Source organism: Nomascus leucogenys, chromosome 18 (assembly GCF_006542625.1).
Source record: "Nomascus leucogenys isolate Asia chromosome 18, Asia_NLE_v1, whole genome shotgun sequence".
In the NCBI taxonomy this organism is placed as follows: Eukaryota; Metazoa; Chordata; class Mammalia; order Primates; family Hylobatidae; genus Nomascus; species Nomascus leucogenys.
In genome coordinates, this window is record NC_044398.1 from 18,969,838 (window position 1) to 19,233,380 (window position 263,543).

At 44.1% G+C, this 263,543-nt stretch overlaps 4 protein-coding genes and 2 pseudogenes across 7 annotated transcripts; 4 read left to right on the forward strand and 2 right to left on the reverse strand.

Moving 5' to 3' along the window:
* The first annotated feature begins 33,372 nt into the window (after positions 1–33,372).
* Positions 33,373–51,523, forward strand: SRGN (serglycin). Its single transcript, XM_003258191.4, has 3 exons — positions 33,373–33,571; positions 43,028–43,175; positions 50,597–51,523. The coding sequence occupies exons 1-3, from the start codon at positions 33,493–33,495 to the stop codon at positions 50,838–50,840; spliced, it is 471 nt and encodes a 156-aa protein (XP_003258239.1). The 5' UTR covers positions 33,373–33,492; the 3' UTR covers positions 50,841–51,523.
* Positions 51,524–73,063: 21,540 nt separating this feature from the next.
* VPS26A (VPS26, retromer complex component A) lies at positions 73,064–126,025 on the forward strand. Of its 2 annotated transcripts, XM_030797735.1 has the most exons (9): positions 73,067–73,191; positions 82,082–82,231; positions 108,619–108,694; positions 110,129–110,285; positions 111,164–111,328; positions 115,716–115,822; positions 119,031–119,099; positions 121,478–121,620; positions 124,321–126,025. In XM_030797735.1, exons 1-9 carry the CDS (start codon positions 73,189–73,191, stop codon positions 124,432–124,434), a joined length of 984 nt encoding a protein of 327 aa, XP_030653595.1. In that variant the 5' UTR covers positions 73,067–73,188; the 3' UTR covers positions 124,435–126,025. The 2 variants fall into 2 exon arrangements, with proteins under 2 accessions (XP_030653596.1, XP_030653595.1); XM_030797736.1 differs by lacking the exon at positions 108,619–108,694 and having other exon boundaries at positions 73,064–73,191.
* Positions 114,821–115,248, reverse strand: LOC115831262 (annotated as a pseudogene).
* Positions 126,026–133,137: 7,112 nt separating the features above from the next.
* SUPV3L1 (Suv3 like RNA helicase) lies at positions 133,138–162,222 on the forward strand. Of its 2 annotated transcripts, none has more exons than XM_003258187.3 (15): positions 133,138–133,497; positions 138,954–139,031; positions 139,387–139,494; positions 140,588–140,702; positions 142,243–142,411; positions 144,646–144,757; positions 148,210–148,287; positions 150,026–150,117; positions 151,426–151,606; positions 152,156–152,249; positions 153,319–153,538; positions 155,537–155,617; positions 155,964–156,140; positions 160,924–161,072; positions 161,731–162,222. In XM_003258187.3, the coding sequence occupies exons 1-15, from the start codon at positions 133,227–133,229 to the stop codon at positions 162,143–162,145; spliced, it is 2,340 nt and encodes a 779-aa protein (XP_003258235.2). In that variant the 5' UTR covers positions 133,138–133,226; the 3' UTR covers positions 162,146–162,222. The 2 variants fall into 2 exon arrangements, with proteins under 2 accessions (XP_003258235.2, XP_030653597.1); XM_030797737.1 differs by having other exon boundaries at positions 144,646–144,670.
* An 11,546-nt stretch (positions 162,223–173,768) lies between these two features.
* Positions 173,769–220,753, forward strand: HKDC1 (hexokinase domain containing 1). 2 transcript variants are annotated; one of them, XM_030797985.1, is made up of 18 exons: positions 173,769–173,964; positions 180,678–180,840; positions 186,648–186,796; positions 186,898–187,017; positions 192,602–192,697; positions 194,212–194,311; positions 196,733–196,916; positions 199,978–200,133; positions 201,289–201,522; positions 202,349–202,653; positions 204,207–204,352; positions 204,450–204,569; positions 210,248–210,343; positions 210,539–210,638; positions 211,979–212,162; positions 214,341–214,496; positions 218,780–219,013; positions 219,815–220,753. In XM_030797985.1, exons 1-18 carry the CDS (start codon positions 173,902–173,904, stop codon positions 219,960–219,962), a joined length of 2,754 nt encoding a protein of 917 aa, XP_030653845.1. In that variant the 5' UTR covers positions 173,769–173,901; the 3' UTR covers positions 219,963–220,753. The 2 variants fall into 2 exon arrangements, with proteins under 2 accessions (XP_030653845.1, XP_030653846.1); XM_030797986.1 differs by lacking the exon at positions 192,602–192,697 and having other exon boundaries at positions 173,902–173,964.
* Positions 220,754–227,948: 7,195 nt separating this feature from the next.
* On the reverse strand, positions 227,949–250,447 carry LOC115831271 (annotated as a pseudogene).
* Between the last annotated feature and the right edge of the window lie 13,096 nt (positions 250,448–263,543).

Genomic DNA, 263,543 nt, shown 5'->3' on the forward strand with positions numbered 1-263,543 from the left:
AGGCTTGGTTCATCTGGGCATGCTCAGGTTATGTGACCCGAGGGTCCAAGGCAACTGGGAAACAACTCACATCTTTGTTACATAAAAGCTGAACCAGATTGGTCTGATGCAGTTACAGTGGCTCCGCAGAGAGCATTCAAAGGAATTGATGAACTTGAATGGGAATAAATGACACCTTAATTTTCATGAACCTCCAACTGAAATTGAGTGTTTTCTTCCTTTATGAATGTAAATATCAAACCACAGCAGTGTCAACAGTATCTGTGACTTTGTCACCCTAGAAATCAGATCTTCTCATATCATTTTATGGTTGTTATGGGTATCTTGAAATATCATTTAAGCTCATCTGCACTTAAAAAGTAAGATGATTATTAGATTCCTTCTAGATTTTGTTATTTAATGCATTAATAAAGATGCACATATATCACCATATCACAAATTTTACAATATTTTGGCTACTGGCATTCAACATAATTGTTTCAATAGAAATCCTATGTGTCTTAGATTTTTTTTTTTTTTTTTTTGAGACGGAGTCTTGCTCCGTCGCCCAGGCTGTAGTGCAGTGGCACGATTTTGGCTCACTGCAACCTCCGCCTCCTGGGTTCAAGCCATTCTCCTGCCTCAGCTTCCCAAGTAGCTGGGACTACAGGCGCCTGCCACCATGCATGGCTAATTTTTTGTATTTTTAGTAGAGATGGGGTTTCACCATGTTAGCCAGGATGGTCTCAATCTCCTGACCTCGTTATCCCCCTGCCTCAGCCTCCCAAAGTGCTGGGATTACAGGCATGAGCCACTGTGCCCGGCTGTGTTAGATGTATTTTTTTTTTTTTTTTTTTTGAGACAGAGTCTCGCTGTCGCCCAGGCTGGAGTGCAGTGGCGCGATCTCTGCTCACTGCAGCCTCCGCCCCCCGGGGTTCACGCCATTCTCCTGCCTCAGCCTCCCGAGTAGCTGGGACTACAGGCGCCCGCCACCTCGCCTGGCTAATTTTTTATATTTTTAGTAGAGACGGGGTTTCACTGTGTTAGCCAGGATGGTCTCGATCTCCTGACCTCGTGATCCGCCCGCCTCGGCCTCCCAAAGTGCTGGGATTACAGGCGTGAGCCACCGCGCCCGGCCAGATGTATTTTAAGACAGCATTCTGAGAAGGGGGTCTGTAGGCTTGCCAGATGGCCAAAAGGGCCCCTGATCAAAGCAAAGATCTTCGGAAGGTAAAGAACATTCAGAGGAGGCTCCTTGTTTTCCCCAGAGAAGGCAGAGTGGCGTGTTAGTGGACACAGTAACTCCCTCTCTCTCCCTGTGTGGCCTGCAGGCAACGGTCACACCGCTCACGGTCGGGGCTGTCTCACTTCCCTTTGGGGTGAGAGCACCCCCTCACTTACTCGTTTCTCATTTTTTGGCAGAAGTGCCCCTTGGCCTCCCATGGCAGCCCTGGAGGAGGGCAATAGGGCTTTTCTCCAGCCTTGTTAACCCAATGGGGAGGGGGCAACCCAAACAGCGAGGGAATGAGAAGAGCTTGGACTGGAGGAGAGCAGTTGTTCCCTGAGCCTCGACAGGTAGATGCTGACCGCCAGCTCCTTGCTGCCCCTCACAATTCCTTCCTTCCCTGATTGTTAGTATTCCCGCCAGAAGAGGGACCTGGGAGACCCACTGATGCCTGCTGGCGCTCCTTTAGAGCCCTTCTGCAGCTCAGCAGACGCTTGGCCCCTGTGATCCAAGCCTGACCCAGGCACAGTGCCCCACCCTTAGGGAGCTCACAGTCTGGCCAGGGGATCTGAGCGAAGAACTCAGAGCAGGAAGAGGTTTGCAGCTGGGGCCTGGTACAGGTGTGTAGAGCAAACCAGAAACAAATGGGTTAACTTCAGACGATGCTTCTACTCTCTCACACCCACCCTGGGTTGTCTGGTGCATGGCTGAGCTGAGTCTTAAAGGCTAGACAGAGTCTTAGCTGCCCAGCTCACAGCAGTGCCCTTTGGATCCACCTGCCCCTGTGGGTGGGCACACATGCTGTGTGGGGCATGCACAACAGTGACCAGTTGGTGAGAGGTGGTGGTGTCACCACAGGGGAACTTGACCTCCTGGCCCAGCAGCCTAAAACAGAGGTTGATTAAAACAAAAAGAATCATAGTTGTGGGTGGCTGGAGACCTGGGCGTCTCAGGAGATGTCTGAGCTGCGAGTGACAGGTGCCTGAAGTAAACAACAGACCCAGGAAGTGGCTGCCGTGCTGCTCAGAGCTACGGAACAGGGCCTTTAGACTGGATCTTTTTTCCCTTGGAGTCTGGGAACTCTTTCAGCCCTCTGGTGAAAGCTGCAGAGCCATCTCCTCAGGAAAATGCACATGTATCATCCAAATTCTGTACCCCATTGTAGAGGTTCTCTTTCCCATGTTTGGAGGAGGAAGAGGCAAAGTTAGAGAGGTGGATTAATTTCTCACGATTGATGGCTCCGCAGCAGGGGGGCAGCAGAGCCAGGACCTCAGGTCCCTGGCAGGTTTAGTGTGCCACGCTTTCCCTTCCCCTTATTGTCTCGCTGGAGAGGAGGAAGTGGGGTGGGGCCGGGGGGAGCCCACATGCACTTCCAGTTCCACACCATGCCGGGGGAAACTAACTGGTGGATAAATAAACACGGGACAGCGCAGGTACAAAAGGCGGCAGAGGCCTTGGGTCCACTCCAGTTCTCATCCTCTCCCTGACTTCTTGATTCCAGTGTAAAAGATCAGCAGCTCTTCTCCCTGAGGCCTAACCTGTGACTTCCTCCTCCTGAGGAAGGTAGAAAGACTTGTCTTCTGGCCTCTTCTCTAAGACCTCCCTTTTCAAGCAATGGAAGCATTCAGAACTTTAACAAGAACCAACCACAGTGACCCCACAGTGTCTGTCCTCACTGAAATCTGAAAGCAAAGTGGTCAGAGTCATTTGTGCCCAGGCTTCCTGGAAGTGGTGTCTTCTCAGCATGAGTTGAGCAGCCCAGGACAGACTCTTCTCCCTGACTCCTCTTGGCTTTAGAGGAGAGACTGCTGGTGACAAAAGGAACCTACTGGAAATAAGTGGAGGATCACCCACGATCTCCCAGCTGTCTCCACCTACAGATAAGGAGGAAAGGGTGGGGAACGTGCTTCTAGTGAGCTGAATCCCAGCCCAGATTCAGGGCTGATCCCCATCCCCAAAGGGCTCAGAAGTGATTCAGGCTGCAGGCATCCCAGGTTGAGGTTCAAGAGAGATATGCCCAGGAGCCCTGGATTTTCTGAGTTGGTATTCATTTCATATAAGTGGTTACCCTTTTGTTGTTGGGTCTTGGTTACTGATTTGGAAAAATTTGTCATTATTAAGGGTCTAGGGCACAGTCCTGGGGTGCCTGGTATGGGCAGGAGTTAATGGTTTCCTTGAGAGTATATGGCTTTGAGAGTTCTGTCCCCAGCCTTCCCTCTTGGGGCTACACTGGTTTCTGTTAATATCACTTCACTGTGGACTTCACTATCATCCTTCTCTGTTTTCTGTTTCCCTTCTTGCCCAACTTTAGCAACCACCAAAGGGATGCCAACTCCTCGTACCTGCCTCCAACCAGTTTTTATTTCATGGTCAAATTTTACTAATTTGGAGCAAACACACGGACCGAGTAGTGAAGAGTTTGTTCTTTTAAGTTTTCTTAAGTCATTAAGAAATACTCCCCAGCGAGGCATGGTGGCTCATATCTGTAATCCTAGCACTTTGGGAGGCTGAGGTAGGAGGATAGCTTGAGCGCAGGAGTTTGAGACCAGCCTGGGCAACATGTCAAAAACCCATCTCCAAAAAAAAAAAAAAAATTAGCTGGGCATGGTGGTGCATACCTGTAGTCTCAGCTATTTGGGAGGGTGAGGTGGGAGGATCACCTGAGTCCTGGGGCTGTGATTGTGCCCCTGCACTCCAGCCTGGGGAACAGAATGAGACCCTGTCTCAAAAAAAAATAAAATAAAATAAAATAAAATAAAGAAACCCCACCTTGGCCGGGTGCAGTGGCTCACGCCTGTAATTCCAGCACTTTGGGAGGCTGAGGCAGGTGGATCATGAGTTCAAGAGTTTGAGACCAGCCTGGCCAACATGGTGAAACGCCTACTCTACTAAAAAAAAAAAAAATACAGCAATACAGCCAGGCATGGTGGCTCATGCCTGTAAACCCAGCACTTTGGGAGGCCAAGGTAGGTGAATCACCTGAGGTCAAGAGTTCAAGACCAGCCTGGCCAACATGGCGAAACCCCATCTCTACTAAAACATGCAAAAATTAGCTGGGCACGGTGGCAGGCACCTGTAATCCCAGCTACTCAGGAGGCTGAGGCAGGAGAATCACTCGAAGCTGGGAGGCAGAGGTTACAGTGAGCTGAGATCATACCACTGCACTCCAGCCTGGGTGACAGAGCGAGACATCTCAAAAAAAAAAAAAAAAAAGCCCCATTTTGATCTTTGCACAATTCATTTGCCCTATCTGAGGAGTATGCTAACTAAAGGTAAATTTCAGCTGCATCCCTGCCAAGAGGAGCAAGAATTTCCTGAGTCTTGGGTTATGTCCGGGGACTCCGTTTGCACATAATTCTCCTGGTTTATAAGTGCTTCTGAAATAAAAAATAAAGATGAAGTGGGAGCTGCCACCACCTATTTTCATTTTATTATTACTATTATTATTATTATGTTTGAGACAGGGTCTCACTCTGTCACCCATGTTGGAGTACAGTGGCATGACCATAGCTCACTGCAGCCTGGAACTCCTAGGCTCAAGTGATCCTCCCACCTTGGCCTTCCAAAGTGTTGGCATTACAGGTGTGAGCCACTGCGCCCAGCCCCATGTCCTCTTTTTTTTTTTTTTTTTTTTTTTTTTTTTTTTTTTTTTTTTTGTGAGACAGAGTCTCTTGTTGCCCAGGCTGGAGTGCAGTGGCGCGATCTCAGCTCATTGCAACCTCTGCCTCCTGGTTTCAAGCAATTCTCCCACCTCGGCCTCCCAAGTAGCTGAGACTACAGGCACCCGTCACTACGCCCGGCTAATTTTTTTGTATTTTAGTAGAGATGGGGTTTCACCATGTTGGTCAAACTGGTCTTGAACTCCTGACCTCAGGTGATCCGCCCACCTCAGCCTCTCAAAGTGCTGGGATTACAGGCGTGAGCCACCGCGCCCAGCCCCATGGCCTTTTTTTAATACCCAAGAAAACTCAGGGATAATAACCCACCATGCCTCTTGAAATTGCCACAGAAAGAAAATGGAAAGCCACTTTTAAAAATAAAAAGGCTCGGACCGGGTTCGGTGGCTCACGCCTGTAATCCCAGCATTTTGGGAGTCCGAGGCGGGCAGATCACGAGGTCAGGAAATTGAGACCATCTTGGCTAACACGGTGAAACCCCGTCTCTAGTAAAAATACAAAAAATTAGCCAGGCGTGGTGGCACGCACCTGTAGTCCCAGCTGCTCGGGAGGCTGAGGCAGGAGAATCGCTTGAACCTAAGATGTGGAGGTTGCGGTGAGCCGAGGTCGCGCCATTGCACTCCAGCCTGGGCAACAAAGAGCGAGACTCTATCTCAAAATAAATAAATAAATAAAAATAAAAGGCTCAAGCCTGTAATTGCAACATTTTGGGAGGCTGAGGTGGGCAAACTGCTTGAGCCAGGAGTTGGAGAACAGTCTGGGCAACTTCGTGAGACCCTGTCTCTAGAAAAAATTAAATTAAAATATTAGCCAGGTGTATTGGTGGCATGTGTCTGCAGTCCCAGCTTCTTGAGAGGCTGAGGTGGGAGGATCACTTGAGCTCAGGAGGTCCAGGCTGCAATGAAGTGCGATTGCACCACTGCACTCCAGCCTGGGCAACACAGCAAGATCCTGCCTCAAAAAAAAAAAAAAAAAAAAGAAAGGACAAAAGAAAAAGAAAAGGCTGTGTGGGCTGGCATGCACTTGAAATCCCAGCTAATTGGGAGGATGAGGCAGGAATATAGTTTGAGCCCAGGAGTAAAAACCAGCCTGGGCAACGTCGTGAGACCTTGTCTCAAATAAAATAAAACAAAATAATAAAAAAAAGACATATTTTAAATCTTCAATAATCTTTAAAAATATGACTTTTAAGATTCTTGGTTAATGCAATAGAAAATTCAGTGATCCCCACCTTTTCTTTCTTTCTTTTTTTTTTTTTTTTTGGAGAATGGGGGTCTCACTATATTGCCTAGGCAGGTTTTGAACTCCTGGGCTCAAGCTATCCTCCAGCCCTCTTTTTAATACAAATAAGCAACTCATGCTTAATAAAGTTTACTTGAAGACAAGGCATCTTTCTTTTTTTTTTTTTGAGGTGGAGTCTCGCTCTGTCGCCCAGCTGGAGTGCAGTGGCATGATCTCAGCTCACTGCAACCTCTGCCTCCCAGGTTCAAGCAATTCTCCTACCTCAGCCTCCTTAGTAGCTGGGATTACAGGTGCCCGCCACAACACCTGGCTAATTTTTGTATCTTTAATAGAGATGGGGTTTCACCATGTTGACCAGGCTGGTTTCAAACTCCTGACCTCCGGCGATCCGCTCACCTCGGCCTCCCAAAGTGCTGGGATTACAGGCATGAACCACTGCGCCCAGCCTACAAGGCATCTTTCAAAAGCAAACATGTTATTCCTCACACACCTTCTAAGATTAAACATGGGATGGACACTACTGATGTGTGGTCAGCTTTGTATGGCTCACTGAGTGGGAGGAATTTTTTTAATATCTTCTGTCATAACTCTCAAAGAATGTGTTAAAGCCGACCCAGGACATTTCTTAGGAATACAGGTCAACTTGACCGTTACAGTATTTCTCGGACTTGCGGCTGATGACAAGGCACAGCAACTTGGGAATTACACAATCTCCGCTCTTATGCATTTCTTAATCATTCACTGGATACAGTTGCATGAATACTTTCTGTTCCTGTTAGAGTTTAGTAAAAATAGCAAAATAGAAGTGTCTATGGGGTTAGGAGAGGAAAAACACTCTAGCAGCAAATTCTGTTCCATGCGACCCAGCGTACACAATAGTGATCAGAGAACGTCTCTGGAGAGCTCGTTTTCCTTTTGACCTTGTGTACTTCCTGTACTTCGCTGCCTCTGTGAGCGTGCTGCTCAGGCAGGGCTCTGGGTCCTCAGCAGCACCGACGCAGCAGAAGCACTAGGTATCTGGTGCCCACCACACACCAGCAACTTCTGCAGGTCACTGCTGATCCCCACCAGGTCTGAGGGGCAGCTGCTCCTCCTGCATTTCACAGATGATTGAAGGAGGCTCCCCAAGGAAGCTGTCCTGGTCAGGTGGTTACAGGTGGCAGAGCAGGTGTGATAGCCCCAGGGCTGTCTGGCTCCAGAGCCTGTCCTTTCTCAACCCTACTACCCTACTTTACGACTTTACCTCCACTTGTTTTTCTTGCCAAAAACTCTTAGCACTACAGGAGAAAGAAGGCCTAGCTTCAGGGCACTCACAGTCTAGGGAAGGAGAAAAGATGAATATTTTAAAAGCATTTTCTTCTCTGTGCGATGAGGAGCCTGGCATTCAGGGATTCTAATTGAACCATCAAACCAGATTAGCTCAATGCAGGATGTTGGAACAGAGCACCGTGGGAATTCTGCTTACTGTCAGAGTTTGTATATGGGTAGCGGAGCATGGGGAGGAGGTGGGAAACAGTGAAAGTTGGAGGGACCAGGATTCATACCCCAGAGTGATGGGTAAGGTGTAGACAGTATAACAGCAACCTCGATAGCTCGTATTGATTTTGGACTTGCCAGAGCCAGGTTTGAAGTGCTTTCTAGGTTTTGATGCTTTGAATCCACCCTGTAAACCTTAAAGTAGGTACTGTTACTCTGTCCATTTCCACGTGAATAATGAAGACATAGGGAGGTTAAGGAAATTGCCCAGGCCCCCCAGCTAGTAAGTGGCGAGTACTCGAACCTGGGCGGGCTGACTCCAAGCCCAAGTTCTTGATCACTGTACAAAGCAGAGGATAAGTTGGCAAATACTCTAATAGATTTCGCCATTATGCTTGTCAAATTTGTAATTATTTGCTTACTGTCTGTTTTCTCCTCTAAACTATGTCTCCAAGAGGGCAGAAACTATGTCTGTCTGGCTCTCAGAGGTAATTTCAGCACCTGGACTAGTGATTGGCACATAGAAGGGTCTCAAAAGTTTCGAAGAATGGATGAAATGCATTGAGGGAAACAGAGGATTCCTTTCCATGAGCAGGCCCCACCCTCTGAGTCTGCCATTCGAGAGCTGATGAATATGAGCAAACTCACTTCTCTCCCTCCCTCGCCATCAGCAAAATGGGGTTGATAACAGAAGTGAAGCTCCAGAAAATGGTCTGGAAGTTCCCAAAAAGTTAAAAAATAGTTACCATAGGACTCAGCAATTCCACTCCTGGGTGTTTACCCAAGAGAATTGAGAATACAGTTATGTCCACACAAAAACTTGTGCAAGGACATTCATAGTAGCATTATCCATGATAGCCAAAAAGTGGAAACAACTCAAATGCCCATCCACAGGTGAGTGCATAAACAAAACCAAGGAGATCCATACAAGTACATATTTGGTCATAAAAAGAGTGAAGTGCCGAGACATGCAACAGCATGAGTAAATCTCAAAAACATTATGCTAAGTAAAGAAGCTGGTCACAAAAGGCCACAAAGTGTATGGTTCCATTTACATGAAATGCTCAGAACAGACATGTCCATGGAGGCAAAAAGTAGATTAGTGGTTGACAGGAGCTGGGTGGAGGGAGGAATGGGGAATGAATGGGTACAGGGTATCTTTTTGGAGTGATGAGAATGTTCTGGAATTAGATAGTGATGATGGTTATGAATATACTAAAAACCACTTAGTTGGAGACAGAACTGGGTTCAATCCTGGCTGCCCCCTGGCTTGGTGTATGAGCTGGGGCAAGTTGCTCCATTTTGGGATCCTCAGTTTCCTCATCTGTAGGAAGAGACCCTGATCCATTTTGATCCTCATCACCCTATTCACTCCTTCTCCTATGTCCTTGGTGACAAGCTTGGGAGGAAAGAATGTCCTCTGTTGCACTGGATTGCCCTGAGGGCAGTGGATGCCCCTGACTGCTCTGGATTAGACGGGGCAATTTCCTTTATGTTGCAGCCTCCTACCTTGCAGACTTAATTCAAGGGGTATGAGGCTTATCCTAGAGTATTGTCTATTTTGTCCCCAAAATTCCTCAGGTGATTCCAGCATGCACCCAAGTTTGTGAACCACTAACTTCAGCTAACATGCACCAGAATCACAGGAAGGCATTTGTTAAAACACCAATTGTTGGTTCCACCTCCAGAGTTTCTGGCTCTGCACACCTGGGCAGGGTGGAGCCTGGACATCTGCATTTCTAACAAGTTCCCAGGTGATACTCATGATGCTGTTCTGGCCCACAGTGAGCCCAGACTACAGCCATGGAGATCAGCCTCAGCTAGACAATAGACTCACCTGGACAGTAGACTCACCTGGGAGCTCTTGCAAACACACAGGCTGCACCAATTAAATCAGAATCTCTGAGGCAAGTCCAGGCCTAAGGACTTCCCTCTCAACATTGCATTATGAAAATGTTCAGCCCGGCACGCTGGCTCACGCCTGTAATCCCAGCACTTTGGGAGGGTGAGGCAGGCGGTTCATCTGAGGTCGGGAGTTCGAGACCAGCCTGGCCAACAAGTTGAAACCCCATCTGTACTAAAAATACAAAAATTAGCCAAGTGTGGTGGAACGTGCCTGTAATCCCAGCTACTCGAGAGGCTGAGGCAGGAGAATCGCTTGAAGCTGGGAGGTAGAGGTAGACATTGCGCCACTGCACTCCATCCTAGGTGACAGAGTGAGATCCTGTCTCAGAAATAAATAAATAAATAAACAAAAATAAAATAAAATGTTCAAACACACAGCAAAATGGAAAGACTCCTACAGTGAGCAGCTGTGTATCTACCACCTAGATTCTATCTTGGACATGTGAGTATGCTTTGTCACACATCAATCCCAACACCCATTCCTCTAACATCAGGATTTCTTAAAGCCTCAATTCCCCAATATTCAGCCAAGTTTGAGAACCAAGAGCTAGAGTTTCTGGGCTCCTGCTCTGTAAAGCTCTTTCTGGCTATGATCTGGGGTTCTCTGTGATGCCCTCCCCATCCCTAAGGGTTTGTTGAGCAAGAATACATGCATTTATTGAGCACCTCCTGAGTACCATTGAGGCTCCCCTTTCCTTGAGCTGACTCTAGCGGTAGATTTCCTCTTCCGAAATGTTTTAAAGCCGGGAAAATTCAGACTAAGGAGCCCCATGTACTCAGTATGAGGCCCTCTACTGGTGGGGAGGGTCTCGCTGTGCCACCATCACCAAGACCTGATGATCCGGAGGTGACTTGTCCTGGACCTCCTATCTAACAAAAGACTGGGAAGAAATGAAGCTTCTGGAGAGGGATCCCTATTCGCTGATTCCAGGGTACCCTCCAAGCAGTCATCGTGGGTTCTGTATCCTGCCCTCAGAGCTCAAGGCTTTATAGGGTCAAGCAAACTGCTCTTCAGAGTACAGTGTGATTCTATGTGATAAACGCTCTGCCAAATCAACCAAGGTTTGCAAAGAACTGGACGTACACTTTGGAGGGGAAAATAATACAGGGCTCTGCTGTGTGGAAGCTTCCAGAAGAGCGAACCTGACCAAGAACCAACCCTCCCTCCCCACACCATGGGTGTACAGCTGGCCCTCTGGGGCCTTGGAGTATAGAGGAAGAGGGAGAACCCACAGACATGCATAAGCTTGCTCTAGGCTGCCCGGGTTTCGAGTTAGGCACCTTTGGTTTTTCTTCCACTTCAGCTTCTGGCAGCTGGGGTTGGGGTAAGGCACCAGAGAGCTGCATTTATGTAGGAGACAGTCTTGGTGGGGTGGAGTAAATGAATTTGTGTTCTTGTTTTTATTTCTAGGGAAACAGTGGAAAAGTTGCTAAATGTGGAAACCCAAGCTGTGGGTCTCTTTCCGGGGTTTCTTACTCATCCTCTGTTTGGAGTGGCAAGTGGAGAGGAGAAAGTTTCAGAGGGAAGCCAACCCACGCAGTAATTCCCCCACGGACACAGGCTGAACTTGCAATCCCAGCGGGCAGGAGGCGGGTTTGGGATTTCCTGGCTGGTCAGTATGGTTAGAGGGTTCATTCTGAAATAAAGGGGGTTTTCCCTCCATCACCAATGAGATCAGAAGAGCTACCGTTTGGAAATACAACCCTGTGTGGAGGTAGTTTCAGCTCTGCTGGTGACTAAGGCTTGGGAGTGGGGACTTCCTCAAACACTTTTCTTCAGTCATTTTGAAAATGTCTAACTCTTCTGGCTCCCTCAGACTGGAGTCTGTTTTGCTGGGGTTTTTAGTGTGACTCATTTTGTATGTCTTCCAAGGTGTCTTCGCATCTTAAGAAAAATGGTTTGCTGGTTTCTTACATCTTTAAGGCCCAAAGACCTTAAGCTCTGTGAGGACCATGGCTGCCTGGTGACCCGCTGGGCCTCCAGTGACCTCAGCACAGGACCTGGACAGACTGTGTTCTCCACAGACATGGCTCATTCCACAAACACTGCAGTTTTCCACAACACCAGCCAACCAAGCAAACAAAAAACCCAAATCATGCCAGTCCAATCATGGGGAATGGTTTTGTCATTTTAGCACATGAACCAGAATGACAGGAGCCAGGATAGAAAAGCATGTAGCTTTTCCAAAAAAGCTAATAAGGAAGATTAGGCAGGAAGATATAAAAATATAAATGGTAGAAAAATATAATCTGGTAAGCATGTTGTGATTGCTACTACTCTATAACATGATATAGTTAAAAACTGGGCCAGGCATGGTGGCTCATGCCTGTAATCTCAGTGCTTTGGGAGGCTGAGACAGGAGGATTGCTTGAGCTCAGGAGTTGGAGGTTACAGTGAGCTATGTTTGAGCCACTGCACTCCAGTCTGGGTGACAGAGTGAGACGCTATCTCTAAAAACCCAAAACAAACAATCAAAACTGGCCGGGCTCAGTGGCTCATGCCTGTAATCCCAGCACTTTGGGAGGCCGAGGCAGACAGATCACCTGAGGTCAGGAGTATGAGACCAGCCTGGCCAACATGGTGAAACTCTGTCTCTACTAAAAAAGTATAAAAATTAGCCGGGCATGGTGGCACGCACCTGTAATCCCAGCTACTCAGGAGGCTGAGGCAGGAGAATCACTTGAACCCAGGAGGCAGAGTTTGCAGTAAGCTGAGACCGTGCGCCATTGCACTCCAGCCTGAGTGACAAGATAGATCAAAACTGTCTCAAAAAAAAAAAAAAAAAGAAAGGAAAGAAAAAGAAAAAAAAAACTGGAAGGCAAAGGCAAATGGAAATGATTGTGTTAGTGAGATTACGGGCAGTGACTCTTAAAGGCTTTTCTTAAATTCTAACTGTTACACCATTATTGCAATATAAAAACCAAACCTTTGTGGCTATGCTTCATGATGGACACAGCCAGAGCTTGCGTGGCAGAAGTCCTGTGGTGTCCTGGCTACATGAAACTACTTGAGGAGTGGGTCCACTTTTTTCATGCATCTCCCCGTGGCCTCACACCTAGTAGGGCCACACCTAGTGCATAATAGGTGCTCAGTAAATACTCATTGAATTAGTGGTTCAGTGTGCAGATTATGCCAAAGGGTTACATCTTTTTGGAGGTACCCGGGGCATTCTTTTTGGTGAGGGGGCACAGCAAACGATTATTACTGTACTTGAGAAATGCTTAGGGGACACGGTTTCTCTCATTGCTCAGGCTGGAGTGTGGTGGTGTGAACATGACTCACTGCAGCCTCAACCTCCTGGGCTCAAGCGATCCTTCCACCTCATCATCCCAAGAAGCTGGGACTACAGGTGTACACCCAGCTAATTTTTAAAGATTTTTGTAGTGACGGGGGTCTCTCCATGTTGCCCAGGCTGACCTTGAACTCCTGGGCTTAAGCAATCTTCCCAGCTTGGTCTCCTAAAGTACTGGGATTATAGGCGTGAGGCACCTTGCCAGGCCTCCAGAGGCATTTTGATTGGAAGAGAAGACTTGGGAAAAGAAATCATATCTGACCTGAAGACCACCATCCAAAGGAAAATAAGTTTTGTCAACTCTCATCTTGATTGCATATAAGTTGGTTCTCTTCAATTAAAGTGATTTAGTAAATGTATTACCAAATTACTTATCTGTTTATTTAAACTCCTAAGCTTTTCTGCATGTAAATAAAATCACAAAAGAGGAGGAAATACCCCTTGTTATATGTGGGACCTCGTTCTGAGTCCAGAGTCCAAGGAAGGTGATGAAGCCTTGCTCTCAGGGAGGAGCGGCTGCCTAACTCATGTCTCCTTGTGGCTCAGGACCCAGAATCGGTCACCACAGGTCGGCCTCCCTCTTGCTTCCAATGCAGGCATCTGTGGAGCTGAGCAGCAAGGTGTTTGCTGCCAGCTCTCCTTTCCTGGGGTCCTGGTGCCTGGGTCCACAACTAGGCCAGCCTCACCAGCGCCTTTGTCAGGACATGGGTGGACTTGGCTTGGCGGGGAGGAGCAAGTGGGATGTTTTTGGCATGGTTTGATATTTGCTAACTGGTAAAGGTCTTGCTCCAAATATTCCCTCACCAACCACTTCTGTGTCTGAAATCCCTGTCACTCTTTGAGAGCAGGGTTTTGAAAATCCCTGCTCAGGTACAGATCTAGAAAGGGGGCCTTTCTGAGCCATTTCTTTAAGGGAAAAAGAGCTGCAAGGTGACTCCACTCTGGGGAAAATGAACCACCAAGTCAGGTTGGAAGAAATTGTGTCTGGGAGCTATTCATGATGTGCCCCTAGCCAGGGAGGCTCAGACCAAATTCTGTCTTTCCTAGTGAGTCTGCCTGGACTACTGATATTAATTCACATACACCATTAGTTGGTTGCTCAACTTGCAAGACCCTGAGAGAAGGGAATGCAATACAGACAACGGTTGGCTTCTTACCCATCGTTTCCCAAGCAGTGCACCAAGCCCTCTACATACAATATTCTCTTTCTTTTTCCTTCCTTTTTTTTTTTTTTTTGAGACAGCGTCTCATTGTTGCCCAGGTTGGAGTGCAGTGGCATAATCTTGGCTCACTGCAACCTCCGCTACCCAGGTTCAAGAGATTCTCCAGTCTCAGCCTCCCACGTAGCTGAGACTACAGGCGTGTGCCACCATGCCCGGCTAATTTTTGTATTTTTAGTAGAGATGGGATTTCGCCACGTCGACCAGGCTGGCCTCGAACTCTTGACCTCAGGTGATCCGCCCACCTTGGCTTTTCAAAGTGCTGGGATGAGCCACCACGCACGACCCACGTGATATTCTCTTTCAATTTTCCCAACAACCATGTGAGGTAGAAATATCCCTACTTTATAGGAACAAAAATGGAGGCTCAGAGATGAGCGACTTGCCCAGTGTCATGCAGCTAAACATAGTTATGCTGATTAACAGCTAGTACCATTGAGTGCTGCGGGCCAAGGCACTACAAAGGATTCCTGTTTCAACTCACTCGATCCTCATTACATGCTTGTGGAATCCCCGTTTTAGTAGATGTGGAAACTGAAGTACAGGGAGGTTAAACAGGCTCTCTGAGGCATTCAGCTGGCAGATGTCAGATGTCAGCCTACTCTTCCCTGCCCTGCTGCATGCAGTGTTGGAGCCATCTGCGTATGAGCCACAAAAATGTGCCGAGAGCCTGCTGTGTGCCAGGCGCGTACAGTTACCCTGGAGATCCGACAGCCCTGGCCTTCTGGAGGTTACATGCTGGCGTCCTCGCACCAGGACCGGTCGGAGATGGCCCAGGGTAGCAAAAGGGTTGGGACATCCAGGGGACATTGGGCCCAGGCAGTGAGTGGCCTTGATTCCTGTCTCCCCTGCCTGGGAAGGGCAGTCAGGGGTGACCCTGACCTCTTCCTGTGTGGCTAACCTCAGGCAATGATTATCCTCTCTAGGGGACTGAGGCAAGCGGCCAGGTGTCTTGAGGGCCCACTTATCTCTGGACTTGGACCTCTATGGGGTCTTGTCTCACACACCCACTGTGGGGCTTTCCCTATCTCTGCTTTACACGCACATTGCAGAATAAGAGATGCCGTTGAAGGACTCTATCCGAGAAGCCCCTCCCAATGAGAGTTGAGGCCAGGATTAAGAGGCCTTAAATGGACATTTCAGCGAGGAAGAAATTGTGCGTGCTTAGATGTCTCTGTCTTTGGAGGCTTTGGAGGGTCAAGACACCATCAAATTTGTGTTTCACAAACTTGAACTTGAACAAATTTGTGTTTCACAACAGGGTTGGTGGGGTCTGGACTCTTTCTGCTATGGGGTCAGCCCTTCTGGAGTCCACCCCAGCTTGAGCACTGGAAGCCTGCCCTGGATAGGACAAGACCCCTGCGTTTCTCTTCCTGGCACTCACCCTCCACTGATCAAATTATATCCTCGGCTTCCTCAGCAGTACAATCTTCAGAGGACTGTGGAGAGGATTAAACTGTTATTACTGTACATGAGAAGTGCTTACATCAGTGCCTGCTCATAATTTACATGTGATTATTATCATTATAATCCCACTTGGCCTGGTCAACATAAAGAAACAGGAGGCCTGTTCTGCCTCCCTACCCCACTTTATTTTAAAAATAGAGACAGGGTCTCCCTCCCTATGTTACCCAGGCCGGTCTTGAACTCCTGGCCTCAAGCGATCCTCTGGTCTCGGCCTCCCAAAGTTCTGGGATAACAGGCGTGAGCCACTGTGCCCAGCCTGCTCCTTTCCTTTATCTACCAGGCTTGAGCCCTTCTCCCTGGTGGGACCCAGAAGGCCAGCCTGGCAGAGCTGTGTGAAGACCAGGTAAGCTCTCACACCCACCCTGCCTGGCATGTAGTAAGCCCTTCCTCACCTCTTTAAAGAACACCAAGGCAAATGGGTTTATGATTTCTCAGGAAGGTTTTGGTTCTGTTGTTTTTCCTTCCCGACTTCCCAGTAGTCTGCTGTACCTGCAAACTCCCTATCCTTCAGTTCCAGATCTAGTGTGTCTCCTGCAGCTTCTGTCTAAACTAAGGATTGCCCTTTTGGTCTCTATTTGAGCCCTTCCCTGCTGGGAAATGACGTATGCCTTCCAGAACTTCTAACTTTACCACACCCTGATGGTGAGCTGGGCACTGACTGTGTGGCTGGCATTGTTCCTAATTACCACGTTCCAGGTCTTCACACAGATGGGCTTATTTGATCCTCACTGTGTTCCTATGAGGATGGTGTAATTATGATCTCTATTTCTTTAAAAAATAGAGATGGGGTCTAGCTATGTTGCCCAGGCTGGTCTCCAACTCCTGAGCTCAAACAATTCTCCCCACCTCAGCCTCCCAAAGTGTTGAGATTACAGGCATGAGCCATCATGCCTGGCCTATCATCCCCATTTAAAAGACAGAAAATCTGAGGCACAAGGAGGTTAAACAACTTGCCTGAGATCCCAGTTAGAAAGCAGTAAGTTTGAACCCAAGCAGTATGACTCTAAGCCCCAGCTCCCAACCACACCATTTTATTGCCATCGTAACTCTAATGTTTAGAATCTATTGGATACTCAAAGGTCTTGGCGTATCCTAAATTTAAATAAATAAATAAACAAATAAATAAATAAATAAGAATCCATAGGAATTGGGAAAAGGAGCATGGTCTTTGTTCTATGAATGTTGTTTGTTCTTTTTGTTTTTTTTTTTTTCAGTCGAAAGATATTTTACTGCAAAATTGGAGATTTCAAATTCCCCCTGGTTATATTCTGCTGGTGTTTAACCTCCTTCTAAATAAGGCATTCTTTCTGAATCTCACTGAATTCTCCTGTACTAAAAAATGGAACTATTTTTTCTTGCTCCATCACCTGTGGAGATGGAAAAGTGCTGATCACGTTCTCTCGCATGCTTGAAAATACTTTCCCGGTATCTCACATCTCTCTGAGCCCATTCTTCTCCAAAGCCAGAGGACCGGGCTCCTTTCCACTAGGCGGGTTTCCTGTTCGCAGCCCTGACAAAAGTGTCCAGAGTTTTCCAGCCTCTCTCCTTCCACTGGGTATGCACTGGGCCATGAGGGTGGCGTTGAGGGTGCACACAGGGTCCAAAGCAAGCCATGTGGCTTGGAGTCCTCCATCTCTGCTCAGAATTTTATTTTAGCTTACTTTGTTATTTTTTATATTCCAGAACATTTAAAAAAGAAATGAAGGTGTAAAGAAGTGGGGTGGGAGGGGCAGGTGGAAAACGTTAGCCTTATTCTCTCCTTCCCTGACATTTTCATACAGGTTGGAGTTGACTTTGAACCTGAGGGCCTAAGTGCCCGGCACTGCGAGGGTATGGCAGGGACTCCATTCTTGATCCTGGCCTTGAGGTTCTCACAATCTGAGCTTGTGAGTATCAAGAACAGCTCTGGGCTAGGCACAGTGGCTCACACCTGTAATTCCAGCACTTTGGGAGGCTGAGGTGGGCGGATCACCTGAGGTCAGGAGTTCGAGACTAGCCTGACCAACATGGCGAAACCCCATCTCTATTTAAAAATACAAAATCTAGCCGGGTGTGGTGGCAGGCACCTGTAGTCCCAGCTACTCGGGAGGCTGAGGCAGAAGAATCACTTGAACCTGGGAGGTGGAGATTGCAGTGAGCCGAGATCGCGCCACTGCAGTTCGGCCTAGGCAGCAAAGCGAGACTCCATCTCAGCAAAAAAAAAAAAAAAAAAGAGGAAAGGAAACCAGGCATGGCTGCTCACCTCTGTAATCCCAACACTTTGGGAGGCTGAGGCAAGAGGATCAATTGAGGCTAGGAGTTCGAGACCAGCCTGGGCAACACAGTGAGACCCCATCTCTGCAAAAGATTTAAAAAAAAATTAGCTGGGTGTGGTGGCACATGCCTCTAGTCACAGCTACTTGGGGGGCTGAGGTGAGAGAATCACTTGAGTCTGGGAGGTCAAGGCTGCAGTGAGCTGAGATTGCGCCACTACACTCCAGACTGGATGATAGAGTAAGACCCTGTCTCTAAAATAAATAAATAAATAAATAAGGAAAGGAAGGGGGCTATGGCATGCTGCAGGGTGTGGGGGAGGTTGCAGGATTAGGTGGGACTCCAGGGTTGGCCTCCTTAAGAAGGTGAGATTCAGCTTCTCGAAGCTGAGGGGTTTAACCATGTGAGTATGTGGGAGTGGAGCGTTTCAGTCGGAGGGAATAGCTAGAGCCTAAAAGAAACAAAATCCAACACAAACATCAGGAAGGGGCCACCTAAGAGATAAGGAGTCTGAGAAAGGGCCAAGGGAAGGGAAGAAGGAGGGTTTCATGCCTATGCTAATTGCATTGTGGCTACTCTGAGGGTGGAGTCATTTACCCAACCCCGGGGACCACCCTCTGCCCAAACCCTTAGGCTAACGGAAATCAGACCAATGTGGTGGTGGAAATAGCTCTGATCCAGGCTCTTTCATAACTAGGACACGGCCTTGAGTAAGCCACATGCTCCTTGGGCCTCAGTGGCCTCGTCTGTAAAAGGAAACAGCTGAAAACTGGGTGCTTGCAGGCCCCTGAGTGTGCTTTGTAATAATAGCAATGTTACAAATAAGATGGCAATTGTAGCATCTTGCCAAGGTGAATAAGTTAATTATTCTTATGATTGAGACTTTTAAAAATAAAAAGCAAAACCATCTGATTTCTGTGGTTTCTGAGGAAAAGAAAAGCAGGAAAGAAAGATGAAGTGAGGCCGGGCGGGGTGCTGACACCTGTAATCCCAGCACTTTGGGAGGCGGAGGAGGGCGGATCACTTGAGCTCAGGAGTTCAAGACCAGCCTGGGCAACATAGTGGGACCCTGTCTCTAAAATAAATAAATAAATAAATAAGCTGGATGTGATGATGCGCACCTGTAGTCCCAGTTACTTGGGAGGCTGAGATGGAGGATCACTTGGGCCTGGGAGGTTGAGGCTGCAGTGAGCTGTGATCATTCCACTGCATTCCAGCCTAGGCAACAGAGTGAGATCCTATCTCTGAAAAAAAGAAAAAGACACAAGTTTTCCTTTCGCCACCATTTAACCATCTTCACTTTGTGGGAACTGTGCTGGGGTGGTGGGTGGGGGGTTGGGGGACCCTCTCAGCTGCTTGTGCTGGGGTGGTGGGTGGGGGGTGGGGAGACCCTCTCAGCTGCTTGTGCTGGGGTGGTGGGTGGGGGGTGGGGGGACCCTCTCAGCTGCTTGTGCTGGGGTGGTGGGACCCTCTCAGCTGCTTGTGCTGGGGTGGTGGGTGGGGGGTGGGGGGACCCTCTCAGCTGCTTGTGCTGGGGTGGTGGGTGGGGGGTGGGGGGACCCTCTCAGCTGCTGTGCTGCGGTGGTGGGTGGGGGGTGGGGGGACCCTCTCAGCTGCTCCCTGGCAGTAGTTCCTTAGCTGAGGTTCAGAACATTCGCAAGCAACCAACCGTCTGTCTGTTGGGAAGGTTTGGAAAGTATTATGCAAATGGTGAAAAAAACGGTCTTTGACAACTTAGGAAAGAATAAAACCTGTCAGAGTGTCCTAGCCTTTAGGCTGTTGGGGCCAGAAATACAAAGTCATGTTCTCATAATCTACTAAGTTGCCAAAAGGAGGGATTTGAGAGCATCATGTTGGCAGACACGGGGTTCTGCCCAAACTCTGAGATTTAGGGCCCTGTGATTCCAGGAAGGGCTTTCCCTGCTCACGACAGACAGGAGTGTTTGATTTTTAAATGCCAGGGCAGAGGTGGGATGGGCTTGCTGGGGAAACTGGACTGATAAAGAAAATCCTCCCAGAAAGCTACATCCAACAAAAGAGAGCTCACAGGAGTGTCAGAACACGTAAGAGTCAGGATCTGAAGTCAGATTGCCAGAAGTCAAATCTCTGTATTCAAACCTTTCTGTGCCTCAATTTTCTCATTTTTTTTATAGGTATAAAAATGATGCCTATTTCACAGGGCAGTTATGATGATCATGTGAATTAATACACACAAAGTCCTCAGCGTGGTACCTGGAACATCCTAATGAAACCCACCAGTGGTGCTTTATCTTTGGGTTACATGGGTTCTTCCAAATGATGTCTGAGTGTTTTTCATTGAGAACTGTCTATTTATGGAATACTTTTTGGTGCAGATACACTTTCAGATCATGAATCTCTCTTCTTTCTAACCAAGGTTTTCTTTAATTTTGGCTGGGTGTGGTGGCTTACACCTGTAATCCCAGCACTTTGGGAGGCTGAGGCAGGAGGATCGCTTGAGCACAGGAGTTCAAGACCAGCCTGGGCAACATGGCGAGACCTTGTCTTTGCGAAAAAAAGAAAAATTAGCTGGGTGTAGTGATGTGTGCCGGTAGGCCCAACTATTCAGGAGGCTGAGGTAGGAGGATTGCTTGAGGCCAGGACTGAGGCTGGAGACTGAGGCTGGAGGATCACTTGAGCCCAGGAGTTCAAGGCTGCCTGAGCTATGATTGGTGTCACTGCATTCCAGTCTGGGTGACAAAGAAAGATCCTATCTCAAAAAAAAAAAAAATTTCCTTAATTTTAAAAAAGTTACAATTTTCTAAGCCAGCACTGTCCAACAGAATATAATGCAAACCACAAACATAATTTCAAATTTTTAGTAACTGTATTTTAAAAAGTAAAAGAAGACATGTGAAATTAATTTTAATAATATGTCTTAATCCAGTATGTCCAAAATATTATTTTTTAATGTATAATCAATATAAAAATTATTAATGATACTTTACATTCTTTTTTCCTTACTATGTCAAATCCAATGTGTATTTCACAAATATAGCACATCTCAGTTTGGACCAGCTGCATGTCAAGTTTTTAACAGCCACATGGGGCTACCATGTAGGACAGTGCAGTTCTAAGGAACAAGAGGATGGCTCTTGGCAGTGAGCTTGAGTGGACTAATCAGGCTGAGCACAGACTCCCCCTAATCACACTATGATGATGGGCCTCTGAGATGGGGGCTGTCTTCTAGTCACACAGAACAAGGAGGATCCCTGGCCAGGTGCCATGGCTCACACCTATAATCCCAGCATTTTGGGAGGCCGAGGCAGGGGAATCACTTGCGGTCAGGATTTCAAGACCAGCCTGGGCAACATGGAGAAACCCTGTCTCTACCAAAAATACAAAAAATCAGCTGGGCGTTGTGGCACTCGCCTGTGGTCTCAGTTACTCAGGACAGATGGGAGGATTGCTTGAGCCCAGGGGGTAGAGGCTGCAGCGAGCTGAGATCATGCCACTGCACTATAACCTGGGTGACAGAGTGAGACTCCATCCCCCCCCCAAAAAAAAAAGAAAGAAAAGAAAAGAACAAGGAGGATCCCAATGCAAGCCCCATATTCCAAGAGTGTGGTTTTGAACTGAGGTATATTGAGCAAGCTCTTGCTTGCCCCCAACGGTCTTTTCCTGACCTCTCTACTAACCGCACCCCTTACCTCATCCTGGCTTGAGGATTAAATACTAAGATGATCATCAGTCCTTCAATGATTATCATCCTCTATTAAGATGCAAATGTTGGACAAGATTTCAGTTAAGAGGAATAAGTTCAAAAGATCTATTGTACAACATGATGGCTATAGTTAATTTTTTCTTTTTCAGACAGTGGCTAGAGTGCAATGGCACGATCACAGCTTACTGCAGTCTCAAACTCCTGGGCTCAATCAATCCTCTAGCCTCAGCCTCCTCAGTAGCTGAGACTACAGACATGCACCACCATGCTCAGCCTTGACTATACTTAATAACACTGTATTGTATTCTTTTTCGTTGTTGTTGTTGAGATGGAGTCTCGCTCTATCTCCCAGACTGGAGTGCAGTGACTCAATCTCAGCTCACTGCAACCTCTGTCTCCGGGGTTCAAGTGATTCTCCCGCCTCAGCCTCCTGAGTAGCTGGGATTACAGGTGTGCACCACCACACCCGGCTAATTTTTATATTTTTAGTAGAGACAGGGTTTCACCATGTTGGCCAGGCTGGTCTTGAACTCCTGACCCCAGGTGATCCACCCGCCTTGGCCTCCCAAAGTGCTGGGATTACAGGCGTGAGCCAATGCACCCAGACCAATGTATTGTATTCTTGAGAATCACTGAGAGTAGATTTTAAGTGTTCGCACCACAGAAAACACTATGTGAAGTAATGCATGCTAATCAGTTCAATTTAGGGATTCCACAATGTATACTTATTCTAGAACATTATGTTGTACACAATAAATATATACAATTTTTATTTGTCGATTAACATAACAAATAAAAAATATGCGAATATTGGGAAGAATATCTTCATTGAGTATCAGCTGAGACTAACGTAGTTGAGGTAGAGATTAGGACAGGAAGCAGAACATGTTTTTGGGTTCTGTCTGGGAACTCTGAGAAGTGGCCTTGCTTAAAAACCAGCATTGGTAGGATGGCCCTCAATGGAGTCTTTAGGGTCCCGGCCTTTAAAGAGTCCTTTCGGTACACAACACTTTATCCTAATGGGAACCTTATTAACCATGGCAGCAGCTATGTGAGCAAGAGCAGACTTCAAAATGCTGGGCGCCTTGGGTCCATATATATGTATATATAGATATATAGATATATATATAGATATATATATATATATATATATATATTTTTTTTTTTTTTTTGAGACAGAGTCTCACTCTGATACCCAGGCTGGAGTGCAGTGGCACAATCTCGGCTCACTGTAACCTCTGCCTTCCCAGTTAAAGCAATTCTCCTGTCTCAGCCTCCTGAATACTGGGATTACAGGCATCTGCCACCACACCCGTCTAATTTTTGTATTTTCAGTAGAGACAGGGTTTCACCAGGTTGGTCAGGCTGGTCTTGAACTCCTGACCTCTAGCAATCCACCTGCCTTGGCCTCCCAAAGTGCTGGGATTACAGGCATGAGCCACCGTGCCTGGTGATGAATGAGTCTGTATCTGAAAACTACAATAGGAGTCCTGTGAAGGAGAAAATTTGCAAATTTGTCCTGCCCATCCATTCCTACCCATCCAGCAGGAGAGATTACCCCCTTCTCCCTAGGGAAGTGCCCTTTGACCCTATTCAAGGAGACAGCTGGTGTTTGAGGTAGGATGTACCTTGGGGAAGGCTGGCTTGACTTTGAGGATAGAATCTCTTCTCTTCACCTCTCCTTCCCTCCATTCAGTCATGTTCCAGTGAATCTGCACATCTTTCCTCCAGAGTTTTCTTGAAGGAGGTCTCATATCCCTATTTCCAAGTTCTTGGGAAAAGTGAAAGGGACCTCACTTTCACCTCCGTAAGCTAAGACTATTATCACCACCATGGATGCTCTAAAATCTGAAAAGAAACAGTATTCTTTTTGTTTGTTTGTTTTTGAGACAGTCTCTGTCACCTAGGCTGGAGTGCAGTGGCACAATCACAGCTCACTGCAGCCTTGACCTCTCGGGCTCAAGTGATCCTCCCACCTCAGCCTCCCAAGTAGCTGGGATTATAAGCACGCACCATCACACATGGCTAATTTATTTCTATTTTCATTATGTATTTATCTATTTATTTATTTTTATTTTTACTTTTTTTGAGATGAAGTCTCGCTCTATAGCCCAGGCTAGAGTGCAGTGGCATGATCTTGGCTCACTGCAACCTCCGCCTCCCGGGTTCAAGTGATTCTCCTGCCTCAGCCTCCTGAATAGCTGGGATTACAGGCTTGCACCACCATGCCTGGCTATTTTTTTTTTTTTTTTTTTTTGTATTTTCAGTAGAGACAGGGTTTCACCATGTTGGTCAGGCTGATCTTGAACCCGCCTTGGCCTCCCAAAGTGCTGGGATTATACGCGTGAGCCGTCACACCCGGCCTAAAGTAAAACTTTTGTAAACAACCAAAATATTTTTATTGAGCCTTTTTTCTCGATTATTAATACGATACATATTTTTTTTTCTACAAAATTTAGAGTAGTCTGAAAAAGATGAAGAAGAAACATTTGTGATCCTACTGTCCAGAAAACACCACTGTTAATTTTTTGGTCAATGGGTAGTTGAACTGATTACGTTCTAGAGCAGCAGCCGGGCGCGGTGGCTCACGCCTGTAATCCCAGCACTTTGGGAGGCCGAGGGGGGCAGATCACGAGGTCAGGAGATCAAGACCAACCTGGCTAACACGGTGAAACCCCATCTCTACTAAAAATACAAAAAGTTAGCCAGGTGTGGTGGCGGGCGCCTACAGTCCCAGCTACTCGTGAGGCCGAGGCAGGAGAATGGCGCGAACCCGGGAGGCGGAGCTTGCAGTGAGCCGAGATAGCATCTCTGCACTCTGTCTGGGTGACAGAGCGAGACTCCATGTCCAAAAAAAAAAAAAAAAATACATCCCTAGTATAATCTTGGTGTGAAGCCAAGACAAGAACATGCAAAAAAAAAAAAAAGGAAATATTCAATACATATTTATTCATCTATTCATTCATTCAGTGCCTTGAGGGGAGGTACAGAAGCATGTGAAGCTAATCGGGAAGTTTAGTCCAGTTGAGGATATAATCAACTAAAGGTCATCAAGGTGTAGAGCATTTCACTGAAGTTGGAAGAGTGGAAGAGAAGCAACCTATTTCAGTAGTAGATACTATTTTTTTGGATGGAGGGTGGCTGTATCCTTTCATTCTTTAGTGAGAATTAAAAGTTAAAATTTAGCTGGGTGCGGTGGCTTACACCTGTAATCCCAGCACTTTGGGAGGCCAAGGCAGGCGGATCACTTGAGGTCAGGTGTTTGAGACCAGCCTGGACAATACAGTAAAACCCTGTCTCTACAAAAAATACAAAAATTAGCTGGATATGGTGGCGAGTGCCTGTAATCCCAGCTACTTGGTAGGCTGAGATAGGAGAATTGCTTGAGCCCAGGAGGTTGAGGCTGCAGTGAGCCGTGATCCAGCCACTGCACTCCAACATGGGTGACAGAGCCAGACCCTGTCTCAAAAAAAAAAAAAAAAAAAAAAAGTTAAAATTCATCATGGGAAAAAATTTTTACCATCTCAATGAAGCTGCTAAATCTCATTTCACTAAGTGATGCTGTTTATATTTTAAATTTTTAACCAAAGCAAAAAAAAAGAGCCTAGAGTCTGGCAAAAAATAAGAACCAACTAAAGTGTAGTAACTTAACTGGTAAATGTGGTCAGCATCGGGAACTGAAATGAAGAGGCCGTTGAAGATCCTGTTGATGTTCTGTGATTACAGATTAAGGGGCAAGAACTTCCTTCTTCTTTAGTGACTCATAACCTTAAGTATAATTGCAGGTATGGAGTATAATGGTGTGTGTCTGGAGGAGAAGGAAGTAGGGGTGATGTTGGAAACATTGTCACTGAATTTGGGAACTTTGATAGGTTGCTTATCTTTGGAGGGAGCTCAGCATCTCATGGTGGTAGAATGGATGGATGGGTTATAGGATTGGCAGGAATGAACAACCAGGTGAGTTCTGGGGACATTGGTGGGGCTATGTAGTGCTGCAGGATAGGGTATAAAATAAGAGCAATGAAGGAAGCTGAGGGGGATCCAGTGTGCCAGGGAGTGGTGTGTGCTACTTTGAGTTGCACACTCAAAGTCATCATGATGGAAGACATGATAGTCATGATCTCTGAGTGGTAAGTGACAAAGGATTTGTCCTTTCTTTTTTAAATTTTTTTTTGAGATGGAGTCTTGCTCTGTTGCCCAGGTTGGAGTGCAATGGCACAATCTCAGCTCACTGCAACCTCTGCCTCCTGGGTTTAAGCGATTCTCCTGCCTCAGCCTCCTGAGTAGCTGGAATTACAGGCGCATGCCACCACACTCAGCTAATTTTTGTATTTTTAGTAGAGACAAGGTTTCACCATGTTGGCCAGGCTGGTCATGAACTCCTGATCTTGTGATCTGCCCACCTCTGCCTTCCAAAGTGTCAGGATCACAGGCGTGAGCTACTGATCCCGGACTTGTCTTTTCTTTTAAGTCCCTCCTTGCAATTCTTCACCTGCTGACTTTTCCATAGTAAGTATTAATTAGTTAATTATTTTTGAGACAGCGTCTCACTATGATGTCCAGGCTGGAGTGCAGTGTCACAGTTGTGGCTCACTGCAGACTTGAACTCCTTGCCTAAAGTGGTCCTCCTGCCTTGGCATCAGCCACTGTGCCTGGCCTATTAATTGTTTTTTTGTTGTTGTTTTTGAGAGTCTCATTCTGTCACCCAGGCTGTAGTGCAGTGGCATAATCTCGGTTCACTGCAACCTCCGCCTCATGGGTTCAAGCGATTCTCCTGCCTCAGACTCCTGAGTAGCTGGGACTGCAGGTGCGCACCACCACGCCCAGCTATTTTTTTGTATTTTTAGTAGAGACAGGGTTTCACCATGTTGGTCAGCCTGGTTTTGAACTCCTGACCTCGTGATCTGCCCACCTCAGCCTCCCAAAGTGCTGGGATTACAGGTGTGAACCACCACGCCCAGCCCTAATTTTTTTTTTTTTGAGACGGAGTCTCGCTCTGTCGCCCAGGCTGGAGTGCAGTGGTGTGATCTCGGCTCACTGCAAGCTCCGCCTCCCGGGTTCACGCCATTCTCCTGCCTCAGCCTCCCGAGTAGCTGGAACTACAAGCGCCCGCCACCATGCCTGGCTAGTTTTTTGTATTTTTAGTAGAGACGGGGTTTCACCGTGGTCTCGATCTCCTGACCCCGTGATCCGTCTGCCTCGGCCTCCCAAAGTGCTGGGATTACAGGCGTGAGCCACCACGTCCGGCCTCCAGCCCTAATTTTTTAATTAGAAAAGATAGCTAACTAAAGATAGACAAAAATAATTTTAGAATAGCATCGATAGATAGTGTGTGTTGGGAGAAAGGTAAGACTCAAGAAGTCAAATAAAGACCTCTTTTCTTGATTCATATTCAAAGGGTCCTGCTCTCTCTAACCCACATATCCACTCCTGTGCCCCTTCTGAAATTTCCCAAGAGATGTGTTTCCACTATTTGTAATATCCTATAATTTTTTGTAAGTCCTATAGTTTTGGAATTGAAATTCTGTGTCCTATTAGACTCAGGGTAGCATTTTGAGAAGTTCTTCAATGCCTTTCTTTTTTTAAAATAGTATTTTTTGGCTGGACAAAGTGGCTTACACCTATAATCCCAGCACTTTGAGAGGCCAAGACCCAAGTTCAAGACCAGTCTGGGCAACATAGTGAGACCCCGTCTCTACAAAACATTTAAAAATTAGCTGGGTGTGGTGGTGCATGCCTGTAGTCTCAGCTACTCAGGAGGCTGAGGAGGGAGGATTACTTGAGCCCAGGAGGTCAAGGCTGCAGTGAGCCACAATTGCATCGCTGCATTCCAGCCTGACAACAAAGTTGAGACGGAGTCTTGCTCTGTTGCCCAGGCTGGGGCTGGAGTGCAGTGGCGGGATCTCAGCTCACTGCAAGCTCTGCCTCCCGGGTTCACGTCATTCTCCTGCCTCAGCCTCCCAAGTAGCTGGGACTACAGGCGCCTGCCACCACGTCCAGCTAATTTTTTCTTTTTTGTATTTTTAGTAGAGACGGGGTTTCACCATGTTAACCAGGATGGTCTCGATCTCCTGACCTCGTGATCTGCCCGCCTCAGCCTCCCAAAGTGTTGGGATTACAGGCGTGAGCCACCGTGCCCAGCCTAAAAAAAAAACAACTTTTTTTAAAGAACAGTTTTAGGATGGGCACAGTGGCTCATGCCTGTAATCCCAGCACTTTGGGAGGCTGAGGCAGGGAGATCACTTGAGGCCAGGAGTTCAAGACTAGCCTGGCCAACGTGGCGAAACCCTGTCTCTACTAAAAATAGAAAAATTAGCTGGGCATGGTGGCACATGACTATAATCCCAGCTACTCAGGAGGCTGAGGCAGGAAGATCACTTGAACCTGGAAGGTGGAGGTTGCAGTGAGCCACTGCACTCCAGCCTGGGTGACAGAGTGAGACTCTGTCTCCAAAACAAAACAAACAGACAAAAAAACAAAACCAACCCAATAACCCCAAGTTCCTCAACTTTTAGGTACCTAGGGAGGTTTCTGGACTAGGACTCTGGAGGCAAAATTTTAAGAAGGGGAGCAATCCTGCTCTTGGGAAAATATATATATATATTTTTTTTTTTAGACAGAGTCTCCCTCTGTCACCCAGGCTGGAGTACAGTGGCACAATCTCGGCTTACTGCAACCTCCACCTGGCGGGTTCAAGGGGTTCTCAGCCTCCTGAGTAGCTGGGATTACAGGTGCATGCCACCACACCTAATTTTTTATATTTTTGGTAGAGAAGGGGTTTCACCATGTTGGCCAGGCTGGTCTCAAACTCCTGACCTCAAGTCATCTGTCTGCTTCAGCTTCCCAAAGTGCTGGGATTACAGGCATGAGCCACTGCACGCGGCCATGGGAAACTAATATTAATAGATGTGTAGCTATGGTGATGGGAAGGGAGGAGGTGGAGAAGGAGCTACATGGCCCTGCCAGGGATGACCTTGAGACTATGCCCTCTTCCAGGGCATCCCTACATTGTTCCTCGGTAAGGAGACCAAGGACACAATAAGAGCTGCTCCTTTGGGACCAGAAGCATCAAGATAATTTCCTGACCGGGTGTGTGGCGTGTGCCTGTAGTCCCAGCTAACTGGGAGGCTGAGGCAGGAGAATTGCTTGAGCCTCGGCATTTGAGTCCAGCCTGAGCAACATGGCAAGACTTTGTTGTAAGAAAAACAAAAGGTGATTTTTTTGTCTTGGCCACAGTCTCCCTGTCCACTAAATGATTGAGGGTGGGAATGGAAGTAGAACCAAAATAATAGGAAACTCAAAGTTGTCTGAGATCCGTGAAAAAAATGTCACTTTTTAAAAAACATGCCTTTTTTTTTTTTCTGTAACATCTTTTTTAAAATCAGATGTTTTCTCATTTATATGGACTCTAAATAAAATGAAGATCTCTTTCTAAAAGGATAATTTTTTAGAAGTTTTATGGAAAAAAATTTTTTTTGAGACAGGTCTGGCTCTGTCACTCAGGCTGTAGTGCAGTGGCATGATCTAGCTCACTGCGACCTCCACCTCTTTGACTCAAGCTAGCCTCCCAACTCAGCCTCCCAAGTGGCTGGGACTACAGGCATGAGCCACCATGCCCAGCTGATTTTGGTATTTTTCATAGAGTCGGGGTCTTGCCATGTTGCCCAGGCTGATTTCAAACTCCTGAGCTCAAGTGATCCTCAAACCTTGGCCTCCCAAAGTGCTGGGATTATGAGTGTGGGCCACTGTGCTGGCTTATTATGAAAATTCTCAAAAATATATTAAAGTAGGGAGGATAGTATAATGAACCTTCATTTACTCATTGCTTAACTTCAGCAGTTATCAAACCACCACTATACCCTTCCCATCCCCCCTCAAACCAGATTATTTAGAAGCAAATCCTAATCATTTTATCATGCCAAACAGAAATGCTTAGTATGTACCTCTACAAGAAAATAACAAACAGGCCTTCTGATTATTTACAAATCTTAATCTTGTTTCCCTTCTTCATTCCTCATCTATCCTGGGGCATGGATTAGGAAGCGTGAGTTCTAACCCTGGTTTGCCCCTTGCTAACCGTGTGAGCAGGGGCAAATCATTTAACCTTTCCGGACTTGCATTTTTCTCACCTGAGTGAGGGAACTAGATGATTTCTAAGGTCCCTTCTAGTTCTAGAAATCAAAAATTCATGCAGGAGCCATCCTTCAAGCCTCTAGAGATATACAGATTTGGTGCAGTATCTATTTACCGGTTTTTGTTTGCTTGTTTGCTTTGTTTTTTTGGTGCAGCGCCCAGTTCAGAGTCAAAACCCTCTGAATGAAGAGCCAAGCAAAAGTCCTAGAGGCTGCTGGTGGCGGAATCTTTAACCTGGAACTTTAAAAAAGAGACAAGCCTTGGAGCTGCCCCTCTGTGCAGTTTCATGCTGCCCTCAGTATCTCTTCTTGTAACTGCAATTTATCATTTTTTTTCTTTTTTTGAGATGAAGTCTTGCTCTGTCGCCCAAGCTGGAGTGCAATGGCACGATCTCTGCTCACTGCAACCTCTGCCTCCCAGGTTCAAGCGATTCTCCCGCCTCAGCCTCCTGAGTAGCTGGTATTAGAGGTGCCTGCCACCATGTCCAGATAATTTTTTTGTATTTTTAGTAGAGACAGGGTTTCACCATGTTATCCTCAAACTCCTGACCTTAGGTGAGTGATCCGCCCACCTTGGCCTCCCAGAGGGCTGGTGTGAGCCACCCCATCCTGCCAGCGACCGGTTACTTTATTAAACAACAGGAACTGATTTCTGTCATGTTCCAGGTGACTGTTAAGGAATAAGAATACTCATTTTATGGGCAAATCAACTGAATGTGAAGTAAAGTATGTGTATTTCAGGTTGCCTGGTGAAAGAAGGATTAAGTCTGGTATACGGTTTGTCTTTTAAAATTGTGGAAAACGTGCATATCGTAGATTGACTTTTAGGGACAGATGTGGGTCCTATTGGGTTAATGGCGGAAACTTTGGGGAAGATTGTGCCCAGCCCTGAGGACTGTTGCCAATGCCTCCCTCGCCACGTGTGCCATGTGCTCTTGAGGACATCCTCTCATTGGCTTCCCACACCATCATTACAACTGGAACAAGGGACGCGGAAAGAGTGAGCGGCCCAGCGTGGCTCAGCTGGTAAGTGAAGGACATGGGATTGGACCCAGGACTTCTGGCTGCTGCAGCATGTATCCTGCTCCCCTACAGCTTGAAGAGGCCTAGGAAAATGAGACTGGAGGACTTCTTAGAAAAAGAAACTTGAGGCGGGCGGATCACGAGGTCAGGAGATCGAGACCACGGTGAAACCCCGTCTCCACTAAAAATACAAAAAATTAGCCGGGCGTGGTGGCGGGCGCCTGTAGTCCCAGCTACTCGGAGAGGCTGAGGCAGGAGAATGGCGTGAACCCGGGAGGCAGAGCTTGCAGTGAGCCGAGATTGCGCCACTGCACTCCAGCCTGGGCGACAGAGCGAGACTCCGTCTCAAAAAAAAGAAAAAAGAAAAAAGAAAAAGAAACTTGATTATCAGCATAGTGGCAGAAGAGCAAATGCTTATGAATACTGCACCTGTGCTTTAAAAGTCACCATAAGCTGGGCGTTGTGGCTCACGTCTGTAATCCCAGCACTTTGGGAGACTGAGACAGGTGGATCACTTGAGGTCAGGAGTTCGAGGGCAGCTTGGCCAACATGACAAAAACCCCATCTATACTGAGAAAAAAAAAAAAAGAAAGAAAGAAAGAAAAAAATTAGTCAAACGCGCTTGCTTGAACCCAGGAGGTGGAGGTCCAGCCTGGGCGACAGAGAGCGAGAGAGAAAAAAAAAAAAAAACCATGACCCAGAGAAAGAAAGAAAAAAAAAATGAAGTTCCCAAATGGAAAAAGCCCCTAAAATTACCATTTTAAAGCACAAGCCCTAATCAGCTCTGGGGATTTGCAGGAAACTCATCGAAGCCATTGATAGGAACTATTGTTCTGGTGCCAGGGTTTTCAATTGGGAGTTAGATTAAAAAGGACCAAAGATGACATCTGATATTTCAAACTGAAACCAACGTTCCTCAGTGGAAAGCTTTCCAGGCCAGTGCATTTTGGGATTGGTTACTGCACTTGGAGATGCCCCTGAGTTGGAGGACACACTTCTGGCTGATTTGAGGGGCTTCTGAGGAGGGCCAACACGTACACTCTTTGTGTTCTTGCACCACGGCTATTAGACTGTGAGGCTCTGTCCTTAGCAGGAAATGGTAAAGGAATCAGCAGGAAGCCTAAAACAAGGGAAGGGAAACTCCTCCCTCCTATCAAAGGCCAGGCAAGGGCGAGGATGAGAATGGAAAGTGGGGCACATGCATTAAGCCGTCTGGGGGAGCGGTAGGAATAGACATGTTGAAATGGAGAGTGGTTGAATCTTGAAAGGAAGTAAGGAAAATGTATATGCCACAAGGGCAAGGATGTATGATAGGCTTGTAATTATTGTATAACTTTATTTTATTTTATTATTTTCATTTTTTTGAAATGGAGTCTCTCTCTGTCACCCAGGCTGGCGTGCAATGGTACGATCTCAGCTTACCGCAACCTCTGCCTCCCGGGTTCAAGCGATTCGCCTACCCCAGCCTCCCGAGTAGCTGGGACTACAGGCATCTGCCACCACACCCAGCTAATTTTTTGTATTTTTAGTAGAAACAGGGTTTCACTGTGTTAGCCAGGATTGTCTCGATCTCCTGACCTTGTGATCCGCCCACCTCAGCCTCCCAAAGTGCTGGGATTACAGGCGTGGACCACAGCACCTGGCCTTTATTGTATAACTTTAATATGGAGCCTTAGTCCTCCAGAAATCTGCACCATGCCCAGGGAAAATGCTGTTCCTTTATTTACATGAGGCAGAGGCTTGTGTTGTTTGCTGAGGTCCAGCAGCTCACTGTGAGGACAACCTCTCCCTCGTTCCTGATTTCTGGCTTATTCAAGGCCGGATGACCCAAAACTCAAGTTGAAAATTTTGACTAGGAGAACAGATAAAAATAGAAATGGAATCCAATCTTAAGAAATGCACAATGTGAAGGAGAGAGGAATGCAAAATAATTTTTCTGTTTTACCACAGTCTTTGCAACTGAAAATCCTATGTTCTTGAGATAGAGAGAGAGCTGATGATCTAATGCAAGAAACTGAGTTTAAGAAGAAACTGTTTGCCAGGCGTGGTGGCTCACGCCTGTAATCCCAGCACTTTGGGAGGCTGAGGCGGGCGGGTGGCCTGAGGTCAGGAGTTCGAGACCAGCCTGGCCAACATGGTGAAACGCCGTCTCTACTAAAAATACAAAATTAGTCCAGCGCAGTGGCGTGCGCCTGTAATCCCAGCTACTCAGGAGGCTGAGGCAGGAGAATTGCTTGAACCCAGGAGGTGGAGGTTGCAGTGAGCTGATATCACGCCACTGCACTCCAGCCTAGGTGACAGAGCGAGACTCCATCTCAAAAAAAAAAAAAAAAAAAAGAGAAGAAGAAGAAACTGTTCATCTGAAATCCGACAACTCATTCTTGAAGAGCTCAGCTTTGAAGTTTCACTTCACGAGCTTGGCTCAGTGAGGTATGTTACTCCCCGGTGAAAAAGAAAATGAAGAGAATGTTTTATGTTGAAAGTGCTCGGTGATGAAAAGGCAGCACCTAGCTCCCCCTTATCTCATCAAAAATGCAGCAGATTCTTAATATTCGCAATCTTGTGTTTAGATTGTTACCTGAAGAAAGGAAAAACAAACTGTCCCGAATGCTGATTCTACTGTTTCGGTGGGAAAAAAAATTTCTAGCAGGCAAGTGGCAAACAACAAAACATTTGAAAAAGCAGGCCTGGGGGGAGTCCAGTACAGTTTCATAATGGGTATGAATAGTTATTTTACTGTGTTCCCCCCACCCCCTTTCTTTCTGGGTTTTGATGTAGATGTCTTTCTATTTGTTCAGGAAATTGTGACGTGTGTTCTGGGCAGGGTTTGAGGTTTTGGAACATTTTCTAAAAGCACCCTGCTACATTTCCTAATCAAGAAGTTGGTGTGCAGCCGGGGGAGCTGGACTGAGTTGGTCATGATGCAGAAGCTACTCAAATGCAGTTGGCTCGTCCTGGCTCTTGCCCTAATCTTGGTTCTGGAATCCTCAGTTCAAGGTAAGACTCAGGAGTCTTGTTCCCCAGCCATCTTCTCTGTAAGCCCTATGGTCCATACACGTCATTATATTCATTTTAAGGCGTAGAATGTATAATATTGTGGGAAAGGAGGCAAAGAAGAAGGATTTGGGGTCGCTGAACCCTTTAATATGAGTTCAGTTAAGTTAGGTATCAAGAAAAATTAAACTCTGTGGCGTGTGCAGTCTTGTAAACTCTTACAGTGATTGAAATGTACTATTTTGGGATGAAAATGTGAGGTATATAAATTTTAAAAGCTCAAAAAAGGAATCTAGAAAATGACTCCTGTGTCTGTTGCATGGAGGAGATGGTACCTTTGAGTGTTGGGGGGTTTCTGCCTACCCCTAAGTGTCTACATCAGCCCCAAGTTTTAGTGCGCTGTGATGGTGTCATTGTTATTTTAACATGGGGAGATGTTATATTCCAACTGGGGTGAATCTGACTGTGTGTATTTTTTTTTCATTTTTTTTTTTAAAGATAAACTTGGTTCTTACTGAAAACTCAATTATGGTTAGACATAGTTAATGTAAAGCCTCTCAGATTTTAAAGAGAAGGCCAAATAATTTGGTATTTGTGCTCTTGCTCAGAGAAGCATCATATTCGGAAATACCTTCCTAAGTTTATCTACCATTTAGTGTTGCTTAGTCAGACTGAAACAACTTAAAACCTTTAATGACTGAGACAATGAAAATGATAAGCTTGTAAGAAAAATACAATTTGTTCTTCTTTGGCAAATAAGGAATCATGTCTAAATAAGACAGAGGTCATGGCTTGATAGAGGGATGGCTGAACTTATAGTAGAAAAATACTAGGTTCTGCCAAATGGTAAGGGAAATGTTGAGTCACAATGACACACACGTCCTAGGTTTGTTTCGTCAAAGTGACTTTTGGTTGTCATGATCTTACTTCCGGTGGAGATGAAATCTTACAGATGATCGCAGAGACATTCATTTTATGTTGGAAATTTATAAAATCATTTTCTTCTAGTTATGCTAATATTGAAAAAAGAGCAAGCAATGTTTCTGGAACTTTATTAATCTATGTATTTTTAAAATATAAAACATTGTCAATTGTAGGGAACAGGCTTCACTGGGATCTTTTAGGGAATATCTTCAGCTTGGTGAAATAATTCCCGAATAACCATGTGGTCTGACAAGATCGAGAGTAATGAGGCCCATACTTTAGTACAGTCTTGAGTGGCCAGATGGTGCTGGGCATACCCCAACCAGAGATACATAAGTCTTTATGTTTTCAAAATTTCCCAGCAACATGAATTTCCCACTAAGATTCATTAAGGAAAACTAGAATGAAAACAAAAACGTTCCTTGTATAATATTCATTAGAAAGAAATGAAGAAGGCCAGGTGTGGTGGCTCACGCCTGTAATCCCAGCACTTTGGGAGGCTGAGGTAGGCAGATCATGAGGTCAGGAGTTTGAGACCAGCCTGGCCAACATAGTGAAACCCCGTCTCTACCAAAAATACAAAAAAATTAGCCGGGCATGGTGGCACGCACCTGTCATCCCAGCTATTCAGGAGGCTGAGGCAGGAGAATTGCTTGAACCTGGGAGGCGGAGGTTGCAGTAAGCTGAGATTGCACCACTGTACTCCAGCCCAGGTGACAGTGCAAGACTCTGTCAGAAGGAAAGAGAGAGAGAGAGAAAGAGAGAGACAGAGAGAGAAAGAAAGGAAAGAAAGGAAGAGAAAGAAAGAAAATAATTCATCATGAAATTGTATAGAATACTAGCATTTATGCCATGACCTCATAGGTTTAGCTCTTTGTTAGAAAAGGAAACCATAGAAAGAGACAAGGGAGAAACTGACAAACTAGGGTGTTTCCGAAAAAAGGCTCTTGGTATCGGGCTCAAGGGCTTGTGCCCACATCTGAGCGTGCCGGGAAATAGATGTCCCCCACTGGCTGCACATGTGAGTGACTGTGGCACAAGGCTGTGATGTGAAGAGTCGTGACACCATTTCCTCACACCTCCGTGCAATGCCAGATATGATTCGACAACATTCTTCCTGTCTTATAAAAAGTGTTTATCTAGCCCCTTGGTTTGGCTGATGAAATCAACTAGGCTTTTGGCTCGCTTTTACTGAGCATATTCAAAACCATTTCGGTTACTATAGTGGTTTGCTCGGGTTGCCATAACAAAGTACCATGGACTGAATGGCTTAAATAACAGAAATGTATTTCCTCACAGTTCTGGAGATGGGAGTCCAAGATCAAGGTGCTGGCAGGGTCGATCGCATTCTGAGGCCTCGCTCCTTGGCTTATAGGTGGCGCCTTCTCCCTTGTCTGTCTGCACATGGCCTTTCCTCCATGCATCGGTGTCTTAATACCATCTTCTTAGAAGGTCACCAGGCATTGGATCAGGGCCACCCTAATGGCCTCATCTTAACTATCTATATCTGCAATGACCCTATTTCTGAACAATTTCACATTGTGAGATTCCATGGGTTAGAACTTCAACATATGAATTTGGTGGTGGTATATTTTTATTATAAGTCAAACCCAAGTAAAGATGTGGGGTAAGATTGTGTCTACTAAGCACAAAGAAATGGAAATTTGGGGATGTGTGGGTAACTCTGGAGAGCACAGATGACTAATCTATTTAATGTAGAACTCCAGGGGATTTGATGAGGCCTGTGAATCTTACACTCTTATTGCCTCTCTTTTCCAATGATGCCCATAAAGAAAAAAAATGGAATATCCACGAACAGGTGCAGCCAAGGCGGCCAGGCCCGCCATGTGTCCACTGTATACTGTCTCCTAGCTCACAGGAATGATATTGATCCACTTATTGTGCTGCTCTTTGTAAAGTGATTTCACATCCATTCTCTGGTAATCATCATCATATTCCCTGTGAAGAGGAATTAGCACCAATTATAGAGGAGAAAACTGGATCTGACATTTCTCATCTCATTTGCTCTATACATCAACCTCTTGCAAAAAATGTGTGAGTCTTGACCAAGAGCCATTACAACTAATTAACGGCCGAACTGGTCATCTGATTTCAAGGCCAGAATTAACCTTCTACTGCAGCTCATGGATCAGAGGTTTTCTTTATTTAAACAAACAAACAAAAAAATCCTTTGACTGTAGCCCTTGCTATAACGTTTCCCACTGAGCTGAGGGAGAAATTGAAAGTAAACTTAGGAGCTTTTTATAGCTTGTCAAACCATGCAAGAGTGGGGGAAGCTTATCCATCTTGTGGAATTGATAGACCAGGAGGAAGTAACTCCGGCTTAGATAATGCTACCATTTTGAATAAATCAAATGGTCTTCTTTTCCCCTTCACGGTAGTTGCTGCTGAAGTTTCTCTAACATGCCTGCAGTAAGTTTCCATTAAGAATAGGAAATTAGGCTCGGTACAGTGGCTCACGTCTGCCGTCTTATCACTTTGGGAGACCGAGGAGGGTGGATCACTTGAGGTCAGGAGTTCAAGACCAGCCTGGCCAACATGGTGAAACCCCCATCTCTACTAAAAATACAAAAATTAGCCAGGCATGGTGGCATGCACCTGTAATCCCAGCTACTCGAGAGGCTGAGGCAGGAGAATCACTTGAACCTGGAGGGTGGAAGTTGCAGTGAGCCAAGATCATGGCCGGGCGCGGTGGCTCACGCTTGTAATCCCAGCACTTTGGGAGGCCGAGGCGGGCGGATCACGAGGTCAGGAGATCGAGACCACGGTGAAACCCCGTCTCCACTAAAAATACAAAAAATTAGCCGGGCTTGGTGGCGGGCGCCTGTAGTCCCAGCTACTCGGAGAGGCTGAGGCAGGAGAATGGCGTGAACCCGGGAGGCGGAGCTTGCAGTGAGCCGAGATTGCGCCACTGAACTCCAGCCTGGGCGACAGAGCAAGACTCCATCTCAAAAAAAAAAAAAAAAAAAAAAAAGATCATTGCCACTGCACTCCAGCCTGGGCAATAGACTGAGACTCCGTCTCAAAAAAAAAGAAAAGAAAAAGAAAAGAAAAGGAAAAAAAAGAAATTAGTATATTGTGACTATGTTGAGGGAAAAGTTAGTACCATACTATAAAAAGGTATGGACTACTGGAGAAAGTTGTTTGCTTTGGTAACATTTACTCATAGAAAGTATTTTGGTAAAGCAGGACTCAGGGTGGTGGGGGAGGTGGGCAGTGAGGCATAGGATTCAAATAAAAACCATTCTTTCCCTTGGAATCCACTACACAATTAACCAACAAATCCCATAAGTGGGCCTTTTAGGAAGATAACATTTCTGTCCATGAGCATACCCACTATAATCACAAGATATTTATCTCAAGCAAGATAGAGTCAAGATACTCTCACAACCTCAGGGGCTGGAACTATAAATTTTAACATCCTGCCAACACCCTTGAATAGCTATGTCAAGAATTTAGTGTCTGTAACTTGTTCTTTATTTTAAAGTACATTTAACATCACTGGCCCCAAATTAGATAGGCTTTTGGAGAGGGAGCCCTTCTACTTTTGATTTCTTTATAAAATTTTAAAATAGTTTTGTTGAGATAGTGTTCACATACCATACAATTCACCCATTAAAAGTGTTCAATTCAATGATTAGGCTAGGTGTAGTGGCTCATGCCTGTAATCCCAGCACTTTGGGAGGCCAAGGTGGGTGGATCACCTGAGGTCAAGAGTTTGAGACTAGCCTGGCCAACATGGCGAGAACTTGTCTCTACTAAAAATACAGAAATTAACTGGGCATGGTGGTGTGCACCTGTAATTCCAGCTACTTGGGAGGCTGAGGCAGGAGAATCACTTGAACCTGGGAGGCAGAGGTTGCAGTGAGCTGAGATCGCACCACTGTACTCCAGCCTGGATGACGGAGCTAGACTCTGTCTCCAAAAAAAAAAAAAAAAAAGTGTTTAATGTTTTTTAGTATATTCACAGAGTCATGCAACCATCACTATAATTGCTTCTAGAACATTTTCATGATCCCCAAAAAGAAAGCCTTCGTTATGAATTTTAATTAGCTAAGATTCTGAACTCTGGGGGAATTTTGTATTCTAGAAATATTTTTTACTAATATGCTACAGTTGTATTTGTCATGCTGGTGAAAAGATGTGGTCTTTCACCTGGATGCTTTCTCATTAAGCATTGTTTTTCTGTTTAGCTTCCTATGTAAGCAAACATTTTTTCAGCTTGATACTCAGTGCATCAGCGGCTTGCAGAAGAGACTGTCTAGGCTTGCTCTGTCCAATAGGGTAGCCACAAGTGACTTGTGGCTACTGAACACTTGAAACGTGGCAAGGCCAAATTGGGATATGCTGTGAATGCAAAATATACAAGATTTGGAAGCCTTAGTATGAAGAAAAGAATGCAAAATATCCCATTAATAACTTTGATATTGATGATATGTTAAAGGACAATATTTGAATATATTAGGTTAAATAAAATGTATTAAAATTAATTTCACCTGTTTCTTTTTACTTTTAAAAATATGGCCGCTAGAACATTTAAAACTATGCGGTTTGCTTTGTGTTTCTATTGGACAGAGCTGGTGTAGACAGTATAAGGTGTGAAGACACCGCCCTCTGCTGGAGAAGATGCTGGATTTTTATTTCACCTACAGGAAGAGACGTCTAATTAGCAATTAGATGCCAAACTAATGCTGCCTCAGGAAAGAATCAAAAGAGAAAGAGTGAAACCAGGCCAGGCGCGATGGCTCACGCCTATAATCCCAGCACTTTGGGAGGCCAAGGCGAGCGGATCATGAGGTCAGGAGATCGAGACCATCCTGGCTAACCCCGTCTCTACTAAAAATACAAAAAATTAGCCGGGCATGATGGCGCGCGCCTATAATTCCAGCTACTCGGGAGGCTGAGGCAAGAGAATAGCTTAAACCCAGGTGGCGGAGGGTGCAGTGAGCTGAGATATGCCACAGCACTCCAGCCTGGGCAACAGAGCCAGACTCTATCTCAAAATAAGGAAAAATAAAAAAAGAAAGAAAGTCCATAAATTGAGACTCCTAGAGATACTAAATGGTAGAATGGGAATTTGAATTTAAATTTATAAGACGTCAGAGATCATAGGTCATTGTCATCTTCCTCCTTTTCATGAGCGGAACTAGCAATGAAGAGCTCTATGTGCTAGGTACTACTCTGAGAAGCTAACATTTGTATCTCATTATTAGCTCTATTACTGCCCCATCCTACAGATGAGAAAATTGAGGCACAGGGAGTTTAAGTTGGCCAAGATCACACAGCCAGTAGGGGGCAGACATTGAAAGGTCATTTTGCCTGCCTTATCCCCAGCCTCCAGGCGGTGGCAGAGCTAACTCATTTTGGACAAACAGCTCTCCCAGACCAGACATTGTAAGCTATACTCAGGAATCATAGGAAAGATTATGATAGAATATATATATAGTTACAAAGAAAAGAAAGAAAATCCTATGGGAGAATATTTACTGTTTTCTATATTAAAGTGTTTAATGTTTATGTTTTTAGAGGAATATTGTTTATTATCGCAATTTAGAAGACAAATGAGAAAAAAATCACCAGATTCTACCACCAGTTATTTTTGTGTATTTCCTTCCATTTTTCCCTCATGTCTGTTTATATAATTGAAACTATTATTCACACAAAGAGGTATTCTGATTTTCTTAGTTATTTTTATTTATTTTTAATTTTGTAAATTAACTTTTTTCTTCTGAGACAGTCTCGCTCTGTCACCCAGGCTGAAGTGCAGCCGTGCAGTCTTGGCTCACTGTGACCTCCCAGGCTCAAGAAATCCTCCTGCCTCAGCCTCCTAAGTAGCTGGGACTACAGATGTGTGCTACCACATCCAGCTAATTTTTAAAATCTTTTTTTTTTTGGTAGAAATGGGAGTCTCTCTATGTTGCCCAGCCTGTATTGAACCCTTGGGCTCAAGTGATCCTCCCACCTCAGTCTCCGAAAGTGCTGGGATTTCAGGCGTGAGCTACCACACCCAGCCTAATTTTTATTTTTATTTTATTAAAAAAAAAGTTTTTGCCCTACCCGCCTCTCACCCTCTCACTCATTTTTAAGTATAGGTTTTTCTACAATGCCACATCGTCTTTTCCATAAAAAGCACTTTTGGCCGGGCGTGGTGGCTCACGCCTGTAATCCCAGCACTTTGGGAGACCGAGGCGGGTGGATCACCTGAGGTCAGGAGTTCGAGACCAGCCTGGCCAACATGGTGAAACTCCGTCCCTACTAAAAATACAACAATTAGCCAGATGTGATCGTGGGCACCTGTCATCCCAGCTACTCAGGAGGCTGAGGCAGGAGAATCGCTTGAACCTGGGAGGCAGAGGTTGCAGTGAGCCCAGATTGTGCCACTGCACCCCAGCCAGGGCAAAAGAGCGAGACTCCATCTCAAAAAAAAAAAAAAGTACTTTTCTTCATTTGGTTAGTATTCTCTTATGAGTTGATGCCTTGTAATTTATCTGAGTGTTTTCCATTATTTTGTGGTGAGCTTTAAAACTACCCTTCCGCCTTTCAAGAATCTTCGACATGCTCCTTCTTGCTAGGTAATTACTAGCTGCACTCATTAGAATAAAGTATATGCTTGGAGTGGGGAGGAGATGAACTTTTTGAAGGGCAGTGAAGTATTTCTCACCACTAGGCCTTTGTCTTTGCTAAACTGAGGAAGGAAGATTTTATTTCATTAGCTAATAAAGAACCTCCCATATAGGCCGGGCATGGTGGCTCAGGCCTGTAATCCTCACATTTTCAGAGACCGAGTTGGGGGGATTGCCTGAGCTCAGGAGTTTGAGACCAGCTTGGGCAACATGGCGAAACCCCATCTCTACTAAAAATATAAAAAATTAGCTGGGCTTGGTGGTGAGTACCTGTAATCCCAGTTACTCTGGAGGGTGAGGCAGAAAAATTGCTTGAACCCGGGAGGTGGAAGTTGCCATGAGCCGAGATCGTGACAGTGCATTCCAGCCTGGGCGACACAGCAAGACTGTCTCTCAAAATAAAATAAAATAAAATAAAATAAAATAAATAAACAAATAAATCCCCTATATAACCTCATAACATCAGATTTGGAACCTTTTCCATAGAAATGAAATTCAGAAGAAGCTGAGACTCAGATATTGCAAGCTGCCTGGTGCTCTGTGAATAGAGGAGACTTGTTCTTGTGAAATCTGAGTGGAAAGACACAGGACAAATTGTTATCTACTTTTCATTCCTAAGGACACTGTATGGCCCTAAAACACAAGAACTAGAATTCTGTGATACCACGGGTACTACACAGTGTGTTCCTTCCCCTTTCTGAACCTGATTTGACTCATCTCTATGAAAAGATGTGGGCTTTGGGGTCAGATGTGGGTTGGAATCCTAGCACCTGTGTGGCTGCAATTTTCTTTTGTGTAAAATTGAGATAATAGTACAAAAGTAACAACAGTTAATATTGTCAAGTGTTTACTGTGTGCCTGGCACTATGTTAAATTCTTTAAGTGTATTTTCTCGTTTAATTTTTGTGATAGGCTTATGACACTATTAGTATCTTCATATTACAGTGAGGGTTCAGAGAAGTTAAGATTTCATAACTCGGCCGGGCGCGGTGGCTCACGCTTGTAATCCCAGCACTTTGGGAGGCCGAGGCGGGCGGATCACAAGGTCAGGAGATCGAGACCATGGTGAAACCCCGTCTCTACTAAAAATACAAAAAAAAAAAATTAGCCGGGCGTGGTGGCGGGCGCCTATAGTCCCAGCTACTCGGAGAGGCTGAGGCAGGAGAACGGCGTGAACCTGGGAGGCGGAGCTTGCAGTGAGCCGAGATTGCGCCGCTGCACTCCAGCCTGGGTGACAGAGCGAGACTCCGTTTCAAAAAAAAAAAAAAAAAAAAAAAAAGATTTCATAACTAGTCAGCAGAGCTGGGACTTCACTCCTGGCAGCTGATTCCAAAGCCCATTCTAACTTTAAACTGCTACTTTTTGGAGTGTTGTAAGAAGGACAATTTGTATAAAATGTTGGCACATAGTGGGTGCTGCTGTTATATGAATGGGCATAAAATCTGTCTACATTTCGCCTTTTACCAAATTTAGAATCTATTTAGTTAAAACCTTCTTAGGGCAGGCTGAGTGCAGTTGCTCATGCCTCTAATCTCAGCACACTGGGAGGCCAAGGCAGGAGGATTGCTTGAGCCCAGGCGTTTGAGACCAGCCTGGGCACATAGTGAGACCCCCACCTCTCCAAAAAACAAACAAACAAACAAAAACAAAACAAAACTAGTTGGGTGTGGTGGTGCGCCTGTATTCCCAGCTACTCAAGAGGCTGGGGTGGGAGAATGGCTTGAGCCCAGGAGTTCAAGGTTGCAGTGAGCTATGATCACAGTAATGCACTCCAGCTTGGACAGCAGAGTGAGACCCTGTCTCGAAAAAATTAAAAATAAAAACCTCTTAGGACAGAGTGATTAGAAGCTGTGTAGTAGATACTTAGTAACAATGTGGGTTCCTTGGGCAGGCTATCCTATGCAGAGAGCCAGGTACCAATGGGTGCGCTGCAATCCAGACAGTAATTCTGCAAACTGCCTTGAAGAAAAAGGACCAATGTTCGAACTACTTCCAGGTGAATCCAACAAGATCTCCCGTCTGAGGACTGACCTTTTTCCGTAAGTGAACTTTTCCCTATTTATTTATTTATTTATTTGAGACAGAGTTTCACTTTTCTTGCCCAGGCTGGAGTGCAATGGCGCGATCTCAGCTCACTGCAACCTCCGCCTCCTAGGTTCAAGCGATTCTCCTGCTTCAGCCTCTCGAGCAGCTGGGATTTCAGGCGCCTGCCACCATGCCCAGCTAATTTTTTGTGTGTGTGTGTGAAGGAGTCTCGCTCTGTCGCTCAGGCTGGAGTGCAGTGGCACAATCTCGGCTCACTGCAAGCTCCACCTCCTGGGTTCACACCATTCTCCCGCCTCAGCCTCCCAAGTAGCTGGGACTACAGGCACCCGCCACCACGCCTGGCTAATTTTTTTGTATTTTTAGTAGAGATGGGGTTTCACCTTATTAGCCAGGATAGTCTCGATCTCCTGACCTAGTGATCTGCCTGCCTTGAACTCCCAAAATGCTGGGATTACAGGCGTGAGCCACGGTGCCTGGCCTAATTTTTTGTATTATTAGTAGAGACGGGGGTTTCATCATCTTGGCCAGGCTGGTCTCGAACTCCTGACCTCAGGTGATCCACCCACCTTGGCCTCCCAAAGTGTTGGGATTACAAGCATGAGCCACTGTGCCTGGCCTTTTCTCTAATTTTAAAGTGTCTGTAATTTCACAACCTCTTGGCACAGATGTGGGAGTGTTTTTCTTCAAGCTGTCCAGAGTGTTTTGCTTCGAGCTCTTGCTTTGGTAGTTTGGCTCTTACTCTGCAGTACATGGTAAAACTGTACCGTATATACTGGCATATGACATGTGCGAGTATACATGATTCATGTATGTTTTTGAAAGATTTTTTTGTGGATGGTAGAGAGGAGCATTGAGGACTTTTCATCAATAGGTATTGAAAATGATTGAACATTGTTTTATTTGTGTAAACAGAACACGCTATATATTAAAATCCAATAATTAACTGAATGGATAAGCAAAATGTGGCATAAGCATACAAAGGAATATTATTGGGTCATAAAAAGAATGAAGTACTGATACATGCTACAACATAGATAAACCTTGGAAACATTATGCAGAGTGAAGAAAGGCCAGACACAAAAAGCCACATATTGTATGATTCCATTTAGATGAAATGTCCAGAATAGGCAAATCCCTAGAGGCAGAAAGTAGATTAGTGGGTTCCAGGGGCTGGGGAAAGGGAGTAATAAGGAGTGACTGCTAATGGGTATGAGGTTTTTTTTTTCGGAGGAGGTGATTAAAATGTTCTTCTGCCAGGTGCAGTGGCTCATGCCTGTAATCCCAGGACTTTGGGAGGCCGAGGCGGGAGGATTGTTTGAGCCCAGGAGTTCGAGGCCAGCCTGGGCAACATAGTGAGACCCTATCTCTATTTCAAATACATTTTTTTATATTAAAAAAAGTTCTTCAATTAGATGGTAATTATTTTTTAAAATGGCCAGGTGCAGAGGCTCATGCCTGTAATCCCAGCACCTTGGGAGGCTGAGGTGGGAGGATCCCTTGAACCCAGGAGGTTTGGGACCAGCCTGGGCCATGCAGCAAGACCCTGTCTCTACAAAAAATACAAAAATTAGCCAGGCGTGGTGATGTGCACCTGTGGTCCCAGCTACTCGGGAGGCTGAGGTGGGAGAATCTCTTGAGCCTAGGTTGAGCCTGCAGTGAACCCTATTTATGCCATTGCACTCCAGCCTGGGCAACAGAATGAGATCCTGCCTCAAAAAAAAAAAAAAAAAAAAAAAAAAAAAATTAGGGAAAGGAAGAATAATTGGCCAAGACTTGTAAAACAAAAATCACATCTCTTCTTTTGATCAGATAAAACTTGCTTTAAACTTGCAAAAAAGACCTGATATAAATTCATAAGTAACAAAAAATTGAATTATATTAGAAACCATTAATTCAATGAATACTAAAACTATGTAGGATGTAGCAAAATATATATATTAAGAAAAAGATTATCATAAAAGTTTTAATCTCCAGGCTCAAGCCCAGAAAATCACTCTCCTCAAAGCCAGGTTAATCATCATGCTTCAAACCAGGTACATTTCACATCACTTTGGGATCCTGGCGACTTTCTCTTTTTTTTTTTTTTTTTGACAGGGTCTCCTCTGTCACCCAGGATGGAGTGCAGTGGTGTGATCATAGCTCACAGCAGCCTTGAACTCCTCAAGTGATCTTCCTGCCTCAGCCTCCCGAGTAGCTGGGATCACAGGCACACAGCACCATGCCCATCTAATTAAAAAAATTTTTTTTTTGTAGAGACAGGGGTCTCTGTACGTTTCCCAGGCTGGTCATGTACTCCTAAGCTCAAGCAGTCCTCCCACCTCAGCCTCCCAAAGTGCTGGAATTACAGGCATGAGCCACCATTCCCAGTGCTGGTGACTTTCTCCATCACTGGTATTCACGGCATTAGTGATGACATCATTACAGTCTTCAATATGCAACTTTGTAGTCCTACTCCTGCATTCTTACTTTAAGGCCTCAGCATTAATTTTGAATGTAATATTACAGCATCCTCCATTACTTTAAGTCATTGGTTTCAATAGTAATTCATTTAAATCTAAAATGTTAGGCTGCAGTGGCTCGTGCCTGTAATGCCCCCAGTTTGGGAGACTAAGGTGGGAGAATCACTTGAGGCCAAGAATTTGAGACCAGCCTGGGCAACATGGCAAGACCCTGTCTCTATTTAAAAATTGGTGGCCAGGCACCGTGGCTCAAGCCTGTAATCCCAACACTTTGGGAGGCCGAGGCAGATCGCTTGAGGTCAGGAGTTCAAAACCAGCCTGGCCAACATGGCGGAAATTCATTTCTACTAAAAATACAAAAATTAGGTGGGCATGGTGGCACGCCTGTAATCCCAGCTATTGAGAGGCCAAGGCAGGCAGATAGGGAGGCCAAGCCAGGCAGATTGCTTTGAGACCAGCCTGGGTAACATGGAGAAACCCTGTCTCTACAGAAAAATACAAAAATTAGCCAAGCATGGAGAAATTTCGTCTCTACAGAAACATACAAAAACTAGCCATGCATGCCTGTGGTCCAGCTACTCGGAAGGCTGAGGTGGGAGGATTGCTTGATCCTGAGAGGTCAAGGCTTAAGTGAGCCGTGGTGTGGCACTGCACTCCAGCCAGGGTGACAGAGTAAAACTCTGTCTCAAAATAAATAAACACATTTAAAATAAATAAATACAATTACAACTAAAATTTAAAAATAAAACAAAATGTTAAGAGAATAACTCAAATTCTCCAAAAGAACTCTGCACACCATTCCTTCTCTCCTTAAATCTCTATTTTCGGCCGGGCGCGGTGGCTCACGCTTGTAATCCCAGCACTTTGGGAGGCTGAGGTGGGCGGATCACGAGGTCAGGAGATCGAGACCACGGTGAAACCCGTCTCTACTAAAAATACAAAAAAATTAGCCGGGCGTGGTGGCGGGCGCCTGTAGTCCCAGCTACTCGGAGAGGCTGAGGCAGGAGAATGGCGTGAACCCGGGAGGCGGAGCTTGCAGTAAGCCGAGATCGCGCCACTGCACTCCAGCCTGGGAGACAGAGCAAGACTCTGTCTCAAAAAAAAAAAAAACAACTCTATTTTCCTTCCCCAAAGCTGGTAACTTTGCTTCTCACCCTGACCCTGTGCTTTCCTTCCCGTCATTGCGAAAGAATGGTCCTTGCTTCTGTGCCGATCCCAAACCCTTTTGCCCTCAGATCCTCCTGTCCTTCCCTGGCCCTGCTCTGTACTGGCTGTGGGATAGGGGTGGAACTGACCCCTGGGGTCTGCATTTCTCAGGCTCCCAGGGCTGTGGCTGACTTTGGCCAATGGGAGGTAAGGAAGGGAGACTGAGAGCTTGGGAGGAATGGAGAGAGGTATGTTTCTTCTCCTTACTCCCTGCCTTGGGTGGCACCTTGGGCAGGACTCTGTTTGGCCTATGGCCTCAGCTCCCACCAGATGCCTGTAGTCCCTGGGCTCAGGAAATAGACAACCTCCTTCCACTATCGCTGTAGCCCAAGGAGGGAAGTATTTTCTTTCTTTCTTTTTCTTTCTTTCTTTTTCTCTTTCTTTCTTTTTCTCTTTCTTTCCTTTTCTCTTTCTTTCTTTTTCTCTTTCTTTCTTTCTTTCTTTCTTTCTTCTTTCTTTCTTTCTTTCTCTCTCTGTCTCTCTCTCTCTCTTTCTTTCTTTTCTTTCTTTCTTTCCTTTCTTTTTTTTTTTTTTTCAGAGTCTCACTCTTGTTGCCCAGGCTGGAGTGCAGTGGTGCGATCTTAGCTCACTGCCACCTCTGCCTCCCGGGTTCAAGTGATTCTCCTGCCTCAGCCTCCAGGGCATGCCACTATGCCCAGCTAATTTTTGTATTTTTGGTAGAGACAGGGTTTTGCCGTGTTGACCAGGCTGGTCTTGAACTTCTGACCTCAAATGACCTGCCTGCCTCGGCCTCCCAAAGTGCTGGGATTACAGGCATGAGCCACTGCGCCTGGCCAAGGGAAATATTTTCTTGCTATTGCTAATCTCTGGGTTACCTCACTATCCCCCATGTGGCTTCACTTCTCCTCAATCACCTGTATGAGGAATTCCCTCTGTGTTAAATATCTGGAGAAGTTTCCTGATTGGACCCTGGCTGTTGCAGCTTCCAAGGCCACCTCTCTTTGTGGCCCATATCCTTTTCCCACGCATCTTCTCCAGGACTTCCATTCTGCAGTTATCTCTCTGAACCCAGTGTCTTCTTCCCATCAGTATAGGGGTGGACTTTAGTATCCCCTATGTTTAGGCAACATCTCTCCTTTGACTCTGCGTCCTCTCCAGCAGTTGCCCTTCTCTGCTCTTCTTCACAATAACACCTCCTGAAAGGGCCACCCATGCCTGCCCCCTCCTTTCCTCACCCCGCCCCCCCCCCGCCCCCCCGTGGCTGGACTTCTGTTCCTACATTCCACCTTTGTTGACAAAGTCACTGATTACTTCTCTATTTTCAGCTTACTTGACCCTTAATTGCCTTCAAAAACGGCTGACTGGGCCATGCATGTAATCCCAGCAGTTCAGGAGGCCAAGGCAGGAGGATCACTTGAGCCCAGGAGTTTAAGACCAGCCTGCCTGGGCAACATAGTGAGACCCTATCTACAAAAAATAGAAAAATTAGCCGGGTGTGGTGACTTAACGCCTGTGGTCCCGGCTAAAGGAAGCAGAGGTGGGAGGACGGCTTGAGTCCGGGAGGGTGAGGCTGCAGTGAGCCATGATCGCGCCACTGCACTCCAGCCTGCACAACAGAAGGAGGCCCTTTCTTTAAAACAAAATGGTTGACCACCCCTTCCTTGAAATGCTTTTTTCTCGGGGCTTCCATGCCCTGCCTTATCCTGTTTCTTCCTACTTCTCTGGTTGTACTTTTTCCTCTGCTCAATATTTAACATGTTGGTATGACCCTGGCTCTGGCCTGGGCCCCCTTCTCTATCTACATGTTTTCTCTCGACTACCTCCATCGGTTGCATGGGTTTAACTACCAAATCTGTGTTTCCAGCTCTGACACCCCAGGCTAAAGTAGCCACCTGGTCACTCCCTATTACATTAGTCAATTTCATTTCTCTGTACCACCTATGATTTTCCTGATTTATTTATTCACTTTTTATTGTCTGTCTTCCCCACTAAAATAAAAACTTCTTGAGAAGGGGCTTCATCGGTCTGCCTCTGTTCTAACCCAGGCCCTCAAAACAAAGACCAGATGTTCAACAAATATTTTTTTATTTTTTTATTTTTTATTTTTGAGACGGAGTCTTGCTCTGTCACCCAGGCTGGAGTGCAGTGCCGCGATCTCGGCTCACTGCAAGCTCCGCCTCCCGGGTTCACGCCATTCTCCTGCCTCAGCCTCCCGAGTAGCTGGGACTACAGGCGCCCGCCAACATGACCGGCTAATTTTTCGTATTTTTAGTAGAGACGGGGTTTCACCGTGGTAGCCAGGATGGCCTCGATCTCCTGACCTCGTGATCCTCCCGCCTCGGCCTCCCAAAGTGCTGGGATTACAGGCTTGAGCCACCGTGCCCGGCCAACAAATATTTATTGAATGCGTACATGAATTAAAACTCTAATTGGTTGTATGCTGGTGGTTTATTATTTTCATGGAGGAAATGACTTGTAGGCTGTGACACTCAGTTTTTGTCTCTGATGCTTTGTTGCCCTGTTCTGTCACTGAGGGCTGTCATCATTGCTCTGGCCATTTTGTGCTCTTTGAATTTCTAATCATCACACTCAACCCAGAAGGCAGCCTTACCTTTCAGCACTCTTCAGCTGAATGAATGCAAGTTGGAGGCTGGGTAATTCTTTGATAGGAAATTGAATGTTTATATGCTGGTATATATAAAGCTTAGCTTTTTACAAAGAATTTCTCAAAAGTGAGCTTTGTTGAAGCACTGTAAATTATTAGAACTTTTATGGAAATTTCAATTTAGGAAAAAATGTCATCTGTCTGGGCTGACTTAGTTATTAGTTGTTTGTCCTTTCTTTTTTTTGGTGGAGGGTATGGAGTTTTGCTCTTGTAACCCAGGCTGGAGTGCAGTGGCGCGATCTCGGCTCACTGCAACCTCTGCCTCCCGGGTTCAAGCGATTCTCTCACCTCAGCCTTCCGAGTAGCTGGGATTACAGGCGTGCACCACCATGCCTGGCTAATTTTTGTATTTTTAGTAGAGAAGGGGTTGCACTATGTTGGTCAGGCTGGTTTTGAACTCCTGACCTCAAGTGATCACCCACCTTGGCCTTCCAAAGTGCTTGGATTACATACATGAGCCACCACACCCGGCCAAGAGGACTTCTTTTAAAAATGATTTCTTGGGCTGGGTGCGGTGGCCCACACCTGTAATCCCAGCACTTTGGGAAGCTGAGGTGGGTGGTTCACAAGGTCAGGAGTTTGAGAGCAGCCTGGCCAATATGGTGAAACTCCATCTCTACTAAAAATACAAAAATTAGCCAGGCGTGGTGGCGCACCCCTGTTGTCCCAGCTACTTGGGAGGCTGAGGCAGGAGAATCACTTGAACTCGGGAGGTGGAGATTGCAGGGAGCTGAGATGGCACCACTGCACTCCAGCCTGGGCGACAGAGCAAGACTGCCTCCAAAAATAAAAATTAAATAAAAATAAAAATGATTTCTTAAGTAAATTTCAAATATAGAATGTATATGCTAGTGATAACAAAATTAACACTGTTTATGCGAGTCTGCAATAGGTAAATGTGGAGTTGATAGGTGCAATAATTATAGGCAAACACATAGGAACATTTGACCTGTTTTTTTGTTGGTTTTAAAGCATTGAATAATTGGGAAGCTTTTAAGTCTCTTAATTTGAGCAACTAGATGGCTGTATTTATCTCCTTATCTTAAAAAAACTATTATAATTATCTTTCCCACGTATCAAACTCTACTGGTTTTTTTTTTCCCGTTTTTCTTTCATACTTCAGAAAGACAAGAATCCAGGACTTGAATCGTATCTTCCCACTTTCTGAGGACTATTCTGGATCAGGCTCCGGCTCCGGCTCTGGATCAGGATCTGGGAATGGCTTCCTAACTGAAATGGAACAGGATTACCAACTAGTAGATGAAAGTGATGCTTTCCATGACAACCTTAGGTCTCTTGACAGGAATCTGCCCTCAGACAGCCAGGACTTGGGTCAACATGGATTAGAAGAGGATTTTATGTTATAAAAGAGGATTTTCCCACCTTGACACCAGGCAATGTAGTTAGCATATTTTGTGTAGCATGGTTAAATGATTAATCTTGGGACAAAGAATTTTATAGAAATTTTTAAATATCTGAAAAAGAAGCTTAAGTTTTATCATCCTTTTTTTCTCATGAATTCTTAAAGGATTATGCTTTAATGCTGTTATCTATCTTATTGTTCTTGAAAATACCTGCATTTTTTGGTATCATGTTCAACCAACATCATTATGAAATTAATTAAGATTCCCATGGCCATGAAATGGCTTTAAAGAATGTATTTTTTAAAAAAAATAGCTTGAGAAGCAAATTGGCAGGTAATATTTCATACCTAAATTAAGAATCTGACTTGGATTGTGAATTATAGATATGCCCCTTTTCTTATAAAAACAAAACAAAAAAATAATAAAACACAGTGAATTTGTAGAGTGGGGGTATTTGACATATTTTACAGTGTGGAGTGTACTATATACTATTACCTTTGAATGTGTTTGCAGAGCTAGTGGACGTGTTTGTCTACAAGTATGATTGCTGTTACATAACACCCCAAATTAACTCCCAAATTAAAGCACAGTTGTGCTCTCAATACCTCATACTGCTTTACCTTTTTTTCCTGGATATCTATGTATTTTCAAATGTTACTATATATTAAAGCAGAAATATAACCAAAGGTTAAGCTGTCTCGGATCTGTTGTTCTAAACCCAGGAAATAGTTATTTTTGGCCAGACGCTTCTCTAGAAGTCTTATCAACGAAACAACTTTGAACATATTCTACAGTAAACACAAATTTTGTAACCAGAATCAAATCATACTAACTAGCAAATGAAGAAGGCAATGATGCCTTAGCAAGAGGGTTATATATCTCAAAGCACTTCCTCACCTGAAAGATAGTTCCATCTCTGTTCCCCTTAGTTCTGAAAAGCCCCCTTGCATCACCATCCTGGATTCTGTTCTGCACTGTCCAGATCCCAGCTTCAGCACTGAGTACTTACTCAAATTAATCTCCTGTGGACAGAGCCACCTTGCCCAAGGTCATGCTGCTTTGCAGGGCAGCCTGTATCCAGTGACTGGCTGATGTGGGCATATCAAGGCCTGAACTCAGAAGAGTCATACAGATTCAAAACTCCCCACAGGGTCAGCTCAGGTTTTGCTGGGACTACTTTGTAGCTCAATTTCTTCTTTACCCAGTTTTACTTCCTTCCTTCCGCTCATAGGTGTCTATCCTGAGAGTGCTGCCTTAGAAATTTTCTGCTAGTTTCCACCTCAGAATTTGCTTCTTGGAGAACACAACTTGTGACAGGTTGTGCCAGGAGGGATAGGAAATGAATCCTAAGATGGGATTTTGGAGCTAGATTGCCTGCTGCCTGGCTGGCAATGAGGACTCCATCCTTGGCCATAGATGAGCACAGGCACAAGATAGCAGTGCAATTGTTAAAACTTTCGCTGGTGATGAACCGAGACGGTATACCAGTGGAAGGGAGTGCACCAGGGTGTGATGTACTAGGCGTCTGAGAAATGTTGGCAAGTAGTAATAATAAAGACAATGGTATTGGTTGGCTATTACTGGACTTAATTAATGCTTTTGAAAAAGACAATGAAAGGCTAAGGATGATTAATTAAAGGCTAAATGTGAAAACCACTGGGCCTCCTTGGCAGCATATTAAGAAATTCTCTTCTGTGATAGAAGGACTCAAAAAGCTGAGGACCAAGCCCAGGACTTATGAGAATAGCAGATGGCTGGGCGTGGTGGCTCACGCCTGCAATCCCAATGCTTTGGGAGGCTGAGGCAGCTGGATCACCTGAGGTCAGGAGTTTGAGATCAGCCTGGCCAACATGGCGAAACTCTGTCTCTACTAAAAATACAAAAATTAGCCAGGTGTGGTGGCAGCCATCTATAATTCCAGCTACTCAGGAGAATTGCTTGAACCTGGGAAGTTCAAACCTGGGAGGTTGCAGTGAGCCAAGATCATGTCACTACAATCCAGCCTGGGTGACAGAGGGAGACTCCATCTCAAAAAAAAAGAAAAAAAAAAAAAGCAGAGTTCCAGGAATATTAAATTGTCAGCTTAGCCCAGTCTGTTATGCAAGCTCAGAGTCCTTACTGGGGAAAAATGGGACCCTGAGAGATGGAGACATCTGGGCTGATACATTCAAGTTTGAAATCCTCAGATTCCTTTGAACCTCTGAATCTACAGAAGAGTCCCATGCTTTAAGGACCAATGCTGGCCAGGTGTAGTGACTCATGCTTGTAATCCCAGCACTTTGGGAGGCTGAGGCAGGCAGATCACTTGAGGTCAGGAGTTCAAGACCAGCCTGGCCAACATAGTGAAACCCTGTCTCTACTAAAAATACAAAAATTAGCTGGTTGTGGTGGCGAGCACCTGTAATCCTACTCGGCAGGCTGAGGTATTAGAATCACTTGAACCTGGGAGGTGGAGTTTGCAATGAGCCGAGATTACACCACTGCACTCCAGCCTAGGTGACAGAGCGAGACTGTCTCAAAAAAAAAAAAAGACAGCAATCAAAAAACAAAAAGCTAATGCTTTCCTGCTGAAGACAATCAAGAGGCCTCTACCCTTAAAGACGACACTCACCCTCCTTCAAGATCTGTCCCCACCTCCCTTCCTAGACAGCAGATAAATATCAAAGTTAAGTCAGTATAACCCAACAGGGAAGTTTTGGGCTTGCTCAGGAGGAAAGGTAAAATACTCTGAAAGTTCTGTAGAATTTAGCTAACATGGACCTTAAAAGCTGAGAGGGTGTCTATAAGACTTAACTCTGGAAGTCCTTGATCCAGGGACGGAGATAGAACACAAAGTTGGATAAGGGAGTGTTTAGCAATGTGAGTGTACCCTCCTGGGATACAGGTTTTAATGCCCTGGCAAGAACCCTGGGAGAAGGTGTTGAGACTCTGCTAAAATGGCTCTTAGATACTTAGACAAAGCCCACACTTAAGTGAAGTGGAAATACTGGAATTGTCATGCCAGGCAGTGGAAAAAGGGGTCAACAGGATTAAGGAAATGCACGTGATAGAATGAACGGACTATGTAAGCCTTGCAAACCCACCAGATGACTGTCTTGCAGGAAGGCCAAAGCAATAAAGAATAGCCTGGTGAGAGCAATCAGCACCTCTGAGCCATCTGCAGTGGCTCTCCTCTGAAGGGCAGGGCTGATGTTGTTACATAACTGGTCTTATTGATAGCAGTGGGAATAATGGCAACCAAAATAATAGAGGCCAGGTGGTAGTGCTCAACCATCAGAAGCCAAGAGGTGCAGTTACGTTTTTTTTTTATTTTTGGAAACAGAGTCTCACTCTGTTGCCCAGGCTGGAGTGCAGTGGCGCAATCTCAGCTCACTGCAACCTCCACCTCCTGGGTTCAAGCAATTCTCCTGCCTCAGCCTCCTGAGTAGCTTGGACTACAGGCACACACTGCCACACCTGGCTAATTTTTTTTTTTTTTTTTTGTATTTTAGTAGAGACGGGGTTTCACTGTGTTGCCCAGGCTGGTGTCGAACTCCTGAGCTCAGGCAATTTGCCCGCCTTGGACTCCCAAAGTGCTAGGATTACAGGCATGAGCCACCGCGCTCAGCCAAGAAGCCAAGAGGTGCGGTTATCTTAATGAGCAACAAGGTCAGAGATGTATCCAGGGGAGCCTGATGGGCACTGAGACAGGAGACGGCATCTCTAGAGGCAATGTAGTTGCACAGCCAGCAAAAGTATTGCTCAATCTGTTGTATTAAGCAGGGTTTGCCAGAGAGACAGAATCACTAGGACATATATGTAGATATATGAGAGGAGGTTTATTAGGGCAATTGGCTCATGTGATGGTGGAGGCCACTGCAAGCTGGAGAACCAAGGAAGCTGGTAGCATAGCTCAGTCCAAGTCCAAAGGCCTTGGACCAGGGATCCAGGGATGTGGCAGATCTTCCCCACTTGGTCTACCAACTCACACTCTAATCTCTTGAGGAAATAACTTCACAGATACACCCAGAAATAATGCTTTACCTGCTATCTAGGTATCCCTTAATCCAGTGAAGTTGACACCTAAAATTAACCACCACATTATTCAACCAGAAAGATCAAGATGGTCAGGAGGCATAGGGCAATTGCATCAATAAAAAAGCACTCTGGTGGCTGGGCGTGGTGGCTCATGCCTGTAGTCCCAGCACTTTGGGAGGCCAATGTGGGTGGATCACAAGATCAGGAGTTCAAGACCAGCCTGACCAACATGGTGAAACCCCCATGTCTACTAAAAATACAAAAATTAGCTGGGTATGGTGGCACGTGCCTGTAATCCCAGCTACTCAGGAGGCTGAGGCAGGAGAATCACTTGAACCTGGGAGGTGGAGGTTGCAATGAGCCGAGATCATGCCATTGCACTGCACCGTGGGCAACAGAGTGAGACTCTGTCTCCAAAAAAAAAAAAAAACACGATAGCTTTAACCAGTTTTCTTACCTGAGTCAGTTTTCAGATCTGGAACCCACTGACTAAGAGGGAAACTAGTTCCTCTGGAAAAAGAACCCCGTGAGATTGCGGCAAGTATATGTAGTGATGATTCCTCTAACGCTTAGTCAAAGGGATCTATGGGCATTTTCTCAGGTACCATATATTGGGGAAAAGGGGGATATTTAAACATTTCAGGAACAGTCAGTCACAGGATCTGAGTTGATTTTGAAACAGAGATCCAAAACATCACCCAAGACATCACCATGGCCTCCTTTTTAGTGGGGGCACATGGTGGAATCGTCACCCAGGTCTGGCTCACAGTGGCCATTTTTCCAGTATCTGAATGTATCATTAGAATGGACTTACTTGGTAGTTAGTACAACCTCCACACTGGTTTCTCAACCTGTGTGATAGAAGCTATTGTGATGGAAAAGACCAGGTGGAAACTTCTGAAGCCACCCCTCCCACCATCTACCAATAAATCAAAAACCATATTTCATCCTAAGGGGAATGTCAGTGATTAGCAGCACCTTTGAAAACAAAGAACGTGGCCGGGCACAGTGGCTCAGGCCTGTAATCCCAGCACTTTGGGAGGCCGAGGAAGGTGGATTACGAGGTCAGGAGTTCAAGACCAGCTTGGCCAAGATGGTGAAACCCTGTCTCTACTAAAAATACAAAAATTAGCCGGGCGTGGTGGCAGGCTCCTATAATCTCAGCTACTCAGGACGCTGAGGCAGGAGAATCGCTTGAACCCAGTGGACGGAGGTTGCAGTGAGCCGAGATCAAGCCACTGCACTCGAGCCTGGGCGACAGAGTGAGACTCTGTCATGAAAAAACAAAAACAAAAACAAAACAAAAAACAAAGAACGCAGGAATACTGGTCCCCAATGCACCTCCATTTAATTCACCAGTCTGGGCCTCACAAAAAGCAAATGGAGAGTGCCAGTGGACTATTACAAATTCAACCGAGTACAGAGGGTCCCCAACTTACAATGATTTGACTTAATGATTCTTTGACTTTATGATAGTGTGAAAGTGACACACATTCAGTAGAAACTAAATTTCAGTTTTTGCATTTTGACATTGTCCCAGGTTAGTGATATGTGGTATGATGCTCTCTGGTGGTGCTGGGCAGCAGTGGGGAGCATGGTTTTTTGCTTTCAGTATTCAATACATTACATGAGACATTAAAACTCTTTATTATAAAATAGGCTTTCTATTAGAGTATTTTCCCCAAGTGTAGGCTAATGTAAGTGTTCTGAGCATACTTAAAGTAGGCTAGGCTGAATAAACTATGATGTTTGATACATTAGGTGTATTTAATGTGTTTTTGACTTAAGATATTTTTGGCCGGGTGTGGTGGCTCACGCCTGTAATCCCAGCACTTTGGGAGGCCGAGGCAGGTGGATCACCTGAGGTCAGGAGTTTGAGACCAGCCTGGCCAACATGAAACCTTGTCTCTACTAAAAACAGAAAAACTAGCTGCGTGTGGTGGTGCATACCTGTAATCCCAGCTACTCCGGAGGCTGAAATAGGAGAATCGCTTGAACCCGGGAGGCGGAGGTTGCAGTGAGCTGAGACTGCGCCACTGCACTCTAGCCTGGGAGACAGAGTGAGACTCAGTCTCAAAAATAAATAAATAAATATTTTCAATTTATGACGGGTTTATTGGGATGTAACCCCACTGTAAGTGGAGGTGCATCTGTAGTAGCTCTATGGAAGCAGCGTCCCCAGGTGGAACACTTTTGCTAGAGCAGAGTTACATAGCTTTAGATACCTAATAGTCATTTATTTGACAAATGCTTTCTTTTATATCCCTATCAAAAAAAGAGGATAAGGCTGGGCACAGTGGCTCATGCCTATAATCCCAGCACTTTAGGAGGCTGAGGTAGGAGAATCACTTGAGCCCAGGAGTTCGAGACCAGTCTGGGAAATACAGCGAGACCTCATCTCTCCATTTTTTAAAAGAGGATCAGAGGCCAGGCGCAGTGGCTCATGCCTGTAATCCCAGCACTGGGAGGCCAAGATGGATGGATGGCTTGAGCTCAAGAGTTCAAGACCAACCTGGGCAACATGGTGAAACTCTGTCTCTACAAAAAATACAAAAATTAGCCAGTTGTAGTGGCATGCGCCTGTAGTCCCAGCTACTCAGGCAGATGAGGTGGGAGGTTGGCTTGAGCCTGGGAGGTAGAGGTTGCAGTGACCTGAGATTGCACCACTGCCCTCCAGCCTGGGCAACAGAGCCAGACTCTGTCAAAAAAAAAAAAAAAAGAGGATCAGAAAGAGTTTACATTCTCTTGGAACAGACAGCAGTATATTTACAGTCTATTCCCAGGACTATTTTAACTTTCCCACTCTCTGTCATAGTACCGTCTAAAGAGACCTGAACTGGCTGGACATCTCACAGAAAATCACAGTGGCCACTGACTAGACCCCCATGTCATTGCCACTGATGCACCAACATTTCTTCCTGGGCTCACATCTATGGCTGTATGAGGGCTTCCTAATGACCAACTGCCAGGGTAGGAATAAACTCCAGCTTGGTTCACACATGGATTTGTCTAGTATATGGGAGCAAGCCAAAAGTGGATGTCAGCTACACTACAGTGCCACTCAGGAGTGGACTTGAAAAGCAGCTTTGAGGGGAAATCCTCCCAGTGGGCAGGAGGGTTGGGTGGTGCTCCTGGCCATCCACTCTGTGTAGAGAGAGAAGTAGCCTGAGGTTGGAAGATACTCATTTTCATGGACTGTGGTGATCGTTTTGCCCAGTTGATAAGGGGCCTAAAACAGAAAGATTGGAAGATTGGGCACTAAGCAGCTTAGGGTAAAGGCATGTGAATGGACCAATGAGAGAAGACAAAGTGTGAAGATGTACGTATCAAATGTGAATGCCCACCAGAAAACATTCATCACAGAAGAGGCACTAAACAACCGGGTAGAAAAAATGACTTGGACAGATGTCAGTCGGCCTCTGTCACGGGCCACCCTAAAACTAGCACGATGAGCTTAGGAAGGAGTGGCCACATTGGCAGCAGTGGAGGCCACACACGGGCTCCTGCCGACCAAGATTGATCCAGCTACTGATGTTGCCAAATGTCTAGTATACTAGCAACAGAGCTCATTGCTGAGCCACTGATATGGCACTATCCCTGAAGGAGACCTTGGTGGCTAGTTGACTACATTAGGTCCCTTCCATCCTGGAAGGGCCAGAGATTTGTTTGAACAGTGATAGACATGTATTTCAGGTATATGTTTGCCTTTCCTGCTCAGGGAATGTCTAACACTAAAATCTAAGGGCTTACAGAGTATGTTTGATTTATCAACAGGGTTTTGCATGTAACATCACATCACAGCATAACAGCAGGAGATGCAGCAGTGGGCACACGACCAAGGGCTCCACTGGTTTTATCATCCACCACATCACCTCAGTGTCCTCAACATGACAGAATGATGGAAGGGCCTGTTGAGGGCACAGCTGAGGCAACGCTTGGCTATGATGCACTGAGGTTGGCGTCACAACCTTCAGGATGCAGTTTACATGCTAGATCAGTAATCTTTATATGGTGCTGTGTCCTTAATAGGTAGAATACATGGGTCCAGGGACCAAGGAGTGGAAGTACAAAAGGACTCAACATCAGAACTACGTGGGGTGTTTAGCTGGACACAATGGCTAATGTCTGCAATCCCAGTTACTTGGGAGGCTGAGGTGGGAGGATTGCTTGAGGCCAGGAGTTCAAGAGCAGCCTGGGCAACATAAAAGACCCTGTCCCCTTATCTAACGAAACAAAACAAAACACTACCTGTGGAATTTATTCTTCCTATTACCGCAACCCTGAGTTTTGCATATTTAGATGTTATGGTTCCCTGTGGGAAATGTTTCCACCAGGGGACATGGTAAGAGTCATATTGAACTTTAAGCTATGGCATCTTAAACTCTTTGTGGCAAGCGATGAATGGTCAAGAAGTCACCATCTTGGCGGGGGCTATGAACCTGATTATCAAGAGGCAGGGCTGCTGCTACACAGTGGGGACAGGGAGGACTATGCTTGACACCCAAGTGATCCATTGAGTCTTCTCTTAGTATTTAGAGAAGTACTAATGGTTTAATGGTAAATGGGTAAATACAGCAGCCAGGCCTGAGAAGAACCTGCTAACTAGGGGCTCAGATCCTCATGGCTGAAGGTCTGGGTCAGTCCTCCAACTATGCCATCTAGACTAGCAGAGGTGTTAGCCAAGGGTGAGAGAAATCTAGAATTGATAGTAGAGGAGGCATTTAATGAGTATCCATTGTAGTCTTGATACCAGCTGCAGTGGCAGTGGCTGCAGTTCATTCCACTGACCTTTCTCCAGGAAAAGAGCCCTGCACTATCCTGAAGGAGCTGTTCCCAGAATTTATATGAAGCAAAAAGATCTAAGTGGCACAAGGGGTAAACTGTTACGAATGCTGTGCTGTGTTACCGAGATTCCCCCTTTGGGACTGGAAGATCTATTCCCTTGGCCACAGGAAAGGTTGGCTGAGGGCTGCAAGTTCTTAGATGCAGACAGCCAGTTCATCCAAGGTCATGCTCCCTTCTCATGGACAGCTCACAGTCAAAGACTCATCTGTGTGGGGGTATAGAGTCTCAGAGCTCATGCTCCACTTGTAACAACTCAGAAGAAACACCCCAACTTCAGAACTCTCTATGTGGTCAGCTGATGCCTTGTGATTATACTGCAGGTCAATTTATTCCTCTCTAACCCTGTTTCCTTCTTGTTCTGCACAGGTGTTGATTCTAAGGCAACTCCATCATTAACTTCCTCCATGCTATTCATCATCTCAGAGCTTGCTTCTCATAGAACACAACTCACAGGAATATGTTTATAGCATTTTACTTTGGGTGACAGTTGTAAATTATACCCTGATCTTTCTGTTAATAAATCTGAGATTATTTAATAGGAACTTAGTTAGTTTTATGCCCAATGGGGTATTACTGTCAAGAGGCCTATTTTTGGCTTCCATATGATATAGCAGAGAAAACAAGGCATGTTTTAGAAAATATACCTGTTGCTTTGTACCACTAGTTAAGTGCTAGATTTTACACCTTTAAAGGAGAGGCAGGTAGTCTAGGTTTTGTTTAAAACATGACATTTTTGTTAAAAAAGATCTTAAACTTGCCACAAAGGAACTGTAGAGTATTTCTCTTTTGTAGAAACAGTTTGAGTTTTAGCATTGCAAAGTCCTGGCTTAAATACCAGTTTTACTCTTCATTAGCTGTATAACTTTAGAACAACTAGCCTAATTTAGCTAAGTTTGTCTAGGGAGAGCAGAATAGTAAGGGGTTAATTGTGTAGACTCCAGAGCCAGATCATCTGGATTGAAAGTTCTGTCGGGCCCGGGCGCAGTGGCTCACGCCTGTAATCCCAGCACTTTGGGAGGCCGAGGTGGGCGGATCACAAGGTCAGGAGATTGAAACCATCCTGGCCAACATGGTGAAACCCCATCTCTACTAAAAATACAAAAATTAGCCGAGTGTGGTGGCATGTGCCTGTAATCCCAGTTACTTGGGAGGCTGAGGCAGGAGAACTGCTTGAACCAGGGAGTTGGAGGTTGCAGTGAGCTGAGATCATGCCACTGCACTCCAGCATGGTGACAGAGCGAGACTGTCACACACACAAAAAAGTTCTGTCACTTACCAACTAGATAAGCTTAGATGAGTTACCTAACCTCTCTATACCTCAGTTTCCTCCTTTTTAAGGTGAGGATAATGATAGTACCTACTTTGTAGGTTTGTTAAGAAGATTAAATAAATTAATACATGTAAAGTGCTAGAGACAATGCCATTGAGCAACTGATCAATAAACATGAGCTATTATCACTACCTGTACTATAGTTTAACAATACTTGCCCAAAGGGTTGTGGTGAAGATTAAATGAGGCAATGTATACGATATAGTTAGCTCAGTGTTTGGCAAATAGTAAGCCCCTAAAAAATTGTAATCATGAAAATGAGTGTTGATTGACAGAGCCCAAAAGGTAAAAGAGTAAGAATTTAAAAACCTACAGAACTTAAAAAAAGTAAGAGTAAGAATTTAAAACTACACAAAACTACACAAGCTATTTTGTAAGATTATTTTAAAGATTACATCTATGTGCTAGGTGATGGGAATACAGAGGGAAACAAGGACACATCAGATGGTATTTGTCCTTGAGCTTAGTCTAACAGGGTTTGAATGAGAGTGAATGTAACATGTTAGTCTTGCCTGGCACTAAGGAAGGTATTATGTGAGTGCAATAGTAATTGAGGTTTTTGCATTGTTGGAATTTGCCGTTTGATATTGGAATGCATTCTTAAATAAATGGGGTTATGTTATACATCATTTTAATGGGCCTTTCTCGTTTTGTGTTTTTGTGCTAGTGACTTATTACTTGCTGTTTATTTTATGTTTATTTTAGACTATGGAAATGATGTTAAGACAAAAGCAAATTCAAGCTATTTTCTTATTCGAGTTCAAAACAGGTCTTAAAGCAGCGGAGACAACTCGCAACATCAACACATTTGGCGCAGGAACTGCCAACAAACATACAGTGCAGTGGTGGCTAAAACATTTTGCAAAAAAGATGAGCGCCTTGAAGATGAGGAGCATAGTGGCTGGCCATGGGAATTTGACAGTGACCAATTGACAGCAATCATGGAAGCTGATCCTCTTACAACTACACAAGAAGTTGCCGAAGAACTCAACATCGACCGTTCTACAGGTCGTTCGGCATTTGAAGCAAATTGGAAAGGTAAAAAAGCCTGATAAGTGGGTGCCTTATGAGCTGAGCGAGAATCAAAAACATCGTCATTTTGAAGTGTTGTCTTCCCTTATTCTACACAACAGCAACGAACCATTTCTTGATCTGATTGTGATGTGCAACAAAAAGTGGATTTTATACGACAACCGGCAATTACCAGCTCAGTGGCTGGACCAAAAAGAAGCTCCAAATTACTTCCCAAAGCCAAACTTGCACCAAAAAAAGGTCATGGTCACTGCTGCCAGTCTGATCCACTGCAGCTTTCTGAATCCCGGCAAAACCATTGCATCTGAGAAGTATGCTCAGCAAATCGATGAGATGCACCAACAACTGCAACTCCTGCAGCCGGCATAGGTCCACAGAAAGGCCCAGTTCTGCTCCACGAGAATGCCTGACTGCAGGTTGTAGAACCCATGGTTCAAAAGTTGAATGAATTGGGCTACAAAGCTTTGCCTCATCTGCCATATTCACCTGACCTCTTGCCAACTGACTACCACTCCTTCAAGCATCTCGGCAACTTTTTGCAGGGAAAACGCTTCCACAACCAGTAGAATGCAGAAAATGCTTTCCAAGAGTTTGTCAAATCCAAAAGCATGGATTTTTACGCTACAGGAATACAAACTTATTTCTCATTGGCAAAAATGTATTGATTGTAATGGTTCCTATTTTGATTAATAAAGATGAGTTTGAGCCTAGTTATAATGATTTAAAATTCATGGTCCAGGCGGGGTGCGGTGGCTCACAACTGTAATCCCAGCACTTTGGGAGGCCAAGGGAGGAGGATCACTTGAGATCAGGAGTTTGAGACCCGTGTAGACAACATAGTGAAACCCCGTCTCTACCAAAAGTAGAAAAAATAAGCTGGGCTTGGTGGTGGGCACCTATAATCCCAGCCACTTGGGAGGCAGAGGCAAGAGAATCACTTGAACCCAGGAGGTGGAGGTTGCAGTGAGCCAAGATCATGCCACTGCACTCCAGCCTGGGTAACAGAGGGAGGCTCCATCTAAAAAATAAAATAAAATAAAATTCACAGTCCAAAACTGCAATTACTTTTGCACCAATCTAGATAGCTGGAAGTAAATGTTACTTTTGCACCAACCTAGATAGATGGAAGTAAATATTATTAGCCACATAGAAGAAACAGTATATAAACCGTATAGGTGTTTTGTTTTTTTTTCTTTTGAGACATGGTCTGGCTCTCTTACCCAGGCTGGAGTACAGTGGTGTGATCTAAGCTCACAGTAGCTTCCAACTTCTGGGCTCAAGCGATCCTCCCACCTCAGCCTCCCAAGTAGCTGGGACCACAGGTGCACGCCACCACGCCCAGCTGTTTTTTCTTTTGTATTTTTGGTAAAGACAGGGTCTTGTTGTGTTGCCCAGGCTAGAGCTGTTTTTTTTTTTTTGTGAGGGACAAAGTCTCGCTCTGTCACCCAGTCTGGAGTGCAGTGGTGCGATCATGGCTCACTGCAACTTCCACCTCCCAGGCTTAAGCAGCCTTGAGCTCCTGGCCTCAAGTGATCCTCCTGCCTCAGCCTCCAAGTAGCTAGGACTACAGGCATGTGCCACCATCCCTGGCTATATATATATTATATAATATATATTCATATATATATTAATTATACTATATATAATTATATTACATATAATTATATATATTATATAATTAATATATTATATATTATATATTATATAACATTTAATATATTATATATTTATATATACATCATATATATTATATATTATATTAAATATATATAAAAAATATAATATATAATATATCATATTTATAAATATAATATATACTTATTTATATAATATATATATTATATATTTTATTATATATTATATATAAATTTATATATAATACATAACAAAATATATGTTATATATTTTATTATATATAATATATAATATATTATATAATAATATATAATATATAAGATATTATATATTATATAATAATATATAATATCTTATATATATATTATATAATAATATATAATATATAAGATATTATATATTATATAATAATATATATAATAATATATATAATAATATATAATATATAAATAATTATATATTATATAATATATAATATATAAATATATTATATATTATATAATAATATATAATATATAATATATACATAATATATATAATATATTATAATATATTATATATATATATATATAATATATAATATATATTAATATATATATAATATATATATTATATATAATATATATAATATATATTACATAATATATATAATATATATTATATATATATTATATAATATATATTATATATAAAATATATAATATATAGTTTATATATAATATATATATAATATATAAAATATATGATATATAATTTATATAATATATTATATATAATATATTATATAAAGTATATATTATATATTTTATATATTATATATTATATATAAACTATATATTATATAATTTATAAAATATATAATAATATAATATTTATAATATATATAATATATTATATATATTATATATATTATATTATAATATATATAATATTATATATTATATTATAATATATTATATATAATATATTCTATATAATATAAAAATATATTATATATTATAATATATTATATATATTTTATATAAAAATATAATATATATAATATATTATATAAAATATATATATTATATAAAACATATATATATAAATATATGTAAAGATATATATTTATATGTAAATGTATAAATATATATAAAAATATATATATTAAATAAATATATATTACTATATAAATATATAATATATAAAATATATATTAATATAAAATATATAATATATAAAATATATATTAATATAAAAATATATAATATATAAAAATATATTAATATAAAAATATATATTATATATATTATAAATATATTATATATTATAATATATTATTTATATATTATAATATATAATATATTTTATATATTATAATATATAATATATTTATATATTATAAATATATAATATATTTATATATTATAAATATATAATATATAATATATTTATAAATATATAATATATTATATATTTTATAAATTATAATATATAATATATAATATAAATAAGTATATAAATAAATATATTATTTATATATAATATATAAATAATATAGATATTTATTATATATTATATTTATTATTAAATATATAAATTATATATGTGGCCACATGCCTGGCCTTGTGTAGGTTTTCAAATTCTTACTCTTTTACCTTTTGGGTTCTATTTTTTTCAATCAGCTATTTACCATAATTACAGAGTTTTTGGGGAGGTTGTGGGCAAAGGATTAAAAACTTCCAATTTGTAATTTTGAGCAATAGTTTAATTAGTAGCCAATTTTCCTATCTGATATTATGCAATCAACAAAAACCTGCTGAGGACCAAGCCACTAGGGATTAACAGTTAAGACTACTCACAATTTAGTGGATAAAACACAAATAACTGTAATACATTTTACATTACGGATGTTTTTTCAAATGTATAATAATGATAAAATGCTAAGATAGCAAAGGGATGGGAATGGCTGATTTTGCAGAAGCTTTTTGTCTCCATTCCCTCAGCATGTTGTCTGCTTTACCAGTTGGGTCACTGTTGAAAATATTAATACGATTGATCTTTCAGAACCCTATGTCTTTGTTGGAGGGAGGCTATTCTGTGGATTATAGGATGTTTACAGCCTTTCTGATCTCTACTCGTTACTTGCCCAGTAGCACTTTCCCCCCTAGAACTCAACAATCAAAACTGTCTCCAGGCCGGGCGCAGTGGCTCTCACCTGTAATCCCAGCACTCTGGGAGGCTGAGGTGGGCAGATCACTTGAGGTCAGGAGTTTGAGACCAGCCTGGCCAACATGGTGAAACCCCATCTCTACTAAAAATGCAAAAATTAGCCTGGCATGGTGCTGGGTACCTGTAGTCCCAGCTACTCGGGAGGCTGAGGCAGGAGAATCACTTGAACCCAGGAGGCAGAGGTTGCAGTGAGCCAAGATCGTGCCATTGCACTTCAGCCTGGGGAACAAGAGTTCGTCTCAAACACACACACACACACACACACACACACACACACACACACCCCTTAGTGGCAATGAATATTAGTAAATAATGAACATTTCAAAATTTTATAGTTTCTTTGGATCAGAAATTTGAGAGAGGATTACCTTGGTGGTTCTGTTAAGGAGATTTTAATGAAATTGCAGTCAATTTGTCAGCTGAGGCTGCAGTCATCTGAAGAGTTAATGAGAGCAGGAGGATCAGCTTCCGAGATGGCTCACTCACATGGCTGGCAAGTTAGTCCTGGCTATTTCCAGGTGATCTCAGTTCCTCACTATGTGGACCTCTCCATTGGACTTCTCTCAGAGTGAGTGACCCAAGAGAGAGCAAGTGAGAAGCAGCCGTGAAAGTCACACACATCACTTCCATCTTATTCTGTTGGTCACACAGACCAGTGTTGACAGCATTTGAGAAGGGACTTCAAAGGAGTGTAAATACTGGAAGGCAAGGATCATCGGGGAATATCTTGGAGGCTGGCTACTGTAACACAGTCATTTCAACAAAAAAAATCATAAGAGTTGGAACATAAAATTGGAGAAATTATTTAGAAAGGAGAACAAAGAGACAACTAGATGGAAAATAGAAAAGAAGAGATAAGAAAATGACATAATCAATTCAGGAAGTCCAATACATGACTAACAGAAGACCCAGGACGAAAGAGGAGAGGAAAAGATGGGAAGAAATTATCAGAGAAATTTAGCAAGGTTTCAAGATACCAAGTTATTGTAGAAAAGTCACACACAAACACATGCACAAGCAATGAACAATTAGAAAATTTTTTTTAAATAAAATTTTAAATTTGGTATAGAGACGGGGTCTTGCCATATTGCCCAGGCTGGTCTCCAACTCCTGGGCTCAGGCAATCCTCCTGCCTTGGCCTCCCAAAGTGCTGGGATTACAGGTGTGAGCCACCACACCTGGCCAGAAAATTAAAAAAAAAAATTAATGCCATTTACAATAGTGTGAAAAAATCAATGCTTAGAAAAAAATTTAACAAAAGATGTGAAAGGTACTGAAAACTACAAAACATTGCCGAAAGAAATTAAAGCTATTTTCTCTACTTATTTAGAAAAATAGATAAATACACCATATTCATTGATTGCAAGGCCCAATATCGTTAAGATGCCAATTTTCCCCAAATTAAGGTGTAGCTTCAACTCATTTCCAACCAGTAGATTTTTTTTTTTGAGAAGTGGATTAACAATTTATAAATGTATGTTGGAATACAAGAACTTAGAATAGCCAATGCATTCTTGAAAAATAACAAGTTGGAATAATTACAGTACCTTACTTCAAGGTTTACTATAAAGCAATTGTATTGAAGACAGTGTAGTATTGCATAAAGATAGACAAACAGATCAATGGAAAAGACTAGAAATTTCAGAAATAGGCCCACAATTATATAGTCAATAGATTTTTTACAAAAACACCAAAGATGCATCTATCTATATGGACATATATATATATAAATATATATATATATATATTTTTTGAGATGGAGTCTCACTCTGTTGCCCAAGCTGGAGTGCAATGGCCCGATCTTGGCTCACTGTAACCTCTGCGTCCGGGCTCAAATAATTCTTCTGCCTCAGCCTCCCGAGTAGCTGGGATTACAGGCATGCATGACCACACCCAACTAATTTTTGCATTTTTTTAGTAGAGACGGGGTTGCACCATACTGGCCAGGCTGGTCTTGAACTCCTCACCTCAGGTGATCCACCTGCCTCAGCCTCCCAAAGTGCTGGGATTACAGGCATGAGCCACCGCGCCCGGCCAACACCAAAGTTATTTAAGGGGGAAAGGTAAGTGTTTGCAACAAATGGTGCTGGAACCATGTAGACACAAATAAGCTCTCAAATCTTACCCCATACTATTTGCAAAATTTAGTTTGAGATGGATCTCATTTTACATTTTACACCTAAATGTAAAAGTCCAAATTCTCAAGTCATCAACAGACATTGTTGGGAAAGTAAATAAGCACACAGAGTAGGAGAAAATATTTGCAATTACTACATTTGATACAGGACTTATATTCAAAATATTTGATAAACTATAACTCAATAATGAGAAAATAAACATCTTAACTAAAAATTGGCAGTCTTGACAGGCACTTCCCAAAGGGAGGTATATGTGAATGATACATATGCACATGAAAAAGTGTTCAGAATCATTAATCATCAGGGAAAAGCAAATTAAAACCACAGTGAGAAAACCATACACTCATAAGAATGACTAATGTTAAAAACACTGACAACACCAAATGTTAGCAAGGATGTAGAAACATTAATATTTCACACACTCATGATGGGAGGATAAAATGGCACAACCAGTTTAAAAAGTGATGTGGCATTTTCTTGTAAAATTAAATATACACCTACCCAACCCAGCAATTCCACTTTGGTTAGGTTCACAAAAAAGGCATTTACATAGTAGCACTTTGTTCACAATAGAAAAAAACGGGAAAAAGGATGTCCACTGACAGGAAAAAGGATATTTTGTGGTCTCTTCACAAAATGGAATACTACTATAAGCAATGAAATGTAACAAACTGCTGATGCATACAACAACATAAATAAGTATCAAAACCATTTTGCTTAGGGAATGAAACAAGACACAAAAGAACACTTGTGGTATGATTCCATTATTATTTCATTATAGAACACACAAAGCTAATCAATATCAAAAAAAATCAGAACACTGGTTGTGTCTAGGAGATGGAGATGGTTTGATTGAGAGAGGATGTGAGAAAGTTTTCTGGGGTTGATGGCAGTCATCTATATCCTGATGAAGGTGTGAGTTAAACAAAGTACGCTTTTTTTTTTAAGAGTCAGGGCCTGGTTCTGTAGCCCAAACTGGAGTGCAGTGGCACCAGTGTGGCTCACTATAGCCTGGAACTCCTGGACTCAAGCAATTCTCCCACTTCCGCCTCCTGAGCGGCTGTGACTACAGGCATGCCCCACCACCTGGATAATTTTTAAATTTTTTATAGAGACTATGGTCTTGCTCCATCATCCAGGCTGGAGTGCAGTGACACGACCATTGGAGCCTCGAACGCCTGGCCTCATGCAATCCTCCTGTGTTGGCTTCCCAAAGTGCTGAGATTATAGACATGAGCCACTGCACCCTGTGACACCATGCATGATCAAAATGTATGCATTTGTCAAAACTGATCAAACTGCACACTTAAGACTAACATATGTCACTGTATGTACATTTTATGTCAATTTAAAAAGAAACGAGGAATAGTGAGATAAAACATTAAGTATTGGTACATTTAAGAAAAAACTGTATACTGTGAAAAAATGTTTGGCTTTTATAATTGTAATTAAAAAAAAGAATATTTACCATGATTACAGCTGCGCTTGCTAAAGTTTTTAAGCAAAATCTATTCTATCTGCTCTGGGAGGTTAAAAGAAAAAAGTGTTTCTGTACTTCACTGGCATGCTTTAAATTGTATTTTCTTTTTAAATTAAATTAATTTATTATTTATTTTTTGAGACAGGGTCTTGCTCTGTTGCTCAGGCTGGAGTGCAGTGGTGAAATCTCTGCTCACGGCAAACTCTGCCTCCCTGGCTCAAGCTATCCTCCCACCTCAGCCTTCTGAGAAGGTGGTCCAATAGGCACATGCCACCATGCCCAGCTAATTTTTGTGCTTTTGTAAGAGACAAGGTCTCACCATGTTGCCCAGGCTGGTCTCAAACTCCTGGGCTGAAGTGATGCACCTACCTCAGCCTCCCAAAGTGTTGGGATTACAGGTGTGAGCCATTGCGCCCAGCCTGATTGTATTTTCTTTCTTTATCCTTTTTGTGTATTTGTATTTTATTCTGTTCCCTTAACTTTGCCAGTGAACTCCGCAAACAGCTGCTTCCTGACACTCTCCCAGTTATTAATGTGAATTTTCAGTCTTTGTGAATTTGAATAAATGACTATTTTTCTCTTAACTGGTTTCTGATAGATAAAAGCTCAGATTATTTTATCAGCGAATACTTTCTGACCTAAACTCGGTACTTTTGTTGATGAAAGTCAATCCCTGTAAGTTAGTCACATTTTCCTCACACACCCCACCTTTTTGTTTTGTTTTGTTTTGTTTTGTTTGTTTGTTTGTTTTTGGCAGAGGGCAAATCTAGAGATGCCACAGTTCTCAGCTGGTGAAACACTGTACTGCTCACAATCTAGCTCTAACATTCTGGCTTGCTGAATAAATTGATAGGTAGGCAGACAGACAAATAACTAGCTCAACAATTCTGTTGCTCCTTGTATTTATTATGATGGCACAATTATTGATTGGGTTTTGATCAGTAGAATAAATAATTAGTACAAATTGGTCTCTAGTGTGACTTTCTTTGCCACCTGTTATTTATACCTGGCTTCACTAGTATTTCTTTCTTTCTTTTTTTTTTTTTTGAGACGGAGTCTCGCTCTGTCGCCCAGGCTGGAGTGCAGTGGCGCAATCTCGGCTCACTGCAAGCTCCGCCTCCCGGGTTCACGCCATTCTCCTGCCTCAGCCTCTCCGAGTAGCTGGGACTACAGGCGCCCGCCACCACGCCCGGCTAATTTTTTTTGTATTTTTAGTAGAGACGGGGTTTCACCGTGGTCTCGATCTCCTGACCTCGTGATCCGCCTGCCTCGGCCTCCCAAAGTGCTGGGATTACAAGCATGAGCCACCGCGCCCGGCCTTTACTAGTATTTCTTTGCCTGTGTGGCATTTTCATCTATCCTCTTTGCTATGTTGATATTTAAGTCCCAGAAAAGAGTGGGTAGGGGCCGGGCGCGGTGGCTCACGCTTGTAATCCCAGCACTTTGGGAGGCCGAGGCGGGCGGATCACGAGGTCAGGAGATCGAAACCACGGTGAAACCCCGTCTCTACTAAAAAAAAATACAAAAAATTAGCCGGGCGTGGTGGCGGGCGCCTGTAGTCCCATCTACTCGGCGAGGCTGAGGCAGGAGAATGGCGTGAACCCGGGAGGCGGAGCTTGCAGTGAGCGGAGATCGCGCCACTGCACTCCAGCCTGGGTGACAGAGCAAGACTCCGTCTCATAAAAAAAAAAAAAAAAAAGAGTGGGTAGGAACCAGAGTAGCTCTCAAGGTGACAGGCAAATCTTCCAAGTGGAAAAAAAAACATTTTTCACTTTTATTAATTAAAGATTTGCATTGTTTTTGCTGCTTTCTTTTCACAGTTCAAACAGACAACAATATCAGTGTTACTATAGTTATTTATTTATTTTTGAGACGGAGTCTCGCTCTGTCACCAGGCTGGAGTGCAGTGGTGCGATCTTGGCTCACTGCAACCTCTGCCTCCCAGGTTTAAGCGATCCTCCTGCCTCAGCCTACCGAGTAGCTGGGATTACAGACGTGCACCACCACCATGCCCGGCTGATTTTTGTATTTTTAGTAGAGACGGGGTTTCGCCATGTTGGCCAGGCTGGTCTCAAACTTCTGACCTCAAGTGATCCGTCCGCCTCGGCCTCTCAAAGTGCTGGAATTATAGACCGTAAGCCACCACGCCTGGCCCAAATATGTGCATTTAAAGCTACAAATTTTCCTTTTACACAGTGTCACTGCATTCCACAAATTTGATATGTTGTATTATCTTTTATTTCAAATTATTTTTATTTTTAATATTTTTTATTTTTGAGACAGAGTCTTGCTCTGTCGCCCAGGCTGGAGTGCAGTGGCTCCATCTCGGGCACTGCAACCTCCGCTTCTCGGGTTCAAGAGATACTCGTGCCTGACCTCAGGTGATCTACCTGCCTTGGCCTCCCAAAGTGTTGGGATTACAAGTGTGAGCCTCCGTGCCCGGCCTCAACTTATTTTTAAATTTCCATTGATCTCTTCTTTGACCTAGAGATTTGGAATTATGTTGCTTAATTTCCAATATTTCCGGAATTTTCTGGCTTTTTTGGGTTGATTTCTAATTTTAATTCTATTGCGGTTGGAGATGATACTCTGATTTCAATCCTCTTAAATTTGAGGCTCACACTGACGATTAAGTATAAAAAAAATTTTTTTTGAGACCTGTTTCATGGCCTTGCCTCACAAACTTTTGTTTTAAGGTGGGGTGATTATAGTGAGTTCAGGGATGGATTTTTCTTCTGCTTTGGTTATGCATAGAGTGCGCTGTGGCCCTTCAACACTACACTGTGAAATCTCACACGCTATTTTCCTCATCTGGAGGTCCTATAGGCTTACAAACTAGGGAGGAGCATCCAGTTCAGGCCAGCGTAGTCTTCAGCTGCACCGTGGGACTTTTGGGGGAACGCCTTTGCCCTCTCAGAACGGCTGGGCGGAAGGGTGGGTTTGTGAGCCCTCCAGGCTCAGGGTGGGTCGCTCAGGGGCCATCTGGGGACTTTGGGAAGCAATGAAAGTTGTATCCTAGGATTTTTTTCTACTGGTCTTCTCTTTAGAGGCGAGAAAGCCAAGTTAAGAAAACCCAGACTCAGACGGAGGTGGAGCGGGACTGCGTTCAGGCAAGGTGGCAGAACGCCTCGCCCTGGACGAAGAGAGCACATCTCTTGCGAGGCCTAAGGAAGCAGGGCTCCCATTCGCCTCGGCAACCCAGGGACCCAGCCAAAGAAAGCGCCTCCAAACGAACCCTTCCTCTCCTTCTTCCTTCCCAGCCGCTCAAACTTTCACGAAGAGGAACTGGGTGTGGCAAAGAGGCCGGACCCGGAACCGCTAGTCCGGTGACCGAAGAGGGCGAAGAGGAGCCCGCGAACCTGCCTCTGCCCAGGCCCCGCCCACTCGACGTAATTTGCTCGCCCCTCTCCACCCTCAGAAGGGTGGAGCCTGAGGCCCCGCCTCTAAGCCGCCTCTCCCCTGAGTGCCGGGCGGCCAGCAGGGAGGGGCAGGAGGCTGGAAGGGGACTGGTGCGGGGGGAGGGGGAGAGGAAGGGAGCGGTCACGTGTGGCGAGCCGCCCGAGGTCACGTGACGGGGCGCCGGAGCAGAGGGAGCCGGGGCTGGGAGTTCTCCTGAGTGAAGAGGAGTGGAATAGGGGGGACGCGGCGGCGGCGGCGCTGACAATGGTGAGTGCGCGGCGGTCCGCGCGCTCGCCTCCCGCCCTCGCCTTGGAGCGCTTGGCGGGCCGGCCAACCGCGGGCCGGGCGTCGCCGGAGGAGGGGACGCGGGAGCAGGGCGGGGAGCGGGGTTAGGCCTGGCGGGCCACCCCTGGGTCTGGGAAAAGCGGGCGGCGCCACCTCTTCCCGGTCTCGGCTAGGCCCGAGCACCTACGGGCGGCGGCGTGCTCTCCTGGCCAAGTCGGAGCCTCTGCCCGCGTTCTTCGACCGCTTGTCGGGGCTCTTGCTGGGGACTCGGACCCCGCCTCTGTGGGGGCTCGTCGCCGCCTTCCCTTCCTAGGTAGCCAGTCCCTGTTCTCCTCCCGGGCAGCCTCTCTTCCATCCAGGTGGGGTGACCCGGGAGCCCTCCAGCTCCGGACCCTGCGGTGGACTTGGGCACTCTGTGTCACGAACTTGATAAACTCTGATATTTTAAAACCTGACTGTGGTGACATTCTTCGATTTCATGACCCCAGTTCAGGCTTTCTGTTGACACTTGTAAAATGGGAGAGAAAAATAAAAGGACGTTGGAATGGGGGACATCTTTAACTCCAGAGACATCCGTTTGGTGCCCGCCGTTTTAAGCATTGGCTCTCATTTCCGTCCCCAAGCTATTTCTCCGAACTTAACGCTCTGGGTTGTTGAAACGGCCTGGGGAGGCAGAGGAGGGAGGGGAATCAGTGCTCTTACCACAGTCCGCGGAAGCAGTAGCCTGGGCATTGTGGTACTTAGCTGGGTGTCGGCAGTCTCCTCTAGGTTAGATCTCATTTTACCCATTTTCTGGTAGTAGTCGTCAATTCGCTTCATTTAGCGCCTACTGTATGCTCTCCCAATACTACCTGGTTTTCCCAAAGCTCACTGATTGGATAGACTGCTTGAGACTTTTGGCTTAAAAGGCCGAGCCAGGTATATTTTTTAAAAACTACTTTGAATAAATAACTTTTAATTTCAGTAATGGTGTTGCTTTCATAAAAAAAAATCCAGACATTCATGTTCATTCTTAGAGCTTTTTTTTCTTTAATTCAACAAATAATTGCTCAGGTGTGCCCAGGGGAGCCGAGTAAGATGGAAACAGCGCCTACCTGCTCTCGTAGCTTACAATGTAGGGAGAGGTAAACATATATTTGTTTAACGTGGAAATTAGAATTGTGACAGATACTAAGAAGGAAGTATTGGGGGACCTTGCCTAGTCAGGGAGTTAGGGCAGGCTTCTTTAATTGAGTATCATTTGAAAAGAAAACTTAAAAGGTCCTCCTATTTTTTGCTTACATTTTTATTACTTTTAATACGCTTTTTTGAATTATGTTCAAGAGCAGTTTATATTTTTAAGTTACTCAAACAGAAAATAAATTGTAGAACTTTAAAACATTGAAATGGGCACAGATGTAATACATGTATGAAAATATGCTGTTTCATTGCTTGTGTATGGGCTAAGTGAATGAATTTTGAGAGTCAGCCTTCTACCTCAGAAATGCAATGAGTTGCATTTCTTTACATCCACTGGACTTAAATGAAGTTCCTTCAGTAGGGACTAAAAAGTTGCCTTTTTATGTATCTACCATGTATTTTTGCTAATTGGTAATGCTCAATATTGGGTTTACAAATTATATGAAAAATCTTAAATTAACCTAAAGTCAGTGATAGGAGGTTTAGGTCAAGATTAGAAAACTGTAAAAACAATTGCTAGCATGTTTTTATAGTCATATATGTTGCAGTCCAGTTATTTAAAAGCTCCTTAAGAGTTTTAACTTGCAGATTAATAGTTAATCCTGAAAATCGCAATATTCCAGATGCGCCCTTGAAGATATCTTTACCAAAAGAAGTGAGTAGTATTTTTGCACTTAAAAGATCTCACCGGATGCGGTGGCTCACACCTGTAATCCCAACAATTTGGGAGGCCGAGGCCCGAGCACCTACGGGCGGCGGCGTGCTCTCCTGGCCAAGTCGGAGCCTCTGCCCGCGTTCTTCGACCGCTTGTCGGGGCTCTGGCTGAGGACTCGGACCCCGCCTCTGCGGGGGCTCGTCGCCCGCCGCCTTCCCTTCCTAGGTAGCCAATCCCTGTTCTCCCTGGCAGCCTCTCTTCCATCCAGGTGGGGTGACCCGGGAGCACCCCAGCTCCGGACCCTGCGGGGGACTTGGGCACTCAGTGTGTCACGAACTTGATAAACTCTGGATCACCTGAAGTCGGGAGTTTGAGACCAGCCTGGCCAACATGGCGAAACCGCGTCTTCACTAAAAATCTCCCTCCAGAAAAATTGGCCAAGTGTGGTGGCGCATTGCTGTAGTCCCACCTACTCGGGAGGCGGAAGTTGCCTGACCAACACGGTGAAACTCCGTCTCAACTAAAAAGAAAAAAATTAGGTGTGGTGGCGCACACCTGTAATCCCAGCTACTCAGGAGGCTGAGGCAGGAGAATCACTTGAACCCGGGAGGCAGAGGTTGCAGTGAGCCGAGATCGTGCCACTGTACTCCAGTCTGGCGACAGAGTGAGACTACGTCTCAAAAAAAAAAAAAAAAAAATCTCAAAACTGAATTGCTGTCTACATCATATCCTAACCCTCAACAAATTTTATTCTCTTTCCTTCTAGTCTTTACCAGCTTGACAGTTGTGTGTTTTACTTCCTCTTTGACATATCAGAAGTATTAGAATTTTATTTAGAATAATTAGAAAAAGAATTTGATTTCATTACCCTTTATTTCAAATGACAGAAGTTGCACATCTTGGAAAAAACTTTGAAAGCGAGACTTTGGGTTGAGATCTTTTTCAGTTCTTTCTAAAAGGCAAGCTTTTTCCCTCATTTTTTTCTTTTTGTTCTCTACCTGTAAAATGTAAGATATCCACAATTTTCTGGAGGTGTTTTTTAGTAAGACTAGTTCTTTTATTATTATTATTATTATTTTTGAGATGGAGTCTTGCTCTGTCGCTCAGGCTGGAGTGCAGTGGCGCGATCTTGGCTCATTGCAACTTCCGCCTCCAGAGTAGCTGGGACTTACAGGAATGCGCCACCACACCCGGCCATTTTTTTTTTTTTGTGTGTGTTTTTGGTGGAGACGGGGTTTCGCCATGTTGGCCAGGCTGGTCTCAAACTCCCGACCTCAAGTGATCTGTCCGCCTTGGCCTCCCAAAGTGTTGGGATTACAGGTGTGAGCCACTGTGCCCGGTCGACTAGTTCATTTTTGATATGCCCTAATGTAAAAAAATTGAATGTTGGCCGGGCGCGGTGGCTCACGCCTATAATCCCAGCACTTTGGGAGGCCGAGGCGGGCGGATCACGAGGTCAGGAGATCGAGACCATCCTGGCTAACACGGTGAAACCCCGTCTCTACTAAAAATACAAAAAAAAAAAAATTAGCCGGGCATGGTGGCGGCGCTTGTAGTCCCAGCTACTCGGACGGCTGAGGCAGGAGAATGGCGTGAACCCGGGAGGCGGAGCTTGCAGTGAGCCGAGATAGCGCCACTGCACCACTGCACTCCGGCCTGGGCGAAAGAGCGAGACTCCATCTCAAAAAAAAAAAAAAAAAAAAAAAAGAAAAACAAAACAAAACTGAATGTTAACCCAATGCTATATTGTCATGGAATAACTTGTTAAAGTGCAGTAATTTATTACTCAACCTATTACTTTTTTGCATATGCTATACTAGGCTTTTTAAAAATGCCTTTTGATTGCTTCCAATTTTAGTGTTTTGCTTGTATTTAAAAATATCTTTTTTTTTTTTTTTTTTTGAGACAAGCTCTTGCTCTGCCGCCCAGTCAGTGGCTTACTGCAGCCTTTACCTCCTGGGTTCAGCCTCCCAAGTAGCTGGGACTGCAGGCATACACCACTACGCTGGGCTAATTTTTAAAATTTTTGTAGATATGGGGGTCTACCTGTATTGACCAAGCTGGTCTTGAACTTCTGGGCTCAAGTGATCCTCCTGCTTCAGCTTCCCAAAGTGCTAGGATTACAGGTGGGAGCCACTGTGTCCTGCTACTTGTTTTTAAATTATGAAATATTTCTTGCATCCAGAAAATAATAGAGGATAGCACGTAGTTTTTCACATATTTTTAATGGTTAGGAATTTAAACATTTAAAGAATGGTGTCAAAACATTGTTTATCATTACGTTGTTAATTGTGAAATTTTATAAAATGAACTTGGTTTATACCATTTTAATTAGTGGCAATTTTAGTTCTATTAAAATTTTATTTAACTTTGGTGATTTGATTTTTTTTTTTTTGAGACGGAGTCTCACTCTATCGCCCAGGCTGGAATGCAGTGGCAAGATCTCGGCTCACTGCAACTTCTGCCTCCTGGGTTCAAGCGATTCTCCTGCCTCAGCCTTCCGTGTAGCTGGGACTACAAGTGCATGCCAAATTTGTTCTATTTTTGTAGAGATGGGTTTTCACCGTGTTAGTCAGGATGGTCTTGATCTCCTGACCTTGTGATCCTCCTGCTTTGGCCTCCCAAAGTGCTGGGATTACAGGCGTGAGCCACCGCGCCTGGCGATTTGATCTTTTAATGTCAGCTTTCAAATCCCAAGTGGAACTCTATGTGTGTTTAAGTATATGCATGTGGAAAAAAGTTATAATATTTCCTTTTCTCTGTAAAACAATTTTTATAGTTTTCAAATCTCAGTTTTCTTTTAAGTAGCTCTGGGAAGTGTCAGGAGGAATGAGAAAATTAATTTTAAGGCCAAGCAAGGTGGCTCACGCCTATAATCCCAGCACTTTGGGAGGCTGAGGCAGGTGGATCACTTGAGCCCAGAAGTTTGCACCCGGCCTGGGCAATGTGGCAGAAACCCTGTCTCTACAAAAAATATAAAAACGAGCCAGGTGTTGTGGCTCACGCCTGCAGTCCCAGCTACTTGGGAGGCTGAGGTGGGAAGCTTGCTTGAGCCCAGGAGGCGGAGGTTGCAGTCAGCTGAGACCATACCACTGTGCTCCAGTCTGGGTGACAGAGCGAGACTCTGTCTCAAAAAAAAAAAAAAAGGAAAATTAATTTTAATTTTTCTGTCTCTGTTTTATAACTCAAATGAGTTAATGTGGATGTCATAAGGAAGGAGAGCTCATTCTTATTGCTCTCTCTGCCAATTAGCATTATCCTTCAATATAACTGATTTTGTTTTCCATCTAAAATAGACTGCTACTTGAAGATGTTGTCTTCTACCCTTTCATGATTGCTCCTCCCACACAACCCCTGTACCCTGCTAGCTCAGCACATATTCGATTAGTAAATGTTAGCTGCATGATTTTGAGCTGCTATACATTCTCATTTCTGTAGCCCTTAGGAGAAAATGTACTACAGTATTTCAAAATTTACCATTTTGATCAAGTTTTGAGTTTAAAACTCAAAACTTGGAGTACGAAAGCCACCTAGGAATGGACAGTGCGTGTGACCTATCACTGATGCTTTTCATTTTGTTTTTTCTAAATTAGTTCAGAATAGTTTTCTGATTAAAATTAGTTTTCTGGTTAAAATTTGAGTTTGTTATTTGTAATTTTGCCAGAAAAGATTAAAACATGTCAAAAAGAAAAATTTTTTTTTTTGAAAACAGAGTCTCTCATTCTATCCCCAGGGCTGGAGTGCAGTGGCGCGATCTCGCTCACTGCAACCTCCGCCTCCTGGGTGCAAGCGATTCTCCTGCCTCAGGCGCCCACCACTACGCCCAGTTAATTTTTTGTATTTTTAGTAGAGACGGGGTTTCACCATGTTGGCCAGGCTGGTCTCAAACTCCTGACCTCGTGATTCGCCCACCTTGGCCTCCCAAAGTGCTGGGATTACAGGCGTGAGCTACCGCGCCTGGCCCAAAAAGAAAATTTGCTCCATATGTCAAAAGTACTAATCTGGTAATTCTTTTAGTTGATTGCTTAAAATTATAATCCCTTTTGTTAATATAGGATTTAGGAAAACATCATCTCATTTGAGTATAGCATCACTTTGTGCCCTACATAGCCACAAAGCAAGCTAACAGAAAGCAAACTAATGACTCTCCTAAGTGAGGACAGAACTGAGGTTTAATATAAATTTCATATAAATTGCTACTATACCAATGCTAATTTGCTCAGAAAGGCTAATATTAACTATTTCAGATTTCAGTTAATTTCTCTTGTGTATTTGTTTATTTTCTGTTAGTAGAATGGTATGTGTTTATTCAAAATTAACATTCAACAGGTATTTTAATGCCTTCTGCTAAATGCCATATGCTGCCTTAGATGAGCCTCATGGAGTTTACAGTTCAGTAGGAGAGTCAAGTACTAAATAAGCCTTGTGAAACCTAAATTTGGAGAATCCAGTTTTGACTAGGAAGTCAAGGAAGGTCTCATGGAGAGGGAGTCAAACTGAAACTCAAGGGTGAATTAGGTTAAGAATACTTTGCTTGGCTCTGAGACAAGAAGGACACTAGCAAATTGGAACTGTTGAAGAAAGAACTCTGAACGTTAGAGGCTGAGTAGCTGGAGAGATGACTAGTGTCAGATATATGTAGACCACATTAGAGAATACATTGCGTGTGTGTCTGTTTTTAAAATAACAATTGAAGTAAAATACCTATGGAAAAGTACACGAATAGGTGTATAGCTTGATGAATTTTCACCAAGTGAAATACCTCTGCATCAAATGCTCAGTTATAAAAAAAAACAGCCAGAACATTGCTAGCAGCCGGAAGCTCCCTTTGTGCTTTCTTTCAGTCACTGCCTGACTTGTAATACCATAATGTACCTTACATGTTTTTTGCTTACTATGTGAGTGGAGTTATACATACGTTTTGTGTATTCCTTTTGTGTCTGGCCTCTTTCACTCAACATTATGTGTATGAGATTGATTCTTGTGTGTAGTTGTAGCTCCTCTAATTCTGTTGCTGTTTGGTGTTCCCATTTGTATGAATGTATACTAAAATGTATATATCCATTTTCTTGTTGATTGATATTTGGATTGTTTCTATTTGGGGCTATATGAATAACACTTGTGAACTTTTTTTTGGAGACAAATTCTCACTCTGTTGCCTGGGCTAGGGTGCAGTGGTGCGATCTTGACTCACTGCAACCTCTGCCTCCTGGGTCCAGGTGATTCTCCTGCCTCAGCCTCCCGAGTAGCTGGGACTGCAGGCATGCGCCACCATGCCTGACTAATTTTTGTATTAAAGACGGGGTTTCACCATGCCGGCCAGGCTTGTCCTAACTCCTGACCTCAAGTGATCCGCCTGCCTCGGTCTCTCAAAGTGCTGGGATTACAAGTGTGAGCCACCGCACCCAGCCAGATACATGTTTTTTAAAGATCATTCAGAGCCAGATGCAGTGGCTCACGCCCACAATCCCAACACTTTGGGAGGCCGAGGCAGGAGTATTGCTTGAGCCCAGGAGTTCGAGACCAGCCTGGGCAACATAGTGAGACCCTGTCTCTAGAAAAATTTTTTTTTAAAAAAGATCATTCTGGGCTGGGCGCGGTGGCTCATGCTTGTAATCCCAATACTTTGGGAGGCCAAGGCGGGTGGATCACAAGGTCAGGAGATCGAGACCATCCTGGCTAACATAGTGAAACCCCGTCTCTACTACAAATACAAAAATTAGCCAGGTGTGGTTGCAGATGGCTATAGTTCTAGCTACTTGGGAGGCTGAGGCAGGAGAATGGTGTGAACCCGGGAGGCGGAGCTTGCAGTGAGCCAAGATTGCGGCACTGCACTCCAGCCTGGGCAACAGAGCAAGACTCCGTCTCAAAAAAAAAAAAATCATTCTGGTTGTTATGTAGGACAGAATATGAAGGGATGTAGGATGACATGATAGGAGACTGTTCTCTGTATAAACTTAAAAAGATTAGAAGACTAAATTTCATTGCGGTTAAAATAATCCATAACTATATCCAGTATCAAAATTGCTAATGGATTCTGTATTATTACCAACTAATGTGTTTTGGCATTGATAAGCAATTGATCTTTGTCCCTTATATTTGTCATATTCAGGATTTATGGAACAAGGCTTGTAGATTTTCTTTGGAAAAATTCACAGAAATTTTATTTTCCTTCATTATAGCCAGTTTTACTACAAGGGCTTTCACAATGTAACATATCCTGTTCAGACCAAATATAGCAGTGGATTTTATAGTAAGTAGTGCATTATAGTAGTACATTTGGATTTGTATGAGTACTTTGAATTGTGTAAATTCTGCTATAATAAAAGAACCTCATAAATAAAAGTAGAAATAAAGGTAATTTTTCAAGCCTAGATGTTAAGAATTAACTTCTTAGATTTCTGACATATGTTAATATTTGATTATTTATAGTGGTTTTGTATGGGATTGAAATTATAGCATGCTAAAATTTGTTTAGGGTTTTTTTTTGGTCTTTTTTGTGATTAAAAACAGATAACATGAAATCTACCCTCTTAACATTGTACTTAAGTTGCTCAGTTTTGATGTAGTTTTTTTTTTTTTTTTTTTTTTTTTTTTTGAGACGGAGTTTTGCTCTTGTTGCCCAGGCTGAAGTGCAATGGCGTGATCTTGGCTCACTGCAACTTCTGCCTCCTGGATTCAAGTGATTCCCTTGTCTCAGCCTCCCGAGTAGCTGGGATCACAGGCGCAGGCTACCACGCCCAGCTAATTTTTGTGTTTTTAGTAGAGATGGGGTTTCATCATATTGGTAAGGCTGGTCTTGAACTCCTGACCTTAGGTGATCTGCCCACCTCAGCCTCCCAAAGTGCTGGGTTTACAAGCATGAGACACCGCGCCCGGCCTTTGATGTAGCATTTGATATATAAGTTTTTATCATTTCCTTATGAACTCACAGATTTGCAGTCTATTTAACCATAGTTCACAGGTAATTAAATTCAAATTATAAAATGTAGTGACTGACTAAACATGATAATTATGACCATTTTCATTTTATTTCAGAGTTTTCTTGGAGGCTTTTTTGGTCCAATTTGTGAGATCGATATTGTTCTTAATGATGGGGAAACCAGGAAAATGGCAGAAATGAAAACTGAAGATGGCAAAGTAGAAAAACACTATCTCTTCTATGACGGAGAATCTGTTTCAGGAAAGGTAAATCTTATGTTTGACAAAACTATCTAATTGTAAGATATCAGAATTAGTTATCAAAGTGGTCTGCGCTGTTTCTTAAATTTGAATAATTTTATGAGGGAGAGAGTTTTTTTTTCCCTAAAGGTCAGCTAAAATATTTGATTGATTAGAAGATAATCTTTCCTGCAAAGGAAAGATTCTTACCCTGGAAGGCTTTCAAGGGAAGAGCCTCTAAATTTCATGCAAAATTTCCTGTTTAAGTCTCCGGTGTGGTTCATTAAAAAGAAATTATTTTTTTTTTCTGTTTGTGATTATGTGCTTCTGTCTGGCTTCAGACAGTTTCTTCAGATTGGAGCTGTAATTCGCCCAAAGTTTGTTTTTCCTTTAACATTAAGTTAGAGATTGAGAGTAATTCTCTGGTATAACTTTCTAAAGGTTTTTTTACATTCTTTGTAACTTACCTCTCTGTACTGCTAGTATTGTGTCTGTTGATCTTATTTCTAGGTACTCTGTAGAGGACTTGAGTACTTTTGGGATGTGTCTTTGCATGGTCAGATATATTTATGACGCCTTCTATAAGGTTTCACTTTTTTCCCATTTTCTTTATCCGGTAATGTATATGGTTTTTTGTTTTGGGTTTTTTTTTTTTTTTTGAAATAGGGTCTCACTCTGTTGCTCAAGCTGGAGTGCAGTGGTGTGATCATGGCTTACTGCATGCAGCCTTGTACTCCTGGACTCAGGTGATTCTCCCACCTCATCCTCTCTGGTAGCTGGGACTACAGGCACACACCACCACTTCAGCTAATTTTTATATTTTTTTGTAGAGATGGGGTTTGTCCATGTTGCCCAGACTGGTCTTGAACTTCTGGGCTCAAGCAACCCACCCACCTAGGCCTACAAAAGTGCTGGGATTACAGGTTTGAGCCACCACACCTGGCTGATTATTCTTATATTTTAGGGAGTATGATCAATACTTATTAGTGGTCAGTGATAGTGGAGAATGGTACTATCATAGACAAAAGCAAACCACAAAACATTTGAAATAATTTTTAAAATAGAAAATACTAGGATTTTTCTCCCCTGCTTATTCTGTTAATATATTCATGTGGTAGACAGTTTTGGAAATATATATAGTCTCTTCATATAGAAATAATTCACTGTTAAAATTTGGATGTGTTTCCTCTAATCTCTGCATTAATTGATATTTATGTATATGTAATATATTAAGCATACTTTTTCCTCTATTGTTTGATATGTAAGCAGTTCCTGTTTTTCAGATGGCTTTCTTCATATCTTTGGTAATATGGACATCTGTATACATAAATTTTTCTCTAAATTTCTGTAGGACAAGATTATTTCCTTAGAATAGATTCCTGAAAGTGAGCTGCTAGGCCAAAATTCATGAAATATCTGAAGGATCTTAATACACATTAATCTGGAAAATATATTTGCATTAAATTACATGTCCACCTGTGGGTCTTTTTCACCCAACGGAGCATTGAATATGATCACTTTGTAATCTTTGCTATTTTGGTAGGCAGAAACAATCTTACTATTTTAATTTGCATTTCTTTGGTTACTAGATAAATTGAACTTAGATTTACCAGCCATTTGAGGTTTTTTTTTTTTTTTTTTGTACTGCATTGTGTCTTCTGGTCCTTTGCCAGATTACCTATTGGGGTAAATCTGAAGTGAATTTTTTGGTTTTCAACTTTACTTCCCTTGTATTCTTCCTTTTAAAAGATGAATAAAGAAAAAGGCCAAGTGCGGTGCCTCACACCTTTAATCCCATCACTTTAGGAGGCTGAGGAGGGAGGATCACTTGAGCCCAGGAATTCGAGACCAGCTTGGGCAACATGGGGAGACCCTGTATCTATTTAAAAAAAAAAAAATGGAGAAAAAGAGAGGCCTGAAGAAGAGCAGACAATCATCAAAAGGATGGAGCATGCCAAATGAAAGAAGCGTAAAAGTAGTAGTGTTTGGCCTATTGAAATGACTTGTTAATGGGCTGGGGGCATAGGAATACCAATGTAGTTTTCTTTCTAGGGAGAGACTGAACCTAGTATCTCAGGTATTTCCTTTGTAGATATGACATGTAAATATCTCTCCTGCTAATTTGTAAGCTCCTTAAGTTCAGAGGATCAGAGTGTGCTTCTGTAGTCTCCATAAAATACATGATAGTGTTGATTATATAATAGGCTTTCACTGAATATTTATTTGGTTTATTTACTGTTTTTAAGTCTTGTAGAGAATATCCTTAGTCTAGTTTAAAGTAATCTTATGTCACCTGGACCGGTTGAAGTTCATGGCTGATGTTTGTGGGTTAAAGGAAAAGGGGGGTGTTTAAGGTAAAAGTAAAGCTACTCCAGTGTGTTTTTTAAAAAGAATAGTTGGTGTTCGAATTACATTTTGATCCTGGGTGTGGTGGCTCATGCCTGTAATCCCAGCTCTTTGGGAGGCTAAGGAGGGAGGATTATTTGAGCCCAAGAGTTCAAGACCAGATTGGGCAATGTAGCAAGATCCTGTCTCTAACACTAAGTAAATAATTTTTTTTTAAATTACATTTTGGAATTGCTAGAAATCATATGTAGACCTGATCAACTATGGATAGCATTTTTTAAAATGATAAGATCTCTTATAGGTAAGTATTTTCAGTTCAAAAGTTACTGTATCTTGAATCTGATTGTTTATTGGTTTGAGATTTTTTCATTTTTAATGTTTTTATTGAAAAAAACACATGTAGAAAACCATACACAACAAAAATAAATTATTATAAGGCATATTTTCTTATAATCACCATCCAAGTCAAGAAGTAGTACTTTGCCAGCTACCCCATGTGTCCTGTCTCCATCACACTCCCATCCCCTCAAAAGTAACCACTGTACTGACTTTTATAGTAGTACTTTCTTGTGTTTGTTTAGTCTTGCTCATTTAAGAAAAATTTGATATGGTTTTTAAATCTCTCTTAATCTCAGGTTCCCTCTTCATACCTTTCTTTAACTTGCAACATCTGTTGAAGAACACTTTGGTCATTTGAACTGTAGAGTTCTCTATGTGTATTCCTGGTATAGTTATTGCCTGTAAGTTGGCAGCTAGGTCCAGAGGCTTGAGTCAAACTCAAGTTTGATTCTTCTGGCAAGAATATAGGTGGTGGTGTGTTTTTTCATTGCAGGTGCAAAATGTCTGGTTTTCTTTCTCTTTCATTTTTCTTTTCTTTTTTTTTTTTGAGACAGAGTCTTGCTCTGTCCCCCAGGCCGGAGTGCAGTGGCGTGATCTTGGCTCCTGCAACCTCCACCTCCTGGGTTCAAGTGATTCTCCTGCCTCAGCCTCCTGAGTAGCTGGGATTACAGGCACGCGCCACGACATCCGGCTAATTTTCGTATTTTTATTTTTAATAGAGACGGGGTTTCACCATGTTAGGTCAGGCTGGTCTCGAACTCCTGACCTCGTGGTCTGCCCACCTCGGCCTCCCAAAGTGCTAGGATTACAGGTGTGAGCCACTGCGCCTGGCCTGTCTTTTTTCTTTTTTGCAACTGTTGATACTCAGTACCTAGATTGATTTAACTCATTGGGAGTTGCAGAATGGTGATACTTTAAATTCTGTCATTTTGTTTTTACTTATGAGATGGAATACATTTACAAAGAGACGTTATCTATCTCTTGTGACCTAGTGGTACAGCTCATATAGAAAAAGGAATGCTTTACCTTTTTCCTTTTTTGGCCCGTTTTATTTATTTATTTATTTATTTTGAGATGGAGTCTCGCTCTGTTGCCCAGGCTGGAGTGCAATGGCGTGATCTCGGCTTGCTGCAACCTCCACCTCCCGGATTCAAGTGATTCTCCTGCCTCAGCCTCCCGAGTAGCTGGGATTACAGGCACGTGCCACCATGCCCAGCTAATTTTTGTATTTTTAGTAGAGATGGCGTTTCACCATGTTGGTCAGGCTGGTCTCGAACTCCTGACCTCGTGATCTGCCCGCCTCAGCCTCCCAAAGTGCTGGGATTACAGGCGTGAGCCACTGTGCGCGGCCTTTGGCATGTTTTAAAAAATAATAACTTGGTTCCTTATCCTCCAAAGATGTAAACTACGAGTTTTATTTCTCAATAACATGTATAAATTCATGATTTAAACATACTTGATGTTTATAAATATTGCCCTATTGAAGCTCTAGTTGTACAATCCTGTGTAACAAATTATCACAAACTTAGCAGCCTAAAATAACAAATTTATGTCTTAGGATTTTTGTGATTTAGAAGTCCAGGTATAGGTTAGCTGGGTCCTATGCTCAGGGACTTACCAGGTTAAAATCAATCCAAGGTTGCAGTCTCGTCTGAAGTTCAGGATTCTCTTGCAGGCTCACTGGTTTTTGGCAGAAATTTCCTTGTAGTGCTATGACTGATACCCTTGTTTCTTGTGCAGTGGGCTTTCTGCTCCTGTAGGTTGCCCTCAGATCCTTGCTGAGTGGCCCCTTTCTCTCAATCTGCGTTGTCTTCAAGTTCAGGAGGAGACCATCACTCTGACATTCATCTTCTTTTAAAGAGCTTACCTGGTTTGATCAATTCCAGTCAGGATAATCTCCATTTTGATTAACTAAAAAAATCAACTGATTAGTAACCTGATCACAGGAGTGGTATCCTATCATATTCACTGGAGTCACCCACACTCAAGAGGATTATACACATGTGTACACCATGGGGTAGTAATATTGAGGGCTATCTTAGAATTCTGCCTACCACATTTGTATTGACTCTTATGAAGGACATGGGGCCCTAGGATTTTTCTTTTTTTAAGCTGTATTGAGATATATATATATATTCGCCATAAAAATTCACCCACTTTAAGTGTGCTTAAAATTTTTAGTAAATTTGGAGTTGTACAACTATCACCACTAATTCCAGAACATTTTCATTACTCCAGAAGTTTTTAAAAATGCTGTAGCCGGGCGCGGTGGCTCACGCCTGTAATCCCAGCACTTTGGGAGGCCGAGGTGGGTGGATCACAAGGTCAGGAGATCGAGACCACGGTGAAACCCCGTCTCTACTAAAAATACAAAAAATTAGCCGGGCTTGGTGGCGGGCGCCTGTAGTCCCAGCTACTCCGGAGGCTGAAGCAGGAGAATGGCGTGAACCCGGGAGGCGGAGCTTGCAGTGAGCCAAGATCGCGCCACTGCACTCCAGCCTGGGCCACAGAGTGAGACTCCGTCTCAAAAAAAAAAAAAAAAAATGCTGTACCATTAGCAGTCATTTTCCATTTCCCCTCTTCCAGTCTGACAACCACTGATCTCTGTTTCTATGAATTTGCCTATTCTGGACATTTCATATAAATGGAATTGTACAATGTGTGGTCTTTTCCTGTTTTGTGTATTTGAGATTCATCAATATTGTAGCATTTGTTATTAGTATATCATTGTTTTTTATTGATGAATAGTATTCCATTTTATGGCTATACCACATTCTTGTTTATGCATTCACCAGTTGGTGGGCATTTGGGATGTTTCTACTTTTTCGCTGTTGTGACTAATGCTGATGTGAACATTTGTGTAGCAGTTTTGTGTGGACCTATATTTTCCTTTCTCTTGAGCATGTACCTAGGGGTGGAATTGCTACCTTATGTTAAATAATGTTTAAGTTTTTAATAAACTGCCAAAGACCCTAGGAGTTTTTGGTGGCATTCTTGCTAACTGGTATGACAAGATGTTTAAGGGTCTTTTATGTTTCTGCTTCATACCTGCACTCAGCCATATCTTTCAAGGCCATAGTTGCATGCAAAGATTGCTCATTGCTACTGTGTTGGACATTATTTCTAGGCTGCTCAGTGGATAGATCAGGAGAGTTTTTAAATATAGATTTAATAAATACATTTATTTGTGTATATTGTTTAAGATAAAATACCTCAGGGGCCGGGCGCGGTGGCTCACGCTTGTAATCCCAGCACTTTGGGAGGCCGAGGCGGGTGGATCACGAGGTCAGGAGATCGAGACCACAGTGCAACCCCGTCTCTACTAAAAAATACAAAAAATTAGCCGGGCGTGGTGGCGGGCGCCTGTAGTCCCAGCTACTCGGAGAGGCTGAGGCAGGAGAATGGCGTGAACCCGGGAGGCGGAGCTTGCAGTGAGCCGAGATTATGCCACTGCACTCCAGCCTGGGCGACAGAGCGAGACTCCGTCTCAAAAAAAAAAAAAAAAAAAAAAATACCTCAGGAATCATATTGTCATTTCCAATTCAATTTGAAAATTAGCAGTTTTTACTTAACCTCTTATGTTACATGTGTATCTCCTTTCTTCTGCATCAAGAATACTGATTTTCAGAGTCAAAGGGGAAGATGTAATTAGCATATCCCATAATTTACTCACTATCTTTACCCCACATTATATACATAATAGTCTCAGAATAACAATACTAATATTACCACTACCAATATGATTATGAGGTTAGTTAAAAAAAAATTAGCATTTGCTCTGTTTTACTCACATTTCTTAAATGTACCATAGTAAGTACATTGTCAGAGTGTATAGTAATTATATACTTTATGTGCTTCCTTTTGCCCTCACTTAGTCTTGGTTTTATAAATAACTGTTCATATAGTGTGCACCACCAGTCCTTATATCTTTGTCTCTTTATTTGTTTCATTGTCTGAAGCTTATTCTCTAGTTACTAGAGTCTAATAGATTCCTCAGGAAATGCTCATGGGAACAATAAGGCCTAAGTTTTTGCATATTGGTAATGGCTTTTTGGTGTCCTTTATACTTAAAAGTTTTTCTGAATAATCTTGGCTTACATTTTCTTGAGTATTTTATTTATTTTGTATTTATTTATTGTTTTGGAGATGGAGTCTTGCTCTGTCACCCAGGCTGGAGTGCAGTGGCATGATCTTGGCTCACTGCAACCTCCACCTCCTAGGTTCAGGCGATTCTCCTGCTTCAGCCTCCCGAGTAGCTGGGACTACAGGTGCCCACCACCATGTCTGGCTAGCTTTTTTATTTTTAGTAGAGATGGGGTTTCACCGTATTGGCCAGGCTGGTCTCAAACTCCTGACCTTGTGATCCGCCTGCCTTGGCCTCCCAAAGTGCTGGGATTACAGGTATGATCCTCTGTGCCCGGCCTTCTTTAGTGTTTTAAGTCTATTATTACTGCATTGTCTTCTGGCATAGGATATTGTTAACAGTTTTTTCATTTGGGGAAAGTTTTCTTGAATTACAGCCATTATTTATTAGTATTTATTCCGTTCCTTTGCTTTGGTTTTCTTCTTGATATCAGTATTTTTGAGTCTTGTTTGAGTGTGGTTTTTTGCTCTTGTATTCCTTCTGCTTAGCCTTTATTTCTAAAATGATTTTTTCTTCTGTTTCTAATTCTTTTCTGATTTTTCTCACCCTAGCCTAAGATTTTCTTTCATGTATTATATCATTTTCTTAATATTGTATAGCCTGTTTTGAAATAAATTACAGTTTTGATCTATCTTGTCTGTAGAAATGCCATTCTGTTCCTTCTCTTTTTTTCTTAAAATAACTTTATATGGGATTTGACCTTGATATATTTATGTTGCTAATTTTTATGTGAAATTAGTTTTCCCCAATTTTTTTTTTTTTTTTTTGAGATAAGATCTTGCTCTGTTGCCCAGGCTGGAATGCAGTGGCATGACTATGGCTTACTGCAGCCTTGACCTCCAAGGCCCAAGCGATCTTCCCACCTCAGCTTTCCAAGTAGCTGGGACCATGGGCATGTGCCACTGTGCCTAGCTAATTAAAAAATATATATTTTTTGTAGAGACAGGGTCTCGCTGTGTTGCTCAGGCTGGTCTCAAACTCCTGAGCTCAAGTGATCCTCCCATCCTGGCCTCCCAAAGTGCTGAGATGTGAGCCACTGCACCCGACCTCCTGAACTTTTTTTTTTTCGTGATGGGGTCTCACTCTGTCACCCATGTTGGATGCAGTGGTGCGATTTCAGCTCACTGCAACCTCCGTCTCCCAGGCTAAAGCGATCTTCCCATCTCCGCCTCCTGAGCATCTAGGACCACAGGGGTACATTACCACGCCCAACTTTTTTTTTTTTTTTTTTTGGTATTTTGGGGTAGATACAGGGTTTCACCATGTTGCCCAGGCTGGTTTCGAGCTCCTGAGCTCAGGCGATCCACCTGTCTCAGCCTCCCAAAGTGCTGAGATTACAGGTGTGAACCACAGTGCCTGGCCCTTCATGAACTTTTGATGGTTTGGTTTAGGATAGTTTTTCTAACCACCTATCCTAGACAGGAGGCCTGACTGGTCAGTTTTGAGTGTTCTAATATTGGATTGTGCAAAACCCCTTCCAGCTTTAGGTCTTATTCTCAGATTGACACCGTGCTTTCCAGTGAATATATATGAGTGATTTGGGAGTTCTTAGGTCCATCAGACACTCCATTGCTTTCTTTGATTCCTCCTGCACAACACTAGTATCATGCAGGTTTTGTGGCTATTAACCTGGTTTGTCCCTACGTATTATGTTTTGGGATTGTGGGAATACTTTATCTTTTTCTGTGGTAAATTGGATCCTTAGATTTTTTTGGTTTTGCTGTCTAGTTGGTCCATCTGTTTTTATGTGAGGATCTGGGGAGATTCAAAGACTGTGTTGCCATCTTCCCAGAAATTGATCTGAGATTTTAAAAGGCCATGTGTAACCATTCTGGCAGTTTAGCAATATGTATCAAAATCTTCAAAAGCGGATATCATTTATAGTAGCCAGAATAGGCTGGATTATTACTATGTAAGAGACAACCCCAAAACTCAGCGACTTAAAAACAACAGTGGCAGTGGCTTCTTTCTTGCCCAGGCAACGTGTTCCTTGTGAGTTAGCTGAGGGCCTTATTCTGTGCCATGCTCAGTGATGGAGCAGCCAGGAACATCACACTCATCATGGCTGAGGGAGAGAAATCTCTGCAGAGTCTCTCACAAGCCATTAAAATGCCCCATCCTAGAAGTAACAGAGCATTTTTGATCAAATTTATTGTCTCTAGAAAGAGTCTCGTTTGTACATCACCCAACCACAAGAGGGTAGGGAATACAATCATACCATGCATTCAGAATGTATACAGCTGGAAATATTTGAGCAGTGCCTATATTGATTAATATTATTTTGATCCGCAGATTCTTCTGATCAGATTTTATCCTAAAATAATCAACTTTGTTCATTGCACTGTTTATAATATTCAAAAATTGAAAGCCACTTAAATGTCCAGACATTAAAAAACCTAATTATGGTAATAACCATTAAGTGTGCTTAGGGCCATTATTAATGTGATGATATAGACCCATATTCATTCACATGAAAAGAGGTTTGCTGTAATAACAATATTTACTGAGTACTCACCATGACCCATGACCCAGGTATTCCTTCTTAAGTTCTTTACAATGATTCCTTTTTTTTTTTTTTTTTTTTTTTTTGAGACGGAGTCTTGCTCTGTTGCCAGCCTGGAGTGCAGTGGCACAATCTTGGCTCACTGCAACCTCTGCCTCCTCGGTTCAAGTGATTCTCCTGCCTCAGCCTCCTGAGTAGCTGGGACTGCAGGCGCATGCCACCACGCCCGGCTAATTTTTTGTATTTTTAGTACAGACGGGGTTTCACCATGTTGGCCAGGATGGTCTCGATCTTTTGACCTCATGATCCGCCTGCCTCGGCCTCCCAAAGTGCTGGGATTATAGACGTGAGCCACCATACCAGGCCTTTTTTTTTTTTTTTTTTTTTTTTTGAGATAGGGTCTCACTGTGTTGCCCAGGCTGCGTGCAGTGTCATGATTACGGCTCACTGCAGCTTCATCTGCCTGGGGGCGCAAGTAATCCTCCTACCTCAGCCTCCGAAGTAGCTGGGACCACAGACATGTGAACCACCCTGCCTGGCTAATTTAAAATTTTTTTTTTTTTTTTTTTTTTTTTTTAGCGATAGGGTCTTGTTGTGTTGCCCAGTCTGGTCTCGAGCTCCTGGATTCAAGTGATTCCCCAACCTTGACCTCCCAAAGTGCTGGGATTATAGGTGTGAGCCACTGTGCCTGTCCGAGGATTATTTTAAAGATGATCTTGTGCTTAGTAAAATTAGGATAACTAAAGAAAATGAAAAAAGTGGTATACATTTTGTAATAACCTCAAAAAGACTATCTTGAGAATCAGCTTGAGGCTTTTAAAGGTAAGAAGGACATTTTAAACCTCATATTTAGAATAAGATGAATAAGAAAATAATATGCTCATTTGGCACACTTATTTTAATATAACAAATGCAAAAGAAAGCTTCCCCCCATTCAAAAAAAAAGATTTAAATTGGGAAGGGTAGGATCATTAAAAATTAAAACAGAATGAAAGCTTTGTTATGGTTAAGGAGATTAAAAATAAACTAACTAGTTTTCAAACATCCTGGTGACCATACCAGACAAATGCTATGCAATAATACTGAAAGAATTTTGCAGAACTGGTCATCAAATCTCTGCTAGGAGTCCTTTAGTAATTGTGGAAAATGGGAGAGGTTCTAGAATATAAGAAAAGCCCTTATTTATAAAATGGAGTAGAAAGTTTGTTTCGGGTAAACTTAATATTGGTTCCTGACATATCTTTAGATTATTAAAGAGATGATCAGTGAACATGCTGAAAAGAAAGCTTAAAGGAAAAAGAAGAGGAAACAATGGGTTGTTTATGACCAAGCATGTGTCACTAAGAAAAAATCTTGCCACACCAATCTAGGGTTTTTGAAATGTCCTAGTGTAATAAAAAGATCACTGGGCTAGCACTGGAAGATCTAGCCTTAACTTTACTGCTGTCTTGGTAGGTAACTCTGGACAGTCATTTAATTTCCTGGATCTCACCTATAAGTTTAGGAGGTTAAACTGCATCAATTTCCAAACTTGGCTTTGCACTGTAGGATGCTCTGCATGAAAATCTTTCATATATTAGATATTATGTTGGATCTTGGAGGTCTGACATCTCGCCCACAGCAAGAATAAATTCCTTTTTAATATTCCTGACGTGAGTTTCTGTATGCCTACTTTTCAGAGAGTGGGGATTCTGCTGTTCTGTTAACAGTATCCACTCTGCTTTTTAGAGATATGCAAAATAAATCTAATACTTTTCTAAATAAGAGTTCTCTTTAAACATTTTCCACATCACTGTCTTGTTTATCCTAAGTCTTCTCTAAGCTAAATATGCTATTTCCTTTAGTTATTGTTCAAGAATCGTGAGTTTTGAGTCTTTATCACCCAGATTGCTTTCTTTTATTTTTCAAATTAAATTTAATTTTTTTGAAACAGGGTCTTGCTATGTCACCCAGGCTGGAGTGTAGTGACGTGATCATGGCTCATTGTAGCCTTGACCCCTCGAGCTCAGGTGATCCTCTCACCTCAGCCTTCCAAGTAGCTCAGACAACAGGCACACACCACCATGCTCAGCTAATATTTTATTATTTTTGTAGAATTGGGGTCTGCCCATGTTTCCCAGGCTAATCTCAAACTTCTGGGCTCGAGTGATCCTCCTGCCTCTGCCTTCCAAAATGCTGGAATGACAGGCGTGAGTCACTGTGTCCAGCCTCAGATTCTTACATAACCATATAGAAAACTGGTTTGCATTATCTGTATCTAGCAGTTCCACTCCTAGATACATATTCAAGAGCTTACTTTTTTTTTTTGAAAATATATGCTTTTATTTTTCCGTGATTACAAACACAACTGAATATCAAATGCACAAAGTAAGAATTATGTGAGGAAAAAAAATCAGATACGTTCATATATATATCACCTTTTCAAGGCTATTTCCATCCAGAATAACCTTGGTTTGCCAGGGCCAATAGAAAGAAGTCACAAAATCACCTTTAGTCAAATTTGTGTGTTTGCTTTCTTCTATAATTCCAATACCTCCACCATCAACGACTTGAGATAGCTGCCAAGGTGTTATATAATCAGTGCCAGTGTCTTCATTCATTCTACAACGAAGGCTGTCACTTCACACTTGGAAGGTTGCACAGCAGCCAGGCAGAGGCGCTCCTCACTTCCTAGACGGGGTGGCGGCCGGGCAGAGGCTGTAATCTTAGCACTTTGGGAGGCCAAGGCAGGTGGCTGGGAGGTGGAGGTTGTAGCGAGCTGAGATCACGCCACTGCACTCCAGCCTGGGCAACATTGAGCATTGAGTGAGTGAGACTCCGTCTGTAATCCCAGCACTTCGGGAGGCCGAGGCGGGCAGATCACTCGAGGTCAGGAGTTGGAGACCATCCTGGCCAACACGGCGAAACCCCGTCTCCACCAAAAATACAAAAACCAGCCAGGCGTGGTGGTGTGCGCCTGCAATCCCAGGTATGGCAGGCGGAGGCAGGAGAATCCCGGGAGCCCGAGGCAGGGAGGCTGCAGTGAGCCGAGATCATGCAGCTGCACTCCAGCCTGGGCAACAGAAGGAGACCGTCTCAAAGAAAGAAAGAGAAAGAGAGAAAGGGAGGAAGGGAGGAAGGGTAGAGCTCTTACTTTTAAGAGCAATTCTAGATTTTCAGAAAAATTGAGCAGAAAGTAGAGTTCTATGTACTCCTTTCTTCGGGAGGAAGGGTAGAAGGGTAGAGCTCTTACTTTTAAGAGCAATTCTAGATTTTCAGAAAAATTGAGCAGAAAGTAGAGTTCTATGTACTCCCTTCTTCCTCACCCCAGCCCCACATGGATTCACTGTTACTAATCTTGCATTAGTGTGATACATTTGTTAAAACTGTGGAACCATTATTACATTATTATTATTAACTAAAGTCCATAGTTTACATTAGGGTTTACTCTGTTGTACATTCTCTGGGTTTTGATAAATGCATAATGTCATGTATCCATCATTGTGATGTCATATAGAATAGTTTTTAACCACCCTAAAAATTCCCTGTGTTTCATTCACCTAGTCATGCCGCTGTGGCACCTGCACTACCACCACCATCCAGTCATCGACAACTGCTGTTCTTTTTACTGTCTATAATTTTGTCTTTTCTAGGATGTCATGTAGTTGGAATCATATAGAATGTAGCCTTTTTAGATTGGTTTATTTCATTTAGCAATATTCTTTCAAGGTTTCTCCATATATCTTTGTTACTTGATTGCTCATTTATTTTTAGTGCCAAATCATATTCCATTGTATGGATATACCAAAATTTGTTTATCCATTTACCTACTATCTTGGTTGGTTCCAGATTTTGCTCATTTTTCTTTTTTTTTTTTGTTTGTTTGTTTTTTTTTTTTGGAGATGGAGTCTGGCTCTGTCGCCCAGGCTGGAGTGCAGTGGCTTGATGTCTGCTCACTGCAAGCTCTGCTTCCCGGGTTCACGCCATTCTCCTGCCTCAGCCTCCCGAATAGCTGGGACTACAGGCGCCCGCCACCGCGCCCGGCTAATTTTTTTGTATTTTTAGTAGAGACAGGGTTTCACTGTGTTAGCCAGGATGGTCTCGATCTCCTGACCTCGTGATCCGCCCGCCTCGGCCTTCCGAAGTGCTGGGATTACAGGCGTGAGCCACCGCGCCCGGCCATTTTGCTCATTTTTCTATCTAGTTGACTCTTTTTCTCTTATTGATGTGTAGGATTTTTTTGTACGTTCTTGATAAAGGTGTTTTATATATCTAGATATGGAGTCCTTTATATATGTATCATAAATATTTTCTCCTAATTTCTGGCTTGACTTTTTAGTCTCTTAATGGTGTCTTATGATAAACAGTTCTTAATTTTAATACACTAGGATTTAATGTTTCCTTTTTGTTTATGCTTTTCATATCTAGTTCCAAAAATCTTTGCCTACCCCTTGGGCACAAAGATATTCTCCTGTTTTTTTCTCCTATAAATGTTATTTAATTTAATTTATTTATTTATTTATTTTTGAGACAGTTTCGCTCTTGTTGCCCAGGCTGGAGTGCAGTGGCACCATCTCGGCTCACTGCAACCTCTGCCTCCCAGGTTCAAGCTTTTCTCCTGCCTCAGCCTCCTGAGTAGCTGGGATTACAGGCACCCACCACCACACCCAGCTAATTTTTATATTTTTAGTAGAAACAGGGTTTCAGCATATTGGCCAGGCTGGTCACGAACTCATGACCTCAGGTGTTCCACCCACCTCGGCTTTCCAAAGTGCAGGGATTACAGGCGTGAGCCACCACACCCGGCCTAAATTTTATTTTTATACTTCACATTTAGATCCTTGTTTTGCTTGGAATTGGTTTTCAGTTTGTCTGTGGTGGTGACATAGGAGTCAAGTTTATTTTTCTTCTTCTGTGTGGATACTAATGAACCCAGGATGTATACTGAAAAAGCCATCCTTTTCCACTGCACTGTCATACCACCTTTGTCATAAATCAGTCTGTGGTGTGACATAGGAGTCAAATTTATTTTTCTTCTGTATGGATAGCTAATGAACCCAGGACATATATTGAAGAAGCCATCCTTTATCCTGCTGCACTGTAATATACCACCTTTGTCATAAATCAGAGGTTGTGTGAACCTGTTCAGAACATTATTCTGTTCTGTTGGCCTATTTGTGGCACGTACTTTTTTCTTTTCTTTTCTTTTTTTAATAGCCTAATTGAGTTATAATTCACATGCCATAAAATTCACCTATTAGAGTGTATAGTGATTTTTACTATATTTGCAGAGTTGAGTCACCATTATCAAAATGTAATTCCAGAACATTTTCACCACCCCAAAAAGAAATCCCATACTATTAGCAGTCACTACCTGAGAACCACTAATTTACAAATCTCCTTTCTTTATTTCTGAATTTGTTGATTCTGGACATTTCATATAAATGGTATATACTGTGTGGCCTTTTGTGTCTGGCTCCTTTTACCTAGCATAATGTTTTCAAGGTTCATCATGTTGTAGTATGTACCCATACTTCATTCTTTTTTAATTTTTATTCAATCATTTATTCATTCATTCATTCAAGATGGAGTCTCACTCTGTCACCCACGCTGGAGTACAGTGGTATGATATGGGCTCACTGCAACCTCTGCCTCCTGGGTTCAAGCAGTTCTCTTGCCTCAGCCTTCCGAGTAGCTGGGATTAGAGGCGCCTGCCACCACACCCAGCTAAGTTTTGTATTTTTAGTAGAGACGGGGTTTCACCATGTTGGCCAGGCTGGTCTCAAACTTCTGACCTTATGATCTGCCCGCCTCGGCTTCCCAAAGTGCTGGAATTACAGGTGTGAGCCACCATGCCTGGTCAACACTTCATTCTTTTTTAAAAAATTGTGGTCAAATATATATTACATAAAATTTGCCATTTTAACAGTTTTAAAGTATATAATTCAGTGAAATTAATTCCATTGATAATGTTTTGCAAGCATAGCTACTATATTTCCAAAATTTTTTCATCACCTCAAATAGAAACTTTGTACCCATTAAGCGGTAGGTAACTCCCCATCTTCCAGCCCCTGGTAACCTCTAATCTACTGTCTGTTTCTATGAATTTGCCTATTTTAGATATTTGGTATAAGTGGTCATATAATATTTGTCCTTTTGTGCCTAACTTATTTCATTTAGCATGTTTTCAGGGTTCATCCATGTTATTGCATGTATGAGAACATCATTCTTTTTTTTGTTTGTTTTTGGTGCCAGACAATATTCTAATATATCTGTGTGGTATAAGAATATATCACATTTTGTTTATTCATCAGTTGAGGACATTTGGGTTGGTACTATTTGACCATTATGAACAATACTGCTATGAACATTCATGTACAGGTTTTTGTGTGAACATATGTTTTAACTTCTGTTGGATCTTAGGAGTAGAGTTGCTGGGTCATATGTTAACTTCCTGTTTAATTTTTAGAAGAACCGTCAAATTTTTCCAAAGCAGCTGCACCCTTTCACATTGCCTCCAGCAATATATGAGGGTTTTGGTTTTTCCATGTTCTTGGCAACACTTACTAATATGTCTATTTTTTATTATAGTTATTCTAGTGGGTATAAAGTGGTATCTCATTTTGATTTTCAGTTCCCCAATGAGTAATAATATTGAACATCTTTTCGTGTGCTTATTGCCATATGTCTGTGTTTTTTGGAGAAAAGTCTATTCAAAGTTTGACTATTTTTTTAATTGGGTTATTTTTCTTTTTATGGTTGAGTTGTAAGAGTTCTTTATATATTCTGGGTACAAGTCCAGATATGTGTTTTGCAAATATTTTCTCCCATTCTGAGTTCTCTTTTCACTTTCTTGGTGTCTTTTGCAGTGCAAAAGTTTTACATTTTGATGAAGTCCAATTTATCAGTTTTTTTTCTTTTGTTGCTTGTGCTTTTGGCATTATTTCTGAGAAATCATTGCCTAATCCATAGGTCATGAAGATTTGCACCTATATTTTCTTCTAAGAGTTTTTTAATTTTAGCTTTTACATGTAGGTATTTTATCCAAATGAGTTAATATTTGTGTATGGCGTGAGGCAGCAGTCCAACTTTATTCTTTTGCATGTCAGTATCCAGTTGTTTCAGCACTATTTGCTGGAAAGAATATTCCTTCCCCATTGAATTGTCTTGGCACTTCTGTGGCATTTTATTTTTTATTTTTTATTTGTTTTTAGACAGAGTCTTGCTCTGTTGCCAGGCTGGAGTGCAGTGGCGTGATCTCGGCTCCCTGAAACCTCCACCTCCCAGGTTCAAGCGATTCTTCTGCCTCAGCCTTCCCAAGTAGCTGGGACTACAGCACATGGCACCATGCCTGGCTAATTTTTTGTATTTTTAGTAGAGATGGGGTTTCACCATGTTGGCCAGGATGGTCTCGATCTCTTGAAGCATTCCTTAAGACAGCTGGAAATATTTAAATTATCACAAAATAAATAGGGAAATTTTTTGTTTTTGTTTTTAAGACAGTGTCTCGCCCTGTCGCCCAGGCTAGAGTACAGTGGCATGATCATGGTGTGCTGCAGCCTCAGTCTCTTGGTCTCAAGCAATCCTCCCACCTCAGCCTCCTGGGTAGCTGGGACCACAGGCACATGCCACCACACTCAGTTAATTAAAAACACTTTTTTTTTTGTAGAGATGAAGTCTCACCATGTTACCCAGGCTGGTTTCAAATTCCTGGGCTCAAGCAATCCTCCTGCCTTGGCCTCCCGAAGTGTTGGGATTACTGATGTGAGCCACCACTCCCAGCTGGGAACTTCTTAAACTTGATTTACTCAAGTCTTTTTTGTCTTTACTTAGAATATTTACTGCTTTGGTTCATGTCAAGTGACAAATCATCCTTAACCCATTTATGCCTAGTATTCCATTACTGGAACGCTAAGCTTGTGGGAGTTATTGATATCCTACTGCTCAAGGTCATCACCAAGGTCTGATTTTTCACACACACAAATTTGCAACCTCCAGCATAAGTGGGTTAAGTCTAGCTCAACTGGACAGTGCCCTAAATTTTTTATGCTTTAAGAATATATCTGACCTAGGTTCCCCCTTTTTAAAAATATAGCTTACATCTCTGTACCTTCTGAGTAATTTTGAGAGTCTTTTTGACTATGTTTAATTAAGTATTGAGGTATAGTTGTTTTTTTGGAATCGTGAGCATTTTGACTAGTGATTTATCTGGGGATTTTTTTGAGAGGGGTTCATAAGTTACAATTCCTTAACCAGGACATTTTTTTAAAAGGCAACCCCTCAAAATATTAAAATTCATGTTTGTTGACAGTTTTGTTTTTAAGTTTTGATTTTGACTTGCAATCCAAATTTATAATGAAGTACAAAAAGTAAAACTCACTTTGAAGAGAGGACTTTTCTCCTTTAATTTATACAGTTTTGGCTGGGCTCAGTGGCTCATGCCTGTAATCCCAGCAGTTTGGGAGGCCAAGGCAGGCGGATCACTTGAGGTCAAGACCAGCCTGGCCAACATGATGAGACCGCCATCTCTACTAAAAATACAAAAATTAGCCAGGTGTGGTGGTGGACACCAGTAGTCCCAGCTACTGGAGAGGTTGAGGCAGGGGAATTGCTTGAACCCGGGAGGTGGAGTTTGTAGTGAGCCAAGATTGTGCCACCACATGCATTCCAGCCTGGGCAACGGAGTGAGACTCCATCTCTAAAAACAAAAACAATTTATACAGTTTCCAGACAGCAGCTTTAAGAAGGAATGGTTTTGCTCTTTTTTTAACCCTTTTTTGAGAGAGGGTCTTGCTGTGTTACCCAGGCTGTAGTGCAGTGGCACAATCTTGGCTCACTGCAACCTCCACCTTCTGGGCTCAAGTGATCCTCCCACCTCACCTTCCCAAGTAGCTTGGACCACAGGCATGTGCCACCATGCCCAGCTAATTTTTATATTTTTTTGTAGAGACAGGGTTTCGCCATTGTGCCCCGGCTGGTCTCGAACTACTGGACTCAAGATTCGCATGCCTTGGCCTCCCACAGTGCTGGGATTACAGGCATGAGCCACCGTGCCCAGCCCCTGTATTGTGTTTTCATATGAAAACTTTGTCAAACTGTTTAGGTATTGCTGAGAATATTTTTTCTATAAATATGAAATAGCTACTGTCACAACACGCAGAGAATAAAAGAACCTCTTATTGTATCTATTTAAGGTAAAGACATATTTGGTAATTAAGATAGTTGGTAATTATTTCAAAGTGAGATATTATTTTAGAAGTCAAATTTTACTGTTCTCTACTTTCATTTATAAGACATTTTTATTTCTTTTTTAGAAATTGAATCTGGTAAGTAAAATGGCTTGAGGTGGTACTACTATTGACAAGCCACTTACAGTGAACTCTGGATCTATTCCCTGTTGCAAAAGTCAACACAGGGGTATGTTTAGTCCAAGATTATAGTAGTTTATAGTTTAGTTCTTTAAGCAAGGAATATTTTTGTGGCATCTTTAATCAAAATGCCTATGGACTATGACAGCAGTTGCAAACTAATCTTGGATTTCCACTGGCAGCAGTTGGAAACTAATTTTGGATAATCACAATATCCAGCAACAATAATATACAGATAATTTGGTGTCTGATTTAAAATGAGTGTATAAGCTGGGCGCGGTGGCTCACGCCTGTAATCTCACACTTTGGGAGGCTGAGGCAGGCGGATCACAAGGTCAGGAGTTCGAGACCAGTCTGGCCAACATAGTGAAACCCCGTCTCCACTAAAAATACACAAAAAATTAGCCAGGCATGGTGGTGTGCGCCTGTAATCCCAGCTACTCGGGAGGCTGAAGCAGGAGAATCGTGTGAACTCAGGAGGCGGAGGTTGCAGTGAGCCGAGATCGCGCCACTGCACTCCAGCCTGGGCGACAGAACGAGACTCCCTCTCAAAAAAAAAGAGAGAAAAAATAAATAAATAAAATAAAATAAAATGAGTGTATAAATGGTGTGTGGTACATCGATAGTATATGTTTGTCTTAAACAGTGTAGAATAATACAACTCCTTAAATAAATTCTGAAGATAGCATTATTCAAGACATCTAGAATATTGTATACTGAGGCATGAGCTTTGAGACTCATTTGTTGGAGCAGAGAGTATGGTTTTTTTTTTTTTTCTTTTTTTTTTGAGACGGAGTCTCACTCAGTCGCCTAGGCTGGAGTGCAGTGGCATGATCTCAGCTCACTGCAAGCTCTGCCTCCCGGGTTCACTCCATTCTCCTGCCTCAGCCTCCCGAGTAGCTGGGACTACAGGCGCCCGCCACCACGGCCAGCTAATTTTTTTGTATTTTTAGTAGAGACGGGGTTTCACCATGTTAGCCAGGATGGTCTTGATCTCCTGACCTCTTGATCTGCCCTCCTCGGCCTCCCAAAGTGCCGGGATTACAGGCGTGGGCCACCGCGCCCAGCCGAGAGTATGTTTTGTATGTAGATTTGTTTTTTGTTTTTACATTCAGTTTAAACACATATAGTCTTAAGTATCTGCACACAAATTACTCATTAATAGCAAAGGGGGGAATAATAACTTTAAATTAGAGAAACTTGGTAGATTAACCAAGTGACCAAAATTAACATCATCAATATTGGGACAGAGTGGCATCCTATGCTTCCTAATATGATGCATTGAAATAGATACAACTACACTTTTGTGGTCTTTTTTCCAAAAGTGTGTAAAGCTGAGTCTAACTGTGATGAAACATCAGACACACCAAATTGAGGTACAGTCTATAAACTGTCCTGTATTTTTAAATAAGTCAGGGTCAAGAAAGACAATGATTGAGGAATGTTCTAGATTAAAAAGGATACTAAAGAGATATGTAATCCTGGACAGGAGAGGAAAAGACTATAAAGTACATTATTGGAACACATTAAAAAAATTTTTTTTTAAGACGGTGTCTCCTGTCGCCCAGCATGGAGTGCAGTGGTATGATAATGGCTCACTGCAGCCACGAACTACTGAGCTCAAGTGATCCTCACACCTCAGCCTCCCAAAGTGCTAGGAGTACAGGCCTGAGCCACTGTGCCTGGCCCTATTGGAACAATTGATAGAATTTGAATATAGGCCATGGAATGTTAACTTTCCTGGTTTTTTTTTTTTTTTGAGATGGAGTCTTCCTCTGTCGCCCAGGCTGGAGTGCAGTGGCATGATCTCAGCTCATTGCAACCTCTGCCTCCCGGGTTGAAGTGATTCTCTAGCCTCAGCTTCCTGAGTAGCTGGAAGAGGCGCATGCCATCACGCCCTGCTAATTTTTGTATTTTTAGTAGAGATGGGGTTTCACCATGTTGGCCAGGCTGGTCTCTAACTCCTGACCTCAAGTGATCCACCCCCCTTGGCCTCCCAAAGGGCTGGGGGAGGGCTTATTTGAGACTCAGTCTTACTCTGTCACCCAGGCTGGAGTGCAGTGGCACGATCTTGGCTCTCTGCAAACTGTGCCTCCTGGGTTCTAGTGATACCCCCACCTCAGCCCCCCAATTTGCTGGGACTAGAGGCATGCCCCATCGCACCTGGCTAATTTTTGTATTTTTTTGTAGAAATGGGGTTTCACCATGTTGGTCAGGCTGGTCTCGAACTCCTGACCTGAAGCGGTCCGCTCACCTAGGCCTCCCAAAGTGCTGGGATTACAAGCGTGGGCCACCGTGCTCAGCCCAACTTTCCTGATTTTGATAATTGCATTGTGATTATGTAAGAGAATGTCTATTTTCTTTTCTTTTTTTTTTTTTTTTTGAGATGGAGTCTCGCTCTGTCCCTCAGGCTGGAGTGCAGTAGCACAATCTTGGCTCACTGCAAGCTCCGCCTCCCGGGTTTCACACCATTCTCCTGCCTCAGCCTCCCGAGTAGCTGGGACTACAGGCGCCCACCACCATACCCGGCTAATTTTTTCTATTTTTAGTAGAGACAGGGTTTCACCATGTTACCCAGGATGGTCTAGATCTCCTGACCTCGTGATCTGCCAGCCTTGGCCTCCCAAAGTGCTGGGATTACAGGCGTGAGCCACCGTGCCCAGCAGAGAATGTCGATTTTCTTAGGAAATACATATGAAATGTTTAGGGGTAATGGAGCATCATGTCTCCAACTTACTCTTTGTTGTGGAAAAAAGTATATATATGCATGCCCATATATATGTAGAGAGACGATGATAAAGCAGATGGGGCAGAATATAAAACTTGCGCTGAATCTGGGTAAAGGTTATTTGAGATTTCCTTGTGCTATTCTTGCAAGTTTTTTGCAAGTTTTTGAATCATAATAAGAAGTTAGAAAAGTATAACTGAATTGGTGTTAAGACTTTTGACATAGGTCAGGCGTGGTGGCTCACACCTGTAATTCCAGCACTTTGGGAGGCCGAGACGGGCAGATCACGAGGTCAGGAGATCTAGACCATTCTGGCTAACATGGTGAAACCCCGTCTCTACTAAAAATACAAAAAATTATCCAGGCGTGGTGGCGGGCACCTGCAGTCCCAGCTACTTGGGAGGCTGAGGCAGGAGAATGGTGTGAACCCAGGAGGCAGAGCTTGCAGTGAGCTGAGATCACGCCACTGCACTCCAGCCTGGGTGACAGAGTGAGACTCCATCTCAAAAACAAACAAACAAAACCCACAAAAAATTAGCCAGGCGTGGTGGCGGGTGCCTGTAATCCCAGCTACTCAGGAGGCTGAGGCAGGAGAATCACTTGAACCTGGGAGGCAGAGGTTGCAGTGAGCTGAGACCGCACCAATGCATTCCAGCCTGGGCTACAGGGCGAGACTCCGTCTCAAAAAAAAAAAATTCTTGACCCAGCTCACCAGCATAGTTAGTTTACTTTTCTGTGCTTCCTTGCAGAATAGCTTTTAAACCAAAATGCTTAATTATGCCTTCAAATTCTGGGATTCTTCAGGTTGCAGAAGAGCCTACAATAAGGCTTAAAAGCAACTGTGTTTTAACATCAGTGGGAGATCAAGGAAAATTTCAGAGTTTGCAGTTCGGTGGGAAAACTGAAAAACTTTGCATTTCTATTTTAATAGTGTGGTTTCATGATGGTTTTTGAAGAACCATAAGTTTTAAAAATATCAGACAAAGCCATGTTCAAATAAAATCATTCTTAAAAACTGCTGCCATGTAGATATTTTCAAAAATGTAATTTTTTCCTATATGCTTTATTGGTACAGATTAGAGAATAGTTGAAATTACTGCTTAGCTTTTGAAATAGCTGGGATTATGCTTGTTTTATTATTTGTGGTTCAAATATAAAATTTTTAATGTTAAGCCTGTTTAAGTACTACTTTTCTTTCTTAAATATTTTTCTGACTTTAATAGTATTTTTTGCCTTTTTTTTTTAAGAGGCCTGGGCAACATAGTAAGACCCTGTATAAAAAAAATTAGCCAGGCATGGTGGCATGTGCCTGTAGTTTCAGCTATTGGGGAGGCTGAGGTGGGAGAATCACTTGAGCCTGGGAGATTGAGGCTGCAGTGAGTCATGATGGTGCCACTGTGCTCCAGCCTGGGTGACACAGCAAGACCCTGTCTACAAAAAACAAAACAAAACAAAAACTTAAAAACCAGAGAAGAAAACAATTACCCATAATCAATAATCATTCATTCCAGAAGTAACTGCTGTTAAGAGTATTTTCTTTCTGTAGTTTCAAAAAATATAATCGGCATATACTTGTATACAATTTAACCACGCTTTGTTCACGTAACACATCATGCACATCTTCCCACATCATTAGAAATTCTTTATCATTACTGTTTTTAAACTTTTAATAATATTCTATATGGTGTATCACAATTTACTTTTTTCTGAGTTATTTTGAAGGCAAGTAACTAACAACATTGGTTATAAGATAGGGAAGACACAGAAGATGAATATTTTAATCTATGCAGTTTACAAACAGAAGTAATTGGACCTCTTTTTCTTGGTCCTTGATTTCTATTATCTTTTGAGAAACATTGTTTGTAAGAAAAGCTTTTAAAAGTTACATTACCAGTATTTGTTATAGTAAAGAATAAACGGCCAGGCGGGCGCAGTGGCTCATGCCTGTAATCCCAGCACTTTAGGAGGCCGAGGCGGGCGGATCACGAGGTCAGGAGATCGAGACCATCCTGGCTAACACAGTGAAACCCCATCTCTACTAAAAATACAAAAATATTAGCCAGGCATGGTGGCAGGCGCCTGTAGTCCCAGCTACCTGGGAGGCTGAGGTAGGAGAATGGCGTGAACCTGGAAGGCGGAGCTTGCAGTGAGCCAAGATCGCGCCACTGCACTCCAGCCTGGGCGACAGAGCGAGGCTCCGTCTCAAAGAAAAAAAGAAACCTAGAAGTATGCTTTTTTGTATGAAAAAGGATCCTACCTAATTCTTAAATGTTAAGTTTTTTGCGGGGGGGGCGGGGGCGGGGGAGATAGAGTCTTGCTCTGTTGCCCAGGCTGGAGTGCAGTGGTTCACTGCAACCTCTGCCTCCCGGGTTCAAGTGATTCTCCTGCCTTAGCCTCCCAAGTAGCTGGGATTACAGGCATGTGCCACCACGCCCAGCTAATTTTTGTATTTTTAGTAGAGACGAGGTTTCACCATGTTGGCCAGGCTGGTCTGGAACTCCTCATCTCAAGTGATCCACTGTCCTCGGCCTCCGAAAGTGCTAAGATTACAGGCATGAGCCACTGTGCCCTGCCTTTTTTTTTCTTTTTTTGTTTGAGACAAGGTCTTACCCTGTTGTCCAGGCTGGAGTGCAGTGGTGTAATCTTAGCTCGTTGCACCTTCGACCTCCTAGGATCAAGGGGCCCTCCTGCCACAGCCTCCCTAGTAGCTGGGACTACAGGCACACACGCCCCAATGCCCAGCTAATTTTTTTTTTTTTTTTAGTAGAGACGGAGTCTTGCTATATTGTCCAAGCTCGTCTTGAACTCCTGACCTTAATTAAGCAGTCTTCCTGCCTCTGCCTCCCAAAGTGCTGAAATTATAGGCATGAGCCACCATGCCTAGCTTGGAATTTTATTTCTAACATATATAGTTTACAGAGATCTTTCTCAAATTAAAAAGTTAGAAATTTGGCTGGGTATGGTCACTTGAGGCAGGAGGATTGCTTGAGGCCAGGTGTTCGAGACCAGCCTGGGCAATATATTGAGACTCCACCTGATTCTCTGCTTTTTCTTTCCTTTTTCTGATTTCTGTTCTTTGACGGTAAGATTATATTCTCAGACTACATACACCTTTCAGTAGTAGCCAGCACAGGGCTGGGTACATTCAATGAGCAAGTGAATAAATGAATATACAAAATACAATCAGAACCTTAGAGAAGGGGAACCCAGTAGGACTGTAAACACATGCAGAGAAACACCCATCATAGGGGCAGGCTGGCTTCAAGTCTAGACCCTGGTCATCTCACAGTGAACTAATGGTACTTAAACGGAGCCCTGACTCCCGTGCCAAACAATGTGAAGTTGTATCCTTGACTGTCTCAGGTAATACTTAGAGAAGAAGAGTATTATCAAGAAAGACAATTGAGAAACAACCTATATGACCATACAGGGGATTCAGCAGGTAAATGTTGGTGTAGCCAAACAATAGAATTCTTTGTAGATCTGGCCAGGCATGATGGCTCATGCCTGTAATCCCAGCACTTTGGGAGGCTGAGGTGGGTGGATCACCTGAGGTCAGGAGTTTGAGACCAGCCTGACCAACATAATGAAACCCTATCTCTACTAAAAATACAAAATTAGCTGGGCGTGGTGGCACATGCCTGTAATCCCAGCTACTTGGGAGGCTGAGGCAGGAGAATTGCTTGAATTTGGGAGATGGAAGTTGCAGTGAGGTTGCACTCTAGCCTGAGCAACAAGAGCGAAACTCCGTCTAAAACAAACAAAAAAAGGAATTCTGTGTAGATCTTAAAGATGAGTTTGTGGCCAGTACAGTGGCTCATGCCTGTAAGCCCAGCACTTTGGGAGTCCAACGTGGCAGAATTGCTTGAGGCCAGGAGTTTGAGACCAGCTTGGGCAATATAGTGAGACCTCATCTCTACAAAAATTTTTTTTTTAATTAGCCTGGCATAGTTATGCATCCCTATAGTCCCAGCTATTTGGAGGCTGAGGCAGGAGGATCACTTAACCCTAGGGGTTCAAAGCTGTAGTGAGCAATAATCATGCCACTGTACTCCAGCCTGGGTGACAGAGTGAGACTCTATCTCTTAAAATGTGTGTGTGTGTGTGTGTGTGTATTTTTTTTAAGATTTCCACTTGGCAGATATATGAGTTTAGGGATTTTGAGATTATATACTTTACTCCAAAAGTATGTAAGATAATGGCCAGGTGCAGTAGCTCATGCCTGTACTTCTAGCACTTTGGGAGGCTGAGGAAGGAGGATCATTTGAGCCCAAGAGGTTGAGGCTGCAGTAAGCTATGATTGTGCCCCTGCACTCCAGCCTAAGCAACAAAGTCCTTTCTGGAAAAAAAAAAGTATGTAAGATAAATCATACTTGAATTTAAATCTTTAGGCATTCTTTTTTTATGGTGGGTAGCAGACTCAGGACAAAAGGCACTGCTTTTAAGGTTAGGAATTATAATAATATATTGGTTACAGAAAACTGAAAGTGATACCTCAATTACAACAAGTATGAAGCTATGATTTGACCCACAAATTTCTGAGCATTGTCCATAATATAGTCCTAGTTGTGTGGATGTTAGTCTTGCTTGATTTAAATGTCCTGGAATTGCGTCTGTTTTTAGGTCAGTTCTTGAAATTAGTAATTACCTCACATTAAAATGCTTTTATTAGTCATAGAATTAACTGTTTGACCAGAAAACAAGTATGAATAGTTGAAGGCTGTTCCTTTCTTTGAGTCTTTTTATAGTTCTCCACCTATTAAGGATTCCTTCTTAACAAAGCAGACTTAATGTTGATGTAAGTAAGAGGTTCACCCATGATTGTGTATAACTAAATTACACCTTCTCTGGTGCTATAACATCATCCTGATTTAGGTATGTGGTGGTGTCTCAAACTTCATAAATGAATACCTGAAATATTTATATATTGCATTCATCTGAAAGGAAGCTACTAGTAGGCCCACTCAAAGGATTGTTAACATCTCTTATAATTTCATGTTTTGGCAGGTAAACCTAGCCTTTAAGCAACCTGGAAAGAGGCTAGAACACCAAGGAATTAGAATTGAATTTGTAGGTCAAATTGGTGAGTTTTAAAATAGTATTACTTCTTTTTCTTTGATAACTGAATTTGAAGAGGGTTGGATTTTGCACCAAAATAATTGAATTAGAGCTTAGGTTTGTAGAAGGAAGGAATTGATTTTGCATAATAAAAGAGAGGACTTACTTTATAACTATATTAAATTGTGTTTCTTTGACTTGTATGAAATGATATTTGATACATCATTTCATGATATATATGAAACTACCAGCCTTGAAAAATAATTCAAGTAAATTAGTTGACCTACTGAAATTTTCATCTGCCTACATTTTTCACCATCCTTCTTATAATTAGCAGTCTCACCTTCATTCTTCATTTTCTAATTACCCATGCCATTTGTCTTTCTGATCTAGTGTGTGCCTGTAGCCAGACTCACTTGTGTCAACACAAAATTCCATGTGAGAAGGAAAGGTGTAGTTTCTTCTTGACTTAGATCAACTTATGTACATTTCCATACATGATTCCAGATACATGCTTGATTTAGTAGGGAGTTAAACTATATAAATCTTTCTATACTGCAGATTCAGAAGAGAAAAGAAAATATGTCTTTATAATATTGTCTACATAACTAGGCTTAAAATCTAGCTTTCTAAGTTTCAGTGCACATTTTTAAAGTATCAGAATTGGAATGGGTAGATATTTGTTTATATGTCTGTTCTGACTGAGTGTACTTACATGTCTATTCTGACTGAGAGGCAAGTTGTAGTAATTGATAGTTGGTTTTAGTCTTTTTGTGTTTTGTAATTTTATGAAGGTAATATATTTGCCTAACTAAAGCAAAACAGAATTTTTGCCTTGTCTGGGGGAAGTTCAAATAATTGCTGGTAATGTGTCAAATGGCTTCATATTGGGAGAGCCCCAACTACATCAAAGGAATGAACTCATTTTTAATAGAAATTTTCTTTTTTTTTTTTTTTTTTTTTTTGAGACGGAGTCTTGCTCTGTCGCCCAGGCTGGAGTGCAGTGGCGCAGTCTCGGCTCACTGCAAGCTCTGCCTCCCGGGTTCATGCCATTCTCCTGCCTCAGCCTCTCCGAGTAGCTGGGACTACAGGCGCCCGCCACCACGCCCGGCTAATTTTTTTTTTGTATTTTTAGTAGAGACAGGGTTTCACCGTGGTCTCGATCTCCTGACCTCGTGATCCACCCGCCTCAGCTTCCCAAAGTGCTGGGATTACAAGCGTGAGCCACCGCGCCCGGCTTTAATAGAAATTTTCATTGTGCTATGCCACTTGAAATCTTTTATGCCTACATGAAGTATAATTATAAAAAGGATAATGGAATTCAGAGCATAGGTCTAGTTTATTAGAGACAAACTCAATAATTCTTTTGGTAAAAATTGTTTGCGTTTGAAGTAGATGTTTGGGTTTTATTGAAATGGCTATTAAATAATTGGTCTTTTTGCCTTTTAAAATTTCTTAGAACTTTTCAATGACAAGAGTAATACTCATGAATTTGTAAACCTAGTGAAAGAACTAGCCTTACCTGGAGAACTGACTCAGAGCAGAAGTTATGATTTTGAATTTATGCAAGTTGAAAAGCCATATGAATCTTACATCGGTGCCAATGTCCGCTTGAGGTATGAATGTGTATTATAAACTGAACAGAATCAAAACCAGAAAGTAATGGCTACTGTTGATAATCTTATTTGAACCTCTAATTATAATTCTAGACTGGAAGATTTAAGATTTTTAAAAATTCTGTCACATACTTTGTGGCTAATGCTGATTTGAGGTAATAGAGCGTTCTAACATTATAGAGTTAGACAACATTGTTATGAGACATTTCAGTTATACACTTCCCTGGTATGAATTGTCCCTTACGTACTTCATTTGTCATGTAAACTGAATTCTAAATCCACTAGTGTCCCAGAAAATCTCATTTAGTATATGGTTCAGAAGTAATCTGGAGTACCAGAGAGGCTCTGATACATCTAAAATGACACAAGTAGTGGATGGCAGAACAGAAGTAGGAACCGAGTTTTCTAAACTCTCAATTCAGTGTCCTTTCCCTTCACTAAGTCTGTATGCAGGAAGCCAGGGATGCCTCAGAGTCCAGGGCATTTGAGGATCTTAATCTGAATGCATCAGGTCCGAGATCCTGCTTTCCCTGTTTAACTTGGCATTATCTATCTGGAACTGCGTTTGACAACCCAAATTTCAAAAAGCAGTTCCTTAAAGAAGTGATCTGGAGAGGTTTCTTCAAGTAGGCTTGATGACAGCCCTCCAAACTCACCTGGTAAAGTATTTACACTATTCTTAAAATTGAACTTTGTATTTTTTTTCATGTCGGGGGCATTAAAGAAAATTGGAACTCCTTCGTGAAGTAATGAAGTAAGTTGATCCCAAAGGAGTTCCAGCAAGAAGGAGAAGCCTGAGTTGCAGTTAATGTTTGCTGATTTAAAACGTGAAAATTTATTACAGGTGATTTAACTCATCCTCTCTTTTAACTTTATAGGTATTTTCTTAAAGTGACAATAGTGAGAAGACTGACAGATTTGGTAAAAGAATATGATCTGATTGTTCACCAGCTTGCCACCTATCCTGATGTTAACAACTCTATTAAGATGGAAGTGGGCATTGAAGATTGTCTACATATAGAATTTGAATATAATAAATCAAAGTAAGTATCTTTCACAGATAAGTTGTTCAGGGAAAATTCAAAAATTAACTTTTCAGGTGTTTGTCAGTTGGTCAGAGTAAGGATAGAATTGACATTAATCTGATGTTAACAAATCAACAGGATCTCTGAGCTAAAAGAAATTTTAGGAGTTTGGTCTGGCTTCCACCCAGTAAAGGTGTCTTTTATGTTCTATTCCTGATAAATCTCTGCTTGGCCACTTTGTGTAGAGGATGTCACCATCTCAGAAGGCAGCCAATCCTTCTGAGGATACAATTTATCTTACTGGCTTGACATTACCTCATCCTAGCCATCTCTTTTCACATATTTTCACCTTTACCACTTAACCACTGTTAATGTCTCCTTGTATATCATTCCATGGGGGAAGGGGGAAGAAGGCATATATGTTTATATATGTTGTATTTCTACAAAACTGGCTCATATTTTGTGTTTAATGCCTTTTAAAATTTTATTATGGGAAATTTCAAGCATATACTAAAATATTTGAACAGTATACTGAATAATATAATGAATCCTCATGTACCCATTGCCCAGCTCCAACAGTTACCAACACACGATCCAGTTTATCTGTATTCAGCTCTCATACTCCCCATAGGTTATATTGAAGCAAATTCCAGACATTTAACCCATAAAATTATGTATCATTTTATCAATTAAATTATATATCTGGAATTTGCTTCAATATAATCTATGGGAAGTTGTATCTATCATTTTATACATAGACTAAGATGTTCTCAGAAACATTACTTACATGAACAAAAGATTGCCATTTAAATGCCCACTGGTACTATAACAGTTAAATAAATTATGGTCCAACCATACTGTGGAATGCTAAAGAAGGATTAAAAAGATTGAGGCCAGGTGCGGTGGCTTACACCTGTAATCCCAGCACTTTGGGAGGCCAAGGTGGGCGGAGTTCGAACACCTGAGGTCAGGAGTTTGAGACCAGCATTGTCAACATGGAGAAACTCCGTCTCTACTGAAAATACAAAAATTAGATGGGCGTGGCGGTGCACGCCTGTAATCCCAGCTACTTGGGAGGCTGAGGGAGGAGAATTGCTTGAACCTGGGAGGCAAAGGTTGCAGTGTGCTGAGATCGCACCACTGCAGTTCAGCCTGGGTGACAGAGCGAGACTCCATCTCAAAAAACAAACAAAAAAAAGATTGAGACATACGTATTTAGTTCTCCAGAAGCGTGTCCATGATATATTAAGTGAAAAAGCCATAAAAACAGCACACGTAGTACTGTTTCATTTCTGTAAAATACTCATGTATTTGGATATGAATAGAAAAGAATCTGCAATGATACTCTGTTGTTAACAGTGGTTATCTGTAAAGGATGAAATTATGTATTGACTTTACATATCTCTTATTTAAATGTTATATGACAAGCTTGTTTTCTGTGTCTGTTCAGAAAAAAGTTTAAAAAAGTTATATATCATTCTAAGTATAACTACAATACTCTTATATCTAAAAATATTAGTAATTCCTTAATATCTTCATACACCCAGGCAGTATTCACATTTCCCTAATTGTCTCACAGATATCTTTCTTTTTTCACATGCTTTGTTCAAATCAATATTTAAACAAGGGCCACACATTGCATTTTGTTGTTTGAGCCTTAAATTTTTTAATTTATAGGTTTCCCTTCTTTTTTTTGTTTATTAGTTTGTTTGTTGAAGAAATGGATGTGCCCTGTATTATCCCCTTCATACCCCAGTCTTTTGTTACATTATTTTTATTGGTTGTCACTCCCAGGTTTATATCCCTGAATATGTAATACATATGGCCTTCAGAATCTTAAAATTATATTGTTGATGAAATTATCAAATAGTTTAGGACCTGAAACCACTGAAGCTTCCCTTCAGACTGACATTATTTTACACACACACACACACACACACAGTTTTTTGTTTAAGTCTCGCTCTGTCGCACAGGCTGGAGTGCAATGGCGTGATCTCGGCTCACTGCAACCTCCACCTCCTGGGTTCAAGGGATTCTCCTGCCTCAGCCTCCTGAGTAGCTGGGATTACAGGTGCCCGCTACCACGCCTGGCTAATTTTTGTATTTTTAGTGGAGACGGGGTTTCACCATGTTGGTCAGGCTGGTCGCAAACTCCTGACCTCATGATCCACCCGCCTCGGCCTCCCAAAGTGCTGGGATTATAGGTGTGAGCCACCGTGCCTGACATATTTTTTTTTTTTTTGGAGTCGGAATCTCTGTCGTCCAGTCTGGAGTGCAGTGGCACGATCTCGGCTCACTGCAACTTCTACCTCCTGAGTTCAAGCAATTCTCCTGCCTCAGCCTCCTGAGTAGCTGGGATAACAGGCATGTGCCACCACGCCCGGCTGATTTTTGTAGTTTTAGTAGAGATGGAGTTTCACCATGTTGGCCAGGCTGGTCTTGAACTCCTGACCTCAGGTGATCTGCCCGTCTTGGTCTCCCAAAGTGCTGGGATTACAGGCGTGCCCAGCCTGACATAATTTATATTAATCAACTCTTGAGATACAATTTTGAGAGCCAAACCTGGGAGGACGCTAAAAAGTCCTCTGGATATTACAGGGATTCCTAAGTTTATTACCACATCATTACAAGGTATGTGGGAGCGACCTTTGGTTATTAGCTATCACAACAGCAGACTCAACCTATGTAGGTAGGTTTCTTTTACTTTGTGGGCAGATGATTTATGTTAGCTGCACTCTTGTAGAACTTGAGAAATAATGACACTAAACTCTTATGTCTTTTAATGTTGAAAATATCTTCATACACCAAATATTTCAAGTATTTTTGTGTGTGTGTTTGTTTTGAGAAAGAGTCTGGCTCTGTCACCCGGGCTGGAGTGCAGTGGCACAATCATGAGTCACTGCAGCCTCAATCTCCCAGGCTCAAATTACCATCTTACCTCAGCCTCCTGAGTAGCTAGGATCACAGGCATGTGCCACTAATTTTGCACCACCCAGCTAATTTTTAGAAGAGATTACATCTCCCTACGTTGCCTAGGCTGGTCTCATCAAATCCTGGGTTCAAGCAATCCTGTCGCCTTGGGCCTCCCAAAGTGCTGGGATTATAGGTGTGAGCCACTGAGCCCAGCCAGAACAGTTAACCAGGGTAATTATTCTTCTGAGGTAGTCAAGTAAAAGTTTGATTCCTTATTTGCATAGTGAAATGATGAATACTTTTTTGAAAAAAAGAACACTAAACAATATGAATAATCAAAATGGTTGTTGTTGGTTTTTGTTTTTTGGTGAGCCAAAGTTTTTTTTTTTTTTTTTTTTTTATACTGTAGGTTTTAGGGTACATGTGCACAATGTGCAGGTTTGTTACATATGTACCATGTGCCATGTTGATTTCCTGCACCCATTAACTCGTCATTTAGCATTAGGTATATCTCCTAATGCTGTCCCTCCCCCCTCCCCCCACCCCACAACAGTCCCCGGAGTGTGATGTTCCCCTTCCTGTGTCCATGAGTTTTATTTATTCATTTGAAGTATTCTTTGATGACATACTGGCCTGAGACTCCTTGCCATAGTTCTTAACTACTGCACAACTGGAACCAACCACTTTACGGGGTTTCCCCCATCTGTCAGTTTTATAGAGGCTTACCCATTCCCCAGTTTCTTGTTGTCATCAACCGGGGTTTAGCACAAAGGACCTCCACCAACTTAACATACATGGGCTCATCACAATTAGATGCAAGCACACAAAGATGAGCTTGGTGCCTGTCTAAGGCTTTGGCAGCTTTGCGAACTCCACATGCTAGGCCATCATGGATGAGGGTGGTCTTCAGCACCTCTTGTAAAGCAGTAGTAACGTCCATTATACCTCCAGCAGCAATGCCTTCCTCAGCCATGGTGGTGAGTGAAACTGAATTTTGAATGCACTCAGGTCGCCACCTCTGTGCAACTCAGTAGCGGCCAGGAAAGAGCTCAAAATAGTACTTTTTTTTTTTTTTTTTTTTTTTTTTTTTTTGAGATGGAGTCTTGCTCTGTCACCCAAGCTGGAGTGCAGTGGTGTGATTTGCCTCACTGCAGCCTTCACCTCCTGGGTTCAGGCAGTCCTCCCGCCTCAGCCTCCCAAGTAGCAGGGATCACAAGCATGTGCCAGCACACCCAGCTAATTTTTGTATTTTTAGTAGAGACACAGTTTCGCCATGTTGGCCAGGATGGTCTTGAACTCCTGACCTCAAGTGATCCGCCCGCCCCGGCCTTCCAAAGTGCTAGGATTACAGGCAAGAGCCACTGTGCCCAGCCTGAAAATGGTATTCTTAAGTAATTATACTAAAGATGTCTATCGAAGTCTTTTAGGACATAGTTCACTCTTTTTGCTTGTTTTTAAACTGATATTTAGTGAGATATGTTCTTCCCAATAGGTATCATTTAAAGGATGTGATTGTTGGAAAAATTTACTTCTTATTAGTAAGAATAAAAATACAACATATGGAGTTACAGCTGATCAAAAAAGAGATCACAGGAATTGGTAAGTTGAAAAGAGTATGTAAATTAAAATTCTTTGTTTTAGTTGACATTTTTAAAATCTTAAAATATTGTTTAAACATAATTAATTTGATATCCACATTGAGTACTAATTTTGCTAGTTAATATTGCTGGCAGTAAGTGATTTAATGCTTTTTTTAAATTAATTTTTGATTGGAATTTATTTTTTATAAAAAATTAATTTTTGAACAGGTAAATTCACATGGTTCAAAAATAAAATGTAAAAGTATACAGTAAAAAGTATCTTATTTCTGTGCTCTAGCTACTCATAGGTAATATGTTTATTATAAGTTTAAAAATCCTCAGTGGAGCAGGTCAAAACTCCTATGCTGATCAGTAGGGGGATTGTGCCTGTGAATAGCCACTGCACTTCAGCCTGGGCAACAGAGTGAGACCATTCCAAAAAAGGAAAAACAAAAACCGAAACTTTCCAATTAGTTATTATGTGTACAAGCAAGTACCTATGTATAAGACACACCCCTTTTTACTTAAATGGTGGTGTATAATGCATACTTCGCTTTGCCTCTTAGTAGTGCATCTTATAGAACTTTCCATAACAATGTGTAGAATACTTTATCTTTTTAATAGTTTTCCATTTTATTGATATACTAAAATTGAACCAGTCTGCTGTTTGTGGACATACTGGTTGTTTCCAGTCTTTTGCTATTACAAATAATGTCATTTTGCACGTGTGCAAGATAAAATCTTAGAAGTGAAATTCATGGGTTAAACAGCATATTTCTTTATAATTCTTCCGCCCTTTTTGTGGCGAACAGGGTCTCACTGTGTTGCCCAGGCTGGTCTCAAACTCCTGGGCTCAAGCTATCCTCCCACCTCTGCCTCCCAAAGTGTTATGATTACAGGCATAAGCCATTGCACCTGGCCATTTATAATTTTGATGCATGTTATCAGTAAGTCCTCTTTAGGGATTATACCAGTTTGCACTGCTATCAGCAGTGAATGTAGGAGAGTGCCTCTTTTCCCCCATATTCTCATGAGCACAATGCTGTAAAAACTTTTAGCCCATTTGATGGGTAAGGGGGAGATACTACTCCATTGTAGTTTTGGGATTTTTCTTATGGATTCTTTTTCCCCCACTGCTTTATTGAGGTATAATTGGCAAATGAAAATTGTATATATTCAAGATGTATGATGGAATGTTTACATTATGAAATGATTACCACAGTCAAGCTAATTAATATATTCCATTATAGTTTTAATTTTCAGTTTTCTTATTGAGGATGAACCATCTCTTCATATGAATAAAAACAATTTTTATTTTCTGTAAGCCATTCATATTCTTTGCCCCATTATCTATTGGACTATTCTTTTTCTTACTTATTTGTAGAAACTATATATTAGAGAAATCAATCCCCCTCCACTTTTTTTTTTGAGACAGGGTCTCACACTGTTGCTCAGGCTGGAGTGCAATGGTACAATTACAGCTCACTGCAGCCTTGAACTCCTGGACTTGAGCAGTCCTCCAGCCTCAGCATTGTGGGTAGCTGGGACCACAGGCGCATGCCACCACACCCAGCTAATTTTTTATTTTTTGTAGAGACAGGGTGTCACTACGTTGTCCAAGCTGGTTTCGAACTCCTGGACTCAGCGATCCTCCTGCCTCAGCATCCCAAATTGCTGGGTTTACAGGTGTGAGCCACTGTGCCCTGAATTCCTTTTTCTAATATTAAGGGTAGCAAAAATTACCCTCATTTGTCTTGTTTGTGGTGGTTTATGCCATGTAGAAGTTATTGATGTTTATGTAGTCAGATTTATCAGTTTTTCATTTTATGGCCTCTGGGTTTTATGCCATGGTTAGAAAGGTCTTTTTCACACTGAAGTTCTAAAAATAATTTTCTGTGCTTGATTCTACTGGAGTAATACATTGTGGTTTAGGGATTTTGTTTCATTTTTAAAATTTTAATTCATTTGAAATGTGTTGCGATGTAAGAGGTGAGATATGTATCACCTTTACATTTTTCCAGATGGCTGACCAGTTGTCCTGATATCATTTATTGGTTCATCCCTGCTTTTTGATTTTAATATATAAACTTACTTTGTCCTCTTAACATTGTTGGGTGTTTTTTTTTTTTGGAGACGGAGTCTCCCTCTGTTTCCAGGCTGGAGTGCGGTGGCGCGATCTCGGCTCACTGCAACCTCTGCCTCCAGGGTTCAAGCAATTCTCCTGCCTCAGCCTCCTGAGTAGCTGGGATTGCAGGTGCATGCCAACATGCCTGGCTAATTTTTGTATTTTTAATAGAGACGGGGTTTCACCGTGTTGCCTAGGCTGGTCTTGAACTCCTGAGCTCAGGCAGTCCGCCTGCCTTGGCCTCTCAAAGTGCTGAGATTACAGGCGTGAGCCACCGCGCCTGGCCTCATTGTCGGGTTTTTTGCGGAAAGTAATTCTAGGCAACACTTTATAAGCATTTATAGTCAGTATTCATAATTTAAAACATCTGTGATTTCTTTTATTATTATTATTATTTTATTTTTAAATAAAATTCTCACCCAAGGCATGATCTCAAGAGGTCCTGAGAACATGTACCCCCACATGTGATTTCTTAATCTCCATGTTTCTACTTGCTAGTAAATTTAAGTGATTTTAAAATCACTTCAGATTCTCCTTTGTTGTTTCAAACAACTTCAAATACTCCTTTGTTGTTTAAAAAGAAATTGTTGGCCAGGTGCAGTCGCTCACCTGTAATCCCACTTCTTTGGGAGGCTGAGGCAGGCAGATCACTTGAACCCAAGGAATTCGAGACCAGCCTGGGCATCATGGTGAAACCCCATCTCTATCCCAAAAAATACAAAAATTAGCCAGGCATGATAGTGCATGCCTGTAGTCCCAGCTACTCGGGAGGCTTAGGTGGGAGGATTGCTTGAGTTCAGGAGTTTGAGACCAGCCTGGGCAATATATTGAGAACCCATCTCTACAAAAATTGGAAAAAAAACAGGCATGGGGGTGCACACGTGTAATCTCAGCTACTTGGGAGGCTGAGGCAGAAGGATTGCTTAAGCCCAGGAGGTTGAGGCTGCGGCCAGCCATGATTGCACCACTGCACTCTAGCTTGGGTGACAGAGCAAGACACCGTCTCTAAAAACAAAAAATGTAGTGGAAAAATAAGAAGGCATAAGGCTATTAATTATATTCTGGAATATTTAAATTAATGTTATTTACATTATTGCACTAGGACCCAGTACCACAACAGAAACAGAAACAATCGCCAAATATGAAATAATGGATGGTGCACCAGTAAAAGGTAACACTTTTCAGTTACTTCTTTTGTATAGTGCAAACAGCAGTGTTCATGGCAGTTTTGTTTGTATTTATTTAGTGTGAAAGTATCTTTGAATTCTTAAACCATTCTTATAATGATAGCTTTTAAGGTCATCTTTGTATAGCTGCAAAGAAGACTGTAATTGTATTTCCTAGTCTGAAATAAGGTTTAATGTTTCAGTTTCAATTTAGGATTTACTAGAGACAGTTATGTGTATCTGTTCTCTAGTTTTGAATTTGTAATCTTTTCATTGTCTTCTATTATACAAGAGTTCATCTTTGTAAATCTTTTTTCTCCTGCTGACCACAAAATGGAGTATGGCTGAGCATTAATTCCTGTAGGTTTTTGGAGTCATTATAGCCCTCAAGAAAATAAGCCATTCCATTACTAGATAATCTTCAGTATCTGAGACAATGAAGCCAGTATTTATCATTTTAAAATTTATTTCTGGGTTTTCTTCACTATTTGTACTTAAAATCACAAAGCCAGAACCATTTATTAAGTGCCAAGTGTAGATGAGGCGATGTAGTCTGAGGTGCTCTAAAACTCTTTGAGCTAGGTGGTTGTGTCCCTTATGATGCATGTATGTGTACTCTTGTGTTATGCAACATTACTTTGTAAAATACCAGCAGCCACCAGTTTTTATGTAAAATTATGAGTTTTATATCTTTCAGCAAATTGGTGTGCATGAGGAAATTATTATGTAAAAAATATTCAGGCCGGGTGTGGTGGCTCATGCCTGTAATCCCAACACTTTGGGAGGCTGAGGTGGGCAGATCGCTTGAGGTCAGGAGTTCAAGACCAGCCTGGCCAACATGGTGAAACCCCGTCTTTACTAAAAATATAAAAATTAGCTGGGTATGGTGGTGCACGCCTGTCTTCCCAGCTACTTGGGAAGCTGAGGGAGGAGAATTGCTTGAACCTGGAAGGCGGAGGTTGCAGTGAGCTGAGATCATGCCACTGCACTCCAGCCTGGGAGACAGAGTGAAACTCCGTCTCAAAAAAAAAAAAAAAAAAAATTCAAGGGCCAGGCGTGGTGGCTCCCACCTGTAATCCCACCACTTTGGGAGGCCAAAGTGGGTGGATTGCTTAAGTCCAGGAGTTTGAGACCAGTCTGGGCAACATGGCAAAACCCCCATTTCTATAAAAAAATACAAAAATCAGCCAGGCATGGTGGCATGCACCTGTGGTCCCAGCTACTTGGGAGGTGGGAAGCTCACTGGAGCCCAGGAGGCAAGGTTGCAGTGAGCCAAGATGGCACTACTGCACTCCAGCCTGAATGACGGAGGGAGATCCTGCCTCAAAAAAAAAGAAAAGAAAAAGAAAGCCGGGCGCGGTGGCTCACGCCTGTAATCCCAGCACTTTGAGAGGCCAAGGTGGGTGGATCACCTGAGGTCAGGAGTTCGAGACTGGTCAGCCTGGCCAACATGGTGAAACCCAGTCTCTACTAAAAATACAAAAAACATTAGCCGGGCATGGTGGCAGGTGCCTGTAATCCCAGCTACTCAGGAGGCTGAGGCAGGAGAATTGGATGAACCCAGGAGGTGGAGGTTGCACTGAGCCAAGATTGTGCCATTGCACTCCAGCCTGGGCGACAGAGCAAGACTCCATCTCAGAAAAAGAAAAAAAAAAAGAATATGCAAATAATTACCCTTAGGAAAATAGAAGCAATGAGAATCTGAGTAACAGTCTTTTTGGTAATAAAAGAATGTCATCATTCTGTCCGTTTTTAGCTTTGAATGTATGAGTAACAAGTATTCGATAATTTATACACATGATTAGAAATTATGGTAAACTTCATGAAAGAAGATAACAAAACAACTTATAGAGCACTTATCTGTTGGTACTGTTTGAGTTTTTTAGGCATATTAACCCATATAGTCCTTACACATTCCTTGTGAATACTATTGTTATTCCCCATTTCACAGATGAATAACTTAAACAATGAGTAAGTGATTTTTCCAAGGTCACACAACCAATAAGTGGTTGAGATTTGAAGCCAGGTATTCTGACTCTAGAACAGTAGTTCTCGTCTAGGGGCAACTTCACCCTACAATGAATGTTTGGTGTTGTCTGGAGATATTTTTGGCTGTTACATTTGGAGAATACTACTGGTATCTAGTGGGTAGAGGCCGGGGTTGCTGCTAAACATCCTGCAAAGGATAGGACCCTCCCCACAACAAAGAATTATTCAGCCCAAAATATCAGTACTACTGAGGATGAACCCTGTCTGGTCTTTGTTATTTTGCATCTCATGAGGATGTGAAGCATTAGTGTCAACTCTATAGTGCGTAGTCCTACCTGTTACGTGACTATATTTAATCATCTTTAGAATTAAGTGGAAATTCCTTTTCTTTCAGGTGAATCAATTCCAATAAGACTATTTTTAGCAGGATATGACCCAACTCCAACAATGAGAGATGTGAACAAAAAATTTTCAGTAAGGTACTTTTTGAATTTAGTGCTTGTTGATGAGGAAGACCGGAGGTACTTCAAACAGCAGGTATGGTGCCACTTAGGCTGGTATTATGTTCTGCGGCAGATCTAAAAATACCTCGAAAGCACTCTTCTAAGCTTCATTGTACTGAGCGAGTGGGAGTTTCTAAATAAATAAATAACACTGTGGGTATGATAGATAAAGAAGTAGAGGAGAATAAAATCCTGTGATAGATCCCTCCCCAATCATTCTGCAGTACTCCAGGATGAGCTATAATTTTTCAGGGCTTTTAGTTTTCTCTTACAAGTTCTTTTGTTTTTGTTTTTTAATAAAAACAACACCTGCTGCTTATTTAGAAAAAAATAAGCAATAAAGAACAAAGAATGAAGTAAAGGTCAGCAGAATTTCCACCACCATTGCAACTAATGTGTGTATGTGTGTTTAGATCATATTATGGATACTGCTTTTTTTTTTTTCTTACTGTTTTTAATTTTTTGTAGGGACAGAGTCTCACTATGTTGCCCAGGCTGGTCTTGAACTCTTGGGCTTAAGCAATCCTCCTGCCTTGCCCTCCCAAAGTGCTGGGATTATAGGCATGAGCCACCGTGCCCAGCTGTATTCTTTAATTTGCATTTTTACTCAGTAGTGTCTTGAATGTCTTTCTCTTATCAACAAATATGCATTATTATTATTACTATTTTTATTTTTTGAGATGGGGATCTTCCAAGCAATCCTCCAGTCACAGCCTCTTGAGTAGCTGGGAGGTACAGGCACGTACCACTGTGCCCTGTTGATTTATCCCTTTTTAAGCAATTCTGTTATAAATGTCCATGAGATGACTGAATTCTAATAATTTTTTTTTTTTTGAGACAGAGTCTCGTTCTGTTGCCCAGGCTGGAGTGCAGTAGTGTGATCTCAGCTCACTGCAACCTCCACCTTCCAGGTTCAAGTGATTCTTGTGCCTCAGCCTCCCAAGTAGCTGGGATTACAGGTGTGTGCCACCACACCAGGTTAATTTTTGTATTTTCTTTTTTGTAGAGACAGGGTTTTGCCATGTTGGCCAGGCTGGTTTCAAACTCCTGGCCTAAAGTGATCCGCCTGCCTTGGCCTCCCAAAGTGCTAGGATTACAGGCGTGAGCCACCATGCCCAGCCTCTAATAGTGTTTTGTTGTTGTTGTTGTTGTTTTTTAATTATTTATTATTATTATTTTTTGAGACAGAGTCTCGCTCTGTTGCCCAGGCTGGAGTGTAGTGGTGCGATCTCAGCTCACTGCAACCTTCACCTCCTGGGTTCAAGCAATTCTCCTGCCTCAGCCTCCCGAGTACCTGGGATTATAGGCATGCCACCACCACGCCCGGCTAATTTTTCTATTTTTAGTAGAGACTGGGTTTCACCATGTTGACCAGGCTGGTCTCGAACTCCTGACCTCAGGTGATCCGCCTGCCTCAGCCTCCCAAAATGCTGGGATTACAGGCATGAGCCACCTTGCCTGGCTGCCTCTAATTCTTTGTTTAATATAAAGTGTTCATTACAAACTTGTTCTCCTTTGAAAATCAATTAAAAGCTTTTGGTGAATTTTGAATGAAGATAGTAATTAGAATGGTATTTTGTATTCTGAATCAGATTAATAAACATGTTAGATGTCAGTTGAGTGTTCAAAGCTAAGTTAGAAATTATTCTGGGCTAAGTACTGTGAAAAATACAAAAACTACCTTTTATAAATGTGATCTGTCCTCCATGTTCTCACATTGTAGATATCTGGGAAAAAGAAAAATAATATAAACAGAATACTTAAATAATAGTTTGACAGTAATTTAGAAGAGAGAAAACCTATTCCAGTATTGCCATCCTAATGTTGTATAATTAAACATACATGATTTATAACTTCGAAATAAACTACATGATTTTTACAATTTCAAAATCAATTGCATATCATGGCACTATTGGAGGTAGTCTGTTATTTCCCATGTGCACTCATTTGGATGTTTAAATTCTGATATGTTGGGGGAAAAAAAAACTCAGCCTATAATGACTTCATGAAGCAAATAATTTTAGGAATTTAGAAGAGGGAAGTTCTCAGGATGGATTGGTTAGGGTAAGAGTTAGGTAGAGAAATCAAGATTTGAAGACTGGGGAAGATGTAGGGCGAGTTTATTTGGATTGCATTGGAGGCAGAGAGTAACTCAGTTTGGCTGATGGGGGAAAATGGTCTAGGGAGGGAAGAGAATAATGTTGGTAAATTGGATAAAGGTTATAGAGGGGCATGAATACCTGTTTGGAGATTTATCCTGGAGGCACTGAGAACTACTAAAGAGCAATCCAAGCAATGTGCTAGAGGATTAACCTGGTAGTGATAATGAAGGATTAGATAGAAAGGGCTCTGCCTCTCTTGCCTCTGAGGAAGCTGTTTTAATATCTAAGTGACAAGAACTTGAATTTGGATGAGGGCAATGGAACAATTAAAGGATGGATTTGGGGAATTCTTTAAAGTAACAATAGGACTTGTTGACACATTGGATTGGTGGTGGTGGAATGCATGGGTGCTGGTGATAGGAGCACTAGAGGTAGAAGGGGCAGTCAAGATTAGAGCTGGAAGAAAGTAGATCAGTTGGAAAAGAGGAGGGCTTTTGTAGGGAAGAATTTAATTTTATTATGGTTAAAATTGAAGTGGCAATCATGATTTCCATGGTGAAAATTTAAGGCATCATAGAGATAAGGCATCATATCAAACATTAATTTGTTAATATCTTGCATTTGTTTACTAGGAGATAATTTTATGGAGAAAAGCTCCTGAAAAGCTGAGGAAACAGAGAACAAACTTTCACCAGCGATTTGAATCTCCAGAATCACAGGCATCTGCCGAACAGCCTGAAATGTGAACTGAACAGGAGAAAAAAAGAAAAGCAAAAAACTCCTGTAACCCTTGAGATTAAGTTCAGCAGGTTAAAGATGGTTGCAGCCGGAGGGGGCGGAAAAAGGCCAAAACTCCATATATATTAGTCTTCCTTTATCTTACAGCGCTGCATTTATTTTATGATACAATGAAATGTTCTTTCATGTATATACATTTTTAAAAGTGCTTTCTTTGAAACACTGGAACTTTGTTAAGCTGCCTTTTTTTTTAACTTCCTACTTTGATGATAAGCATTCAGATATATATCAGCGTAAACATGAAAAATTTTCATGTGAGTAGGCTGGTATTTGTAATTTTGCTTTCTTTCTGCATAATGTTGATTATAAATCCTTCTCTCTTTTCAGGCTAATGATTACCTCTTATTCTCTACATGCAAAAAATTAAATATTTTGTGTTCAAATAAAATTAGAAAATCTGAGTGGCCCCTTGTGTCCTGCAGAGATTTAAAACATGGCATCTCAATATTTTTGAGAACTACATTTGTTTTTAACGTATGTGTTTGAGAAAAGCATATGGAGTGTTTCCCTGCAGGCGCTTCTGAGTACCATTCCATGGCTTCCAGAATTTTATCCTCTTTGAGGTCTTCTGTGCTATGAATATTAGATTTCTTTCCCCAAGGGATTATGTGGCAGGTCATTATGGCCTTCTTTTTTTTGGCCATATTAAGTAACAGTTTTGCTATTTTCCAGTAGTACCGTTGTGTGTTTTCTGCAATGTGGAGTTGACTTAGGTTGGCATTTTAGATTTGTTAAAACTATTTTTTCCATAAATACTTTGAAACATATTTATATATTTCAATTTAAGGAATCTTTTTGCCATGTGTATGCAAATATTATTTTCTTCATACATTCATTTTCTTTTCAGGGGAAAATTTGGGGATGGGGGACTCAGGAGGACCTGTGAAACATGTAGTTATCTAGATCTGGGTAATTTCATGTTTATTAAACTCGAACTTTGGCTAGTTAAACTCACATTGAAACTTCATCCAGTCTCTTAAATTTTTAACACTAAATTCAAGTCATTTGTTTAAAGTCTCTAAAAAAGAAGATTGCAGTCATCCATTCATATGCATGGGGTCTGATCGCAAATACACTAAATGTGGAGTGTAGGAACCAAAATGAAACCTGCTGTATGGAAACTACTTTCACTTATGGCTCATTGGTGTTTGTACCAATATTTTTTTATGCACTTCAGTGCAAGTCTTGTCAGTTAACCTTACTTTATGAGTAAGCTAAATAACCCAAATTACATTTCTTTAAACCTGTTTTACTACTATGGCACTTTGATAAAATGGTCAGGAACCAACTTTACTAGCAAAAGGGTCCATGTACCATGTGCTGGAGCATCTGTTCTACATGTGGATATCTATGAATGGTAATGTTTTCCTTCATGTAAGTGCCTATTCAGAGTTTCAAAATTTTAAAATGCCAAATATTTTCATGGTCATTTGCATGTAGTAATCTAGAAAATATTCAAAGAGATTTTGAAAACCAATTGTATTTAACCAGCCTCAAATTGTGCAACCATGATGTATAATAAAGAATTTGAAACAGAAACTGAGCTTGCTGTTTGCATGATTAAAATAGCTCTATTCTCAAATCTCTTCTCATTGTTACATTTATTGTCGAGGATAGGATTGTTCAATAGTTTAGGAAGCTGTAACTGTGATAATGAATTTTTATAAATATTACTGGTTTCGATTTTAAATAGCTATATAATGCTTTTAATAGGCTGGCTTAAAACTCATATACAGGATGCCTGTCCATTTTGCTCAAGACTTTTTGTAGCATAACCAATTTGAAAAATAAAAATTCAAATTTAATATTTGGTGATTTCAGTCAAAAGTCAGCCAGTTAATTAGAAGTCATAAACTGAAAAAGAAATTTGTGTCTTTGATGAAGAGTTACAATGTCTAACCCATTGGTTCTCAACCCTGGTTGCATATTAGAATCACCTTAGAAGCCTGGGTCCTACTCTGACCAATAAAATAAGAATCTCAGAGACTGGGCCATAGGCATTAAAAACAAAACAACCTCAAAAAAATACCTGTAATCCCAGCCACTTCAGGAGTCTGAGGCGGAAGGATCACCTGAAGCCAGGAATTCGAGACCAGCCTGGCCAACAAAATGAGATCCTATCTCTACAAAAAAATTAACAATGAGCTGGGCATGGTGGCATGCACCTGTATTCCCAGCTACTTAGGAAGCTGAGACAGGAAGATCCCTTTGAGAGGTGAAGCCAGCTGGACTTCTAGGTCGTGTGGGGACTTGGAGAACTTTTCTGTCTTACAAGGGGATTGTAGAATGCACCAATCAACGCTGTAGCTAGGATTGTAAAATGCACTCTGTGGCTAGCTGGAGGTTTGTAAAATGCACCAATCAGTGCTTGTGAAAACGCACCAATCAGGCTGGGTGCAGTGGCTCACGCCTGTAATCCCAGCACTTTGGGAGGCCGAGGCGGGCAGATCACCTGAGGTTGGGAGTTCGAGATCAGGCTGACCAACATGGAGAAACCCCGTCTCTACCTAAAATACATGGTGGCACATGCCTGTAATCCCAGCTACTAGGGAGGCTGAGGCAGGAGAATTGCTTGAACCCGGGAGGCAGAGGTTGCAGTGAGCTGAGATCACACCAATACACTTCAGCCTGGCTAGAAGTTTGTAAAATGGACCAATCAGCGGGACGTGGGTGGGGACAAATGGAATAAAAGCTGGCCACCCTCCAGCCAGCAGCGGCAACCAGCTCGGGTCCCCTTCCATACTGTGGAAGCTCTGTTCTTTCACTCCTCACGATAAATCTTGCTGCTGCTCACTCTTTGGGCCCGTGCCACATTTAAGAACTGTAACACGGCGAAGGTCCACGGCTCTGTTCTTTAAGTCAGCGAGACCGCAAACGCACTGGTAGGAACCAACTCCGCACACACCTTGAGTACAGGAATTTGAAATTACACTGAGGTTATCATGCCACTGCACTCTAGCCTGGGTGACAGAGACACCACGTCTCAAAAATCTACCCAGAGTTGAGAACCACTGATCTAAACCATTAAAATTTTTATTTCTCTCACTAATGAATTTTCTCATTGTTTTGATATTGCTGGGGAAGAAAAACTTTTATCCTCTTAGGATGAGTTCTTGGGGGCCTGCAAATTAAATAAACGAGACGTGGCCAGGTGCCTAACTCTTTGAGAGACCAGGGTGGGAAGATCACTTGAGCCCAGGAGTTTGAGACCAGCCTGGGCAACATAACAAGACCCCATCTCTACGAAAACAAAAACAAAAACAAAAACAAAAAACATAGGGGAAGTGGTGGGGCGTAAGAGTACTTACAGGAAAACAAATGACTTAGAAAAGATAAAAGCTTTTATGAAAATAGATGGAAGATAAAATTTTGTTACAAAGTCTGTTCACGTGTGGTACCCATTTATTGTCTCAGGATAAAAGTCAGTCTTTCCTGGTTGCTCCCAGGAAGGGGATTTTTTAGCTCTCTTGAGAGCCCAGGCTTTTAGACAGCTAAGGGATTTCAAAAACAAGTGATTATAAAATTAAAGATGCTCTCATTTAGAAAAAAAATACAGGTCTAAAATATAAAACAATTATGGATTAGAACTGTTACGCAGCTCAGTATTAGAATAAAGCAAAGGTTTTCCAGGAGTGGTATTATGCCCCGGAAAGAAAGCAAGACAGAGCAGGACCATGTGGGTACCATCTGTACAAGTTCTACAAATGGGGTGTGGAAGTACAAGTTCTACAAATGGGCAACCGACAGGTGCCCCATCCCTTTCAGCTCTAACATTTCATGATTCTAAGGCTAAATCTTTTTTTTTTTTTTTAATTTTGAGATAGAGTCTTGCTCTGTCGCCCAGGCTGGAATGCAGTGGTGTGATCTCGGCTTACTGCAACCTCTGCCTCCCAGGTTCAAACGATTCTCCTGCTTCAGCCTCCTGAGTAGCTGGGACTACAGGCACGTGCCACCATGCCTGGCTAATTTTTTGTATTTTTGGTAGAGATGGGGTTTCACCGTGTTAACCAGGATGGTCTTGATCTCCTGACCTCATTGAGAGGTGAAGCCAGCTGGACTTCTGGGTTGGGTGGGGACTTGGAGAACTTTTCTGTCTTACAAGAGGATTTTAAAATGCACCAATCAGCACTCTGTAGCTAGGATTGTAAAATGCACCAATCAGCACTCTAGCTAGCTAGAGGTTTGTAAAATGCACCAATCAGTGCTCTGTGGCTAGCTAGAGGTTTGTAAAATGTGCCAATCAGCACTCTGTAAAAACGCACCAATCAGCTCTCTGTGGTTAGCTAGAGATTTGTAAAATGGACCAATCAGTGCTCTGTAAAATGGACCAATCAGCACTCTGTAAAATGGGCCAATCAGCAGGACATGGGTGGGGATAAATAAGGGAATAAAAGCTGGCTGCCACCCTCCCCTCCACCCCAGCCCCCAGCCAGCAGCAGCAACCCACTTGGGTCCCCTTCCACGCTGTGGAAGCTTTGTTCTTTCGCTCTTCACAATAAATCTTGCTGCTGCTCACTCTTTGGGTCCATGCCACCTTTGAGAGCTGTAAAACTCACTGCGAAGGTCCACAGCTTCATTCTTGAAATCAGCGAGACCACGAACCCACCAGAAGGAACAAACTCCGGACACATCATGATCCGCCTGCCTTGGCCTCCCAAAGTGCTGGGATTACAGGCGTGAGCCACCGTGCCCAGCCAAGAGTAAATCTTAAAAGTTCACTTAGGATAAGCAATAGTGTCTAGATCATGATAACCTTAATGTCAGAAAAATACTAGAAACTTCAAATTACAAAATTTGGTAGACAAGGTATGAGAGAGTAATCTACAGGATGTGCTTTTGTGAAACCTACACCAGATTTTGTTAATAGTAAAAGCAAAGGCGAAGAAGAAATTAACTTGTATTATTTCTGCCACCTAGGTTATCTTCTCCCACTTCCTTTCCTTCTCCTATTTATTTCCGTATTCATGTAAATATTCATGTAAATATTTCCGTATTCATGTAAATATTCATTAGCATATTTACAGACTATCAGTTAGTGCTTGCTACGGTTTGAATGTGTCCCCTAAATTTTTTGTGTTGGAACTTAATCATCAAATTTATATATTGATTGGAGGTGAGGCCTTTGAGAAGTAATTAGGATTAGATAAAAGTTCTTAGTGTGGGTCCCCCATGATGTGACTGGTGGCTTCGTAAGAAAAGAGAAACCTGAGATGGCACACAAGGTCTTGCTCTCTGGCCATGTGATGCCTTCTACCAGGTTATGTCAAGAGGGCCATCACCAGATGCCAGCCTCCTGATCTTGGACTTCCTAGCCTCCAGAACTGTAAGAAATAAATTCATTTTCTTTACAAATTACTCAGTCTGTGGTGTTCTGTTATAGCAATGCAAAATGGAGTAAGTGTTATCTTGGCCCTACCTTGAAGGAACTTTAATCCAGAGCAGTGGTTCTCAAAAGTGTGGTCTCAGACCAGCAGAGTTGCATCATCTGAAATGTTTTAGAAATGTAAACTCTCGGATCCCACTCCAGATCTACTGAATCAGAAACTTCAGGGATCGGGCCCAACAATCTTGTTGCACTCTAACGTTTAAGAACCACTGACCTAGAGACACAATTACGATAGTTTTCATTCTATGATAGAGCCTCTACTGGGACCTGTGATGTGTAAGAGAAGCACCCAGTGTGTTCAGAGGTACAGAGGTGAGAAACGATGATATAACTGGTGTATAGTTCCAGCATGAATAGAATGGTAGATGTGGGGAGTAGAAATAAAGCTGGAAGAGGCATATAGGGCCAACCAATGTAGCACAGAACCTGGATGCCATACAATGGAATATGGGCTTTATCTGAACATTTATTCAGAATCACCAAAGGACTCTAAGCAGGAGTAACTTACCAGATTTGTGTTTTCAAAAGATCATTATGGTGCTATGGCAAAGTATAGGAGGATACCATTTACATAGTTACTGCACTAATCCATTCAACAAGCAAAATAAAACATTTATAGAAGCTCTAATATGTGTTAGGTGCTGATTACACTTACTGCTATAAATACGACATAATCAGTATAGATATGACATCTTTTTTGTAAAAGCAAAAATTTTATATTGAATTTTCCCATTTCAATGTTTATAGTAGAACTTAACGAATGGCTGAAAGGAAAAGCCTGTTATGTCCTATCACAAAATTCAGATTGCACTTTCTACCTGCAAGGAGGTGCAAACAAAATTACAGTTAAAATAGTTTTGAGAATTTTTTTTTCTGTAAAACTATACTAGGGTTGGGCTAGATCTGTAAGACTAGTAACTGCCAGGTGCTGTGGCATGCACCTGTAGTTCCAGCTACTCAGGAGGCTGACGCAGGATTGCTTGAGCCCAGGAGTTCAGGATCACCCTTCCAAAAAAAAAAAAAAAAAAAAAAAAAAGACTAGTACAAATGTTGATTCTGGCCCAATATGCTGCTCCGGTCCAAAAAGCCCACCTATTTGCTTTGAAATCAGAAAGACTGGCTGGGCATGGTGGCTCACACCTGTAATCCCAGCACTTTGGGAGGCCGAGGTGGGTGGATCACTTGAGGCCGGGAGTTCTGAGACCAACCTGGCCAACATGGTGAAACTAAAGAGAATACAAAAATTAGCCAGGTATTGTGGTGCAGGCCTGTAGTCCCAGCTATTCTGGAGGCTGAGGCATGAGAATTGCTTGAGGCTGGGAGGTGGACATTGCAGTGAGCTATGATTGCACCACTGCATTTCAGCCTGGGCAACAGAGTGAGCCTCTGTCTCAAAAAAAAAAGAAAAAAAAAGATTTAGATTAGTATCTGACTCTACCACTTATTGGGGCAAGTTACTTAACCTGGTGACAATAATACCTCTAAATGGTTGTCAAGCATATTAAAAGATTAAAAGGAACAACATAGTGCTTGCCTCAGTTACATATTAAATGTTTGGTTTATCCTTCATTCTCCTAGTTTCCAAATCTGACGAGACATCATTGTTTATTGACATTTTCTCGCATAGTCACTCACTACATTATCTAAGGAGTCTTGTAAAACCTTTCCATTCCACATACATGGTCTCCATCATAACTCAGACACAGGAATCTACCACCTTCAGCTAGAACTGTTGCTAAAGTTGTAATTTTCCTCCCTGCATATTTGTGTTGATCCTAGTCTATCCTAGGTACTTCCTAATGAATGATTTCTCTTCTCAAAAATATAATCACTATTTGTAAGCCATAGGATTAGGTCTGCGTTAACTCTGTTACTTACATTTTTTTCAATATGTCTTTTCCTTAGTTAAGCCTTTGCTTACATCATTTCCTCCGACTAGAATTTACTTACCGCTTCTCTATATGTTTTACTTTTAAGTCTGGCAGAAATCTCCTTACCAATCTAAAATTGCTCCTTTCTTTGAACTGCCATTAGTCTATTAGAGCAATAAGTGCATTATTTAACGTGTACTGTTCTTATTACCAAAACCAGATCAGAAACTTTGAAAGCAAAGGACTGTCTCCTTGTATCCCTGATGTTTAAAAATTATTTTGTGAATCAAAGGCACGTGGCAAATTGTTACTGGAATCCTATTAGACATACAGTATTGTATATTACATAACACGTTCCTTCAAGTTGTAAGATCTTAATGATGTAAGTATAAAGAGATGTGGAAATGCTAAACTTGTGAATTTTTTTTTTTTTTTTTAGACGGAGTCTCACTCTGTTGCCCAGGCTGGAGAGCAGTGGCCCGATCTCGGCTCACTGCCACCTCTGGCACCCAGGTTCAAACGATTCTCCTGCCTCCGCCTCCCTAGTAACTGGGATTACAGGTGTGCACCACCACGCCCGGCTGATTTTTGTATTTTTAGTAGAGACGGGATTTCACCATGTTTGCCAGGCTGGTCTCGGACTCCTGACCTCAGATGATACACCGGCCTCGCCCTCCGTAAGTGCTGGGATTACAGGCGTGAACCACCACGCCCGGGTTAAACTTGTGAATTTAACATGTTGCAGCCTCACATAAGGACACGGTATTCAACAAATGCAATGGAACTGGACTATGGCTGGGGTGCAGAGCACGTATTTTTGCCATATGGTCACAACTATGTGGTCATAGCTGCTAGGATGATGTACACAAACTGCTCACATTAAAGCAAAAGTACTTATGTAATACGAAGGGCTTAATAGTGCAACAATATTTCTTAGCAACATTTCTGAGGGGCATATCAAGTTATTATCGCTAACGTTACCATATCAGGAAAGACGGTTAACAATGCAAGAAACTTTTGGGAAATGCTATCTAGTGTTTGAGTCCGCAAGACACACTCGTACCCTGAGCATTCGCAGTTGCTGCTCCACCATCTATTCGCTCACTGCTCACCCACGTGCTTCTGGACACTTGCTTACCCAAGTACTAGTTTGCATCACGTGACACGACTAGCAGGCCCCCTCCGCTCATCTATGACATCCCAAAGATGCCTGATTATTTTCCGTTCTTTAGGGAAAGCTGGTCCCAATCACCAACAAAACAGAGAAAGAGAACGAGAATTATCTCTAGCGGTTTTCCCTTCTAATCTTTTTCCCTGAAAGAACACCCTTACGGCACGGCTTTTTCCTTAACGGTCAGGCGTTTTCTCGGGCAGCTTACCTGCTCGGCCTGGGTCTTTCTGGACAGCAGGCGCTGGAGGTGCGCGTCACTGTCCGCCGCCGTGTCCGCGGCTGCTGCTGGTACCTGTAGAACCTGCGGCCTAGATGTCCTTCTCCCGTGCCCTATTGTGGGCTCGGCTCCCGGCGGGGCGCCAGGCTGGCCACCGGGCAGCCATCTGCTCTTCCCTTCGCCCCCACTTTGGGCCCTTTCCCGGGGTTCTGGGGCAAGTTTCTGTCCTTGCCACCGCCTCCTCCTCTGCCTCCGGTGGCTCCAAAATACCAAACACGTCCTTGTTCGTGCCCCTGACTGTGAAACCTCAGGGCCCCAGCGCCGATGGCGACGTCGGGGCCGAGCTAACCCGGCCTCTGGACAAGAGTGAGTGCGGGAACTACTGAGGGCGGCAGGGGGTGGTGTCTGCTGGGCCGAGGCTGGTTGGTAGGAAGCTGCACCCCCTTCCCCTGGGGATCCTTGGTCCCATAGAGTGTTGTCATCGTGCCTCTCAGTGTCTGCCTCCTTCGCTGGTGTGTGAGCCCCTCAAACAGCTTGGGACTGTGTCTGATTAATTCTTAACGCCTCGTCCCAGAAGCGGCCTTTTCCCTTTTACTGCCCTGCTCTCTGAATGGTTTAAACACTCATATGTTGGGAAGATTTGACTTTTTTTGAGTTGTTAGGTAGACGCCAGCTCTTTCTTGCATTCTTCTTTGTTTCTCTCCCGTCCCCGAATGGGATGGGCAGTGAAAAGCCAGCGGAGACTTCTTTTGGATTCTTTGTCATTGAGGAGGCGCCGACTCATACCACGCTGTTAGGCTGTGTGGTGCTTGCCAAGAGGAACCAGACTCAGATCCATATCCCCTCTTAAGAAACGTAACGGTATGGTGGGGGAGGACACGTGTATGGAAAGTGAACTGTAATACAAGGTAGAACATGACAAGGTCTAGAACAAGGTAGGGTGTTCCCGCCTCCAGAGAGAAAAGAAGAGGGTAGCATCAGTGAGTGGCAGCGGGCTTTGCTCAGCAAAACTTAAGTTTGGATGGATTCGTTGACAGAGAGGCATGTGAAGGTTTTCAAGGTGAGTTTCGGGATGATTAGGGAGGTAAGGGAGTTTCCTCTGACCATATGAAAGTGGGAGGTTGAGGAAATGCTATCCAGAATTGTCTCCAGGAATAGGAGGAGAAATGTCTCACTTTAACAAGCGACATTGGTGCCTCCTATTGTAAATCTAAAATATAGACTACAATATGTTTTTCAGAGCAGAAGTACAGTACTTTCACTAAACATGTGATGGAACTCACAGTATATGCTACTCTTTGACATATTCTTCCAGTGTTAAGCAAGGTCTTTCACTTTACTTGGAGTTGGGAGACTGTCTTTGTTTTCTGCTGTTATAATATAATACCTGAGACTGAGTAATTTATAAACAATAGAGGTGTATTTGACTCATGGTTCTGAGCCGGGATCTGATGAGGGCCTTTGGCTGCATCATCACATGGTGGAAGGTGGAAGGTGGAAGGGCAAGTGAGCCTGTGAGACAGAGAAAGGGGGCTGAACTTATCCATTTTTTCCTGTGATAACTGACTCCTGTGATAATGGCATTAATCCACTCACCAGGGCAAACTCCTCATGTCCTAATCACCTCTTAAAAGTTCCACCTCTCAACTGTTAAAATAGCAATTAAATTTCAATATGAGTCTTGGAGAAGACATTCAAACCATAGCAGAGAATGTGTTATTTTAATAATGTAATTATACTATTATTTATTTTTAAATTGTAAAAATACATAAAATTTACTCTTTTAAACTTTTTTTTAGTTTTTTTCTTTACTTTCTTTTTTTTTTGTTTTTTTTTTTTTTTTTTAGAGACAGGGTCTTGCTCTGTTACCCAAGCTGGAGTATAGCGGTATGATCATAGCTCACTGTAACCTCCAACTCCCAGACTCAAGCAATCCTGGCTCAGCCTTCTAAGTAGCTAGCAATACAGGCGTGCACCACCATGCCTGGATAATTTTTAAATTTTTTGTAGAGATAGGGTCTTGCTATGTTGCCCAGGCTGGTCTCAAACTCCTGGGCTCCAGGGATCCTCATGCCATGGCCTCCCAAAGCACTGAGATTACAGACCTGAGCCACTGCACCCAGCCAGTCTTAATTGTTTTTAAACAGGTAGTTCACTAGTGTTAAGTATATTGACATTGTTGCGAAATAGATGAGAACTTTTTCATCTTGTAGAGTTGAAACTCAAACAATAGTTTACCCATTAAAGAACAATTTTCCATTTATTTTATATTATTTGAAGGCATAAGGTAATTTGGATGAGATAATTTGCCTTATTGTATTCAAATATTGTTAAATTCTTATTTTCTGCAGCTATTCCAATTCACCTGAAAATGTAAATGTCTTTGCTGCTTCCTGTAAGAAGATAAAATAAAGACATGGGTTTGTCAGCACTAGATTTTCTTCTGGTGGAGAATCCTTAGATACTTCATTGGGTCTGTGTGCCAGGTGATTTTTCATCTCCTTTGACTGGGATTGGTCCAGATGTTGAATTTACTAGAATGATTTTTCAGCATGGCAGGAGGGGCTACAGAAGATGGTGAATTACTACACTCTGATATAGCCATGTGGTTAAGGTGTCAGATTTCCACTTAGCTTAGCAATCAGGACAAGAAGCTGTCACTTCTCAATCTCTTTTGCCTACTCATAGCCCAAAAAGTTGAGGTACTTAAAGGCTTTGTCCTGCGTCACCTTGCTGCCTTATTCTGTGTTTTCTATGGGGTGTCTCATTCTCTCTCTCCCCATCACTAATTCAGTATTCCTCTCAGATCTTTGTCTCTACCCTGGACCTCTCTCCTTCACCCTGGACCTATATATCTCGCTGCCTACCAGGTGTCTCCACTTGTCTTTCTTACACACACCTCACCTTAGCATGTCAAGACAACTTACCTTCCCCTCAGCCTGCTCCTCCAGGTGCTCAGGTCAAAAGCTGGTAGTCTTTGTTCTTCCATCCCTCACCCCTACATCTAACAATCAGAGAAAGCCCAGTTGATGAGTCTTGCTGATTCTACCTCGTAAATATTTAATTCGTTCATTTCCCTCATTCTCCACTGCAACCAGCTTACTCTAAATTGCCAGCTTTCATCTTTTAACTGGACTGCACATATGGCCCCTTATGTGTCTCCTCATATGCCTTTGATCCCTCGTTTCTATTCTCTACCTGCAGTCAGAATGTTCTTTTAAAAAGACTAGGCTGGGCGTGGTGTCTCACGCCGTCAATCCCAGCACTTTGGGAGGCCCAGGAGGGTGGATCACTTGAGCCCAGGAGCTCAAGATGAGCCTGGGCAACATGGCGAAACTCCATCTCTACAAAAAATACAGAAATTAGCCAGGCATGATGGTGTGTGCCTGTAGTTCCAGCTACTTGGGAGGCTGAGGTGGGAGGGTTGCTTGAGCCTGGGTAGTAGTAGAGGTTGCAGTGAGCCGAGATTGCACCACCACACTCCAGCCTGGGTGACAAGAGTGAGGCCCTGTCTCAAATAAAAAAAGAAAGATACAATTTTAATTTACATACTAGAAAGCTCACCCTTTAAAAGTGTATAATTCACTGGATTTTAGTATATTTGCAGGATTGTACAATCATCACCATAATTTCATTTCAGAACATTTTTATCACCCTGAAAAGAAACCTGATATCTATTAGCAAGTCACTCTCTAGTCCCCCAGTCCCCAGTATCTTTTTTTTTTTTTTAGCTCTAGATAACTACTAATCCACATTCTGTCTGTTGATTTGCCTGTTTTGTGTATTTCATATTAATAGTGTCATATAGTATGTGGTCTTTTGTAACTGGTTTCTTTTATTTAGCATAATGAGAAATTTCACATTTTGGAAGCATTTTAATTTGAGTAAAGCAGCATGAATCTTATATAACACTGTAGTATTAGTCACAGAAAATAGGTTAATTCTAAATAAATGTGATCTGTCTTTAGTTTGTATTGAGTTTATAGGTCAGCAGAATTTTCCCAAGCAATGGCATGTACCTTTTTCCAATCTTTTATTTGTCATTGGTTTTTCTACCCTTGGTACCAAGAAATTGTTGGCCAGGTGCAGTGGCTCACGCCTGTAATCCCAGCACTTTGGGAGGCTGAGGCTGGCAGATCACCAGCCTCAGGAGTTCGAGACCAGCCTGACCAACATGGAGAAACCCTGTCTCTACTAAAAATACAAAATTAGTTGGGCATGGTGCATGGTGATGCATGCCTGTAATCCCAGCTACTTGGGAGGCTGAGGCAGGAGAATCTCTTGAGCCCAGAAGGCGGAGGTTGCAGTGAGCTGAGGTCGTGCCATTGCACTCCAGCCTGGGCAACAAGAGTGAAACTCCATCTCCAAAGAAAAAAAGAAACTGTTGTTCCTACTTGGCACAAAGTAACAGAGACCCAGAAATCTGCCTGTGATCTGAAATATAAATATATATAGACACACACACACACACACACACACACACACACACTGTGTGTGTATGTGTATCTCATTTAATTGTGGGCAGATCTAGTGATTCTGAAATTTCCTCATTCTGTCAAACAAAGTTTTATTAGTGGAATGCTTTGTTCAGGCTTGATTTCTTCAATGAGTGTTGTGTGTGAAAATGTGGTTGGCACATTTGTGAAAGGTAAAAATACAGGTCACTTGGCCTTTCTGAATTTCATGGGTAAAGGCTGTGTCCTCATTGTGGCTTCTCCTCCTAGAAATACATAGTGTGTGACTGAGTCAGTAAAATGTTTATTGAATAATGCTGTAGTATTTTAACATATACAACCATAATACAGTCTCAGCTTCATTAGTTTAAAGTACTTTTACCTGTAAGATTATTGATTCATAGTGGCATGTTATCTCCCAATAGCATAGACATTTTTCTGCCGTCACCCTTGACAGTCATCTAACCCTTGCTTGAGTAATTCCATTGGCAAGGAGCTCTCACTTTTCACTGTTCTAATTGTTAGGAAGTTCTTGTATAAATTCCACTGAAATCTGCTCCCACTGACTTTAGTTATGCCATCTAGCACAAAACGAGTGTAATCTTTTATCTCTGAAATCATCATCCTCAAACTTAAGATCAGCCTGGCTTCCTTAAGCATGAGGATCTGATCCTTGCTATATTGGTTGTCTTTCTGGATGTGTTTTAGCTGCTCACTGTTTGGATGTGCAGAATGGTTATAAGTGAATGACAGTGTGGCTCTCTACCTATAAGTGGCCTGGTGAAGGCTTGAGGCTGCCTCTGATCCCGGAGTGCATTGCTCATTCCTCTGTGGTATAACAGAGTGCTGCATTATTTGACTTGATCATTTTTCTTTCTTTCTTTTTTTTTTTTTTTTTGAGATGGAGTCTAGCTCTGTCGCCTAGGCTGGAGTGCAGTGGGCCCATCTCGGCTCACTGCAAGCTCCGCCTCCCGGGTTCATGCCATTCTCCTGCCTCAGCCTCCCGGGTAGCTGGGACTACAGGCGCCCGCCACCAGGCCTGGCTAATTTTTGTATTTTTAGTAGAGACGGGGTTTCACCATGTTAGCCAGGATGGTCTCCATCTCCTGACCTCGTGATCCACCCGCCTCGGCCTCCCAAAGTGCTGGGATTACAGGCATGAGCCACCGCGCCCGGCCGACTCGATCATTTTTCTTAACACTCCCGTCGCATATCAATTCATAAAGAAGGATTGACTAAAACCTTCTAGTTCTTGCAACACTCATTAGACTGCTGCCTTTAGTGTTACTGCTTCAAGTTTCTTTTGCTTTTTTTTCAGCATTTATCTAAGATAAGGAAACACGTTAAATTTTGACATCTCTCTTCTAGATGAAGTAAAGAAGGTCTTAGACAAATTTTACAAGAGGAAAGAAATTCAGGAACTGGGTGCTGATTATGGACTTGATGGTAAGGCCCAAAACATCTTCATAGAGGTATTTTATTACCTTTTACAGTACAGCTTGGTCAGGATTGTGTGACCCCTTGTGTGACCTGGCTGTCGTAGTCTGGAGACACATCCCTGCCCTTTGCTTCTGGCTGGGTGGGAGACTGGCGAGGCTCACCTGGTGAGCCATACTGCACAGCAGAGGAGCTGCAGCTGTGGCCTTCCTTCATGCTGTGCTAGAACTTCAGTTTTAGCCCAGATCGTAATAAACCAGCTGTACTACCAAAAAGAAAAAAAAAGACTCTTTGATGAGTTTGGTGTGGTGTGTCTGTGTGCTTTTTAAAATGAGAACTATAACATCTTTTTGTGTTTCTACAGCTCGTCTCTTCCACCAAGCTTTCATAAGCTTTAGAAATTATATTATGCAGTCTCATTCCCTGGATGTGGACATTCACATTGTTTTGAATGATATTTGCTTTGGTGCAGGCAAGTGTTTAGAGACTTTTTAAAATCCTGTTGAACATACCTTCTATTTCTTCTCAAACTTCATGCTCATTTCTCTAGAAGGGCTTATTTGGTTTAGAATGGGTCTGGTAACATCCTCTGTAAATAATTCAGTGCTTTGACAGGATGACTTCTAGGTTGTTTGCCTTTATATTGGGTCCCTGAGCTAGTTATGACATCACCCATATGTCTTAGACTGGAGGAAGACTGGGGCCCAGTGAAATAAGCTCTCACGCAAGTTAGAATTAGTGCATAGCAGATTCCATCTGTTTTTGCCACTGGCTTCCTTCTCCCTCATATCAGGACAAAGTTCTTGCTACAAAAGAAAAAAAAAGTCAAAATATCATAATTTTATTCCCACAGGCAGTTTGGCTTTGGTTATGTGTTTGACTCTTAGACCTGTACCTTGTGCCCAGCACTGAGGATACAACGCAGAATGGGACATGCCCCAGCCTCCTCTCAGAGCCACTAAGATGTGGAGAATTCTTGCTGAGGAACAAACACATGTTTTGCCTGTCTGTGGTTTTCGAGGTTTAAAAAATGTTTGCGCCTTCATCTCTGTAATGTACATGTCTAGGTTCTTTATTTTTAATTTAACTTTTGCCAATGCTAATCTTTGCCTGTTTGTACTAAAGGAGTAGAGCGTGGTGGTTGCTAGCTAATTTCCTGTTTTCCTGAAAATATAAATGAAATTAAAAGGAAAAAGTAAGACAAAACAGGATCTCAGAAAAGGATAAGGCCCGTAACTTCAGGACTTTTCTACTTTTTTTTTCTTTTCTCTTTTTTTTTTTTTTTTTTTTTTGAGACAGGGTCTCACTGTGTCACCCAGGCTGGAGTGCAGTGGCTCAGTCCCAGCTCAGCGTGTAGCCTCAACCTCCTGGGCTCAAGCCATCCTTCCAGGTCGGCTTTCCAAAGTGCTGGGATTGTTGACGCGAGCTACTGTGCCCGGAGAGGACTTTTCATTTTACCCTGGCAATGCCCCTGCAACTTAGCTTGTTAAGAAAAAAGACTTCACTAAATTTAGTTACGAATTTTATGTTGATTGCACATGTTAATACAGTGTTTTATTTTCCAGCTCATGTGGATGATTTATTTCCATTTTTCTTGAGACATGCCAAACAAATATTTCCTGTGTTGGACTGTAAGGATGATCTACGTAAAATCAGTGACTTAAGAATACCACCTAACTGGTTAGTTTCTCCATTTGTGGATTTGAAATTTTCAGTTTCTAGTCTTGGATGATTCGTGGTCATTATTTTTTTTTTATTGTATTCTAGATAACAAATTATAAGGAGTCTGGATTAGGTTGTTTTCCTAAAATAAAAAGAGGCAGTTAACTCTTTTAGGCAATTCACTGGTATCTCACCTTGATCCGGATTGAGTGTGGTTTTAGGTTTTATTAGGGCAGATCTAGAATAGCCCTTACTTAAGGATGTTGTCCTTAAGTCTAAACTATGGCCTTCCTGGTGTTTTAGCTGAGTGCCTGGGTGTTAATGAGTTCTTTCCACCATGGCCGGAACTGCAACATCCCCTAGCACTTGAGACATCTTTGAGACTTTCCACTCAAACCCTTGGTAGGCTGCTCATTCCTGGACCCTGCCGATTCTTACCTTGTACATGGTTAGCCCAGCCCTTGGCCAGGAACTCACAGGGAACCCCCACACAGACTTCTGGGCTCTCTTCTCTTCCACGCTCTTCTCTTCCACACTCTATGCACCCTTCTCTCCCACACTCTATTCTTCACATTTTAGCTGCTGAAGCAGCTCTGAACTTGATCTCTGCTGCTCGCTTCAGTGGGACTGTCATATTCTGCTTGGGTTCCACCTCCCTATGCCTTGCTGGGGTGCAGTACGGCTCATCCCAAGTGTTCTTTTCTTTCAAGGATTGCAGTCCTGCACTGCCTGTGGCCCATGTCCCCACACGTTTACTGCATGTATTTTGCCCCGCTTTGTACTTGTTTTTTTTGTTTGTTTGTTTGTTTTTGAGGCAGAGTCTCACTCTGTCACCCAGGCTGGAGTGCAGTGGTGCGTTCTCGGCTCACTGCAACCTCCACCTCCCAGGTTCAAGTGATTCTCCTGCCTCAGCCTCCTGAGTAGCTGGGATTGCAGACATGTGCTACCACACCTGGCTAATTTTTGTATTTTTAATAGATACGGGGTCTCACCATGTTGGCCAGGCTGGTCTTGAACTCCTGACTTCAGGTGATCCTCCTGCCTTGACCTCCCAAAGTGCTGGGATTACAGGCGTGAGCCACCATGCCTCGCCTGTACTTGTTTTTAGTGGGAGGACAAGTCTAGTGCCAGTTATTCCACTATGGCCAGAGGTAGAAGACTCTGTTATTATATTTGTATATGTTGGAATTCAGGGGCCTAGGAATGTTTGCCTTTAGAGTTATGTGTTTAGAGCTGTGGGAATGATGTGAACATAGTATGGAACTGATAGCAGCTTAAATTTATTTTTAGTAACCGCTGAGAAAAAGAGATTTGTACAATGGGAAAAATATCCAAGACATTAATTTGCATTTGGGTTTTTCTGTCCTCTAGTTAGTAAATGCCATTCTTGGAAACCAGTCATTTTAATGTGGATATGAAACCCATTGTTTAGTTTTTCAAAGACTTGATCTTGTGAATATTAAGAGGACATTTCATTTGGAATTTGTTTCATTTGCTATCTTTGCCAGGATGGATTTTGAGGTTAATGGATTAAGCTGTTTACCTACTCATGTTTTAGGTACCCAGATGCTAGAGCCATGCAGCGGAAGATAATATTTCATTCAGGCCCCACAAACAGTGGAAAGACTTATCACGCAATCCAGAAATACTTCTCAGCAAAGTCTGGAGTGTATTGTGGCCCTCTAAAATTACTGGCACATGAGATCTTCGAAAAGAGTAATGCTGCTGTCAGTATATTACCAAATATTTGCTCGTTTTTTTCTTAATTTTCTTTTTTGGTGGGAGTGGGAAAAGATGTTTGTAGTAATTTACTGTTAACAAGAAATTACCATATTTCATCGTATCTAAGAGGCTGTCAGTTGTAAGATGTACCATTATTTTATATACAGTTAGGAAGAAAGAGAAAGATGCTTCCAGCTGACTCTGACATGCTATCAATTCTTTTTTTTTTGAGATGGAGTCTTGCTCTGTCACCCCGGCTGGAGTGCAGTGGCGCAATCTCGGCTCACTGCAAGCTCCGCCTCTCGGGTTCACGCCATTCTCTTGCCTCAGCCTCCCCAGTAGCTGGGACTACAGGTGCCCGCCACCACGCCTGGCTAATTTTTTGTATTTTTAGTAGAGACGGGGTTTCACCGTGTTAGCCAGGATGGTCTCGATCTCCTGACCTCGTGATCTGCCTGTCTCGGCCTCCCAAAGTGCTGGGATTACAGGCGTGAGCCACCGCGCCCAGCTCTGTCAATTCTTAAGATGCATCTTGATTTCAGAGATACAAAAACGTGAAAACATGTGCCAGTACAGTGAATGAAATACAATATTAAAGAACATTTTACATATGTAGAGAAATGCAGAAAATAACATACAAATAAGCTTGAACCTATTACACCACCTCGTCATATCGTAACATTTTATCATACTTGCTCCACTTACTTTTTTAAGAAATAAAATATTGTTGCTATAGTCAAAACTCTGTAGTTCTTTTCCCCCTCAGAGTTAAGCACTACTCTATGATATTTAATTTACCTTTTGTAGATTAGACCTCTGATGCTATCAGCTAGAACTAATGATAAAGACTGAAGCCACCTTTTCAAAACTGAAAGGACTGAAGCCCTGTGGTCTGAGGCATCATTTTCACTAAATGGGCTACATTTTGGTTCATTGTTTTATTATGACTTTATAATGTGAGTTTAACCAGTTTTGGTAGGTAATTTGCATTCTCTTTTTTTTTTTTTCTGAACAGTTTGAGTAATTTACATACATAATGCCTGTTTATCTGTAAATACTTGAGAATATGTTTCCTCAGAACAGACTTTTACGTAACCACAGGATATTTGTCTGAAGCAGGACATTTAATATTGATAGATTACTCTTACTTAATACACAATCCATATTCAAATTTTATCAATTGTCCAATTACACCCCATCCTCCACCCCTCCAGGGTTCTTTTCAGGGTCTCACACTGTATTTAGTTGTCATATCTCTAGTTTCCATTAATCTTGGACAGTTCCTCGGTCTTCCTTTGTCTTTCATAACCTATACATTTTGGAAGACTACAGGTCAGTTGTGTTGTGAACTGTCTCAGTTTGGATGTGTCTGGTGTTTCCCCATGATTAGATTCAGGCCATTATGACCAGCCATCCCAGTTTGCCTGGACTTCTCCAGAATTAGCACCAAGAATCCTCCATTCTGGGGAACCCAATAGCCCTAGACAAACCAGAATGGTTGATCACCCTGGTACAGCATTAATGTTGGTCCCTCTCAGGGAATTATAATAGGAGATCTTTACATTCTTAAATTGTATTTATAATGTTCTTCTTGAATATAGAAACAACTCATTTTAATGAAGTCAAATAGTTCAGAGATGTACGAAGTTAAAATGTGAAACTGCTGCAGTGTCTCATGCTTTTGTTACCTGAGGATTTAGCTGATTTGAGATGTTTCCAGGTTTACCCAGGTTGTGTAAGAGAGTGGCTCTTATTTTACTTTATTTTTTATAAAAGGGAAAATAGAATTGGGAATTTTTTTTTTTTTTTTTTTTTTTTTTTTTTTTTTTTTTTTAGACAGTCTTGCTCTGTCTCCAGGGGCTGGAGTGCAGTGACATGATCTTGGCTCACTGCAACCTCCATCTCCCAGTTCAAGCGATTCCCCTGCCTCAGCCTCCCAAGTAGCTGGGACTACAGGTGCGCACCACCACTCCCAGCTAATTTTTGTATTTTTAATAGAGACGGGGTTTCATCATGTTGGCCAGGATGGTCTCTATCTCTTGACCTTGTGATCTGCCCACCTCAGCCTCCCAAAGTGCTGGGATTACAGGCATGAGCCACCATGTCCGGCCGTGGGAACATTATGTTTTAACTGTGAAACAAACTAATTTGGTGGTAGTGGAGAGAACACTCTGTTAAATATCCAAAACGTATTTTTGCATTATTTTCAATAATTCTAGGGTTTTTTCTGTCTTTCTAGGGTGTGCCATGTGACTTGGTGACAGGTGAAGATCGTGTGACAGTTCAGCCAAATGGGAAACAGGCTTCACATGTTTCTTGTACAGTTGAGATGTGCAGTGTTACAACTCCTTGTATGTATATGCTGTTTAAGAAACTATGGTTTGGTATTTTTAATTTTTTTTTTTTTTTCGAGACAGGGACTTGCTCTGTCGCCCAGGCTGGAGTGCAACGGTACTATCTTGGCTCACTGCAACCTCTGCCTCCCCGGTTCAAGCAATTCTCCTGCCTCAGCCTCCCAAGTAGCCGGGATTACAGGCACCAGGCACCTGCCACCACGCCCAGCTAATTTTTGTGTTCTTAATAGAGATAGGGTTTCCCCATGTTGGTCAGGCTGGTCTCAAACTCCCAACCTCAGGTGATCTGCCCACCTCGGCCTCCCAAAGTACTGGGATTACAGGCATGAGCCACTGCGCCTGGCCATGGTATTTTTAATTTGAAAATACACTTGAACATGTGAAATACAATATTTTTGTGTGAAGAAAAAATTTAAAAATCTAGAAAAAGAAGAGAATAAGTATGACAAACATGTGATCCTGCCACCACTGACAAAATGCTTGCACCGGAAGTTCTTTCCCTTTTTCTCTTAAAAGAGCTAAAATGTTAATAAGTATAATTGAAATTTCCTTTGTACCACTCTCCAGTTTAATTCCTCTCTCCTCTTTTGTTCTAACTAGTAACAGTTATTTGGTGTGTATAGTTTTCCTGTCTCTTTTCAGGATATATATTATATCATTGATACGTATTATCAGTATTCTAGATTGCTGTGTTTTAAAACATTTATGTGATTATTATATTATTATTGTTCTACCACTTGCTTGTTTACTCCACAAATGTGTTTAGATCTATCTAGTCTTATTGAAGTATCTATAGCTACATATTTGTAGTTATTTCATTTAAACTGTTTTATATTATTCCATCTTAGGACTGAAATTATTTGTTCCCCATTTGTTAAAGGATATTTAGGTTGTTTAAAGTTTTTTCCTGTTATGTACACTGCCACAATGAGCTTCTATTTAAAGTTGTTTTGTTTTGTTTTTGAGTCAGGGTCTCACTGTGTCACCCAGGCTGAAGTGCAATGGCGCAGTCATGGCTTACTGCAGCCTTGACCTCCTGGGCTCAAGCAGTCCGTCCACCTTAGCCTCCTGAGTAGCTACAACTACAGGTGTGAGCCACCACACCCAGCTAATTTTTATTAATAAATTTTTTGTGGAGATGGGTTCTTGCTGTGTTGCTCAGACTGGTCTCTAACTCTTGGCCTCGTGTGGTCCTCCCACCTAGGTCTCCCAAAGCAGTGGGATTACAGGTATAACCCACCGCACCTGGCCTTAACATTTAAGTGAAAATTAACTTTTTCCTTATTATGTAAGCAATCATATCTTCGTTATTGAAAATATAAAAATGTAAGCAAGCAAACAGAAGAAAACAAACGTACATAATTTCCCAGTCCCACCTATCCAGAATCAATAGGTGTTAATTAACCCTATATATTTTCCAGACTTTGTCAATATTTGTGTTCATGTTCTATATGCATATAGTTATGTGTGCATGGTGGGTATATATATTAAACAAATAGGAAGGTACTTTGCTATTTGGTAGCTTGCTTTTTTTCATTTTAATAATCAACTTCATGAGATGAATAGATTTTAAAAAATCAATACATTATAAAGTAATATATTGTACAATAGCACAGAAGTTTATAAATCAGAATTTCTTATCTACATCTTCTTTTCTAGTCTTGTTTGTATATATCCAGATCACTAAGTACTTTTTTTTTTTTTTTTTTTTTGAGACAGAGTCTCACTCCTGTCGTCCAGGTGGGAGTGCAGTGGCTCGATCATGGCTTATTGCAGTTGTGACCTCCTGGGCTCAAACAATCCTCCCGCCTCATTTTTTAATTTTTTTTTGTAGAGAAGAGGTCTCACTTCCTTGCCCAGGCTGGCCTTGAACTCCCGGGCTCAAGCGATCCACCTTGCCTCGGCCTCCCAAAGTTCTGGGATTACAGGCATGAGCCACCATGTCCGGCCTCAATAAGTAATTTTTAATCTGATGATTTTTCAATATAAAATTAGCTTTCTTTACTTTCCTAAGTGTCATTGTATTTTTAAATGTTCTCTTTTCAATTCTGTAGTATTTGGGGAAGAAAGTAAAAATATAATATATGAATTACAGGGAATAGAATAAGGTATTTGGAAGCATTTTAGCTTTAGAAAATGAGATGAGACACTACTTTTTGCCATAGCGATGGATTTAAAACCCCTAACAATTAGCATGACTGAGGCCCAAGGAATTATTCCTTCCACTTCACTTTCTGCTCCTGAGAGCTGCCTGGTTTCCTGTGGTAGAGATGCTTCATTAGTAAATGAAGGGCTGTCACCTCCTTGTTCTGGAACTTGCCTTCTTTTACTTCTGTCCAGATGTGATAGTTCTCATCAGACAAATTCCCCAGGCTGTCTCTTAGATTGCAAAAAAAATAGGACAAGTGGAACTGCTTAGTTTGGGAGGCAGTGTGGTAGAGTACCTAAGAGTATGGACTTGGAGCTGGGTGTGGTGACTTGTGCCTATTAATTCTGGCTACTTAAGAGATTGAGATGGGAGGATTGCTTGAGGCCAGGAGTTCGAGGCCAGCCTGAGCAACACAGCAAGACCCTCATCTCCAAAGAAAAAAAATTTTTTTTTTTTGAGCTGGAGCCTTGCTGTGTTGCCCAGGCTCGAGTGCAGTAGTGCAATCTTGGCTGAGTGCAGTAGTGCAATCTTGGCTCACTGCAGCCTCCACCTCCCGGGTTCAAGTGATTCTCCTGCCTCAGCCTCCAGAGTAGCTGGGACTACAGGCGCATGCCACCACACCCGGCTAATTTTTGTATCTTTAGCAGAGACGGGGTTTCACCATGTTGGCCAGGATGGTCTCGATCACCTGACCTTATGATCCACCCGCCTCGGCCTCCCAAGAAGATGTTTTTAAAATTAGCTGGTCATGGTGCTGCGTGCCTGTAGTCCCAGCTACTTGGAAGCTGAGGCAAGAGGATTGCTTGAGCCTAGGAGTTTGAAGTTACAGTGAGCTATGGTTGTGCCACTGGACTTAGGCTATATGACGGTGAGACACTGTTAGGAAGATCACTTTCAACCCAGGAGTTCAAGGCCATCCTGAGCAACAGTGAGACCCTGTATCTAAATTAAAAAGAAAAAAAAAAGAGTATAGACTTTGGAGCTAGATGGCCTGGGTTTGAATTTCATCTCTACACTTACTTAGTATATAACTTAAAGCAAGTAACTTAATTTCTCTGGGCCTCTGACTTTTCTGTCAAATGGAGATAGTGATAATACTTAACCTCATAGATTTGTTGTGAGGATTAAGGAGGAGGTACTTAAGAAGAGGTAAAACACTTAGAACAAACCTGCCGGAAAAGAGGAACCCAGTAAATGATGGTGGTAGTGGTGATGGTGATGCTTGAATTTTGATGTTGGAATTTGTTTATAATACTATTTAAGTAGATGGTATTGCTCATGTTAACTTTTTTATTTTAAGATGAAGTGGCTGTAATTGATGAAATTCAAATGATTAGAGATCCAGCCAGAGGATGGGCCTGGACCAGAGCACTTCTAGGTTGGTGGTCGTAATGCTATAAAACCCGTGCTTCATGACATCTGTGCTGAGATGCATTTTTATCTGCTTGCCATTGCCAACCAAATAGAGTCACCTAGAACCTTTCTTTTTGACACAAAAAAGTCAACTAAGTATGAGTTTTTATTTTCTAAATATTTATTTTAATAATGGGAAATCCATTTTTTCCTGTGCTAAAACTAGCATAACCATGTAATTAAAGTTAAAATGTTCAAATCTCATATTTACACAACTACAATTTATGTTTTGGTGTGTTTCATGCTAGTCTTTTTTTTTGTATGTGCATATGGTGTTTTGAGAACATCTAATTTTGTATCTTGCTTTTTTCAGTTCTGTTTTTCATGTGACATTTTTCATATTACATATTAATATGATCACATATCTCTATTGAAAGGCAATGCCATAATTTGCTCCATAGAGTTGAACCTTTTTTTCCCTATTACTAATAACGCTGCAGTAAAAATCTTTGTGGCCAAACCTTTTTATTTTTTGAGACAGGGTCTTGCTCTGATGCCCAGGTTGGAGTGTGGTGGTGCAGTTGTGGCTCACTGCAGCCTTGACCTCCTGGGCTCAAGCAGTCCTCCCATCTCGGTCTCCCGAGTAGCTGGGACCACAGCTGTTTGCCAACATGCCCCCTGGTTAATTTTTAAATTTTTTGTAAAGACAGAGTCTCCCTATGTTGCCCAGGCTGGTCTTGAACTCCTGGGTTCAAGCACTCTTCCCACCTCAGCCTCCCCAAATGCTGGGATTACAGGCATGAGCCACTACACCCAGCTTATTTTTTATTTTTTTTAATTGTTTCTTTAGGATAGGCTCCTGTAAGTGGAGTTCTTGAGGTCCATAGACATGAATGAACATTTCTACTGCTTGATGTTGGAGTGAATTTTTGATCATGTTTTAGGGCAGGTGTTTTCAAATTTAAAAACAAATAGCTGAACTTGGCCGGGTGCGGTGGCTCACGCCTGTAATCCCAGCACTTTGGGAGGCCGAGGCTGGCCGATTGCTTGAGGCAAGGAATTCAAGACCAGCTTGGCCAACATGGCGAAACCCCGTCTCTACTAAAAATATAAAAATTAGCCAGGCGTGGTGGTGCATGCCTGTAATCCCAGCTACTCCAGAGGCTGAGGCACGAGAATCACTTGAGCCCGGAAAGGAGATACTGCAGTGAACCACAGTGAACCGAGATCATGCCACTGCACTCCAGCCTGGGCGACAGAGCAAGACTCTGTCTCACGAAAAAAAAAAAGCTGAACTCTTTTTTTTAAACACAGAGTATACATTGAAGCCTGTTATGTAAAATACGTGGAAGTGGATCTGCTCAGGGATAAGGAGCTTGCAGTTTCTTCTGCCCTCCAACCCCCAACCTCTGAGGTACCTCAGTGATTCCATGGAGCCTAATTTGAAAAATACAAGTATAGGACCTGTGTTCAGTACTTAGCATCGAAATGCCAGCTTCTAATCCTGGCTCGTTTCACTCTGATAGAGTTGAAACTTTGGCCAAAGCAATTTAAAAGTCCTGAGATTAATAAAAATTGGATAATCTTTGCCCACTAGAAGTTGGTGATTATTTCAAAGTTTGCATCAGAGATAATATTTTTGAAAATATTTGGTAAGGTTGTAAAGCAATATGTAAGCCAACGTAAAGTACTTTGGCTATGTAAAATGTTGTATATTTAATTACAAATCTTTAAAATTAAGAAACCCAGTTTTGCATTGACAGGACTGTGTGCCAAAGAGGTTCATTTGTGTGGAGAACCTGCTGCTATTGACCTGGTGACGGAGCTTATGTACACAACGGGGGAGGAAGTGGAGGTATTCGATTAGATGCTTTGTTCTCCAGGTGGCATGTCAAATAGTCCAGAGTACCTAGGCAGTGGCTTCAGAGGCCCTAGATAATGCCAACGTCAGAACTTAACTAAAAAGAAAGCTTCATTTTCTTGTGATCAACTAGACCGTATATATGTAATTGAACCTCATGATCTGAAGTTCTGACAAGAGTGGTTGTCACACCCTAAGTCTTCCAAGAGTACAGGAAATTCTTCACTTCTTGACAAAACCTTGTGGGGCTTGAGTAGATCTCTTCAAATTAAACAAATCAGTACTCTTAGAAGTTGGAGACCCAGCAAGTTTGTCATTTTCAAAGTCTTGTATGTCAGATATTGGGGCCTTTGATACACATCTAATTGCCAGACACCGTTTATATTCCTTTTTGAAATTCTTAGAGTTGGAAGTAACTGGTTTCCTTTTAATCCTACTTCTCTTTTTCTTTATCAGAGTTCTATAATAAAATGAATTATTATTATTATTATTATTATTATTATTATTATTATTATTTTTGAGACAAGGTCTCACTGTGTTACCCAGGCTGGAGTGCTGTGGTGCAGTCACAACTCACTGCAGCCTCAGCCTCCTGGACTCGAGTGATCCTCCCACTTCAGCCTCCCGAATAGCTGGGACTGCAGGTGTTTGCCACCATGCCCATCTAATTTTTTATTTTTTGAGCAGAGGGCATCTCACTATGCTACCAAGGCTGGTCTCAAACTCCAGTGCTCAAGCAATTCTCCCACCTTGGCCTCCTAAAGTGCTGGGATTATAAGCATAAGCCAAGGAAATAGTTTTGAATTAGCCTGTTATTTTAGTTTTGTGCTCAGTTTTCAAGGAGAGATGGTGGAATGTAGTGGAAGAAATTTTGGAGTCCATTCTGTGTTTTGCCATTCTTAGCTTTGCATTCTTTAGACAAGTCACAGAAGGTTAAACTTGCAAAATGTGCCTCAGACATTAGTTTTTTATTGGACTCAGTTTTACTATTTTATAAAATGGAAATAGCAGTTAATAACCTTTCTGAACATAACACATTGCCGTGAAAATGAAATATATGAGAAAAAGCTTTGAAAATAGATGAAACACTCTTTTCATCTTATTAATTTAGAGATGTCAATGAGAAGTGATGGTAACACTTATAATATCAAAATAAATGTTTTTCTGTGTTTTCTTTTGAAAAACATTGGTACTTATCAGTTTTTAGCTACTCTTAACTGCATTACAAGCTTTTCACTTAATTACTAGTCACAAGAAGTTGAGTTGGGTGTGTCATTTTGCCATTTCATGTCTTTATTGTAGGTTCGAGACTATAAGAGGCTTACCCCCATTTCCGTGCTGGACCATGCACTAGAATCTTTAGATAACCTTCGGCCTGGAGACTGCATTGTCTGTTTTAGCAAGAATGATATTTATTCTGTGAGTCGGCAGATTGAAATTCGGGGATTAGAATCAGCTGTTATATATGGCAGTCTCCCACCTGGTAATTATTGACTTTCCTCGTGACAAGATATGGAATCTCCTATCTTTGCAATTTATGTTGAGATATGTATATAAAAACGTAAACAATATTGAATTAAGCTGCTTGATGTATTGGTAATTTGTTAAACGTCATATAAAATAAATAATTTTCTATTTCATCTTAGTGGAAATAGAAGTATTTTAATTATAGTTCTTGTTAGTTGCTGCTATTATTAGACTGTATCTTAAATGTTGAGTTTATTATTTTCTTACAGAAATGTCATTGAAATCTGGACTTGACCATGTCCTTTTAAGTTGTAGTCCTGAAATCTGTGTCCTCAGGAATAAGGCTAGTGTGGTGGGGGATTGTGTTGCTATATGACGAAGTATTTGAAGGAATGGATGTAAAGGATAAGTGGCTCCTTGAAGACATAAAGAAATAAAGTTTGAAACAGTAAAGGTTTTATCATTAAAAATGGGAAGAACAGGAGGTGAGGGTTTCCAAGATGTACTTAGCTTGATGTAATAAAAGACTGAGAACACTGATTTAACATAAATTGTTCTGTTTTAGGGACCAAACTTGCTCAAGCAAAAAAGTTTAATGATCCCAATGACCCATGCAAAATCTTGGTTGCTACAGATGCAATTGGCATGGGACTTAATTTGTAAGTAATTTGTTTTTAATAAGCATGACTGTTCGGTGAGTTAAATGGTGGTTTTTTTGTTTTTCAATTTTCTAATTGGCATTAATCACCAAGCACTTTGATTTGGGAGAATAAATATTATAGGCTAGATTTGAGATTTATCTTGCCTACACCTGTTGAGGGAAATAAAAAGAAAATATTAAATAGTGCCAGGACTTTTTTTAGGGACAGGGTCTTGCTCCATTACCCACGCTGGAGTGCAGTGATCCAGTTGTAGCTCAATGCAGTCTTGAACTCCTGAGCCCAAGTGATCCTCCTGCCTCAACCTCCAGAGTAGCTGGGACCACAGGTGCACACCACAAAGCTGGTTTTTTTTTTTTTTTTTTGGGTAGTGACAAGGTCTTACCCTGTTGCCCAAGCTGGTCTCTAACTCCTGGCCTCCAGTGATCTTCCCACCTCAGCCTCCCAAAGTGCTAGGATTACAGGCATGAGCCACTACACTCGGCCCACACTAGGACGTTTGAATGCTGCCCTCCACTACTGCTAACCTATTGTACTACGTCACTTTATTTTCAGTTTCTCAGTCAGATGTCCGAGTGCCTATTATGCGTGTGGGGCTAGTTATTATCTCTAAATGATAACAATGTTAAACCTAAATGTTATTTATTTATGTATTTATTTATTTTTGAGACAGAGTCTCACTCTGTGCCCCACGCTGGAGTACAGTGGTGTGATATGGCTCACCACAGCTTCAAACTCCTGGGCTCAAGCGGTCTTCCTGCCTCAGCCCCCTGTAGAGCTACAGGCACACACCACTGAACCCAGCTGATGTTTTTAATTTTTTGTAGAGGCTTGGGTCTTGCTATGTTGCCCAGGCTGGTTTTGAACTCCTGGCCTCAAAACAATCCTCCTGCCTCAGCCTCCCAAAGTGCTGGGATTATGGGTGTGAGCCACTGTGCCAGACGTTCCTTAATTTTGTAAGTGGCAGTCAAGGTTGCAAGAGGACCTAAGCTAGTATTGGAGTGAGCATTATGCAAGTATTGGAGGGTTTTTCATACAGTCTGCAGGATCACTTTTATTTCTGTTTCAGGAGCATAAGGAGAATTATTTTTTACTCCCTTATAAAGCCCAGTATCAATGAAAAGGGAGAGAAAGAACTAGAACCAATCACAACCTCTCAAGCCCTGCAGATTGCTGGCAGAGCTGGCAGATTCAGCTCGCGGTTTAAAGAAGGAGAGGTTACAACAATGAATCACAAAGATCTCAGTTTATTAAAGGAAATTTTGAAGAGACCTGTGGATCCTATAAGGGTAAGGTGTAACATGTTAATTACTACTTCTCTGTGGAGGACAGTCATTCTTTCCCTCACCCACCATCCAGACTCTCACCTCAGACACATTTCTGGATACAGACATAAGTGAAAGAAAATTTTGTGCCATGAAAACTGCATTAAAAAAAGCCCTACTTTACTGCTTTGGAGAGCCACAGAGATCCTTTGATCAGAGAATGGTATGCAAGTGAAGGTCCAGATTGACAAAGTCTAGTGAGCCTGATTTGCCTTTACTTCCTTCCGGAATCTAGCAGCGGGAAGGAACAGGGAGGAAAGCAGTTTCTTCAGCTGAGCACACAGAGCTACATTAGTGGACTGAAAAATGACCAGAAGCCTGAATATAGACGAAACCCTTGAGCATGGGGCAAAAACAGCCCTAAGCAATACAACTTCATCCAGTGAGGAGAAGGTTAAATTTTGGTTAATATTGGTTAATGAGTTAGAATTGTACATATTTGAAACAAACTTTCTAGTAATAGTTAAAATTTAAAGTTCCTTGGAAAATTCACCTGCATGGCTTATCTCATTTGTCTGTGACACTAGATGAAGGGGAATATAGACATGAGATCATGCAGGGAGAAGCATGCAGGGAGAAGCTTCCAGGGGAAGGCTGTGCTAGAATCATTTCTGTAACTTCTTAGCAGTACGGTTAGGTTCGTGGGTGGCTCCCGTGACCTCCCTGCTTCCCTCCTGGGCACCTCATGTCTTGGACTCTTCTTCCCTCCCTTATGACTAATCTCTCTTGCCTCTTTTCCTCTTTGTCTTTTTCATTCACTTTCTCTCTCCGTTTCATACTTCGTTCCTTATACTTACCTGTGGCCATGTCCTAACGCTGTAATGTATAGTTAAAGAGAACTCATTTCCAGTTTAAAAGTGTTCTCATGTCTTTCTAGATGTATGTATGTATGTTAGTTTTATTGCCTTGGTTAAAGTGACTGGGTTTTTCCTATTCATTTTAATTCAGTGAGGAGAATTGAGACATGGAAAATGGTTTTACCCTGGAAAACAGGTTTTTTTTTCCTTTTTTTTTTTTTTTTTTTTTGAGATAGTGTTTCACTCTGTTACTCAGGCTTCAGTGCCGTGGCATGATCACGGCTCACTGTAACCTCAGTCTCCTGAGCTCAGGAGAGCCTTGCACCTCAGCCTCTTGAGCAGCTGGGACTTTAGGTGCTCACCACCATGCTTGGCTGATTTTTAAAAAATGTTTTGTAGAGATGGGAATCTCCTTATGTTGCCCAGGCTGATCTTGAACTACTGTCCTCAAGTGATCCTCCCACCTTGACCTCCCAAAGTGTTGGGATTACAGGCATGAGCCACTGCACCTGGCCATAAAATCTTTTTTTTTTTTTTTTTTTTTTTTTTTTTTGAGACGGAGTCTTGCTCTGTCGCCAGGCTGGAGTGCAGTGGCGCGATCTCGACTCACTATAAGCTCTGCCTGCTGGGTTCAAATGATTCTCATGCCTCAGCCTCCTGAGTAGCTGGGATTACAGGCACGCATCACCACACCCAGCAAATTTTTGCATTTTTAGTAGAGACGGGGTTTCACCATTTTGGGCAGGATGGTCTCAATCTCCTGACCTCGTGATCCACCCACCTCGGCCTCCCAAAGTGCTGGGATTACAGGCATGAGCCACGGCGCCCAGCCCATAAAATCATTTTTTATATGCTGCCAGATCATCATAGGCTTTAGAAATATGACTAAAATGTAAGCAAAAGACTAATTTCTCAGTGGCCATAATCTGTCATTTTTACTAAATCATCTCATCAACTTTTCTAATTGGTAATAAATGGTAAAATGATATTTTTTCTCTTTTACTCAAATTCTTGGCATTTACTTCATTTGGTGAGAGTTTAGCCTGATTGTATTTATTTGGTGAGAGCTTAGCCTGAATAGGACTTTATCATGCAATAACTTGAGAAAATTTGTCCTTTTTTAAAAAAAAATTCAGCTTATGATTGTTTTTTCTTTTACCAAAAGGCAGCTGGTCTTCATCCAACTGCTGAGCAGATTGAAATGTTTGCCTACCATCTCCCTGATGCAACACTTTCCAATCTCATTGTAAGTGGAAACTCCCTTTCAAATCTCTCCTAAAAATGTTGATATGTCAAGTGATTACTGGTTAACCTCATGAGCATGAATGGATAGTCTGCCTTTGAGAAGTTGCTATTTATAAAATTTATTTTACAAGCGAAAATTTTTTCTCAAAATCTTTTGGGACTTTAGTCCTGAGGAATTTCCTCTCAGTATTTCAGGTGGGGAAGGATATGAGGGAGTGATTAAAGCAAGCCTTTATGGAAGTTTGTTCTGGATTAAAGAGATTGTCTTTTATAGACTTGAGTATGTTATTCATTGTTCATTTTAATTCACTTAGGCAGTCCAGTAATGTCATGTCTTTTTTCCCCAGGATATTTTTGTAGACTTTTCACAAGTTGATGGGCAGTATTTTGTCTGCAATATGGCTGACTTTAAATTTTCTGCAGAGTTGATCCAGCATATTCCACTAAGTCTGCGAGTGAGGTATGTTTTCTGCACAGCCCCTATCAACAAGAAGCAGCCTTTTGTGTGTTCTTCACTGTTACAGGTAAGCCTTTATCTTTAAGCTATTTCGAGTTCCTTCTGGTTGATGCGGTTTCCCCAAACAGTACTTTGTTATTCAAAATAAAATAATTAGAAGAGTACTCTGTAATATGAGAGACTTTGTAAAAATTTAAATAGGGGTTAACAGTAGCAATAGTGTTCAGTTTTCTTAAGTGTAAAGCACTGAGCCAGGGGTTACTGTCTTGTATGAGCACCATGCCAGGGTTCTAGCCCCTTTTAACTCATTTGGGTAGGGATGCAAATCTCTGACTTCTGAGAAGCACGGGATTCCTGGGGGCCAGGAAGGACAGTGGACTATGGAGAACCATAAATCTCTACCAAGGCCGGGCGCAGTGGCTCATGCCTGTAATCCCAGCACTTTCGGAGGCCGAGGCGGGGGGATCACCTGAGGTCAGGAGTTCGAGACCAGCCTGGCCAAGCTGGTGAAACCCTGTCTCTACTAAAAATACAAAAATTATCTGGGCATGGTGGCGGGCACCTGTAATCCCAGCTACTTGGGAGGCTGAGGCAGGAGAATCACTTGAACCCAGGAGGCAGAGGTTGCAGTGAGCCAAGATCGCACCATTGCACTCCAGCCTGGGTGACAGAGCAAGACTCTGTCTCAAAAAAAAAAAAAAAAAAGAAAAACTCTACCAAGGTTTATCATAACAATGCTTTTCTTTTCTTTTATTTTATTTATTTTTGAGACAGGGTCTTGCTGTGTTGCCCAGGCTGGAGTGCAGTGGTGCAATCACAGCTCACTACAACCTCAACCTCCCCGGCTCAAGTGATCCTGCCACCTCAGCCTCCCAAGTAGCTGGGACTACAGGCATGTGCCACCATGCCCAGCTAATTTTTGTATTTTCTGTGGAGGCAGATCTCTCTATGTTACCCAGGCTGGTCTCGAGCTCCTGGAGGCAAGTGATCATCCCGCCTCAGCCTCCAAAAATGCTGGGATTACAGGCATGAGCCACCTAGTCCAGCCTAATCTTTTAATTATTAAAAATATTTTTGAAAGTATCCAAATGTCCAACAAGAGGGAAAAGGTAAACTACATTATGGCATATCCACTTGATTGGATATTAGGAAGACATTGCAATGATAATTATGATTATAATGAAGAAATCTACATAAGTGGTTACACTATAACAGTAAGTGAGGGAAGTGATTCAGAACTGTATGTACCTTATAAACACAACATGTTCTCTCACCTCCCACCCTATTTCCTGTGCTTTGCATGCTCTCCCCACCCCACTAAACCCAAAGGCCTCCTCTTCTCTGAATCTTGTCCTGACTCACTGAAGTTCACTGCCATTTCCTCTGTAGGCCTGAGCATTCTGCATATGAGCTATATTCTAATCAAATCTAGCTCTAAACTTATTTTTTAAATAACATAAATAGTCCAGTGCTGTGGCTCATGCCTGTAATCCCAGCACATTGGGAGGCCGAGGCAGGAAGGATTGCTTAAGCCTAGGAGTTCGAGAACATCTCCAGCAACATAGCAAGACTCTGCCCTTTAAAAAAAAATTACATAAATAGTACATTCTCTTTATACAAAATGAAAACATTACAGATAGCTTAAATGTGGCTCACTCCCCAATCTTAGTCCTCTGAAATAACTCCTTGTGTAAGTTTGTGTGTATCTTTGCAGACTGTTTTTCATTGCGTTTGCCTACGTGCATGTTCATGTGGAAACACTAGATTTGTTGTGAGGGTGCATTTCCTCATAAAAAATTGTCTTTTTTTTTTTTTTGAGACAGAGTCTCACTCTGTCGCTCAGGCTGGAGTGCAGTGGTGTCATCTCAGCTCACTGCAACCTCTGCCTCCTGGGTTCAAGCGATTCTTATGCCTCAGCCTCCTGAGTATCTGGGATTACAGGCACGTGCCATGCCTGACTAATTTTTGTATATTTTGTAGAGGCAGGGTTTCGCCATGTTCCCCAGGCTGGTCATGAACTCCTGAGCTCAAGCAGTCCACCCGCCTCAGCCTCCCAAAGTGCTAGGATTACAGGCATGAGCCATTGTGCCCAGCCCTATCAACGCTATCTTAATGAATTACTCACAACTTGCCTTTTTTTTTCTCTTAATAATATGTGTTAGAGATCTTCCATGTCCAGATGTTTACCTAGAAAATAGTTTCTAGGCATTTGTGAAAAACTTAGCTAGCATAAGGTTGAAGTTTATGGAACAGTCTTAAACTGCTGTAAACTGACCTGAGTGGAACTCAGTCCCATGGCCTTGGCCCTATTCACACTGTCCTTTAAACAGCTATTCTAGGGAATAGAAGCTCTTTATTAAGGTGTAGGGAGTCTCTGGAACGTGCAGGTCAACAGTTGCTTGTTTTCTTAAGATAAGGTCTCACTGTGTTGCCCAGGCCGCAGTGCAGTGGCACAATCATAGCTCACTGTAACCCCAAACTCCTGGGCTCAGGCGATCCTTCCACCTCAGCCTCCTGAGTAGCTAGGACTACAGGTGTGCGCCATGATGCGCGGTGTGTTTTCTTTTTGAGATGAAGTCTCTCACTCTGTTGCCCAGGCTGGAGTGCAATGGTATGAGCTTGGCTCACTGCAACCTCCGCCTCCCAGGTTCAAGCGATTCTCCTGTCTCAGCCTCCCGAGTAGTTGGGATTACAGGCGCCTGCCACCATGCCTGGCTAATTTTTTGTATTTTTAGTAGAGATGGGGTTTCACCATGTTGGCCAGGCTGGTCTCAAACTCCTGACCTCAAGTGATCCACCCACCTTGGCCTCCCAAAGTGCTGGGATTACAGGCGTGAGACACCACGCCCGGCTGCTCCGTGTGTTTTCTGTTTAAAAATTAGAATATGAAATCTAGAGGCTTTTCCTTTTTTCTTGATCTTTGTCATTACTGAACTATGAAAGAGCTCAATCACATTAATGACTTAGGATGCCCCGTAGGACTGTGATTTGGAAGCTGTACTCCATGGAGCTCCTTTAGGGCCAGCTGCTGGATGGCTGGATGGATGGCTGGCTGGATGGCTGGATGGCTGGATGGATGGATGGATGGATGGATGGATGGGCGGATGGGCGGGCATCTTTCCCTGCCCTCTCTGCATAGCTCCTTACTTAGCTCTTTTATGTACTGGGCTTCCACTAGTTGTTTGTGGCCAAAAAAAATAGAGCCACTGCTTTATAACTTGAGAACTCATGCTTGGCCTGTCCTGCCTAGCAGGTAGTGTGGTCACATTTCTACCCTTTATGGCTATCCGACTTGGCATTTATTAAACTTAGCAGAGTGGACCAGACTGAATTTAACAAAATTGTGGTATTATTTAACCACAATTGATCTAAAACTGCTCTTCCTCTCTGAAGTATTAACCTTGCTTAGGTTAAGCATTTAGAGATAATTTCCCCTAATTAGGAAATGAATCATTTGAAATCAGCTTGAATCTTGAAGCTGAAGATTTTATTTAAACTCTTGCTTGAGGGGTCTTGCTGTGTGGTTGTATGTCTATCTTCTGTAGTACAGGTGATGTATAATATTGCCTAATGTCTGGAATGCAACATGGTTTTGAAAGCACATTCCCCAGCAGTGTCTTGTGGTGTCTCACGTCACCGATGAGGAAGCTGAAGCAAAGAGTGGTGACTTGGCCAAAGCCACACAGCTCGCAGGAGGCAGATCCAAGATTGACTTCTGACCAGCCTTGCACCAGGCCACCTCAGAGGGTTTCTGTATAATAAGGGAGGACAGCCAGGTGCGGTGGCTCACGCCTGTAATCCCAACACTTTGGGAGGCCAAGGCAGGCAGATCACAAGGTCAGAAGTTTGAGACCAGCCTGACCAACATGGTGAAACCCCGTCCGTGCTAAAAATACAAAAATTAACTGGGCGTTGTGGCGGGCGCCTGTAATCCCAGCTACTCAGGAGGTTGAGGCAGGAGAATCACTTGAACCCAGGAGGCGGAGGTTGCAGTGAGCCAAGATCGTGCCATTGCACTCCAGCCTGGGTAACAGAGCGAGACTCCATCTCAAAAAAATAATAAGGGAGGACATTAACAAGATAGAGAAACTTAAGCTTGTATTTGAGGTTATAGGACTATTACACAATGAGATAGAAATAGGAGTGTTCAGGTACTGTCTATCCATAGCTTAGAACATCACATATTCCTAAATAAGAGTTAACAGACTTAGGCCCTGGAAAGTTAGTCCTTCTACAGCTTCTTTTTTTTTTTTTTTTTTTTTTAACTGCGCCTTGTGGAGCAGGGATACCCTATAGGTAGTGTGCCCAGAGTAGCCCTTGAACTTCTGCTGCACATATTATTACCCTGGTTTTAGAAAAAGAAGGAAGTCATCTTTTTTTTGTTTTTTCTTTCTCCAAATGGTCTCACTCTGCTGGAGTGCAGTGGCACGATCATGGCTCACTGTAGCCTTGACCTCCCTGGGCTCAGTAATCCTCCACCTCAGCTTCCTGAGGAGTAGATGGAATCACAGGCACATGCCATCATGCCCAGCTAACTCTTTGTGTTTTTTGTAGAGATGGGGTTTCTCCATGTTGCCCCAGCTGGTCTCGAACTCCTGGGCTCAAGTGATCTACCCGCTTCAGACTCCTAGAGTGCTGGGATTATAGACATGAGCCACTGTACCTGGCCTTATAAAGTATTAAATGTTCTTTAAAATGTAGAAAAGTATAAAGGAGAAAAGAAACCACCTGTCTATTGAAATATAACCACAATTAATGTTTTGTTTTGCTTTCTTTTTTTTCTCTTTCTAATTATAGACTTAAGGGAATTCTGACACTTCTCTGAAACTCTTTTCCTCTTTCTCTGTCAGTTTGCCAGGCAGTATAGCAGGAATGAGCCCCTGACCTTTGCATGGTTACGCCGATACATCAGATGGCCTTTACTTCCACCTAAGAATATTAAAGACCTCATGGATCTTGAAGCTGTCCACGATGTCTTGGATCTTTACCTGTGGCTAAGGTACCAACATTGTTCCTTTATGTGCTCTCATTTTTCTAGTGGACAAATTAAAGTTTTTATGAATTTGTTTTTCTATTTCAAATTATGGACATATTTGCAAGATGCTCTGTATTATGTCTGTTGTCCATAAAGGCAGTTCAACTGATGGAATGGTTTATACCCATTCCAAAAATGACTTGAGTTCTTGCAATTCTAGTTAAGATGGCTAGGTGAGAAGGAAGGTCCACTGGACTCCTGCTGGTCAAAGGATGGTCCTTGGACCAAAAGCATTGGTATCACCTGAGAGCTTGTTAGAACTAAGGAGTATCAGGCCCATCCCTGACTTGATCAGATTCTGCATTTTAACAAGATCCCTGGGTGATTCACTTGTACATTATCATTTGAGAAGTCCTGTTCTAGGCCAGTGATTCTCAAAGGAGGGGCATGTCCCTCTCCAGGAGTATATCAGAGTCTATTGAGGTATAGTGCCGACCCACCCTCAGGATGACATATTCCTCAGGTGTGTGGGGGCAGAAATCAAGGTTGAGCAAAGGCACTGAAGAGAGTTTGCAAAAAGAACATTTAGAATTAATCAATGTCAAGATGTAGGTGTGCCATTGAGAGTTGTCCAGACTGCGATAAGAGCTGTTGCTATAATGCTAATGTGTCTTTTTCCTAGCTACCGATTTATGGATATGTTTCCAGATGCCAGCCTTATTCGAGATCTCCAGAAAGAACTAGATGGTATTATCCAAGATGGTGTGCACAATATCACTAAATTGATTAAAATGTCTGAGACGCATAAGCTGTTGAATTTGGAGGGCTTTCCATCAGGGAGCCAGTCACGATTGTCAGGAACCTTAAAGAGCCAAGCTAGAAGGACGCGCGGCACCAAAGCTCTAGGGAGTAAAGCTACTGAGCCACCCAGCCCTGATGCAGGAGAGCTGTCCCTTGCTTCCAGATTGGTGCAGCAAGGACTCCTCACTCCAGACATGCTGAAACAGCTAGAAAAAGAGTGGATGACACAACAAACTGAACACAACAAAGAAGTCTGGGACTCATCCAAAACGGACGAGAAGAAAGAAGGAACCTGATTGAGACTAGTTTTCTGTTCCTGTTTTGTTTTTTTTTTTAATTTAATTTTGCAAATAAAAATTTATTTTGAATCCTTTTTCCTCATATGCATTTACTCCCTCCTCTAGTATTGTGGCTATCTGGTACTGGGGGATTTTTGGTGTGTGTGTGTGTGTGTGTGTGTGTTTGTGTGTGTGTGTGTGTTTTTTTGTTTGTTTTTTGGGTTTTTTTGCACAGAAAAATCACTCTTGACAACTAAACTTGTTTTTTTTTTTCAACATTTAGAAAATACTAGGATATCATAGAGGTTTAATTTAAATCTTTATATAATGGCCATTTGTAGAATAGTACTAAGACAGCGCACTATAAGGAACTCTGCATGGGAATAAAATCACTTTGGTGAATTGTTTGACCAGTTTCCTACGCCATGCTGAGGATGTCGTGGATGCAGCTCTTTGACAAACATTGCTGTCTATTGTACCCATATACCAGAGGCTATTTAGGTGCTGGAAATATGCAGTAAGCAAGACTGACAATGTTCTACTCTCATGGATCTCATATTTTGTAGGAGAGATAGGAACAGGTTAACAAATAAATCCTGTCAGATCGGTGAGGGCAGAGATTGTAGTCTATTTAACTGCTGCATCCGCAGTATCTGGAATATAGCAGGAGCAAAATCAGTCTGTGAGATGAATGGGTGTAATTTTAGAGATGAATGCTAGAAAGAAGTAGAATAAGGAAAGAGTGATGCTGAGTGGCAGGGAAGGGCTGTTTTAGGTAGGGTGGTCTTCCCTTGTCCAAAGGCCAGTTTGATGCATAGTGGCCTACACTTGTCCAATGAAGTTTTCAACCCTGTTCAGAAACCTGGCTAAAAGGGGTTTAAAGGTGGAAGCTTTGGAGTTAGACAGATGTGGTTCCTTTTCATATCACAGCTTAGTAGCCTTGCCATCTCTGGGCTTGATCTCACATCTGAAGAAAATGGTCAGTACGCTCATTTAGAGTTGTTTTGGAGATTTGTAATCACGTGCCATTTATCACAGGGGCCTGGCACACAGGAAGCATTTTATTATATAAATGAACCTGAAGGTTTGGGTCCACTCTGGGCTGTGAATTGAGCTCTCAGATTATTCTGACAACTGAACTAATTTCTTGAGCAACTATTGAATTGGGGCTGACCTCATGGTAGGGATTAAATATGATTTGACTCAAATTGGGTGAGGGAATGTAGCCAGATCTGCAACCTCCCTCTGCTTTTTTCTTTGATAGTTCAGAGGTAACATTTAACTGAGATGACAATCTTCATTCTGACCTTTGCCTTCATGGAAATAAAGGCTGAGTGGGTGGCACTGACTCTATTTCCCCCTTGCTTATGGATGAACTAGTGAAATGCCTGGAAGGGCTTATCTCTTGATATTCTGCAGTGGGGCAACTGCAGCTTCTAGAATTTGCTTACCCCTGTGACTTACACCATAGCAGACATAATCATTCTTGTCCAGATGGTTGCAAGAAATATCTATGAACTGAACCAAATAGTGGATTTGGTCCCGTCGTATGTAAGTGATGGGGTACATCACTTAGAGTGCTGTTAACTCTCCCATTTTCTCCAGTTTGGGGGCCAGAGTTGTTAAGTCAGAGAAAAGACTTAGGCAAGACACTTAAAAACTAAGGCAAGTGAAGTCCTGAATATGTTAAATAAAGAAGTGGCTGGGTGCAGTGGCTCATGCCTGTAATCCCAGCACTTTGAGAGACCAAGGCAGGAAGATGCCTGTAATCCCAGCACTTCGAGAGACCAAGGTCAGGAGTTTGAGACCAGCTTGGGCAACACAGTGAGACCCCATCTCTACACAAAATTTAAAAGATTAGCCAGATGTGGTGGCATTCACCAGTAGTACAGCTCCTTGGGAGGCTGGGGTGGAAAGATCGCTTGAGCCCAGCATATCGAAGCTGCAGTGAGCATTGATCATGCCACTGCATTCCAGCTTGGACAACAGAGCGAGACCCTATCTCTAAATAAGTAAATAAAGTTAAAGCCTCAAATAAGAGAGGTGGGGGTGGGAGGTGCTGCTTGAACATTCAGCTAACGAGCATTTATAAATAGTGGTAGTTTGTCCTTTCACGTCTCCTTCCTTTGGAGGGAAAGGAGGGCACTGTGGTTAGAAGAAGAGACTAAAGAAAAGATGGCAGCATGTGAAGCAAAACAGGAAAGATAGAATTGGAGTGGCCCTGCAGAATTCTCTTCAGTGTACCTAAAATTGTTACCAAGAAAGCAGCCTAGTCTTCCTTCTCTGCAACAAGCTTGACATGTCACTTATCTTTCTTTGTAGGCTTCAGGGCCAGCTAAATTCCAGGCGTTCATTTCCATTTCACTATGGTCATGTCACTCTTTGTGAAAGACAGCTGTTTCCTATCCTTGCAGTCTTCTCACAGATTTTGAAGTACTTGCCTGAGAGCCCTCCGTGGATTATTATGGATTCCACTGAACTTAAACATGGGATGTGGGCTAGGGCTTAGAGACTAATCTCAGCCTATCACTATACAGACCTGATAATTTAATAAAATGTGATTAGAAAATGACTGGGAATAATATCCAGTGACTTGTAATGTTTTGTATGTTATATATGTGGAAGAGTGTAAATCTGCAAAATGAAACTCTTGAAAAGTAACTGTAAATCACAAATATATAAAACTATCATCACAAATTAGAGTCTCTTATGACTCAAAACTGGGAGTCTGTAATTATGATGTAGTCATTCTGTGTGTGTCTAACTCAAACCTATTAGGATGTAATGAAAAGTAGAAATTTGCTATGGGACAGGCAAATGGATAAGGGAATCATGCTGAGATTTCCCTCTCCTGTTTCACAGCTTTAAAATATATAAACCTGGCTGGGTGCAGTGGCTCACCCCTGTAATCCCAACATTTTGGGAGGCTGAGGTGGACAGATCGCTTGAGCTCAGAAGTTCAAGACCAGCCTGGGCAACATGGCAAAACCCTGTCTCTAAAAAAAAAGCAAAAATTAGCCAGACGTGTTGGTGTGCGCCTGTAGTCCCAGCTACCCAAGAGGCTAAGGTGGGAGGATCACTTGAGCCCAGGAGGCGGAGGTTGCAGTGAGCTGAGATGGCACCACTGCACTCCAGCCTGGGCGACAGTACCAGACCCTGTTTCAAAAAAATAGATAAACCTCCACCTATAGTATCTCTAGATAAAGTAATTTTTAAGTCTTCTTCTGTTTCTTACATTATTCTAATTCCTTTTTTTTCCTAGCTTGGTTTGATTTCTACCTTTATTGTTGGAAACTTGTCTCATGTGTCTAGTGATCCTTGCCTGCATCTATGTTTAAAAGTGAAGAAATAAGCTAATGGAGAGCTCTGTTTATAGGCCTAATGTCTTTTCAGTTTTTATGCAGGTTGATTGGATGATAAGCTGGCTTTTTAAATGATTCCCCAAATGTCAGTATCTGTAAGGTTTATTTTGCTTTATTTTTTGAGTCAGAGTCTCATTCTGTTGCCCAGGCTGGAGTGCTGTGGCATGAACTCTGGTCATTACAACCTCTGCCACCCAAGGCCAGATGCAGTGGCTCACGCGTGTAATCCCAGCACTTTGGGAGGCCAAGGCGGCGGCGGGGGGGAGGGGTTGGATCATGAGGTCAGGAGTTCGAGACCAGCCTGGCCAATATGGTGAAACCCAGTCTCTACTAAAAATATAAAAATTAGCTGGGCATGGTGGCGTGTGACTGTAGTCCCAGCTGCTCAGGAGGCTGAGGCAGGAGAATCCCTTGAACCTGGGAGGCAGAGGTTGCAGTGAGTTGAGATTGCTGCACTCCAGCCTGGGCGACAGAGTGAGACTCCATCTCAAAAAACAAACAAATATACAAACAAACAAACAGAAAACAACCTCTGCTTCCCAAGTTCAAGCAATTCTCCTGCCTCAGCCTCCTGAGTAGTTGGGATTACAGGTGTGCACCACCACACCCAGCTAATTTTTGTATTTTTAATAGAGACTGGGTCTCACCATGTTGGCCAGGCTGGTCTCGAACTCCTGACCTCAGGTGATCCCAAAGTGCTAGCGTGAGCCAACATGCCTGGCAGTATCTGTAGGGTTTTTTGTTTATTTGTTTTTGAGATGGAGTTTTGCTCTTGTTGCCTGTGCTAGGGTGCAATGGTGTGATCTCAGCTCACTGCAACCTCTGCCTCCTGGGTTCAAGCAATTCTCCTGCCTCAGCCTCCAGAGTAGCTAGGACTACAGGTGCACACCACCACAGCCAGCTAATTTTTGTATTTTTATTAAATACGGGGTTTCGCCACGTTAGCCAGGCTTGTCTCAAACTTCTGACCTCAGGAGATCCACCCACCTCGGCCTCCCAAAGTGCTGGGATTACAGGCGTGAGCCACCACACCTGGCCTGTAAGGTTTTTTAAACATAAACTTAAAAAAAGAAAGGAGAGTTTTAGATTTGCAGAAAAATCGCAAAGATAATACAAAGAATTCCCATATACCCAACACATTTACCCCATTAACATCTTACATTTCCCCCATTAACATCTTACATTAGTATGGTACGTTTGTTATAATTAATGAACCAAGACTGATACATTATTATTAACTAAAGGCCATAGGTTGTTTAGATCTCCTTAGTTTTTACCCAGTGGCCTTCGTCTCTTTTGGATCCCATCCAAGACACCACATGACATTTAGTCGTCTCCTTAAGCTCCTCTTGGCTGTGACAGTTTCTCAGACTTGCTGTTGATGACCTTGACAGCTTTGAGTACTAATCATGTATTCTATAGACTATTCATCAGTTGGAATTTGTCTGATGTTTTTCTTATGATTAGACTAGGGTTTGGGTTTTGGGAGAAAGAGCCCAGAGGTAAGGTGCCGGTCTTATCACCTCATATCATGGATCTGTACTGTCAACATGACTTCACCCTGCTAAAGTTGACCTTCATCACGTGCCTGAGGACATGTGTCAGGTTTCTTCACTGTCATGTTACCCTTTTCTCGTTTTCCATACTGAACTCTCTGGAAAGAATCACTGTGTACACTGTGCTCCACCTCTTTGAGGGTGGAGTATCTATGTGCATTCTTCTGCATGGGAGATTGGTCCTTTCTCCCTCACTTATATATTTATGCAATTATTTGTTAATATCAGTATGGGCTAATGGAAATGTAGACTTTGGGTTATAATCCAGTCATACTTTATCTTGCTCGATTTTTTTTTCTTTTTTTTTTTTTTAACACTCCTATCAATGTTTTCTAGCTTTGGTTATTGGGAACTTTTTCACTTTCAGTTGTCTCCTGTGTTCCTTTGACACATCCGTATCATTTGGTTTTTGTTTTGTTGATTACTTCCCTCCTTTCTGGCACTACAAGATGCGCCAGGACCATCTTGTATAGACCTGGTTCTTTGATCTGGGCACTAGGTGTGCTTGTTGCTACTTGGTGTCATTGCTTCTAGGGTTTCTCAGCTGACAAAGCAAGGACATATGCACGTGTATACTAAACTATATACACATGTCTTCAAATCTTTATATAAACATATATGTATAGTCATCTATATCAATATCAAGCTAAACATGAGTTTATACTGATGTCCTCAATTCTAATCCAGTGACATGGATCATTCTAGCCTTCTCCCCTGCTTGAAGCCTCTCACTCCAACAGCAAGAAGCCTCCCTCCCGCCATCCACCATCCATGTACTTAATTGTTCAATTCCAGTATTCCGGTGTAATGGTTTCAGAATTGTTAAGCGTGCTCTTGCAGGAAGCAACTTTATCAATCAGAATACAGTGCTACATACACTTCCTTTTGCTTGTAGTCTTACTCTATTAATTTCCAAAATTTCTTAGGTCAGCATATTTTCCCTCCCCTTCCCCTTCAGTGAGGCTATTTCACACATTTGCAACACAGTTAGACTCATGTCACAGTCTGTGTTGCGTCACTGACCTCCTAAATGTTTTTTTGAATGTATGTACATTAAAGTTCATTCTTTGTGCTGTCAAATTCTATGGGTTTTGAAAGTGTGTCATGTATTTGCTGTTACAGTGTCATACAGAATAGTTTCACTGCCCTAAAAACATCCTTGTGTTTCACTTATTCAGCATCCCCCACCTTTCTGAATCCCTGGCCACCACCGATTTGTTTACTGTCTCTATAGTTTTCCCTTTTCCATACCTGTGGGTATGGGTTTTGTTTTTTTTTTTTTACCCTGAGATGGATTCTGGGTCTGTTGCCCAAGCTTGAGTGCAGTGGTGTGATCTCGGCTCATTGCAAAATCTGCCCCCCAGGTTCAAGCTATTCTTGTGCTTCAGTCTCCTGGGTAGCTGGGATTAGAGGTGTCCACCACCGTGCCTGGCTAATTTTTTTTGTATGTTTAGTAGGGATGGGGGTACCATGTTGGCCAGGCTGGTCTCGAACTCCTGACCTCAAATGATCCACCTGCCTTGGCCTCCCAAAATGCTGGGATTATAGGGGTGAGCCACCGTGCCTGGCCAAGCTTTTTTATATAGCTTTTTAACCAATCTCCTGTTTTTGGCTCTATGTCTTGGCCCCGGACCTCTGATTCCTGAGCATTTTAGAGTTTTACAAATGTCACAGCTCCCTTCTCAGCCTAGTCACCCTCTGCGGGCACTCAGGTTTCAGTGTTTCCTCTACTAAGCAATTACTTCTGTGAGCTTCCTGTCTTCCAGAATTATGTTAAGATCTCTTATCAGTCACTGTTTACTTTCTTTTTGTCCTTGTAGGTTACTGCCATGTTTAACCAGAAGTCTCATTTGCTTTGAAAAGTTGGTTATTTTGTGCAATTGAGATTGTAATTATTCTGAAGAATGTTAAAAGTCATATGAACTGCATTTTCTTGTATAGCTTTTCTTTCCTTGATAGGTGTTTTGCAAATATGACCCTTAATGTACAGTTGTGATTGAGAAATCGTGTCAGAATTTCTTCCTGAGCATTCCTTGTCTTCGGTTCAGAATAAACCTGTAAAAATGATTAGCAGCATTCTTTTGAAACTTGCTGAGGTTAGCATTTCTGCTTCATTTGTGGCTGCTCCGATAGAGACACCACTGTAACTGTAACCACTGGCAGCATTCGGAAGTTTCTACATTGGTTTTCTTATTATGGAAGTTTGCTCTCTCTCACACAGTTTCTGATTCTTTTGCAGCAAGTGGAGTACCAGCAGGTCACATTGATTTATGTTATGACAACTTAACTTTGGACTTACCATTAAAAAGAATACAGGGCAGAATTCAAGAGCTGTTTTCTTTAGTAACAGGAATAGAATTTCCATAAAATTCCCAACTGTTCCTTTAATTCCAGTACATGGAACAGGTACTTTCCAATGGTTTATGATCATGCGTTACTGAGTGGACTGAAAGGTCTGCACACATTTTCTTATCCCAAGAGACCAAGTGGGGTGAGCGAAGAGGGGTCCCCAGCCAGGGAAAGGTTGAGCTTCAGGAGATGCTTCTAGCGTGCCCACTGTAGACCACATGCCTTTCCTTGTGTGATAATTTGCTTTCTTGCTCATTGTTGACCACTGACGTAGCTATGAAGCTTTTACAGATACGAATATAGACTTGGACCTTTACCTGCAGTTTAAAAAAAGCCAAAGTGGGACCCCAGGGCCTGTGTACTTTCCACTGTGTTAGCCAGAGCTTAGGGCCATTTTTCCAGCTGAGGCCCCATGTCTCCCCGTGCCTTGTTTCCAGCCTCGCCAGTGTAGCACAGCGGGCAAGCAGGAACTCTGCAGCTAGACTGCCTGCATTCAAATCTCGATTTCACTGTGTCCCAGTTGGGCTCTGTGCCTCAGTTTCTCCATCTGTAAATAGGAAGAATGATAGTTACTGTGGAATTAATATCGTAAGACATCTAGTAAACCCCATGGGGAAGTGTTTGCTAAATAAATAGGTAAATTTTACTGGACTTCTAGTCCTCCCACCATACTCAGTACTTAAAGGAAAACAGATATTATCTTCGGGCCTTGCCAAAATGGACCATGTAGATTAAAGTGGAGCTCTATGAAATGGAGATGTGTCTAGAGATGGGAGGGTTTCCCTTTACCTGGAAGATTTGGGCCAGATGAGTGATAACGCTTTAACTAAAATGTCACTTGTCAGTGTCAGCCCTCAAATGGGTGTTCTTAAGCAAAATCCAACTACTTATAAGATTTAAAAGTAGATATCCTTGAATAGCCAATAGAGCTTTAGTAAGGGTGAAAAATCCCAGGACTTGATTGGAGTAATCAGATGAGGAATGATAAAATAACCTAATTATTTTGTCTTGATTCTATAAAGTGAGAGGGCTGAGCTAGATGACTCCAAATGCATGTGATCTCTATAATCATTAAAATTTCTGGTTTAGTCACCTTACTCAGGCCTGGAATGTAGACGCTAATGTGCTCAGATTAAAAATGGAATGATGCAATAGATGAAAATCCTCCGGTGTCATTTGCCCGATTAAAATTCCAAGGGCTGCCTATCTGACTCACACAAGCAACCGTGAGATTGCAGAGATCTTTGGTTATGGTTTGCGTCCTTTTGACCACTGGCTACTGTAACCTCTTATCCCTGTGTTGAACAAATCAATGACAGTTGGTGCATACTGCACTGCCGAGGTTACATTTTTTTTTTTTTTTTTTTGAGATGGAGTCTCACTCTGTTGCCCAGGCTGGAGTGCAGTGGTGTGATCTCGGCTCACTGCAACCTCCACCTCCTGGGTTTAAACAGTTCTCCTACCTCTGCCTCCCGAGTAGCTGGGATTGCAGGCACCCGCCACCATGCCCAGGTAATTTTTGCATTTTTAGTAGAGACGGGGTTTCACCATGTTGGCCAGGCTGGCCTCGAACTCCTGACCTCAGGTGATCTGCCCACCTCCCGCCTCGGCCTCCCAAAGTGCTGGGATTACAGGTGTGAGCCACTGCGCCCAGCCCAGGTTACTTTTTAAATGGGGGAATTAAATGCTGGGTGTGGTGACGCAAGCCTGTAGTCCTAGCTACTCAGGAGGCTGAAGCCAGAGGATCACTTGAGCCCAGGAGTTCGAATCCAGCCTGGGCAAGACAAGATGTAGTGAGACTCTGTTTCTGAAATAAATCAACTAGTGGGGGAATTAAGATAAATAATGTCATCACTTACGGGCAGATGGCCTTCCCAGGATGTTATCCTCAGCCATTGTGGGCTAGGGCCTAGCATGCCCATTTCAGAATACCAACAATTCCACCTGGTTTGGGGAACTGAATGGTTTGGGGAACTAAAGGTTAATCTTTGTTTGCTTGTGTAATAAAGGAGCAAGCTAAAAGTCATAGTCTGAGGGTAAATGGACTGAAAAGGATGGGGATTCTCAATCTGGGAGACAGTTTTAATATGCTTATATCAATCTGAATAAAGCATCTGGAGTAATTTTTTTTTTTTTTTTTTTTCTTTGAGACGGAGTCTCGCTATGTCCACCAGGTTGGAGTGCAGTGGCGAGATCTCGGCTCACTGCAAGCTCCACCTCCCGGGTTTACGCCATTCTCCTGCCTCAGCCTCCTGAGTAGCTGGGACTACAGGCGCCTGCCAACACGCCCAGCTAATTTTTTGTATTTTTAGTAGAGACGGGGTTTCACCGTATTAGCCAAGATGGTCTCGATCTCCTGACCTCGTGATCCGCCCGTCTCAGCCTCCCAAAGTACTGGGATTACAGGCGTGAGCCACCGCGCCCGGCCAGCATCTGGAGTAATTTTAACCGAGCCCCTCTGCATTGTGGGCTTAAGTGAGACCTGATGGCTCGTCCACATGGCAATGGGTACAGAGCACTGAATTCCAGCTACTCAGGAGGCTGAGGCGGAAGAATTGCTTGAACCCAGAAGGTGGAAAGTGCAGTGAGCTGAGATTGAGCCACTGTACTGCAGCCTGGGCCACAGAGTGAGACTCTGTCTCCAAAAAAAAAGAAAAAGAAGTTCTTAACAACCCAATAGAATGCTGCTGCTACTAATAGTTATCAATTGCATATCTATTGAGTATCTATTGCATGGAGAAAGCAGGGCTGGAGAGCCAATGTCATGTATTATGAGCTGGGACCCGCAATCAGACTTCCAGGATTGACCCCTTGCTGTCCTGTTTACGGCTTTGTGATCACGTAACCTTTCTGGGCCTCAATTTTTTCATCTGTAAAATAAGAGTGGGCCGGGAGCAGTGGCTCATGCCTGTAATTCCAACACTTTGGGAGGCTGAGGTGGGTAAATCGCTTGAGCCCAGGAGTTCAAGACCAGCCTGGGCAACATGGCAAAACCCCATCTCTACAAAAATACAAAAATTAGCTGGGCATGGTGCCACATGCCTGTAGCCCCAGCTACCCTGGGGACAGAGGTGGGAGGATCACCTGAGCCCAGAAGGCTGGTGTTGCAGCAAGTCATGATTCCACCACTGCATTCCAGCCTGGGGGACGAATGAGACCCTGTCTAAAAAATAATAATAACAATAGTAACAAAAACAAAATGGGACTGGTAATTGCTCCATCCATGTTAGCCGCTGTTGTTAACACTGTTGTTATTGGTTTCATTAGCCAGCCAATGACTGTGGGAAGAGTGCAAGGTTGATTGTACCCGCGTATTGGGTGCTTTCTGGGTCCTTCTCATGCCAAGTATGATGAGTGAGAAGTGAGTGAATAAAACATCTCAGTGGCCCGAGACAGTTCTCTCTCTTTTTTTTTTGGTGGGGGGGATGGAGTTTTGATCTTGTCACCCAGGCTGGAGTGCAATGGCGCGATCTCGGCTCACTGCAACCTCTGCCTCCCAGGTTCAGGTGATTCTCCTGCCTCAGCCTCCCAAGTAGCTGGGATTACAGGCACCTGCCGCCACTCCCGGCTAAGTTTTTTGTATTTTTAGTAGAGATGGGGTCTCACCATGTTGGCCAGGCTGGTCTCAAACTCCTGACCTCAGGTGATCCGCCAGCCTCGGCCTCCCCAAGTGCTGCGATTGTTACAGGCGTGAGTCACCGCACCCGGCTAGACTGAGACATTTCTTATCTGTGACTTCCTTCTCTCCAGCAGTGATTCCCAGTGAGCACTGGTGACTTCAGTTCACTCTTTCTCAGGAATATTTTTTCCTGGGTCACTACCTGTGAACTAAAGATTTTCTGGCTTAACACTGTGAATAGGTAAACATTTATTGATCATTTTCTGTTAACCATGGGCTATTAGTTAAGAGATCTGGTCTGTTACAAATGAAAGAATCTGCCCCAACATTCTTGAAATCCCGTTGACCAGGACGATGTTTAGTTTTAGTTAGTTCAGTGCTTCTGAGGAGCAGGGGGTCACAGAGTTATGCCACTGGCATAAAAAACTAAAGAGAAAAGCCTGGGACTGGAAATTTGCAGGGCAGCTCCACTGGTTGAAAGTTGGCTTTGTTCAGTGCGCAACTTCGCAGAAGATTTTCCTCGGCTGAGTGGGCTTGGAGGAGCCCTGGCTTGAGAGGGTTGCTTAGCAATGAGATTTGGTGGCACCCAATTCTCAAGTACTCAAGCAACCCATCAATTCCCTGCTTCCCCCTCCACTAACCCTCAGCTACCATCCAGAGCCTCCTATTAGACAATCAAGTGTGTGCCAGAGGGAGGGACCAAAGGGGTGGGGTTGGGGGGGGAGTTTAATCATTGAACCAAGCAGGCTGGAGGTATTTAGTCCGCAGCACCTCGCTCCCCAGGAGGTCTACCAGCCTGGACTGGAAGCGTGCGACACTCCAGAGTCGTGGGAGTGAACACTGCACAGGAATCTCTGCCCATCTCAGGAGAAACCAAACTTGGGGAAAATGTTTGCGGTCCACTTGATGGCATTTTACTTCAGCAAGCTGAAGGAAGATCAGATCAAGAAGGTAAGGAGGACCCACGAAGCTGAGAGATGCCCAGCTCCTTCACGGACAAAACTTATTTCCTTAAAAAAAAAAAAAAAAAAATCAGAAGGGAGTTAAGAGAGTTTATTAGAAAAGATACGGGGAGCATATGACCAGTAAAAGACTCACTGAGGGAAGAGGGAGTAATTCTCCCACACTCTTGGGCATTGCATTACTGTCCTGAACCTTACATTTCACTCAGAACTTCCTGGCAGGTATTGGATGCAGAAGCGGGTGAGGAGAGTCTTTGGAAAGCTTGAAGAGGATTGTGTTTGCTGTTAGGGATGTTTGCTCAGAAAGTCCACAAAGGCGAGGAGAATCATTTTCAAAGAAGTTTTAAGAACTGTTGGGGCAGAAGGCTGGGCGCAGTGGCTCACGCCTGTAATTCCAGCACTTTAGGAGGCCGAGGCGGGCAGGTTACCTGAGGTCAGGAGTTCGAGATCAGCCTGGCCAACACGGTGAAAGCCCGTCTCAACTAAAAATACAAAAATTAGCCAGGCGTGGTGGTGGGCACCTTTAATCCCAGCTACTCGGGAGGCTGAGGTAGGAGAATCGCTTGAACCCGGGAGGTGGAGGTTGCAGTGAGCCGAGATCGCACCATTGCACTCCAGCCTAGGGGCCAAGAGCGAGACTTCATCTCAAAAAAAAGAACTATTGGGGCAGATCTGTTTATTCATGTATTTGAAAACATATAAATGTGGGCAGCAAGAGGGTGTGAGTTGTAATAGACAGTAATTGAAATATCTATTATTGGCACCTGCTATTTGCCAATGGTACACTATTCATGGTGCGCATTATTTTGTCACTTTGCTCAGGGAACTTGTCTACAAAATTCATTCCAAAGTGGGCTGATTAAAGGTTGCCAAGGGTCAACAGGAGGGAACCAGGGTTCTTTCCAGGCAGCTAAAATGAGCCCAGTCTGCTACTCTGGCCACACCGGCTGGCTGTCACGGCCCTGGGCAAAAAGCATCTCTCAATGTGCAGATGACAGAAGTCCTCCTAGCAGGAGGACTTAGCCAAGGTCACCAAGTATTTAGGATGGAATGAGGATTAAACCCAAGTTGGCTGATTAAACCCAAGGAAGCTTCAATGCTCTTTCTGCTGTGCCATGACTCCCTCCTGCTTTTCAAAATGAACAAGGAGGCTGGGCACCGTGGCTCACTGCTATAATCTCCATACGCTGGGAGGCTGAGATGAGCAGAGCTCATCTCAAACTTGAGGCCAGGAGTTTGAGACCAGCCTGGGCAACATGGAGCAACCCCATCTCTACAAAACATGTAAAAATTAGCCGGTCATGGTGGTGTGTGTCTACAGTCCCAACTACTCAGGAGGCTGCGGTGGCAGGATGGCTTGAGCCTGGGAGACTGCGCTACTGCACTCCAGCCTGGGTGACAGAGTGAGACCCTGTCTGAAAGAAAAAAGAAAAGAGAAAAAAAGTGCAAGCATGGTGGCTCATACCTATAATACCAGCACTTTGGGAGGCCGAGGCGGGTGGATCACCTGAGGTCAGGAGGTCGAGACCAGCCTGGCCAACATGGTGAAACCCCGTCTCTACTAAAAATTCAAAAATTAGCTGGGCGTGGTGGAGTGCGCCTGTAATCCCAGCTACTTGGAAGGCTGAGGCAGGAGAATCGCTTGAACCCGGGAGGCAGAGGTTGCAGTGAGCTGAGATCATGCCATTGCACTCCAGCCTGGGCAACAGAATAAGACTCTGTCTCAAAACAAAACAACAAAGAGAAAGAGAGGAAGTGTGGCCCCTTATGGCCCTCAGGTACTTGGTGGGATAAACTCCCACTAAATTCTATTCATTAGAGAGTTGAGTTAGAGGTTGTAGCAAATTTAAAAACATTATAAAGCAATTACTTGTTGATTAGATTCACAGAGCCCTCTACTGGCTACTTAAGGAGGCACTGCCTAGGAATCCACTTTGTTTTGTTATCTGCTTAGTAAAGGCACAACTTGCACGGTGTCTCTCCCACCCCCAAGGGGGAGTCTTTGGAACCCTGAAACCTTTGATTCTGCAAACTTATTTCATTTCCTTGGGCCCCTTTGTGTTGGTTAACCTTTTGTACCCTAGGATCAGGCGGGACATGTTTGTCCACCAGCCCAGGTGCAGGCTCAGGAGCACCCTGTGATGGGAAATGCAGCCTCTGCTGATTGGCTCCAGGTCCTTCTGGAAGGACAGTCAGCCTTTTTCTATGCCTGGAGCTGACCTCCCTCTCCCTGTGGGAGGTGAGAAAGTTGGAAGCACTTTTATAGCCACCTTAAGCAAGTGCTCCAGGAAGTCTCTGGGGTAGTGTGGGAGGCTGGTTTATGGCTGCTGGGCTGAGTCATGGTTCTGAGAACACTCCTCCCAACACGTGGTGGAAACACACCTGGTCAAAAGGCACAGCTCTTTTCTCTGCAGTCAGGCAGTGAGTCCCCTTCTTCGTCTCTGTGCTTCCTGCCCCTAGAATTGTCCAGATCCTGGGCCAGACGTGCCTTCAAGGGTTACTACTGAGACCCTGGAACAATTTCCAAAAATCTCCCCATACCATCATGGAAACAAAAATAAAACAAAATGAAAAAAAAGAAAATAGAAACCACTCTGACAGAGTCTTTTCCAATTCAATATATTGACATTATTTGACCTATTGATAGCACCAGACCAGACCTGGTCATTGACCTGCAGATTGCTCATCCATAGGAGAACTGGGAGGTTTTCAACGTGTATTTTTTACAGCTCTGTATGTCAACTTTACAAAAAAGTGGAAATGTTACTTGTAATTCCACCTTTAATTTACTTTTAATCTCAAACACTTTCATATTTGCTGGGTGGAAGCCTTCCTAGTTTTTCTTCATCCTGTGTGTTTTTAGTTATGTTTATAAGGTACATACAGTTCTGAACCACTTCCCTCACTTACTGTTATAGTGTAACCACTTATGTAGATTTCTTCATTGTCATCATAATTATCATTACAATGTCTTCCTAATCTCCAATCAAGTGGATATGCCATAATGTAGTTAACCTTTTCCCTCTTGTTGGACATTTGGATACCCAGAGTTGTGTAACTATTACCACAATCTAATTTTTTTTTTTTTTTGAGACGGAGTCTTGCTCTGTCTCCCAAGCTGGAGTGCAGTGGCGCGATCTCGGCTCACTGCAACCTCCGCCTCCAGAGCTCAAGTGATTCTCCTGCCTCAGCCTCCTGAGTAGCTGGGATCACAGGCCACACCACCACGCCCGGCTAATTTTTTTATTTTTAGTAGAGGCAGTGTTTTGCCGTGTTGGCCAGGCTAGTCTCGAACTCCTGACCTCGGGATCCGTCCGCCTCGGCCTCCCAAAGTGCTGGGATTACAGGCATGAGCCACCGCGCCTGGCCTCATTTCAAAAACATTTTAAATAATTAAAATATTAGGCTGGACGAGGTGGCTCATGCCCGTAATCCCAGTACTTTGGGAGGCTGAGGCAGGAAGATCACTTGCCTCCAAGAGCTCGAGACCAGCCTGGATAACATAGAGAGACCTGTCTCTACAAAAAATACAAAAATTAGCTGGGCATGGTGGCACATGCCTGTAGTCCCAGCTACTTGGGAGGCTGAAGTGGCAGGATCACTGGAGTCCAGGAGGTTGCAGTGAGCTGTGATTGCACCATTTCATTCCAGCCTGGGCAACAGAGCAAGACCCTGTCTCAAAAATAAAATGAAACAAAATAAAATAAAAGTATTGTTATGTTAAACCTTGGTAGAGTTTTATTTTTATTATTATTATTTTTATTTATTTATTTGTTTATTTTATTTATTTTTTGAGACGGAGTCTCGCTCTGTCACCCAGGCTAGAGTGCATAGGCGCGATCTCGGCTCACTGCAAGCTCTGCCTCCTGGGTTCACGCCATTCTCCTGCCTCAGCCTCCCGAGTAGCTGGGATTACAGGCGCCTGCCACCATGCTGGGATAATTTTTGTATTTTTAGTAGAGACAGGGTTTCACCAGCTTGGCCAGGCTGGTCTTGAACTCTGACCTCAGGTGATCCACCCGCCTCAACCTCCCAAAGTGCTGGGATTACAGGGGTGAGCCACTGCACCCGGCCTTGGTAGAGATTTATGGTTCTCCATAGTCAGGATTATTTCCTGAGAATAGTTTCCGGAAATGAAAGCCCTGGGTCAAAGAGCGAAATCTTTTTATGACTCTGGATTCATAATGTGAGACCTTTGGACTAGATGACCTCTAAGGCCCCTCCAGCTCCCATCTTCTGTAATTCAGTCTTGAGTCTTGAATGTTTGAATTTGCTCTTTCTAAGTGAAACGCGCTACTAGTTGGCTTTCTTGCTTAGAAGTTATCTCCCATGATGGTTTGTGCGTCTCTCCAAAAGTGGGCTTGGTTTTCTGCAGCACCAGTACTCTCCCTTAGTGCCTGGGACATGTGTTACACATACCCCACATGACTTGTTTGGATTGAAAATAGGTGCTTTTTGTCCCAACATATGTTTCACTTTCCCCTTCTAACAACTGTTCCTGATGCTGTGGCAGATACAGAAAATCACGAAGAAACTGTTGCTGAGTTGACATTCTTTCTGTCATAACCTTAACTTATTGAAAGAGCAGCAGCAAACCAAGTGCTCAAGGACCCCATGAAACTCCAGTCACAAATGACCCCAACTGGGCCTCAAAAAACAGGACTTACATGGCAGGGATAACATTGTGTGGATGCCTGGAGATTTTTATACTCTCAGGCTAAGGAAAAATGATCAGTAGGTTCAGGGGCACTGTCTGAGGGCCCTTTGGGTAGGAAAGAATCAGGTTTGGTTCCCACGTACAGCATCCCACCCTTCCCCAACCCCAATTACTTGGGTCACGTCCTTTGCATCCAGTTTTCTCGGTTTGTGTGTGGCTGTGCCAACCAATTAGTCATAAACAGCCTTGGGGGAGCAGGAAGCCCTTAATGAAGCCTGACCTGATTCCATCTTGTTTTCTCAAATATGCTGAAAGCTCAATTGTCCTTTTTTGCTAATGGCTGTCTGATGATTTTCTGGTCTTTCTCTGGCCCCCGAGTCCCCAGAGCCATGGAACCCATTTCAGTGTCTTGGGTCTGTTCACTGTCATGGGACTGAGCTGGGTCCTGGCCTCTGAGACCTGGCTGATGGCTGGGCCCCTGTCCTGGTGTGAAGGTAATGTGAGCCCTGCGCATTTGGCATAATTTGTCTGTCGGGCTTATGCATCCCCCACAGAGCTGTGAGCCAAAGCCAGGCCATGGGGGTGAGGGATCTAGAGCCTATGTTACAGTCCCATGTAGCCGCAGCTCTGCAGCCCTCTCACCTCACCTCTCGCTTGGAGACAAGAACTTTGGCCTTACGTGGCTGCCTCAAAGGGATGCTGTGGCGATGAGAAGAGGTGACGTACATGGACGCACTCTGTAGACAATAGCATGTGTTCTTCACCCTGGATAAAATGCCCTTTCACTGGGAATGTGCCTGGGATGGAGCCTCCTGTCACCTGGAGGGTGGAGAGTGCTCAGTATAAAAACAGGGCTGGAAAGGACAGGGCCCACATGCCCCTGTCTCTCCTCCTGCCCCCATCAATGATCCATCCCAGTGAGCCCGGGCTCCAGACTGCCAGTAACAATTGATTAGCGTTAATTAGTGTGAGGGAGGAAGCTTTGCTGCCATCCCTGATGTAACATATTACCGCCAAGAGGACTGAGTATAGCCATAGTGGTTTGTATAACTTCCCTCCTTTGGGTATGGTCCTCTGTCCCCATTTCCTGGTTACATGAGTGACATACACTCATTTTCAATAGCAATTTGAGCTGACTTTAAAAATTCAGCTTTATCTTAACTAGAACAACTCAGTTAAACCAAAATGGACATTTATAGCTGGGTGAGGTGGCTCATGCCTGTAATCCCAGCACTTTGGGAGGCCAAGGTGTGCAGATCACTTGAGGTCTGGAGTTCAAGAACAGCCTGGCCAACATGGCGAAACCCCATCTCTACTAAAAATACAACAACAACAAAAAAATTAGTCGGGCGTGGTGGCACCTGCCTGTAATACTAGCTACTCAGAAGGCTGAGGCAGGAGGATCGCTTGAACCTGGGAGGTGGAGGTTGCAATGAGCCGAGATTTCACCACTGCACTCCAGCCTGGGCGACAGAGTGAGACTCTGTCTCAAAAAAAAAAAGGAGGGGAATTTAAAGGGCTAGATTTTAGACATTGCTTCTGGAAACTGAATTTAGCTCTGAGCTTCCTAGCAGCCAGTAAACAAAGAGAAACCTGTTTGGCTATATCTGTGGTCCTCATTGGATGAAAGAAAGCTTCCATGTTTAGAAATCTACGATTCAAGCTCTAGCTGGCCTTTTTCGATGGAGAGGAATGGGACACTGGTGAGGGCCCTGAACTGGGAATCGGAAACCCTGAATCCTTCTTAGTTTCTGCCTCTCCCTTGTCTCATCAGAATAATGGGGGAATTATTTTCTCCTCAGACTCTGCCCTTCAGAGGAGTAAAACTCCACACCTTCCTAGCCCTCCGTTCCATTCTGCTTTCCTAACTCCCTTCCCTGTCCTCTGCCTGATGAGGGGTCAGATAGGGAGGCTTTGGGAATCGACATTTCAATGCTGTCTCCAGAGTCAGGAATGCAGCTTGCTGAGGGATGTCGGGGGTTACAGCCTTAACTGGAGGGCGAAGACTCCTAGCAGCGCCCCTTGGTGGCTGGTGTCTGTTCCAGGTGGACAGGTTCCTGTATCACATGCGGCTCTCCGATGACACCCTTTTGGACATCATGAGTCGGTTCCGGGCTGAGATGGAGAAGGGCCTGGCAAAGGACACCAACCCCACGGCTGCAGTGAAGATGCTGCCCACCTTCGTCAGGGCCATTCCTGATGGTTCCGGTGAGTGCAGTTGTCTGCTGCCAGGGTCCCTGGCTCCTCTTGGCTGACGGGTGTCTAAAGTACCTAAGGTTTGCCCCTGTACCTCGGCTTCTCTCTCTAGCCCTCTCTCTGCCGTCCCACCCTCCCTGCCCCTCTGTGCTTCAGTCCTGCTGAATCCCTCTTGGTTCTGCAGCCCCAGGCACCTTGGCTTCTCTGCCCATCGTGGCCTCACACATTTGCTCCCTCTCCTCCCGGAGCATCTCCACGTTCTTCCCTGGTGAGCATCAACGTGGCTTTTCTGTCTCAGCATAGCGGTCCCTGCCTCCATCTAGGAAGTATCCCCGTGCTGGGCTGGGTGCTTGTCAGGGCACTTGTCACTTTGCTGTGTCCCCACTTTGAGTCTCCGCCAAATTAACCACTCACTCCATGGGTCCAAGGTCTTACTCACCACAGTGTTCCCAGCACCTAGTGTAGCGCTGGGTGCATGCCAGGCCCTGATATATTTGTCGAATGAGTAATAAATGGCGCTGGCTCCTAGGTATCTAAATTCTAGGCCATAGAGTATGAGTAATGGAAGCAAGAATGATGTAGTGGAAATCATATTCAATGATAATTCAACAAACCTGGGTCTGAGGCCCTGCTCTGTCACTCTCAGTGACCTGAGGCAAGTGTTTAGCCTCAGTTTGCCCACCTGTAGAATGAGAAATGGCCTATGTATCTGTTTCCTATGGCTGCTGTGATGTATTACCACAATCACAGTGGCTGAAAACAATCGAATATATTCTCTAACAGTTCTGGTGGATGGAAGTTTGCAATGGGTCTCATTGGGCTAAAATTCAGGTGTCGGCAGGGCTGTGTTCCTTCTGGAAGCTGGAGGGAAGAATCCGTTTCCTTGACTTTTCCAGCTTCGAGAGGCCACCTGCATCCTTGAGGCATGCCCCTTTTTGTTCTCAAAGCCAGCAGTGTATCCTCTTCCGGTCCCTCTCTGACCTGACCGTCTGCCTCCCTTCAACATTTAAAGATCCTGTGATCACATTAGTCATGCTTAGATAATCCAGGATAATCTCCCAACCTCAAGGTCAGCTGATGAGCAATTTTGATCCCATCTGCAACCTTAATTCCCCTTTGCCTTGCACCCTCAATTCCCCTTTGCCTTGCACCCTCAGATATTCACAAGATCTGGGGATTAGGATGTGAGCATCTTTGTGGCGGTGGCGGGGGGTACATTATTTTGCCTACAATGGCCTAGAACTCTCTAGAGAGGATCTATGAGGTCCCATCCAACTCTTCCATTCTCAGCCTCTGAATGAAGCTGTAAGAGGGAAAAGGGCTGCTACTGGCCTGGTGTGGTGGCTCACGCCTGTAATCCCAGCACTTTGGGAGGCCGAGGAGGGCAGATCACTTGAGGTCAGATGCTCGAGACCAGCCTGGCCAACATGGTGAAACCCCACCTCTACTAAAAATATAGCAATTAGCCAGATGTGATGGCATGCACCTGTAATCCCAGCTACTCGGGAGGCTGAGGCAGGAGAATCACTTGAACCTGGAAGGTGGAGGTTGCAGTGAGCCGAGATTGCACCACTGCACTCCAGCCTGGGTGACAGAGTGAGACTCCATCAAAAAAGAAAGAGGAGAGAAAGAAAGAAAGAAGGAAGGAAGGAAGGAAGGAAGGAAGGAAGGAAGGAAAGAAAAAGAAAGAAAGAAAGAAAGAAAAGAAAGGGAAAGAAAGAAGGAAAGAAAGAGAGAGAGACAGAAAGAAAGAGGGAAAGAAAGAAAGAGAGAAAGAAGGAAAGAAAGAAAGGGAAACAAAGAGAGAGAAAGAAGAAAGAAAGGAAAGAAAGAAGAAAAAGAAGAAAGAAAGAAAGGAAAGAAAGAAGAAATAAAGAAAAAGCAAGCAAGCAAGCTGCCATTTACTGAGCAACCACTGTGGTCATGGGGTGCTAGGGACTCGCTGAGCCACATATTTCCTGTGACAACCCTGTGGTGTGGCTGTTCAGACAGAACCACCAAGGACCAAGGGGTTTCTCCTGTGTCAGGGTCCCAGTGCCCAAACCGAGCTCGTGAAAGAGCCTTGGGGCTCTTGCAGGAGCAGGGTCTGAGGTTTGGGAGCTCCCAGGGGGCTTTGATGGGATTAGCCGTGTTCTGGACCTCTCTGGAGCAATGCCTGGATCAAGGTAGCTTGGCTCTGCTGATTGAGAGGCCCTGGGACACTGCACTGGGAAAGGCCCTGTGCCCTCACTTGTGGGTAGGTGCTTGGGGTGGACAGTGCCCTGTCCTGGAGGGACATGAGCTTCGGAGAGAGACAGCCCTACTTTGAAATCTTGGCTCTGTCCTTCCCACAGCTTGACGAGAGTGCTGGGACGTGTCCTTGACAGGGCATCTGGGGCCCCTGGGAGGAAGCAGCTGAGTCATGTGGGGAGCACCAGGGCTAAGTCCACCTGGCTTCCTGGACTGCAGCCCCTCCTCCTGATACAGACAAGGTGTGTCCCCAGAAGCAAGGGAAGGAGGCCTTTGATGGTCTGGAGGCTCTGGGACAGGTGGTGTCCTCCTGGCCCTGGCTGCTTCTGAAGGTTCAGAAGTGAAACTAAGTCATAGAAACTCTCTCCTCCTTAGCTGGGAAGACGCCCAGCTCCCCATCCCTGTCTCCGCAGAGCCTCTCACCACACAAAGCATCTCGCCAGTGATTCTGTTGTGCTGAGGTCCCTGGGCCCAGAGTCCCTAATAAGCCAGATGTTCTTGGTAAATCCCATACCAAGATTGTCAGGATTTAATGAGATCATGTGGATGGCATGCTTTAACATCTCTAAAATATCGTCCCAAGTCCTCCTATCTCTTGTGAGCTGGTGGTATAATTTCATGATTACCGACAAAAAAACAAACAAAACTCTCCTAATTCCTTTTGGTGTCCGTTTCAGAAATGTATGCAGTTTCTGCATACATGATTGACAGGATTTAATGAGATCATGTGGATGGCGTGCTTTAACATCTCTAAAATATTGTCCCAAGTCCTCCTATCTCTTGTGAGCTGGTGGTATAACTTTATGATTACCGACAAAAAAACAAACAAAACTCTCCTAATTCCTTATGGTGTCCGTTTCAGAAATGTATGCAGTTTCCAGAGAAGTTTGGAGAAGTTTCCAGAGTTTGCCTACTCCCATCAGGACCTACCTGCGAGGGAGTTACCTGTTTGAGCCTTAGTTACCACCCAGGGGGCTGCAGTGGTCTGTTCTGACAGGATCAAGTGCTTTGAACGTGCTGTGTTAATACTGGAGCCTTCTCTGTCAGTCATGGAAGGGACGTAGGAAGTGTGAGGGTGATTGTGATTCTTTGGCTTGACCCCTGCTGGCTCTGTTCCAGGCCTTAGCCTCCAGTCAGCCTCCAAGGCCAAATAGGCCTTGGGGGTGAGCCTGGGAGCCCTGAGGTCGTCAGTCCGGAGGCTGGAGCGTTTCCTAATACACACTTTCCCAGCCTCTCCCCCTGGGGACTCTGAATCTCCAGGAATCTCCGCACTCAGCCACTGTGCACCTTTGGGAGACTGTGCACTGAGGAAAAGGAGGGAGTGAAGGCACGAGCCCCAGCAGTGACTTAGGAGAAGGGAACCATTGGGTCCAAGGCAGGTCATGGAGGGTCCTCTGGAGCAGGCAGATTGGCCAAAGCAATCTACCCCGCTTAGGACACTGTTTTCCTTTTTCTTTCTTTTTAGAAACAAGGTCTCCCTCCATTGCCCAACCTGGAGTGCAGTGGAGCCATCATAGATCACTGCAGCCTTGACCTTCTAGACTCAAGTTATCCTCCTACTTCAGCCTCCCAAGTAGCTGGGACTACAGGTGCATGCCACTACACCCAACTGACTTTTTTGTTTTTTGTTTTGTAGAAACAGGGTTTTACCATATTGACCAGGCTGGTCTTGAACTCTTGGCCTCAAGGGATTAATTCTCCTGCCTGGGCCTCCCAAAGTGCTGGGACCACAGGTGTGAGCCACCGTGCTTGGCTGGGGCTGTTTTCTTGATGTCTGTGAAGACCCTGAGGCCCCACAGACCGCTGTTGCCTGGGCAAGTCCTCCCTTTCCCAGGGTCCACTGGTTCCTTTTTTCTGGGGTCAGAGACAGAAGGGATCACACCATGTGGCATCCATGAAATGGCACCTTGAGCCACTGGTGGAGTGAGGTGTTTGATAGTGATCACGATGCGGGCCGGGAGTGGGATGCTTCTGCACCGACACTGGCCAGGTCTCAGCACATCCCCTCCCGTCCGATGGCAGCACAGCAGCCTCTTCTTTTGTTAAACCCTCAGTCTATTCTGGTTGGTGTCAGAGGCATTTGTCCCCAAAATCTCAGATCTTGGCACTCCCTAGCTTAAAATCTTTCTGCGGCTCCCTCTTACCTTCCAGATAAAGCCCAAGCTCCTTGGGGTGTGATAGCTTTTCCAAATCCTTCCAAATTTAACCTGAGAAGCACCTTCCAACCTCATGTCTGTGACAGCTGCCCCCTCCTTTGGCAAAAGCACACTCACTCCTATCCGATGCTCTCTCATTCCTTTGCCCGTGGTTCCTCTCCCTGCGACCCCTGCTCCCCGCAGCCTGGCAGCCTGACTCCTGCTCACCCTTCAACACTCAGCTCTGTGTCCCCTCCCTGCAGAGCCAGCTGCCTTTGACTCCCAGCTTTGATCTGGATATCTCTTCCTGTGCCTCTCACAATCTGAGCACTGGTCCTACTATGTGGAGATGGCTGATTTATGCGCCTGTATTTCGGATCAATTTCTCAGGGAACACACCGTCTTTCATCTGTGCATCCCTAGCACCTGACACATGTTACTCAGCACAGAGTAGATGCTCAGTACATGTGTGGACATAGATTATGTGATTTCCTCTACTTCCTAAACAGCAAGACAGCATCTGGGAGAACCCTCTTACTTGGCGCGTAATAAATACTAATAAAAGTTGCATAGATTAACTCCCTGAATTCTCTCACCAAATAATAAATGGCTCCATCAGCTCCTTTGCAGCTGATCTGGGAAGGTAAAAATTTCCAGATTTCTCCACAAAAACAAAAAATCGAGCTGGCTGCACCTTTGCTACTCTAACTATGGTCTATAGACTAGCAACAGCAGCAACATCACCATGTTGGCCAGGCTGTTCTTGAACTGCTGACCTCAGGTGATCTGCCCTCCTCGGCCTCCCAAAATGCTGGGATTACAGGCATGAGCCACTGTGCCCAGCCCCCACCTTTCAATTAATGGCATCTGTCTTGGGCTGGGCTGGGTTGTGTTCCAATGTCTCCTTTTGGAGTGGCTCTGGCCTAAAAAATTCAGCATCCTTGGCACCTCAAGGGCCATCGTTTGGTCCCTGTCTCCTCTCCCCTCCAGGAATGTTTTCCCTCTGCCCATAGGATCATCGGCTGCAGGAGGCTGGCTGCTCCTCTCCGCGCACCCTGTCTTCCCCCTCATACCTTTATCCGAGTTTCCCCAGGCTGAGAGTACCAGCTCTCTTTTCCCGGTGATGGCATCCCAGGATGGGCTCCACCATCGAGGCCACCTCTCATACCACCGCAAGGACTGTGCTCACATTGGCCTTCTCCAGTTGAAATGCACATTCCTGCAGCATGAGCTCAGGCTGCAGAGTCAGGCCGATTTAGTTCACATCTCAGCTCTGCGCCTTACCTCGAGGGCTCTGAGAAATGGCCAGAGTCCTCAGCCTTGACAAATGGGCATAATGATACCTAGTGGTTGTAAGATTTGATGACATTGATTATATGTCCAACCTCTAATGCAGAGCTTGCCATATCTGTAGTAGACCCTCAATAAATGGAAACTGAATTTGTTTCTTAACAGAAAATGGGGAGTTCCTTTCCCTGGATCTTGGAGGGTCCAAGTTCCGAGTGCTGAAGGTGCAAGTCGCTGAAGAGGGGAAGCGACACGTGCAGATGGAGAGTCAGTTCTACCCAACGCCCAATGAAATCATCCGTGGGAACGGCACAGAGGTACCTGGCAGGTGGCTCCTGTGACTGCAGGGAAGGCGGTGGCATCCGTGTGTGGGGAAACCACACCTTAGCCCATTTCCTTTGCTTTCTCTTCTCTGCAGCTGTTTGAATATGTAGCTGACTGTCTGGCAGATTTCATGAAGAACAAAGATTTAAAGCATAAGAAATTGCCCCTTGGCCTAACATTTTCTTTTCCCTGCCGGCAGACTAAACTGGAAGAGGTAAGGCCAGAGCCCGCAGAGGGAAGCAGCTGTGCAGGAATTGGGGTTTCGGGAATGAGGGCATGGGCGGGAGTCAGGCTGCACGCAGGAGAGAACAGCAGGAGCTTTCTTGTTTGTCTTTTTCTTTTCTTTTTGTTCATGATGAGGTGGCAGTGTGAGGCAGAGAACTTGTTAACGCAGTGGCCTTGATTTTATGATTAACGTGGGCACAGCTCGGGAGAGCAGAATGCTTTTCAGTAGCTCTCAAACCTTGGTGTGAGGAATTCCTTGGAGGGCTTGTTTTAAGCACAGATTGCTGGGCCTACTGGAATCAGTGGTTCTGCAAGGAGCCCTAAATTCACCTCCCTGACAGGTTCCCGGGAGATGTGATGCTGCCTGTGGCCTGCACTTAGGACCACTGACATAGCCAACTAGAAAAAGCATGGGAAGGCTGGGGAGTCTCTCCCTGTAGTGAGCCCTCAGGAGGAGGATTAGAATGGGGGCACTGGAGGGCCGGGCGCGGTGGCTCACGCCTGTAATCCCAGCACTTTGGGAGGCCGAGGAGGGCAGATCACTAGGTCAGGAGATCGAGACCATCCTGGCTAACACGGTGAAACCCCGTCTCTATTAAAAATGCAAAAAATTAGCCGGACGTGGTGGCGGGTGCCTGTAGTCCCAGCTACTCGGGAGGCTGAGGCAGGAGAATGGCGTGAACCCAGGAGGCGGAGCTTGCAGTGAGCCGAGACTGCGCCACTGCACTCCAGCCTGGGTGACAGAGCGAGACTTTGTCTCAAAAAAAAAAAAAAAAAAAAAAAAAATGGGGGCACTGGTGGAGTGAGAATGTCCTGGAGCAGACACAGAGCCTGGGATGCACAGTCTCAGCTGTGCCACCAGCCAGGCCGGGGTTCCTGGTAACTCATCTCTGTGTGTCTCAGTTTTCAATCTGTAAGCAGGAGGAAGCTAACTCGATCTTATGAGAATAAAGACAGCAAATAAGGGGATGTTCTGGGGTCAGGTTGGGGGAGTTACTGTCAAGAGTCTAGTCTCCCCTGGCCACTCCTCTCTGGGTTGGGGACCCTGATCAATCTCCTCCTCCTGGCCCTCCTGGTTATGATGCCCAGTTGACAGTCACATGGACCTCCTTGGGATGTGCTTCATATTGTTGGCTCGAGTCACTTATTGGTGTGGAATAGTGAAAGGGAATGAGCTTTCGTGTTCCACACACATGACTTTGAATCATGGTTCAGGACAAATTGTGTCCCCTTGGGCCAGTTCCTTAATTTCTTGAGCCTCTTGTTTTCTCTTTGAGAAAATTTTATTTATTTTTATTTTTTTCTTTGTAGAGATGAGGTCTCACTATATTGCCCAGGCTGGTCTCAAACTCCTGGGTTTAAGTGATCTGCCTGCCTCCGCCTCCCAAAGCATTGGGATTACAGGCATGGGCCATTGTGTCCCGCCTTGTTTTCTCATTTGTAAAGCAGGGATAATAACATCTGCTTGTTGGGCTGAGGTGAAGCTTAGGCAAAGCATTTGTAAAGCGTCCAACACTGTGGTTGGGCCTTACACAGTAGCTGCTAGGCTGTGGTGACTGTCTCTGGATTACTTGTCTCTTTGTGCTTTTGTATCTTATCCCTAAATTCAACAGAGGTTTTTGGAGGGCAAGCAGTGCCCGCCAAGGGCACAGACCTTCCCTGCCAAGGTCTCTGACAATGTGTTGTATTTAATAGGTGCTTGATAACTATCTCACAGTGGAAAGGTGTCAATCATTTATTTGATTCCATTGTGAGAATTTGCCATCATCTATACAGGGGACAGACTGAGTTTTACTTTTTCATTCTTTTATAAAGAAAGGACTGAGAAAAATAATATAAAGAAGGTTCCAGGGGCCTGGCATGGTGGCTTATGCCTATAATCCCAGCACCCTGGGAGGCTGAGGCGGGAGGATTGCTTGAGCCCAGGAGGTCCAGGCTGCAGTGGGCTGTGATCACGCCACTGCACTCCAGCAGCATAGGCCACAAAGCGAGACTCCGTCTCTAAAACAAGCAGCCAGGTGCGGTGGCTCATGCCTGTAATCCCAGCACTTTGAGAGGCCGAGGGGGGCGGATCACCTGACATCAGGAGTTCAAGACCAGCCTGGCCAACATGGTGAAACCCTGTCTCTATTAAAAATACAAAAATTACCTAGGCCTGGTGGCGGGTGCCTGTAATCCCAGCTACTCGGGAGGCTGAGGCAGGAGAATCACTTGAACCCAGAAGGTGGAGGTTGTGGTGAGCTGAGATCACACCACTGCATTCCAGCCTGGGTGACAGCGCGAGACTCTGTCACAAACAAACAAACAAACAAAAAACAACAACAAGCAAACAAACAAAAAACAACAACAAGCAAACAAACAAAAAAGTTTCCAGGGAATGTTTGGGTGAGACCAAGTGGAGCTGGCTGGCAGAGAAAGGTCCCAGGAGTGAGTAGATGTGTGTGTCTGGGGGTTGGGAATCAGGCCCCTGGCTGGATCCTGTAGTGCAGGTGGTGGAGTGAGAGTGTGCCAGCTGCTCTCATTAGAGAGCTCTGGAACAGAGACTCCAGGAAGAAGGAAGAAAATTCTCAAGCGCTGTGAGAATTCATTCAACTCTGAGAATTAAACACACATGCTTTCTTGACAGCTTGGCAGCAGAGGGTGTGAACGTATGGTTTATCCATCCAGGATTTTGTCATTTATCTATGTTGAATACCCACCAACATCTTTCTCAATAATAATGACAAAAGCACATGTCTCTGGTTTTGACATTGTACCTCGCACTGTGCCAAATGCTTTATGCACATTATCTTGTTAAATCCCCCAAACAATTCTAAGAGGTAGGTATGATTATCTTCATTCTATATTTGAGAAACACTGCAGCTCAGCGAGGTTAAGAGACTTGCACAAAGCCACACGACCAAGAGTAGCCCACCCCAAGTTCATAAGCTCCCCAACCACAGTGCCTTTCCAGAAAGACACCACTTTAGAACTTCATTTAAAATGTCAGCCTGAAAGCATTTTTTTTTTTTTTTTTTTTTGAGCTCTGTCGCCCAGGCTGGAGTGCAGTGGTGAGATCTCGGCTCACCACAACCTCCGTCTCCCAGGTTCAAGCAATTCTCCTGTCTCAGCCTCCCGAATGGCTGAGATTACAGGCGTCTGCCACCACACCCAACTAATTTTTGTATTTTTAGTAGAGACGGGGTTTCACCATGTTGGCCAGGCTGGTCTTGAACGCCTAACTTCAGGTGATCCTCCTGCCTCAGCCTCCCAAAGTGCTGGGATTGCAGGCGTGGTGAGCCACTGTGCCCGGCCCATTTTGACCCATTTAGTGTCATATCACAATAAAGATTTTTCAGGTAAAATTTAAACTAAGGAAGGGCATTTAATTATATCAAGGAGAGGCCGGGCACAGTGGCTCATGCCTGTAATCCCAGCACTTTGGGAGGCCGAGGAGGGCGGATCACCTGAGGTCGGGAGTTTGAGACCAGCCTGACCAACATGGAGAAACCCTATCTCTACTAAAAATACAAAATTAGTCGGGCGTGGTGGCACATGCCTGTAATCCCAGCTACTCGGGAGGCTGAGGCAGGAGAATTGCTTGAACCTGGGAGGCGGAGGTTGCGGTGAGCTAAGATGGCGCCACCGCACTCCAGCCTGGGCAACAAGAGTGAAACTTCATTTCAAAAAAAAAAAAATTGTATCAAGGAAGGGAAAAATGCTTTTTTCTCGTCACAGTCTAATCAAATATACTTATATTTTATTAAATTTCCTCGCAAACTGCCTTTCAATAATATCTAAAGTTAAACAGTAAAGTTCCAACCACAAGAAAACTCATTCCTGATAATACTTGAATGTGGGCTCATGCAGCAAAGCTATTTAAGCAGGGTTCTGCTGTAGGAGTGGGTTCGGTGACACTAGAATAAGGGCTCCTGGGGAAGATGGGCTCTGTTCAGCTCCGCGACTGCAGAGGGATGGAAAGGGGAAGGCTGTGTGAGGAAGTGTGATTAGGGGGCTTCTTCGAGAAACTGAAAATGATTAAAGAAGGTAGGAGCGTGAGAATTATTATTATGATGATGTTTAACCCATAGCCAACATCATAAGAGCGTGAGAATTAAAAGAAATCACTTGTTCTTTTATTCTTATTTTTGAGGGAACAGAAAGTCTTCACAAAAGAGAAATTTCTTTGTGTGTGTGTGTGTGCTTTCTGATAATAAAATAAATGGTAATACTTTTTCATTGTTAAAAAAAAGAGAAGGAATGGAAAAGTTTAAAGAAGAAAATAGAAATCACCACTCATCTCAATATTCAAATATTCCCACCACTAGAATTGTGGGTTTTTCTTTCACTCATACCTATGTTAAATACAAATGTTATCCTGTATCTATAGTTTAGCAAATCTATGGTTGATTCTAGCCACCAAATATTTGAGACAAAAAGAAAATGTACAGTTGCATGTAATTGCCTTTTTAATTTAACATTCTATCACAAGCATTTATCCCTCACTTCCCCCATCCACCTTCCCTGCGACAGGGATTTTTGAAGAAAGCCACCCTGTGCATCTCTGCCGGCTCTGTCCCTGGAGACAGGGATGTTGTCATAGCCTATGAGGGCAGAAGTTAGGGAGAGCTGCCACACGGCAGCGCTGTGGTGCAGGGAAAAAGCCTGAGGGTTGGTCCAGAGTCAGAGACCTGAATTTGTCTTGGGCTCTGTCCTTCACTCGCAGTGAGATTCAGAGCAATTTCCTCCCTCTGTCAATCCCAGGGTTTTTAAATCCATAAATGGAGGGAAATGGAGGGGTGTGGTCAGGGAGTTTGTGAGCTGGGGTCAGCTGCTCTTGACTGAGGCGACTTGGGCGATTCTCTTTTAACTTCCAAGTTCTCTTCCAGTCTGAAAAATTCTATGATTATATGCGATTTCAGACACGAAACTCAGGAAACACCATTTGTAAGCAATGATCGATAATGCAAATTGAGAACCATTATTCTTTCTTTCTCTTTATTAAGAGACGAGGTCTCGCTATGTTGCCCAGGCAGGCCTGGAACTCCTGGCCTCAAGCAATCCACCTGCCTCAGGCTCCCACGTAGCTGGGACTACGGTGTGGGCCACTCTGCCTTGTTGAGAATCATTTTTCTAAGTTGAAATGAAGTTCCTGAGACAGTCCTGCAAGGTTACACCATGTTAGTTCTGTTTCGTGAACCTGGCAAACCATGCATTTTACATGTATAATACACCAGGTATTTTCATTAGAGCATTCCTTTGAGAGAGGTAGGGAGGTGACATTTCCATTTTGCAGAGGAGTAGACTGAGGCTCCGAAAAGTTAAACAACTTGTCTAATGTCTCATGAATCCAAGAGCTCTCACTTTTCAATAATTCCTCCTTCTGCTACCATATGTTTCTAACCACTCAGATGAGAGTCATAGGCATTTAAGTTATTGGAAAAGGCTGCAGAAGCAATGTTTTAAAAAATTGGGGTGATTGACCTTAGAGAAGAGAAGGCCATGGGGGATGCATGTAGGCATGAAGTTTCTGCAGCTCAGTTGCACATCTCAGCACCTCCTTCATTCAAACTGGACCTGAAATCTTCTCCCAGGGTGTCCTGCTTTCATGGACAAAGAAGTTTAAGGCACGAGGAGTTCAGGACACGGATGTGGTGAGCCATCTGACGAAAGCCATGAGAAGACACAAGGTGAGGAATTCACCTCGGTATGGGAGGCTCTCCCAGCCCTAGCTCCTTTCTCTTGGGTTGGTGGGGGGTGGGGGTGCGGTGAGGGGGTCACATATGGTGCCTGCCTGGAGGGAGAATCAGAGAAGGAATTGATCTTAGAAAAGTTCCCACTGTAGTACAGATGTGGCCAACTTGGATGAACCCACAGAGCCTTGGTAGGCGGGGCTTGCACCAATCCCTATTGAAAGGTGGCCAGCTCATCCCTGGGCCTCCCCAGCAGCCACGGCCCTCTTCCAGAGTTCTTGGTTAAATCTGATGCTGTGTGTAGGTCCCACACGCCCTCCTCTCTGAGGCCGAAAAGATCATATACATTCGGGGCTGGTTCCATATTCTTTCTGGGCTGGTTCTCTATTTCACTGTCCACTCTCTATCCATTAAATATCCTTAAATGTTGAATGTATTTTACAATAATTTAAACTACTGCAAAAGCAAGACCTGCTCCTTACTGAGCTGGAAAGTACACAAACCCAAATTGCTTGTTGCCCTGACAGCATGAGGCATGTTTTGCTGCATAGCCTTCCAGCCTTTTTTTCTTTAAAGCTGGGATATTATTCTTTTATAGCCTGCATTTTCCCTTATTGTTTTCATTCTACTTTTTTTTTTTAGAGATGAGGTCCTGCTGTGTTGCCCAGGCTGGCAGTGCGTGGCCTTCCATCCTCGAATTCCTAGGCTTAAATGATCCTCCCACCTCAGCCTCCTGCACAGCTGGGACTATAGGCATAAGCCACATGCCTGGCTCTCATTTTATTTTAAAATGTTCTTCCAAACTTTGGGGGATGTTGGTGCAATAACCCAAGCCGACTTGGCAGAACAGGAAATCCAGACAGGAAGTCATCATGCCACACATGGGGAAGACTTAGCCGAGTCTGTGCCTGCTGGCTGAGTTGTCCCCGTGGGTGAGGACTTGGCGTTTTCTCCTGGAAATGCCACTGCTCCCAGGATAAACATGCTTTCCTCGATGTCTTCCCAGGGTCTCACAAACAAAGGCTGAAACTTGGGTGTGATGTGCGCCTGTAGTCTCAGCTACTCGGGAGGCTGAGGCAGGAGGATCACTTGAGCCCAGGAGTTTGAGGCCATGGTGTGCTATGTTTGTACCTGTGAACAGCCATCACATTCTAGCCTGGACAACATAGTGAGACCCTATATGTAGATTAAAAAATAAAATTTTTTAATTAAAAAAACAACAACAACAAAAAGCAAGGGCTGGAATCCTGGTAGCCTGTCCCTCATATTTCCATTGCAGAGGCCTTCACCTGCAAAGCAGGAGGACAGGCTCCCTTCTTCAGCTCCCATCGGCTCTTTCTCTCCCGTAGACCCTGAACCTTGCTGAGGCTTTGCTCCTTCAGACAGGCCCAGCAGGCAGGATCTAGGGATGTTTCAGCAGCCACCTTCACTGCCTGCTGCCTCTGTGGGGAAGGAGGGAGGGAAACACCTCCTTCCCACCCGCTGATGCCCTCTGGCCTTGTGTTTGGCAGGACATGGACGTGGACATCCTGGCCCTGGTCAATGACACCGTGGGGACCATGATGACCTGTGCCTATGACGACCCCTACTGCGAAGTTGGTGTCATCATCGGTAACTCAATTGGACTGGTTTTCTGAGGGTGGGGGAGGAGGGACTGTTTGGGAGTTTCATTTCAGCGAGCTCTGAGTGAATTCGGCGGGAAAGGCACTGACACTGTTTAGGAGAAGCAACATAGGGACATGAAAAATTCATTCATTCATCCATTCAACAAGTGTTTACTGAGCACCCGTCGTGTGCCGGGCCCTGGGCTTGGCACTGGGTTCGGAGTGGGGAGTTCCTGTGCTCCTGGAACTTTCAGTGGGGAGGTGGGTGAGAGGCCGAGAAGGCCTAAACTATTAAGATAATTTCAGGTGGTGGTTAGCATGATAAAAAAAAAAACAAAGAGAGTGATGTGACTGTGAGTGGGATGAGGCGTCAGGGAAGCCTCTCTGAGGGGTGGCATTTGAGCTGGGACCTCAGTGATGCAAGCCAGGGAGCAAGGTGGAGGTCCAGGGGTAGGGAGTCCCTGGCAAAGGAAAGAGGACACCTACAGGCTTGGAAATGGGAAGGTGTCCAGGGAGGGGGGACTAGAGGAACCCTATAGCCGAGTGGTGTCCAGATGAGGTGAGTGAAGGCTGAGAGTCGGAGGCCATTCAAGTGAGAGGGAGAGGACAGACAGGGAAGATTGCACAGGATGTGGACACAGTCGCTGTAAGGTCACTGGCTTATCCCCTGAGGGAGACTGGAAGGCACTGGGAGACTCTGGGTGGGGGATGGATAAATGGATGAGCATTTTATTTTGTTTTTTTTATCTGAGACGGAGTCTTGCTTTGTCGCCCAGGCTGGAGTGCAGTGACGCAATCTCGGCTTACTGCAACCTCTGCCTCCCGGGGCTCAAGCAATTCTCCTGCCTCAGCCTCCTGAGTAGATGGGAATTACAGGTGCCCACCACCACGGCTGGCTAATTTTTTGTATTTTTAGTAGAGATGGGGTTTCACAGTGTTGGCCAGGATGCTCTCAAGCTCCTGACCTCAAGTGATTCACCTGCCTTGGTCTCCCAAAGTGCTGGGATTACAGCCATGAGCCACCACGCTCGGCCGGATGTGCATTTTTTAAAAGCCCATTTTGGCTGCTGTGTGGATAATCGATTACTGGGGACAAGAGTGGAAGCAGGGCAACCATCCAAGAGACCACTGGACTGTCAGGCAAGGTGCACTGCAGCTGTGGACCAGGGAGGTCGTGGTGCAGTGGGGGTGTCCAGTGGGTGGTCTCCACACCAGAGCTAGGGGATCTGCTGGAGGAATGTGTGGGAAGGCAGTTTGGGGTACAGTGAAGCTGAATGGCTCTGACTTACAGGTTGTTCTTGAATATCCCCTTCTCCTTTTCCCATTCCTTTACCACTCCTGGGGAAAGTTCTTCTGAATTGCTTTTTCTTAATGTCCCTCAAGACCCTCCTCAGCCTGGCTTTCCCGAAGGGCAGGTCTTTAAAGCTGAGGGGCTCCCTCCACCCTTCTGTTTCCAGGAGCCTCAGAATGGATCAGGCCCTTGCCAGTCATGGCACCCGTCTGTCACTGTGGCTGCATCTGGTCACCACAGATTGGGGGGCCACGCCTAAACAGTGTCCGTGTATTTCTGAGAAAAGCTTTTTCCAAATATTACATTCTGCTTTTCTACATTTCTCATTTTCCATGTTGGCATTTAAAATACTCACACCAGAGTATCAGCCAAGGGAAGGTACTAAAAAAAAAAAAAAAAAACCCTGAAAATTCAAACAGCTTTATTGAGGCATAAAAGTCCTCCGATTTTAGGTGTACAATTCAATGATTTGTAGTAAACGTATAGTTTCGTAACCATCACCACAATCCGATTTTAGAACATTTCTGTCCTCACAAAAGACTCCAAAAAGATGGTGCCCACTTGCAGTCATTCCCCAATGCTCAAGTGTTTGAGGCATTTCCTTGGAGCGATTTTGTGTTTGCATAACGGAGTGTTGCTTTCTTAGGTGGTAGCTAATCACAGTCTAAGATAAGGAAGCAGCTTATGCTAGAAACAATTTGTGGCAGGCCATAAGTAAAGAATATTTTTAGTATCAAATAGAGAGGAAGCTAAGTAGCTTAGGGAAAGAATTTGCAAAATTACCCGGGGTTGGTGATTTTTTTAAAAAAAATATTTACAAGATCATCTTCATTTATCATCCTCTTGTAAGAGCGCTTCGTCAGCTTTCATCCATATTCATCAGGGGACTTCTTCACAATTGACTCCATTCAGAACAGCAAACCCTGAGCACCCTGAGAAGTGCAGACTTGACATGTCAGCTGTTTTCCCCATGTGCTCGGGGCTTGCCCAAGCTGCTTCCCTCAGCGAGAGCCGGCCCCCAGGGAATGAAAAGCACTTTGTGGTACATTGAGGAGGACTCCCCAGCAGTCAAGAGTTCTCTGTCTGTGCCCAGCTGGGAGGCCTCTCTCTGCATATTCTCTCTGATCCCTGGTTCAGGAACTGGCACCAATGCGTGTTACATGGAGGACATGAGCAACATTGACCTGGTGGAGGGCGACGAGGGCAGGATGGGCATCAACACAGAGTGGGGGGCCTTCGGGGACGACGGGGCCCTGGAGGACATTCGCACTGAGTTCGACAGGGAGCTGGACCTCGGCTCTCTCAACCCAGGAAAGCAACTGTGAGTTCCCTTCTGCTGTTACCTGGGCATCGGCACCAGGCAGTGCCCAATCACTCAGGTCCCCTGGCTGCCTGGGAGGCTTTCCAGTTGTGACTAGCTATCCATCACAACTTGCTTTCTTTTTTTCTTTTTCTTTTCTTTTCTTTCTTTTTTTTTGAAATGGAGTTTCACACTCTAGCCCAGGCTGGAGTGCGGTGGCACGATCTTGGCTTACTGCAACCTCCACCTTCCAGGCTCAAGCAATCCTCCCACGTCAGTCTCCAGAGGAGTTGGGACTACGGGCATGCGCCACCATGCCTGGCTAATTTTTGTATTTTTTATAGAGTCGGGGTTTTGCCATGTTGGCTAGGCTGGTTTTGCGCTCCTGAACTCAGGCAATCCTCCCGCCTCAGCCTCCCAAAGTGCTGGGATTACAGGCATGAGCCACCATGCCTGGCCCCATTACAACAGGCATTGCTTGTATTTCAGTTTCATTTGACAAATGAGGAAATAGAAACCAAGGACATTGAAAGATTTCCCTAAGTCATAATCCTAATAACCCTAATTCTAATTCTGTCAGTATTTGTGGGTTACGTATGTGCATGAAAGGCACTGAAGATAAGAGCACTCGGACGCGTGGCCGCAGAACACACCTGGGTAGCGAGGAGAAGGCAGGCGCAGCCGAACTCCTCGTGTTCGCATGTCCCCTGGCCACCTTGCTTTCTTGGAGGCCTAATCACTCAGCAGGTGGTGGCTCTGGCAGGACCTTCCCTCTGTGTTTGCTGTCCACCATTTTTATTTTGATGTTCAAATTGTTTTAGATTTGGCCAAAGGAAGCCTCTGAAGCTGGCTCCTGTGTCCTTTTGACATGTTCCATTACTCTTTAAGTACTTCCTTATTTCCTGGCACCGTTAAGACGTTCCCGGCTCATGTCACACTTTCCTAGCCCCAGCCCTGGAATCAGCCATTTTGTCAAGACATGCCGGTGAATTTCAAGCACCTTCTAGGAGCGATTCAAAGACTAGAACTGCACACCCAGGAAGCACATTCCACTTTGGTGGCACCTATTCCAGGCACATGCCTGTGCTCTAGTGACCCATTGCAGTCATGTCCCAAGGACGTGGTGTCCGTTTTTTGAATTTTATCATCTTCACCCATTTCCATTTTACTTAAAATAAATTCTATTCCTTCCAGGCCTGGTGGCTCATGCCTGTAATCCCAGCACTTTGGGAGGCTGAGGTGGGAGGACTGCTTTAGTCCTGGAGTTTGAGAGCAACTTGGGCAACATAGTGAGACCAGTCTCTACAAAAATGAAAATTAAAAAAAAATTAGTCAGGTGTGATGGCAGATGCCTGTAGTTCCACCCATTCAGGAGACTGAGGTGGGAGGATCACTTGAGCCTGGGAGGTCCAGGGTGCAGTAAGCTGTGATCATACCATTGCACTCCAGCCTGGGCAACAGAGCAAGACCCTGTCTCAAAAAAAAAAAAATATATATATATATATATATAAATATATATATATATTATATTCCCTGACATCCACCCTAAATTTCTTTTGATTGTCTTCTGTTTCTTCAATGCTTAAAGATTTTTTTTTTTTTTTTTTTTGAGATGGAGTCTCACTCTGTCTCCCAGGCTGGAGTACAGTGGTGCAATCTTGGCTCACTGCAACCTCTGCCTTCTGGGTTCAAGCAATTCTCCTGCCTCAGCCTCCTGAGTGACTGGGATTACATGCATGCACCACCACACCTGGCTAATTTTTTTGTATTTTTAGTAGAGACGGGGTTTCACCATATTGGCCAGGCTGGTCTCGAACTCTTGACTTTGTGATCCACCCGCCTTGGCCTCCCAAAGTGCTGGGATTACAGGCATGAGTCACTGTACCTGGCCTGTTCTAAGACTTTTTATAGTGAACTATATAAGTTGAATTATGACATAGATTGTTCTTGATTTTGTGTCTTATTGTGTTTGGAAAATAAGCATTATATTTAGGCCTGGTGCGGTGGCTCTTATCTGTAATTCCAGTGCTTCAGGAGGCCAGGGCAGGAGAAACTCTTGAGGCCAGGAGTTTATGACGAGCCTGGGCAACATAATGAGACCCTGTCTCTACAAAAATAAAAAAATTAGCCAGGTGTGATGGTGCACACCTATGGGAGGCTAAGGCAGGAGGATCATTTGAGGCCAGGAGCTCGAGGCTGCAGTGAGCTATGATTGCACCACTGCACTTTAGCCTGGGTGACAGAACAAGACCCTGTCTCTAGTAATAATAATAATAATAATAAGGCCGGGCGCGGTGGCTCACGCTTGTAATCCCAGCACTTTGGGAGGCCGAGGCGGGTGGATCACGAGGTCAGGAGATCGAGACCACGGTGAAACCCCGTCTCTACTAAAAATACAAAAAAATTAGCCGGGCGTGGTGGCAGGCACCTGTAGTCCCAGCTACTCGGAGAGGCTGAGGCAGGAGAATGGCGTGAACCCGGGAGGCGGAGCTTGCAGTGAGCCGAGATTGCGCCACTGCACTCCAGCCTGGGTGACAGAGCGAGACTCCGTCTCAAAAAAAAAAAAAAAAAAAAAAAAAAAAAAAAAAAAATAATAATAATAATAATAATAATATTCAATAGTCTGCCCGGGAAACAATTAGGAATTGTTGGTGTGCAGACTTGGAGTAAAGCTGTAGGTAGCCATGGCGATGTTAAATCCACATTGCTGTAGAGCCTGTCTGGGGCTGTCCAAGCCCATCTCACAAGCACAGCATCTTTCTCTCTTGGACAGAAGCCTGATGTAGGAGTGGGAAGCATCTGAGTGTGAAATTTGAGTTGTCGCATCATGTTTGAGTGATTTTGGGAAAATATTCAAAGTCTATGAAATTGAGAGTCCCTATGCCCCATGTGAGAATGGTACCCATGGCCAGAGTGATTTGAGACAAACGTTCTTGCCATCCAGCACTTTGTGAGAAGGAGGGAATCTTAGCTCAGCCCTCTCCCATCTGCTCCTGCCTGTGGGCAGTGGCTCCTGGTCTTCAGGAAATGATGCAGCTTAATCAAAGGGGCTGTGTCCACAGATCTGTTCACCAACCTGCAGGTTTGAGAAGATGATCAGTGGCCTGTACCTGGGGGAGCTTGTCAGGCTTATCTTGCTGAAGATGGCCAAGGCTGGCCTCCTGTTCGGCGGTGAGAAATCTTCTGCTCTCCACACTAAAGGCAAGATCGAAACACGGCACGTGGCTGCCATGGAGAAGTAAGCAAGTCCCTCTGCCTTGGCTCTGTGGAGGGCTGGGATGGGAGGCCCAGGTGTGGGGTGCTCCGTGGGGTGCTCCATGTGGTAGGACAGCAGGAGGGACTAGATCCTCCTCCTTCACCAGGAGGATTTCAGACCTGGGCATGGCTTCAGATGGATTAGCAATTTCTGCCGTGACTCAGATGAGAGGTTCTTGTTGGTTTCATCAGTAAGGGACTCTGCTGTCAGAGGGCCACCCTCTTCGCATGTTCTACTGCCTTCTTCTTAAAGTGGTAACTTGTAACACATTTTTAGGATCACAGATCCTTTTGAGAACTTTATTCAGGTTCTAGACCCTTAGCCCCGAAAATGTACATTCACACACAAGTTTGCTTACAATATCAGGGCATTCTTGGACACTAAGCTCATGTGTGAAATCCAAGTCCAGAACTCCTGTGATAGCAGAGCCTTCTCCACCTGCTCCCATCAGGAACTGGCTTTGAATGTGGTGATTTGAGGCCTTACACACAGGTCCCTCGCATGGGGAGCTGGCTGGTGAAGGCTGCAGGTGAAGGCTGCAGGTGAAGGCGGCTGGCCCCGGCGTGACTGCATTGCCATCCAGCACATCTGAGGGTCCTGCTTCTCAGGCTTAGAAACCCTGGCATTGCCTTGACTTTGTGATCAGTTTAGATTTTGAGCTCAGCCGCGTGGCGCTGACCTGCAGCATCTACGACTATGCAGAACTTGGCAGGGACAGAATTTCCATGAAAGTCAGCATAGCACAGGGTGATTAAAAGTGTGGGTGCTAGAATCTAACTGCTGAGTTCAAATCTCAGCTCTAGCCCTTACTAGCTGTGCAGCCATGGACAAGTTACTCACCCTTTCGGCACTCACATCTCTCATCTGTACGACAGGGTAATGACAGTGCCTCCCACAGGATTTTTGTGGGCGTTGAAGGAGTTAATATGTGTAAAATCCTTAGACAAGTACCTGGCTCATAGTGACTGCTCAGTTAGTGGCAGCTGCTACTATTAATGTTGATATTGTTATTTTTATTCTATACCATGGGCCTGCCTATTAATTTTCACAATCCTGAGAGGTGGGGAAGCTTGTTCCCCCAGGAGGATACCAATGGGATGGAGAAGTGTGGTTCACTCATTCCTGTCCCCTGGCCAGGTATAAAGAAGGCCTTGCTAATACAAGAGAGATCCTGGTGGACCTGGGTCTGGAACCGTCTGAGGCTGACTGCATTGCCGTCCAGCATGTCTGTACCATTGTCTCCTTCCGCTCGGCCAACCTCTGTGCAGCAGCCCTGGCGGCCATCCTGACACGCCTCCGGGAGAACAAGAAGGTGGAACGGCTCCGGACCACGGTGGGCATGGACGGCACCCTCTACAAGATACACCCTCAGTGAGTGCTGCCTGCCAACCACGCCCCCACAAATGAGTCTCCCTGGAGCAGGGCCCCAGTGTCTTCTGAACTATCCTGCCTATCTGGGGTCTGGAACCATCAACCCCTCCTGTTGGTTCTGAGATTACAAGGGAAAGGGTGAATCCAGGGCCCGCATTCATCTAGCTGGCTGGGTTGCTTTTGGGGATTACTCTTAAAGAAATATTCTGCTAAAGCCAATTGCCTAATTAGGAATGCTGTCCATCCATTTATCTATGTCCACCCATCCATCACCCACTCATTCATCTCTCCATTCATTCTTCCATCTAATTATTATTTACTGAACACCTACTATGTGGCTAAGACTGGGAAGTAAGATATACCTAGTCATAGATGGGGAAAAATAGAGATGGCACAGGTTGCCAAGTTTATGGGAAGGGTCCTGGTAGGAAAACACAGGGAAATGGGAATTTTCCAAAAGGAAGGAGAGTGAAAGCCCCTTTGGCTACCGGGGGTGGACTTGGAAGTCAAGTGGTTACACCCTGGAAAGAGCCGAGAAAGAAAATCTTCCCTTTGGACAGAAATGATGTTCAGCCAATACATTATGCACAGACTGGTTGAAATGTTCGTTGACAGAATAGGCACTTCCCTGAGCCTCCCAAGTGCCTTCCACTGCCCCAGCTTCTTAGTCCCTCCTCTCATCCCCTCCCCTCCTACCATCAGCAAATAAAGGGCTGAGCCCCGGCCCCGCAGGGCCCTCCGGGACCGGATTCACTGCTGCCCCTGGGTCTGTGCCTGAGCCTGACCTTTATGATCGCTCAATGTTTTCCCATCACCCCTGCTTCAGGTACCCAAAACGCCTGCACAAGGTGGTGAGGAAACTGGTCCCAAGCTGTGATGTCCGCTTCCTCCTGTCAGAGAGTGGCAGCACCAAGGGGGCCGCCATGGTGACTGCGGTGGCCTCCCGCGTGCAGGCCCAGCGGAAGCAGATCGACAGGGTGCTGGCTTTGTTCCAGCTGACCCAAGAGCAGCTCGTGGACGTGCAGGCCAAGATGCGGGCTGAGCTGGAGTATGGGCTGAAGAAGAAGAGCCACGGGCTGGCCACGGTCAGGATGCTGCCCACCTATGTCTGCGGGCTGCCGGACGGCACAGGTGGGCCAGCACAGCCTCCCTCTCTGAACAGCCATCCAGGGCTCCAGTCAAAACTCCTTAAAGCCAGTGAGGTTCTTGGTTTTTAGAAACTTGGGTTCACGTCTCTAATGGAGGGCAGGAGTAAGTAGAAGGCTAGTATTCTTTCTAAATCTGTTGGCCTTTGTTAACCCAAGGCATTTGCAGTAAAAACAAAACAAACAAACAAAAACACAAAAAACCTACATTAGGTTATGTGTGCGCACTTAAGTGTGTGTAGATGAGAACATGAGTGTACCCCCCCAACCCCCAGATCCTGACCCCGGGAACTTTGTTTTAGATGCCTGAGATTGCCTGGGCTTGTCTTCCTGCTGCTTCTCTGGCTCTGTTCTCTTCTGTGGCTTGGCTCACTTTCCTTTCCCTCTCATCGCTTCTGCCCCCAACTTCTCCAACCCTTGATCCTTCTGGTCCTCGGTGCTCAGCCAAAAGAAGCCACCAAGTAGTGAAGTCAGTTGTTCAGACAAATTATTTTACCTCTTTGAATCTCACGAGGCTCTTCCAGAAATAATGACCTCTGTAAAATGCTTTACATCTTATAATTTGCTTTTGAAACTTTCATTTCATTTCATCCCCACAACCACTTGGAATGTTACCAAAGAGGGAATGGTTCCCATTTTATGGATGCCATAACTGAGACTTACAGAGGCTAGATGACCTACTCAAGGTCCAACAGCTGTACTTAGGATCTCTTAACTGAGAGCAGTAAAAGACACTGTTTATTTTATTTTTATTTTTATTTTTTTTGAGACGGAGTCTCGCTCTGTCGCCCAGGCTGGAGTGCAGTAGCGTGATCTCCGCTCACTGCAAGCTCCGCCTCCCAGGTTCACACCATTCTCCTGCCTCAGCCTCACAAATAGCTGGGACTACAGGCGCCCGCCACCACACCCGGCTAATTTTTTGTATTTTTAGTAGAGATAGGGTTTCACTGTGTTAGCCAGGATGGTCTCGATCTCCTGACCTCGTGATCCGCCCGCCTCGGCCTCCGAAAGTGCTGGGATTACAGGCATGAGCCACCGCGCCAGGCCGGAGGCCCCTTGGGTATAAGAATCATGCATGTCCTTGACTGGATGCCCCACACCATTCCTTGGGGCTCCCGAGAAGGCTGTCAGTCAGTGAAGCTGAAAGAGCCTTCAGAGGTTGAGTCTCCTGATTTTGCAGGGTGTGGAAGGATGGGACCTTGCCTCTCTTGCTCAAGATAAAAAGCCATTTCTCAGAAGCCCCAGGTCTCTTGACTCCAGGCCAGGGCTCTTTTCACGGCACCTCACTGGCGATAGTGTAGGTGGTGCCTGGGCCTTTACCGCAGAAGTGGAGGCCAAGGAAAGCAGCCTGGCCTCACGCAGGCTCAAGATGCGTGCCCAGGGCCCGGGCATTGTGCATGGTGGCCCCCACGACCCTCTGGTCTGTGAGGCCCAGGAATGCAGACCCTGGGTCTGCTCTGCTCCGGCGTTTCCTCTTCCTCCCAATGCCCCAACACGAGTCCCTGTCATGGAATGCAGCCACCGCTTTCTCCATTTCAGAGAAAGGAAAGTTTCTCGCCCTGGATCTTGGGGGAACCAACTTCCGGGTCCTCCTGGTGAAGATCAGAAGTGGACGGAGGTCAGTGCGAATGTACAACAAGATCTTCGCCATCCCCCTGGAGATCATGCAGGGCACTGGTGAGGAGGTAGGTGCCAGGCAAGGCCTTTGGGCTCCAAGGTGCCAGCCTGCCACCCTGCATTGATGTCCGCCTGGTGTGCATGCCACTCTCTGTCTCTCTGCAGCTCTTTGATCACATTGTACAGTGCATCGCCGACTTCCTGGACTACATGGGCCTCAAGGGAGCCTCCCTACCTTTGGGCTTCACATTCTCATTTCCCTGCAGGCAGACGAGCATTGACAAGGTAAGACAGCCCCACCAGGCTCACGGCCAGCCCATTGGGCTTCCTTCCTCTACTGGGCCCATCTCCAGGTAACTCCCAGACAGCCTTCATTTTCACAGGGACCTTGGGTTCAGGGCAGCTGGAAACACATGATAAAGAATTTCAACAATTTAATTTTCATCAATTTATCATGATTTTTTAGACTGAACATTCACAAGAGAATTTATAGTAGTATGCAATAAAGGGGCATAGGCATAATATTCCTACTAAAAGAGAGGTTGAATCATATTATGGAGAGAGGGAGAAAGAGGTAATGACCAGTGAAGGCCAGTTATAACAATTGGGCAATAATGCGATCTGTGTCTTTCTGGACAGCCATGTAAACAGGGAATTACAATGGGTTTTTAATCGTCTGATGAAAGAAAGCTTGCCAGCACATCACAAGAAATGCATTTTTTTTTTTTTTTTTTTTTTGAGACAGAGTTTCGCTCTTGTCACCCAGGCTGGAGTGCAATGGCATGATCTTGGCTCACTGCAACCTCTGCCTCCTGGGTTCAAGCGATTCTCCTGCCTCAGCCTCCCAAGTAGCTGGGATTATAGGCATCTGCCACTACCACCAGCTAACCTTTGTATTTTTAGTAGAGACGGGGTTTCACCATGTTGGCCAGGCTGGTCTTGAACTCCTGACCTCAGGTAATTCACCCATCTCAGCCTCTCAAAGTGCTGGGATTACAGGCGTGAGCCACTGTGCCTGGCAAGAAATGCATTTCTTTTCTAATATTAGTATCTCAGAAGCAATTGATCACATGGCCACTTTAGCTGACATTGAAGAACATCATAGTTTATCATTTAATAGATAATTCATAAATATGGAGACATTTATCACAAAGTCTTTCTTGTAATTCTAGGATAAAAACACCCAGGGTTGTCCAGGTGTGGTGGCTCATCTCTGTAATCCTAGCACTTTGGGAGGTCGACATGGAAGGATTGCTTAAGGCCAGGAGTTCAAGACCAGCCTGGGCAACATAGTGAGACTGTGTCTCTTAAAAAACAAACAAACAAGCTGGGAGAGGTGGCTCACGCCTGTAATCCTAGCACTTTGGGAGGCCGAGACAGGTGGATCACCAGGTCAGGAGATGGAGACCATCCTGGCTAACATGGTGAAACCCTGTCTTCACTAAAAATACAAAAAAATTAGCTGGGCGTGGTGGCGGGCGCCTGTAGTCCCACTTACTTGGAAGGCTGAGGCAGGAGAATGGCGTGAACCCAGGAGGCGGAGCTTGCAGTGAGCTGAGATCGCGCCACTGCACTCCAGCCTGGGTGACAGAGCAAGACTGTCTCAAAAACAAAACAAAACAAAAAAACCGTAGCCAGGCATGGTGGCACATGCCTGTGGTCCCAGCTACTGGAGAGGAAGTGAGCTATGATCACACCACTGCACTCCAGTATGGGCAACAGAGACTTCATCTCTATTAAAAACAAAAACAAAAACAAAAACACACACACAACAAGCAGGCCAAGTTCAGTGGCTCAAGGTCTGTAATCCTAGCACCGTGGGAGGCCAAGGTGGGAGGATCACTTGAGCCCAGGAGTTTGAGACCCAGCCTGGACAATATAGCGAGACCCCATCTCTAAATGTGTGTGTGTGTGTGTGTGTGTGTGTGTGTGTGTGTATGTGTGTGTCTGTTTTTCTGTGTGTAAAAACAAAAAATCACCCAGGCTTAACTTTATGTGTAATAAATAAAGATTTTTAACTGGGAAGCTAAGATACAGGAAGGTCAGCATTGTGTGTTTTTTGCATGTTTTTTTTGGTAAACTAGCTTGACCAAGAGGTAGAGCTTAGAAGTGGGGACTAGACACTGGGCTGAGCTCTTAGACTCCCCAGAGCTCCAGTGGGTCATGGGGCCTCGGCCTGGAGCTGACAGTGGGTGAGTGAGGCTGGGCCTTTGCGTGAGGCTGGGGCAGAGCTGTCTGTTCTGCAGATGGAGGGAGACAGTTTGCAACCTCTGCCAGTACCCACACAGAAAGCCTCCGGGCAGGGACATGTCCTTCTTCAGGGGCTTGGGAGCAGGCCCAGATGTGGCCACACAGAGAGGCCCAGTGTCCTTCCTAAGGTCAGGAAACACAGTGGTCAAAAGCACAGGCTCTGGGGTCATGGGCTCCTGTTTTGCAACCCTGTCTCTACTGTTTCCCATCTGAATAACCTTGAGTAGATTATTTAACTTCTCTGAGGCATGGTTTCCCCATTGGTGAAAATGGAGGAATACGGCGAGGACTAAATGAGCTCGTGTGTGTAAAATGCATAGCATGGGTCCAGCACCCGGCAGGCACTCAAATCCTAGTATCATCCTTCACTCTTGAGGCAGCATAGGATTGAAATTCAGCCTGAAAAAGGCCAAGAGGAATCTGGTGCTGGTAATGGTGGTGAGGAAGGGGTGCACTGTCGCCAGGGCCTGACATCATGGCAGTGAATTCTCTGCAACCCCTGGCCTCAGCTTCACAGACAGACTCACCAGCTTGTGGAGAGGAGCTCTGTCTTTCTGACAGACTCTCATCAGCCAAGCTTCCAAGACTGGCATAAAGCAGAATACAGCTTCCTAAATTTATGGTAGAACTCTGGTCAGCTCAGCAGGTCAACCAGAGAGCTCAGGACAATAATAAGGGTAGCACCAAAGATGCACTAAGATTTTGTCCAGGGCCAGGAGCAGTGGCTCACTCCTGTCATCCCAGAACTTTGGGAGGCTGAGGCGGGCAGATCACTTGAGGTCAGGAGTTTGAGACCAGCCTGGCCAACATGGTGAAACCTCATCTCTACTAAAAATACAAAAATTAGCTGGGTATGGTGGCAGGTGCCTGTAATCTCAGCTATTTGGGTGGCTGAGGCAGGAGAATCGCTAGAACTCAGGAGGCGGAGGTTGCAGTGAGCTGAGATTACACTACTGCACTCCAGCCTGGGCGACAGAGAAGACTCAGTCTCAAAAAAAGAAAAAAAAATTTTCTTAACCATTTTGTGGTAAAATACACATAACATAAATTTCCCACTGTAACTATTTTTTAAATGCACACTTCTATGGCATGAAGTACATCCACATTTTTGTGCAGCCATCACCACCATCCATCTCTTAAACTTTTTCTTTTCCATCTGAATTTCCGTACTCATTAAGCACTGACTCCCTAGTCCCCCTTCCCCCGGAGCCTTGACTTCTCTACTTATTGGCTGCGTGACCTTGGGCAAGTTATTTAATCTCCCTGTTCCTTGGTTTCCTCATCTGAAAATGATCGCAAAAATAGAACTCATTTTATAGGTGTGTTTTGTGGTTTTATTTTCGTGCAGTTATATTCAAGGAATATTTTGCCCAGCAAAGGAATGTGGCAGATCCATATAAATGGCCTGGAAGGATCTGGAAGATACATTATTGAATTAGAAAAAAAAATTGCAGTGGTTCACACACAGCGTGAATTTATTTACTTAAAAATATGTGTAATTTCACCCCTGAAAGAAGAAATGGGGGGAAAAAGAAAAAAAAATACTAATGAGTGGAGAGGAAAAGGTCTAGAAGGATTAATATCAGACTAATGGCAGAGGTTACCTTTCAGATTGGGAGGATGGGAATTGAAGGGAACTCTATCCTTATCAGTAACATTTTAATGTTTTACACTACTAATGCATTCCTGCATTGCTGCTGCCATTAAAAATTAATACACCATCCGGCAGGGTGCCGTGTGCAGCAGTCTGCGGTCCTGACTGGGCGCCAGGACACAGCTACTACTCCTGACTCAGGACACTGGGCCTTTGGGCCTCTCTCCCAGCAGCTCTGAAGGTGTCGTGAAGACACGGTGAAGAGGGAGGGGAGACCCGTGGGCAGCTTAAAAGCAAAGACACCCATGGTTGGGGAGAAAAAAGAGAGACATCAAAAAATAGATTAGTTTTGTGTAATTGCAATTAGTAAGACAGGTTTCCCAGTTGGGAGTGTCTCTCTAATGTTCTACACATACCAACCAGGAAAGGAGCCAGCCAGGGGTCCAGTTTCCCAAGAACTATGGAGGGAAGGAGGGAGACCGGGGCTTGTGGGCTAACGGCCTCAGGGTGAGGTGGCGTCCAGCCACGGGGCTGACGGCGCTGCCATCAGATTTTCTCACTGCCTTTCCTGTCCCAGGGCTTCTCCTGGCCTAGACACCCTAGCTCTGCCTGCCTTCACCCCCCTGGCTTTCTAGATGATGGAGTCCGAGGCTAGACTAACTCCTGCCTCAGGCTAACAATGTAACTTTGGGCTTCCTTTTGAGAATTAAAAATACTACTTTCGGGCTGGGCGCATTGGCTCACCCCTGTAATCCTAGCACTTTGGGAGGCCGAGGAGGGTAGATCACTTGAGGTCAGGAGTTCGAGACCAGCCTGGCCAACATGGTGAAACCCCGTCTCTACTAAAAATACAAAAATTAGCCGGGTGTGGTGGTGCCTGCCTGTAGTCCCAGCTACTCGGGAGGCTGAGGCATAAGAATCGCTTGAACCCGGCAGGCAGAGGTTGTGGTGAGTTGAGATCATGCCATTACACTCCAGCCTGGGCAACAGAGTAAGAATCTGTGTCTCAAAAAAAAAAAAAACTAGTTTCTCAGTATTATAAAAATCATATATGTTAATTTTAATTTTAGAAAAATTAGAAAATATAGACAAACAAAAAGGAGAGAGGAAAAGTGAATTCTGCACCCAGAGCGAACCACTGTTAACCCTTTTGGTGTATATATTATTCCAGTCCTTTCTCCAAGTGCGAGTATATGTGTGTGTATCAGTGTAATTTTAAAAATAAAAATAGAATGATTCACTATCTGTATTTGTTTGACGTGCTTTCACTTAACAGTGTGTGGAAAACATCTTTCTCTCACATCCAATGTTCTCTTACAGTGTGATTCTTTATGGGTGTATATCACGTCCCGTATCGGGGTACAGGATGATAGATCCATACTGTTGGAGTTGTAGGATGCCTCTAGTTTTTCACTGTGAAACATGCTTTGATAAACATTTGGTAGCTTTGCCTTTGATCACATCGTAATCTGTCCTTGACTAAGTTAGAAGTAGGATCACGGCCAGACACGGTGACTCATGCCTGTAAACCCAGCACTTTGTGAGGCTGAGGCAGGTGGATTGCTTGAGGTCAGGAGTTCGAGACCAGCTGGCCAACATGGTGAAACCCCATATCTACTAAAAAATACAAAAATTAGCTGGGCGTGGTGGCACATGCCTGTAATCCCAGCTACTCGGGAGGCGGAGGCAGGAGAATTGCTTGAACCCGGAAGGTGGAGGTTGTAGTGAGCTGAGATCACGCCACTGCACTCCAGCCTGGGCGACAAGAGTGAAACTCTATCTCAAAAAAAAAAAAGAAAAGAAAAGAAAAAAAAAGAAGTAGAATCACTATCTATGATCCTAGGCCTTTATTCTGCGTAATCACAGCCAGGGAACATGATTTGACCCTTGACGAGTATGAATTGCTGCAATGATTCCACTCAGTGGTAGACCTTGTCTGAGTGTTGTGCTCTGTGATGCTGCTGTGCCCAGGGTTAGGGTTGTGGTGGTGGAGGCATAGTCAAAAGCACATGTACTTGACAACAAGCCAGCTGTAGTGCCTTGCATCTGTTGGATGTTGAGGTTGTGCAGAGGCCCTAGCAAACTATTGCTCAAATGAATTTCCCCTCCTTTCTTTCAGGGAACACTCATAGGGTGGACCAAAGGTTTCAAGGCCACTGACTGTGAAGGGGAGGACGTGGTGGACATGCTCAGGGAAGCCATCAAGAGGAGAAACGTAGGATGTGGTGTTGAGGCTCACGCCTGCTCTTGCCGCCTTCCCCAGGCCCCTCTGCTCTGCCATCCTCTGCTCAGTTCCTATGACTCTGGCCTCTGCCTGCCTTGGGATGACATGCCCCTCCTAAGCATGTTTGGCTTGCACATTCAACTCATAGTAGAGCTGGGGTTTTTTTGTTTTTGTTTTTGTTTTTAGGAGTTTGACCTGGACATTGTTGCAGTCGTGAATGATACAGTGGGGACCATGATGACCTGTGGCTATGAAGATCCTAATTGTGAGATTGGCCTGATTGCAGGTGAGTGGTCAGGCATGGCCCATTGGCCTAATCCCACTGGATCCATTGATGGTTCCCTTTTAACATAGTGAGAGGGCGGCATTGTTCCATTATACAGACGCTCTGCCCAAGGCAGAGAGGAAGTTACAATTGGGATTCCAGGTCACCAAGTTCTTTCTGCATTAAGAGTCCTAAGCCAAGGTCATCCTTTCTATTGAGGAAGGATAATGACACAGGAAGAAGAGATTTTTAAATTAGGACCTTGGGGCCGATTGTCGTTGGGGGGAAGGAGACTACAGTTGGATCATCTTGGCCTGTGGCTGAGGGAGCCATTATAGATTTTCACTCTGGCTCCAATGTGCACCTCATCTGTTCTCTGAATTCTTCTGGTTCTCAGGGTGCACAGGAAGGAGAGGAGCTGGAAAGAAACTTAGAAAAGGGGAAAGGAGTGGCCTGATACAGGCATTTTAGGGGTCTTTGGGAGAAGTCTGGCAGTGATTAAGGCCAAGGGTAGATTCTAGGGGGATGCTCTCTCTAAGAGGGGTAGAATGGGTAGGATTGGAACAGGTGGAGATGGGGACAAAAGGCATTCCAGGTGATAGGTACAGACTAAGTAATGATAGAACCTAGAAAAGTTGTTCCATTTGATCATCTGGGCTTTCTGGATATAAGCAGCAGGTGGAACAAGGAGATGGGGATGTACTGAGCTATCTCCCATGCCAGGTAAGAGGTTTCTTCTCACTCTAACTCTTACCCACTTTGTGAGCTTGGGCAGGTGGCTTATTCTGTCTGACTTGAGTTTCTTCATCTGTGGGAGGGATTGGGCTAGATCAAGGAGGGCAAAGAGGTGAGGCCTGTTGATTGACTAAAATACTTGCCTGGACTGCTGGGCTGAGAATAGTTCTGAGGCCAAGTCATGGGCAAGGAAGAAGAGGGTGACTCACAGATGCCAAGCATTTGCTTGTCCAAAACTAGATGATTCCTCATGGTCCCTTCCAGCTCTGACTGCTAATTTTACGACTACTTGGAAGCTTTATGTGCTTATGGCTTAACAATGATGATGATGATGATGAAGAAATTGGCAGGTACCATTTATTGAACGCTTACCATGTGAAGGAAACTTAAAAATATCACTTCCTAACAAACCCATAGGCAGGTATTATTTCCTCCTCAGAAATGAAGAAACTGAGCCTCTGAAAGATGAGATGCTTGCCCAAGGTTAGCCAGTTATTACTGTAAAGCTGGAAACACATCCAGTCATATCTGACTCCAAGCCTAAATTCTTATTTGCTACACTCTGCTGCCTTTCTAAAACCGGGTGATGTCTTTGAAGCCTAAAGTTCCTTCACAATTCCTTCTAGGAACAGGCAGCAACATGTGCTACATGGAGGACATGAGGAACATCGAGATGGTGGAGGGGGGTGAAGGGATGATGTGCATCAACACAGAGTGGGGAGGATTTGGAGACAATGGCTGCATAGATGACATCCGGACCCGATACGACACGGAGGTGGACGAGGGGTCCTTGAATCCTGGCAAGCAGAGGTGAAGAGGGTGGATGTGTGCATTTATGTGGGTTATGTAGTGAGCAATACTACCAGACCTAAGGGGGTACCAGAGACAGCATAGCTTTGTGTGCTTATTACAGCTGTCGAATGTCAGTGAAATATCCTATTGGAACAAAAGAAAAATATTATGATAAGTTTGCAACAGGTAAAAGGGAAAAGTCCCTTTTTCTAATTACCATAAGGCCCCATAAGGTCTAGTGGTGGTTCTGGAAGTGAGGCAGAGGCTGCCAGCATGTTCATTCGCCAAGGGCATGGTGACTCGGTGAGCCCTCTCGAGATGGGATTTTAATAAGTCTCTTTCAGAGGCCAACATCTTCAGGACTTCAAGAGCTGGCTACCAGGTTGGTGACCTTTTCTGGGAGTGGGGAAGTGGCCACCTGTGACGGATGAGAGTGCTGGTTCTCGACCATGATGTCATGTCCCACCAAGGGTCACAATCACTTGTGAGGTGTATTCCAATGACTAACCACATGAAAAATACTGAAAATAATGAATGGCTTAAAAAATAAATTAGAGTAGATTTCACTTGCATTCTGATATTACGAGAGAAAGGGGTAGCAGAGATAGAGCTGGCATGTGATATTAGTCCATTCTCCCGTTGCTGTAAAGAACTACCTGAGACTGGGTAATTTATGAAGAAAAGAGGTTTAATTGGCTCACAGTTCCACAGGCTGTACAGGAAGCATGGCTGGGAGGCCTCAGGAAACTCATCATAATGGCAGAAGGTGAAGGGGAAGCAGGCATGTCTTAGATGGCTGGAGAAGGAGGAAGAAAGAGTGAAGGGGGAGGCATCGCACACTATTAAAATAACCAGATCTTGTGAGAACCCACTCACTATCACCAGAACAACAGGGGGGAAATCCACCCCCATGATCCAGTCACCTCCCAGCAGGCCCCTCCTCCAATACTGGGGATTGCAATTTAACATGAGATTTCGGTGGGGAAATAAATCCAAACCGTATCACATGCTAAAGTTTGATTATTAACCCAGGCCCATCCACTAGAAGAGGAGTTGGCACACTTATTCTGTAAAAGAACAGATAGTAAATGTTTTAGGTTTTGCAGGCCATATGGTCTTTATCAAAACTGAGCTCAGTGTCTTAATATAGAAAATAATGGGAAACATAGATTTATTGTTATGGGTGCTATCCAAGTTGAGAGCTTGAGCAGATGGGAAATGTGAGGGGATGCTTAGGCCATGGACACCTTGGGAGCTGTTGAACTGAGAACGTTGTCTAGGAAGAGGCTCAGACAAGACCGAGACTGGCCCTGGTGATTTCTTTCCCCTTTGGCACCAGTCTTGTAACTGGAAGGCAGGTGAGTTGTGGTAAGCCCAGCTGAAGCAGGGATTGCTCCAAAAAAAAAGGGACCTTGCCTTTGAATCCCAAGTTGGGGCATCTGAGTATCATGGCTCTTCCCGAGGGGCCGTTCGTTCTAGTTGGTTTTGTGTCTGTAGCCACTGAAGCCTCACATTTTTGGACTGAGGTTTTAAGGGGGCAGCACCTTTGAACTTGCCTTGAAACCACCATTGTTTGTTCTGGTGTTAGTTCCCTTAGACTGATGAGGTCTTGAGCAGTTAACAGAACACAAGCCCAGCACATAAATGCTTCCCAGTTGACTCGGCAAGCAGTGGCAGTCTGGCTCTGTGTCTTTGTTGTTAATGATGATGTGTGTCACCATTACACACCCTGTGCAGAGTGCCTGGTCAGTACAAGGCGCCTTTTCTGTCTTGCTCTCTTGACCCTCATGGAGCTCACAGTCCAGTAGAAAGGAGGAAGGGAATTAATGCTTTTGAGCACCCCTGGTGCATGCAGACAGTTTCAATGTGTTAACTCACAGATCAGAATCTCCAGTGCAACAGATTTGTAACACAAAGCCAAGGAGAATTGGCTTTGGGGCCAAGACCAGGGACTAACTTTTGCTTAGTGCCCACTGCGCCCAGATGCTTGCCTCCTAACAGTCTTGTAGGGGCACTGCTCTTCTCCCTGTTTTGCAGATGATAGCTTGCAGTGCTTGCTCACATCAAGCAGCTAGTATGTGGCAGAGCTGGGATCTGGATCTTGCTCCATGCGTAGCTCCAAAGCCTGGCCTTCTCACATCATGTGGTCTTCTGCATTGCATGTCTGCCCCAACCTTATCCCTCTTCCCCAAACAGATACGAGAAAATGACCAGTGGGATGTACTTAGGGGAGATTGTGCGGCAGATCCTGATTGACCTGACCAAGCAGGGTCTCCTCTTCCGAGGGCAGATTTCAGAGCGTCTCCGGACCAGGGGCATCTTCGAAACCAAGTTCCTGTCCCAGATCGAAAGGTGACCTGTGATCAAGTTCATTGTGAGGCTCTGACTGGCATATACTGCCACCACGCTGGGGTTGGGCCAATTTGAGGTTTAAAAATAAAAACAGAAAGGCCCTGGCTTGGCAAGGGATTGCCTCCTGGGGCTGCTCTTCTCTTTCCAACTGATTCAGGATCACTTTCAACAATAATAAACTCATGGCCAAACTGGGCTCATCTATACAGTCCTGCTGTCCCCATCCTCAGGCTGGGCTAATTTGAAACAAACCCCACATCTTACGTCAGTTCATCTATAAATATTTCATAATGTATTTCTGAAATATAAGGGTTCTTAATAAAACATAACTACAGTACCATTATCACACTTAAAAAGCTAATGATAAACCTCAGTCTTACAAAATATCCTGTTAGTGTTCTTATTTCCTGAATTGCCAAAAATTAATGGTTTTTACAGTTCTTTTGCTTGCATCAGTATCCAGACAAAGTTTATACACTGCGTTTGGTTGATATGTTTAAAGAATCTCTTTTAATCTATGGGTTTCCTCTCCCTCTCTTGCTTTCCCTTGCAATGTATTTGTTGAAGAAACTGTTGTCTTATCTATGAGTTTCCTGTATTCTAGATTTTGTGGATTGCAGCATTTAGCATTTTCCTCTGTCTTCTTGTATTTCCCAAAAACTCATAGTTAGGCCCAGATGCTTAGTTAGATTCAGTAGTGAATTCTGTACAAGAATATTTTCTAGGTGGCATTGAGTTGTCTGTCTGTCTCTCTTTCTTTTAGGATGTTATCAGTCATTGATGCATATTGCCTGGATCTATTATTTCACTAGACATCGTAAATGGTGATGATTCCTGCAGTTATTAGCTGGAATACTTCTAGAAAGAGGAACTTTACCCTATCAACTCTTTGGTGTAATTATCATTTTGAATGGCTGCATATTATACTATGTTACTGTACCGTAATTTACTAAACTTTCCCTTTAATATAGGATGTCTAGTTTGTAATTTATAAATTCCTGTTATTCTGAGTAACACCATAGTTTTTCTTTTAGTACACATAGTCATTTGAATATTGTAAATAATTTCCTTAGCAGTAGAAACATTTGGTTAAAAGAGTATTTCACCACGGGTGCAGTATTTTTTTTTTTAAAGTAGTTTCAATTTCCATCACCATCAGTTATGTATAAATGTGTCAGTTTCACCGCTTTTTGTGCTAGCACTGGATGTTATCTTATGCTTTGTTTTTGGATTTTCTCTCCATTTGTGTTCATTCATTTAATTCTCTTGGTCTTTATGGTCAGATGCCCACAAGTGAAAAATCACTTTTCAGCGGGGAAAAAAGAAACACATTATACATGAAAGTGGTTTACTTAATGAGGCAAATCAGATGGGCTGTTTAAGGGGAGTTCTTATTGTTTAAGGAGAGGATGGCGGAATCAGTAATAGCAGCAGCGATTATGTATTTTTGGGGTGTTAATTAGCAAGTGTTCAGCATCCTTCTGCCGTCTAGTCTTCACCCCATCCAATCTGAACAGATGGGTTAAAAATCATCCTGCTTGGTGACCAAAGGGATCCCATTTTGCTGTGTAAAACACCTTCTCCCTCATGAGCAATAGACCAGCAAGTTTACTTATCTTTGCCTTGCTTTTTTTTTTTTTCCGTAATAAAAGGAAAGTTGTTCGTAGACAAGCACAAGGTGGTAACGCTCTTATGCCTCCAGAAGGATTTGCTTCTGCTGCACAAGAGGTGTCTGTTTTGGATGTTTTGATTTCTACAGGTTTTTGTTGTTTTGTTTTTGTTTTCTGAGACAGGGTCTCATTCTGTTGCCTGGGCTGGAGTGCTGTGGCGCAATCACGGCTCAGTGCATCCTCAACCTCCCGGGTTCAAGTGATCCTCCCACCTCAGCTGCCACCACTGCTCCTCTCCCCTGCTCCCACGGCCTGTCAAGTAGCTGGGACTACAGGCACACACCACCACACCTAGCTAATTTTTGTATTTTTTATAGAGATGGAGTTTCACCATGTTGCCCAGGTTGGTCTTGAATTCCTGGGCTCAAGCCATCCATCTGCCTAGACCTCCCAAAGTGGTAGGATTACAGGCATGAGCCACCGCGCCCGGCCAGGTTTTGTTTTTTCAAACCTTCATGGAATAAAAAGAAAATCATATCCACCTAGTGCCAGTGGGAATTGGTAGGTGCTGTGCTGACTGCAGCCCATTTCAAAGCAGTTTGTCAAATGGATGGGACAGTGTTCTCAGGGGGAAGTGCCCTGAATTTACAGTCTTAGAGCTTGAGTTTTAAGATTTATCTCCACTACTTAACCTGTTTATGCTGTGTGACCTGGGGCAGGTGGTTTCACCTCTTTGAACCTCAGTTTCCTGCTTCATAACAGAAATAATTGCCCTGTTGCTTAATCCCCAGGATTGCTCTGAGGATCAGGAAGGGAATGTACTTGAACTAGGTAAGCTGTGAAAGGCTGGGCCCAGGAAGGAATTGCAGGCTTTCTCTTTAGACACACCAGTTAAAAAACCTTTTTTTCTTACTATACAAACGTTATTCATTCATTTTTGAGAATCTAAAAAATACAGATAAGCAAAAGAAGAAAAATAAGAATTAAGCTAGGTGTGGTGGCTCATGCCTGTAATCCCAGGACTTCGGGAGGCCGAGGCAGGCAGATCACCTGAGGTCAGGTAGCCAACATGGTGAAACTCTGTCTCTACTAAAAATACAAATATTAGCTGGGCATGGTGGTGGGCCCATAATCCCAGCTACTTGGGAGGCTGAGGCAGGAGAATCGCTTGAACCCGGGAAGCGGGTGAGCCGAGATCATTGCACTCCAACCTGGGCAACAAGAGTAAAACTCCATCTCAAAAAAAAAGAGAATTACCTGTAATCCTCCCAATGTCTGAATAGATTTCCTTCTCTCTCTCTCTGTGTGTGTGTGTGTGTGTGTGTGTGTGTCTTTTTTTTATCTGGGCAAGGGCAAACATTAAAACAAAAAGCCAGCATCATACAGTGCGCAGTATTTTATAATCTATTTTTTCACTATGTCATGAAGATTTTCCATGGCATGAAATATTCTCGTGCAAACTCATCTTTTTCTTTTTTTTGAAACAAGATCTTACGCTATTACCCAGGCTAGAGTACAGCGGTATGATCATGGCTCACTGCAACCTCAAACTCCTGAGCTCAAGCAATCCTCATGCCTCATCCTCCAAATAGGGACTGTAGACATACACAATCATGTCTGGCTAATTTAAAATTTTTTAGAGATGAGGTCTTGTTATGTAGCCCCGGCTGGTCTCAAATTCCTGGCCTAAAGTGATTCTCCTGCCTCGGCCTCTCAAAGTGCTGGGATTACAGGTGTAAGCCACTGTGCTGGCCACAAACTCATCTTTAAGATCTACGAAGAATTCTATTGTTTGGCTACACCACCATTTACCTGCTGAATCCCCTGTATGGCCATATAGGTTGTTTCTCAATTGTCTTTCTTGATAATACTCTTCTTCTCTAAGTATTACCTGAGACAGTCAAGGATACAACTTCACATTGTTTGGCATGGGAGTCAGGGCTCCGTTTAAGTACCATTAGTTCACTGTGAGGTGACCAGGGTCTAGACTTGAAGCCAGCCTGCCCCTATGATGGGTGTTTCTCTGCATGTGTTTACAGTCCTACCGGGTTCCCCTTCTCTAAGGTTCTGATTGTATTTTGTATATTCATTTATTCACTTGCTCATTGAATATACCCTGCTGGCTACTACTGAAAATACAGTCTTACTGTCAAAGAGCAGAGAAATCAGAAAAAGGGAAGAAAAAGCAGAGAATCAGAAAAAGTTAAATAGAAGGAAAGTTGGCCTCCAATTGAAGGGGGCCAGAGTGTGGGAGCTGGCACGATTTGTGGGAAAGTGCGAGAGGTGGTGTGAAAAGGCTTGAATTTGAGCCCCTGCTCTCTAACGAGAGGGCACAGCTCTAGCAGGCTGAGCCACAGCCTCCTGTTCTGAAAAATGGGTACCTGGTGTGTTGGTTGCTGCAGCTCATATGGCTTCTAGTGAGATCATAGATATGAACATGCTGAACACCAGACGCATTCACACTTTATTTTTTAAAGTTGATGGAACTTTCAAGGGTGGTGGACCTTCTTGAGTCTTGGCTTCTAAGGCATTCTGCTCCAGCCTAGCCATTGCCTGGGTCAATTTCTCCTCCCTCCTGCAAGGGCATCTAAGAATGGGGAGGCTGTGGGTCACATTGGGCACATCCTGGGGGTCTGGGAAGCAGATCCTGACTCCCTGCTCTATTGCCTGCAGCGATCGGCTGGCCCTCCTCCAGGTCAGGAGGATTCTGCAGCAGCTGGGCCTGGACAGCACGTGTGAGGACAGCATCGTGGTGAAAGAGGTGTGCGGAGCCGTGTCCCGGCGGGCGGCCCAGCTCTGCGGTGCTGGCCTGGCCGCTATAGTGGAAAAAAGGAGAGAAGACCAGGGGCTGGAGCACCTGAGGATCACTGTGGGTGTGGACGGCACCCTGTACAAGCTGCACCCTCAGTGAGTGCCCATGAGAGGCGTGGCGGGTGGGGCAGGGGAGGTGCTGGCGACCAAGTATGGACTTGGCATAGCCTCCTCAGCTGTGGCATGGGAAGATGCATCCCCGTCCTTTTACGGGAAAGGAGTGCTGTGTGGTGAAGTCACCTATTCAATCTGACAGACAAGGTGTGAGCCCTGGTGCCTCCGCTACCTGGTAATATGATGTGGGAATGTTAGCCGGCCTCTCTAAACCCCAGGTTTCTCATCCACAAAAGGCCGGCACTAATAATCCTTACTACAAAGGGCTAAATGTGTGAGGTTGAAATGAGTTAGCACATGTAAAGTGCTTCACACAGGGCTCAAGAAATGTAAGTTGGCTGAGTGCAGTGGCTCATGCCTGTAATGGCAGAGATGGGAGGATCACTTGAGCCCAGGATTTCGAGACCAGCCTGGGCAACACAGGGAGACTCCATCTCCACAAACATAAATACATAAAATACAAAATGAACAAAAATTACAAATATTAGCTGGGCGTGATGGTGCATACCTGTAGTCCCAGCTACATGGGGAGCTGAGCTGGGGGGCTTGAGCCTGGGAACTCGAGGCTGCAGTGGGCTGTGGTTGCACAACTGCAGTCTACACCCTGGGCAACAGAGTGAGACCATGTCTAAAAAAAAAAAAACAAAAAAAATTAGAAGAAGCTGTTTAGAGTCTTGAAAAGCAAACCAAAGGGAAGAAGCTAAAGAAATTAGATTATGATCATTTATAAATGTTCTGATTCTACATGGAAGGGCTGATGGTATTTCTTTCTCTTTTTCATAGCTTTTCTAGAATATTGCAGGAAACTGTGAAGGAACTAGCCCCTCGATGTGATGTGACATTCATGCTGTCGGAAGATGGCAGTGGAAAAGGGGCAGCGCTGATCACTGCTGTGGCCAAGAGGTTACAGCAGGCACAGAAGGAGAACTAGGAACCCCTGGGATTGGTACCTGATGTATCTTGGATACTGACCAGCTTTTCCTCTGGCAGATCAGTTGGTCAGAGACCAGTGGGCACCCTCCTGGCTGACCTCACCTTCTTGATGGCCGAAAGAGAACCACAGGTTCTCGGGTACTCTTAGTATCTTGTTACTGGATTTGCAGTGACGTTACATGACATCTCTATTTGGTATATTTGGGCCAAAATGGGCCAACTTGTGAAATCAAAGTGTCTGTCCTGAGAGATCCCCTTTCAACACATTTTTCAGTTGAGGCTTGAGCTGTCAATTCTTTATGGCTTTCAGTCCTGTGGCTGCTGGACTTGGAAATACATAGAATCTGCCCATGTGGCTGGCAGGCTGTTTCCCCATTGGGATGCTTAAGCCATCTCTTACAGGGGATTGGACCCTGTACTTGTGGATGAACATTGGACAGCAAGAGGAACTCACGTTATGAACTAGGGGGATCTCATCTAACTTGTCCTTAACTTGCCATGTTGACTTCAAACCTGATAAGAGAACAAAGACTTTGAAGCATCCAGCCCCAGGGTGCAGAGAGGCTGATTGCCAGGGAGCCCTGCAGGAATCTGCATGCTTAAAGCGAGTTATGTCAGCACCCTGTAGGATTTTGTTCCTATTAAGTGTGTGCCATGCGGTGGGGTGCTGTCTGGGGCATCTGTTTTTCATTTTGCATGTGGTTTGTGTTGCAGCTGTTGATAGTTGTTTTAAGGATTGTTAGGTATAGGAAATCTAGTAAATTAATAAAAAATTTTTGATTTTCCAATCAACTTTGCATGAGGTGCTGATGTTTCTTCTGGGAGGCTCACTTGGTAACGCCATGCTTTGTTGATGGAATAAAGGATGCAGAGTCAGAAGGAGCTTGAACATTTTTCTTGAGTTCAAACTTCCTACCAACAGGTGGAAATATATGGAATATCTTCTACAATATCCTTAACAGATTATCCAGATTTCTTTAGAATATTTCCAGTAACTGAGCATTCCCCATATGATCCTACAGCTCTTGCTTTTGAACGGCTGGAGTTGACTGAAAGTCCTTCTGACTTCTGAGCTCGGTTCCTCCTATACACCCCACTGATCTCAATTCTACCCTGCAGAACTATGTGGAATTGGCCTGTCCCTGACCATTTCTCCAGTGGACTTCCTCTCTCTCTCTCTTCTCTTCCCCACTTTACCTGAACTGCCTGTGCCTTTCTGTTTTGCCACATAGTTATCTGTATGAGTTTCACATCTGGCCAGATAGATTGTAAACTCTTTGTCAAACACATTCTTGTATTGCTCTAGTGAACCTAGCACTGTGCCATTCCTATCAAATACTTACTTGTGGGAGGCACGACTGAAAAAACAGAACTTTTCAAGAAATTTTCTTCAGAAAAAGTATAGACTGGGTATGGTGGCTCACACCTATAACCTCAGCACTTTGGGAGGCCAAGTCAGGAAGATTGCTTGAGGCCAGGAGTTCAAGATCAGCTTGGGCAACATATCAAGACCCCCATCTGTACAAAAAAATTTTTTAAATTAGTTGAATGTGGTGGTGCACACCTGCAGTCCCAGCCACTCAGGAAGCTGAGGTGGGGGGTATCTCTTGAGTCTAGGTTCGAGGTTACAGTGAGCTATGACTGCACCACTGTACTGCAGCCTGGGCAATGGAATGAGACCCTGCTTCTTAAAAAATAAAGAGAGAAAGAGAAAGAAATGAAAGAGACAAAGAAAGAAAGAGAAAGAAAGAGACAAAGAAAGAAAGGAAAGAAAGAAAGAAAGAAAGAAAGGAAAGAAAAGAAAGAAAGAAAGAAAGAAAGAAAAGAAAGAAAAGAAAGAAAGAAAGGAAAGAAGCAAAGAAAGAAAGAAGAAGGAAGGAAGGAAAGAAGGAAGGAAGGAAGGAAGGAAAGAAGGAAGGAAGGAAGGAAGGAAGGAAGGAAAGTGTCAACTATTGTCATGGGAAACAAACTGAAAAGAATAATCCAGAGTGATTTTATTTTTATTTATGTGCTTAATTACATACTTAATTATGACAACTCCACAGAGTGCTCTTGCTGTCTCTTCAAAAGATTATGGCTTTGGCCAGGCATGGTGGCTCATGCCTGTAATACTAGCACTTTGGGTGGCCGAGGCAGGCAGATCACTTGAGTTCAGGAGTTCGAGACCAGCCTGGCCAGGCTGGTGAAACCCTGTCTCTAGTAAAAATACAAAAAAAAAAAAAAAAAAAAAAAAAATCCGGGCATGGTGGTGCATGCCTGTGATCCCAGCTACTTGGGAGAGCTGAGTCAGAAGAATCACTTGAACCTGGGAGGTGGAGGTTGCAGTGAGCCAAGACTGAGCTACTGTACTCCAGTCTGGGTGACAGAGTGAGACTCCGTCTCAAAAAAAAAAAGATTTTGGATTCCAGTTCTAAGTGTCACCATTTGCTGAAGCAGGATGTCCAAATGGAGTAAAAGGGGCTGAGTCTAAAGACCGAGAGAGAGAGAGGCCAGCTAGGGCTTGGGGTAATGAGGGAGCTGTGGGTTCCCCGGGACATATTTTTTACACTTTCTTTTTTGTTGTTTTTTGAGACAAGGTCTCACTCTGTCACCCAGGTTGGAGCACGATGGCACATGCAAACTTGACCTCCCAGGCTCAAGGCATTCTCCCATCTCAGCCTCCTGAGCAGCTGGGACTGCAGGCACATGCCACCATGTCAGCTAATTTTACAATTTTTTGTAGAGACAGGGGTCTCACTATGTTGCCCTGACTTGTCTCAAACTCCTGGCATTAAGTGATTCTCCCACCTTGGCCTTCCAAAGTGCTGAGATTTATAGTCGTGAGCCACTGTGCCTGGTCCATACTTTCAATGCAAATGTATGGTGATACTACTGTGAACAGGTCCTAGATTTACCAAAATTATCTTTTTGTGTGTATGTGTGTATTTTAAGGTTGCATCTCTTTAGAGAAATGTCGTATGAATTTATTAAATAATATCTTTTTATATTTTGAAGTTATGCCTCTTTGGAGAAAGGTTTCACCTTATCAGGTTTCATCTTAATCGGTTGAAAACCTTGCTGTCCTTATTCTCTTTCCCTAGGCCTCCCATTTCATAGTAAGACATCCTCAGCTTCCAGTCCCTCTTTCCCCTGGTTCTGCTAGGGGTCTTTCTCTTTGCTGTCCTTCCTGGACAAACGATCTGACCCATAGATTCAGGTTGTTGTGCCACTAAGTTCTCCCATGACCTGGTCTCTCAGCACATGTTTGGCAGGTTAGGGAGGTCACCCAGTCCCCTCTCACCCAGCCTTGGTCTCTTACAAGAAAAAGGAGCCCCAAGGTATCTAGGCAACCTTGTACATTCTGACTAATTGATCACATCATAGAATCCTTGAAAAAGAACCAGAACTCCAGAGAGGGAAGACATCTATCTTGCTGTGTTTGGACAGGCCAGCCCCTGAAACATCTTGGGCAAAGGAGGGTTAACTTCTCAAAGTTTAATAGGCAAGACCAGCAACCATGCAACAAGGTAAATTGTTCTCACGAGAACTCCAAAGACTATTTTTCTCTCTCTTTTTTCGAGGCAGGGTCTCTCTACGTTACCCAGGCTGCTCTCGAACTCTTGGGCTCAAGCAATCTCCCCACCTTAACCTCCCCAGCAGCTGGGACTACAGGCACACGCCACTGCACCCAGCTGACTTTTCCTTCTAAGCATCTTTGGCTGGGCACGGTGGCTCATGCCTGTAATCCCTGCACTTTGGGAGGCCGAGGTGGGTAGATCACTGGAGGTCAGGAGTTCGAGACCAGCCTGGCCAACATGGTGAAACCTCATCTCTACTAAAAATACAAAAAAATTAGCCGGGCATAGTGGTAGGTGCCTGTAATCCTAGCTACTCGAGAGGCTGAAGCAGGAGAATCGCTTGAACCTGGGAGGTAGAGGTTGCAGTGACCCAAGATTGTGCCACTGCACTCCAGCCTGGGTGCAGAGCGAATCTAAAAAAGAAAAAAAAAAAGGAAGAGAGAGCATCTTTATCTTCATTTTCTAGCTTTAAGTGTTACTTTCTCCCAGTAACATTTGGCCCAGAAAGAATTGATGAATACAGATTTAAGAATAAGATTTTCCCCATGATGCTGCCTTTCCAGAACAAGTGAGTTCATTCTCATTTGTCTTTTTCAGAAATCTTTTATCTATCTTTCTCCCATTAGCTGGAGTGGGTGCTCCATGAGAATAAAGACTTGGGTTTCATTCTTCCTATTGTCCCCAGAGCCTACCATACTGGCTGGCATTGAGTAGCAATTGAACAGTTTTCTGAATGAATGAATGAATGAATGCTCAAATAAGCACATGAATTAATTATCACTTTCCTTTGAATCTCTCCATTCTTCTTCCTAACCCACTGGGGCTCGATCCTTATACACAGAAGATATTCTATAAATGATGATTCAATGAATGCCAAGCCCTGTTCTATGCACTGAAGACAAAAAGAAATAAAAGACATCATTCCTGCTCTGTAAGAATTCATAGGCTAGTAAGGAAAGAAAGATATATAAATATCTGTAATACAACATGGTAAACAGGAACAAGGTGATGACAGTTCCTGACCATTTCCTATATCCTTTAGATCAGGAACTCTCAACCTGTGTGCATGTGTATGTGTGTGTGTGCATGTACCATGTACTCCTTGGATAATCATTTGAAACCTTGTATTCTTTCTCAGAATAATGTTTTTAAATGCATAAAATACATACGATTACAAGGGAAACTAATAGTGTGAATTACATTTATTAAAATGTTAAAGTGGCACTATGGTAATACATGCATGTATTTATTAATGCATTATGTAGCAAGATCCAGCAGGAACCTATAACAACGACAATTTTGAAGTCTTTTTTTTTTTGCGAGGCGGAGTCTCTCGTGCTCTCACCCAGGCTGGAGTGCAGTGGCGCAATCTCGGCTCACTGCAAGCTCCGCCTCCCGGGTTCACGCCATTCTCCTGCCTCAGCCTTTCCGAGTAGCTGGGACTACAGGCGCCGGCCACCACGCCCGGCTAATTTTTTGTATTTTTAGTAGAGACGGGGTTTCACCGTGGTCTCGATTTCCTGACCTCGTGATCCGCCCGCCTCGGCCTCCCAAAGTGCTGGGATTACGAGGGTGAGCCACCGCGCCCGGCCCGGCTTGGTTCTAATAAAACTTTATTTACAAAAATAAGTGACAGGCTGGATTTGTCCTGCAATTCGGTTTGTCAATCCCTGGTCTAAATTATCTTATTTACAAATTTATTAAGACTTGCTTTATAAATATGTTTGCTTTGAAATTTGAGTGCTTTTCATGTGCACTTAAAATATATTCTGTATTAGCTGGGCACAGTGGCTCATGCCTGTAATCCCAGCACTTTGGGAGGCTAAGGCAGGTGGATCGCCTGAGGTCAGGAGTTGAGACCAGCCTGGCCAACATAGTGAAATCCTGTCTCTACTAAAAATACAAAAAAATTAGCTGGGCGTGGTGCCGGGCGCCTGTAATTGCAGCTACTTGGGAGGTTGAGGAAGGAGAATCACTTGAACCCAGGAGGCAGAGGTTGCAGTGAGCCAAGATCGCGTCATTGCACTCCAGCCTGGGCAGCAAGAGCGAAACTCCTTCTCAAAAAAAAAAAAAAAAAAAAATATATATATATATATATATAAATTAGCCGGCTGTGGTAGTGCACTCCCGTAATCCCAGCTACTCGGGAGGCCGAGCCATGAGAATTGCTCCAACCCGGGAGGCAGAGGTTGCAGTGAGCTGAGATCGTGCCACTGCCCTCCAACCTGGGCAACATGGTAAGACTCTGTTTTAAAAAAAAATCAGTATCTTAATTTTAAGATATTAATTTTAAATGATTAAAATTAATTATTAACATAATAAACATCAAATCAATCATTTAATTATTAATTATTTATAATTATAACTATTATGTTAATATATAATTACATATAATAGGATATTTTATATATCTATATGTATCCTACATATACATAGGATGGAAGCGAAGGATTAACAGATGTATCTTCTCCCAAAGAAGACAAGTATTTCAGCATGCTTTTATGTATTTTGGTCTCTCCTACCCCTATAGCCCATCATACTGAAATGGTCTCGAATTTTAGTTCTGTGTTATTATTCATAAACCTTCACTTATTTGGCTTCCTCTAAGTGTTTTGATGGAGAGATATTATGTGGCAAGCTGAGGGTTTAAATGACTGAAAATATTTTTATTATGCCATCATATTTGAATGCTAATTTGGCTGGATATAAAATTCTACATTCAAAGATCCCTTTCTTCTGTTCTTTAAATCTATTACCTTATTCTTTTCTTGCATCATTGTTGCAAGTCTAACGCCAATCTGGTTCTTGTTCCTTTTTCAGTAATCTGTTTTGTGTCTCTGAAAGCATTTAAAATTTTCTTTTTGGCTGGGTGCAGTGGCTCATGCCTATAATCCTGGCACTTTGGGAGGCTGAGGCAGGAGGATTGCTTGAGGCCAGGAGCTCGAGACCAGCCTGGGCAACATGTTGAAACCCCGCCTCTATTAAAAATACAAAAATTAACCAGGCGTGGTGGTGCCCACCTGTTGTCCCAGCTACTCAGAGGCTGAGGCAGGAGGATCACCTGAGCCTTGGGAGGTCGAGGCTGCAGTGAGCCATGATCATGCCACTGCAATCCAGCCTGGGCGACAGAGGAAGACCCTGTGTCTAAATAAATAAATAAATAAATAGGATTCTACTTTAGAAATTTTATCTAGCTTTTTAAAATTTATTATTATATATTACAAAAAGGCTTTCCCACTTCCCATCTTTTGTATTTTTATAGCTCCTTATAAGCCTAAATAAAATACTATTTACCACACAACTGAGTGCTGATAAAAGTGGTTTGTTTTAGGCCAGGCACAGGGCTCATGCCTGTAATCCCAGCACTTTGGGAGGCCGACGCGGGCGGATCACCTGAGGTCAGGAGTTCGAGACCAGCCTGGCCAAAATGATGAAACCCCGTCTCTACTAAAAATACAAAACTTAGCTGGGCGTGGTGGTGGGCACCTGTAATCCCAGCTGCTCAGGGGCTGAGGCAGGAGAATGGCTTGAACCTGGGAGGCGGAGGTTGCAGTGAGCCGAGATTGTGCCATTGCACTCCAGCCTGGGCAACAACAGCAAGACTACGTCTCAACAACAACAACAACAAAAAAGGTTTGTTTTATAGTGAACTGTGGAGGGATAACGGACAAAGCTGGGTAGAAAAATAAATCTGATGGTAGGGTTAGGACTGAGGGGGCAGAGGAAATGAGATTGACATTTCCTAGGGAAACTGACAGGTTAGCCAATGCTCCTATTCCAATCCATCTTCTTGGAACCTCCGTGCCATTTCCTCTGACATCTGAAGCACTTGCTGTAAAGTACTCACTGCTCACACTACGGCTGCCTGGCTGGCTTTCCTTGAGAATATGTATGTTTATTTTATTTATTTATTTATTTATTTATTTATTTATTTATTTATTTATTTTTGAGACGGAGGCTTGCTCTGTCACCCAGGCTGGAGTGCAGTGGCACAACCTCGGCTCACTGCAAGCTCCACCTCCCGGGTTCATGCCATTCTCCTGCCTCAGCCTCCCGAGTTGCTGGGACTACAGGCACCCGCCACCATGGCCCGGTAATTTTTTGTATTTTTAGTAGAGACGGGGTTTCACCATGTTAGCCAGGATGGTCTCGATCTCCTGACCTCGTGATCCGCCTGTCTCGGTCTCCCAAAGTGCTGGGATTACAGGCGTGAACCACCGCGCCCGGCCGAGAATATGTATGTTTAATCTGTATTTTGTCTATGAAGCTTTTTGAGGGCTTTGTAGTTCTACTCCACACACTGCCCACTCACCCATCTCCTTTTCCTCCGGTGGCTGCTACATGGAAAGTACTATGGATCAAATCGGAAATCCATCTCTCCTCTCAAAGGCAGCTAAAGCTATGAGGTCAGGCTCTGGGCCCAGATTCTAGTCCTGATTTCTGAGTCTGCTTTCCAGGTCCGGGAATGCACTGGGGCTGACGACAAGGCTGGAACGTCCCGGGATGGAAGCTTGGATCCGAACTGTTGGACGGCGTCTGGAGTTTTTGCACAAAAGAGAATTGAATTGTAGATCAGCTGGGAAGTTACTGTGGTAGTCCTGGTGCCCTGCGGCCTCCAGCGACTGGAACCCTGTGGGAGCACATAGCTGGCATTTTTTGCTAGAGATTAGGAAGTCTTTTGCTTCCTCTGTGAAAAGGCTTGAATTCAATGGACTGTTGTGGTAAGATGAAGTTTGTTTTTTTTTTTCCCTTATTGGTAAAAATAAAACAGAGATTTGGCTTGGGTTATTACGCAGCGGTGGGCACATGAGCTCGCTCTCCAGTGTTTGGAGGGAAGCCAGTTGAAGAGCATGTGGTCACATTTTTGTCCGGCATCATCAAGAGTGTAGAGAAGCTGTGATTCTAGCCTCAGAGGAGTGAGTTTTTATTGTGGTGTGACTCTTCAAAGACCATTTTTATGCAAGAAATGTCAGAGGCCCATTTCATAGTAAGTTTCTTTGGAAGTTTTGTTTTGGTCAATGCTATATTATCACTCACGGGCTGAGGTCATCTCCTTATGATGGTGTCCCCAAGACCCTTCACTGGCCTAGGGGGCAGTGGTTGGTGGTGGGAGGCCCAGGCTGAGAGGCAGGTCTCTGTGTTGTATGTCTTCCTGGGCTTTAGTCTGGCTCTTTCTAAAATGGGCTAATCCTCTCTCTGCCCTCTTCCTCATTGGTGAAGGGCGTTGGGACAACATGCAAATATGGTTCAAAGGAGAATTGAAGCTGCTCTTTTGTACTCTGTCACATTTGCTTGCTCTGAATTGGGTCTTTTGTTAGCATATTCTTTGAAGTAGAACTTGTCCATGGTTGACTTTGGTGTCTTGATTTGGAGAAGAAATTGAGTAGTGCCCAGCTGCAGGTAGACTGACGAGGCTGAACTGGGTTTGCATGGGGTTTGCAGGATGTGCAGAATGGTTAAATGAATGTATGAATGAACATATGTAGATCGAATGTTTGATGGGGAACCTCAGAATGACCCAAGAAATATGTTTCTCCAGAAACTAAGTAGATCTTGGGCTGTGAAGTATTTAGTACACATAACAAGCAATGATAGTTTAAATATGTGGTCCAAAAATTTCTTCCTCATCAGTCAAGTCATAAATGCAGGACTTAAGGGAAGCCACATGTGAGAGGTGTCTGTGACTTAGGACACTGGAGGCCTGGGTCAGAGTTAGGAATCAGGACCTCGCAAAATTTCCTTAACATTCTCCAGAACGTGGCCCAATCTACAAAGCCACCCTCATGTCAGCTGCTCAGCTGGAGAGCACATGTGCTTGAAGTTTCTTTCACTTTCACTCTTGCTTTAATAAAAGCATTTATAAGTCCAGGAGCTTATTTTATACTTTGGTTGATCAGCGATTGTGTCTTCACTAAGAACCACCCATATTGTCATCCTTGGGCAGACACGAGAAAGGATGAAAGGATTTGCCTGCAAGAATCTAGAGAACTAAGGCCAAGGGAAGCAGGTCAGACGGAGGTAGATTGCATCTCAGATTTAACCGGCCAATGATGAAAAAAGGTTTTTTTTTTTTTTTTAGACAGAGTCGTGTGCTGTCATCCAGGCTGGAGAGATCTTGGCTCACTGCAAACTCCGCCTCCTGGGTTCACGCCATTCTCCTGCCTCAGCCTCCCAAGTAGCTGGGACTACAGGCGCCTGCCACCACGCCCAGCTAATTTTTTTGTTTTGTATTTTTAGTAGAGACGGGGTTTCACTGTGTTAGCCAGGATGGTCTCGATCTCCTGACCTTGTGATCTGCCCACCTCGGCCTCCCAAAGTGCTGGGATTACAGGCGTGAGCCACCACGCCTGGCCTGGAAAAGGTTTTTTGAAGAGTGAGGTAGCACTTATCTGGATCTTGTCTTGGGTGGGTGCTATGGTCTGCATGTTTATGGCCCCCCAAATTCATAATTGAAACCTAATCTCCAATGTGATAATATTAGAAGGTGGCGTCTTTGGAGGTTATTAGGTCATGAGGGTGGAGCCCTCACGAATGTGATTCATCCTCTTATAAAGGAGACCCTAGAGAGCTTGTTTGCCCCTTCTACCAGTGAGGACAGAGTGACAAGGCTGTCTTTGAGAAATGAGCCCTCACCAGGCAGGCACGAAATCTGCTGGTGACTTAATCTTGGATTTCCCAGCCTCCAGAACTGTGAAACATACATTTCCATCATTTGTAAGTTACCTAGCCTATGGTAATTTGTTGTAGCAGCCTGAATGGACTAAGACAGAGGGTGGGAGTGGAATATGATGTGCTAGGTTCTTTCCAGTTTTCAAATAATATGCTTTTACCTTCTGGAGTTTTATCCCCTGTGCCACTAATCTCTGAATTGCTAAAATCTTTGCATTTTTGTCTCCTACTCTCCACTTTATCAAACAACCTGTCCTATGTCTCTCTATAGCTGCAGACTCCTATCAGACCTCTCAAAATATCATTTATGACTTCCTCTTCCATGTGGAGAACATGAGAGAGTGAGAGAGAACTGGGATCTTCTATACGTTTAATGAGTGAATCCACATGACTGTAGGCATCTAGAACAGGGCTCTCAAACTTTAGCTGGTCACAGAATCACCAGGAGGGCTTGTTAAAACACAGATTCTTGGTTCCACCCCAAAGTTTTCCATTCAGTAGGTCTGGGGAAGGGCCCAAGAATGTGCATTTCTAACAAGTTCCCACCTAATGCTGTTGTTACTGGTGCAGGGACCACACTTTGAGAACCACCACCCTAGAGGATGGGGACCAAGCCAGCCCACTCTCAGTAAAATCCCAAACTCAGAGGGGCAGATTAATAAGTACCAGGGTGTGCTGTCCTCTTCCTCCTCTTTGTCTTCCTCATCCTCCTCTTTTATCGAGGCTTACCTGATCCCTGCCTCAGGGGCCTCCAAAGAAAACTCTGACTTAGACCAATGTGTCCCAGATTCAATATCACTTTCTATAGGAAGCCATCCATGAACCCCAGGATTAGATGTTGTGGCTTCCTATACTTCTTCTTGATAGCTATCATGATTCACAATTTGCAACTGTGATTTGTGTGATTTCTTAATCTGTTTCCTTCAGAGACTGTAAGCTCCATGAAGACAGGATATAACAATAGTAGGAAAAAAGGAAGTGTTTGGGTGGGGAATGGTGGTGAGTCAGTCACCCTTACGATTGTGCACAATAAAAGGGAGTGAAACAACAGAAGATTTTTGTCCTCAAAGAATAAAGGAAGGGAAGGGAGGAGAAAGGAAAAAGGTGGCCTGGAATATCCATTAGAACTTTGGCTGCCAAGTCTAGCCCAGCTCTCTCTGGTGCCAACCAGAGGTTTGCCTGCTCTATTTTGGCCACAGAGTGGGCATTTCATCTCTCCACGCATTTTAAAACCCGAGTTGTTTTTTTTTTTGTTTGTTTTTTTTTTTAGCTCTGAGCTACTTACCCCTTGCTCTAAGCCTCAGCTAGAGCACCCATAAAACAGAGAATTAAGGCTCCAGGGCTGAAGAGACCTAACTACAACACCCAGCTCTGCTACTGTTGCATTTCCATGAGTGCCTGAATTAACTCCTCCAAGCTTGGGCTTCCCTCCTGAAAAGGGTTTCTACTCCTAATGTTGTTGGGACACTTCCAGGAATCAGGGCACGTGAAGTCCTTAGCACAATCCCTGGCTCAATGCACACGAGTGGCCATTGTCATCACCATCTTCAATATCATCGTCCTCCTCACCATTGTCACCATTCCTGTCCCCACACCCAAGGTTTCTGAGGTCTCAGTGGGATAAAAGAACTTCATAACCACGAAGCACTGTCTGAATGTCAAGGGCATCCAAGTGCCCCATCCCCTGCCCACAAGTCTTGGAGTAACATCCAAGGATGCCTTTCTTCCCCAGGACGCTGGCGCAGGCTCTACCCCTTGCAAGCCTTTGGTGACTCTTGATTTTACGACAAATACATCTTTTGTCTCTTCTGTTTTCAGGACTTCAACTAACCAACTAAAGAACTGTTCCCAGAGCATTGTTCCTGAGGAGGAAAAGAGCCCAAACACCCACCCACATCTGCTTTGTGCCAAGAATCCACAGTTGGATTGCAAGGACAGTGTATGTTGTCCTTTTGGAAAAATGAGAGTGAGCCCAAATGAAGAGCAAGCAAAGGTGTCTCAAGTCATCCCAAGGCAAGTTGGGGGTAGCCTGGGCTGTGACGGCCTCCCTCCTGCATGAGGCTCTCTCTCTGGCTTTTCACATTAAGTAGCTTTCTGTCCTTCTCTGTAAAACAAAATGAATGAGCCGGGCGCGGTGGCTCACACCTATAATCCCAGCACTTTGGGAGGCTGTGGTGGGTGGATCACCTGAGGTCAGGAGTTCGAGACCAGCCTGGCCAACATGGTGAAACCCCATCTCTACTAAAAATACAAAAAAAATTAGCTGGGTGTGGTGGCAGGCACCTGTAATCCCAGCTACTTCAGAGGCTGAGGCAGGAGAATCACTTGAACCCAGGAGGCAGAGTTTGCGGTGAGCCAAGATTGTGCCATTGCACTCCAGCCTGGGCAATAAGAGCAAAACTCAGTCTCAAAAAAAAAAAGAATGAAGGGATAATCTGGCAGGTTGTGGTGGCTCACACCTGTAATCCCAGCACTTTAAGAGGCCAAGGCGGGAAGATCACTTGAGGCCAGGAGTTTGAGACCAGCCTGGTCAAAATAGAGACATCCCATCTCTACCAAAATTTAAAAAAAAAATTAGCCTGACGTGGTGGTGCATGCCTGTGGTCCCAGGTACTCTGGAGGCTGAGGTGGAAGAATCACTTGGGCGCAGGAGGTCAAGGCTGTAGTGAGCCCATGATCGCACCACTGCACTCTAGCCTGGGTGACTGAGTGAGACCCTGTCTCAATAATAACAATAATAATAATAATAATAATAATAATAAAGAGCTGGCTGGGTGTGGTGGCTCATGCCTGTAATCCTAGCACTTTGGAAGGCCAAGGTGGGCGGATTACTTGAGGTCAGGAGTTCGAGACCAGCCTGGCCAACATGGTGAAACCCCGTCTCTGCCAAAAATACAAAAATTAGCCAGGCGTGGTGGCAGGCACCTGTAGTCCCAGCTACTCAGGAGACTGAGGGATGAGAATCGCTTGAACACAGCAGGCAGAGGCTGCAACAAGAGGTTGCAATGAGCCAAGTTCACACCACTGCTCTGCACTCCAGCCTGGGTGACAGAGTGAGACTCTGTCTCAAAAAAAAAAAAAAAAAAGAAAAAAAGAAAAAGAAAATAAAGAGCTATCCAAGTCTCAGGATCTTAAAAGGTAGATCCTGGGGTTTAAGCCCACTTATTTTACAGATGAGGCCCAGAGAGAGGCAAACACTTTCCCAGGGATACACAGTAATTTGTAACTGGGCCAAAGCTCACTATAGTTAAGTCTTTTTGTTTGAGGTGACTGAGATAATGCCATCTATGATTTTTTTTTTTTTTAAGGCAAATGCTGTGCTGATATTCCTCACAGTTTGAAACTTGTAAAATGCCTCTCTTCCCTGAGCACCCATCTGTCCTCTACTACCCTCGGGGTTTGGGACTGATGCTCTGTGGTTGAGGGACAGTGTGCGAGAGTGGTTAAGAAGGGAGGAGCCTGATTTCAAATCTCAGCTTGGTTAACTTATAGCCATATGACCTTGGGAAGCTACTTGACTGCTGTGAGCCTCAGTTTCCTCATGTGTAAAATTGGGAAAATAAAACTTATGAGGAGTTCTTGTGAACTAATGCCCGTGAGGTATTATATTTATAGCAGTGCCTCGCAGACAGGAAGTATTCGATAAATGCTAATTTATTGAATTTAATGACCTCTAAGAGAGTTGCTTAAGGGCAAAGTGGAAGTCAACTGAATAGTGGGTACATCCTCTCTGAAAGCAAGGCTAAAACTATGTTAAAAAAAGCATTACTGGAAAGGAACAAGGAATGCAGCTGCTAAGCCAAGTGGAGTGGCTCACTCGTGTAATCCCAGCACTTCGGGAAGCTGAGGGAGGAGGATCACCGGAGCCCAGCAGTTCGAGACCAGCCTGGGCAACACAGTGAGATCCTATTTCCCTTTTTCTGAGAGAGAATCTTGCTTTGTCGCCTAGGCTGGAGTGCAGTGGCACAACCTCAGCTTACTGCAATCTCCACCTCCAGGGTTCAAGTGATTCTCCTGCCTCAGCCTCCAGAGTAGCTGAGATTACAGGGACTCACCACCACGCTCAGTAATTTTTTTAGTTTTTCTTTTTTTAAGATGGAGTCTTTGCCACCCAGGCTGGAGGGCAGTGGCACGATCTGGGCTCACTGCAAGCTCCGCCTCCCAGGTTCACGCCATTCTCCTGCCTCAGCCTCCCGAGTAGCTGGGACTACAGGCGCCCGCCACCACGCCCGGCTAATTTTTTGTATTTTTAGTAGAGACAGGGTTTCACCATGTTGGCCATGTTGGTCTCAAACTCCTGACCTCAGGTGATCTGCCCACCTTGGCCTCCCCAAATGCTGGGATTTACAGGCATGAGCCACCGCACCCAGCCGTGAGATCCTATTCCTTAAAAAACAAACAGACAGGCCGGGCGCAGTGGCTCAGGCCTGTAATCCCAGCACTTTGGGAGGTCGAGGCGGGTGGATCACAAGGTCAGGAGATCGAGACCATCCTGGCTAACATGGTGAAACGCTTTCTCTACTAAAAATACAAAAAATTAGCTGGGCGAGGTGGTGGGCGCCTGTAGTCCCAGCTACTCGGGAGGCTGAGGCAGGAGAATGGCCTGAACTCGGGAGGCAGAGCTTGCAGTGAGCCGAGATCGCACCACTGCACTCCAGCCTGGGCGACAGAGCAAGACTCCATCTCAAAAAAACAACAAACAAACAAACAAACAAAAAACAGAAAGGAATCCAGCTATTAACAAAATTCAAATGAATTGTGGATTTTTCTGTTACTAAAACGAAGAGATATCAGGATCCCTAAACTCAAGTAAATGACACAATAAACGAAGCATTGAATTTGAAGCTGTGTCATGACGGTGCCTGTGCCAGATTTGGGGGAAGGGCAATACTTGGCTTACACAGATGCTCTAGATCTTGAAGAGGGAGAGAGGGGCACAGTTCTGCAGAGACCTATGCGAGTACCAGAGAGAGGGCCAGTTACTTCCAGGGTGGAGAGTATATGGAGAATGGAACCACTAGCTATAAAGCAGCCTACATGGTGGGCTGGTGGAAACATCAGTTTCTACATGACCTCTAGACCAAACACTCTCTAGACAAAATGCAACTCTGCTTTGAATGACCTTCAAAGTGAATGCCCTGGGCCAGTCCCAAGGGTTCCTTCCCCTCCTCCTACTCCGTCTCCTGGGTAACAACATTGTCAGCCTGGGAAGGAAGGGGGTGATAGCATAATCTTCTCTGTCATGTTACAGACCCAAGGAGCTTTTAATAAATAAATACCAATGGGAAAGAGATAACATGCATTCTCTGTAAGTACTTTGGTAATTCAAAGCAGTGTTTTAACTAGACTGGGGAAGTTGCCTGGGTATCAGAAAGGAAGGCAAAAATGTGTGTGGAATTTGTCAAAATTTGTTAAGCCCATCTAGCATAATAAGGAGAACATCTTTTTATAAAAACAAAGTTAAATCATAAATTATGGCCGAGTGCAGTGGCTGACACCTGTAATCCCAGCACTTTGGGAGGCTGAGGTAGGAGAATCGCTTGAGCCCAGGGGTTCAAGACCAGCCTGGATAACATAGTGAGATCCTGTCTCTACAAAAAATTAAAAAATTAGCCAGCTGTGGTAGTTTGAGCCTGTAGTCCCAGCTGCAGAGGCTGAGGTGGGAGGATCACTTAAGCTCTGAAGGTGGAGGCTGCAGTTAGTGTGATTGCACTACTGCACTCCAGCCCAGGTGACAGAGCAGGACTCTGTCTCAAAAACAAGCAAATAATTGCAAGGCATATATTTTATTTTTGGATCATGCTTTACTTTTTTTTTTTAAGATGGAGTTTTGCTCTTGTTGTCCTGGCTGGAGTGCAATGGCGCAATCTCGGCTCACTGCAACCTCCGCCTCCCAGGTTCAAGGGATTCTCCTGGCTCAGCCTCCCAAGTAGCTTGGATTACAGGCATGTGCTACCATGCCCGGCTAATTTTTTGTATTTAGTAGAGAGGGGGTTTCACTTTGTTGGTCAGGCTGGTCTCGAACTCCTGACCTCAGGTGATCCACCCACCTCGGCCTCCCAACGTGCTGGGATTACAGGCGTGGGCCACCTCATGAGGCGCCTGGCCTCATGCTTTGCTTTGAACTAGGGGAACCATCAGTGACTTTGTAGAGGAAGCTCATAGAGAAGCCAGGGACAAATCCTAGAAGGCTTTACGCTTTCAGCCAGGGCTCTCCAGACTATTTTGGTTATGCACTCCATCAGTAAAATATTTTTGTAGACACATTGTATTAGTCTGTTTTCGCACTGCTATAAAGAAATGCCCCTCGATTATGTCATAATAATATCACACAAGTATTTGAGTTGAAAAAAAAAGAAAGAAAAAGAAATGCCCGAGACTGGGTAATTTAAAAAGAAAAGAGGTTTAATTGACTTACAGTTCAGCATGGCTAGAGAGGCCTCAGGAAACTTATAATCATGGCGGGAAGGCAAAGGGGAAGCAAGGCACCTTCTTCATACGGCTGCAGGAAGGAGAAGTGCAGGGTGAAAGGGGAAGAGCCCCTTATAAAACCATCAGATCTCGTGAGAACCCACTCACTATCACAAGAACAGCATGGGGGAAACCGCCCCCATGATCCAACTACTTCCACCTGGTCTCTCCCTTGACATGTGGGGGATTATGGGGACTATAGGGATTATAATTCAAAATGAGATTTGAGTGGGGACACAAGACCTAACCATATCACACATTCCTCAGTACATAGATTTTAATTATTTTGAGATTATATATATTTATGAGTCCACTTATGTGAAATGGCCAGAAGGCAAATTCACAGACACAGAAAGTAGATTAGTGGTTGCCAGGGGCTGGGGGAAGGATTGAATGAGAATGGCTGATGATGGGTATGGGTTTCCTTATAGGGTGATGAAAATTTTCTAGAATTAGTGATGATGGTTGCACAACCTTATGAATATACAGAAAACCACTGAATTATACACTTTAAAGGGTGAGTCTTTTGGCATGTGAGTTATAGCTCATTTTTTAAAAGATCACATATATATAACGTGTACATTATAAAGAATAGGCTTAAAAAGTTATAGGGTGAGATTTTAAAAGTTATAAGTAGACTGAACGCAGTGGCTTACACCTGTAAACCCAGCACTTTGGGAGGCTGAGGCAAGGGAATCACTTGAGACCAGGGGTTCAAGACCAGCTTGGGCAACATAGCAAGACCCTGCCTCTACAAAAAAAAAAAAAAAAATTAAAAATTAGGCTGGCATGGTGGCGCATGCCTATGGTTGCAGCTACTCAGCAGGCTGAGGCAGGAGGATTGCTCGTGTCTGGGAGTTCGAGTTTGAGGCTGCAGTGTGCTACGATGGCACCACTGCACTCCAACCTGGTCAACAGAGTGAGACTCTTTTGGAGATGTCTTTGCTAATTTGCACTTCTATTGCATTTCCTCTCCAAAGCATGACTCTTTCTTTGGACATAGTCATAAGCAGAGAAGGTTGTAGTTGGTGATGAGGTACCACTTCCAGACCAGGCTCCAAGGAATTTCTTCTAGAATGACAGGCTGCCAGAAACCTTGACTGGGTGCAGTAGCTCAGGCCTGTAACCCAGCACTTTAGGAGGCTGAAGTGGGAGGTTCGCTTGAGCCCAGGAGTTCGAAACCAGCCTGAGCAACAGAAGCTGCAATGAGCTATGATGGCGCCACTGCACTCTAGTCTGGGCAACAGAGCAGTACCCTGCCTCAAACAAACAAAAGGAGAAACTTTATGACATTTTACCTGGGTTTACGAATCATCTAGAAACGTGTCTGCACTATGTCTTGGTTCTCAGTATTAGGGTGTTTAGCTTCCTAATTGATGAGGACAAAAATGAGACCGACAATCCTCTGACCCTGCCTTCTTTGAACTTGGCCTTTCTCTAGGCGTTCAAGACCCAGCTGTTGAAAGTAGAAAAGCAGAAGAAAGGACCCGAGGTCAGCAAGTGCCCTCCCCACGATGGGGCAGATCTGCCAGCGAGAATCGGTAAGCTCTGGTGTTTCTTTCTTTCTTTTTTGAGATGTTTTTGTTCCGTCGCGCAGCCTGGAGTGTAGTGGCGCGATCTCAGCTAGCTACAACCTCTGCTTCCCAGGTTCAAGCGATTCTCCTACCTCAGCCTCCCGAGTAGCTGGGATTACAGGCATAGACACCGCGCCTGGCTAATTTTGCATTTTTTGTAGAGATGGGGTTTCTCCATGTTGGTCAGGCTGATCTCAAACTCCTGACCTCAGGTGATCCGCCCACCTCGGCCTCCCAAAGTGCTGGGATTGCAGGCCACTGTGGTGTTTCTTTAGCTTCTCAGAGGGGTCACATGTACCATAGCCTGCTCAACCTGCTCTCCCTGGCAGAGGGGTGTGTTGGGGTCCATCTTAGAGGAGGGAAAACTCTGACCAAGAGCACAGCAGGAAAGCGTCATGAGGCAAGGCAGGAGACCCCTCAGACCCAGCCTCTAAGTCTTGGTGCAGCAGGGGCCACTTGTGTTCTGACCAAGGGAAGCCCAGAGGATCGTTCTGTATCCCCTGGTTAATTGCTTTTTAGACAATTATGCTGCGAAGTCATCAGTGTGTCCTGGAAATAGGAGTTTGGCTTTTTCTTCTCTAAGAGAAGCCCCCTCTGGCTGAATTTTATGTTGCTATGTAAAAATGGGCTTCTGCCCATTAAAAAAAAATTTTTTTTTTTTGAGACAGAGTCTCACTCTGCTGCCCAGGCTGGAGTGCAATGGCAAGATCTTGGCTCACTGTAACCTCTGCTTCCCGGGTTCAAGTGATTCTTGTGCCTCAGCCTCCCTAGTAGCTGAAATTACAGGCGTGCGCCACCATGCCCGGCTAATTTTGTATTTTTTTGTAGAGATGGGGTTTCGTCATGTTGCCCAGGCTGGTCTTGAAACCCTGGCTTCATATGATCCGCCCACCTCAGCCTCCCAAAGTGCTGGGATTATAGGTGTGAGCTACTGCACCCGGCCAATTTTTTTTTTTTAATTTTAACAGAGACAAGGTCTTACTATGCTTCCCAGGCTGGTGTTGAACTCATGGCTTCAAATGATCCTCCCACCTCATCCTCCCAAAGTGTTGGGATTACAGTGTGAGCGACTGTGCCCAGCCCAGAAGCCAGTTCTTACATCTTAAAGAGCTTTGATTCTCCTCCTGGATGTTGAAATAAACCCTGGAAGATATTTATAGGACAAATTACGTTCTTCTGAGTAGCCGGCTCATTTCAAATTAATCTATGCTGTAGATGGGTCCCTCTGGAGCAAGGATTCCAGCTGTTCCACCCCGCCCCCCACCAACAGAACAATCTGGGAAACTGAGACACAGTGGGGTTGATCTCGAAGACAAACAGTGCTCATACTAACTGAGTCCCTGAGCCCAGAACATTCTCAGAGCCCCATTTAAATCACCGCAGTGGCCTGGCCTGTTTGCTCTATGAGGACTTTCCCCTGGTCAGCCCTTGGGTGGCAAATTAATTCCTGATATCTGAAAGTGGACAATACACGCTCAAGGAGTTGCTTCCACCTCAAGGCAAGAGGTGAGGGGCTTGGGCACGCCTGGAGTGGTCATCTTTCCCTCAGTCCTACAAGAGTAGCTTACAATGCCCTCTTCAGCATCTTTGAGAAGGGCTTTGCAAAGTCCAGCTCAGGTGCATCCCTCCTGCCTCCCAGGTTTTTCGTTTGTTTGTTTGTTGTTGTTGTCGTTGTTTTTGAAGCAGAGTTTCACTCTTGTTGCCCAGGCTGGAATGCAATGGCGCAATCTTGGCTCATTGCAACCTCTGCCTCCCAGGTTCAAGCAGTTTTCCTGCCTCAGCCTCCCCAGTAGCCGGGATTGCAGGCTCCTGCCACCATGCCTGGCTAATTTTTTGTATTTTTAGTAGAGACGGGGTTTCACCAAGTTGGCCAGGCTGGTCTCGAACTCCTGACCTCAGATGATCCACCTGCCTCAGCCTCCCAAAGTGCTGCGGTTACAGGCATGAACCTCCGTGCCCAGCCCCTCTCAGGCTTTTGAGAGGATTGAATTCTGTCCTGTTCCTAATGCCCAACTGGAAGCTCTCGGCCTCATTCTCCTTTGTGGAATCCAAGGCTCCTGCGTGGTTGTCAGTGGGGAGTGGAGGCCACTAAATACAGAAATCCAAAATTCCTCTTAGCCGTTGGGCCTCTCAGGCCTCTTCCTTTTCTCCTCCTTCACCCCCAGACAGAGTGAGAAAAGTTTTGCCTGCTCTGGGAAAGAAAGAGCCCTTCTAAACCTGGAAGTTTGTTTGGGATGTCATTGTCACCTCTCGTGGCCCCCTTCCTGTGCCCCTGCCTGGCTTTGCCAGTCCTGGGCAGAATGCCACCAGGAATTTAAAGCAGGCCAGGCCAGCCTTGGAGAGGTGGCACAAAGCAGCCAGTGTCACAGGCGCCATGTGGCAGTCAGCAGGTTTGGACTCCAGCACCCAGAGTTCAGTGTCAATCTGACGACAGGCCCTCTGTGGTGCTTGGAGGTCCAGGGAGAGGAGCACAGGCTCTGGGATCTCAGACACAGATGGAAATCCAGCAGCTGGATGTTGATTTGGTCCCGTCAATTAGCCCAGAGCAGTTGTAGTTCTTATTGCCTGGAGCCGCTGTCAATCCATGATCTTTATTGTAGCTGCTGCCATTTACCAGGCAAGTCCTCTGTGCCCACCACTCCCAAAAGCCCAGTGAAGAAGGTGTCATTCCCACTTCACAGATGGGGAAACTGAGGCTTAGAGAGGTTAAATTCCTTTCCCAAGCTTGTTAGCTGGTCCTGGCAGATCCAGGACATAAACTCAGGTCTCTCTCACTCCGGGACTGTGCTCTTTCTACCCACCATCAAGCTCAAGGCTGAAAGTGAGGTGTGTGACTCCAACCCTATCTTCCTAAGGATACATATATTTTGAGTTGTTCCAAGCTTAGAAACTCATGCTCGGGATGTTGAAATTTCCACTGTTAGCCTAAGGAAGGGCCAAAAATTGCATGGTCCATTTGGTTTCTTTCTCATAGGTTTCCTGACAATTCCAAGCCCCAGACAGTATTTTTCACTGTTGCCTTCCTTACTATTAATTCTCATGTAGGCTTGGAAGTATCTGCAAGGCTTCATTAGAGCCATTTCAGCAGGAAGTTGGCTATCATGGGGGTGTCAGTGTAAGGCCTAGGCAGTTTTGGCTTTGGGCATGTGGAAAACTTGCCTGGATTGTTCTGGAAGCTCAGACTGTCTATGGGATGCCAGTTTTTGCTTCCGTAGTTTTCCTAGGACCATAATTTTTTTTAATTTTATTTTTTATAGATGGGATCTCGCCCTGTCACTCAGGTTGGAGTGCAGTGGCACAATCGTGGCTCACTGCAGCCATGAACTCCTGAGCTCAACTGATTCTCTTGCCTCAGCCTCCCAAGTAGCTGGGACTAGAGGCGTGTGCCCCCATAACCAGCCAATTTTTAATTTTTTTTTTTGTAGAGACAGGGTCTTGCTATGTTGCCCAGGCTGTTCTTAAACCCCTGGCCTCAAGTGATCCCCCTGTCTCAGCCTCCCAAAGTGCTGGGATTACAAGTATGAGCCACTGCACCCAGCCCTAGGACCTTGATTATGTGAGGTAGGACAAGAAGTGCTGAAAAGATCATCCCTGCCCTCCAGGGGAGATACATACATGGGTTACCCCTGATTCTTACAGGGACTACCTGCATGTCCATGGGCTGCTATGCAAACTTCCAGGAACTTCAGTCTCCTTCCTTATAGAGTGGGGTTGCCCCTTGTGCTCTGTCATTCTGGGTTCCATCCCTTCTCACCCATTAATAGTGGGGAGGAAGAAGGAGAACTAATATTTATGCTGTGCTTTCTGGGTCTGGGCGCTAAGAAAGGAGGCACTTTACAGGTTGTTATTACAGATAAAGGGCTGAGGAGGGCCTCAGTTTTCGTATTGGTATTTTTTTCCCCCAGTTTTCCCCCAACCTCCAATGCTGCAGAGATACCTGCAGGGGTGAGTGGAGATTGACAATCAGAATCCTATGAGACCTCCAAGTTGAGAGCAGAGTCCTTTGAAGTCTCTAGTCATCACCAATATACTTGAGTTTGGGCTACATCTGTTCTGACTTGGGGCTCCCCAGGAAGTTTGTCTCTAGCAGCCCTGGGATGGGTTGGGACCAGGACCCACCGTATCCCCTGCTAGTGGTAGGTGGAAAGATGGGGCCAGGCCCTAATCCATCTGATTCATTTCCCCTTTCACTGGACAAGACTGATTTGGCCTCCACTGGCTCCAGAGCAGGCATGCTGGCTATACTCCCAACACTCATTTCTGGAGGTGTGACTTGAGCCCATTACCAAGCATTTTTATTCATCCCCCTGCTTCCTATCTGGCGTCTTCTGTATGTGGGGACGTTTATCAACTCTGTGCTCCTTGGGTAGCCTTCTTCTGTGCCCAGTGACACAGGACAGCTCAGTCCCCAGCCTCAGCCAGCTGCCCTGGACATGTTAGGCAGGTGGGCTGGTACTCACCTGTGCCTGAGGTTCCCAGCCTCAGTTCACCTCCAATAGGTCTAGGTTTCCTTTTCCATGAAGTATTCCAGCAACCAGAAAGTCAAGCATCTAAACAGGCCAGCTTGCGCATGATTTTTGGAGATACTGGAGGAAGAAGGAAGATCTCTCCAAGATATGTATGCACTGTCATTTCTGCCTCCAACCTTGAAACCTTTCTCTGTATCAGTCAGCTTTTACTATGTGTGTGGTGTAATAAATCACCTTAATACTTAGTGGCTTAAAACAATAATCTCTTATTTACCGGCAATCCTGTGAGTTGGTCATTTGGACTGAGCTCAGCTGGAATGGCTCTTCTGTGTCCCATTTACTGTCAGACTGGCTCCCTCAGAGGTCTGCAGGCAGCTTGAGGTCTGTGGCTTCTCTTCCACATCTGAAAGTTGACTGGCTATAGGCAAGGGTGGTAACTGGGCCATGTGCCACACATGTTCAGCAGACTAACTGGGGCTCATTCACATAGCGGTGGTTGCAAGGGTTCCAACAGCAGCATGAGAAGTCAAGCCCCAAAGCACAAGCATATTTGTTTTTTTTTTTTTTTTTTTTTGAGACGGAGTCTCGCACTTTGGCTCAGGCTGGAGTGCAGTGGTGCTATCTCGGCTCACTGCAAGCTCCACCTCCCAGGTTCACGCCATTCTCCTGCCTCAGCCTCCGGAGTAGCTGGAACTATAGGCGCCCACCACCACACCTGGCTAATTTTGTGTATTTTTAGTAGAAATGGGGTTTCACCAGGGTTTCACCGTGTTAGCCAGGATGGTCTCGATCTCCTGACCTTGTGATCTGCCTGCCTTGGCCTCCCAAAGTGCTGGGATTACAGGAGTGAGCCACTGCGCCCAGCCCTGCACAAGCATATTTCAAGTGTCTGTTTGCATGGCATTGCTATTGTCCTATGAGCCCAAGCAAGTCACATGGCCAATTCCGGAGTCGCTGTGGGTGCAGACTATGTAAAAGCATGGGTACAGGGAGTAGAATTAGTGTGGCTGTTTTTTGCAAACTATTTATTACACCCTCCCTATCCATTCAGCTATCATCATGAAAAAATTCATATGAGCTTTTCTCTTGATTGGCAGCAGCTTCCAAAATTTGTGAGGCAAAGGAAGTTATAAAAAAGCAGAATCTGCCAGGGGCAGTGGCTCACACCTGTGATCCCAGCACTTCGGGAAGCTGAGGCGGGTGGAACACTTGAGCCCAGGAGTTTGAGACCAGCCTGGTCAACATAGAGGGACTCCATCTGTACAAAAAATAAAAAATTTGGCCAGGTGCGGTGCCTCACACTTGTAATCCTAGCACTTGGGAAGCTGAGGCAGGCAGATCACTCGAGGTCAGGAGCTCAAGACCAGCTGGGCCAACATAGAGAAATCCCATCTCTACTAAAAATACAAAAAAAAAAAATTAGCTGGGTGTGGTGGCGGGTGCCTGTAATCCCAACTACTCGGAAGGCTGAGGCAAGAGAATCGCTTGAACCCGGGAGGCGGAGGTTGCAGTGAGCACTGCACTCCAGCCTGGGCGACAGAGGGAGACTCCATCTCAATAAATAAATAAATAAATAAATAAATAAATAAATAAGCCAGGTGTGGTGTTGCACACCTGTAGTCCCAGCTACTTGGGAGAGTGAGGTGGGGGGATTCCTTGAGCCCAGGAGGTTGAGGCTGCAGTGAGCCATAATCACGCCACTGCACTCTAAGCCTGGGCAACAGAGAGAAAGAGAGAGAGAGAGAGAGACTCTGTCTCAAAAAAAAAAAAAAAAAAAAATAGCGAGGGGAGGGCAGAATGCTAACTCATCTTTCACAGACCCTGTCAAGAGCTGATCACTGCTTGATGGCCATGTTGCCTCCTTGCTCATCAGGGAAGCATTGCATCCTTCAGGGTAGGAGACACAGCAGGGCCAGTGGTTCAGTAGGGATTAGACGGCTGTGCTCCCACAGCTCCTCTCCAGGCCTCTGTGGCAGCTCCGGTGCTGCTGCGCTGCCATTACCGACTGGCACATCTGTCTTTCTTAGTGGATTGTGGGCTCCTTAAGGGCTGACCCAAGGTTGTTTTTCATCTTGGACTCTCCAGCTCCCAATACAGTGCTTGGTACATTTGTAAGAACCTAGTAGTTTGTGTGAATAAATTCATGAATCGCACATGACTGAGCTCTGCTGCATTTCATCCAGAGAACTGGTAATCCAGATAGAGTTTGCTTAGACATTCCAAGGTTACTTGTAATTACTTTTGCTTTCTGAGCATGATTGATTAGTTATAAGCATCAATATGTTGTGAATGCAAGTTGCTAAAATGCATTTGTAACACTTGTCCTGTCTTTCTCTAAGGCTACAGCAACTGAAAAACCAAAACTTCATCTACTTGCTGAAAGTGAGGTAAGAAAGCCTTCTGTAACATTTTCTGTAAAAGATAGTGCATGGCAATCCCCTTTGGGATAAGGATTTTAGGCCAGCCAAGCAGTTGTGCAGTGGCTTCTCCAGGGTGTGGAGCAGTATTGACCTCCAACTTGCTTCCTGCTGGACTCAGTCCACCTGAACAGGAAAGGTGCTTTCCAAGGGGGCCTAGTAACAGAGGCCCCCTTCTTAGCCCTTTCTTGGAAGCAGAATGCTAATTGTCAGAGCCAAACACAAGGCCTTCCTGCCTTGGGGATGCGTGGCGTCCTGACCATGAGAGACCCTGGGAGAGGAAATGGAAGGGTCCCTCCCCTCTTGTCTTTTCCATTTTACAGTCAGGCATGCCAGAAACTTGGCACCCATCTGCTCTGCTCTTCAATATGGACAAATTTCAGATCTTTCCTATCGACATATCCCGTTTAGCCCCAAATCAGAGAGTTTCCTGCGCTGTTTGTGCTGACCTACCCTCTTCCCTCCCATTCCCCAAGCACACAGCTTACTATCTCTTTAACATGGCAACAGAGTGGATCTGAGATGGGTTGCTTCATGCGAAGGTGGTGAGGTGTAGACTTTATGAATCAACTTGGGAGAAAAGCACAGAAACTCTCGATTTCCCCTGTGTCTGGGGCCATTACCTAGTCCCAGGTGAGGCCCAAAGCTGGATGTGGATTCAACCTGGAGCTCCAGAGCTCTGCCCTGCTCCTCATTCCACAGATTGAGTAGCTACATTCTTGTTCTTTTGAAAATAAATAAGATTCAGTCTCCAGCCTCAAAAGACTTAATGACTGAGAAGTGAAGTTCAATATTTTTTAAAAAGAGAAAGGTACAACATAGGTGACACTTTAAGAGGCAGGTGAGGGAGTGGTCAACCCCAGCTTGGGTCCAGATAACAAAGGCTGGATAGAGGTGATGAGATTTGCAGAGAGCATATGCCAGGCGAGGAAGGGCATTTCAAGCAGAGAGAGCAGCATGTGCCAAAACAGAGCCTGCAAAGAACGGGAAAAAGCTGGGGAGACTGAGGAGGTTGGATGGGGCTGGGATTGGTTGTCCAGTTGAGAAACTCAGACAGCATGGCCTGAAGGATCCTCTAGGCTGAGGAGTCATGTGATTACATTGTTTTCTGTCTGGCAGTAGCAAGGAGCTTGAGCTGGAGGAAGCCTTGGGCACCCAGGAAACAAGAGAGGGGGTAGGGGGCATAAGTGTAGCGAGACCTCCAGGGTGTGTGCTGTGCAAAATGATCTACTTCCCAGTGGGAAGAAAGTACAGTTGACCCTGAAGCAATGAGGGGGTTATGGACACTGACCGCCCCCACATCATGCAGTAGAAAATCTGTATATAACTTTCTGCTCCCCCAAAACTAAACTACTAAAACTACTGTTGACCCAAAGCCTTACCAATAACATAAAGTCAATCAACAAATATTTTGTATGTTTTATATACTATATTCTGTATTCTTACAATAAAGTAAGCTAGAGAAAAGAAAATGTTATTAGGAAAGTCATAAGGAAGAGAAATAGATTTACTATTCTTTAAGTGGGAGTGGATCACCATGAAGGTCTTCATCCTTGTAGTCTTCACTTTGAGTAGGCTGAGGAGGAGGTTGGGTTGGAGGGGTTGGGTTAGAGGAGGGGTTGGTCTTGCTGTCTCAGGGGTGGCAGAGGCAGAAGAAGATCCAGGTGTAAGCAAACTCGTGCAGTTCAAACTGGTGTTGTTCGAGGGTCAGCTGTATTACAATTCCGTTGTCACCAACTTTTTAAAGACAAATCAATGTTGGTGGCCTTGCAGGTACCCAGGCTTCTCACAATGAGGAGGGGTCGATAGTGGCCCCCTCCTTTATTTCCTGGACCATCTTTAGCATATTCTGAAGCATAGCAGCTTTAGAATTGCTTGGTTGAGGTCAGGCGTGGTGGCTCATTCCTGTAATCCCAGCACTTTGGGAGGCCAGGGTGGGCGTATCACCTGAGGTCGGGTGTTTGAGACCAGCCTGGCCAACACGGTAAAACCCCATCTCTACTAAAAATACAAAAAATTAGCCAGACGTGGTGGTGTGCACCTGTAATCCCAACTACTTGGGAAGCTGAGGCACGAGAATTGCTTGAACCTGGGAGGCAGAGGTTGCAGTGATCTGAGATCCTGCCACTGCACTCCAGCTTGGGCCACAGAGTGAGACACTGTCTCAAAAAAAAAAAGAAGAAGAAAAAAAATTGCTTGGTCAGGCCAGGTGCGGTGGCTCACACCTGTAATCCCAGGACTTTAGGAGGCCGAGGAGGATGGATCACCTGAGGTCAGGAGTTCCAGACCAGCCTGGCCAACATGGTGAAACCCCGTCTCTACTAAAAATACAAAAATTAGCCAGGTGTGGTGGCGGGCACCTGTAATCCCAGCTACTTGGGAGGCTGAGGCAGGAGAAATGCTTGAACCCAGGAGGCGGAGGTTACAGTGAGCTGAGATCATGCCATTGCACTCCAGCCTGGGCAAGAAGAGAGAAACTCCATCTCAAGGAAAAAAAAAGAATTGCTTGGTTGAAGTAGTCTTATGTATCATGTTATTTGGGTTTAATTAGACTGATCCTCACAAAATAGGCAAGTGGTTTTAAAAGATTTCTGCATAAAAAAATGTGGGTTGAGACAGGTGTGGTGACTCACACCTGTAATACCAGCACTCTAAAAGACCAAGGAGAGGATCACTTGAGGCCAGGGGCTTTAGAACATCCTGGGCAACATAGCAAGACCTCATCTCTAAAAAAAATGTAAAAATTAGCTGAGCATGGTAATGTGTGCCTGCAATCCCAGCTACTTGAGAGGCTGAGGCAGGAGAATTGATTGAGTCCAAGAGTTTGAGGCTGCAGTGAGCTATGATTGTGCCTCTGCACCCCAGCGTGGGTAACAGTGAGACCCTGTCTCTTAAAAGGAAAAAAAAAGTAAAAGAAACTGGGTTGAAGCTAACACAAATGAACAATGAGAAAATAAGACGGCTGATAATTTTCCTACCCCCGGTACAGACTATTCGGCTGCATCATGGGGTTGAAAGAAGATAAAGATCTTATTAGATATAATGACAAGTCAGTCAAAAAATTAAAAATTAGCAGGCTATATAAATTCTGGCTTTACATATGATATTGTTAACGATGAACTAATCACTATGTGTACAGAGTGCCTTGAGAGAATTAGCTAATGACACTACTAGGCCACCACATTTTAAAATAGTTCATCTTTATCTATTTATTCATTTATTTATTTATTATTATTTTTTAGAAACAGAGTCTCACTCTATTGCCCAGGCTGGAGTGCAGTGGCATCATCTCGGCTCACTGCAACCTCTCCCTCCTGGGTTCAAGTGATTCTTCTGCCTCAGCCTCCCAAGTACCTGGGATTACCTGCACCACCACGCCCGACCTATGTTTTTATTTTTTTTTAAATGAAAGTATAATTTACTACCAGCCAAACACACAAATTCTGTAAGCTTAATAAGTGTTTTTTTTTTTTTTTTTCGGCTCACTGCAAGCTCCGCCTCCCGGGTTCACGCCATTCTCCTGCCTCAGCCTCTCCAAGTAGCTGGGTCTACAGGCGCCTGCCACCACACCCGGCTAATTTTTTTGTATTTTTAGTAGAGACGGGGTTTCACCGTGGTCTCAATCTACTGACCTCATGATCCGCCCCCCTCGGCCTCCCAAAGTGCTGGGATTACAAGCGTGAGCCACCGCGCCCGGCCATAAGTGTGTTGTTGAGACAGGGTCTCACTCTGTCACCCAGGCTGGAGTGCAGTGGTTCGATCTTGGCTCACTGCAGCCTCCACCCCGTGGGCTCAAGTGACTCTCCCACCTCAGTCTCCCAAGTAGCTGGGACTATAGCCATGTACCAGCCTGCCCATTTTTTTGTTTGTTTGTTTGTGTTTTTTTTTTTTTTTTTTTTGAGAGTCTCTCTCTGTTGCCCAGGCTGGAGTGCAACGGCGTGATCTTGGCTCCTGCAACCTCCACCTCCTGGGTTCAAGCGAGTCTCCTGTCTCAGCTTCCCGAGTAGCTGGCATTACATGTGTGCGCCACCAGGCCCGACTAATTTTTGTATTTTTAGTAGAGACGGGGTTTCACCATGTTGGTCAGGCTGGTCTCGAACTCCTGACCTCGTGATTGCCCACCTCGGCCTCCCAAAGTGCTGAGATTACAGGCATGAGCCACTGCCCCCAGCTTTGTTTGTGTTTTTTTGAGATGGAGTCTCACTCTGTTGCCTGGGCTGGAGTGCAGTGGCACGATCTCGGCTCACTGCAACCTCTGGCTCCTGGGTTCAAGCAATTCTCCTGCCTCAGCCTCCCAAGTAGCTGGGATTACAGGCGCCTGCCACTACGCCCAGTAATTTTTTGTATTTTTAGTAGAGATGGGGTTTTACCATGTTGGCCAGGCTGGTCTCGAACTCCTGACCTCGTGATTCGCCTGCCTTGGCCTCCCAAAGTGCTGGGACTACAGGCCTCAGCCACTGCACCTGGCCTATTTTTAAATTTTTTTTTAGTAGAGACAGGGTCTTGCCATGTTGCCCAGGCTGGTCTTGAACTCCTGAGCTCAAGCAATCCACCTGCTTCAGCCTCCCAAAGTGCTTGGATTACAGATGTGAGCCACCATGCCCAGCTGTTTAAGAAGTTTTAACACATGTATACACCTTTGTAACCATTGCCCAGTTCAAGATATAGAACATTTCCATCGCCCCCCCCAAAATCCCTTCATGCTCTTTTCCAGTCATTACTTCCCATATCCTGTCCTGAGAGTATCACTATTCTGACTTCTATCACCAGAGCTTTTCCGTTCTTGAACCTCATGTAAATATAATCATACATATATACTCTCTCTTGTGCCTGGTTTTAATATTTTTATGTTGCTGCATATATCAAAAGATTATTCCTATGTAATTTTGTTTTTTGCTTTTTTTAATGAGGCGTTTTATTTGTAAATATGTATAACATCTCCAGAAACAGAATCCCAGGATTTTCCTTCCTGTGTGTTTTCGTCTTGCTTCTTCGTGGTCCATGATGCCAGCTGAAATTGTCAGTACAATGAAACCAAACTGGCCAGATGGAAGCAGATTATTCTGCCATTTCTCCAGATCTTTGAGTTGCACATCAAATCTGAGGCTGATCATGCCACACTTGTTTAGACTACTGTGAGGTTCACAACAATTTACCCAGCTCTGTGATCATCAATGATTTCAAATTCGCTAATATAACCATGCTTCATCATCACAGTGAGAAACCAGATGATGACTATGGAGCATGGCCTAAGAACCTGGTGTTTGTCTCTCTTTTCAGCATTGTTGATGCTCTTGAGTGCATCAGCCAGGACATTCATGTGCACCACTGTGGTGGTGTGGAAAGATGGCAAAAAGAGCCCTACGTGATTTTGTATGTAGAAAATCCTAGAATACCCACAAAAACCTATTAGAACTAATAAACAAGTTCAGCAAGGTTATAGGATACAAGATTAATATACAAAAATTGTAGCCAGGCATGGTGGCTCACGCCTGTAATCCCAGCACTTTGAGAGGCTGAGGCAGGTGGATCACAAGGTCAGGAGTTCAAGACCAGCCTTGGTTTCAGACTGGTGAAACCCAGTCTCTACTAAAAATACAAAAATTAGCGGGGCGTAGTGTTGGGTGCCTGTAATCCCAGCTACTTGGGAGGCTGAGGCAGATAATTGCTTGAACCTGGGAGGTAGAGGTTGCAGTGAGCCGAGATCACGCCACTGCACTCCAGCCTGGGTGACAGAGTGAGACTCCATCTCAAAAAAAAAAAAAAAAAATTAAATTTTACTTCTTCTATAAAATTGCAATGAACAATCTAAAAATGAAATTAAGAAAACAATTCCTGGCTGGGTGCGGTGGCTCATGCCTGTACTCCCAGAACTTTGGGAGGCCAAGGCAGGTGGGTCACCTGAGGTCAGAAGTTTGCAACCAGCCTGGCCAAGATGGTGAAACCCCATCTCTACTAAAAATACAAAAATTAGCTGGTTGTGGTGGCACACACCTGTAATCCCAGCTACTCGGGAGGCTGAGGCAGGAGAATCACTTGAACCCGGGAGGCGGAGGTTGCAGTGAGCTGAGATCACACCAGTGTACTCCAGCCTGGGTAACAGAGTGAGACTCTGTCTCAAAAAAAAAAAAGAGAAAACAATTCCATTTATAATAGCATCAAAAAGAACAAATTACTTAGGAATAAACAAGAGAAGTACAGACTTTGAAAACTACAAAGGATTGTTGAAAGAAAATAAAGAAGATCTAAATTAACGGAAAGACATCCCATGTTCATGGATTGGAAGACACTATTGTTAAGGTGGCAAACTCCTCAAATTAATATATAGATTCAACTCAATTCCTATGAAAATCTCAACTGGCTTCTTTGCAGAAATTGACAAGCTGCTTCTAAAATTCATATGAAAATGGAAGGGGTGCCGAATAGCCAAAACAATCTTGAATAAGAAGAAAGAGAACTCACATTTCCTGATTTCAAAACTTAAAAAGCAGGCCAGGTGTGGTGGCTGATGCCTGTAATCCTAGCACTTCGGGAGGCCAAGGTGGGTGGATCACCTGAGGTCAGGAGTTCGTGACCAGCCTTGCCAACATGGTGAAACCCCATATCTACTAAAAATACAAAAAATTAGCCAGGTGTGGAGGTAGGTGCCTGTAATCCCAGCTACTCAGGAGGCTAAGGCAGGAGAATCACTTGAACCCGGGAGGCAGAGGTTGCAGTGAGCTGAGATCATGCCATTGCACTCCAGCCTGGGCAACAAGAGCGAAACTCCATCTCAAAAAAAAAAAACTTATAAAGCTACAGTAATCAAGACAATGTGATACTAGCATTAGGATAATCATCTAGCTGCTTGAACTGAAATTGAGAGTTCAGAAATAAACCCTTACATTTATGGTATAATGGTTTTTTTTTTTTTTTTTTGAGATGGAGTCTTGCTCCGTCGCCCAGGCTGGAGTGCAGTGGCACAATCTCGGCTCACTGCAATCTCCGTCTCCCGGGTTCACGCCATTCTCCTGCCTCAGCCTCCAGGGTATAATAATTTTTGACAAAGATGTGAAAACAATTCAATGGGGAAAGAAAAGCCTTTCAACAGATGGTGCTAAGACTCTGTCTCTACAAAAAGTAATTTTAAAATTTCCTGAGAGTGGTGGCGTGCATCTGTGGTCCCAGCTACTTGGGAGGCTGAGGTGGGAGGATCACTTGCGCCCTGGAAGGTCAAGGCTGCAGTGAGCTGTGATTGATCCACTGCACTCCAGCCTGGGCAAAAGAATGGGACCCTGTCTCAAAAAAAAAAAAAAAGTTTGTAGGTTTGATTTGTTTGCTTTGTTTGTTTGTTCTGAGATATATTTACAGGTAGAATTCTTAGGGTTTGGTAACAGGTTACATGTGGAGCCCATGGGAGTGGAAGGAGGTCAAGGATGATGGCAGATTTTCAGCAGAGGTGATAAGGGGGTAGTTCTGCCTGGAAAACTCTTTTCCTAGACACTGGCATAGTGTGCCTCATCTTATTCTGGTTTCTGCTCAAATGCCACATCTTCAGAGGGCCTTCCCTGTCCATCCTGTCTAAAAGGAAATCCCTACCCTTTATTTGTTCAACCTATGCATCAGTTAGGATTAGATTTGGCTGGCAGTAACAGAAAACTCCAAAATAGCATTTAGATAAACACATTGGAATTTTGTTTTTCTCTCAAAGTTTAGAAATACGGAGGTAATGTGGTAGGGGGAGGGGGGAGGGCTGATATGGGGCAGCTTGGTGACAAGGATGCAGGTTCTACTCTATTTTGTTGCTTTGTTTTGTATGGGCATCATTCCCAGAGTTATCTCTTTTTTTTTAATTAGAATAACACACATGTATTATCTATGATTTCTGTAACCACCCATAGGGTTCACTTTGCCCACTGCCTAGACAGAGCTGATTTATCAAGATAGAGAATCGCAATAGAGAAAGAGTAACTCATGCAGAGCTGGCTGTGTGGGAGACCGGAGTTTTATCATTACTCAAATCAGTTTCCCCAGGACTATTTCTCTATTGCAATTAAATCCATGCACCATGGGTCAGCAGTGCCCGGCCTGTAGAGACAGTAGCAGAGTCAACCCCGAGTCCAGGAGAAGTAGGCGGCCACTTGGACTGGCCTCTGGATCTGTCACCAGAGGGAGGCTACCGAACCAGGATTACCCTTATGGCAGGTAGTCGTAAGGGCAATCCCGGACAAGCTCCCAAACTTGTAACCGCCCAACAGGTTCACCTTGCCCACTGCCTAGACAGAGCTGATTTATCAACAGCGGAATTGAAATAAAGAAGGAGTAATTCACTCAGAGTCACCTTTGCAGGAGACTGGGGTTTTATTATTACTCAAATCAGTCTCCTCGAGCATTTGGGGACTAGAGTTTTAAGGATAATTTGGTGGGTGGGAAGCAGCCAGTGAGTCAGGAGTGCTGATTGGTTGGGTCAGAGATGAAATCATAGGGAGTTGAAGCTGTCTTGCACTGAGTCAGTTTCTGGCTGGGGGTCACAAGATCAGATGATCCAGTTTATCAATCTGGGGGGTGCCAACTGATCCATCAAGTGCAGGGTCTGCAAAATATCTCAAGCACTATCTTAGGCTTTACAATAGTGATGTAATCCCCAGGAGCAATTTGGGAGGGTCAGAATCTTGTAGCCTTCAGCTGCATGACTCCTAAACCATAATTTCTAATCTTTTTGCTAATTTGTTAGTCCTTCAAAGGCAACTGATCTCCAGACAAGAAGAGGGTTTGTTTTGGAAAAGGGCTGTTATCATCTTTGTTGTATTTTTATTTTTATTATTTATTTATTTATTTATTTTTGGGGGACAGAGTCTCGCTCTATCGCCCAGTATGGAGAGCAGTGGCCCAATCTCGGCTCACTGCAACCTCTGCCTCCCGGATTCAAGCGATTCTCCTGCCTTGGCCTCCCGAGTAGCTGGGATTACAGGCGCCTGCCACCATGCCCAGTTAATTTTTGTATTTTTAGTAGAAACAGCATTTCACCATGTTGGCCAAGCTGGTCTCAAACTCCTGACCTCAAGTGATCCGCTCGCCTTGGCCTCCCAAAGCACTAGGATTACAGATGTGAACCACTGCGCTCAGCCTCATCTTTGTTTTAAACTATAAAGTAAGTTCCTCCCAAAGTTAGTTCAGCCTATGCCCGGGAATGAACAAGGACAGCTTGGAGGTTAAAAGCAAGATGGAGTTGGATAGGTGAGATCTTTCACTGTCTCAGTAATATTTTGCCATGGGGGTTTCATGTTTGTGGGTCAGGAGTTGGGATAAGCTGAGCTAGGTGTCCTGCCTTGGGTCATGCTTTCCTGCTCATGTGGTTGTTTGCGGCGTTCGGTTCCTTGTAGCTGTAGGATTCACATCTTGCTTCTTCTAAGAGGCCCGGAGGCTAGAAGTCCAAATTCAAGGTGATGGCAGGCTCATGCTCCCTCTGAATCATGGAGAAGAAGACCCTCCCTTGCCTCTTCCAGCTTCCAGTGGCCCCAAGCGTTCCTTGGCTTGTGGCAGCATCACCCTCATCCCTGCCTGCATCTTCGTAGGGTCATCTTCTTTCTGTGTGTGTCCCTTCACATGACGTTCTCTCTGTGTGTCCCAAGGTTATCTCATAATCCAAGATGATTGCAGGATCTCCAGCCACTCTGTGTGTCCTCCAGTCAGCAGGAAGGAGAAATGGCAAAGAAGCAGGAACGCCACAGAATAGCTGTGGCTCTTAAGGGAGGCTCCAGAAGCTACTGAGACACTCTCACTTTCATCTCTGGCCAGAGCTTGGTCACATGCCTGCATCTGACTATAGGGGAGGCTGGAAATGGAATCTTTATTCTGGGGGGCCTGAATTCACCTAAAAATTGGAGCATTGATTAGTTTATTAGGACAAAGGGGAAATGGATATTGTGGGATATAGCTGTGTCAGCTGTGCCTGCCTTTTCTCCTAGTGCCTGGCCTAATGTATATTTAATTAGCCATTTGTTTACTATCTGTCTCTCCCGATCAGAATGTGGGCTGTGTAAAACCAAAGAAGAAAGGCCGGGCGCGGTGGCTCACGCTTGTAATCCCAGCACTTTGGGAGGCCGAGGCGGGCGGATCACGAGGTCAGGAGATCGAGACCACGGTGAAACCCCGTCTCTACTAAAAAATACAAAAAATTAGCCGGGCGTGGTGGCGGGCGCCTGTAGTCCCAGCTACTCGGAGAGGCTGAGGCAGGAGAATGGCGTGAACCCGGGAGGCAGAGCTTGCAGTGAGCCGAGATTGCACCACTGCACTCCAGCCTGGGCGACAGAGCGAGACTCCATCTCAAAAAAAAAAAAAAAAAAAAAAAACCAAAGAAGAAAACTGAGGTACATGTTAAAAAAAAAAAAAGAAAAAGGAGAAACCTGGGTGCGGTGGTTCACTCCTGTAATCTCAACACTTTGGGAGGCCATGGCAGGCAGATCACCTGAGGTCAGGAGTTGAGACCAGCCTGGCCAACATGATGAAACCCTGTCTCTATTAAAAATACAAAAAATTAGCCAGGTGTGTTGGCACGCACTGTAATCCCAGCTACTCGGGAGGCTGAGGGAGGAGAATTGTTTGAACCCGGAAGGCAGAGGTTGCAGTGAGCCGAGATGATGCCACTGCACTCCAGCCTGGACGACAGAGTGAGACTCTGTCTCAAAAAAAAAAGAAAGAAAAGAAAGAAAAAAAGAAAAAGAAAATGACTGAGGCGAGTCTCAATCAATTTAGAGTTAATTTTGCCAAGGATGAGAGTATGCCCAGAAAAAAGAGACCTAAGCCACAGTAGGATCTGTGACCCATACTTTTTCCAAAGAGGGTTTAAGGACTTCAATATTTAAAGAGGAAAGGGTGGGGCTGGGCACGGTGGCTCATGCTTGTAATGGCTCACTCTTGTAATCCCAGCACTTTGGGAGACTGAGGCGGCGGATCACAAGGTCAGGAGATTGAGACCATCCTGGCTAACACGGTGAAACCCTGTCTCTACTAAAAATACAAAAAAAAATTAACCACGCGTGGTGGCAGGCACCTGTAGTCCCAGCTACTCGGGAGGCTGAGGCAGGAGAATGGTGTGAACCCGGGAGGTGGAGCTTGCAGTGAGCCGAGATCGCACCAGTGCACTGCAGCCCGGGAGACAGAGCAAGACTCTGTCTCAAAAAAAAAATAAAATAAATAAAATAAAAAATAAAGAGGAAAGGGTGAGCAGTGCAGGAAAGAGGAAAGGGAAAAAAGGGAAGGGTGGATAAAAGAGACAAGGGGTTGCATTCTTTTGAGACTTTGATTAGCCTAGTGTTTCACAAATATGTGTTGAGCGAATAAATGACAAGGAGGGGAATTGAGAAGAGTAAGTTTAAGGAGAAGAACATGACTGCGTTGGAAGATACTGAGTTTCGGGTGCCTGTGGGACATATAAGACCTGATTCTCCTAGGCAGCTGGAAATATAATCACGAGCTTGGGTCGGAGATGTGGCTGAAGCCCTTGACAAGAGTGATTCTTTGGGAAGGGCACAGCGAGACAGACCTGCAGAAAACAGCGAGAGAGGAGACATACTCAGCCCACTCAGTGGAATCAACCCAAGCCAGAAGTCTCCACCCCCACCCCCCAGGGGGAGGGCAACTTCTTCCATAACCCACTTATAGCCCCTCTGGCCTTGCAGATCTGCCTCTCTGTTTGGTTTGAGAATTCCCCTTATAAAGGAACTCTGCAGAGCCCAGATCCACTTGCCACGCTTTAGGAATCTAACCAAGCCATGACTCAGTCTCCATGGTGCAGGTTCTTGGACCCCTTCACTGGACCTGAGTGAAATAAGAGAAATAAGGACAATATGGTAAAATAAATATTGCATTTTGTTGGAATGACAAGGTGGGCTGGAGACACACTGCCTTGGCTTGGATCCCAGCTTTTCCATTCAGTTGCTGTGTGACCTTGAGAAAGTCACTTAATCACCCCGTGATTCAGTTTCCTCATCTATAAAATGGGGATATTACAAGTATCCACCTCATTGTGTTGTTTTAAGGATCAGTCAATAAATAAGTAAATAATTTAGAACAATGGTGTATAGTAAGTTCTGCCTAAGTGCTAGCTATTAATATAAGGCCAAATGTATTTAGCTTACAAAGCAACCATTATTTTTACTTCTCTGTTTTAAAATATATTTTCTTTTTTTTTTTTTTTTTAAGATGGAGTCTTGCTCTGTCACCCAGGCTGGAGTGCCGTGGCACGATCTCGGCTCATGGCAACCTCTGCCTCCCTGGTTCAAGCGATTCTTCTGCCCCAGCCTCCTGAGTAGCAGGGATTACAGGCGCACACCACCACGCCCAGATAATTTTTTGTATTTTTAATAGAGACGGGGTTTCATCATGATGGCCAAGCTGGTTTTGAACTCCTGACCTCAAGTGATCCACCTGCCTCAGCCTCCCAAAGTGCTAGGATTACAAGCGTGAGCCACCACACCCATCCTAAAATATATTTTCTTTTAAGAAAGCGCTCCCCAACCTTTATGGCACTAGGCACTGGTTTTGTGGAAGACAATTTTTCCACAGACCCATGTGTGTGTGGGGATGGTTTTGGGGTGAAACTGTTCCACCTCAGATCATTATGCAGCAGGACAAGCCACAGACAAAACTCCTCAGACACCGAATTAAAGAAGGAAGCGGTTTACTCGGCCAGGAGCATCGGCAAGACTCCTGTCTCAAGAGCCGAGCTCCCCGAGTGAGCAATTCCTGTTCCTTTTAAGGGCTCACAACTCTAAGGGGGTCCTTGTGAGAGGGTCGTGATTGGTTGAGCAAGCAGGGGGTATGTGACTGGGGACTGCATGCACTGGTAATCAGAACGAAACAGAATAGGACAGGGATTTTTACAATGCCTTTCCATACAATGCCTGGAATCTATAGATAACATAACTGGTTAGGTCAGGGGTGGTCTTTAACTATCAGGTTTAGGTCAGGCAGGCCCAGGCCTGGTTTCAGGTCTGGTTCCTAAGCGCCAGGCTACCTGCCTTTAGTTTCGTTTCTCTTTCTTTTTCTGAGTATAAAACAATATGAGAGGGTCTGTCTCTCTTCTCTCAATTAGGCACTAGATTCTCATAAAAAGCGCACAATCCAGATCTTTTGGATGCGCAGTTCACAATAGGGTTTGTACTCCTACAAGAATCTAATTGCACTGCTGATTCCACTCAGTGGAATCAACCCAAGCCAGAAGTCTCCACCCCTACCCGCCAGGGGGAGGGCAACTTCTTCCATAACCCACTTATAGCCCCTCTGGCCTTGCAGATCTGCCTCTCTGTTTGGTTTGAGAATTCCCCTTATAAAGGAACTCTGCAGAGCCCAGATCCACTTGCCACGCTTTAGGAATCTAACCAAGCCATGACTCAGTCTCCATGGTGCAGGTTCTTGGACTCCTTCACTGGACCTGAGTGAAATAAGAGAAATAAGGACAGAAGAAATAAGGACAGAAGATCTCCTGATCTGACAGGAGACAGAGCTGAGGCGGTAATGCTCGCTCACCTGCTGCTCACCTCCTGCTGTGAAGCTCAGTTCCTAACAGGCCACAGACCAGTTGGGGATCCTACTTTAGGAAATTATGATTATAGGAGATGAAAATCATACACCTAAAAAAGATCCTGGTCTGGCATGGTGGCTCATGACTGCTAATTCCAGCACTTTGGAAGGCCAAGTCAGGAGGATTGCTTGAGCCCAGGAGTTTGAGATTGCAGTGATCATACCACTGCACTTTAGCCTAGGTGACAGCAAGACATTGTCTCTTTTCTTTTCTTTTCTTTTTTTTTTTTGAGACAGAGTCTCACTCTGTTGCCCAGGCTGAAGTGCAATGGCATGATCTCGGCTCACTGCAAGCTCTGCCTCCCGGGTTCACGCCATTCTCCTGCCTCAGCCTCCCCAGTAGCTGGAACTACAGGCACCCGCTACCACACCCAGCTAATTTTTTGTATTTTTAGTAGAGATGGGGTTTCACGGTGCTAGCCAGGATGGTCTCGATCTCCTGACCTCGTGATCTGCCCGCCTCGGCCTCCCAAAGTGCTGGGATTACAGGTATGAGCCACCGCGCCTGGCAAGACTTTGTCTCAAAAAAAAAAAAAAAGCCAGGCATGGTGGCTCATGCCTGTAATCCCAGCGCTTTGGGAGGCCGAGGTGGGCGGATCATGAGGTCAGGAGATCGAGACCATCCTGGCTGACACGGTGAAACCCCATCTCTACTAAAAATACAAAAAATTAGCTGGGTGTGGTGGTGTGCACCTGTAGTCCCAGCTACTCGGGAGGCTGAGGCAGGAGAATCACTGGAACCCGGGAGGCAGAGGTTGCAGTGAGTTGAGATTGCACCACTTGGCCAAGCAAGGTGGCTCACGCCTGTAATCCTAGCACTTTGGGAGGCCGAGGCAGGCAGATCACCTGAGGTCAGGAGTCCGAGACCAGCCTGACCAACATGGTGAAACCCCATCTCTACCAAAAATACAAAAAAAATTAGCCAGGTGTTGTGGCACGTGCCTGTAATCCCAGCTACTCGGGAGGCTGAGGCAGGAGAATTGCTTGAACCCGGGAGGCGGAGGTTGCGGTGAGCCGGGATCATGCCACTGCACTCCAGCCTAGGCAACAAGAGCAAAACTCCATCTCAAAAAAAAAAAAAAAAAAAAAAATCTGGCCAGGCATGGTGGCTCACACCTGTAATCCCAGTACTTTGGGAGGCCAAGGCAGGCAGATCACTTGAGGTCAGGAGTTCGAGACCAGCCTGGCCAACATGGCAAAACTCCCTCTCTGTTAAAAACACAAAAATTAGCTGGGTGTGGTGGTGGATGCCTCTAATCCCAGCTGCTTGGGAGGCTGAGGCATGAGAATCGCTTGAACCCATCAGGCAGAGGTTGCAGTGAGCCGAGATCGTGCCACTGAACTCCAACCTGGGTGACAGAGCCAGACTTTGCCTCAAAAAAAAAAAAAAAAAAAATCCTTTCTAAGCCATATAAAAACTCAGAACTTAATTTTCGTTTGTATGTTTAACTTGCTGACCCGTGTCATCTTAGAGCCTAGGAACCCTGCCTAGGTGTTGACACGGACTCTGTGTGAGCATTTTCCAGTATCTCTTGGTGCTGTTGATAAAGAGTCAGTCTATAAAATATTTGAAGAGATTATTCTGAGCCAAATATGAGCAGCCAGTAGCCCATGACATAGCCCTCAGGAGATCCTGAGAACATGTGCCCCAAGCAGTCAAATTACAAGTTTATACATTTCAGGAAGACAATAAAATATCAGTCAATACATGTAAGAGGTACATTGGTTGGCTGGGCCTGGTGGCTCATGCCTGTAATCTCAGCACTTTGGGAGGCCGTGGCAGGTGGATCACCTGAGGTCAGGAGTTCGAGATCAGCTGCAGTGAGCTGAGACTGCACCACTGCACTTCAGCCTGGGCAATAGAGTGAGACTCTGTCTCAAAAAAAAAAAAAAAAAAAAGTGATAAGGGGTTGTGGAGACCAAGGTTTCATACAGATGAAGCCTCCAGATAGCAGGTTTCAGAGAAAAGATTGTAAATGTTTCTTATTAGACTTAGAGAGTCTGTTCTATTCTAACAGTCTGTTGATGTTAATGCTGGTCGGATGGGACTGAATTCCAAAAGGGAGGAAGGTATAATGAAGTATGTCTGACACCCCCATTCCATCATGGCCTGAGCTAGTTTTTCAGGTTAACTTTTAATGCCCTGGCTGAGAGGAGAGGTTGAGTCAGATGATGAGGAGGATGGTGGGTTAGAATTTTATTTGTGGTTTACAATGCTAACTCGAAGGAAAGGATCGAGGACTTTTTCCTGGCCCTGTGAAGGTGGTTGTGTGTGGGTGCTGGGAGAACTATCCCAGGAAACTCAGGGTAACTGGCAAGGTGATTTGAGATTGCTCTGGTCCAAAAGATAACGATTTCATTTGGGGAAACCATTTCCTTTGGAGAGCTGGCTGAGATAAGGAGCTAGTCTGAAGCCTGGGAAGGCCTCAACAATCTGGTTAACCCTTCCTCCTCCAGGCTACAATTCTTTTTTTTTTTGAGACAGAGTCTTGCTCTGTTGCCCAGGCTGGAGTGTAGTGGCACAATCTCGGCTCACTGTAACCTCCACCTCCCGGGTTCAAGCAATTCTCCTGCCTCAGCCTCCCGAGTAGCTGGGATTACGGGTGCATGCCACCACGCGCAGTTAATTTTTGTATTTTTAGTAGAGATGGGGTTTCACCATATTGGCCAGGCTGGTCTAGAACTCCTGACCTTGTGATCCGCCTGCCTCGGCCTCCCAAAGTGCTGGGATTATAGGCGTGAGCCACCGCGCTCGGCCCAGGCTACAGTTCTTTACGACTATGATTTTTGTCAGGCTCAGAAGCAATTTAATGAGGATGGGATGTCTAGAAAGGGACAGGGTGGGACTCGGATTTCCTTGGCTCTTCTGAGGAACTTTTACCTTCAAAGGGGAGTAGAAGCCTCTGTAGGGTGGAAGGAAAACTTCCGCTTCCCCCTCTGTGAATTTGCTGAAAAGTCAACAGACCAAAGATGATTAAGAGAAAAAGCATACACATTTTCTAATATGCCTAGAAGAAAACACAGTGATCACCCTAACCCTTCAATGGAGTACAGAAGCTTATATAGCCTTTTATTTCTGAGACAGAGGCTCACTCTGTCGCCCAGGCTGGAGGGCAGTGGCATGAGCTTGGCTCACTGAAACCTCTGCCTCCCAGGTTCAAGTGATTCTCCTGTCTCAGCCTCCTGAGTAGCTGGGATTACAGGCTTGCGCCACCACGCCCAGCTAATGTTCGTATTTTTAGGAGAGAGACAGAGTTTCACCATGTTGGCCAGCCTGGTCTGGAACTCCTGACCTCAAGTGATCCACCCCCCTCGGCCTCCCAAAGTGCTGGGACTACAGGCGTGAGCCACCATGCCTGGCCATATAGCCTTTTTTTTTTTTTTTTTTTGAAGCTGGTAAGGAGATGGGGAATATGCTAATTTCTGTAATTCTGCATGATTTTTCAGGAGAAAGAAGCGATCAGAGAATTGAGATTAACTTGTAAATGGCTCTCTTTGGAAACTGAATAAGCCTGAGAGACAGACAGGCATCTTATTCCTCTAGGGGTGGTGACATTCTTCAGTCTTCTTTTCTGCAATAGAGAATCAGATAACGGGAAGTGGAAGGGAAAAAATTGTTCCCCTAGGGGCATCCTTCTGGTCTTTTGGTCTTTCCCCTTTGGAGGTGGTGCAGTCTCTTCCAGTGTCTGTTGATCTTTAAGGGCCTTTCATTCAAAATTTCATTACACAAGGGAGCCGTATTTTGGGGTGAATTATATTGGTTTCCTTCACCTCCTTGGGACAGAAGGTGGGAAATGTGTCCCTGAAAGGTCAGGGCCTCTCTGAGTGGAGATGAACAGGTCAGGGTTGAGTAAGGAGGAGGCTGGCAGGGGCCTTTATGATACCTGAGAGGACTGGGGCTTGGATGGAGCAAGAGAGGCACCGATGGAGCAAGATTCAGGTAAAAGATTTAAGTCTTGCATCCTAGGCACGGCTCTTGCCTCATCCTCATCCCAGCCCTAATAATGGGAGGCTTTTTGCCAGTAAATTCCAATTATTAGGAGCTGAAAACGTCAATGCCTTACAGGGGCCAGTCAGCAGTGTCAAGCAGTGGGCTGGGTGGGGCCTGAGCTGGCTGGAGCTCCCCTACCCTGTCTAAAGGGGGCGGTGGCTGCTCAGCTCCAGCATATTCTGGGAAGGAGCTGGCTAAGATAAGGAGCTAGTGCTATGATGATCACGTTGCCACAGGATCAAGTGGGTCCTGTGTGGTGTCACCTTTAGGTGCCTGAAATCTAGATTTTATTTATTTATTTTATTACTATATATATTTTTTGAGACAGAATTTCGCTCTTGTTGCCCAGACTGGAGGGCAATGGCACAATCTCGGCTTACCACAACCTCTGCCTCCCAGGTTCAAGCGATTCTCCTGCCTCAGCCTCCCAAGTATCTGGGATTACAGGCACGCACCACCATGCTGAGTAGCTGGGATTACAGGCATGTGCCACCATGCCCGGCTAATTTTGTATTTTTAGTAGAGACGGGGTTTCTCCATGTTGGTCAGTCTGGTCTCCAACTCCCGACCAGATGATCCGTCTGCCTCAGGCTCCCAAAGTGCTGGGATTACAGGCGTGAGGCACCGGCCTGAAATCTAGATTTTAAAGTGAAATTTCTTAATTTTTTTTAAGGGCAGGCACAAATTTATAAAACATCAAATGGGCCAAATAAGATGTTATAGGCCACAGTTTTGGCTTGGCGGTTGCTGATTTACTGACCCTGTTATAATATTGGAGGTCAGGACTTTGGGCAAATGAAAGAGAAAAGGAGGCAGACTGAGAATGTGATTTTACAACTCCAGCCTCTCCAGGGGCTGGGTGGCCAGT

What these genes read in the sequence shown, in the direction of transcription:
- SRGN (XM_003258191.4), top strand. Translation starts at nt 33,493, where the DNA reads ATGATGCAGAAGCTACTCAAATGCAGTTGGCTCGTCCTGGCTCTTGCC. An exon ending in TCTGGAATCCTCAGTTCAAG is followed by an intron (nt 33,572 to 43,027) that starts GTAAGACTCAGG and finishes TTCCTTGGGCAG; the next exon opens with GCTATCCTATGCAGAGAGCC. An exon ending in CTGAGGACTGACCTTTTTCC is followed by an intron (nt 43,176 to 50,596) that starts GTAAGTGAACTT and finishes TTCATACTTCAG; the next exon opens with AAAGACAAGAATCCAGGACT.
- VPS26A (XM_030797735.1), top strand. An exon ending in TGAATTTGTAGGTCAAATTG is followed by an intron (nt 108,695 to 110,128) that starts GTGAGTTTTAAA and finishes AAAATTTCTTAG; the next exon opens with AACTTTTCAATGACAAGAGT. An exon ending in GGTGCCAATGTCCGCTTGAG is followed by an intron (nt 110,286 to 111,163) that starts GTATGAATGTGT and finishes TTAACTTTATAG; the next exon opens with GTATTTTCTTAAAGTGACAA.
- SUPV3L1 (XM_003258187.3), top strand. Translation starts at nt 133,227, where the DNA reads ATGTCCTTCTCCCGTGCCCTATTGTGGGCTCGGCTCCCGGCGGGGCGC. An exon ending in ATTGGCATGGGACTTAATTT is followed by an intron (nt 152,250 to 153,318) that starts GTAAGTAATTTG and finishes TTTCTGTTTCAG; the next exon opens with GAGCATAAGGAGAATTATTT. An exon ending in GACCTGTGGATCCTATAAGG is followed by an intron (nt 153,539 to 155,536) that starts GTAAGGTGTAAC and finishes TTTTACCAAAAG; the next exon opens with GCAGCTGGTCTTCATCCAAC.
- HKDC1 (XM_030797985.1), top strand. Translation starts at nt 173,902, where the DNA reads ATGTTTGCGGTCCACTTGATGGCATTTTACTTCAGCAAGCTGAAGGAA. An exon ending in CGGGCTGCCGGACGGCACAG is followed by an intron (nt 202,654 to 204,206) that starts GTGGGCCAGCAC and finishes TCTCCATTTCAG; the next exon opens with AGAAAGGAAAGTTTCTCGCC. An exon ending in GGCAGACGAGCATTGACAAG is followed by an intron (nt 204,570 to 210,247) that starts GTAAGACAGCCC and finishes CCTTTCTTTCAG; the next exon opens with GGAACACTCATAGGGTGGAC.